Raw genomic sequence first — 288358 nt, 5'->3', positions numbered from 1 at the left:
TTTTAATCAGAAGAGGCAGGAGTTGGCCACCTCTGCTCCAGAGCCCGCCCCAAATAAAGGGATTGGGCTAGCTCCCCCCCATTAGGGATTGGTTTTGGACCAAAGAATAGAGAAATTCGTTTTTATAAAAATTGGCCTAGTTATCTAAAGACTTAAAAATAGACATTCTGTCATTCCCATAAACATTTCGCCATAGTGGAGATGACTAATGTGACCGTAATTGTTTCGCCGCCACGCTGGGTGCAACAATGCAACGCGCATAGTTTAAAAACAGCTCACGTCAACGTAGCCGACACCGTTCTCTCGTAAAATGTCTGTTTACGATTAGGAAAATGCCGATGTTATTTCATTTACAAGAAACCAGAATAAAGCATTTCTCTAATATGCAAGCGAACGCTTTACCAGAAATTCATACCCAGGTTGTCACAAGCACACAGCTTGCGCCCTCATGTTCCTCAATACGAACGAAAATCTACAATGTTAAACGGTGACCTTGTTAAACCTTCTTAAATCATTCTGACTCCAATTAGGCCCCCAGAATGAAAGAAACAACTCAATTGGAGGGGGATCAAGGCGGGCCCCTTAATCACATAATGAAAGATTCAAGTGCCTTTGGTGAGTTCACAATACACAAAACACATAGCTCTGCCTTTGTTTTAGCTGTTAAACGTGCGTATTCCTTAACCGCGCTGTGTTGTGCTAATTGCAAGGCTGACTTGTTTATTGTGCGTGTACAATGCTATTGCCACGATTAAGCATCTGAGAAGGCGGCTCGGGTAATGCGATAATAATACGGTTCGGCATCATAAGGCATTTTTATGATTTAGCGGGATCTAGCTCAAACGTCTGAGACTTTTAAACACCAACGCTACTAAAATTAAAGGGTCACTCGAGACAAACTAAAAGTACAGGGGATGTTTTAACCCACGGCTGGGTGAAATGTGGACAAAGTCACTGAATTGAAATTTAAAACCTGTGCTGGGTTTGCCCATATTTACCCAACTATGAGTTGGAACAGTCCACAATATTTTAGTCTGGGATGACCCTGGACCATGGAGCCAACAAATATATTGTATTTTTTATTCCTCATGTTGCCTCTATAAAGAGAACGTGGGGTCATTAAATTATTTGCACCCCATTAAAAGCTGTCCGCTATATTGATGTGTATATTTAAAGATCTAATATGTTTAGATTAAAATACATATTTTAGTTTTAAAATTTTAGTTTTTTAGATTGTAGTTTCTCTAGATGTTTTTCTTGATGATCATTGTACGGAAAGCGGCTGCAATCGAGTACGAATTCGACAAAAAAGCTTTCTGTTTTGTTGAATAAAGACATGCCCTTATTGTGACCCTGGAAAACAAAACTTAAATTTGCATAAATAAGTTTTACATTTATGTATGGTTTGTTAGGATTGGACAATATTTGGCCAAGATACAACTATTTGACCAAAACAAATCAAAATATTGAGAAAATCGCCTTTAAAGTTGTCCAAATGAAGTCCTTAGCAACACATATTACTAATGATAAATCATTTTTTAAAATATATTTACAGTAGGGAAAATGTACAAAATATCTTTATGGAATGCGATCTTTACTTAACTCTTTCCCCGCCATTGACGAGATATCTCGTCAATTAAGAGAAAATATTTGCATATTGCAAGTGTTCCAGATGAGTTTTTATGTTAATCTGTAACACCAAAAGTTGAATAACTTCTTCAATGCAGTCTGTATGACATGATGAGCAAACTCAGCAAAAACTGAAAAAAATTTGAAGCAAATTTATTTTACTAATTTTAAACTCGCTGCCAGCCTTTATTTATTTTTTGAAAAGTTGCCCGCCAGCATTTTTGTAATTTTCACAAAAGTTTCACAAAATGCATTTCTAAAAAATTGTCTTCTAGAAATATATAGACATACAAATATGTCAGATGAAGGAGCAGACCCTCTACTTTCAAACAAACAATAAACAAACAAACAAACAAACAAAAAACAGGAAAAAAAATTTCATTCTATCTATATTTTTTCTCTGCTTATTAAAGGAATAGTCTACTCATTTTCAATATTAAAATATGTTATTACCTTAACTAAGAATTGTTGATACATCCCTCTATCATCTGTGTGCGTGCACGTAAGCGCTGGAGCGCGCTGCGACGCTTCGATAGCATTTAGCTTAGCCCCATTCATTCAATGGTACCATTTAGAGATAAAGTTAGAAGTGACCAAACACATCAACGTTTTTCCTATTTAAGACGAGTAGTTATACGAGCAAGTTTGGTGGTACAAAATAAAACGTAGCGCTTTTCTAAGCGGATTTAAAAGAGGAACTATATTGTATGGCGTAATAGCACTTTTGGGAGTACTTCGACTCGGCGCAGTAACACCCTCCCTCTCCCATTATGAGAGGGAGAAGGGGAGCAGACTTTTCAGGCGAGTCGAAGTACTGCAAAAAAAATTTTTCAAGAAAAAAAATTCTTATTATTTTTGTCTTGTTTTCAGTTAAAAATATCTAAAAAATTCTTACATTAAGATGCTTTTTCTTGATGAGCAAAACGACCCAAAAAATAAGTCTAGTTTTTAGACCAAAAATATCAAGTCATTTTGTGCATTAAACAAGCAAAAAAATCTGCCAATGGCATAAGCAAAAAAATCTTGAACATTTTTCTTATTTAACACTAAATACAAGAAAAATTTGCTTACCCCATTGGCAGGTTTTTCTGGTTGTTTTATGCACAACATCACTTAAATTTAATATTTTTGGTCTAAAAACTAGACTTATTTTCTTGGGTCGTTTTGCTCATCAAGAAAAAGTATATTAATTTAAGAATTTTTAGATATTTTTACTGAAAACAAGACAAAAATACTAAGAATTTTTTTCTTGAAAATCATTTTTTGCAGTGCAGCAGCTTTCCCTACAATGATCATCAAGGATATCTAGAGAAACTAAAATACATTAATCTTAACATATTAGAAGATCATAGTTAAATATACAGATCAATATAGGGAACAGCTTTTAATGGGGTGCAAATTATTTAATGACCCCACGTTCTCTTTATAGAGGCAACGTGAGGAATTTGGTGCTGGGTGTGTAGAGTTGACAGTGTTTTCCACACATCTGCCCCATAAAGACAAGACAACACTTCTTCAAATGCTGCAAGGAAATGACAAGTAAGTGAAAAGTCTTCTAGGGTGATCAATAAAAAGTGTTCACCATTGTTGCTGGACACTGGACAGGAGATGTATGAGCTCAGGTCAGGCCCTCAGGGATTGTGTCTTTCTTTCATTGACTAAGGCTTCACTAGGGTCTTTTTCTCTTGTCAGGCTTTAATTCAGTAATTTGCCACCTCTGGCTGGATCAACATCACCGCTGCTGAACCTGTATACTGTCTGGCACTGCAGGCCTACCCCATTCATGCCCCTTGTCTCGTCTCTCGACAATAGAGCTCGGGCTTATTCATACTGTTTCTGCAGTAAACATGTTTAAAGATTCAAGTAAAACATTTCATCTGCTTGAAAATCCGGCCTGGACCTAAATGACCTGAAGAACACCCTTAAAAGTCACAAAAAAGCATTTTTGGCTAAATGGCTCACTTCATAAAGAATCTTTAACATCTGTAAAAATGAAAAAAGTAAAGGTAAGAAAGACTTTGTTTTTTGGCTAAATGGTTCTTTGAGGAACCCAAAATGCTTCTTCAATGGCATCGCTGTGTTGTAAACAACACAATTTTTTAGATGTGAACATGCATTACAAACCATATCTGAATGATACTACCACAAATGACTCAGTTATCTATTTAAGTGATAAGAATATAATGTCATACAGTGAGAAAGTGTTTCTCTTAACAGATGTAATGGACATAAATCATACACTTTAATCTTAGTAAGCAATATTCCAGATGGCTGTCCGGTGCACGCTGGCATAATGAAATTAAAGATGACTTAACTTTGAAGAGCAGATGTTATAAAACGCGTGAGCACTTTCTTTACCACAGTACACCTGTCCTCACATCTGGACAAAACATACACACATATACTTTATTTATTATAAGTGGAGACCTCAACACTGCAAAAAATGAATTCTTACTTAGTATTTTTGTCTTGTTTCCAGTACAAATATTTAAAATCAAGATGTATTGTCTTGATGAGCAAAATGACCTAAGAAAATAAGTCTAGTTTTTAGACAAAAATATCAAATTTAAGTGAATTTGTGCTTAAAACAAGCAAAATAATCTGCCAATGGGATAAGAAAAAATATCTTGAAATAAGTTAACTTTTTTCTTAAACACAAAATTCAAGAAAAAATGTCTTACCTCATTGGCAGATTTATTTATTTTTTGCTTGTTTTAAGCACAAATTCACTTAAATTTGATTTTTTTTGTATAAAAATTAGGCTTATTTTCTTAGGTAGTTTTGCTCTAGAAAATGCATCTTGATTTAAGAATTTTTGTATATTTGTACTGAAAACAAGACAAAAATACTAAGCTCAGGTGAGGTGGTTTTTCTGGCAATTTGAGTATAAAGGAGTATATTGCAAAACTGTACAATATTTTTCGCATTTACAGGTCACCTGACGTTCGTAAAAGTCACATGATAATTTTTTTTAACTCTTTCCCCGCCATTCATGAGTTATCTCGTCAGTGGCGGTTCTAGGGAGGGGCCAGCGGGTGCCCCTGTGACATCAAGCTTGGACCCCCTTGTGGCCCCTCTAAATGTGGGGTGTGAAATAATTTTTACAATTTTTTTTGCGATCGTTGTTTTTTTACCTCCGTAATTAGACAGTGGCTAAGTCTAAGTGTAACTGGCCCCTCTAACAGTACAACTGGCCCCAGATTGGCCCCCCCAGTTGAAATGGTCTAGATCCGCTACTGCTCAAATTATCTCGTCAATTAAGAGAAAAAGTTACCTGCCAATGACGCTTTTCTGATGAGTTTTATGGTAATCTGTAATTTCACTATTATCCACTAAATGGCAATCTTACCTAATTTATAAAAAACTGAAGCAAAAACGAATTTAATAAATTTTAAACTGAATCTGATCTCTAACAAAATTCCTTTACAAAAATCAATTTTTTTCAGTTTTTTGCTTAAATTTTTTTATTTTTGAAGAAACCTACCCATATTTAAGAAGTTATAAAAAGAGAACAAATGAAGATAGGAAGAAAGTTTTTTCCCATTTGTTTTTATGTTTGTTTGAAAGCAGAGGGGTTTTTCTTTTTTAATATATTTGTATATTTATAGAAGAACATTTTTCTGGAAGGTATTTTGTGAAACTTTTGTGAAAATCACAAAAAATGCTGGTGGGCAACTTTTTTTTTAAAAGGCTGGCAGGGAATGAGTTAAATATGGCACAGTATGTTTGGTTGGAGGACAAGACGGTAGACATCAAAATACAGGGAGAGCGATTCGAAAGTTGACTGCTCTGTATGCTTTCGAAACGTCCTTGTATTTTTATGTTGTGCGCATGTCGGTTTGTGCGGCGCTGTATGAAGTCAAACACACCCATCACCATGGTTTTTGGACTTATCCCAAGAGAACAAAGTTACGTTTTATTTGCATAACATTGGTTAATGGAAATGCCATCATTCTGCAATAGTTTTTTATTGACATTTAGAAAACAACGCTAGTAAAGAACCATTTTTGGTTCCCCAAGGAACCATTTGGGCAAAAGATTCTTAAAAGAACCATTTCTTTATTAGCTTTTTATAGTCTTTTCCACTACAAACATTTTTTGTGTATCTGTAAGGTTCTTCGAATGTTAAAGGTTCAAAAATTGCAGTCAAAATTTTTTCTTCTATGGCATCGTGTAGCACCTTTATTTTTTAAAGACTGTTGTACTACACTCAAAGAAAATCTGGATTGTTTCAATCCATGGCTGGGTCACATATGACAAACCCATTCGTTGGGTTTAAATCAAACTATGCTGTAACCTAAAATGCTTTTTGTTTATAAATTACATTTTTGCCGACATATAAAAATATGGCATCAATTACAAAATGGAACAAGATGTTGGAAAAAAAGCAAAAAACAAAACAAAAGTAACATAACGGCAACAACAACCCTCCGACCCTCCCCAGAGGCCACCATGAGAACTTTCAAACACACATTAATCGCTCTCACCCACATAAAAAAGAAAACACTACTGGGTTAAAATTGACCCAATGCTGGGTTGTTTTAACCCAACTGCTGGGTCATTATACCCCATAGTTGCATAACAACAACCCAACATTGGGTCATTTTTAACCCAGCATGTGTTCTGTCCAATATTTACCCATTATGGGTCTAAAAATAACCAAGCCGTTTGTTTAAATTAACCAAGACAAAGTCAAATCTGGCCCAACCATTGGGTTAAAGGGGACATTTCACAAGACTTTTCAGATGTAAAATAAATATTTGGTGTACCCAGAGTACGTATGTAAAGTTTTAGCTCAAAATACCATATAGATCATTTATTACAGCACGTTAAAATTGCCACTTTGCAGTTGTGAGCAAAAATGTGCCGTTTTTGGGTGTGTCCTTTAAAATGCAAATGAGCTGATAAAATGCTACTGATCGCTATAATGGTGGTTTGTTAAAATTAAAACTCAATTGTGCTGTCAATTTTTTCTCCTTCTCTCTGCACTAAGAGTGCAGATCAAGGGGCGGCATTATTATAATAAGAGCCCCTTATGACATCACAAAGGGAGACAAATTTCAATGACCTATTTTTTCACATGCTTGCAGAGAATGGTTTACCAAAACTAAGTTATTGGGTTGATCTTCTTCACATTTTCTAGGTTGACAGAAGCACCGGGGACCCAACCATAGCACCCAAACATGGAAAAAGTCAGATTTTCATCATATGTCCCATTTAAAACAACCTAGCATTGTTTAGGGTGTATATTTGTGAGGACATTCAAATTATAGGAGGTATACACTCAAGAAACATGTTCCTGTATAGCTCATGGTAGAGCATTTCGTTAGCAGTGCAAAAGTGAACACATATACTGATAAAAATGTATACCTTGTAATGCACTGCAAGTCGTTTGGATAAAGGCATAAATGTAAGTATAGCTAAACTTATACACACGAACAGAATTACACACCTTCACAAAAGGGTTCACAAGAAATGATACGGACAAATAATGTCTTAGATGTCTACACACAGTGTACACTATTCCAGGTGACTGTCTGGTGTACTTCAGTGCCAGCTGTTCAACTCAGATTAAGGAGGTGAAGAATCTAGAATATGATTGAGCTTTGAAGAGCAGATGTTACAGAGCTCATCTGATGAACAGCCTGAGAGCATTCATTTACCGCAGTATTACACACCTGACCATACAGCTGCACTAAACATACACGCACACAAGCACATTTACTTTTATATCATGCTGGGATTTCCTATGAACCTTTATTTATTTTATTTTGGTTTTCACAAAGATATCAAAACTTGGCAAACTTACAAAACACAAGTTAAATAATCATGCCCATGCATAATAGGATGAATTAAAGGATCGGATTTAATCTGTGTAGGTGCAAATGTTAATATCTTTTGTAAGTCACATTAACAAACAAACACAGATTCTCAAGCATGCCGATCCATGTTCACCGCCGAAACACCGAGGACAGGAAGCAAACACTGTTAATGTCACTATTAGTAGTTAAAGGTTGAGTGGAAAACAAACTACCAGCATTCAGTTGTTACCAAAACATCTGAACATCTAACGTTTATTAATTACCACCTATTGTTTGCGTGAAGGACCCTCAAAGAGTTTCCGGGGATAAAGAAGCTCTCAGCGCAACAGGTAGCTACAAAAGATCAATGTGTCAACTTCCTAAAACAATATACCGATGCACCCGTGAGGAACAAGTGCACTCGGGATGAAATGGCCCACTTCACACATGCAGCGGGTGAACTGGTGGCCACAGGCATCAAAGAGCTCATGATATACATTATCAGCTGTCTGATCAGCTGCTACATCACTCCGGCATTCTTCTGCGCTCTCTCTCTTTTCCTCGAGTGCTTTTTTCTTTTGCTTCATTACCCTTGTTAACCATCTTGTCCTGAATGACCCCAAAACAGTTTGAAATAAAGCAAATATACTTAACGCTTCAGTTTCACACCTGATAACTTTTCCTAATTTTCCTAAACTAGCTAAGAAGAAAATTCAGCATGAAAGTTTTTTTATCAATCTTTTATTGATGACATAAATAAAAAATATATAATAATTCTACAGAGTGTTGAGGCTGGGGTTAAATAAAAAAAAACATCTCAGTAACAATTTACAATGAGGTTTTATTTGTTTATAATTAGTTAATCCATGAACCAACAATGCTTCTACAGCATTTATTTATCTTAGTTCAAATAAATTTCAGCATTTACATATACATTTATAAAATTGAAGGTTAAAAATGTTAACATTAGTCTATGCACATGAACAATTGTATTGACAATAATTAACATTAACAAAGATTAATAATTTAAAAAACTATATTGTTCATTTTTAGTTCATGCATTTACTTATGTTCACTAATACAACGTATATGTAAAGTTTTACCAACATCTCATATTTTTAATGTACGGAGCCCCTAAGGGGACATGGAGCAAAAATTAAATGAAGTTTATTTTCACGTGCGCACGTGAAACTTTCGCGTGCGCACGTGAAACTTTCGCGTGCTCACGTGAAACTTTCGCGTGCTCACGTGAAACTTTCGCGTGCGCACGCAATAGTTTCACTTGCACGCGTGAAAGTTTCACAATAGTTTCACATGTGCATGCTAAAGTTTCACGTGAGCACAGGAAAGTTTCACGTGAGCATGCGAAACTAAAAAATTTGTCACATGAAGGTTTCGCGTGAGCACATGAAAGTTTCACGTGAGCAAATGAAAGTAAACTTTAGATTTTTTTTATTCCAATGTCACCTTAGAGGTCCGGTAGTAATGCATGCTTAAACAGAAGATAAATCTTTTTTTATAATATTTGCTCTTATTATTTGTGACCCTGGACCACAAAACCAGTCATAAGGGTATTCTTTAAATTAAGATTTATACATCATATGAAAGAAAGTGGAATACAAAGCTTTTCATTGATGTATGTATATTTGTTGGGATAGGACAACATTTGGCCGAGATATTTAAAATCTGGCATCTAAGGGTGCAAAAAAATTTAAATATTGAGAAAATTACCTTTAAAGTTGTCCAAATGAAGATATTAGCAACACATATTACTAATGATAGATACATTTTTATATATTTACAGTAGGGAATTTACTAAATATTTTCATGGGAAATGATCTTTACTTTATCCTAATGATTTTTGGTATTAAAAAAATCTATAATTTTCACATATTAAATGACTTATATTCTTTTTTATCATGGATTTGGGTTTTAGAGACTTTGGAATCTAATGGAAATCAGGCATAAGTTTGCATAAGTTTGTTTAAAACAAACAAACAATGAATTGCAAGATATTGGTTACATTTTTATTCATGCATCTTGCAGATGCTTTAATTTAAAGCGACAGTGCATTCATGCTAAACATTTTATCAGTTTGTGTGATCTGCAGGATCGAACGCATGACCTTTTGTGCTGCTAACGCAATGCTAGATGAGCTACATAAACTAAAAGCACAAAACATTTCCAGCCTTTTGGCAACATGTCAAGTCTTCTTAAACTTTTTGTGTGCATTACAGTTAATAAATTTCAAAAAGCAGAATGTTATGATCTAACATACATAGTCAAAAAATGCAAAACAATGCAAAAAAAAAGCGCTATAGAAATAAATGTGAAGTTAATTTGATTCCTATCTACACTTTAGTAGATTGTTGGTTCAAACCAATAAATCTAACGTCACCTAAACTTTCCTAGCTGAGAAGTTACCCACGCAAAGGCTTTTTAAAATCTTTAACTCTATACGTTTACATCCACAATCGTGTTTAACATGCAAGACTCCCGCAATATAATGCAACGTTCAATTGTTTCAGCCTTTTAAAGCCCCTTTCATTGCTTCAAAGAGCGTCTGGGCCTGACGGCTCTCTAAAGGGCACGTTGGTCTTTTCTTTTTGCCCCCGGCCAATGAGAAAGTTGAAAAAAGTGGCATTAGGTTGCAAGGTGGTCACATTTGAACTCCTTTGATGAATGGAAGGTATAGGGCTACCTTTGAATGCAGATAAAAGGTTGGAGGAGCCAGGAGATATTTGGCGAGATGCCAAAGGAGGGGGACACAGTTGATTCTCTGCTGGCAGCAGTGCATGAAAATGGGAAGCTATGCGAGGAATCCCCCACTTTGTTGTCTGCCTCTGACTTCCATTGGCGCAGCGAGCGAGCGAGCGAGGGCTTTCTTTTCGTGGGAGGACGCAGTCACTCTCCCATGCCACCGCCGGGTGTGAGGCATCTTGTAGGACAAGACTGATGACACATGGAGGGGCGGCGGGGGTGAGGGGTTGGGAGGTGGGGCGGCCCCGCGTCTATTCAGGTCAGAGCCCTTGTTAATGCAATCTGCTGATCGATTAGTGGAACAAGAGGTGGAACACTCGGGCTCTGCTGGCAAAGGCCATTCAAGCAACCACCCACCCTCTTTATCTCCCTCGCAAAGATACATTGATGCGCGCGCACACACCTCGCCCGCATGAGGTCAACCCTTTCGAATCATGAACACCGCATCTAAAGCTGGACTCAATTACCGGTGCAGATTTTCTTGCTTTATAAAGCTCGAGTCTGATGAAAACGGACAATTATCGCTGGAGGGGGCAGCGACTGTTGCTCACGTTACACACAATGGAACGCCTGACATGTGGACGGCATTGTGAGACCGATGCGATGTAAGATAATGCGTGTGCATTGTCTTTATGCAAAAAATAAAACAGGTGGTATGTTTTAACATATCTGAGGCGACCTATATATTACTGCGAGGTTTTGAGGACCACCAACATTTTTGGGTCTGGTACGCTGGCGGGTAGAAGATGACTGGTTTATATCCTAAACTTTGGGTAGCAGACATTATAACATCTGTTCTTGATGTGATTCGATATAAAATATGCTTTAATCAAGAAAAACATGAAGACATACGCTATTTCTTTTCACGCTTGTGTTTTTACGTTAGTGTACACAGATGACCTACTAAACTTGTCAATATGTGCAGAGCACTGGAAACCATATCCCACAATGCAATGCGTCTTACTTGACTTTTCGTTTTCAGTGTGACGAAGTAATATCAGATGCATTTTTAAACCTTTTTTTACTTATTTTGGCTTTGATTAAAAATCAAGACACTTTAAAGGGACATTTAACTTTTTTTAAAAAATATACTCATTTTCCAAACACTTGATTTTTACTGTTGTGAAATCCATTCAGCCGATCTCCGGGTCCACTTTAAGCATAGCTTAGCATAATCCATTGAATCTGATTAGACCATTAGCATCGTGCTCAAAAATGACCGATATTTTTCTATTTAAAACTTGACTCTTCTGTAGTTACATCGTGTACTAAGGCCGACGGAAAATTAAAAGCTGCAATTTTCTAGGCCGATTTGGCTAGGAACTATTCTCTCATTCTGGCGTAATAATCAAAGGCTTTGATGCCGTAACATGGCTGCAGCAGGCGTAGTAATATTACACACTGCCCAAAAAAAGTCCCCTGCTTTGAAAGTTACAAAGGGGACTATATTCAAAAGTGTCTGGAGGGTGACAATATTAAATAAAAAATTGCAAAAGCAGTTCACATTTACTGTAATAAATAAAAAGAATGCAATAAAGTATATATTTTATACATAAAATTATCACAAATTGAAGTTTGTATTACACTTTTAGTGGTTTTACCAACAACGGCCACTAGGTTGTAATAAACTACTGTCACTGCATTATTATTACTGCAAAAAAAAATTTAAAATATGAAAATTACATTCTTAGACCTTTCCAACAATATATAGTTTATCGTGATAGATTAAAATTTACATGCAAAATATTAAAGTAAACTGTCCCGCTCACAGAACAGCGACAGTTAAGATTAAAAATTACGTTTTACACTGCAAAAAATGATTTTCAAAAAAACTTTTTTTAGTATTTTTGTCTTGTTCTCAGTAAAAATATCAAAAAATTCTTAAATTAAGATGCTTTTTCTTGTTGAGCGAAATGACCCAAGAATATAAGTCTAGTTTTTAGACCAAAAATATAAAAATTAAGTGAATTTGTGCATAAAACAAGCAAAAAAATCTGCCAATGAGGTAAGCAAAAAAATCTTGAACATTTTTCTTAAACACCAAATTCAAGAAAAATTCAAGAAAAATTAGCTTACCCCAGTGCTTCTCAAATAGCGGGGCGGGACCCCCAGGGGGGGCTCGAAGCGACACCAGGGGGGGGGGGCGCGCGAGACCCCGGGGAAAATAACTTTTCAGGAAGTGATTTTTTTTTGCACCGTCACTTAAAGACATTACACCCCAAACACGCTGATAAGCCGCTTGCGTTTTTATTATTATTTATTGATTATATTTAATTAAATTTTTCAGTATTAAATGGTCAAAAAATATAATGTAAAGAAGGATTGATTTATTTTATTTCAGGCAAATTGATGCATTTTAAATCTTTTCTGTTACAAACTAAAAAACAATGTTAATAAAGTTATTCTTTGTTGTTAATAAGGATATAATGTTTTGCAGATGTGTAATTTAATAGACAAATTATACTATTTACAGTCGCGGCGGAGAGTTGGGGGGGCGCGAAATGTCTACTTCTTCCTAGGGGGGGCGTGACAGAAAATAATTGAGACGCACTGGCTTACCCCATTGGCAGATTTCTTTGCTTGTTTTATGCACAAAATCACTTAATTTTGATATTTTGGTCTAAAAACTAGACTTATTTTCTTGTCGTTTTGCTCATCAAGAAAAAGCATCTTAATTTAAGAATTTTTAGATATTTTTACTAAAAAAACAAGACAAAAATACTAAGAATTTTTTTCTTAAAAATCATTTTTTGCAGTGTATTTAATGAGATAATGTAATAGTAATGTAAAGAAATTTAAAAAGCCAACTTGACTGTAAAATGTGAGGCATCAACATTCATCAGTGCATAATGCCTACTTTTTCACTTAGTATTAAAATATATCATGCAAATGTAAGTAACAGGCTTGTATTTTATTCAGAACACAGCGTCAATTTTCAGTGCTTTCCCACGCTTAGCTAGTTAGTAGGCCATCACAGCGCTCATTCACGGATAAAATTGTATCCCTGTGACATCAAACGCGGGCTACAAAAACTCCAACACGATACAGTACAGCAGCCCTGCATATGGTCTCGGTTTCCATCGGAGAGATGAGAGAGACCTCAGTACCAGATCTCATCTCATGTCTGTAAGTATGAGAGAGAAGACTTGGTTACGTCCTGAATGTAATGCTAGTACACTGTTTACAGCATACTGCACAGTGCATAAAAATAATATAAAACTTTATATTAGCAAAATTAGCATGCATACTGCAAAAAGAGTTTGAGAAGTATAGTAGTATACTATTCATCTCTCCCTCTCTAATTCTATGCGAATGCTGTTAAATCGGTGCAGTTTGTGAGAAAACATGTTTTGCAAATCAAAGCCCAGCCCACTGGTCTAACAGATGTGAATGGTTTAGCCATCAGACTTGTTTGCGTGCAACATTTACACCAGCATTTCTGAAGATAACCATGAATAGATCTTCCTGCAAGCAGTACAAATTACATTCACCGATGGAACATATCAACAACAAGAAATTGTACACATGGCCCGCAAACACACGAGAGTACATGGGAAAAATGACTAAGCAATAATTGCGCTCGGAGTAAGAGATTTTCCCAACTGTCCTTGCATTTAGCATCTGTTAGATTTGGGACTTTTAATTGCATGTGAAGTTGCCAGGCACATTTCTCGATTGCGGTGAGTGGCCAAGAGAACTTGGCTGTTTTCAAATTGTCGAGTAGTTTCTCTGGTTTTGGCAGCGGACCAGCTCAAATGTGGCATAGCACAGATCTAAGAAGGCAGCACTAAACCCACTTACCTCTGGCAGCATAATGCGATGTTTTCAGGGGACTGGGACAAAATCAGCAAGAAAAAAAACAGATGAGGACAAGGAAACAAATAAGAGCCATTAAGCTCACAAAACGCGTTCGAAATCTGCAGCTGGGTCGTTGCTCTTTCGTTGCTCAAAATAACTTTATCTTAGATGTTTCTTCTTAAATGCATTAGGAGAAATAAAAATAGAAACAAAGTAAATGGTCGTTGACATGCAGTAAGACTACAGAGCTTTAAAATAAGCATAAGGTTTTTTCTTGGACCCTACTGAAAAGACCAACTAAAACCAGCCTAAGCTGGTCTCCCAGCATGGTTTTAGCTGGTGTAGCTGGCTGGTTTTAAAGGAATTTTTGCCACTTTCTTAGGACACCACCAGCTAAAACCAAAGGTTGGAAGACCAGCTTGGCCAGCTTGATCAGCTTTGCCAGGCTGGGAGGACCAGCTTAAACCAGCTACTTCCATCTTTAACCAGCTTTGGCCAGCCAACCCTCTTAGCCAAGTTTGCCAAGCTTTCTACCTGGTCAAGCTGGTGAGTTAGATGGTCTTCCAGCCTGACCAGCTAAAAAATGTCCAAAACCCCTCTAAAACCAGCCTGCTATACCAGCCTAACCAGCTAAAACCAGGTTGGAAGAGGTCTTTTCAGTAGGGCTGATTCTTAAGAAATTCAATTTGAATTGAATTTATACTGAAATCTCAGATTTTTTTTGATTGCAGACTGGGATCTTTGCAAATAAAAAAATCTAATTTGAAACTCAAATGTGAGACAATTGCAAAAAAACAACGTTTTGTTGCTTTCTAGGATGCCGTTTACAAAAGGCAAAGGATTTTACAGGAAAGTCTTTATGCAGTTTGCCTGTTCCATTACACAACAACTATTTTTACTAAGGGTCACTTAATAAACCAACCTCATCGTTACTCTAAACAGTGCTAAATGCTTTCACTGTCTTGATTGTTTGTATTTATCTCAATGTAGATGAATGCGTAAGTGCGCATGTGTTTAGTGGTTCTTTACAAGGTAACATCGCCACCTATTGACCTGACAGCTGATTTAGTTGTCGTCACTGATCCGTGTAATCATGAATCTTTTTGACAGCGCTGTGTGCATTTGAAATTTTTCATTAACGCAAAGAAAACAATGTCGTGTAAACATAGCCTTAACCCCTCTGTATAGATAGTTTTTTATGTATAAGCGAGCATGCGCGCACAGTCGAACGCCCAGCCTTCCAAAGCATAGTTCATTTAACTCATACATGTGCGCTGACATTGGAACGATGTGAATTGAAACAAAATTGTTATACCTCTCATGGCCTACATACTCCTGTATGCGCATGCATACATAAAATGTACGCAATGTTTCAAAAATTCAGCAGTGTACGTACAGTACGCATCTTCTGATGATGAAAATTGAGTGACGTGCACTGTACACGGACCCTCACTAAATGGGATCGCACACCGTCCGCGCAGCTCACCGTCGCGTCTAGGATAACTCGGAGGTACCGTAAACCGGAAGTGCACATTAAATAGCGCAAGCTTTGTCAGATACCGTCTACTTCAAAATGCAAAATATACATTAGCAGCCAAAGTTAATCGTTAATGATTTGGGACAAATATGATGTTATTTAATGTTAAATTATGTAAGTGGCGCGACAGGGATTTGAGCAACTTCAAAAGCTGGGCGGCGTGGACAGGCGCCCTGGTGGCGCCAGTGTGCATACACTCATACAAAACAATTTGTTCTATTTTTTTAGAATGGCGCGGCGCTGCACGTCCGGTGTGCGATCCCCTTTACGCTTAAGAAATTGGACTACATTTCAGCCTTTAGAGTTTTCTATTTGTTTGTTGTTGCTCTTTATTACAGTTATCCTTGTCTTGGGCAACCATTTGTATTCATCTAACCCAAAGTGCTGTGTTTCCACGTTTAGCAGTTAACATGTGAAGAGACGCAGCCCATTAAACAAATGGATACAGAAAGAAAAAACAAATGAAAAAAATACCCAAGAATCTTTCAATCCACAAACACAAAAGGCTTCTCCTCTCATGTCATTTCTTCGGCCTTGAATCAAGCAGGTGATGTGCAACACCTAGATCTGCCAACGCAACCAAAGTCTTACACCCTGATTAACAATGTGTTCAACAAATCACAACATTATTAGGGGCTTATGTCTAAATTATCCCACTGAAAGATCCCATAGCCTTGCGGACTAAGGTCAAGTGAGCTGAATACCTGCTAACAGGCTACACTTTCCACCAGGGACGGTAGGGCCGTCTTATCAGGGTTCTTCTGTCGGCAGTCTTATCCTCACCTAAATAAAGGAGGGGGGTGAAGTGACAGGGGGTGTGAAGAGTGTGACACGCAGGTATCTTTCTCTTCTTTCTACCGGCTAAGATAACGCTGCCTCTCGGTGATGGAGCGCTCCCTGACCTCCGCTGCTTTTGTCCTTTTGTGTCTTTGTGGTCACTTATCTTGAGACGTTTATCCGTAGATGCTACAGAGATCCTTGATCCCTCCCCCGCTTCCCCTTGGCTTTTAAAGACCGTGAGTCTTTTATTTCAGCAGGGTAAACAAATAAGTACACCTTCAGAGGGCTTTCCGACCGAGACGTTAAGCGAAAAGTGGTTTAAAGAAAGAATGTCTTTATGGTCTGACACATAGTCACAATGCTCTTATGTTGTCTTGACGTGTGGTGCCCAGCTTGAGAAAACACGATGGCGGGTTCCATTCAGCTCAGAAGGTCGGAACGTCCAACTTCCTACTCGGAAAAGTGCAACAGAACGCCGCTTGAAATCTGAGCTCAACTTAGAAACTCGGTGAACATAGATAAATGGACACAGATAATAAAATCTGTTTGCAACAACTGTTTGATCATCTTGGTTGATAAGCAGACGTGTTGCAAAACAAATGCATCACAGATGTATGACAGAAGTTTTAGCCGGACATAATGCATTGAATGGAGAAATTAGCAAATCTAACTAAAAAAAACAACTCAAGGAATTTTCATTTTTTCTGTTCATATATGTATTATATACAGTATTGGGAATAACGCATTACAAGTAATGTGCATCGCGTAATAATATTACTTTTCTGAAGTAACGGGTAAAGTAATTCATTACTTTATAAATGTACACATTAATATTTGAGTTACTTTTTTTAAAAAGTACTGCGAGTTACTTTTCAGTTTAATTAATTCAATTTAAAAATAAAATAATGTACTGAATTAAACTGAAGATATTAACGTAGAATTACGCACTATTTGCGCCTGAACGGGAACAGTTTGAGTCAGAAACGGAGATGGGAAGCCAGAGCTTGACATTTTTGCGATCATAAAAACACCTGCAAGGCCTGAAAGAGATCAAGTCTCAGCCAAGTAAGAAGAAGTAACGCAAAAGTAACGTAAAAGTAACATAAGCATTACTTTCCATGAAAAGTAACTAAGTAACACAATTAGTTACTTTTTTGGGGAGTAACTTAATATTGTAATGTATTACTTTTAAAGTAACTTTCCCCAACACTGAATATATTTAGCCTTCCTATAGCTTAACAGGTATAGCATTTGAACGAGGGTCGTATAAAATGCATAGCTTAAAAGCACTGTTATGCTACGTACACACCAAACGCGGGCATCGCATTACCCGCGCTAGATTACTCGCGGGATTTTTTGCGCCAAACACGCTGCCCATATTGCGTCATTCGCATCGCCCCACGCAAGGAGGCGTCTGATCGTGCCACCTAGCTTCAATGTTTTTGCGACAAACGCGCTGCCCATATCGCGTCATTCGCATCGCCCCACGCGAGGCCGCGTCCAATCGCGTCTTTGCATTGACTTTGTGTTTAATCTACTGGCGCACAAAGTTGAACTCGCTTCTGTGTTTTTGCAGCAAACGCGTTGCCCATATTGCGTCATTCGGATCGCCCCACGCGAGGACGTGTCTGATCGCGTCTTTGCATTGACTTTGTATGTAATCTACTCGCGCAAAACGTTGAACTCGCTTCTGTGTTTTTGCAGCAAACGCGTTGCCCATATTGCGTCATTCGCATCGCCCCACGCGAGGACGCGTCTGATCGCGTCTGCATTGACTTTGTATGTAATCTACTGGCGCAGAACGTTGAACTTGGTTCTGTGTTTTTGCGGCAAACACGTTGCCCATATCTCGCGTGGGGCGATGCGAATGACGCGTCTGATCGCATCTTTGCATTGACCTTGTATGTAATCTACTCATGCAAAACGTTGAACTCACTTCTGGTGTTAACCCACAGTTAGTCACTTTGGATAAAAGCATCTGCCATGCATAAACACTAAGGTAAATGTAAATTTTATTTATATAATAATTTATTATTTTAACGATTTATAAACTTTCATAGGAGTACAACAGCATTGTGGATCAAACTTATTTTATTTTATTTATGTATTACTTTTTATTCATTATTTTAATAATAAATATAAACGTATACTTTTAAATTGTATTATAATTATCAACTTGTAGTGTATGAGTAGGCTATGTGTTAGTTTTCATATTTACATGGCCATGAACAGTCAGTTTGGCCGTTTTGGAAAGTCTGTGTGATACGCTGGTGGTTTTGACACAGCAATATCATTGACTTCATTGAGACGAATGAGAGAAATGTGCTCCTGTATAGCTCAGTGGTACAGGCATTGTGTTAGCAGCACAAAAGGTCATGGGTCATGCGCTCAAACTCTGGATGAAAGCATCTGCCAAATGTGTAAATTTGAACGTAAGATGCTAAAGAAACAGCATTTCTTGTGATTTAAATGTTTAAGACTGTATATATTTTGTTAGCTGGACATATCCAGTCTGACATGGCAGGTTTCTGCATTACAGTGGCTTGGTAAGACTAAAGTGAGGTCAAAGTTTATCTGCACAGCAGGGCAGCCCCACCTGCACTAAGCTCACACAGAAACTGTGGACCTAAATGGAGACAAAAAATATATAGTAACCAGAATTTTTAAAGATACGGATTTTACAACTAGATGCTTTCCAGAAATGTAACACCCACTTCAGGAGTTTTCATTCGCAGGTCCAGATCTTCTGATGCTAGTTTGCTAGTGACTCATGAGATGCCCAGTGAGGCTATGACGTCTGGTACCATTTACATTACTGAGCTATTCAAGACTTACTGTACACACGGACACCTTTTGTCCTTCGCTAGTCAATTGCGGTACCCTTTAGAGAGGAAGCTTGTTTAAGCTGAAGTGCGACAGAGGTAAAAAAGAGGTAACCAAAATGATCGCCCACATTCCTGTTGACACACTGAAAATGCGGCATCATTGTTGGAGTTGATGGTGTGAGCCATTGGTGGAATCCATGGTGTCACAAGGACAAAGATTGAATGGTATTTCTGGCTTCTGTGGGGCTGGTGTGAATTGTGGTTTCCTTGTAAAAGCACCCATTTGGCATAAATAGCATTGGTAAATGTTTCTATCGCGTGTGCCAAAAGAGGCATTCCCGCAGAATTGTTTGACCAGGAAAACTGATGGAAGACACGTTTATTGAATACCGAACAAAGTCTTGAACCTTAAAGCTCCACACGGGTAGTCTCCGTAATTGAAGCTATGTGGCACAGTATGTGTGCAGTCTTAAAAATAAAATTTCCATAAAAAACCTTTAACGTCCACAGAATGGTTATGTTGCACAAAATTTCTTTAAAAAAATTAAAACCAACTGTAATAAGGCAATAAGAGAAATAGTAATTTGAAGACCCTTTGATCTATGAGGTTATTTGGTAAACTAAAATTGGTTCTTCTTTAGCATCAATGTGGACAATGTGGCTTTTTTCGTGTTGCTATAATTGGGTCCCCAGTGTTTCTATCAACCTAGAAAATGTGAAAAAGATCAACCCTGTAACTTAGTTTTGGTAAATAATTCTCGGAAAGCATGTAAAAAAATAAGTCATCGAAATTTGGCTCCCCTTGTGATGTCAGAAGGGGATAATACCGCCCCTTAATCTGCACTATCCAACCACGGCACTGCCACTTAGTCCAGAGATCAGCTCATTTGCATTTAAAAGGACACAAAAATTGCACATTTTTGCTCAAACCTACAAAGTGGCAATTTTATCATGCTATAATAAATTATCTATATGATATTTTGAGCTAAAACTTCACATACGTACTCTGGGGACACTAAAGATTTATTTGACATCTTAAAAAAGTCTTGTGAAATGTCCCCTTTAACAGTGACAATCTTAAAAAGTTCAGATGCAAAACCCTCTTGGTGCATCTGTCATGTTTCCTTGTATTTTTATCAGACTCTTATGTTCATCCACTTGTTTTTCAGTGCACTTAGAGGACTTTGCTGATAAAATCATCATGTCGTTTAATGGCACAGGTTTTGTGCATACAAAGTAACAACTTAGAAAAAAATTGAGCTTAAGTTACAATATTTATCATATAGTTGTTGTCAATTTTATTGTTGATGGAAAATATGTTGTTTAATTGCGAAATTAGTGATTTCAAAGATATCGGTATTTCCCCATTTAAGCAGATAAAGCATGGAGTATAGATTTAAAAAAAATGGCTTTCATGGAACAAATGTAACTTCCGGTAAATTCCGCAAAGAATCAATAAAATCAGAGTCCTTTTAGAGTTGATTATTTCTGATAACAAGCTAAATAAACAAGAAGTACCTTAGCTCAAATAATAGCTAAAGCGTATCAAAAAAATACATGGTGCTAAAGTTACTGTGTAAAATGTGTACTATATAATGTATACGCTGTTAACGACAAACTGGCTGCCAAACCTCCCTTCACATAGCGGTGATCCATAATCACCGTCTCCCCTCATTTTTAAGAAATCAAAATATTTGTAATTTTCAACAAGGTATTTGTTCCAGAGTTCAGTTTAGCCACTGGCCAGAGCATTAAACAAACAGAGACACGAAGTTAAGTTTGCACTTGCGTCCGATAAAACCGTCTATAGTTTGTTTTTTCGTGTATGCCCACGGTTGAACACACAGTCTTGCTAAGCATAGTTTATTTGACTCATACGCGTACACAGACGTTCGATGTACATAGCAACATATTGCAATACCTCTCGTGGCCTACATACTCTTGTACGTGCAAGTTTAAAAAAAATGTTGGTGCGTATGTACTATTCTGATGATGAAATTTGCGTTTTACCCTTCCCTGGCAAACTATAAACTGAGCTATAGAAATTGCTGCCCAGTTGCAAATATGGCCACTTTTCTTAAAGGCTGACGTACCTTTTTGCGCAGTTGTGAACAATGCTCGTCATCTCCCCTCGTCTTTAGCGAACCAAAGTATTTTATTTTCAACAAGGTATTTGTTTCAGAGATCAGTTTAGCCACTAGCCAGACCGATGAATAAATACAGACCGGAAGCTCACTTCGGCTTATATCACTCATGTGTCCGATGAAACCGCACACTTGCGCATGCACGCACACTTAGAGTGATCATAAAAAGTAAGAAAAAAAAGAAAAAGGTTAACTGTATTTTCCGGACTATAATGCTGCGTTTACACCAGCCGCGGTAGAGGCGTGAAGCGTGAGTGATTTCAATGTTGAGTCAATGTGAAGACGCGTTGACGCGTGTGTATAGGTCTCGCGGCGCGAAGGAGGCGTTTGGCGCGGTGTGAAAGACGCAATTCCGCCTCATTCGCTCATCTAGTTCGCACGAATGGCGTGAATGCACGGATGGCATTATGCGGCTGACGCCCGAGTTGATAATTTTTTACTTTGTCGGAATTTCACGCCGTGTTAACCAATCAGGAGCCTGCTTTCTGCTGTGGCGGCAGCCCCACCCGGAGTCACTCATTCAACCTGAAGGAACGCTTGATATTGAGCAGTCACCCGGAGCTATACAACACACGTTCTTATTTCTATAGAGACAGGAATACAAAGGACCTCCCCTGCAAGAGTGTCAGTGAGGACTATGGGCAACCTGGTAAGTTGTAATACACATTTCACTTTTGAGTTACGTGACGTTTATCGACCCGCGCTGTTTATTTTCCCCCTATAGTAAGGTTACCAAATACAAACCGGTAACTCTCTCGGTAAATGCACAATCAACATCAACCATCTTGCAAACAGACAACCTCATAGCACTTGCCCCTCCCATAAGAAGCGAATTTTGCCTCTGACGCGCGTCAAATGCTTGCCTTTTCCGCGCGTCTACTTCGCTCTAGATGCGCAAATGCATTCCAACTGTTCAAGCGGCAAACTAGGCGCGGTAGACGCGATATTGATGCCTGAAACGCAGTTGGTGTAAACGCAGCATAAGTCGCTCCGGGGTAAAAGCCGCATCATTCAAAAATGCGTCATTAAGACGAAATAACATATATAAGTCGCAGTGGACTATACGTTTCGTTTATTTAGAAAATTATTTCACAAAATCCAAGCCGAAGAACAGACATTTAATCTGGAAAGGCGAGTTATTCAACTAAACAATAGCAGACAGAACAACAGGCTGAATAGATATCTGTACGTTAAAGTAATATTATCAGTCATTTAAACGATAAACCATAGCATACAGAACTTACCTCGAAGGTTGAATCGGCTAAATTTACCAAACAAGCCAACTAGCGTGAAGTTCGTAGACTCGTCATTCTACATCACTGAATCCATTGAATTACAGAAGCAGTATATAGCGGACTCTTGCGGCTGTAGACGGTAATGTTGTCTCTTGCCTTATAAATGTCAAAATTAATTCATACTGACTTACAAGGCGCACCTGACTGTAAGACGCAGCACTAGCCAAGTAATGAAAAAAAAACGCGCTTATAGACCGAAAAATACAGTATATGTATTTGATCATCATGTTTTTATTTATATCTCTATAGGGAATATTTCCTATAAATATAGTCACATGGTTCTTTGGTTTCCATACTGCAACTGGGCTATATTTGCATCATAACAACACAGCTGATGTTTAAGAGTATAAATCTGTCAATGGCTCTCTCACGGCAGCTTGTTTACATTGCATTGGAGACACTTGTAGAACTGGTATTGTCACATGGTCCTCTCCAGAGAGTGTCTGAACAGTGTAAATCCCTCCCATAAGACAGAATTTTGGGAAAACATACATTAATAAATACATAACATAACATAACATAAACATTCATTTTCAAATCTTCATATAGAAGCTAAGCTGGTCTTCACAGGGGGCTACAACAGAACGTCTGAAAAGCCAAAGTGTCCCCTGTGAAAATATGTTTGTCTATATGTCCAACAGACCCTTCACACGATGCACCCCAGAGTCCATCTGTATAGGAACCGAACCAAGACCAACATCTCTGACCTTTCTGCTTTCGGGGCATAATATCAAGTGCTCGGTCCCGAACCACCTCTGATGTTCAACCAACTTCTAAATAGTAACACCTGCTGAAAGCCACAAAGCTGAAGCGCAGGGACAACACACAAACAAAAGAGACAAAATGAAGGAGAGGCCGTCTCCTGGAGATGAAAGACAACAGCAAGGAGGGCCTTTCTTCTTTTGATGAAAACAAGAATCATGCGATAGAGACTAAAGGGCCTGCCATGTCACGGCTTCGTTCAAAAGCCACACCTGCTGTTTGCTGTGGATGTCTCTCCCCTCCCGCCCGCACAGAGACGAAACAACGCTGCCGGAATAAAGTTCAGAACTTCAAACAGTCGGCTGGTTTCTGCTCATGCCGACACACCCTGCTTAAAAAAACACTGGTTTTGATGCCTATGTGTAGCGCTGTTACAAGTAAAGGCAGGTTATCGCTAAACCCAAAAGCCTCATTTAACCTGGAGACGACACCGTTGCAAGCAAAGAATAATATTTAATGTTGCGTCTTAATTAACCTCAAAGCGTGAGCAGGTATGCCGGCGTGTGATTAATGGAGGATGAAGAGGATCTCGGGCTACAGGTGCATGACAGAAAACATCAAGCACTGTAACTGGATGCTCGCTGTCTATACTTTACCAAATACTGTTACGAAAACAATTATATTCTGAGGAAATAATAAATACATTGATTAATCTTTACAACTGTAGTCAGGATGCTAAATATTTACAGCAAAAAATGTCCATAAAACAAACAAATGAAAAAAAAAAACATAAAACATTAAGTATTCAAGTAGACAAAGATTTTTCTATTTATTTGCAAAAATAATTTTCAACCGTGGTATTTTTGGCTTTGTTCTTGAGATGTGAACATATTGGTGCAGTTTCCCAGACAACTTTTAGATGAATCCAGGACTAGGCCTTAGTTATATTTGGAAATTTAAGTAGTTTTTACAAACATACCTTATCTAAAACATTACTGGTGTGTGCATCTTGAGACAAAACAATGACACTGACATACGTTAAGATATGTGTTTTAAATCAAGGCAGCTTAAACACGCATTTTAGTCTGGGACTAAAATAAGCCCTGTCCAGGAAACCACCCCAAAATGACATAAAATATGAAATTTTTTAAAAAAAAGGAATTTTAAAACAACACAAAACTATTTGGCAGGAGGGTAAAAATTATTTTTAAAAAATTAGCTTTTATTTACAAACAAACTTTACTAAAATACTGTACTTTCTTTGAAACAAGACTACATACAATATCTTCTGTCAAGTAAATGTGTTCTGCTTTAAACATGTTTAAATATTTTTAGTAAAAAGCAAGATTTTAAAAATTATTTTTTGCATCTGATTTGAATGATTCGATTTCTATATGGCTATAAAAATAAATAAATATATAATCATAATAACAAAACAAAATATGAATAGACATTTGAACTGAAAAACAAGTTCAAGATTATTTATTTATTTATTGCTCTGTTATGCGGTGCAAAAAACCCTTTCAAGTATAGTTTCCTTGGTAACACTTTATAATAAGGTTCATTAGTTAACATCAATTAACTACATTAGTTAACATGAACTAATAATGAACGGCACTTATACAGCATTTATTAATCTTTGTTAATGTTAATGTCAACAATTACTAATACTTTATTAAAATCTTGTTAATGCACTGTGAACTAACATTAACAAACAATGAACAGCTTTATTTCTATAACATTAACAAAGATTAATAAAGACTGTGACAGATTTATTGCTCATGGTTGTTTTCATGTTAGTTAATACATGACTAATGTTAACTAATATACCTTATTGTAAAGTGCTATCGTTTGTTTTTCTTTCTGTTTAAAAAAAGTATATGTGACCCTGTCCCACAAAACCCGTCGCACGGGTATATTTGTAGCAATAGCCAATAATACACTGTATGGGTCAAAATAATCGATTTTTCTTTTATGCCAAAAATCATTAGGATATTAAGTAAAGATCATGTTCCATGAAGATATTTAGAAAATTTCCTACCATAAATATATCAAATATATGTGTTGCTAAGGACGTCATTTGAAAGGCGATTTTCTCAATATTTTAATTTTTGCACCACTCAGATTCCAGATTTTCGAATAGTTGCCAAATATTGCCTTATCCTAATTTCAATTTCAGAAAATCAACCCTTAAGACTGGTTTTGTGGTCCAGGGCCAACCTTACGACAATTAACCATGTTTCTTTTGTGGCAAAAGTAAGCATGTTTTTTTTTATGTATTGATTACTATTATCAAAACCATGGTTTTACTACACTAACCATGGTTTAACTATGGTTTTGGAAAACCATGTTTGGCAAAACCATGATTATTTTGTTTTATTACAGTAATCATGGTTTTTTGGTTTTAACTTTAGTAAAACCATGGTTAGTTTTCATAAAGACACATGTGTTCTTAAGATGCGAAGTATTTTAAAATTTTAAATCTTGTTTTTGGAGAAATTTTGTGACGTTCAAAACAACAGGGCCAAAATGTAGAAAACTAGAAATCTAGAAGAAGTGTTTTATTTACAAAACTTAAATACTAAAATATTTTACACTTTTCTTTCGTTCAAAAACAAGAAGAGGCTTTAAGCATTTAAAATAAGATTTAAAAAAAATCTGACTGACTTGGTTTGATTTCTACCGTTTGTTTTGACTCACACACACACTCAGATCTTCTGACAATGCATTCTTTACGTTCCATGTGCTTAGTCATTTATCAGGGTATGAGTTTAGCATGTAAATGGGATTGAGACGACCATGTGAGAGAGGTAAAGGTCCAGCTGCCCGTCATGCCATCTTTCCAAGAAGTAAATTTAGCTTAGCATGTCCTTGTACACTTTACACCGTCCCTTCAGCTAACAAAGGGACCTATTCACTTCAAAACAAAAACACACACCATTCTGTCCAGCCAGAGCAGTGACAAATAAATGTTTTGATGGGGACGTTCTTAGATGTTGATTTAAAAAAAAATATCAAAGTTATCTGTCATTGGCGTGATCCTAAACTTGCCGGCACATAATAAAGAGTTTTGCGCTGTAGACATAAGGAACGCGTGCTCCGGCCGTGTGCTGACCACATCAAGCGCTTCAACAGTCAACAGACGAACAATAGAGACAGACATTATCAAACAACAAGAGGACGATCAGCCACTGCAGCCTCAAACGCAGGAGACACAGGTGAGACGCTTTACATAACAATCGAGAGCCACATGTCAAAGGCGGAAAAAAGGCCTCGCAGGCAAAACGGAGTTAAAAGCTTTTTCCCGCTTCAAAAACCTCAGCGGGAAAAACTAGCGAGATATTCTCACTTGCTCTTGAAGTGGAAGTGGGTCAGATAATAACAAAAATTAAGGGCCGGTATCTGATCAGATAGTAGCGATTGTAGGACAAACTCTAGCGGCTCCAACAAAGTTCATAAGTCTCTGAGGAATGCGATACTATGGAAACCACTCAGCTCTTTTGTCACCCAATGACGTGAGACCACATGTACAACACATTTCAGCATGTCACCACTACAAAGGCCTGTTAGACAACACACCTTCAAATGGTGATGTGTTGGACCTGTTGAGTTATCCAGTGATCTTCAGCTTATGATGGTCAGAGGTTTGCACGCACAGTCTGGATCCAGTAACCGTTTGAGGGGATCGCGGAAAGTTTTTGTTCTTTAAAAGGGGAAATACTGCATTTAACGTATAAATTTTAAACGGTTGCACGATGCTTTGAACTCGAACCCGTGACCTTGGCATTGTCAGCACAGTTGAGCTACAGAAGGGCCCAAACAGGTTTCCATTTAAGTTATGAGTGGAAATATTCTCGTGTCTCCCATTGGGGTTGGTGCGCTTTCATTCTCGCCCGGTCGCTTTCTGGTCCCTCCTGCATAGCTTTCAGTTTTTGTTCTGTCTCAACCATGTCAGCCATTGATGTCCCACCCAAACCTTTTTTTTCTCTTTCCCCTTTTGATTCCTTTCTCATCCAGAACTACCTGCATGGAGCTGTGTAAAGAGTAGGACCAGAGGGAGGGGACACAGCGCTGACACATAAAACCCGCATTTCTCAGTTTTCAAATGTCTCATTGAGGCTCTCGCAGGCTTTGATATTTTAAGTAGGTATCACAACAAAGGGGCAACAAATGGCTGGAAAGGTAATGCAGAATATTAAGGCAGCTAATGGCCCCGGCCCTCTGGAGCAGAGCTGGCCCAAAAGGAAAGGCCGGTCCCACGAGTCCTATTCGGTTTCTGAGGGGCGGACCCACCTGCCTGGCTGCTCCCGCTAGTGCCCTCTGCATAGCAATCACTTGGACATTTCGGTCCATAGGGCCATGAGACGCCGATTTACAGTATCATACACTAAAGGCAATGCAGACGCGCTCTACATTCCTATACGCAGATGTGCTTTATTTGAGACGTGCCCTGGAGGTATGGTGTCAGTGTGATATGACTGTACCGCCATGCACCAGGTGCGATTTAATTCGAATTATCGAATGACGTTCCTCTGCTACGTGCATATACTCTTGACATAGACATCAGGGGGTTTTGCTCTTAAGTAAAATGTTTTAAAGAAATGCACATCAACATTAAATCCTAAATTCATTTAGCACATCCCAATAAATATATAGACAAACTGTGAAATTCCCCACACAATAAATAACCAACACTGAAAAAACAACAACAACGACATAAAAGCTGCAAACAGCACAATAACAAACTTGCATCATTTATTCATCATGATTCATGCCGCAATGCATGCTGGGAATCTGTAAACCCTTAGCAAATTAGCAACATTCTTCAACATAAAATAGTTTCTTCTGCCAACTCTAGACCAGCTGAATTCCCATTAGGCAAATTACCATTGGTCTTTTTATGTGGATCAAAGCAGCTCACATGTCTGAGGAAAATGTTGGAGATTTTTTCCTGATGCTATAGAGAAATGGATGGTTGCTATGGTGTTGCTAGGGTCTTTGCTGCTTGTGGTTCTGTGCAGTTGTTAAAGTCTGTGTCGAAAACTTGAAAATTGAAGTCTACGCCCTTTATTCAAATGTGACTATGTATATTATTAAAGATGTATTAAAAATGTTGTATGTGTATTTGCGTAGCTGTGCTTGGAATGTAAACTGAACCCCAGCTTTGAGAGGAATTTAATGAGGCTTGGCAAAAAATTGCCACACAACCCATACGCAAAGCTTTTTGAGTCAAGACCCAAGAAAATGAGAGCTGTAGTCAAAAACAAGAGAGGATCAGCAAAATATTAATAACTGATTAAACTTTAAAGAATAAAACACCATACTCCATGATATGCTGTAGTTGCCTTATACAATTTTATCAAATTAATACCTTAAAGTTGAGTGTTTTCTATACACTGTTTCATACATCTAGGGGTACATCTAGTCTAAAATGCTTGTTTGAGCTGTCTTAGCTAAAAACAACTTGCACTGACATATCTTAAAATATATCAGTGCCAATGTTTTGTCTCAAGATACACATTAGCAATGTGTATAGTCCTGGCTTAATCTAAACCCTGCCCAATAAGTTATATTATGATGGTGATGCGTTATGATGTTATGATGGTTTGAAGTGACACTCCACTTTTTTGAAAATGGGTTAATTTTCCAGCTCCCCTGGTGTTAAACATTTGATTTTTACTGTTTTGGAATCCATTCAGCTGATCTCCAGGTCTGGTGGTACCACTTTTAGCATAGCTTAGCATAATCCATTGAATCTGATTAGACCATTAGCATCGCACTCAAAAATAACCAATAAACTTGACTCTTCTGTAGTAACATCATGTACTAAGACCGACAGAAAATTAAAAGTTGTGATTTTCTAGGCAGATTTGTCTAGGACTATACTCTCATTCTGGCGTAATAATCAAGGACTTTGCTGCCGTAACATGGCTACAGGAGGCGCAATGATATTACGCACTGCCCGAAAATAGTCCCCTGCTATTGAAAGTAACCCAGGGGACTATTTTCGGGCGCTGCGTAATATCATTGCGCCTCCTGCATCCATGTGAAGGCAACAAAGTCCATGATGCTTGACTAAAACTAAAATCTAAGGAACCATTTATTTCTGTAAGTCAAATGGGTTGGACGAGTTATAAAGATAGACTGTAAAAAAAAATGGATGTAGTGTCCGTGACGTCACCCATAGGTTTCTAAAGATTGTTTTTTAGCTTAAAGTAGGCGGTGTCTGCCGTCGCCATCTTGGCCGCACGTCACCGCGCATCACTCGCAGATATCCGAACATGGATAAAGAGGCGGGACGTGGGTGAAGCTGAGGTGACTGGTTGCTGAAACCACACCCGCTTAGGCGGATTCATGTTCAACCGTCACTCAAGTGGCCACACCCTTATGCAGAACTTTAAGGCCTAATATAATTTAAACGGATGAGTCACAAAAAATTCACCCCCCTCACAGTTGTCATGAAGGGCAAAAAACAGACCAAAAACACTTTTTGTACCAGGCTGTAAACATATTATTTTCTACTGTAAAGTTGGCCATTTTAACATGGAGGTCTATGGGAATTGACTCCCTTTTGGAGCCTGCCTCTAGGGGCTAGTCGATGAATTGCAGTTTAAGTCATTTCCGTATTGGCTTCATCAGAGAAATCGGAAGGTTGCCCCTCAGTTATAAACTAGTTTAAAGTCACAATAACATTAAAATTAAAAACTTAAAATTTTGGGGGAATATTATTGTATTTTTTTACAAATAATTTATCTGTGAGCTTCATTATTATTTTTTTGAATTTATGTGCCTTCATAACCTTTAAAGGGGTACATATCATGAAAATTTCACTTTTTCCATGTTTAAATGCTATAATTGGGTCCCCAGTGCTTCTTTCAACCTAGAAAAAGTGAAATAGGGTCAACCCAGTAACTTAATTGGTAAACCATTCTCTACAAGCATCTGGAAAAATAGGTCATTGAAATATGGCTCCCCTTGTGATGTCAGAAGGGGATAATACCGCCCCTTAATCTGCACTATCCAACCACGGCACTGCCATTTAGTGCAGAGATCAGCTCATTTGCATTTTAAAGGACACACCCTAAAATGGCACATTTTTGCTCACAGCTATAAAGTGCCAATTTCAACATGCTATAATAAATTATCTATATGGTATTTTGAGCTGGAACTTCACATATGTACTCTGGAATTTATTTACATCTTTAAAAAGTCTTGTGAAATGTCCCCTTTAATCAAAAACGCTAAGCTCCTCTCCTCCTCGAAACAATCTCTCTTTACTTTCAGTCATACATGGCAGGTGGGTGGGGCCCAGAAAAGACAGCAGCGATTAGCAAATAGCAACATGACCCAACTTCCAATGATCCAATCAATTCTCAATAGATGAATTCAAGTCCAGCACTACCTTTTATCATTTCAGAAGCCGTTTCAATCGGATATACATCACCACGGGATAATCGCTACTTCTGTTTCATTGAGACTTTGATATTTAACTTGAGCAACTTGAGTACAGTACAAAGGTTTACAAACATTTGACTAAAATGTTTCCAATGATCTTGTTTATATATATAAATATATATAAATCTCTCCCAAGGGTTTTTGTCCTTCTAGGAGTTTTCCCACTGGGTTTTCTCCTAGGGTTTTTTCGTCCCCGGGAGAGTCAGCCAACTATGGCTTAACTTAGCACTTTACTGTATACGTTACATTATTACTACGTTCGCTTGTACGGTTTATTCTTAGCCGCTGTATTCTACTTCTTATATTATCTATTGATTATTCTGTGTTGTCCCCTACATCTACTCATGTAAAGCTGCTTTGAAACAATTAACAATTGTGAAAAGCGCTATATAAATAAAATTTAATTGAATTGATCTTAAAAATCATTGAACCTAAATGTGCATTTTTATTGTTAAAAATATAATTGTGCCAAACATATACATTTCTTTAATGAAAAAAATTGAAATAAATGACTGAATAATGAAGAAAAAGCAGCCAAGAAGAGCCCAGAACAAATGTGAACTCCTTAAATATTCTTCAAGAGCCTCAAGAAGCTTCTTTAAAAAAAAAATGACGATTTTGCACACAAAAAATGATCAAATATATCACGGTTTCTGTTTCTTATACTTAGCAATCCAGTTTTAACCAGCTAAGCATACCTGATGGAGTTGGTCAACCAGCATCATTGTTGGGGTGATTTTCACAAGTAAGGCAGCCTCCTAGCATGACATGCACACTATGCTATTTTAATTAGTTTTTAAGCAGAGTCAGTATTATATCTCGTACATCCAACATGCCACGTCTGGATTTTTTCTGGCTCTCAATGTAACATCATTATACTAGTTACTAGCCGAATGCCACCAGTTCCCAGAGACACTAATCAACACAAGACAAACACAGACGATGGCTCCTGCCGGTAAAAGCCCCTTCACGGAGGTGTACAAGCAACTCCCAGCTCAGTTTGATATGGGAATAGAGTCTTCAAACAGGATGTCCTGGACTTTATTGGGGTATGCTAAGCATTACAGCATCACACTTCCTCGCTGCGAGTTTGAAAAAGGGATTAGATGCATGTGCCTCATTGAACAAGAGCTCTGCTTTTCATTATCTAGCCCCACCACCCAGCATCATCCACCCCGGCAACTCAACTCATTTCTGTCTGTGAAAAAAGCACTTCACATATGTGTGTGTGTGTGTTTGTGACTGTTTGTAAGGCGGCCTGTTTTGGTGAGATTGGGGGAGGGCTCATCGAAGTAAAATCTGGTTTTGGTTTATTATACACTTTTTCCAAAAGCAAATGTGTGACGCGGATGCCCATAGAGTCTAATTGTCGATTTATGCAACCGTTAGATTTGATGCTAAAAAATGGCAATCGTTCTTTGGGAAACTTTACACATTTATACCACAGTAACGCAAAGTGTCTCGTGAAAAACAAGTTTTTTTCCACAGACGACAAAGCATGTGAAAACAGTCAACAAATATGCCAGCACAGAGTCTTTTGATGTGGAGGAAAACTGACACGTTAACTGCGCTAAACCCAAGGGCTAGTAGGATAACACACACGGGTAACAAGTTAGCAATGAAAGAAAACTAGAGTATTGTGCTAAAAGTAAGAGCCTGGTCTCATAGCATACAAAAGCTGGATCCCAGACTCTATTTTTGGGGTGAATCAACAACACTTAACCCTTCACCTCTGCTGATGTCGACAGCGGTTCCCCGCCTCCTCCGAGTCTCGGTGTCACGCAAAGCGGAAAAGAGCAATAAGTAAAGGCTCCTCGGACATGTCCGCCTCAACGTTTGTCTCGTTCGTGTCAAACTCGCTGTCACGTTTAATCATTCACAAATCCAGACACCTCTGTGAATATGGATAAATTATGTTTCGGTCACCAACAGTTAACCGAAGCTTTTAGCATTCCTGTGGTAAATGCTGCACATGGTTCAATACCATTTACCAAAGATTATTGGTTTACTCTTGCGAATAAATAAATAAATGAATGCTTTAAAAGGGGAGTTTATATAACCCTGGTCGCCAAGTTATTTTTATCGCGACCGTAAAATTAGCCATGGAACGACTTAGCTTCTGAAGTCTAATTCAAAACGGTGGGATTCTAAGTTACACACGCACAAACGCATACTCTAGGGTTACCACCCAGCATGTCAAAGGTATCGGAGGATTTTAAACCCCCCTCGCCTGGAAACCAGAGAGCGAGGCCACTGGCCTCTAGCTTTACAGTCTACAGCTCCATAACACCTGTTCTTAGTCCGACTGACAAACAATTGTGTCATTATTCACTGCCCAAAAGGACAGCTTGACTGCATCCCCTCCACAGCCAGCTCCCATGCCCTCAGATCCACTCGGGCCATAGTGAGGTGACACCAGGCGCCTTTGCAAACTTCATTTATGGAGTGATCTGAACTGTTTAGTGCTGCAAAGAGAAGTTGAACGTAACATTTTATATTAAAACTACTATAGAAAGCACTATTGCATGCAGGGCTTTGAACCAGAATTTTTTCCCAATTGGTAATTCCGAACAGAAACAGTATTTTAATGTTTCCGGTTTTCGGTTCAAACCTAAAGTTGACGTTCCTGAACCGTTTAGAACAAAAAAATAAAGTTCCCGAACCGGTTCATACACTGTAAAGAATTTCTGTAGAAATTACAGTATTAATGGGTATTACTGGCAATTAGCTGCCAGTAACTTACTGTAGATTTTACATTTATGTTATTTACTGGCAACATTTTGTTCAAAGTTAAAAGAACATGAAACATTTTCAGACTTTATCTTCTACAGTAAATTACTGGCAACCAGCTGCAAAATTACAGCAAATTTTTTACAGTGTAATGTTCCATGTCAGCTGTGGGACATACAAATAAGTAGGCTGATCATTAGGACATTAAACTTAAATTATTAGTCTACATAATTTTCCTTAAGTCTCGATCTTGTCAACAAACATTAAAAAAGCGGCATAACTGTAAATCTGACATGCCTACATTTATTGAGTGCACTTAAACACGCGCAGACGGAGGACGAATTTCAAACAGCGCTTCAGGAAGGAGATGCAGCATAAACAGTCGCTCCACATAAAGTGTAAATTACGTTGTTTTTCAGTGCTTTATTCGCCAAATGTATTTTAATGGACTACAGTATGAGACACAGCAACTCTGGTGCAACTCTCTCTAAAGTTTATAAATCAAAAGTTTTGATCTTTGAAGGGCATAGGGATAATCACGTTTGATTGGAGTTGGACCGGACACATTCAACTGCATGTGCGTCTGTGCATACAGAAAATTGTTCACTTTAGCGCCTTTTGTGATTAAATTGTTTAAAATTATTTAAGTGTTAACATTTACAAGCCTTTTAAAAAAACACGTGCAAATGATCAACTTTCATCCGATTTAAATTTTGCGTATTAATCTGCTAATCGCGTGCGAGCCAAACCGTGGGTTGTGATCTGTACGGATCACGGATCAACTGCGATCCGTTACACCATTAATTATTATTAAAAAACAAACATATTGAGATACTTGGTAGCCTACAATATTTACCTCTTATGATTGAACATTAGAGACTTGGGCTTGAGTAGACTACTTGCTGGTGGCACGCTTCTCATTTCTCTGATGAGTCAACGGTGACCGTAGTTGAACTTCACCGAGTCATATTGCACAGAAATCTTGTCAAAGAAGGAAAAAAGTAACGGTATTAACCGGTTACCATTATTTTAAATAAACGATTCTGTTCCGGAAGATATATTTTTTGAAAGTTTCTGGTTTTCGTTCCATGAACCGATTCAAAGCCTTGCTATTGCGCGCGTAGTAACCTAAATCTGCAATCTGTAACTTTTTTAGTTAAAAAACAAAACAAAAATCAGAGTCTCCAATCCTTATTCTGGTTAAAAAGTTGTGCTGTCTGGTCAGATTTCGCAAGCAATGTCAGTTGTTTTTCAACAAACGTCAAGATAAAGACACAAAGACTGTAAAAACAAATCTGTCAATTCAACCTACTATTTTAAGTTTAGGCTTGTGAAAAGTTGGCATAACTTATACAATTAAGTTGAAATTGTTTAACTTAATTTTTTAAGTTAAAGTAACAAAAATATTTGTTGATTTGACAAAAATGCTGCATATATTTTACAGTGTGGCAATAGAGGCGCGTTACGTACACTCTGGAAAAAATGAGCGCGCCGGAACGCATGCGCATCGCTTCCATTGTGAGCACCTACTGCGCGCCTACATTTGAAATTACGAACTTGAGCAGGCAAAAGACGCGATATGTGAATGGCCTTTAAAGGGCACCTATTTCATTGCAAAAAAACAACGTAATTATGTGTTTTTGGTATAATAAAATGTGTTTGCGCATTATTACAATTTTTTTTTTACATACTGTACATTTTTGTAGCTGAAGATATCCTGTCTTCCTGAAACGTACAAAACTCATCAATCTGAAAAGCGCTGTGTAACTGATTGGCCAGCTAATCTGTACATTGTGATTGGCCTAAATACCTCTGATGTCAGCAGGAAATGTGACGCTCATTACCATGTTTGAAAGATTCGTTCACAATGCAATGCTGACAGGAGTTAACTTACAGGCTGAGTCCAAGCGGGAGGATTTATGATAATGTCGGTCTTGTCTACGTGAACAGGCCCACAATCCGTGTGTTTGTTGTATTCCAAGAAAAGAGATTTACATTGGAGACGATAACTCGCGTCATCGTTTACTTTGGGGTATGTATCTGTTGCATATCGTTAAAGGCGGGATGCATGATTTTTAAAAAACACTAAAAAAGGAAGTCAGGCCGAGTACCAAAACACACTTGTAACCAGTCAGCAGTAAGGTACGTGTCTACTAACCGACATCGTTGCCTGGGTTGTGTATGTGTGGGGTGGGTCTATCAAAAGAAGGTCCAGATTCTATTGGGGTAGGGGCGTGTTTGTTCAGGTGATTATAAATATCAACATTGGCTTTCAGAGATCATGCACCCCACCGTTAACATGTACTAATACACACTTACATACCAAAGAAAATGTAAAATCGTGAAAGATGAAAAAAGCTTCTATAGATTATTAAAATATTTTTGTATGCTACTTTAACTTAAAAGATGAAGTTAAACAGCTTCAACTAGTTTTTATAAGTTATGTTATTCCCATAGCATAACTATTCACAGGTCAAAACTTAAAATAATATGTTGAATTGACTTTCAAAAAAAGTTGTTTTAACTTCATGCTGCTTTTTTACAGTGTATGAAATAAGTTAAAGACCCTTCAATGAATGGGTCTTTGAGGAACCAAAAATGGTTCTTCTTCTATGGCATCGGTGTGAATAACTTTTATTTAATAAGTGTATTGCAACTTTAATGGCCAGTTTCCCGGACAGGGATTAGACTAGTCCTAGACTAAAATAAATGTAAGAGATGTCCAAACTCAAAACAGCTTGACATATCTTTAAATACATCAGCTCCCTTTGTTTTTCCTCAAAATGCACATAAGTATGTTTTTAAGTAAGGTATGTTTGTTAAAACTAGTTATATTTCCTAATTAAACTCAGGTCTAGTCCTGGTTTAAGCTAATCCCTTGTCCAGGAAACCACCCCTTAATGTACTTAACCCAGACTAATGTGTTGGGATTGCAAAATTGAAATGTATGACTTTAAGGGCTTTTTTGGGGAAATGAACACAGATATTGATGACTCATCTTGCACTACACAGATTTTTGTCAATCCCACTAATACCATCTGAAACCAAATAGCACATAGCAAATCGCAGTTTATGTCTGTGACGTAACTGAAGCCTGTTGGCTATTTGAAATGAGACAGAGATAAGCCCTTCAGTATGTCCCACCCAAACTTCCCATTACAACAGCAAATACGTCCACATGGCAAAGAAACCAATCAGGTGATTGTACTGTATTATTAACAATACATATCATTTTGCTTAAACCGTATTGTCCTCCAGAAATTCTGGAATTTAAGGAGTCCCTAAATAAACAAGTTTTGCTGTTTTTGCATATCTTTTTGCCTTACAGTGCACAAATTATACAGACAATGTCTATAAAGCAACAGAGAGTTAATGGTGACGGAGAAAGAGAGATCCTTACACTGTCAGAAAAAATGGTGCCAAATGTTCACTGTGGCAGGTCCTAATATGTACCGGTACAGATGGGTGATTCTCACGAAAACTTGGTTTTAAAAATGTCAAGCACGAAAATGTAAAAATTGCTTAAATTTACTTTTTTCCACCAGACATTGAAAAACAAAGTCTGGAGTAAATGGGAACATTAAATTAAAAACTTTTACTTATAATTTAACACTTTTTGTAACATAATTTAAAAAATTAGTCCTAAAAAATCTCATTACCGCAACAGTCAGAAAACATCAACACTGACATATTTTCAAAATGACATGACAAACCTGAAAGAACAAAATTTGGAGATTCTGCACATGCATTTAAAATCAAAGTATTATGCTTCTATTAATTAAATTAACATTTAATAAGCATCTGTTGCGGTAATGACAATCAAAATGTCGTGTAAGCATTCTGACAAGACAATATTTCAAATTAACTGTAAAAAAATGATCTTACCTGGTAGCCATCTTGGAGTAACTGGTCCATGTGCTTGGTCACTCAAAATCAAACTTTATTAAAATTCTGTATGTGTGCTTAAACTGTTCTCAAAAAGTGTTGCAGAGGATGAGAACATCAGGCATGGATTCATCATTTTCCTAATTTTTCTTCATTATTATTATACATGAATATTCAGTAAATATTTTTTCTGTCATCTAAAGTAGTCTAGCAAAACATCCATTTATTTTTTTTCTTAATATTTTTGTGTTAATTTGATTAAATTACAACATAACGCATGTTCAAACACAGCCGGACACATTGCGGTAATGAGAATTTCAGCAGAAAATGAGATAAAATTTCCAATTATAAATTCTTATGTTGAAATCACACATTGTGCAAGGTAGAACACAGTATTGTGTTAATTCTGATGCTTTTTAATGTTACTATATTACACATTTTAAAGCTACAATCATTAATGCCGTGGTGTTTCAATGGTTTCGTGAGAATCACCCAGATATGTATACATTTGGTACCAATATGTACCTTTTCTGGTACTAATATGCACTCTGTGGTACCAATATGCCCTTCAGAGATACTAATATGACCTATTTAGGTACAAAGGTGTACTTTTTGGAAGGGTACTGCCCCAGTGACAGCTAGGGACCTTTTTTGACCATTTTGTCTGAAAGTGTATCCACAATTTTAGAGCCACTGGATTGTATAATTGTATGTTTTCTTTACTTTAGGAACAGTGTATTGTGTATTGTTTGGTTAATGAATTGACGAGTTATTGCAACAGCATTAGGCGTTCTTATGGTTTTGACAAGAGCCTGTGTCTCCTACAAGAGTTCTACAGTAGGTCAAGTCTTTGTTAAAAAGTGAATTCAATGTTAATCCTAATCCCCCTCTTCAAAGCCAGCATTCAGACCAGTAGGGAGACAAAACCCTGTGCTGCCCCACACTATGCATCTGTATGGAATGCATTTAGTATTGCAACAAGCGATTCATCGTCCACAAGGTCATTTTTAATCATAGAAATGACATAAATCTACTTCTAGAATCTACCTGCAATTTTAAACTAAAATATGTGGAGCTTTGTATATAATATATTTGCCACAATCACAAAACACACAAATCTGTTTAAATATTTGCACAAATTTGTAGATGTTGAAAATGACATTGATTGCCAATTATTTAAAATATTAGTAACAAATGCTTCTGATTATTAAATACATGGTTCTGATTGTTTTCAGAATAGTTAAAAAAATAAATACCAGAAAACACAGTCTGATATATTTTTAAGTATTTTATGAAACATGATCTCACAGCAAGTCGTGTTATAGTCACAAAAAATGTGATTAATTTATTTGTGTACATGGCATGAGATTCAGCTTTTTTTCTTTTTCGTGTCAGTCGCATGAATTTCTATAAATAGTTTTTCGTGTCGTGGCACGACTTCTTTTTCGTGTCATTTTATGTATTGTTTTCATTCCTATTTTTAAATCATTGTCGCTTGTGGTTAAACTTAGATTTGGGGTTTGGGTTAGGATGTATTTTTATACACTGAAAAAAATTGATTAATTGAATTTAATAAATTTTTTTAAGGTAAGTGGTTGCAATCAATTTATTTAAGTTACATTTAAACAAAAGTTTTTTATTTTATTTTACTTTACTAATTTTTTTGTTTAAATGTAACTTAAATAAATTGATTGCAACTACAGTACTTACCTTAAATTTTTTAATTAAATTCAATGAATCATTTTTTTTCAGTGTATATTGGTTTCTACATGTTTTTCTTCAGCTTTTAAAACTATTCTCGCCTGGAGTTGAGGTTAGAGTTGAGGTGTGGATGTCTTAAAATGTAACAGAAAGTGATTCTAACCCCAACCCCAAACGACAATGTTAAGAAAATAGTAAAAAAAAAAAAAATGAGAAAACAATACATAAAATGACACGAAAAAGAAAGTCATGCCACAGACACGAAAAACTATTTACGACTGACAAGAAAAAGACAAAAAAGCTGAATTTCGTGTCATGGACACGAATTAATTAATCACATTTTTTGTAACTATAACACGACTTTCTGTGAGATCAGTCTGCTTTTATGAGGTGGCTAATAGTACGAATCATAGATTATATAAAAAGATGGACGACGCCCGTTCGCTCTCTTCCATTGGTGAAAAGTGAAGTCGCCAGTACGGAGCTGACATCTTGAGTCTTGAGTCTGCGCAGAAGCGATTTTGGGACCAGTCTTGCACAGTAGTGAGCAGGAAGTAAAGGCGCAAAATCAAGGCCTGCCCTCGTTCTCGCAGAATGCGCATATCGAGACGTTCTGGCTTCATATTTCAGGGCTTGTGTGGCACACTTGGTATGAATTTGTACGAAGTGAATTTATACAATTATTAAGAAAAAACATGAATGAAGCCCCACTTCTTACTTCGCCCCTAAACTCAACTTCACTGGTGGGAAAGCAGATTGTCCAAATATGCTAAGGTCACACTACACTTTTTGTTTCATTAACTTCCATTCAAACACATGCGAATGCGCTAGTCTGGAAACGCATGCTCATGCACTGTAAAATTCCTTGTTGCACTTGATTTTTTAAGTTTAATCAATTTAAAATGATTATTAATTTAATATATCTTGACTAGTAAGGGGTTATTAACTTAAACAAATTCAAGTTTATTTTTATAATTTATAGTAGCTACTAACTAGTAAATGTAGGAATTTTTTACAGTGTAGGAAAAAAATTCGCATTTCGCTAAACCTGTGAATTTATATCATGTGAGGATGTGAGATCAATAGGAGATTGACGCGTTGCATACGTAACCTTTTCAGGAAATCCAAAACGGAGAAATCATTAATATACTGTAAAAAGTGAAATGTTTGTTCACCTAGCCTGACGTTGTCATACTCAATTCTAGTCAGAATTTGAGTCTGATACCGCTCCATTAGGCTGTGATTATGGGGCGTGTTTAAACCGAACCAGGACAAAAAATGCCTCAATTGGATAGACCTGTGTGGCTTATGTTGAAATGGCGTCTGTCCTCTTTTGCAGATTGACCTGAACTGCTAGTTATTTCGCTACAATGAGACTAAAATTATGATTATACTAAGTCTGAGTTAGTGAACGTACATCGACACCTACTATGTTCATTCATATCACGACATTGTGAGTTATTTACTAAGTGATATAGTCAGACTTTCTCTTACCACTGGTAAGTTAGATGAACTTCATCCACGGGCTTCCGAAAAGGAGCTGGCCACGACCACTAGTTATATCCACGTTGTCGTGCATGCCGAGTTGCACATGCACGCCGAGCCAGCTGATAAATTTAACTTTTGCCGAATCCTGTAGGAGGGAAGGCAAAAACATTTTTCCGATCAACAAATGCCTTGATCGCGTTTCTCTGTTCCTCTTTTAAAATCAATGCGCTATCGATATCTTCTAGAACAGACTCGATGGCAGAATGTTAACATCTCAATTCTCTGGCAGCAGCCATCTTTGTGGTAAACGGATTCAACACAAGCGCTCTTTGGTGACGTAGTTGATTACGTTACTGTTGATCATCTGTCCATCATCGTATAAAGCCCGCCCTGACAATATGATTGGTCAAAACTGTTTTTGTTCGAGCGTAGTAGCGCCTGGTGTTACCCATATATACACATGGTGAATTTGCTGTGTAGTATGAAATATTAAAAAAAAATTGTAAAACAACGTGATGTCATTTCCGGTTTTCCAAGTCTAGTGTGAACGTGGCATTAATCACCTAGAAAATAGTTGCCAATTGCAATAAGTTGTGTTGAAAACCCCACTGTATAGTGGATATAATTTATTGTCAGGCCAACACTCACAGTGTTGACATATCACACAGGCCAGCCAAACACTTACAAACTAGTCACTAAATGACGCTATATTAAAGAACAATGTACAATTTAAACAACTTGCGAGGCTTACTGCCAGTTGCAACATACCAAATATTAAAAACCTATCAACAATGAGAAAACATTTCACAGATCAGATATGTTAAAAGAAAGGAAGAGAAAGCGTTTACACGCCCCACATCTGCTGAACGCAAAGCAGTATATCCAGTTTCAAGGTCATTACGGAGAGCCACATTCAGCCTGGCCTGCGCTACAGTGCTTTATGATGTCATAATGGATGGATGAAGAGTGTCGAGGTCTCGTTCCTTGTTGAGGTTTGGAGGTTGTGTAAAACCGTGATTTGTCACCCATGTGTGGACAGATTCTGGGAACAGATGTGCAGAAATATCCAACCACCAGTCAATCACTCTTACCACCTCAATACCCAACAAATACATTAGACTGTATCTGACCCTTGGCACGATGTTATTTTGGCCCAAATTTGCTATACACCCTTCAAGTGAACCCAAGTACTTTGCTTTAAACATCACACTTTGGCAGTATGCGTATCCAATTTGACCTCCCAGAGGATGGGGAAATTACAAATGAGATCTTTTCAATATCTCAGTTGTTTGTCCAAGACAACAATGACATGAAATGGTGAACAAATGGAAGTCTTCTTCTGCTTCTTACACTTTCTCCTGAGAAATAGACCACAATAATTTAACATGTCTCTTCTCTGAAGTTTCAAAAGAGATTGAACAATGACTCAAGACATTCTCACAAGTGCCAAGACATTAAAATCTGCAATTAAGACAAATATTTCACTGACAAATTTCTCATTAAATTCCTCCAAGACCAATTTATTTAAACTGTGCAATCTACAAAAAATGTGTAGCTCTATACTTTTACTGTCTATACATGTACGTCTTATTTTAATTTTCCTGAGTATTTCAGGCAAAACACCAGAAACATGGTTTATAATAAAAAGAAAGCATGTATGAGATCTCCATTAAGTATTCTTAAAGGAACAGTATGTAGGATTGTGGCCAAAACTGGTACTGCAATCACACAACTAGTGGCCAATACACAAAATGACAACATAAACATCAGTTGAGGGCTACAACTCCACTTTTTAAATGACAATATCTTGGCTAGACCACTGCTGTCAGTGATATAAGTTTTTGAAATGAAAATTATTTCCTAATGTCTAGTGACATATCAGGGCCATTTTATGATTAATTGATATAAATTTCTTACATACTGTTCCTTTAAGAGTAGAAGCAACATATTTACCATAACATTTCTTTCATTTGGACTAAAGCTACATTTACACGACAACAATGTTGAAAAAAAGGAAAAGTTTGTCCTTTGCATTTTTTTTATTATACTCGAAAATGTTGTCAATGATCTGCATTGATCTGCGAAAATGACTAAAAGCACTGTAAAACAAGTGCCAAGCCAGTTTGCGATGTAAGTTTGTAAAGTATAAATACAAACAATCATTACAGCAAAAGCATTGAGCAGTTTTGTTCAGGCAAACGATGATGTAGGTATTACTACAAAGGACTTTTTAGTGGCAAAAAATGTGTAAACCTTGTTAGAGAAGCATTACTAAACTTAGCATCTTGCGTAAAACAAACAGTCCTGACATTATTTTATGCTTGTCAAGAACTTGTGCATGCATGCAGACTGAACACACAATACGCGTGGTTATGATGACATCACTATTTTCATAGAGTTGTGTTTTCGTCAATTACACTGAAATAATAAAGGCAACGTTTTATCCACTTTCAAAAGTTTGTGTTTTCCTAAAATGCCATTGTGTCAACGGACAGCCAAAGCACGTAAAAACGTATCCGTTTTTATAGAAAACGTTGTTGTGTATATGGCCTCTAAGGGTGCTTTCACACAGGCACTGTTTAGGTCGGCCAAAATGACGTGTCGGTCCGAGTACGGTTCGTTTGGGTCAGTGTGAACACAACAGCCGCACTCTGGTGTGCACTAAACGGCCTCTCCAAGACGGCTCTAAACAGGTGGTCTCGGAGCGGCTGTCGCCGAACTCAGGTGCGACCCATCTGTGGTGTGAACGCTGCTCGACCTCTGACTGAACCAAATACAGGAAGTTCTCCACATGTTTGAGCCACTGGGCTTCCGTCGTGACGTGAGCTGCGTGTTATATTGTGGGTTAACAACAAACAAGGCAATCTTGGTCCGTTGCAGAGATTCGCTGTCTCCTAGACGTTTGAGCTGATGATTTTATAAATGGTGGTTGTCGTGGAAACATGGGGGGGGGGCGGTCATGAGATGGTAAGAGCTGTCAGAGACCAATGACAGCACTGACCGTTGTCACATGGTGTACGGTGCGGCATTTCGAGTACGGTAAACACAACATGTGGTATGTGAACACGAACCGCACTAACTGAAAAATGATACAATGTAATTTGGTGCACTTCAGGCCGCACCACAATGCGCACCAACATGTGTGAAAACACCCTAAAATAGCACTATTTGTTTTTATTAATTATTCGTTTTTAAGAGTCACTCACTTGATTTCTCCAGTAGACACGTAACTATAAGCAAAATAAGACATTGCATTTGATCATTACCAAACAATAAATACTTTTAATCATACTGGTCTCACGGAAAGTTGTGTTATCGTCACGAAAAATGTGATTAATTTATTCGAATGTCTTATTTGTGTCACTCGCACAAATTTCTATAAATGGTTTTTCATGTCCGTGGTACGACTTTCTTTTTCGTGTCATTTTATGTATTGTTTTCTCATAGTTTTTTCCTATTTTCTTACCATTGTCGCTTGAGGTTGGGGTTAGAATCACTTTCTGTAACATTTTTAGACATCCTAACCCCAACTCCAGACGTGAATAGTTTTAAAAACGGATGAAAAACATGTAGAAACCAATATATAAAAGTACATCCTAACCCAAACCCCAAATCTAACCCCATGTGACAATGATTTAAAAATAAGGAAGAAAAAAATGAGAAAACAATACATAAAATACCACGCAAAAAAAGTTGCGCCACTGACACAAAAAACTGTTTATGGAAATTTGTGCAAGTGACACGAAAAAGACATTCGTGCTGAATTTCGTGCAATGGATGCATATAAATTAATTTGGGGTGTTATAGTCACGAAAAATCGTATTAATTTATTTGTGTCCATGGCAGGAAATTCAGCTTTTTTCATGCCTTGTGCACTAATGTCTCTTCGTGTCACTCGCACGAAGTTCCACAAACAGTTCTTCATGTAAATGGCACGACCTTCTTTTTCGTGTCAATGTATGTATTGTTTTCTCATAGTTTTTTCCTATTTTCTTACCATTGTCGCTTGGGGTTGGGGTTAGAATCACTTCTGTTACATTTTTAGACATCATAACCCAAACCCCAACTCTAACCCCAACTCCAGGCGAGAATAGTTTTAAAAGCGGAAGAAAAACATGTAGAAACCAATACATAAAAGTTTATCCTAACCCAAACCCCAAATCGAAGCAACAATGATTTAAAAACAGGAAGAAAAAATTTGAAAACAATACGTAAAATGACACGAAAAAAAAATCGTGCCACTGACACAAAAAACTATATATAGAAATTCGTGCAAGTGACACGAAAAAGACATTCGTGCTCAAGGCACAAAAAAAGCTGAATTTCGTGCAATGGACACGAATAAATTAATTTGGGGTGTTATAGTCACGAACATTTTTTCATGCCTTGAGCACAAATGTCTTTTCGTGTCACTCGCTTGAACTTCTATAAATAGTTTTTCGTGTCCGTGGTATGACTTTCTTTTCGTGTCAATGTATGTATTGTTTTTTTCCTATTTTCTTACAATTGTTGCTTGGGTTTGGGGTTAGAATCACTTTCTGTTACATTTTTAGACATCCTAACATTTTTTCTTGACTATAACACGACTTTCCATGACATCATGTTGCTTTTAATGGTTTTCCATGCATTTCCTTTGATGTCCGGTTACATAACTTCACATATCTTAGTACTGCATCAAAGCGTCACTGAATGTGGATGTCAAACATGCTAAATATATGTTCTGTGGTCCACATTACACCACGAGCCCGGCAGAAACATTAACATACCAGGGGCTTGTAAGCTTTTAGACCACTGAAAGACATCAGCATGCGACACCCCGGTGATAAGTGCTTTAAGCGCAGGATTCTGTCAGCGCCCCAATTTTGCACGGGTGGCACTCAGTTTTTCTCCTGAATGTGGAAAACCTTTGAAAGAACTTAAGACATACTTCATGTGTCCATCGTGTTTGGATATTACTCAATGACAAGCATTCGTTTTAGGGGTTGATTCTTGGGGCGAGCTGTGGCCACACGTGGCCCTCTTTGGGTCACTGTGGGCTCTGTCATCGCCCTTGCTGGACTGCTCACTTATGTTAGCACAGGCAGAATGACAGACTCTCTTTCTAATCACAACACTATTAGAACCGGGAGTGAACTTAAGACATGTATCCATCGCCTTTTGATGATGATGACTAATGATTGTAGGAAATGAAGCAGATAGGTTGAATTAAGGTAATATGGACGGTTCCAACATTTTTGTTCTTTATAATTTAAAAGTCAAACCGGCAAATGAGGCTTTATCAAATTGGTAATGTTTACACAGACTTTCCGGCACAGCTTGCCCTTTACTCTCGGGAATTAACCCATCATCCCAAGTTGTCCCACATTACCCAAATCTCAGATTACCCTAATTGACCCTAATTGATCTATTTCTGTCTTAGTTTATCTGTGTCTTACCATTATGGTTTCCGACAACTCAACGGCTTCAGATTCCATGATTCTAAATCTAAGACTGACACGATGAATGATTTCGATACGCTATTAAAATTCCAGATTATTAAATTAATTTGAAGACTTGCGCAGGAAAGGATAGGGAGGGATTACTTTGTGATAACATTGTGCTATTTTGTGTGTGTGCACATATAACATTCAAGGAGGTATACAGAGAAGAACAAAAGGTGTTTGAAAGTAAAAGCTCAGAGAGGGTCCATATAAATGTTGCCATGAAGTTTTGAAAAGGAGAAATGGGAACAATGCAGTTTGCAGCAAACACTCCTCTGCCATCCATCTTTTACACAATCAACATGGCCCTTTCACATGCACCGGCCCCTGCTGGGACCCCATCCCCTCTGTCAATGGCCTTATATTTAAGGGAAATTAGGTGACATTGAGTTTCAAATGAGTCATCGACAGCTGCTTCGTCACTGTCGGTATGAGCAGTGTGCCGCTCCGCAACAGCGTGACATTGTTTTCCTGGTGTACTGGAGAGGGGAGCCGAAAGATCAGGACGCTACTGTACTAAAGGATGTACGGCTGATCCTGATAATAATTGCATTAAAGTCATCACTTTTGTGATTAAGGCGTTATTCACTAACAAAACCAACTAGATTTTCCGGCACAGCCTGGCCTTTACTCTTGGGAATCAACCTAAGTTGTCCCACAGCTGATCCTGTCAATAACTGCATTAAAGTGCCATACCAAGATGATTCGTATCCGCTAGAAATTGTGGCGACTGTTCCGCCGAGCAGTTTTCGTCATTCGGCTCCCTTGCCCCCTCGCACCCTGAGCTCTCGGTGTGATAACCATTGATGCCTTATACAGTTACAGGTCACCACAATCATTTTACTGTTAGAAGGTGCAGAGAAATCCAGCGTCCTCCCAAAAGGTATTTGAGACCTGCAGCTAAGAATCAAAGGGCTGCAGTGGTATAAGTAAGACCTATCTGGTTTCAAGGAAAAGTGTGGGAGAGGAATAGAAAGAGTGTGAGAGAGAAATTAAAACGGAGACTCGAGCGCAAGAGAGAGAGAGAGATAAAGCGCTGCTGGCAAATTACATGCAGTCGTCAGTGAGATTTATGAAATGCTGTAGATGATGTGCGACTCCGGGGAACTGAAATCAGTATTAAGGGTGTTGCATTAAAAACAGTTCAAAGTAAATATAAGTGTCCTTTGGCGTGCTCAACCCTGACATATAAATTGGGCGTGTCTACACCGCAGAAATCAATCCAAACCTTTTGACATCTCTCGGGCTACGAAATGGAAAAGGTGCAATGAGGCAGTGCGGCCAACGTTTACGAACTCTCTCCAAGCGCATTCCATACACCTCGGCGTCCGATGTTTGTGCCGAAAAGCCGATGGGTTGAGCCAGCTGTGGGGGTTCTGTCCGGCGAAAGATTAATAGACAAAACCACGTACATGGGGTAAAATACTCCAAAATATACCCATGAAATGTCTTTGTGCTAAAAGGGCATTTAAAGAGGTTAACATTTTTTTCCAAACCGACCTGAGGTAATGAGGTATGAGAATGAAGTGGTTGCCAATTTGTTTGCAGTGCATTGGGACTGTATGGGAGTTCTTTCTGAGCGCCTGACAAGCAGGTGAGATCAAAGTAAACTCGGACAAAAGGAGCTCAACAGTGATTTGTCAGGGGACGAGAGGCATTCCCGTCTGGCTCTAGCCAGGGCCTCAGATCACTAGCGCAAAAAAAAACCTATTCCATGAGAAAAACTACAGCAGAAAATGTTCAGAGGTCAGCTTGATTTGGTCTGGATATACCTCCTTTTCTGCAAACGAGCCAGAAAGAAAGACTAGTGACTAATGGGCTTTGTAAATATCTTGCATTATGTTTGCTTCGGTTCAGAAAAGAAAAAGTTACTAAAAACATTTTTGTTGTGTCTCTTGAGTGGGCTAAGTGGGAAATAAAAACCTTTCAAAACAAGTTGTTGATCTGAAAAACCTCAAAAACGTTTTTAAGCACCAGATTGTTTTCTAAACAATTTGAGAACTGTTTTGTTGCGTTCTCCGATTAGACTATAAAACCCTTTTAGGCTCACAGTAAAATATTTTGCTTCACGGTTATCGAAACTCATAAGTTTCATTTGATATTTTCGACTCAAAATGTTATTTGATTTGACTAAATCAACTTAGTTATGGCAACAAGGTCATAATAACGGTTACATCAGAAATAGCTTTCAACAAAACAACAGCACTTTTCAAAGGATTTTCCTATGAGTGTACAAATAAATCATAAAAGGTTCAAGAAATAGATCACTCAGTTAATTTAAAAAGACACTTGTGACTAGATCACATCAATTCATTTGCAGGACTTTTGGTCAATCAATATAAAAAATAAGAGGTTAGTTTCAATAACATTACATTAATGTGCCCACATGAAAAAATAATGTAATGTTTATTATTGTAGACTGTATTATACAATTAATAGTCTTTGCAAAATGTATAACAAACATTTTTCTGTAGTATTAACTATATTAAATTGATAAACTGTAATAAACAGTACACTGTAAAAGTCAAAAGTTGGATCAACTTAAAAAACTACTTCAATTGGTAACAACTAAAAAGTTATTTAATTTAATGAAACATAAGTTGAAACAACTTAATTTTAGTTGTTACCACCTGTAGTAATTTTTTAAGTTTATCCAACTTTTTACAGTGTAGTATACTTTTTTATTATTACTATGGTACCTTTTAAAAACGCTACACTGTAAAAAAACTTTGCTGCCTTAAAATTTTTTGTTGAATCAACTTGGATTTACAAGTCATTTCAACTTACTATTATTTATCTTGACTAGAAATTATTTGTTATAACTACAGGTGAGTTGTTATAACTTATAAAATTAAGTTGACTTTTCTCAACTATATTTTATAAGTTGTGACAACTCATCTCTGTTGACATGACTTGTAAATTTGAGTTGATTTAACAAAAAATGTTAAGGGAGCAAAGTATTTTTACAGTGTAGGGTAGAATTAGAAATTTGCTTTTAGAAATGAATATTTTGTCATTTTAATACAGAGGTAATACTGCAGCATTTCTATTCAATAGGGTGATCAGTAAAAATCCTATTTTTATGCTTTGTAAGAAATAGCCTGCAGTTTGTTAATTTACGCAGCAAGGTTGACAAGGTTAAGTTAGTATAGGTAAAGTGATTAATGAACTCAAGATACACAAAACAGACTTTAACATCGTACATTTAACCATTGAGCTTTTAAAATAATCGGCAACATCCTGAGTCCCCCCTTCTCTCTCTCTCTCTCTCTCTCTCTCTGATTATTACTGCTGGGCTTTGTGGGCGGCTGTGGGCCGTAATTAAAATACTTCCAGAAAGAAACAGCCGACCACATCAGAAATGCAACCCTCCGTCAGGATCAGACCACATCAGAGCGTCTCACTCAGAATGGGTCACCAGAGCATCGCATGATGTACATCAGTGGGCCGAACCTCCGTCTGGTCTGACACACACCGGCCCCGCGACAAATAACTCACCTACTGTAAGTGTATGTTAAACCTGTGCGACAAACAGGTCGCAAAATGATTTGTGGAAAATGAAGGGCGGCTTCCCACGAGCCTGATCTGGTGTTGCGCCAAAGGGCAGGGAGATTTGTAGATGATGGTGCTAATTACGAGAATGGTAACCATAATGCGACCAAGATGGAAGCAATTTAGGCAGAAGTCATGTGCTACTCTTCCACCCACTGACTGCAGGAGCTGCAGTTTAACTGGCTGCACGGCTGCAGTTTAGATGGCTGCATGGCTGCAGGAGCTGCAGCTTAAGTGGCTGCATGCTGTGCGCACTCGCAGTCCGATTCTCCCCTCGAGAGCGCGCAAATCGGATCCAGTCAATTTATTTCGTGCTTACTGAGCCATAAATCAATAATGAAAACGAAGCGTTGTTTACAAATGAGAGAATGGAATATGCCTCTAAATCAGGACTTGGGAAAACTACTTGGATTTCTTTCTTTAATAAAAGCATGAACACGCAAAAATCTCATTATAGCAAAACTTTATTATGTCCCTTATTATAGATATGTGACAGTTTGGTTGAAAATGAGTATTTTTTTGCAAAAAATAAATAAATAAAAAATGCCCCATATATATTTCTCAAAATGTTGAAAGAAAAATGTTGTGCGCGCCTGTCTGAATAATTAGGTTTAAACAGAAACGATTAGATTAAAATGCTGTAAAGAGCATGTATATTAAATATATATAATAAATCCATAACTTTTCCACTTACAAAAAAGCAATAATTTATTTATTTATAAAAAAGTTGTATTTAGTTTATGCATTTATTTCTTTAGGCTTAATTCTTATTTCAGAAGCCAGAGATCATTTTTGTCGGTCACTGTTTTACTTTAAGATTGACATAAGACACATTCCACGCATAAATGCGGATTATTGTAAGCCACGTGTGTATGTCTACGAATGTTATCATCACCGCTGAAATTTGCTAACAGCAATGAAAACAAAATTGATAGTGGCTCACCCAGGGGCCGGTGCACATGCCTAAATACCACAGTGTATAATTTTCGGCTATATAATTGAGCTTTTGGATCTTTCAAAAGAAGCAAACTCTGCCCTTGGATGTCTCTCTCTTTGTGATGCGGTTTTCCGCTGTAAGCCACCGTGTGTAGTGCTGTGTAATTTTATCCACACTGCAACCTCTTGGTTCACACAAGACTGATACCTTGCCTCCTCTTTTCCTTTGTATCAATTGGTCGGGGTTCGGGCTATTGTTGCAGGAGGGCTCTTTTATTTCTGTGCACACTGTCGATCAGCGAAATCTCACGATAGCCTCCCTGTGAAACCGACAGGGCTTTTTCTCCTCCTCGGTCAGATACAGTCCGCTTGGAGAGCAGAGAGGAACCCATGCGCACCAACGACGCGAACCCATGCCGTTGCCCCCACAGATGACCGAGGCTTTTCCTACAAGATACGCGTACTAAAGAGAGGACAGATGGATACATAAGTTCTCTTTTACTTTCTGGATCACTGCTTTTGCGGCTCTGACAAATGATACGATTTTGATGGGACCCGAGCGCCAGCTATTTCTATTCCAGCGAGATTTTGCCGACATCCCGCCATGCCACAATGGTTATAATTCTGCTCTTGTTGTTACTGAGCTTCTTGGATCCGAGTTTGCAGGAATCTCTGCCTCCGAGGCTAAGCAGGACCCCAAGGGCGCCTTGTGCCAGGGGCCAGGCTTGTGACCCACGGCAGCGGCGAGATGCTGGTGGACGCGGCGGGGTTTACGAGCACCTCGGGGGTGCTCCGAGACGCAGAAAACTTTACTGCGCCACAAAATATCATTTGCAAATTCACCCGAACGGAAAAATAGACGGATCTCTTGAAGAAAACAATCCTTTCAGTGAGTATCACGCTTCATATTCGTAAATGTCAACTTTTTTTCAACAAATTTTTTCAGAGTTGCATAATTGTGCCAGAGTAGCCTACATAAAAAAACATTTTGCGCTGCTGAAGAGTACGCATTCAATAACTAACATCCAGGTGTTCAACGTGTTTTTTTAATTATGTGAAATGTGTGAACAGAAATGTAATTTCAATCAACATTGTTACCACGTGAATATAAACGCAACAACCTTAACGTATTTACGCAGTGTTTTATTAAATGCGCATCACAACCTTAGCAGCTTGTAAATGTTTTCAACGTTGTTGAAACTTTGTAAAAAGATTATAAGAACGTGTTAAACCATAAAAAACACGAAATAAGTTATTTTGTGACAGGAGATACTCTAAATGTTTATGTATTGCTTACATTGTAACTCAAGTGGGCGAGATTGTGTATCCTTTATAATCTTGATTTATCTTTCTTTCAATTACTGCATTCATTTATCTGTCTTAGTTTTCCAATTAGTTAAATCCGAGTGCCCATAGACATTACCATATGAAAACGGGATTGAACAGACAATTTAACATAATGACTTAAACAACGGATGTGTTTATCCAACGTAAAAGGATGATTATTCGAAACAGAAGAATAAGGAGAGCCATTAATCAATGGCAAAAAGGGGAAGAATAAACATCCTCTTAAAGAGGCGTTTAGTGTCTGTATATCTAACCTGACAGCGTTTGTCCTGTAGACCGTGACTCAATCAACGTTTAAAACCTTTGTGATATATAGAAAATCAAACATAAAGCATATGGTGCGTGCGTCCTTGAAAATTGATCCTGTAGTGAAGGAGATACATTCCTGTTTATTTTCATATGTAACCTACTGCGGTTAAATCTTCTTTGGAGATCATGTAGGCATTATTTACCAATAAATAATTATATTATATAAATGTATTAAATTAATAATAACTTATCAACTAAAGTCTCTTTATAGAAAGACAACCAACCGTGACAATTTTGTGAAATTTGTACCAATCAGATCTGTCTTTTTATTTAATCCTTCAGATTATTAATTATTATCTAAATATATTTTATACATAAATTTCGATTTGTATTTAACAATTTTAATCTTTACACACATTTTCACACGCGGGTTGCCATTTCAACTGCATGCGTATTAACCGTTGCACTTTTTTTCCAGGTATACTCGAGATCACAGCTGTCGATGTTGGTGTGGTAGCGATCAAGGGTCTGTTTTCGGGAAGATACCTTGCTATGAATGAAAAAGGACGTCTGTATGCTTCGGTAAGCGTCATGTCACATCGAAAAATCAAGTAGCCTATAGCTGAAATTGTGCTGGTGGTGGGATCAGATAACAGGCAGGGCTATTTGAGGCTATTGCCACATGGTGGTGTTTTTCATGCGGAACGAGTATGCCCACATGTGGCTTGATTACTGAGCATTAGATTACTGAGTTTGTTTCTCAGTGGGAAACTTGTCACCCAAATTTATGCTCACCAGAGAGTGATAACCTCATCTGAGGAAATGCTCTCTCTTTTTTAGCAGATTACTGTTGTGGTGTTCAAGATGGAAATTTATTTGATCAAGAAGTGTCCTTATTGTCACTTAATAAAATGCCTCACATGGCCAGTATATCAATAAAGCATCCAAATATTAAGTAAAATGAATGGAAGTTCTAACCCAAACGTTTATTTGGTTTTCACCCTTTTAGGAAGTCTTTAACCGTGAATGTGAGTTCCTCGAACGCATTCATGAATTAGGCTACAACACCTATGCATCACGGCACCATGCCACCACCCAGCCACCACCGGCAGGGTCCAGCACAGGGGGCGGCAAACGCCGTGCCAGTTCTAAAAGGCAGTGGTACGTCTCCATTAATGGAAAGGGCCGGCCAAGGAGAGGCTTTAAGACACGAAGCACAGACAAAGCTTCCCTCTTTCTTCCCCGTGTTCTGGGCAACAAGGACCACGAGTTGGTACGCAAGCTCAGAGAGAGCCAGCGGCATCAGACAGGTGCTCATAAAGTCCCTGCGGGTCGGGCAGAGCGAAGGCGACGACGACACAGGGGCTCCAGGAGACACAGCAGAAGGGCCGACATTTAACACTGTCTTTACACAGATGGAGGAGAGAGCCAAAGCCACTGCGAGGACTCAAACTTAAAGGAAAAATGGAACGCAGTTGGACGATTTACAGGAAAACCCGGGGAATTATGCTACGATTTCTTGCAGGAAGGACTGAATATTGTAGAGAAAGATTATTTTCTCATACAAATTATAAAAAGTGCAGCCTCTGATACACTCCAAATAGGTTTATGTGACCAAATTAACACTACTGAAAGTTTTGTCATTTACTTTATACGACAAGCACCACGTTTAGTTTGTTTTCGAACGCCTTTTCTGTAAAGGACGTGTAATTATTGTACATAGCTGTACAGTCGTTTCTTTTATATTTGAGCAAAATAACATAGAGTAAATGTTTGTAATCATACATTAGGATGTCGGACAAGTGCTTGACAATGCCAATGATGTGTTATATGACTGGACTATGGCTTTATAGGTGGTGTACAAACAAGCACTTTTTTCTTACTGAAGTATAAAGTAGAAACGAAGAAACAGCCGCATAAAACAGATGCTTTTTAACTTACATGTGATAGGCTACTGTTCTTAAACTGCAATCAGGAGTACTTTGTATATTACTAATGTAATGCATATTTATTTTTGTTTATATGTCTTTAAGTTATTGATGGCATAGTTTTCCAAATATCAAGGATTTTTCTCCAAAAAATATGAAAGAAGAGTCACCGTTTTTAGAGTAACACTGTTATCTTTAATATTATTCCAACTGGTCCCGTAAGAGAAGACTCTTTTTGGGTTTATATTATGTTTCAGTTTTGTATTTCCTAATACACATGTGAGTCTGAAACATAGCTTTGATAAATGCCATTTGTATTGAACACTGTAATCAAAGTAATGCATATAAACTGCATTGTTGACACTGAAAGCTGAACATCTAGAGGAATGTCACCAATAAATTATATGAAACTATATATTTTCGTCTTGTTAGTCATAGACAACTTTGTATTTGCCATTTCTTGGACTAAATTTGAGACTCAATAATGTGCTTAAATGTATTTCATTTTACAACAGATAACCTACAAACATATATTTAATGTATAGGTTAATTAAAGCTTTGATCGTCAGAGAGATTCATGTTGGTGAATGAGGCATTTGGTTGCAGTTATATTCAGCCACACTTTGAAAGTGATCGCATAGATATTGAAGTCTCTCAGAAGTCTAGCTAAGAAGGACGTCCTCTTGGGACCACCCTTTCTTTCTCATAAACTACTATAGTGACATCATCTGGGAAAAGTAATGTAAAAAAAGTGAAAAACAAACAAGGTCTGCTCTCTTAAATGCATGCGCAATCTTCTTTATCTTTTTAAACTTTAGTGTTTCATAAGACTAAATTATTAAAGCAAAGATCTGCTCTTTTGAAATCTATAGGAGAAATAAAAGAAGTGATATTCTATACTTGGTAGGTTTGAGAGCTTCCTGGTGGTCACAAAGGCATATCTCTGGGGGAACCTGGGAAGCCATGTCGCTGGAGACATCCCTCTTCCTTTTTCAAATGGCGAGAGCCTGAGATCTAAGAAACAAGCAATCCCAGATGAAAAAAATATGACTTAGAAAATGTAATGTGTTGTGTGGTTTATGAATGCCAAACTCTAATATTACTCAACAGGAATGCAAAACTCTTGAATGACCCTTTGTGTTCACCGCCTGATGATACCTTATTTGTCACTTACCCATACATAAATCCACAAGAGATCAAAAACTACAAGGCATATTCATAATTTTATTAAAAGAATGAAACAGAAGAGTGCCCCCTCTCCTAGCATCATTATAAGAAAATATAATTGTCATAAAAATCCACCTATTGGGACTTCCACTTTAAAAATATATTAAATTTGACCTATAAAATGTTTTGCTTCTTTTATCCAATGAAATATATTTAACCTACCGGCAAAGTTTGTTTTGTTCTTTAGTCCCAGTTTTAAGTACCTATTCAGGCACACGACGCCCCTATTAGTTCAGTGGCATATAACAAGCAAACAGAGACCCAGGGGTTAAGGTTCGAGCGACTTCTGATGACCTGCCATCAACAATAACGCGTCTGCCGCCATGTCAAGGGGATATGAGCGCTCATTAACGTGGCTGCCAAGAAACTCTTTAGTGTCCTATAACGCGCAGCATCGCAAAGATCATAGCTCTCGTATTTAATTTGAATGAATCTCAATTGGTAGGGCAAATGCAAAAGTTCGTGGTATCGATCTCCTATAAACGTGCATGTAAAGTCGCTTTGGATAAAAGCGCGCCTGCTAAACGCATAAATGTACATTTTTGGAGAAAAGCGCACAAAACAAGACACACAATGCAGTTATCAAATATGATATTTACACACTGATTCAAATAGATTTGAACTTTGCACTCAAACTAAATTACTCAACGAGTGCATTCACAGAAATTACTTGAAAGCTCCGCGCTTGTGAAAACTGCTCCAATTAAAATCACTGAGATTCAGTCTCTTATTCTTCTCTGGCCCGAGGGCCTCAAAGGGTCTCTGCTCCTCGTGCCCATCTAATTGGTATCGTCAGGAATTCCTCAAGTATTGACCCAGTGAAGCCTGAGGGGCTTTGTTCACAGACAGGCCTCCTACTGGCCATCTTTGTAGACCCTGACCTCTGCACCAACATCACACAATATTGCTTCCAGCTTTACCGTTTTATTAAGTGAAACATTTCGGAATGGTGTGACTGATAACCTTAAATACAATGACACGGGTTGCAAAAAGTGATTTGCAACAGAATTAATTAGAAATGGACTGATTAATAATAAAAATATTGAAAACGCGTACGCATTTAGGACACGCAAAAAGCATTAAGACATAATTTTACAAACTATTAATAAATATATTAAGGAATGTTAATGAATACAATTAAATCCACGCAAAACGCAAAATTAGTTTAATTTAGATATTATTTAATCACCTCCATGAATAACCATATCTAATAATTATCTCCAAATACGTGTTTGTCTTTTTGTATGCATCTAGTGTGCGAAAAATAATTTAAATTTGCATATATTAAAATGTTATAAGTAATGTTTAACATCTCGTATCAGTTTTAAGCAACATCATGGCAAGCGCATCACTGCAATTTCCAAGAGCATCCTAAAGAGGGAAGCACTGACTTCTTCTGACGAGTCGCTGTGAAATCGACAGTACATTACCATAGGGTTGCCAGAGCCAATCTAGACCTTGACTGTCTGAGTTTTATAGCAATGTCTGCTTTGAGGTTCAGACAGAGAGGGGTAATAGTCTTTAACAATCATTTGCTTTTCGGACACGTGTGCAGCAACTGGACTTTTGGACAGACGTTAAAAAAGGATGGCTCTCCAAACCTAACCAGCAAATCAAGTTTCATGTTGTGATAAATGTATCGTTTATTTCTTTGTATTTAGAAATACAGCAGTCAGCCCTAATAAGCCAAACTGCATACATCATAAGAGTAAAATAAGTGCTGTAACGCAATAACTGTGCGTCTGCGCGTTACGCATTTCGTGCCAGTATCATTTAACGAAATCAATATAACCTATTTCATTATTTAAACAGGAAACTCCTAAACCTAACTTTCTATACCGTCTACTGATTGATTGACAGCTGAATCTTTAAATCACTTCTTCTACACGGCATGTCATTTTATCGATGTTAATATGAGAGCTGTCAATACAGACATCTAATCTTAAAAGGATACGCTTCAGGTAACAACATTTGTTTTATTCTCATAGACAGTTAAGGATTTTAAGAGATGCAGAACTCAAGCGAAGGAGCGCGACTGCAGCACCATGGAGAGCGGCGCAGCGCCCCGTTATTTAAAAATTCAATTCAATCCTCCGCATGCGTTCACAACATTGACCTGTCATTAAAACGTGCGTCAGCTATGTTAGTTGCTAGTCCCATAACCACTATTGCTATTTTGGCCAGGCATAATCTGTTTAAAGTGATGCACTTGCTATAGTTTGATTTTCTTGCAAAACTACCAACAACCAATTGCAACTAAAGCTACTGTTTACTAAGCTTAGTGCGCGGTTGTACATGTTAGTGTACGCCAGTCCAAAACGTGCGAAAGGGGTTAAAGTTAGCATTTTCAGTAAAATAACATAACAGAATGTTCAACAATGATTAAAAGCTTTCCCAAATCGGACTGCTTTGAAAAGTGTCTGTGAACAAAGCCGCACACTCTTAGATCCAATGAGTCGCTTGACAAACGACCTATTCCTGTGTGCCCCCCAACAACAAGCAACGATTACTGAACCGTCAGACCTGGGATGGGAGGGGTCGCCTAGCTACAGGATGAACAATTTTGGTAACAGGCTGATAGTCTAGGGGTATCCAACTCTCTGCTTTGAAGTGAAGAGAGGAGAAAACGGTTTTGCTTGGTTAATTTATGTTTTGTTTACATTACCCTACAGAGGACATGCAAATTAAATTTCAATCTATGGTGTCTGGGACATTTCACGACTCATTAAACCTGAAAATCCATACGGCATTGAAAAAAGATCAATTGTGTATGACTTGCTTTATGTTATTCTTACCCAGTATGCTAAGAGCTATATTCTTCTTACATGTTGTATAAACAAATGCAAACTTAAACTTTTTAAAATAAATGTATTCAATTATTGATAAAACATATATATTCGCTAACCATTTACATTGAGAACGCTTGAGGTATAGGACTTCTGTAAAAACAACAGAATATGCTCTTATCCTATAAACAGCTGTGTAATTAAACCCTCGTCGCAATTTGCTTCAATTTAGTAAACACACCCTCAGCTTTCACTTAAGATATTCATTCTTTTTGCGCGTAAAAATTCCCACGCACTTACAGACGTTCCTATCAATAGTAACGCAAATTACAACCTTGTGATGTTTTAAGGAGAAAAACTAGATCTAGTCTTACTTTTATGTTGATAAGTGTTTTTACCACCCCCCGTTGCCTTCCCGTTTTACGTCGCATCCTCGACACAAGCAGCAGGGAGCGCGCATTACCCGGGGCCGCGGAGAAAGCTTGACTCACAGTGTGATGTTTCCAGTGGTTTACATTTTTCTCCCCCACAATGCTCTGACGCACAACATTCACTGTACACTCGTAAGAAGTCAGCTACTGCATTGTCAGGGTCAATTATCTCAAAGCCCCTACGATGACAGTTGGATATCCAAGGCTTGAATGCACACTATCCTTTACGCACTCCATCACCAGTGTGGGGCGAGGTACCAAAATACCCAGTACGTCTGCAAAGCAACAACTTTTGTGTCATTATACTTAAACCACCGTTTATATGGCACCATGGGTATGGCTTTACGATAATTTGTTGTATACATTAGCTATTGTTCTTTCGGAGAACAGGGCTGTCTTTTCTCGTCAATTAGCATTTGCAGTTCGTTGAATTCGACTTTTGTTGTTTTCCTGTTATTGTTCATTTATAGACATGTCTCCTGCCTTACACTACAGTCTGTTAACTTTGCGATTTCCGATGTTACATCCTCCCATACATAAATTATTTTATTTCTGTCCGATTATGAAGGAAGCTTTGCACAAAGAACTGAGTCTATTTCTGAGCGTTTGCACTCTTAAAAATAAAGGTGGTTTAAATGAATCTTTGCAGCCATTGAAGAACCATTTCTGAGTTCCCCAAAAAAAACTTTGTCAATAGTCTTTATAGTCTGAAAAAAACCTTTGTGCAAAAGAAAAGGTTCTGTGGATATTAAAGGTTTTTTTGATGAATCAAAGAAGCTTTTAGGATCCTTTCTTTCTAAGAGTGTGCTGATGGGAGACTGATAAGGCCATTATTCTCTTGGACAGTTCTCTTCTAACTTGAATGCGAAGAAATGTTGTTCCAATATTGTGTGGCATCAGTTGTGACGTTTGTCTTACCATTTCACACTGGCGCGCACACACGCGCCCATACGCGCTGTAGTCTCACTGCCCCGCAGCATGGACGTGCGCACATTATAAGGAATCAGCGTGTTCGGAGTTGCGCACAAGGCTGCTCCGTCATGCACTAGGTAGTGTGTGATGTAATTTCACTGCAGATATAAATAACGTCGGCAAGGGAAAAGTAGCATGGCTGAGAGAGGCTAGCCTTCACGGTCAATATTTTTCAACTTTTGCGTAAAAATCCAAACAGCTTGGATACAAGCACAGAGAAGGAACCCACTGAGCGCGACTTAATGCCGCTCACTGGGGCTGACATCAGCTCTGTCCGTGCGTAAGCTATTTTGGCATTTGGGCGTCTTTCGGCACAAATATAGAGAAAGACGGTATTTTTAGTCTTCAGCTCCTTCAGACACTCACCCGTGTCCATACTGGTCAGAAGGATGAGTATTCAATCGGCCCTCTTACCAATACTGGTGCTGGGACTCATGACAAGCTCAGTGCGCTGCGCTCCGCTGCCCGGCAGACAGAGCGGCCCCGTGGAGCGACGCTGGGAGACCCTCTACTCCCGTTCCTTAGCTCGGATCCCTGGGGAAAAAAGAGATATCAGCCGGGACAGTGATTATCTCACGGGCATTAAAAGACTGCGACGTCTCTACTGCAATGTTGGCATTGGGTTTCATCTCCAAGTACGGGACGGTAAAATTACCGGCGTGCACAACGAAAGCGTCTACAGTAAGTTGCATTATCTCTTTGAATAGTTGAAACATGTATTTTAACAATTTACTTTAAGAAAATAACTGACACATATTGTAGCATGTTAAGAAAAACAACTAGCCTATAAAGTCATGAAAGGGTAAAAACATAAATAACTCGTAAAAATAAATAACGCGTAATTATCTAATTTTGCATTTTCTGGGTATATGGTTTGGTCAGTAAAATCAGGTTATACACCATTCGGTTCTAGAAATCACAACGCAAAGCCTGCTCTGTTGTTTTTACATTTACATTTCTCGGATCATGTCAGGTGTGGTAGTGCACCAGCATCTGGCATCCTGCGTTACACACGCAACAGGTCTCAGTAACCAGAGTAGGGCTCGGAATCGGGCCAAAATCTCATGCCTAAAGTTAGGAGCGAGATAAACTCATCCTTTACGGTAGATTAACCCTTGGCAGTGCTTTCAATTAATGACTATCCCAGACAAGTGCACATGTTAGCAATAGGCAGACGTTGTAAACATCTGTTTATTTACATAGTCAAACTAAAAACAGTCCCATTGCATGTTTATTTTGGTTTGTTGATATTCCAGAAACAAAAAGTTTGCTAACTGAGACTGAAATTCTATACATTAAAAAGTTTCCAATGAAATAAAAAATGTAATAATCCGTTACAGAAGTCATTTTTCAAACACTTTTTAAATAAAAAAAAAACGTATTCAGTGGAATAAAAAAAATGTGACTTAATATTTTATTAAATAGAAGCTACAAATAAAACGTTATTTTGATTATTAAAAATAACGACTTTAAACAAATAAAATAATTGATTAAAAGATAAATATTGGAGGTTTCACAAAGTATAAATAATAAAAAAATAAACGAATAGATGCAATACTGTTGGAAAATTTGAAGAGGCGGAAGGTGTAATTTCCTTTAAAAAGATGCTCTGGCAACCTAAATGTAAACACTTAGCATTTACAGAAAACCAGTCATCACTGGGAGTTGCCAGACAGGGCTAAAGATATACAAAGTCATTTATTCCTTTTGTTGTATGTTTCAGGTCTTCTTGAGATATCTCCGGTGGAGAGGGGAGTTGTGACACTGTTTGGCGTCCGGAGCAGGCTATTCGTGGCAATGAACGGCAAAGGAAAGCTTTACGGATCTGTGAGTGTATGAAATGATTTACAACACGTTTCCGCCCGTGAATGTTCTTATCAGAGCTCGATGACATATCCCCCTGTACTTGAGATGTACCCCACACCCCCCTTTCCCACAGTCTCCGACTGCGTTGCATTGTTGCACTCAGTCGTGGCGTGCATCCAGTGACCAGTGGTGTTTTCATTGTGGGCCGGACAAACCCAGGAACGGTAGCGCAGTAGATCATTCAGACTACGCATTCCATTCTTAGCATTGCCAGCCAACACATGCACCTACTGTCCTCTCTTAGAGTAAAGATGGACTGGCCAAAGAGGACCACCCAACCTGTACGCTGTTGGCCTCTTTAGTGCCATTACGCACAGGTTAGCCAAATCCCAGGGAAGCTCCTCAAGTGCGTAATTTGATTATAGACATCATTTTAACCTACCACAAGATGTCAAAGTCAAAGACCTAATGTCACGCAAAACGTTTCACGCAGACCTTGATTTGGTATTGGTATAGATTGGATAAATGCGCACGGCAATGAATTGGTATTGCGCTATTAAAAGAAAAGGCGCTAAATGAACGCATCACATTATAAAAATGTCAATAGAAATAAAAATGTCCGTTTTCCTTTCTGTTTAGGCGCAGTACACGAGCGAGTGCAAATTCAAAGAAGAGCTCCTGGCCAACAACTACAATGCGTACGAATCGATGGCACATCCCGGGATGTACATTGGACTGAGCAAGGCTGGCAAAACAAAAAAAGGAAATCGAGTAACCACGGCCATGACGGTGACACATTTCTTGCCTAGAATTTGACTCCATTTGGAGAGGCGCAAATCTTAGAGCGCGGCGGAGGAACGCGGGGAAACTCCGGGACGATGCACTTTCTACACAAGTTACATATGAGGTTATTATGTGTGTATCGCGTCATGTATGTATATACCAGACTATTTATAACTGTTGATTTTATATGAGGTGGAAAAAACAATTAATTTATTTGTTACTTGTTAATTTATCCTCACTGCTGCTACCAGGTGTTTATATCCAAGTGAAATTCCTGCAATATATGTACAAGATGTTTTTGCACTGTCCGTCTTGTTTAGGAGGGGTGGTATTTGTCCTCCATTGGAAAGAATTAGGAACGTCTTATAGGTCAACTCGTTAAGGTGTATCAACCCCCCCATAGTATTAGCACTGGAGCAATTGTCCAATGTCTGGGCTCCTTTGTGCGGAGCTCGGATCTAACTGAAGCAGTATCGGCTTACTCGAGCTTACTGAAGTTCTGCCCCTTCAAATCTGTTTTTAGCTCTGCCAGGGGGTTGAACTTTGAACTTCTCCGCAGTCAATCTATGTCACATCTCCAAGGCTCCGTATAGACAGAGAGAGGGAGAGAGAGATGATTTCTTGAACATACAGAAAAAGAATTTCAAAATTCAAAGGCATGACTGTAGGTTGCAATGCAGGCTATGCAGATCCTGTACCCCGAGCCCCTTTAAAAAGACATACTTTACATAAGCCTTTTACTACATATGTCATGTCAAATATCAGTGTTCTTCTATGGCGGCGTGCGACACACAAAAACAAAGACATTACGGTGTTGTGGTTCGCATAGAATTCATGTAAAACTAAAATGCCACAACCTCCACGTTGAGTTATTGCTCGTTTTCTACCTCATGCAGTCTCCGAATCTGAAAATAAGCTGACACTGAAGCTTAAGTTTTAAGTTCTTCTCAGGCGTTTCCAAGGCCACTCTCTCAAAGTCCTGGCGGCCACCGCGTCCTAGTCGCGCCTTATCACATTTGAGCTATCTTTACCCTGTGATTTACTTTTAGAAAGGATAATCATGTTGGAAATATTTGCAGACAGCTGTTACACTATATGCTCAACCAGTAACCCTATATTTTACTTTATATATTTTGTAAATATCATGTGAGGCTGCTTTTCAACTCTGGTATTTCATGTTGGTAAAATAAATATTCAACTATACTGTACATTCATGCAGGGAAAATAAGCTTTTCACTTTAGACTTTTTGTTTTTAAATATATATGTATAATATTATCTTTAAAAGCATTCCTTAATGTCATCGTTTTGCGAAGAGGCCTGCAGGTACGTTAAATTGAGAACATTTGAAACAAAAAAACATGGATTCTGGGAAGAAAAAAACTTAAACACATTCTGAGATTTTGTTATTTGGCCTAATCTTAAAGCCCTTTGAGTTGTTACATGCCCGAATTTGTCGTTTGTTACCTTCCTGGATGTGCACATCAATTAGTTTCGCTTGATGACTCCGAGCTAAAGCCGGAGGAGGGTTCCTCCGTTTCTTCCCTTTTCACATCTGTGCCAAACCTCTTTCCAAATTTGCATCAGTGTGGATGTTGTTTACAATAGACCCAATGGCCACTGAAGGCAAATTATTCCTCTGACCCTCATCTAAATCACTGAACTTGATTTGTTTAACAAGAACATGCAATATCAACAGGCATGACCTGATAGATCAGTGAAAACTCAACTTCGCACGAAACAACAATGTTCCAGACTGTTGAATAAATGGGCGCTTTTCGGAGATGAACCGGGACAAACACAATACCGTTCTCTGTCACTTCTTCCCATGTGCCTGTTATTATCGCAATTGGGTCCTGTAGTTGTTTGCTCTGAATCCTGTTGACATTTACCAAATATTGTCTGTAGTTTTATACAGGTCCTGTTGCATTTTGTGTATGTGCTGTGCACATGATGATACCCTAACTTAAATGGAAGTTAATAAATATGTCAATCACACTTGTCTGAGTGTTTTTAATCCTAAATAAGGAAACGTTTCCGTCAAAAACATCCAAAACCAGAATGCCTCCCAGCATAACTATAGCATGAGGCCTTACCCTGCTGACGCTAAAAATAATAGCAGTCTTCGGTCACCAGACTACGAGGATCCGCCTGGAGGACCCGCCTGATATTTCGACCTGCCAAAACACTTTACCGCTGTGGTTTACTCGTGCCACGGCCCAGTGTGCATATTGGGTGCTTTTACCGGTCAGTTTTGGAAGTGGATTACTTGTGCCAACTTCAACGCTGAAGGTTCAAAGCAGGACTGCGCTCAAGGCCTTCCAGGCATGCAATCCCATGAAAGAGGAAGCCGTTTTAAAGTGGCCCCTTCCTTTTTCTGTATGCTGACTAATGGGGACGTACTGTATGTCAGAGACACCAAGTTGATCACGTTGTCACAAAAGCCAGTCTGACATACAGATCCCATCTCTAGATCAACTGCCGATGCTATTGTCTTACTCGGGTACAATCCACAAACTGACATTTTATGCAAACAGAGTTATGCATTTCCATGTTTTACTGGCACGTAAGCCTTGGATTACAAAAGGGGACGTGATTGACAAAAGCTGGGCTACATCCATTGCAATATGTATCCAAGCTAAGTAGTTTTAAACAGTTAAAGAGCCAACTCGTTCACATAATACACAGGTGAATGTCTGGCAACGTGCACCCCCCCATCCCCCTAAAGAGTCTCTCTTATTCAGACTTGACAATACAATGCAGTATGCACTCAGTCTATTCAAATAAACCTCACACTGAAACGCAGGACGGGCGATGTGAGACAGGTGTGGTCACTTAATACACATGTATTCCTGGCCCTGAGCTCGGGCTAAATGGAGCCCTGTCATTGGTTGAAAGAATGACAACTTTCTGCTTCAATAAACTCAGCGTGGCATGCATGAGGGTTGCGAAGGCCCCCCTAAAAATAGTTTCTACGCACCACCTATCTGCGTCACTTTCATTGTCTGTCAACCAAATAAACATCCATGCACATCTCTCAAGTGCCTCTTTACCATTTGGCCTAAAACTGTCTTTATATCATAACAGGCCTTTCAAGTTTTCGTGAGCACAAAGACTTCACAAGGAAAGCCAACAGACTAACGGCTCGCAACAATGTGTTCACTAACAGAAAGTATATTGGGAGTAATTCACTCGCTGATGCTCTGGCGGCCAGGTGCTGGTTTTAAAGTCGATGGGTGGCACGACCGACCATTATGCATGTGGTCGCAAGCATGGCTCATCCGAAATCTGGGATACATGGGAAGATTTTCAAGGGCGAGTCAAGATCAAGACAAACTTACAAATCACAAAGCATTTCGATACAGACACGGTAGATGACCAGACCAAGTCTGTAAAACCTAGCTAAAGTCAATTTTGGTTTTCCCAATACAATTCTAGTTGGGTGTTTCTTATAAATAAATCTTTAAAAAAGGAAAGTATGAATATTTATAAATACATCTTAAAAAAAGGAAATATTTATAAATAAATCTTTAAAAAAAAGAAAGTATGAATATTTATAAATAAATCTTAAAAAAGGAAAGTATGAATATTTATAAATAAATCTTTAAAAAGGAAATATTTATAAATAAATCTTTAAAAAAAGGAACTATTTATAAATAAATCTTTAAAAAAAGTAAAGTATGAATATTTATAAATAAATCTTTAAAAAAGGAAAGTATGAATATTTATAAATAAATCTTTAAAAAAAAGGATGAATATTTATAAATAAATCTTTAAAAAAGGAAATATTTATAAATAAATCTTTAAAAAAGGAAAGTATTAAAATTTATAAATAAATCTTTAAAAAAGGAAATATTTATAAATAAATCTTTAAAAAGGAAATATTTATAAATAAATCTTTAAAAAGGGAAATATTTATAAATAAATCTTTAAAAAAGGAAAGTATGAATATGTATAAATAAATCTTTAAAAAAAGGAAAAATGTATAAATAAATCTTTAAAAAAGGAAATATTTATAAATAAATCTTTAAAAAAGGAAATATTTATAAATAAATCTAAAAAAAAAGTATGAATATTTATAAATAAATCTTTAAAAAAGTAAATATTTATAAATGAATCTTTAAAAAAGGAAAGTATGAATATTTATAAGTAAATCTTTAAGAAAAGTAAATATTTATAAATAAATCTTTAAAAAAGAAAAGTATGAATATTTATAAATAAATCTTTAAAAAAAGAAAAGTATGAATATTTATAAATAAATCTTTAAAAAAGGAAAGTATGGTTATTTATAAATAAATCTTTAAAAAAGGAAAGTATAAATCTTTAAAAAAGAAAAGTATGAATATTTATAAATACATCTTTAAAAAAAGAAAAGTATAAATATTTATGAATAAAATAAAAAAAGGAAAGTATGGTTATTTATAAATAAATCTTTAAAAAAAGGAAAGTATAAATCTTTAAAAAAGAAAAGTATGAATATTTATAAATAAAATAAAAAAGGAAAGTATGGTTATTTATAAATAAATCTTTAAAAAAAGGAAAGTATGAATATTTATAAATAAATCTTTGAAAAAGGAAAGGATATCATTCTTCTAGGCACCGTCTTACAAACTCAGTGCCATCGCTCCTCAAATTTGGACACACGTCATAATAAAAATGTATCCATTGAAGTGCATTGTCAAAAGCATTTACAACAAATACAAATTGGCCGCAGTGCATGGCAACAAATCGCTGGGGGAGGGCCTTGGTGAAGCAAATAAGATGCATAAAATTCAAATTTCCACACCTGGTTTGACCCACAAACAACCACCTGAATGCATCTGCTTCAACCTCCACTGAAAATCACTGTTACACAAACACACACCTGCTATCAAACACACAGCAGATCATTTACAAAAAAAGCACACAAGGATGCAGTTAAAATGAACCATGCTTTAAAAAAAATCTTTAATATAGCTAAACCAGGGTTACTACAAAATAACCATGCCTTTGCTACAAAAAACATTGTTAAACCACGGTTACTATAGTATTTTTACTTCAAAAAATCGTAAGGGCAATCATTTCAGATTTTATGCTGGACAAAAACTATTTCTAATTCCTTTCTATTTCTAATTTTTGTGCATGTGTTAATGTGGTCATCGGCTGATACTTTGCGGTGTTTTCGCAGAAGGGAAGTACAGAGACACTGCCCGAGGCTGTTTGCCTTGAGAGGGGTATTTAATTCGGGTGTATGTGCCCTTTTTGTAGAGCCAGCTGTAAGTTGTCTGTTTGGGGTACTCCAGATGTTGCCTATAAACACAAGGCACTTCAAACAGCTGCGAAAAACATCCCACCCCCCGCACTTCCACCATGTTTAGAGGTGTACGCTCGGGCATTAGCAGAGGGGAAATGACTCGGACTCATAGCCTGTAATCATGGAGCAGGCCGGCCAGCATCGGGAAGGGGGGACGAACCTGCAAGTCACTTTCTATTCCCCATCTCCTAGCATTGAAAAGAGGCCCAAAAATTCTCAGAAACCACCGGTTTCTCACCTTTCCCTTGGGAACTTGAACTTGAATCACAAGGCTGTTGTCTGGGAATATACATACACCGCAAACCATTGCATCTGTTGCGGTAACCCGAAGGGCATGGGTTTGAGTACTAAATTAAAAAAGTCAAAAGGATCAAGGTGTAAATTTTACCGTTCTTCGGTTAAGTGTAATTAATCATCAGTACATAGTCAGAATAAAAAAATATTTGTGACCCTAAACCACATAAGAGCCACATTTTCTGGAATTGAGATTTATACATCATCTGAAAGTAATACATAATATTAGTAAATAAGCTTTGCATTGATGTGTGGTTTGTTAGGATAGGACAATATTTGGCCGAAATACAACTATTTGAAAATCTGAAATCTGAGGCAGCAAAAAAACTAAATATTGAGAAAATTGCCTTTAAACTCTCCAAATGAAGTCTTTAGCAATACATTTTTTATATATTTTTGGTAAAAAATTACAAAATATCTTCCTGGAACATGATAAAATCCTAATAGTTTTTGGCATAAATAATCGATAATTTTGACCCATACGATGTTGGCTATTGCTACAAATATACCCATTCAATAGTGATGTAGTACTCAAGTCCAGTCTCGGGACCGATTTCTGCTTTCTCGGACTAGGACTTGTTCCTTCAAAGACTCGGTCTCGGACCACAGTGGGAGGAGAAGGACTTGTAATTTCAGATTGAGTCCTCGAGACCAACGCATTTTTTATGTTCATATAAAAAAACCACACAACACATAACAACAATAATAAAATGCATTGTTGATGGGCATTATTTGAAAATGACATCCCATGGTGCAATGCAAAGATACTGCCATCAGAGCCCTTTATTTATCTCTAAAAAAATAGGCAGAAGATGATGCATGTGGTATGGATTTTTTTAATGATAGTAAAAGCACAGTCCATATTAAGACGTTAAGAAACAATTCCCAATCTGGCTTAGTCTGTATGCCAAACTGTTGATTATTAACTGGGGTGATATTAAATCATGAATATGAAAGCTGACATGTTTTTTATGGTCTTGGTCTGGACTCTGTTTTGAGTCCTAAAGGACTCGGTATCGACCCAGACTTGCTTCCTCAAAGACTCGGTCTTGACTAAGACTCGGCACAGGCTCGTCCCCATCACTAGCGCAACTTATGAGTTATTTTGTGGTCCAGGGTCACATATAGTATATAAAAGTAATAAAACAATAAAAAAACAATAATACCATGCAATTTATTTATTTTAATAATTTGAGTTTAAATAATTTTGATTTGAATTATGGTCTGAAAAATCTACCCAGGCAAAAACTCATCCATGCACCGTACTAATAGCGCTCCTCATATCATAAACCACATGATAAACCATGAATGAAATCATATATAAATATAAAATGTATAAACATGCATCTATTAAACACACACACATGCATATGTACATAATTATTACACAATATATGTATGCTACTTATGACTTGTTTTGTGGTCCAGGGTCATATTTATGAAACTTAAGGTACAAGATCAAAACCATTTCTGTAACTGTAACCTTTATTTTTATGGGCACAATATGGTTGTAGATGTATTCCCATTGTTACTCGTATCCTTGTTCATATTCCAAAAATACTGTGATTGATCTCACGGGAATTCGTATGTATTTTATGAGTTGCCTTCATATGAATTTATACAAAGTGAATTGTACAAAAACGTACGGAAAAATAACGAAACCCCACCCCTAACCCCAATGCCACAGGGGCGAAAGCCAATCGTACAAAAACATACAGTTGTATTGACCAGATTGCAGATTGGACTTTATTGGAAATTATAAACAAAAATGGTAACACTTTTAGTAAGATTGGATTTGTTAACATTATTAAATGCATTAGCTAACATTTAGCATTTATTAATTTTTGTTAATCTTAGTTAATGTCAATACAATTGTTCATGTTAGTTCTTTGTGCATTAACTAAAGTAAACAGTTTCACTATTTTTTATATATATTAATAAATGCTGAAATTAACATGAACTAAGATTAATAAATGCTGTACAAGTATGAAGCTAAATCATTAACTCATGTGTACAAACGCAACCTTACTGTAAAGTGTTGTCACAAGGTTGCTCATCTTAAAATTGCAATGATTTTAAAAAAGTCCTATAAAGCTACAGATTACTTGAAGCCAAGACCAATTGAAGTATGAAAAGCAGAGTAAAGCCCTCTGATCTTAACAGGTTTAGGACACATAGACCTACAGAATTAGAGAGGAGGATTTCACATGGCTTTAATTAAAGTAACACAAACACAGTGGCTCGTGTTGGCACAACAAGGAACAAGACGCACCGTAGTCAAAACATACTACCAGACCATCAAAGTGAATGATGACTGCAGCATTTACAAGACAGCAGCTTACTAAAGCAAATACATCAGGCCTGTTTCATCAACATATATACAACCAACACGGTCTAAATATGAGACAGTGAGCTCAAACTGCTCACTTAAAGTCGCAATGAAATTGAAATGAAATATATTTTTTTTTACATTGTGGTATTATTAACAAATGACTTATCTGTGAGCTTCATTATTTTTAAAAAAATTCGTGTGTGCTCATAATCTTTAATCAAAAATGCAAATCTCCTCCCCTCTTCAAAACGATCTCTCTTCACTTCCGGTCAAAAGTATGGCAGGTGGGCGGGGTCCGGGAGAAGATCGCAGCGATTAGCAATTAGCAACACGACCCAACTTCAAACGATCCAATCAGATCTCGATGGACAAATTCAAATCCAGCCCTGACTTATTTCATCTCAAAGGCCGTTTCATTCGGATATACGTCACCACGGGGAAAATAAGGCAATCGCTACTTCCGTTTCATGGCGACTTTAACACATAAATAAATAGCAAAAAATCCCTTAAATTAGCCAAATGCACTGATGATTCATGCAATGATGAAATAAGTGTTCCACTTAAAGGAATAGTTCATCCAAAAATGAAAATTCTGTCATCATTTACTCATCCTTGTGTTGCTCTAAATCTGTATGAATGTCTTTCTTTTGATGAACACAAAAGAAGATATTTTGACAAATGATGGTAAGCATACAGCTGATGGTAATCATTGACTTCCATAGTAGGAAAACAAATATTATGGAAGTATTGCAATAAATGCTGGAGAAGATAATGATGGTAAGCACAAAGCACCTTCATTGACTTCCATAGTAGGAAAACAAATATTATGGAAGTATTGCAATAAATGCTGGAGAAGATAATGATGGTAAGCACAAAGCACCTTCATTGACTTCCATAGTAGGAAAACAAATATTATGGAAGTATTGCAATGAATGATGGAGAAGATAATGATGGTAAGCACAAAACACCTTCATTGACTTCCATAGTAGGAAAACAAATATTACCAAAGTATTGTGATAAATGATGAAGAAGGTATTTTTATAAATGATGGTAAGCCATTCAATTCAACAGTTGACGGTACCCATTTAATTCCATCATATTTGTTTTTCCTACTATGGAAGTCAATGGTTACAATCAGCTGTGTGCTTACCATCATTTATCAAAATATTTTCCTTTGTGTTCATCAGAAAAAAGAAATTCATAAAGGTCTAAAACAACATCAAGATGAGAAAATGATGACAGATTTTTTATTTTTGGGTGAACTATCCCTTTAACCTGTTTTAATCTTAATACAAAATTGTATATATGCGCATATATACTTAAAGGAATATTCCATTTACTTAAAAGAAAAATCCAGATAATTTACTCACCACCATGTCATCCAAAATGTTGATGTCTTTCTTTGTTCAGTCGAGAAAAAATTATGTTTTTTGAGGAAAACATTGCAGGATTTTTCTCATTTGAATGGACTTTAATAGAACCCAACATTTAATACTTAACTTAACACTTAACAGTTATTTTCAACGGAGTTTCAAAGCACTATAAACGATCCCAAACGAGGCATAAGGGTCTTATCTAGCGAAACGATTGTCATTTTTGACAAGAAAAATAAAAAATATCCACTTCTAAACCACAACTTTTCGTCTAAATCCGGTCGTGATGCGATAGCGTGACCCCACGCAATACGTCATGACGTCAAGAGGTCACAGAGGACGAACGCGAAACTCCGCCCCAGTGTTTACAAGTGTTGAGAAAGAGGACCGTTCCGACGTTGTTGGTTGTCGAATGATATTAATTAATGTCTTTGTGTCAGTTTATTGTTTACAATGGTCCGCAAATGTGTGTTTATATATGTAACACGTGACCTGTCTACGTCACTACGCATTTACGTTAGGTCGCGCTGGACCGGATTTACACAAGTTGTGGTTTAAAAGTGGATATTTTTATTTTTCTTGTTAAAAATGACAATCGTTTTGCTAGATAAGACACTTATGCCTCGTTTGGGATTGTTTGTAGTCCTTTGGGGCTCCGTTGGGAGAAACTGTTAAGTGTTGAGTTGAGTGTTGAATGTTGGGCTCTATTGGGGTCCATTAAAGTGGGAAAAATCCTGCAATGTTTTCCTCAAAAAACATAATTTCTTCTCGACTGAACAAAGAAAGACATCAACATTTTGGATGACATGGTGGTGAGTAAATTATCTGGATTTTTCTTTTAAGAAAATGGAATATTCCTTTAAGGAAAGGTTGTATAAACCAATATTGATTACTTTCTAATTCTGTACTGCAGATTGCTCTTGAAGCAAGACTTTTAGCTTTCCACAAGAGGGCAACAAAAAAGTCAAGTAGTAATATGTTACCCTGGACCACAAAACCCATCATAAGGGTAAATTTTTGAGAAATAATGGTAAACACAGATGACCATAGACTTCCATAGTAGGAATAAAAAATATGACGGAATTTAATGGGTACCGTCAACTGTGTGTTTACAATCATTTATCAAAATATTTTCTTCATCATTTATCACAATACTTACATAATATTTTTTCCTACTATGGAAGTCAATGGACACTATATGCTGTGTGTTTACCATCATTTCTCAAAATATCTTCTTTTGTGTTAATCAGAAAAAAGAAATTCATACAGGTTTAAAACAACATGAGGATGAGTAAATGATGATAGAATTGTCATTTTTGAGTAAACTGTCCCTTTAAAGGTGCAGTGCGTAATTTTTAGAAGAATCACTTTACAGAAATGCAAAATAATATACAAAACTATATAATCAGGGGTGTATAAAAACCTTTCTTTATAAACCGTTTATGTTTTTATTACCTTAGAATGAGCTGTTTTTATCTACATACACCGAGGGTCCCCTTACACGGAAGTCGCCATTTTGTGTGCCATGTTTCTACAGAAGCCCTTAACGGACAAACTTTTTTACTAAGTTGTCTCCGACAATGACATGTTTGTCCCGTGGCAGCTAACATAGCTTCTCTATGCATTGAGCAGTGGACTAAGACGTTAGTTGCAATGCGCAACCTCACCACTAGATGCCACAAAAATGTACACACTACACCTTTAATATCCTAATGGTTTTTGGCTAATATGGTTAGGGCTGGGTTTCGATTCAAATTTTAAGAATCGATTCGATTCCGATTCTCAAGATCTTGAATCGATTATCATTATTCTATTCGATTCTGTCCTATCTTCGAGATTTAGATTAGTGTTTTTGAGCATTTTTTCCAGCTGTTACCTGAATTACAGGACTGTATGCAACATATTGATACTATTTGCATTTCTGGAGTTTTCAAAACAACCGCTTGCTTAACGTAACTGACCGCCATGTTCATTGTTTTAACGTCCATCCACCTCGCGCAAAATGAAGGTGAAAGACGCAATGTATTGTTGGCTATTGGTTCAAATACACTAGTGCAACTTATGACTGGTTTTGTGGGTCACATATGTGTGTTTCAAAACTAAACTTACACGCACTAACCTACCCAGATAGCAACACGTTCTGGGCCAAAACTGGCTTTCTTTAGGCACTTCAGGCTTAATTCTGGCTCTGGTTTTGTAACACCCTTGTGTGAAAAAGCATTTGGCTGAGTTGTGGCATGAAGCTAGCCAACCAAAAGCAAAAGGCACCTTTTTGGCTGAGATCTGGTTTGAGTTTGGCCCACAAGAAAAGGGAAACTATTTGGCTGAGATCTGGCTTGTAGTTTGGCTGAGAGTTTTGGTTGGCCAAATAATTATTTTTGTCATGTAAAAAGTCTAAATATTTTTGTCATGACAAAAACCCTTAAAAATATCTATTCAAATAGCATATTTAATATGCCTTTAAAACCACGATATGACTTAAAGAACTAAAACTCACTAAAATTTTATTTTTTTCCAATTTTTATAGACTACCCAGTGTTGTGTCAAAAAGGGACGAACCCAGAAAATGTTTATAATTTGACACAACAAGTTAAAACAACCCAGCATCTTCGGTTAAAACAACCCAGCATAGGCTAAATTACAACTCAATGGGTCGGGCCCACCTACTTCTTACTCTGGAGAACTTTCTTTACCCCTCCCAACAAGGCGGGATCATCTCATACTACAATGTGTTTGCTTTCAATACTCCAGTTGCAGTTTAATTTCAATAAATGAAGCAGCTGGAGTAAATGAAGTTAAACTGTGTACAGCGTACTGTCAATATGCATTTTCCTCTGCTGTGCGTCATACAGCATGATCGACCCAAAGGTAAACAGACACTACATGTTAATACCCTTGTTTACTTCCCAGGGGATCTCCTCACGTAGCTTACACTACTCTAATGTATGTGTATGAACGTTTGTGAAAAAGAGATGCTTCTCTCCAAGGGTCACATAACACTAAAAATAAATTAAATTTAACAATTTTGAATGTCTCTTTATCTGCTTAAGAGTGCATTACAAAATACATCCAGACGAAGAACTTTGATTCGTTGGGTAAGCATTAAATTACACAATCATCTTTCATTCATGACCAAATAAAGATCGTCAAATGAATGAACTGGGTGCATGAGCTTGAGATTTCCCTCAATAGGTTTTACTGTAGCAGGGACTTTTTCAGACTGAATGAACGCATAGGTCACCATACAGACTTATGACATCACTTCCTCTTTACACTACTGTAACAGCACAAAGGCAAGTTTTCAAAGTGACACTATATGAGTAATGATAATAATGAAAAGCGTCTCTCATACGCAGGATGAGATAATGGAAATTCTCAAGAAAATAACAAAACTGCTACAAAGAAAATAAATGCATCACCACTGAAGATTTATTCATTCACCCATTCATTCATTCAAAATTGTTGTCAAGCTTTCAATAATACAGTCAATAACTGTTTTGTTTAGATTTTGCTTTCAAAGATATCTTATTGATCTTATTTTTCATAACTTAATCAAAGATTTACAGACACTTTTCTAGATTGCAGAGCTTCAGTTTATAAAATGTATAACCTACATTGCCAATTGCCAATTAGTATTTTATATGAATGTGTTAATTAACTAATAATAATTATTATTATAATAAATAAATAACAATAATAATTAAAATAATAATAACAATTAAAAATAATAATAAAAAAAATAAAATAATAATAATAAATACTAGTTATTATTATAGTTATTTATTAGTAAAATTATTCTTATTCTTATTATTATCATTTATTAATATGTATTAGTTCAATTAATAGTATTGTTGTTATTATTAATAACAATAATAATACACAAAAAATGGTTATTTTCTTCCAATACTTGATACATATTGGGTTCAAAATTACCCAATGCTGGGTTGGTATTACCCAATCCTGGGTTGGTATTACCCAGTGGTTCGGTAACAACACAGCATTGGGTCATTTTTAACCCAGCAGTGTGTTCCAATGTCCAATATTTACCCAGTATGGTTTGAAAAAAAAAAAAAACCAGACATTTTAGAGTGAATATTATTGTTAATAATAATAATAATAATAATAATAATAATAATATTAATAATAATAATAATAATAATAATAATAATAATATTATTATTATTATTATTGTTATTATTATTATTATTAATAATAATAATAATAATACATTGTCTAATAAAATGAATAAATTATAATAATAAAAAAATGAATTAGACTATCTTCTATCTTCTTGTAATGATTTGCATTAATTGGCGATTAATCAAAGGTTATCTTCAAACTATTTGATCATAAGGTTAACCCTTCAGTCCAACTCATTCATGAAACATCTGTGCAGTTATAATCGTTCCTGAAATAATGCCAGTTTACTTTTAGTCAGATCACGAGCGCCATCTTCTGTTTAGAACTAGTATCGTCATATGTCCTCTGAATTTTAGATACATTGTCACAAAAATCTCTTATAGACACGCTTATAATTAAGAGCAAAAACAACAAACTACTAAATCAGTAACTTTATCTTTATTATAGGCTAATTATAGAGTGACTCTTAAATTTACACCGTAACCGACAGCACATTTTCATGAATGGAAGTGTATTTACTTAAAATTACTCTTTAACCTCTATGTAAATGCTGTGACTATCATTAGGGTTCACAAAACGGGCACACTGCGTAAAAAGTATAAACACAGAGTGTTATAGTGCGCTTACATGAAAGTTTCGCAGGGAAAACAGTTTTTTTTTCAAGAAAAATTACACAGCAATTTATAAAGCAAATTAATTCATTTCTTTATTATAATTTGATGCACGTCAAAGCGTAAAAACTTTAATAAGTTTAATAAAATAATTACGCTGTTTTAAACTGCTAGAGTGCCACAAACTTTATTTTATAAAACATAATATTTGATCAAGCTTGATTCGAAAGGACAATAACGTACCCAAATATAATGCGCATTAAGATTCACACCTCGAGGCTTGAAATGCGTTTTAATGCACGCTTTAATGCCAAATAAGGTCATGTGCAAACGCGATTGTTTTTAATCGAATTATCTTAACACATTTTTTTTTAAAGTAGCCTACAGATAATAGATGTTTCGTAATAAAATAGCATCCAAATAATTTGCTCTGATTTATTTCGTTTTCATCATCTTTCGGATGTCCTGTGGGTGTGTTATGATCCTCTTCCTAGAACTGCCAAAGAGGGTTATCGATATTCTGATAAGGGAAGACTTTAAAGGCCAGTGGAAGAGCTTTATACGTCAATAGAGAGAGAGAGAGAGTGAGAGAGAGAGAGAGAGAGAGAGAGAGAGAGAGAAACAAACTGGATCGCAGTGTGCGCAGGCGTAATATATATATCAGCACGAGGCACGAGATTATTTCATCATTACTGAATAATGCTGCACTTACTCTTAATCGCAGTTTGGGGATGTCTCATCGGTGTCAAGAGCTTCCCGCTGCACGACTCTGCTCCACATTTGGCAAATGACTGGGGACAACCTGTCCGACACCGACATCTGTACGCGGCAAGACGCGGTTTACATCTGCAAATACACACAGATGGGAAAATAACTGGATCACACGTGCAAACCCTTCACAGTAAGTGATAACAGATCAAAACAGTATATTTACTTATTTTCACGGCTGGATTTCTAATATGTTTAAAACATTATTACCCTATATTTTGCTCTTTGCATTTTGGTTCTATCAGGCGGAAATAATCAGATTGCAAGTGTCCTTAAATGAAGTTTGGTGTACAGTGCATGGGTGATTCTCACGAAAACTTGGTTTTAAAAATGTCAAGCATGAAAATTTAAAAATTGCTTAAATTTACTTTTTTTCCCACCAGACATTGAAAAACAAAGTCTGGATTAAATGGGAACATTAATTTAAAAACTTTTACTTATCATTTAACACTTTTTGTAACATAATTTAAAAAATTTGTCCTAAAAAATCTCATTACCGCAACAGTCAGAAAACATCAACACTGACATATTTTCAAAATGACATGACAAACCTGAAAGAACATAATTTGGAGATTCTGCACATGCATTTAAAATCAAAGTATTATGCTTCTATTAATTAAATTAACATTTAATAAGGATATGTTGCGGTAATGATAATCAAAATGTCGTGTAAGCATTCTGACAAGACAATATTTCAAATTAACTGTAAAAAAATGATCTTACCTGGTAGCCATCTTGAAGTAACTGGTCCATGTGCTTGGTCACTCAAAATCAAACTTTATTAAAATTCTGTATGTGTGCTTAAACTGTTCTCAAAAAGTTTTGCGGAGGATGAGAACATCAGGCATGGACACATCATTTTCCTAATTTTTCTTCATTATTATTATACATGAATATTCAGTAAATATTTTTTCTGTCATCTAAAGTAGTCTAGCAAAACATCTATTTATTTTTTTCTTAATATTTTTGTGTTAATTTGATTAAATTACAACATAACGCATGTTCAAACACAGCCGGACACATTGCGGTAATGAGAATTTCAGCAGAAAATGAGATAAAATTTACAATTATAAATTCTTGTGTTGAAATCACACATTGTGCAAGGTAGAACACAGTATTGTGTTAATTCTGATGCTTTTTAATGTTACTATATTACACATTTTAAAGCTAAAATCATTAGTGCCGTGGTGTTTCAATGGTTTCGTGAGAATCACCCACATATGCACGCTTTATTATAGGCTATATATATATTTTTTTGGGGGGGGGGTAGAATTAAAAATAAAATGCGCAATTACGCGCATATATATGGCACCACTTATGGTTCAACATAGTACAATATGGTTCTACTCACAGGGACTGCAGGTGATGTTTAGCACTAAAACTGTCTTACGAGCCAATGAACCACTTTTAGTGCTATTTAGCACCACTTATTAGAGTGTATAAAATCCCAAAGCATCTCTCTTTTGCATATATTTATTATAGTATGTGTTTCATTGAAGGTTTGCTTGAGATATGGCCGGTGGATATGGGTTTTGTTGCCATCAAAGGGGTTGCAAGCTCCAGATTTCTCTGTATGGAGAGGCATGGGAAATTGTATGGATCGGTAGGTTTCACTTTTAAACTCTAAAAAAAATGTTGCAAAGCATTGTTAAGAAAGCAGATGAGCATTAAATACATGGTGTGAGACAGTAGACAGATCTTTTTGTTATTTATGTTTAGGAGCAGCAGATCTTTTACCTGAATGGTTTAAAGTTCATTACACCTGGACATAGTTGTCTAATCAGCATTATTTATGACACCTAAATGGCTTAGAGGTGTATTATAGTAAAATAATCCTAAACTAATGCTATTTACAGCCATTTGTATATCATGGTACATTTCTAATAATTCCTAATTGATAATGGATATCCATGTGTGGATTAAAACAAGCTCAGAAATACACTTCAAGATTTGACTGACAAAGACAACAAAGTTTTTGATGTATTCTAACAGTTAACTTTCTAAAATGTGAACTTTAATAATTGAATTGTGATAAATGTAATAGTTTTATTTAACAAAAAAAAGTGTCCCCAATCATAATAGAAGGGCACATGTTCGTCAGAGATAACCTTGTGAAGGTAGGGTCACCTACTGATGTCCTTTATGACTGGGAACGAGTAGACGAGCTGATTTCGTCACGGACATCTGCTTTTATTGACATTATACTCTGGTCACGAGTTCATTCCTCCCACCCAATGTTATAGCCAAAGTCATTATTTAATGGCAAGACCAATGATGGGTTATATTAGTTTAAACACATATGTGCACATAAAAACTTCACTGTTGTATACTGAAACTTTTTCAACATGGGGAAAGCTAAATCAAATTTAGGTGCACAAATTGCAAAAATAAAAATAAAAATGAAAATGCAACTTTGTGTTAAAAAATTCCCACAAAGTATGCAGATTTGACTGGTGTCATAGCAGTGACCTTTGGCCGTGCAGGGTGTTTGCATAGTTAAAACCTCATCAAAAGAAACTGCAATAGCAACCTTGCCCCGTATGTGGTTTGCAAACAGCAATCAAGGAAACACGGCAGGGCAGGTGCACCTGGGTGATGTGGTCACGGTGTCCACGTTTTCATGCTTTTGCATTTCTTCTCTAATAGCACATCTACACGCAAGAGGATTGCTCCTTTATAGAACGGGTTCTGCCAGACGGCTACAACATCTACATCTCAAACAAACATGGAGCCCTGGTGAATTTGGGTGGTGGAAAAAAAAACAAAGACGGGACTTCTCTATCCCAGTTCCTTCCCATGCTGAACACACTACCGCAGGAACCCACCTCCGACCATCAATCAGGGGAACAGCGCTCTCCCATTGACCCTGAACACGACTTTCAGTTAGGTCTTCAGATTGACAGTATGGACCCTTTTGGAAAAATGTCTCAAATAGTGATCCAAAGTCCCAGTTTTAACAAAAGATGAGCAGTCAACCATCATTTGTGGATGTTCTGAGGAAGCGACCCAGAGCTGAAGGTCCGGGTTCTCATGCAGAAACAAAGGACTGTGTGAAATATGTCCGGAGCACAGGGAAAGACTTTCAAAAGCCCTGCGATGGTCAATTCCACACACAGTGACGGAGAACATGCAGTTCAATGGACTGCAAACAAAAAACAAATCACTCCACTTCTCGAGACTCTTAGTCTTAGTGGTGCATTAACCGCAGCTTGGATTTATTTATTTATTTTTCACTGTCTCTGTAATGACCCTTCTCTCTGTATAGTGTCACTTTAACACTGTATTTACTGTACCCTGTATATGCTTTTTTAATAGTTTTTCTTCTATATAGGAATGGTTTTAATTGACCCACTATTGTCCATAAGCACTAACAAGAGGAAAGACTACAATAAAAATGGCACCATATTATTTTTCTTAGTGCCACCGGCTGAAAACTACAGCAAATGCATGACTTTGTCACTAAGGAGACACTACAGACAGAATCTTACAGTACTAACTGTACATACAAAATCACAATACTTTGCAAATATTTTTATTTTATATATTTATAAATACTTTTTAATAAAATAGTACAGCTGTTGCAATCGTCGTATTGCCTATAGCCTACTGCAATAATAGCCTACTGCAATTACTACAATTATATTATGTTAACTTTTTGTAACACTGTGGCTCCCTCTACTGGTGTTTTATTTTATAGCATCCGGTTAAATGAAACGTATTAAGCTGAGAAGCGCTCAACTAAAACCAGGTAAATCTCTAGTAGTATGTACACTATATGGACAAACGATTTGGGACCCCTACTTCTAATGAACATGCTTGAATATTTTTGTAATTTCAGTAAGCACAAATTTAAAGGGATAGTTCACCCCAAAACGAAAATTCTGTCATAATTTTCTCATCCTCACGTTGTTCTAAATCTGTATGAATTTATTTTTTCTAATGAACACAAAAGAAGACATTTTGAGAAATTATGGTAAACACACAGCAGTAAGTGACCATTGACTTCCATAGTAGGAAAAAATATTTTGGAAGTATTTTAATAAATGATGAAGAAAATATTTTGATAAATGAAGGTAAGCACACAGTGGACAGTACCCATTAAATTCCATTATTTTTTTATTCCTACTATGGAAGTCTATGGTCACTTACTGCTGTGTGTTTACCATCATTTCTCAAAATATCTTCTTTTATGTTCATCAGAAAAAATTAATTTATACAGGTTTAGAACATGAGGATGAGTAAATGATTTTCATTTTAAAGTGAACTATCTCTTTAATCTTTTTAATAGTTGCATTGCCATGCTTTAAGAAAAGAACGGCACGATTATATTTTTGTATGTATTTTTAAATATTTGTCTTTTATTTATGTGCGGTTTTTGTAATGTCTTCATTTGTAAGATAACTTGTTTAGAGCACATGTGTAAAGACTTGTAAGCGTTTTCAAACTGTAAAGAAAGGTTGAATTAATAAAGGTTGAATCAAGTAAACTAAAGTTGTGTAAATGATGATTAAATAGCACTGACTAGAGATTTTTAAATTATAAAGAAACCCTTGAAAAACAAAAAGGTTTTCGTTACTGTTGTCTGCTAAAATCTGTACTAGTTCGATATTAATTCCAGCAGATGGCGGTGTAGTTCTCAAACATCAATGACGCAATCAGCACAAACGCAACGAAGAAGAAATATCCCGGAAGTAACCGCTAAAAAGTCTTTGGGATCGAAATATAATTGATTTATGTAAAAAATGGCCTTTATGTCTAATAATGATGACTTGTTTGACTCTATTACCATGGCGGATGACAGGTAAATGCATCGCTGCTTTAAAATAAATTGTTTAATCTGTCTGAATGCGTTTTCCTTAGTTAACTTTTTTATACTGACACATTTTCCATATTTTAGACATATTGACTCTATTTCGTTTTATTTAGATTTCATGTTCAGGGTTATCAAGAAGGATTTGAGGAGGGGTTTCGACAGGGAACCATCGAGGGGAAGAACCACGGGCGTCTGCATGGTGCAAAACTCAGTGTCGAAGTAAAATATACAAACATAATCACAGATATGTACCTTTACATAAAAGACAGATGACAAATCCTCGACGTCACTGACAAGGATTTTCTTCGTACATTTGATACATTTTCCATAGATGTAGCTCGTGCTTACAGCGCCTACCTGCCTACACGTGTTGTCTGGAAAACACGCGACAGGTTTATGAGTTCCGGTGTCTGGTTTGCAAAAATCTAGTTTAATAAAACGCAGTAAAAGTATACAAAATCCTAATTTCTGACACTTATTAAAAAGTATTTTAAAAGGATAACCAAAACCATTTAGATATAATTTTAAGATTAAATGTTAGAAATGAACTAATATAATTCTTGAGAAAGTAAGGACTTATTATACAGTATGTGTACAGCAAACGTTTTATTTCTTTTTATGTATTTTAAATATAATTAAATAAAGGTCTTTATCCTAGGACTGCATAATGATTAATCACAACTAATCGTTTGCAGAATAAAAGTTTTTGTTTATGTAATATATATATGTGTGTACTGTGTATAATAATTATGTACAAATAAATACACACACATGCATATATAATTTTAAGAAAAATATATTTATAGATTAAATTTGTATTTATAATATAAATTAAAGATAAATATAAAAATATATATACACGTAAATATTTATTTAATATATACATGCGTGTGTATTTATTTGTGCATAATTATTATACACAGTACAGTACACACACGTAGATGATGTAAACAAAAACTTTTATTCTGCAAACCTTTAGTTGCGATTAATCGTTATGCAGCCCTGCTGTTTCTTTTCAGGTTTCTTTTTATTATGGATTTGCAGTCACTTGGAAATGTCTCCTTCAAAACAGTAGTGACATTAAAGCGAGGTATGTTATTTAAGCCCTTCCAGCATGAATCTTAACCAAATCGTGCCACCCATAGTTAACCTTTGGGTATCTTACGTCTCCTAGGAAGAGACTGAAAGCTGTGGAATCATTGGTTGGAGTGATTGAGAAATATTCATATGAAGACCCACAGTATGAGAAACATCAAGAGGACATGGAAAGAATCCGTGCCAAGTTTCGGCAGGTAATCTCCTGATCTCTTATTGTATGGTAACTATTTCAAGTAGTTTTATTTCACCTTTATCAGCCAATTCAGGAACATAAAATAACCTAACATGTTTGCAACAGGTGTGCTCTGTACTGAACGTGTCAACAGACTTTAAAGAGTATGTGAATGGATCAACCGATATGTCATTCTGAGACTCCAAGAGCTTTTGAGCATCCAAGGAAGAAACTCGGAACACATCTGAGATCTCTTGAGTACATGAGAGATCATCTGCTGGCAGCCAGCATCGAGGAGTGCTGATGTGCAGAGAGTAAAAGGGGACAGATGTGTCACTCTTAAGAGTTTTGGGGTGGTTTATTTAACCTGAATGGCATGTTTAGGAGTTTAAGAATAGTGTGTTAAGGTTTTTTAAAGTGTTATGTCCTGTGAAAAATGACAAAAATCATTTTCAGGTATGTTAAATAATTTCCCAGTATTATACAAAAAGAAAGTCACTTTTTATATGAAGGTTCCAACCCAATAATTAAGATGGTTTAGCATTTTCAGACATAAAATTGTATTTTTGTAAGATTTTTTTTATCTGCACGGTCCTGTATGTTCTGCATTGTTCTGTACAAGAGTATTGTCAGCGCCATCTTGTGGTGAAATCAGAGAATACTTGTAATTAAATGACGCCGCCTGCTGGCGCGCAGCAAGTACTGCAGTTTTAGTTTGATCTGTGTGGATCTCAAAGATGTTTAATTAAGAAATTAAGTAAATATAAATACACGATTAAGTAATTATTTTTTATAACTTTAGATAAATATGAGCAGTTGTGAGTTTTTGATTCTTAAGATGATAAGTTGATGAGTGTTTTTATTAGACATTTTTAATAAAATGATTCTAATTTTCTGTATTATATATTCTATCTCTTGTATCCATATGCACTACACATAACCTATATTTTCTCCATACAATGTATTCCTCAGAACTGAGATACACTAGTCAACATTTAAAGTGGATCAAAAAAGTTGTCTTAAGACAAGAATGGGTATTGTTTAAAACATTTAGACAACTTTTATGAAAGATTTTGATTCACTTTAAATGTTGACTTGTGTATATAAATGAATATGTTCTGTAATCTTCACAATAAAAATACATTCTGTATAGTTTGTGTATTCATATAATGCATATTTATATAATCTTCACATTATATTCACATAGCAATAATATTCTTGTATATCTGTACATATGTCTACTATTTGTACTTCTGGTTAGATGCTAAGTGCAATTTGTTGCCTTGTTTAATGACAATAAAGTTGAATATAATTCTTAAATGCGTGAATTTATTGTATGTAAATTATTACCACCACTCCTCCCTTTGTTAATTAATTTTTTTAACATTTTATTACGATTGCCTGTTCTGTAGACACGTTAACCTCTTTTTTTAAGAACGTTCGAGCTGCCTTTTTCTTTTATGCTGTAAATTTAGAAATAATGTACATCTATAGGTGCATATTTGGCACCCTTTGTTAAATTTGTCAAACTTCTTTCCCTCCCACTGACTTTTACTAAAATGTTTATATTGTACTGTTAGTGATTTTCTATTATAAATACACACCTGCTGTTTGCAGCTGCCCCAGTTATACCTTTTGTTATTTTGGGGTAACCAGCCCCAAATTCCTCGATGCTGTTTCACGGGTGGTCAGTGATCTGCTGACAGATGATGCTCCTCCCCTCTCCTGGGCCCAGAATGGGGACAGTTGCTGTGGTCGTAACAATGCTGCAGTGGGGCCCGAACGAGAGGCCGGGGGCTGAGCGATGGGCTTTAGTTTTGTTGTGAGTCCGAGGTGCAGATCAGAATTCAAGCAGACAAGAGTTGGCAGGATATTAGAGGATGGTTTGGAGATGGCAGCTGGTCTACGCCGTGGGCAGCAGCAGGTAAACACTAGGCCTGCTGGCGGCACCTTTAGAGGCTTGACAGATAAAACCTCTCACTTCCCTGAAGGCCTTCAGTCAGACAGTGCAGAGCCCTGCTGCTTCATCACTCATTTTGTCATGAAATATTATTTCTGTTAAAGGTTGGAGGGATATGTCTTCGTATCCATCAACAAATGTGATGATACATGATGATGCGCTGTATGATATACATATAAAGGGCCAAAAATGTGACTCTGGACCAAGATGATAGCACATTTATGATGCACTTCAGGTATTCAATAGAGAAAACACTAGTGTAGCTCATGAAATTAATTAGGGACAGATTGAGCACCAAAAAGTGTCAAAATACTTTTAATTTTTTCTTTTTGCACTTTAAAGCTACTAATTTTCTCGGTAATAAATAATTTAAAAGTGTATTTGTGGTATCTTTGCAGTAAAATGTCATTATTTAAATATATATATATTTATATATATTATTAAATTATATATATATATATATATATATATATATATATAATTATATATATATTTTTTATTTTACAAAAAATAAATCATTAAAACACTGCTAAAAATTTTGGTAGAAATTACAGTATTACTGGCAGCTGCACTGCCATGATGCACTTCAGGTATTCAATAGAGAAAACACTAGTGTAGCTCATGAAATTAATTAGGGACAGATTGAGCACCAAAAAGTGTCAAAATACTTTTAATTTTTTCTTTTTGCACTTTAAAGCTACTAATTTTCTCGGTAATAAATAATTTAAAAGTGTATTTGTGGTATCTTTGCAGTAAAATGTCATTATTTAAATATATATATATTTATATATATTATTAAATTATATATATATATATATATATATATATATATATATATATATATATATATATATATATATATATATATATATATATATATATATATATATATAATTATATATATATTTTTTATTTTACAAAAAATAAATCATTAAAACACTGCTAAAAATTTTGGTAGAAATTACAGTATTACTGGCAGCTGTTTGCCAGTTACTTACTGTAATATACAGTTGCAATCAGAAATATTCAACCCCCTCACCTCAAAAACATTATAGTGATGTTGATAAAAAAAATAATAAAAATCTCTTGGAATGTTAAATATTTTGGAAATCTTCTTATACCCAAGGCCCTTCAGATGTGATGAAATAATCTCCTCTCTTAGCTTTTGTGGAAGCTCCTTTGTCTTTCCCATGATTGCAACTCACCTTGAAGACCTTGATGGTTGGGATTTATATATGCATCACAGAAGCAAATGAAGGATCGTTATAGAGTTCCTAAAGGCTTAATGATGTTTCAGCTCCACTTCAGGCCATAAAAACTGTCAGAAAGCTTTAAAAATAACAATATTATATAGGGGTTGAATAATTGTGACATGGCTATCTTAACAAAATATACTATTACACACAAATACTACATAAAACATTTTTTGTTTTGATGTTATGCCTCACTTAACTCATAAAAACTCATCCAAAGTAGAATCCCGCACCTTGAAAATATTTTTTTTTATAAATCCTTAAAACTCTTTGGGGGTTGAATACTTCTGAGTGCAACTGTATATATATATATATATATATATATTAGAGCCCGACCGATATGCGTTTTTTCGGGCCGATGCCGATACAGATATTAGGGAGTAAAAAAAGACCGATAACGATATATCGGCCGATATTCTTTATGTGTACATTATAGTTCAGTATATACTACAGTATATTATACTAAAGTACTGTACATAGAATACACTATATACTTTAACATAATATACTATGAATAAATACAATGCAATGCAATGATCACTCACAAATGTGGTGATCACTCACAAATGTGGTGATCCAACACTTATATTGATGTGACAAAGATATGTACTATAGGCAAGAAGTTAACAATAAACTTTATTATCCAAAATTAGTTGGATATCAGTGCACTAAACAGTAAACTTGACTTATTATAAATAACTTTAAAACACAAAGAGAACAAAATACATAAAACTTGCATCCTTTGCAGTTTTGACGAGAATAACGTTATAAAGAGAAACTTATGAAGTCATTGATTAATATTAGCTTTACAGTAAGTTGTGTACTTCACAAATTAGTTAGCCACTCACAGTTACGAAGACAATGCTTGACGGAGCACATACTAATGTACGCTATGTTTAATGTTGTGCTTGTGCACAACGTTTTTATAACACAAACCCAGGGTTCCGTGCAAACTTTAGACTTTTATAAAACTAATGCGTCTTCGCTCCGCCTCTTTTATTTAGCAAGGGTGTAGAGTTGCGCGAGCTTATTGAATCAATTGCTCTGAAATGAGCGTGTTAACTAACAACACAAGCAGCAGTAATCTCATATAGTGTTATATAAGTGCACGGCTGCGTGTAGTTTAAACGTGTCATTTCTCCGTCTCGCGTCATTTCTCCGTCTCGCGTCATTTCTCCCGCTTGCGTTTTAACTCGCAAGTCGACAAAGAGACGGATTAAAAACACCAAATGTAAGCGGGAATGCGTCTCTCTTGTCCATTTATAATCCAATCGATCAAAGCGCGTCTTAATACCAGGTGTAACAATCAGGCACGGATTAACGCACGGGCCTACTGGGCACTTGCCCAGGGCACTGGCCACCAGGGGGCCCTGTCAAATTTACTGTGTCTATTCTTTTCAAATAAATATTTTTATTTTTATTTTATTTTCAGTAAAATTGTGTTAAATATTGAGGAATAATGTGTTTTTTGCAGTTGCAAAGTATTAACTATAAATAAATCAAATAAATAATTTTTATGTATTGCTGCGCTGTTGAGAGGGACATCTACAGGCGAGTGAAAAGCATTGCGTAATATAAAAGTCACGCGTAGAAGACGAGTGAGTTTAAAACTACAACCAAGTGGATGAGTGATAATAAAGCACAAAAAGGACAGCTTTTCATCACCTTGCCAGTCAGCAACTGTGAAGTAGAACGTTCATTTTCTCTAATGGCAAGAGTAAAAAACGAACTAAGAAGCAAAATGTGTCAAGGACGTCTAAATTCACTGTCTTTAATGGCCATTGAATGCGATCTTGTGAGGAAACTGGATTTTGATGATTTTGTGGAAGCTAAGGTAAATTTAAACCAACTTTTTATTCTAAGATTTAAGGGGCTGGACACACAAGGCTTTTACACTCGCGGCCAGCGCATGTTTTCAATTGATTTCAATGGAAACTCTGCGTTTTTCAAATAAGAATTTTCTCCTGTGATATGATTTGGAGAGGTGTGCCTGCCCGGTTGCATGAAACTCCTTAAGTGAGGGTTTTCCTGAGGGAGAAAAAAATCTCTGAGGTAAGGGATTTATTTAAGAGCGTTGCAACAAAGGTCTTAACTGTCACCCTTACCTAAGTGTCTATTCTAAGTATTTTACAATAGTCTCTGCCAAAAGACAGCAGAGGAGACGCGGTTGCTATAATTACAAAATCTCACAGCCTAAACAAATTAACACACGCAGCTCAACAGACGGCGTATTTGTGTACAATGAAACATCGCAAATAACAGACTGTAAAGTGCCGCATGTTTAAAACCTGAAAGTAATTCAAACTGGAAACTGTTTAGATTGATGGACGATCAAACCGCTATTCTCCTAATAAATGCGCATCTTTTCTCTAGGGATTATTTCAAACGTTAGAAATGCGCGTTGGTACTTCATTTTCTTAAATAACCATAAAATCAGCCATCGCGTGTGACGTTAAGGGACCTTATAGTCTCTTAAGTTTTAAGGGAAAAATGGGACTTAAGGACTTTGTAGCAACGCATAACAGAACTTAAGGTAATACTTTAGCATTTAAGGGTAAATACTTATTGACAGCCTTATTAAGGTTCACTTAAGGTTTTTTCTTGCAACCCATTTTTTATTAAGAACACCCTTAACCTTATATTTAAGGGATTTCTTATCTTAAGGACTTTCATGCAACCGGGCTTTTTGATTGAGTATGTTGTAAAGTATGTTGTCAGATACTGGTGAGATATAAATAAACCAATTTGTGGTGTGAAAGTACAGAATATTGTGTGCATTCTCTCCCCGCGTATTAGTGCCATTGTTAATCCTGTAAAATGGGGCATACAGGCAGAGGCGAACCAACACTTGAACCCTGTGCATACAGGTGCAACACTGTTGCCCAAAAAATTGGTAAAGGGGGGCCTTTGAGACATCCGTGCCCAGGGCACATCATCGCCATAATCCGTCCCTGGTAACAATGTTGTGAAGAAGACACTGCGTGACTGCAGCCACCTGAACTGAGAGACTGACTGACTGAAGTGAAGGGGGTGTGGGGGGATTGGCTGGTGTCACTACAGTGAGTGATCTGGGTCGCCATTAGCAACCAGTATGGCGCACTCTGCTGGACAAACAAGTACTTACATCTTTCAAATGCATTTAATGTGTTCTGTAACAAACGTTCATATCGTCGCATATCTGCAGCTTATACGCCGATACAGATATATCTGCGACATGCTCATATCGGCCGATAAAATCGGCAAAACGATAAATCGGTCGGGCTCTAATATATATATATATATATACCAAAAAGTGTCCAAATACTTTTTATTTTTTCCTTTTGCACTTTAAAGCTGCTCATTTTCTCGGTGATAAATACTTTAAAAGTGTATGCATTGTATCTTTGCAGTAAAATGTCATTATTTAAATATATATATTTTATATATATATTATTAAATAAAATAAATAAAATAAAATATACCATAAATAAAATAGTATAACAAAAAAGTAAATCATTAAAAACACTGCTAAAAATTTCGTTAGAAATTACAGTATTACTGGCAGCTGTTTGCCAGTAACTTACTGTAATATATATATACCAAAAAGTGTCCAAATACTTTTTATTTTTTCCTTTTGCACTTTAAAGCTGCTCATTTTCTCGGTGATAAATACTTTAAAAGTGTATTCGTGGTATCTTTGCAGTAAAATGTCATTATTTAAATATATATATTTTATATATATATTATTAAATAAAATAAATAAAATAAAATATATCATAAATAAAATAGATGTATAACAAAAAAGTAAATCATTAAAAACACTGCTAAAAATTTCGTTAGAAATTACAGTATTACTGGCAGCTGTTTGCCAGTAACTTACTGTAATATATATATACCAAAAAGTGTCCAAATACTTTTTATTTTTTCCTTTTGCACTTTAAAGCTGCTCATTTTCTCGGTGATAAATACTTTAAAAGTGTATTCGTGGTATCTTTGCAGTAAAATGTCATTATTTAAATATATATATTTTATGTATATATTATTAAATAAAATAAATAAAATTAAATATATCATAAATAAAATAGATGTATAACAAAAAAGTAAATCATTAAAAACACTGCTAAAAATTTCGTTAGAAATTACAGTATTACTGGCAGCTGTTTGCCAGTAACTTATTGTAATATATATATATACCAAAAAGTGTCCAAATACTTTTTATTTTTTCCTTTTGCACTTTAAAGCTGCTCATTTTCTCGGTGATAAATACTTTAAAAGTGTATTCGTGGTATCTTTGCAGTAAAATGTCATTATTTAAATATATATATTATATATATATATTATTAAATAAAATAAAAAAATATATCATAAATAATATAGATTTATATAAAAAATAAATCATTAAAAACACTGCTAAAAATTTCGGTAGAAATTACAGTATTACTGGCAGCTGTTTGCCAGTAACTTACTGTAATATATATATATATATATATATATATATATATATATATATATATATATATATATATATATATATATATATATATATATATATATATATAATTAAAAACAAATAAATCATTAAAATACACTGCTAAAAATTTCTGTAGAAATTACAGTATTACTGGCAGCTGTTTCCCAGTAACTTACTGTAAATTTAAATTTAAAGTTATGTTATTTACTGGCAACCGTTTGTTCAAAGTTAAATGAACATTAAACAATTACAAGTCTTCTTTACAGAATAAAACTAAAATAACAGCCTCGTGCAAAGCATTATGGAAACAAAATCTGAAGGAAAAAACATAAAAAGATTGATGAGGATTTCTAGTTCCCAGACTGCCTTGCATGAGGCTGTTTTATTCTAGTTCTGCTAGTTTTATTCCGTAAATATAAAGACTTGTTAATGTTTATTGTTCATCTAACTTTGAACAAACTGTTGCCAGTAAATAATATAACTTTGTAATAATCTACGGTAAGTTACTGGCAAATAATTTTTTTTACAGTGTAACAGCTTATACATCAGTCTCTGTAACATAATAGAAGTAATATCATCTACTTTGATTTAATGTTAAGATGATTGCGCGATTCAGTATTAAATTAAAAACAATGCCCAGTTTTGCAGTCAGGTGCTCTATTATTCCCATAGTCTATAAATGATACATCATCTTTCTCAGATATTGAGCATCTGCGAGTGAGTGAGCGAGCGAGCGAGGGAGAGAGAGAGAAAGACTAATTCCACATGCAGAACAGAAGAACATGAACTTAGGGGGGTGTAAGACAGAGGGCCGGGTCTGTGAAAGAGAGTTAGAGGAGCCGTGTTTCTTTGGTTTCCTTTCACTCGTGGAACAGAGCGCATGGGGCCAGCGAGAGGGGAGGGGACGAGAAAATGAAGCAGGACGCTGGAAGGTTTCAGAAAATGTTCAGGAATTTCAGGAGCAGGTGGCGAGTGGTGACATGAAAGAGGAACGTGACAAATGTAACCGACGGGCACTCGAAAAAAGGGCCCGAGTTGAATGGTGGCATAGTATCTCCCTTTTTTGCCCCAGTGCCTCATACCCCCCCAAATCTTTCCATTACACTCACACACACAAGCTGCAATCTCAGCATTGAGTCGCTCGCTTCCTCGCATGGTTCATGATGTGGATGATAAATGCGCAATTCCTATTCACTGCACAGACAAGAAAGCATCGACCACTTCATTCAGATGGGGGGGGGGGACATGTGGTGGTGAGGGAGGCTTTTACAGTTTTGGTGAACAGTCACATACGGTACACATACTGTATACTGTAATATTATGTTTTGGTTCTAATGATTATGTAAAATGCTGTTCAGAGGTGACCATTCATTTCTTGAAAATTATTCCAATTCCCAATCCTAAGAGATCCTATTTCATAAAGAAGACAACATGACTTGAGTTTTGGAGAGCAATGTTGCTTCTTACTTTGAAACCACAAACACCAAGATGGCAAAAGCCAAAGACACAATATTATCTCAAACCTCAGTCAGTAGCAAAGGTGTGCGAAATAGTCCAAGTTCCTTCGACCTTGCAGTCTCAACGCAATACAAGGTGACCTGTCTGTAAAGCAGAACATCAAAGACCGTCTGTTATGAAGACAGATCATATGTTGACAAAAAAAGAAGACTATCGCCCTCTTGATACAAGAGACTACATCAGGTTTATTGGCTCATCCAATCAATCTTTTCCAACTTCTGCTGTTCACTTTCACTTCTGCTGCATCTGAATGTCATTTTGGTTTCTTTGGTGGATTGTGACTCTGAACACCCTGACAAACTGATCATACATATGACTTTTTAAGCCTTGTCTTTTTTTACGTAAACTATGAATTGAATACTGTCAGAAAAAATAGTACCTAGCTTTCATTTGGGCAGTAGCCATTAAAAGAGTCCTACATTTGGTACCATTATGTACCTCTGAGGTACTAATGTGAACTCTTTGGTACCTGTATACGCACATCTGAGGCTTTAATATGAACTCTTTGATACCGGTACTGTACGCACATCTAAGGTACTAAAATGAACTCTTTGGTACCTGTACGCACATCTGAGGCACTAATATGAACTCTTTGGTACTGGTACGCACATCTGAGGTATTAATATGAACTCTTTGGTACCTGTACTGTACGCACATCTAAGGAACTGAAATGAACTCTTTGGTACCTGTACGCACATCTGAGGCATTAATATGAACTCTTTGGTACTGGTATGCACATCTGAGGTACTAATATGAACTCTTTGGTACCTGTACGCACATCTGAGGCATTAATATGAACTCTTTGGTACTGGTATGCACATCTGAGGTACTAATTTGAACTCTTTGGTACCTTTACGCACATCTGAGGTATTAATATAAACTCTTTGGTACCTGTACGCACATCTGAGGCATTAATATGAACTCTTTGGAACTGGTATGCACATCTGAGGTACTAATTTGAACTCTTTGGTACCTTAACGCACATCTAAGGTATTAATATAAACTCTTTGGTACCTGTACGCAGACCCGTCGCCAGACCTCAGTCTTAAGGAGGGCATATGAAATGCATGGGAGGGCACACTTATTATTAGCCTACAGTACGTATACTTATAATAATATATACTCTATTCGCGCAGCACGTAATCACCACGTTAAACAACCATCAGCAATATGACCAGATAGCCTATAGCCTACACACCACATTACATATAGAAACAATTTTATGAATATCCATAAATCTATACAACATATTACATGTAACACCAGAGACATCTCTCAAACATTGCATTTTAAAGCAGTCAACAGAGGGATATGCATTGCCATGAGACACGTGCACACACACACACACACACACACACACACACACACACACACACACATTCACACACACGCACGCAGACTTTGAACCTACGGTACTGTGGAGGCAGCGCTGTCGTCTCTCCCTGCCCTCCTGTCAGTACAGCGGCAGGCGGCGTTTCTCCGAGCAGAAGCTCCTCATTAATAAAGTGTCCACTCGGAATTAAACTTGTGAGTGAGGTCCTTTTCAGAAGCAAGCTGAATCACCGCAGTGAACAAGTCCATATCTTCTGAATGTAGTAGTCTGTTAGGCCCGGGGTCGGGCTCCACGGTAGAGGTCTTCACGGGTCCACTTAGATCCGAAAACCCTAGGTCAGACCCGAGACCCGATCGGGTTCGGGTCTAAAAGTTTCACATGTGCCTCGGACACGGGTCGGGTACAACAATAGCGGCATCGGGTAATTTAAAAATGAATTTGTTTTTTCTAAACGGACCCGAGAAGACCCGAACTCTCTCGCCTGTGTGCGTCAATATCCTTTTCAAACCTCTCATCTGTTTGCCAAGAGCGCCTGCGACATTGTGTGGTTGTCGGAAGGTTCATTTTCGTTGAGACAAACATGTCAGTCAATTATAAATTTACATTTTAGCGGTTACGTTGGTGTCTGACTGTCTGACTGCTGCGCGTCTTTTGGAGACTGTTGTTGAGCTTTTAACCATTTGCGGATAATATCCATCTTAAAGCAGTATAGCTAAAGGCGGGCGTACACGGTGCGATTTTTGCTGTCGTAGGAGCTCGCATGCGATTTTTTTTTCTCGGGACCAAATCGTTCATGCTCGTATGGTCGCGGCTCGCACCGTGTGAGAGGAATTACGAGCCGAGCCGAGCAGGTTACGAGCACCTTACGACCTCCCGATAATTTTTAAACATTTAAAAAGTTCGGGAGCTGTCGGTATAAATTCGTAGTGTTGGTGCGAGTGAACGAGACGATCTGGCAAAGCACTTGAAGTTGACCAATCAGAATGTACAAAACACAGAAGAAGAAAGACAAATGTGGCACTGCTACCTCAAATCTGGACGACAACTCTATAGCTGGCTATATGTTTCGCGCACACACTCCGGTGACCGGACATCATGACAAATATGACAGGTCCTTTCAGTGACGACCTCTTGATCAGCTTCTTTGCCTGAAAAACCTGTCATACGTGTTTTTGTGATGTCCGGTCACAGCTTTGGATGTGTGCGGAAACAGGAGAGAGTGTATAAAACGAGGGCTACTTTTTGATATTAAAACTTTTTTGTTTTACTTTGTAATACTGTTGATTTTTCTTTACTTGTTAATATGTTTATCATTATTTACAATCTAAACATAAAATAAGCCAACTAAAACATGTAATAAATAAATATAAAAATTATTAGACTCCGTGCAGAGACCACTGGTTTAAACAGTACAGGATGGACAAAGAATGTCGCAATTTTGTGTAATCCAAGCTGTGCCAAAGTCGCTGTAGTACAGTTTCATAAATGAATGGATATTAAAAGGGCTGGCGTGACAGAGAATAAAAAGCAACGGAATGTCCATGTTTAATAGGCTATAAGATATGCATTTATTGTTTTACACTTTTTACTCATATAATAAATGCAAAATAAATTGTCAATGAACAAGAGACTATATTAAACATGATGATCATACGCGGAGACGACGTTTTCCAGATTATTATGGAGCTTCTGCTTTAACAAGAGCTTAAACGTTTTTGTTCGGTGTTTTTTACCCATATATATATTTTTTACATATTTTCGACCAAAGGAACACATGATATAGCCCAATGTAAGTTGTTATGGTAGCCTTAGCTTGTTCTGAAATGATGAGAATATTTAAATGACTAAAAATGTAGGCTATCTCTGAAACTTTATTTAAATAATGATTAATTTGTTTTCATACTATATTGGTATTGCTATGTATTAATTTACATAGGCCTACTGAGAAAATGCCATATATTAATATGCAATGCCTTCTGTATGGCATTTATTTTGTACATTTACATGAGCACAAATGCTGCGTGCACTTTTACTTCAATACCCCGCATTGACCGAGGGTCCGCGTACATTTGCACTAGACAATGCAAACAAGCCTAGACAATGTGCTTAATATTACATTAAATGATTTTCGTTTTACAAATTAATATTTGGCTGTAGATGTATTGTCTAAATAATTTAATCATAAAGGGAAAGACGTGTTACGTTATCTTACCTTGCGTTTTACCTCAATTGCTCCTCATTCTGCATTTACAAATAAATAAATATGCCCACTGAATTTGTTTTTAAACGTCATATTTATAAAAAAGCAACAATATATGTAACATTAATAATACCAATATAGATATTTACTTGGCACTACAATCAAGATATATTAAGAAGATAAAACCGCATATGCGCTAGCAAGAAAAAACACTGCCAGAGAAATTCCTTCACCGCCACAGCACTAGACCTATATTGCAATTTCGGAATGCATAAACAGAAATACAAAAAAACAGAAACAGTTTTCTGCACAAAAGCCAATATCTTTGCCGTATTCTTCTTGTTTTATTTTTTGTACATTCTGCCACTCACAGGTGCGAAAATGCTTACGTCAGAATTCGTCAAGTCCTACAGTAAAATCTTGTCGTGTGTGATTGTGTCCGAATTATTTTCGCATCAACTCACTCTTGTCGTGTGCGAGAGCTCACGACGTTCCGACCGTCAGAATTCGCACCGTGTACGCCCAGCTTAAGTGAAAACTCATCCAGTTTAAAAAAAGTGCGGTAACTGTTGAGCGGCTACACTGACGTAGGCTACGTCACGTACGTGTCGTACGTAGCCTCGTGATAGGCTGTTGCAGTGTAGCTAGATTCCCATCAATCAAACAAAATCACACCATTGTTTTTTATATTTTTAATGTTTGAATTATAAAGAATACAACATTAATGCAACACAAAATTAGCAACATTAATAATTTAAAATGACTGGGGGGGGGGGCACAAGCGTCCTTGAGGGCGGGCCCGGCCCCCTAAGGCCCGCCCATAGCGACGGGTGTGCCTGTACGCACATCTAAGGTATTAATATGAACTCTCTGGTACTGGTACGCATATCTGACGTACTGATATGAACTCTTTGTTACCTTTATGCACATCTAAGGTATTAATATGAACTCTCTGGTACTGGTACGCATATCTGAGGTACTAATATGAACTCTTTGGTACCAGTACGCACACCTGAGGTACTAATTTGAACTCTTTGGTAATGGTACGTACCTCTGAGGAACTAATATGACATCTTTGGTACCCGTACGCACATCTGAGGTACTAATATGAACTCTTTGGTACCCGTACGCACATCTGAGGTACTAATATGAACTCTTTGGTACCTGTACGCACATCTAAGGTATTAATATGAACTCTCTGTTACTGATACGCATATCTGAGGTACTAATATGAACTCTTTGGTACCTGTACGCAAATCTAAGGTATTAATATGAACTCTTTGGTACTGGTGCGCACATCTGAGGTACTAATATGAACTCTTTGGTACCAGTACGCACATCTGAGGTACTAATTTGAACTCTTTGGTAATGGTACGTACCTCTGAGGTACAAATATGACATCTTTGGTACCCGTACGCACATCTGAGGTACTAATATGAACTCATTGGTACCTGTACGCACATCTAAGGTATTAATATGAACTCTCTGGTACTGGTATGCATATCTGAAGTACGAATATGAACTCTTTCGTACCTTTACGCACATCTAAGGTATTAATATAAACTCTTTCGTACTGGTACGCACATCTGAGGTACTAATATGAACTCTTTGGTACCAGTACGCACATCTGAGGAACTAATTTGAACTCATTGGGACCAATACGTACCTCTGAGGTATTAATATGAACTCTTTGGTACTGGTACGCACATCTGAGGTACTAATATGAACTCTTTGGTACCCGTACGCACACCTGAGGTACTAATATGAACTCTTTGGTACCTGTACGCACATCTAAGGTATTAATATGAACTCTCTGGTACTGGTACGCATATCTGAGGTACTGATATGAACTCTTTGGTACCTTTACGCACATCTAAGGTATTAATATAAACTCTTTCGTACTGGTACGCACATCTGAGGTACTAATATGAACTCTTTGGTACCAGTACGCACATCTGAGGAACTAATTTGAACTCATTGGGACCAATACGTACCTCTGAGGTATTAATATGAACTCTTTGGTACTGGTACGCACATCTGAGGTACTAATATGAACTCTTTGGTACCCGTACGCACACCTGAGGTACTAATATGAACTCTTTGGTACCCGTACGCACATCTGAGGTACTAATATGAACTCTTTGGTACCTGTACGCACATCTAAGGTATTAATATGAACTCTCTGGTACTGGTACGCATATCTGAGGTACTGATATGAACTCTTTGGTACCTTTACGCACATCTAAGGTATTAATATAAACTCTTTGGTACTGGTACGCACATCTGAGGTACTAATATAAACTCTTTGGTACCAGTACTCACTTCTGAGGTACTAATATGAACTCTTTGGTACCTGTACGCACATCTAAGGTATTAATATGAACTCTCTGGTACTGGTACGCATATCTGAGGTACTGATATGAACTCTTTGGTACCTTTACGCACATCTAAGGTATTAATATAAACTCTTTGGTACTGGTACGCACATATGAGGTACTAATATGAACTCTTTGGTACCAGTACGCACTTCTGAGGTACTAATATGAACTCTTTGGTACCTGTACGCACATCTAAGGTATTAATATGAACTCTCTGTTACTGGTACGCATATCTGAGGTACTAATATGAACTCTTTGGTACCTGTACGCAAATCTAAGGTATTAATATGAACTCTTTGGTACTGGTACGCACATCTGAGGTACTAATATGAACTCTTTGGTACCAGTACGCACATCTGAGGTACTAATTCGAACTCTTTGGTAATGGTACGTACCCTCTGAGGTACTAATATGACATCTTTGGTACCCGTACGCACATCTGAGGTACTAATATGAACTCATTGGTACCAATACGTACCTCTAAGGTATTAATATGAACTCTTTGGTACCTGTATGCACATCTGAGGTACTAAAATGAACTCTTTGGTAAAAGTACGCACATCTGAGGTACTAATATGCAGTCTTTGGTACGGTTATGTACCTCTGAGGTACTTACTATATGAACTCTTTGGTACGGGTATGTATCTCTGAGGTACTAATATGAACTCTTCTGTACCTGTACACACATCTAAGGTATTAATATGAACTCTCTGGTACTGGTACGCACATCTGAGGTACTAATATGAACTATTTGGTACCCATACATACCTCTGGGGTACTAATATGAACTCTTTGGTACCATTACGTACATCTGAGGTACTAATTTGAACTCATTGGTACCAATACGTACCTCTGAGGTATTAATATGAACTCTTTGGTACCTGTACGCAAATCTAAGGTATTAATATGAACTCTCTGGTACTGGTACGCACATCTGAGGTACTAATATGAACTCTTTGGTACCAGTACACACATCTAAGGTACTAATATGAACTCGTTGGTACCAATACGTACCTCTGTGGTACTAAAATTAACCCTTTGGTACCAGTACGCACATCTGAGGTACTAATATAAATTCTTTGGTACCTGTACGCACATCTAAGGTATTAATATGAACTCTTTGATACCAGTAAGCACATCTGAGGTACTAAAATTAACACTTTGGTACCGGTACGTACCTCTGAGGTACTAATATGCACTCTTTGGTACTTGTATGTTCATTTGAGGTACAAATATAAACTCTTTAAGAGTTCTGCCACAGGTGACAACTATGGACCATTAATTGACAATTTTTTCAGATTTATTAAAATGCAAAATAATTTGAAAATGGTTTTTAAGTATTGATGTTTTCTGTACAAAAAAAACAAAACACAAACATTCTTCGTTTCAGATAAGTGCTTGGACAAACTTTTATATGTAGTAGACAAAAGACACAAACCAGACGAGACAACTGAACTGGTTTTTGACATTTTATTCTAGTTAACCTCATGGCTAAGATGGGTCAGCAAGGAAAGATTGTGCATTTCAAACCAGTGACCATTTTGTGAAATAAAAACAAAAAAAATCAAACAATGACATAGTATTTCAGGATCAACAGCACATTTTGGTTTGATCCGTGGGAATGAAGACCATATCAAACAAACAGACTCTACGGGTTTGTTTACAACAGAATTAAGACACAAGGATAAGATTTTTATACTGTGGGGTTAAGCGGATGAAATCGCTTCTCTGTTCCCCCTAAACATTCAAGAGTAAAGATCCCCACACACATCACTTCTCTCGGTGTGTGTGTGTGCGTGAATCGCACCAATACGTGCTGGTTTTCATCATTCAATTTTTTTCTTGAGGTAAAAGAGATTCCTGATACTACAGAGGATAATATAATTGTTTCCCCTGGGTCCTGAATCACCTCCATCACTCCATAACTAGCTTATAGCCACAACTCTTTCAGAAAATCATTATAGTCTCAATGCAAACATATAGCAGCACCATGTTATAGACTAACATACATAAAACCAACAAATAGCCGAGTAAAGAACCCTGAAAACTGAAGAGATGTGGATCTTTATGTGAAAGCAAAGTTGAGGGCTCATGCAAAAAAAATAATAATAATAATAAAAGGTCAAGGGAAGCATTAATAATGATTGTAGCTGCGTCGCATTCATTAAGACGACTCGATGCAGACTTGCCAAGCCTACTGTTTTCAGACAAACATTTCTGTCTGCACTGTGTTAAATTACTACAGGACTAAACTATGGCTTTGTAAAGACACATGGCAGTCACAAACTTTTAAACAAAAGCTTCATTAACTCATTAAGATAAGCATTAGTGGGTATATATAGTCTCCTTTAATGAAACTGTGGAAGATAAAAACTCACAAGAGTCAACGTTTATGGCACCAATTCCATTCAATGTGCTTTTCTACTCGCTCGCATCAGGACCCAGTAGGATGACGATTAACATGATCGTTTGCATTTTACAACAGGACTAACAGGCGTGGTGTAGCCAAAAAATAGAATAAAATAATAAAATAGCACTACTGAAAAATCCCAGACTAAATCAATGCTAAATCACAACTGTAGTTTGAGGTATTGTGGGTATAACAGAAACATTGTCTATTTTTTCCTCATCTGCTTTTTTTTGTGTGTTTTTTGTTTTGGGAATAGCATAGCGTAGAAATCACATTAACAAAAATTGATCACATAAAAAAAAAACTACCAAAGGAACCAAAGTTGTCAATAATATCAATTTTCTATGAGAAAATTAAAACCTATTACATGGCATCGTATTGACATTTTATATAAAACAAAAATAGCAGCAAAACAAGACAAGAGAAAGAAGCATGTCTTTTTTTCATCGTTATCGTTGTTGTCGTTTTTCCATTTGAAAAAGTTTCATTCTTGCTGGAAATCCCTCCATAGCAGCTAAATATGAGGAGTGTTTTCTCCCAGCATCTCCTCATGTTTTATTCGTTTCATACATCTTCTCAGTTTTGCCTTAACTCTTTGATGTCCAGCCATCACCCTTTTTTTTTTGCCTCCCTCTGCCGTCTATAACATCCCTCCTCCCCTTCCATCCAGAGATCCAAACTGACTGAATCTCTGGGTTTGTGCAAAATCTACTTGAAGCCACGACTGTTGGTTTTTTAAAGTCTAGACCAGAGTACATCAGCTCAGAACAATACTTTAACTATGGTGCTTTTCTATCAAGTTAGCAACTAGCGAGTCGTAACACATACTTCAAACACGGGTACAGTCGGGCATCCACGCATACTGGCCTTACGAGGGGGACGGAAAACAATAAATAGTGATTTTACCGCTTTAATGCATCCGTGGTAGCCATTAAATTACATCGTAAAGAGCAGATATCTGTCAATGTCCCCCTCTCACGCTTTCTCTTTCAAACCATTAACACCATAGATAAAGAGACCTGCTCCATGCTGCGGACGACACGAGTCTATTACACCGTTCCGTGTTATTCCCCTATTGTTTTAACAACTGCGGATTTCTTTCTTTTTTCTGTTTTTTGTCAAAGTCAGCCACAAATGGCGGACTAAAAGTGCTTTTTCTTTTTTTTTTTAAATGGAATGGTTTTAGATAATACATGAATCTAAACAAAAAGGCAGACTGCGGACTGCGCTGCGAGCAGGTAGAAGATAAGCTTATTGTGTCAAGGCAGTGATAACATTATACGTTAGCGGCAGTGAAAAAGAAATGGTTTGCGTCTGGCCTTAAATCACATCCTCGGCCCACGGCGATCCACAGTCGTCCGAATCATAACAAAAATACATGCTTACAAAAATATACTAAGGTTACATAAACCATTTTGGAAGAGAAGAGAATCTTGTTAGGGAATCTGTCTAGGAATTATAATAAAGTGACTAAACGCATAGCAAGCGGGGATATATTTACAACAACTACACTGCGGATAAAGCAGGACTCTTAGCAAGCGTAACAACGTACTATCTAAGAGAGAAAGAAATCAAACATACACATAACATCTCTTCTCTTTCAAAAATAGCTTTTGACACACTTTAAAAAATAAAATAAAAATCATAAAGTAGCCCACTTTTCCCATGCAGAGACAAGTTAAGGCAGGTCACAGCCAACTACCGTCGTTGTTAATTCAATTTGAAAATCCTAGATAGATAGCCTATACCATGTTTCTGTCTTTTCGTTTTTGACTCGAGGCATAAAATAAGGGAGGGGTCGAATTGGAGAAGGTTTCCGTTCGATCGCCGCCCTCCGCCGGTGATCCGGTTTGGGATCGAAACGCAAGGATGCCGTTCCAGCAGTCAACAGTCAGGGCGCGCGGAGGGGCAAATTGCGATCGGTCGAGGTATTGGTCGGATGGTGGGGCGCGGGGGGTTCCCTCCTGTCCCATAAAGCTTTCGGCCAAAGCCCATACCCAACAGAAACGAAGACGAGGAGATTCATCGTGGAAAGCGATCCGTTCAGATGTTAATGTCTCTGACGTCTGTGGGTGTGCAAGAGAGGTCCACGTCCTCCTCCACCCGTTTGGTCTCTGTGGAGATGCTGTGCTGAGCTTGTCTGAGACTAGATTCCAGCAGGGACTCGATCTGTTCCTGACACGACCGCAAGCAGTCCTACGAAGGAAGAGAGAGGTTAGCACGGCAAAAACGACACATTTAACGGTTTATCCGAAATGAGGTGGCACACTTACGGGGTCGCTCCTGATGACCTGCGAGAGGAAGTGGGTGAGGTTTTGCGACGAGAGGGAACTGTCGCTGCTCTTCAGATACAACCCCTGCACGGCTGCCGCCACGCTGCCTGCTGCGATCATGGACGGAGGGCTTGCGATGAAGTTAACATCTGGAGAAAAACAAGTTGAATGTATTAGCACACATCAAATATAAGAAACAATGTAGACTAGTGGGTACTTCGGGAGAATGGTTGTGGGTGGGGACAGTGCTCATAATAAACCATAGCATGACTAAATTATAATGAGAGCAGGGTTGGTAGGGGACAATCCGTGACATTTGGGGCTGACACCATTCTAAGGCCCGGCTATAAGCCTTTGGGTATTCGGGGGGAGGCAGAGAACTTTGCTGTAGGTCCCGGGCGAGCTCCAACTACCCCCTACGGTAGCTCTCTCACCCTCAAACATCTAATAAATCAAGCCTCTATACCCACACACACACACACACTGAGGCGAAACATAGAGAAGTGTGCAGAAATCCTGGGGTTTTTGGGATATTAATGCCCTCCGCAACACGGTCCGCTACTTCAAAACCTTCTCGAGACTTATGGTGCTCTTCCTCAGACATTTGTCTTGAACGTGCACTTACATTGGCAATAAGAGGAGCTTATAAATCAAAGCTGCCTCTTTGCCTTATATTCGGCTTTGCCCACACATGGCGAATAAAGAGACACAACTGCCTTTCTCATAGGAAGTTGTCTACCATTGCTAGCCCACAGATGAGAGGGCAATTGTCAAGACAAATTGAGCATAAAGGCACAGGAGCCTTCACCCCAACCCATTCATTTCATTCACCAGCACCCACCCCCCCTTTCCAGGATCCGTCCAACCACACTCTCCCTGGCTCAGATCCCAGGCTACTTCTCAAAGAAATGCAGGTCATAAACATAAAAGAGGAGCGAGCTTTAGTGATACCCACCATGTTAATGGGGGGACAAAAAGAGAAAGGAATATACAAAAGTAGTTCCTTCCTGACACTATGCAGGCTTTTACACACACAGGTGATAAACCCATCGCTTTACAATAAGGTAAGAGCGATTTTCTGCCCATCGGGGAGATCTGAGCGCATGCTCTTAATCAGAGACATATAGACATCTGAGGAAAATATCACGTTACAAAGGGCCTTTCACGAGGAAAACGTCAGCAAACGGCTTCCTCTTTTTGGTTCACATGCACGGCATGCGCAGAAACGCGGCACGAAGCAGGCAGGGCTTCTCGGGAGCCGCGATGCAGTCATAGCAATCACCACAAAAGGAAACAGACTTCCTCTCTCATGCAGAGCCTCAAACTGGTTTACAATAACTCTGAGTGAGGAATTAGGACAAGAAAGATGACTCTTTCCATTGCAATATAGAAGTCGGTATATGAAGTGCTCTTTGCACGCCTCTCCGTAGCGTTTGAAGAACACAGACCAAATGCACTTTGGCATATAAAACAAAAAGGCACAATGGCCTACAGCCATAGAGATAAATGTTTCTAAAATGCACTTTGTCTGGCCGTATGCTTCCATAAACAACGTCCACTAAAGAAAAGGTCTTTGGAGTGGAGAAAGGGAGTGTAAGAAATGGAAAGAAAACGTTTATTCTATGCCATCTGTGAAGAACCCTTTATAGCACTTTTATTTTCAAGATTGCATAAAGACACAAGAGCAGCTCGGCACATACCTGTTGCACAGAGGGCCACAAATGTCTGGGCGTGCTTGCGGAGTATCTGCTTGCTGCTGTGATGTATGGGCAACTTGGCGAGAAAGTGTTCAATGAAATCGTGTGGTGTCACGGAGGCTAAATCCCACTTCAGTTTATTTAGTGCCAGCAGTTCCATTTGCTGCGAGGGAGATAGAGAAAGGCTTATGGTTATATAGAGGACGATTTACAATAGGAGATTTTTGCACTGTATGACCGCTAGATGGAGATATAATCGAATAATTGCAGCGTGCACGCTCACGCAAGGCCTACATTCAATTAACGGGTCTCATAAAACTTATAAAGTTTGTGCAATTTCTGCAAATGCATATGAATGGGATTTGGCAACACCTTACAACATACTAAACCAGTATGGTCACAAAACTCAATGAGTGTCTGTCACGTAAAATTACATTGCATTTCTTTGTGAGTCGTATATATTATATATATCAACAAAAAACATAGGTATGCAAGTATGCAGTATCGAATAATTACCAATAATTCGCCGGGCCGGATCGAGTTGTCCGTGTATATGCACAGCTTCTCTGCTGTTAGTGGCACAGTTTCTTTCATTTTAGAGGCCAAAAACATACAAGTGGCTCCTAGCAGCTGTAACCGGGTCTTTTTGGTCGGCTCCACCGATAAAAATCTATCCAGGTAGTTCATAGCCAATGGAAAAACCTCCTCTTCACATTTCTGCTCTTCACAGACCTGCAGACAAAGGGAAGTACATCATACATACTGCTAGCACGTACATTCGGCCTTGTGCATGTACAAAATATGTAATAAACAAATTAATAAGATTTCAATGAACGAAATCAAATCATTTTTTGTTATGCTTTGATCTGATCGAGTTATCCCACGTGTTTAGCATCTGCACCGTAGCTGCACGTGCAATGCGAAGGGTTAAATTATAAACGAATTTATGCCACTGCTAAAAGAGTACTTATTTAAATACTAGATAGTTATGGTCGAGTTTTGTAAAATGTATTAATATTGCACATTTTTTTCTAGATGCTAGTGGTCGTTGCTTTCCGATGCAAAAAGGTGGCGTCCGAGCTAGGTTCAGGAAACGATTTTCTAGTTCGTCATCTTTTCAAAAAATATAAAAAAATATAGCAAAATTGTTTCGCGGTGTTTAACGCACATGTAAATGTTACAGAACATGTGCTTTATTGAATACAAGTAAAATATATCGAATTCAATGATTAAAACGACGTGAAATGAACTAAAATAAAAAGCCTTGATGTACAATAAGGAACATGCGACATTTAACAGTGGTGGGCATTTCAAAAATTAATATAAATTATTCCCATGCATCGAATTTAATGTTAAACATCTGTAAATCCAAATGAATCCGTAAGGAATATAATCCGACCGTTTAGAACACGATCTTTTAATTTTAAAGTCGAAAAATATCTTATTTTTACACCGCCGTGCAGGAGGCATGGCAAACTGAAACAAAACTTTTAAGACACAAATATTACGTTTACGTGTAAAAATTAGATTTAAATTACACCCGTGAATTGAAAGATCCACTGATAATCGCCTTAACTCAAGTGATGTCAATAAAGTTTCCATGTTAGAATTTAGAAATATTAAAAACTTAAGCAAACGACAACAAAGATGGCGTATAATAGGCTACTGGCACGAGTGAGAATGCATACGTGTACATTGGTATTAAATTGTAATAAAAACGAAATTTATTTATATTATCTTTAGTTTACTAGGAAACGAAAGACACTGTGCGAAAGGGAAAAAATAAGCGATATAAAGCGATGCGACAATAGAAAGGACAGGAAATTTCACGTCTGGCATTATTACTTTCGCATTTTCACTTTTATATTTTAAATACCTTAGTAATAACAACAGTTGTAGCATATATCCGCGTGACGGTTATGAAATAAGCGTGCACGGGTATACATTTCGACATATTTACATTTATTAAACAGTTCTTGGGTCCAAAGAGCACGAGCAGAACCATCGCGCATGAGGCAAACTTGTGTAATACATAAAGACAACTATTATCCGCAACAAACCTCGAGCATCCACGTCGCGACGATTTTCCTCATTTTAGGCACAATTTCCTTCTGAACACACTTGAAATAATTGGGTGACGGAAGGTAGTTCTCCTCAGCTCTGAGCATTGTCTGTAAAACTCGGTCATTCAACAGGTTGCTATCTTGGTAAGCCCTTCTAATGGTATCCACTTCGCAGCAAAACAGCTGGTGCTCCATGTCTTCGGTGTTGCGGTGACAAAGTAAGTAAACTGGATCTGGGTTCGGACACGGGTTCCGTGGATGCTGCTGAGTCCTCTAAAAACTCTCTGCAGCTCCGCTTGACAAAACTCCCCTATGACGTGACTGTTGTTAAGGGAAGATCAAAGCCGCAGCGAGCCTGTGAGAGAGAGCGAGAGGGGGAGTCTGCACAGGGCGGAGGAAAGTCTTAAAGAACTATGGGCTCTTGAGTTTGGGGTCCTTCCTTTAGCCGTATGAAAATAGGAGGTCCTATTCCAAGTGACCAAGGAAAATCGGTAGGGGGTCTTTTTTGGGGAGGGAGCAAGCTGCAGCGTTGTGGGTATCGGGGGTGGAAATACACGGCAGAGAGGGGTCTAAAGATGTGTATTGGTTAAGTATGGGTAGGGGGCGGTATAATAACCCGAATCAAGGTGCACACTGTCTCATTAAGAAACTCAGCTGCCCTTTCTTTGTAACTATAAGCCCGGTTTACAGTCACCCACGAGTGAAAGATTTAGTTTAAATTCACACAAAACTACATTGCTTTTTAGTTAAATTCTGTGTGACTTTTTATATAACGATCAGTGAGTTATTGAAACTGTAAAATAAAGAGCTGTAGACGGCTCTCATAAGACAAACGCTTTATAGTAGTTGTAAAAGTTAGACGGGAGTTATCAAAGCTGTGTGCGTTATAGTCGCAAGTGCTTTAATGTTAAAACCGAATGTGTTTTTGTGTATAAATTAGATGGAATTTGTGGTCTAAAGTTGGAGAAAGTTTAATATGAATGCTGAAAGTTCTTTGTCACCCCAAAAGTAGGAAGCAGAAATTAGCTCAAGCCAATGAGAGAGAAGTGCAGTTGCCAGGCAGAACTGCGGCTACGTCTTTCATCTCCCCTCGTTGAAATGTTCAGAAACTTCAACAAAGTGTATCAATGTAACCTGCACAAATCTCACGAGAAACATTTTGTGTTCTTAGTAACGAAATTTAACACTAACTGTTTAATAAATAAGATTATACAAATCAAATGCATAATAATAATAAAAAATTAAAATAAAAAACAAACAAACTGAAATAAGTATGTTATCCGATCCTTAAAATTCGCAAATAAATATTGTTCGTTCTTTTAGAGAGTTTTGAATTGGAGTTTGGACATATCATATGATCACACTTAAACTGAAAGTAATTGTTAGATTGAGGTTTGATCAAATAGGGGCGCTCTCACTTTAAAGAGCTCACTGCATCACTGCTGTCGCTTCGGGATGAATTGGAGCTTTACAAATTCCTCACATTCTTGTCTCGACATTTCCAGTACCGTAAAACAAGTAATCTTCTTGTATCAAAGAACTGTAAAGTTTAGAGAAAAGCTAGAAGAGGTAAAACTAAAAGTCTATAAAATTACGTGTTTTTATATATATTATGGTACAGAGAGATGCCCATAAAGTATATATTAATACATTCAAAGTGTTTCACAAAACACTTTGTACAGTTAGAGATCAAACTTGCATTACAAGATTATTTTGTATGAACTTTTGTATTAGAATTGTTTTAGGCTATACCTTCTTCAAAACATGCTTAAAATTATGTTTTATAAGGATTAACGTGTATATTAAACAAATATGGGATTTTATATTATTTTTTAAAAGATTATTATATTTTAAATTGTGCTGCTACTACTATAAGAAAACAAAACAGGATGACTATGCTACGTTTAATATAATTGCTGCATTTAAATAAATAATACAAAAAAAACTATAGGTTATTTAACAGTATTTTTAAAGATTTAATTGTATGTATTTTTTTCTTTATTGACATGAGGTATAAAATCTAACTATTAATAACAATTGTCTTTTCAAACATAGATTATATTAAATAAACACTAAATAAGTACTTCAACATGTCAGGAGAGTTTATTAGGCTACAGAAGATGTAAGTTTGCTAACAATGAAAGTCCGACCATGTGAGTTTTTATCTGCACTTCTGTTACAATTAATACGGTAAAACTACTAGGAAGTTGTAGTGACTCGAGCCAATCGGAAATCATTCTGTTCTGTAAAAGCTCTACAACACTATATGGAGAATTAAACTTTGATTTATTCATATTTTACATATCAGGTTTTCATTTGATGACACAGATTTCAGGTTCTTAAATTTCAGATTTCTGTTTATCACAGATTACTAATGGAGTTTAAGGAATATTGCAAATGACTTCGAAAGTGTCAGATATGGAGACAAAATAAGACTTAAAGAGTACACCATATATGGACAAGAAGTGCTGCTTCATCGAAAAAATTAAATCATTAAAATCATTACCCTAACTAAGTATTTTCCATGTTTTAAATGAGTAATCTTCACTGTATTTGAACAAAAATAATCTCATGAAAAACCTAAAACTAGTAAGAATTTATTAACATTGTGATTTCCAGGACTGTAAAAGACAATCAGTATTGACAGACTTATTTAGTTGCGGAAATTGTTATAATTTTTTAGAATATATGAGTTATGCTGAAAAGTTATTTTAAAAATCCTTATTCAATAATGGCAAATGGTTTTGAAAACTCATCTGTCAAAATAGGGTTATAAAAACAATGTACACATCTACCAGCTAATTTCAATAAATGAAAGGAACCACACAAAACTACATTCAAGTTTATTTGTACGTATAAATCCAGTTTATAATTTGGTTCATTTCACGTTTGTATGTTAATTTTTGCATCATGCACACAAGGATGCCATATTAATCTTTTATTCATGTTTTTGAAAAACACCAGTTATTTCAGATTTTTTACTTTGGTTTTTATATCATAAATCTGTATACAAATGCATCTTGCAATACGCCTGACATACAGTAACTTGTAAACTATTGACAAATATCACAAAGAAGCTGAGCTGCATTCAGTGTTCAGGTGGAGTCTTAAGTGCATGAACCATTAGTGAGGATTGAGGTGAACGTGGATGTCTGCGTTTGAATGTAAGGATGAGGGCACAATAAATAACTCTCTCTCTGGCTACCCAGAGGCAAACGACTCAGACTCTGCAAGCACTGAGATTAAGAAACAAAAGTTTTAGAACAAAAGAACTGTCCTTCTGTGAGGATTCAAACTGGGTGTTAGCCTAATTGCCAATGAGCGCCCATCTCCTCCCCCAGCTGTGGATCATATACCTTCATACCTGTGCATTAACACCTTCTGTTCGCCATTCACACTATTAACGTCATCGCATCAAAGACATACTATGCAATATTCAAAGAAGCACTTTAAACAATTTTAACCCTTCATTCTATAAAAAAAAGGTTTTAAATGGGTTCTTCGAAGAGAGTGCCATATAAGGACCATTTTTGGTTTTCGAAAGAACCTTAAGGTCTACCATTTGATAGACTTTAAAACTTTAAAATGTAAAACTTAAAATTATTGTAAAAAAATTCCATAGAAATACAGTGTTATTGCAGTTGGGTTGCCGGTAACTTACTGTAGATTTAAATTTATGTTATTTACTGGCAACATTTTGTTCAAAGTTAAATGAACATTAAACATTTACAAGTCTTTGTCTTTACAGAGTAAAACTAAAAAAAACAGCATCAAGCAAAACATTCTTGGAAACAAAATCTGAAGCAAAAAACTGAAAAAGCTTGATAATGATTTCTGGTTCCCAGAATGCTTTGCATGAGGCTGTTATTGTATAGTTTTATTCTGTAAAGATAGAGACTTGTTAATATTTAATATTTATTTACCTTTGAACAAACTCGTGCCAGTAAATAACATAAATTTAAATCTACGGTAAGTTACCAGCAACCCAGCTGCAATAACATTGTAATTTCTACGATTTTTTTTACAGTGAACTATTTTTTTAACCATGTAACCGTTTTTTAAATCCTAAATATAAACATCCCTATTTTTTCTTTTCCAAAAGAAAATTACACATCTGCCAGCGGTAAAAAATATAACAGATATTCCACTTCTTTGCATTACAGCTTTTCACCTGCACTTCATTTGCTATAATTTCCAGTAATCTGATGTTATGTTATAAAGAACAAATTAACAAACATATAAAAAAGTTATACAGAAATATAAGTCAAAGTTACACTGTAAAAAAATTCCGTAGAAATTACAATGTTATTGCAGCTGGGTTGCCGGTAATTTACCGTAGATTTACATTTATGTTATTTACTGGCAAGAATTTGTTCAAAGTTAAATACATTTTAAATATTAACAAGTCTTTATCTTTACAGAATAAAACTATTCAATAACAGCCTCATGCAAAGCATTCTGGGAACCACAAGTCATCATCAACCTTTTTGTGTTTTTTGCTTCAGATTTTGTTTCCCAGAATGTTTTGCTTCATGCTGTTTTTTAGTTTTACTCTATAAAGACAAAGACTTGTAAATGTTTAATGTTCATTTAACTTTGAACAAAATGTTGCCAGTTAAAAACATACATTTAAATCTACGGTAAATTACCGGCAGCCCAGCTGAAAATTTCTACAGAATTTTTTTTACAGTGTAGCTTTTGGTGGTTAGCATGGATTTCAAAAATAAAATAGTGAATGTTAGATGAGTTAATGATGTTTCTATCCTGAAAATATCATATTGTTTGATTAGCCTGCATTATAATAAATTACAGGTATACAGTATGTAGTATGCCAGTGTGGAGCTAATGGCTACATAACGAGGAAATTACCGGTCATCAATCACCTGAGCTAGCCCACCTCCATCACTTTTACCTGTAGGCTCTCCCCCTTCTGTGTTTTGTCTTGCCTCATATGACTTGCCTCTCATTAAGCTCTGGCGGTTTGTCCTATGCCCTTAGGTGTACATGTACTGATCTTGTCCATCCTGTTGCCTGGGGCATGAAACAAGCTAGTAATTTCTCCTTTATTTAAAAGAGATGCTTACCTGAAGATTGAAACGGAAGAAATGAGTATAAACAAAGAGCAAATTGAGACTTCTGCATGGGTCTCATGCTTCTCTGCTTTTTTATTTGAAGAACATCCACTGTCATTTCTCCTCCGAAATTTCAGAATGTCAGGAATGTCAATATGAAACATTTATCAGCAAATTATTACAAAACCAAAATATATTAACTATGTATCCTAGCTCTAAACTCTTAAAGGCCAAGGTACACTTTTTATACGTATGCGAGGGTCAATGTAAAAAAATTCTGTAGAAATTACAGTATTACTGGCAGCTGGTTGCCAGTAACTTACTGTAGATTTTCAATTTATGTTATTTACTGGCAACAGTTTGTTCAAAGTTAAATGAACATTGAACATTAACAAGTCTTTACCTTCTACAGTAAGTTACTGGCAACCAGCTGCATAATTACAGCAAATTTTTTACAGTGTACAGTATGCATGACACACTATCATCACAATAGTATGCGAGAACTGTACTGGTACCCCCAGATTTTTTTAAGTACCCCCGCACTTTGTGCGCGTACAGGAGTATTTAGGCAACGAGATATTTTGCAATTTTCGAACGTCTGTTGTTAGTGTATTATATGCAAACAAATTGCAATACTGTGTGCATATAAAATGACACATGGCCCTGTACTATTTGTCAATGGCCTTAATTGTTTCTTTGTTTTAGTCTCATGAAATTTTGTGATATAGTCACGTAACTTTTTGATTCTTTTTTCGTGTTATTGTCACGAATTTCCGCGTTTTTTCGTGATCGTATCACAAATTTCTGTTTACGTATCACTGTCACATATTGGTTACTCAACTGCTTTTTGCTATTTTCAAACCACTGTAGCTTCAGTTTAGGGTTAGTTTTGGTGTTTGCGTTAGGATGTCACTTTAAGGATTGGTTATACATTTTTTTCGTATTTATTTTTTATATTTTCTGATTTTTAAACTATTGTCGCCTTAGGGTTAGAGTTGGGTTTGGGTAAGGACGTCATTTTATGTAAATCTAACCCTAAACCAAAGCGACAATGGTAAGAAAATAGGACAAAACAGTTGAGTAACCAATACGTGACAGTGACACGTAAACAGAAATTTGTGATACAATCACAAAAAACTTGTAAATTCGTGACAATATCACAAAAAAGAATCAAAACGAGACTATATCACAAAATTTCATGAAACTGGGCTGTTTTGTTTTAGGACAACTTCTGAGACAATAAACTAAAATTAAATGAAATATTTGAATGCCATGCAACATATGTACAAAAAATGACTTTCTAATAATACTGCATCGAGTCAAATTTATTTACAATGTTACGTTGTTTCAAAGCAGCTTTACATAAAAGTTAGTTTTAGAGTACTGTTCTTGAGTTTTCAGAATCAGTTTTGAAGCCAAAGTAAATGCTTTGGACTTTGTTCACAAGGCCTTTGACCAAGCCCTGACCTGAGATGTCTCTAAAATAATAAATCACCTACCCGGTGACCACCATGACAAATTACAACTCTATAAAGAAAAACAACTACACAGGTACAGTACAGCGCTGTGCATCGTGTATCAGATGGCAACAGCAGTCTGTTTTAACACACAGATATAATATAGTATTTTCAGACCCCAACATTTCTTTCACAGCTGATTTCTGACTCATCTGTTTTTCTTGCTGCTAAACGGAAGGACAAAGCATTTCCCTATTTTTCTGCTAAGTAAGTGCGATGATATAACACATCCACAAGCGTCCTCAAGTTCTGCTATCTAACACTAACTCTCTCAACCTCAGAACCTCTTCGCAGTGTTTCAACCAAACTCACAGAATTTCCAGAATCGAATCTGATGAAGGTCCTGTGGTCTCTCTGCCCCCCCCCCCAAAAAAAACTTTTTGTGATGGGATCCATTCCTTCGCTCTTGCCCAGTGGCTACCTTTTATTCCTTTAATGGTGAAGAAGATGAATGTAGTGCCAAATGGATTCCCCAAAACCCTTGCAGGAGGTAGAACCCGGGCCCCTCGGCCTCAAAAGACCTAAAAGTTGCCTTTATAACAATATTTAGGTCCTTTCACAACCTTGTTGCCATTTATTAGTATTTTAAACTTTATTTGCATTGCATGTTGTTGATCAAGAAATGAACAACAGAATGTCACAGCGATAGATAATATGGAGTTGTTATGTAAGTGCAGCAAGCGTCAACCAGACTTCTGATCATCCTAACAAAGCCAGTCTGTGTAAGATGATAAGGTCCTCGAACCCTTGGTCTCTGGAGATATGGCGATGCGCATACATAGAAGCAGCATTATCCGATGGCCACTATTTGACACCCGAAGTATCTGTTAGTTCAAGGGCCAAAACTTGCATTAATGTACAACATACAGCCACCCGAATTTCATCTGCGACATAGTCCGATCGCAAGAGGAATTCATGCAAGTATATGCATAATTGTATGACTTAGGTCTGTAATTTGCTGGGTGGGTGTTGACAGGGCCACGCGGGGTCACCTTGCAGTCCAGAGTGTCCCTTGTTCTTCAGTCACAATGTCTTCTAGTGCGAATGCTTGCCCATGAGATTAGGATTTGAGATTCTTTTCAAAGAATTCCTGATTTGTGAAAGCGGTACTTTGCTTTCGACCATTTATCTTATAATTCTATATTGGGAATGCTAATAACGTTGTATTTGCCTATCGCATACAAATACAATACGCCTAATTCGCCTAATCTCGTGTGCAAACAGTGTATGGTTAAAAATGCTATTTGTCAAAGTTATAATCCATAGGAAATATTCTGCACGTCAAAATAAATGCTATGTTTAGTCATGATCGATTGTTTCTAAGTGACTTAGATTTCTTTTAATGCATTAAAGTATTGCATCAACACAAGTGAAATGTTGACTAAATGATCTGTACAGGCCTGCAAGCAAATGTATCACCATTTGTCCTCACTGTCTGACCTCTGATCTTGCCCTGAATGCTTGGGTTGGGGGAGGTCACTGTCACCCCGAGTCCATCTTCAGCTTTGAAGTCCTGACTTCTCTTCATATACTTGAGATGTCCCCCCAAAAAAGGGACAGAGGCCTCGCAATAGCAGGCACGTCTTTTGGGGGACGCTCTTTAACACCATCAAAATCATCCCCACCCACTTCCAAGCAAACCCATCAAAAGGAAAGGAAAGATCGGGCAGGAGAAAAAATGTTCCCTGCTGAAAAGGAGCCCTTTCTGAAGCCAGGGTGCCACCACAATAGCCCATGAAAAGATGGATAGAGTGATTGTCCTGTTTAGTGATCCGCAAAAGAGAGAAACAGGGTTCCGATGCAATGTAGGGGTGGCCTGGGTCGGGCCTTCGCGCGCACAGACGCCAAGGGCATTGAGATGAGGAGAAAACCTCAGGGATAATAGGGGAACTTGCCCCTGAGGGCCCAGTGAGGACCAAACATAGCGGACAAAAGCTCAACATTTCCTCTCCTCAGAGGATGCTGCCAAAGGAGCATGCAGATTTGATATCATTTTGATATCACAGATTTAAGTTAAATATGGACACATAAACGAGTCTCACACGGACCGTATTTACACATGTGCTAAAGAGGCCGAATGCTGGCTGATTGATCAGGCAGACTCTTTCTCTCAGTCAGAGTCGCCACTGTTCACTTTCCTCTGGGAATGTTGTTTACGTTGTCACCTTAGAAAGGGGCAGATGGAGGATTAGAACATTCAAAGCCAATGAGAACGGAGGAATTGTGTCATCCATCTTGTTTTTCAGTCACCCTGACAATGCCACAGTGGCCTTAAATCGAAATCCCATTTGCATTTTGAGTTTTCAGTGTATTGCAATTTGTTAAATATCATTGGGCATGCCGGGCATTATATTATCTTCTGAAACGAATGTCAAATGGGCATGTTTGAGACCTTTATTAGATTAGATGTCAAACCACATTTTAAACCATCAGAATCTGATCACTTTGATCACTCGAGTCGGTGTTTGGAAAAAATTTCTCAGTCTGAATTACTCTACTAGCCTCTTCCACCTTTATACCCGAGGAGACTTCTCTGTGTTTTGGTTAAGTATAAGTTTGATATTTCTGATCAAATAGTTTGAGATTATTAAAAATAGAAACAAATGAAACAATTGTGCATATACAGTAAAAGTATAGAGCTATAAAAATAAAGGGGGACAGCATAACTCAAATAATTTGGTCGTGGAATAATTTTAAAGAAAAATGTGACCCTGCCTGTATAAAAAACAGCCCGATCTCATTAGAATTCGTACATATTTTACGAGTTGGCTAATTCGTATGAATTCATAAGAAGTTAATTGCGCAAAAACGTACGATTCTCAAAAAAAAGAACAACAACAAAACCCTAACAGTGCACCTAGCCCCAACGTCACAGGGGTCAAAGCAAATCGTACAAAAACGTACAAATGTAGCCGTATGAATTAATACGAACTCGTAAAATATGTACATATCTTGTGAGATAGCTTTGAAAAACAGGTTCAAGTCTCATATAGGGCTGTGACGATTAATCGTGCAAATGCGCATTTTCTCAACGAATGAATTTGAATGAATTACGGTGAAATGCCGCCACATCCAAAAGCTAGAGGGCGCTCTTGTGTAGAAACGCCATTAGTGCCACAAAATCAGTAGCATTACAAACGCTATTACAGAAAATGTCTAAAGGAATATTTATATCGCTGTTCTTCACATTGTTTCAGGTATTTTCAGGATAATACAATTTTTTTGAATGATTGCGTTTGACGAGTGTTGCTTTTTTAAATTCACATTATAAACGACTCAAACTCATAATGATTTTAGATTAATAAGGACTTCCTACTGATCACAGAGCCGTAGTACACGCACAAGCTGTGCATGAAACACAGAATCGGAGCCTTGCGGTTCAGAATCGATATCAGGCAGGTCTTTTTAATGGGGAACGCGATGTATCGTCACAGCCCTAGTCTCATAATCTAATCTATGAGATTAGGAGCATCAAAGTTTGATTTTAGTCATTAATTTGAATCTTGGACATGATCTTACTCACTCAATATTAAAGATATCAAGGTGATATTTTCACAAAATGGTCATTACATAATGTTGGATTATTATATGTCACAAAAAAGACTTTAGCTGGGTTTTTACAAGCCGGGAATGTTTGAGTTCATGAAATCTCTGACCTGATATTTTGGCAAATATGAGACATTATTGAGATTTTGTCCTAAATTCAAATGTAAGAAAAATGGGACACTCAACCAAAAGTCTTATTTTGCTCATTTTGCGTCAATAGCTACGTTTCCATGTTTTTTATGCACATTTTGAAGTAATGCATCAGAAACGAGTCATGGAAATGGCAAATTTCGAATAAAACTCCCTTAATTTGCAAAAAAGTTTTTACGCTATAGCTTGAGGTGGTTTTTGAGTTGTGCAAAAAAAGTCAATGCGAATAATGGGAGATGGAAAGGCATTTGCCAAATAAATTCTGACGTAACGAACATTAAACCCACGTGACTGATCATCTTGCTTCTGTTGATGGTCTCTTTCAGATTCCTCTAAAACATCATGCCTTGTTTACTGTCCTAGGTGACCAATACCACAGTCATTCGCTTGAACAACTTGGAAACGCACCTTAATTCGAATTTGTTTGTATTTTTTTTTTGCGAAATTCGCTTCATGTTTGGGGGGATACCCATCTTAGAGCGTTTTCACATATAGTTCATTTTAAAATAAAAACCAGACCCAGTTCACTTAAAGTAAACCAAAAAAGGAACTAGCCGAATGTGACCTCAGTCCTTTTGGTGTATAGTGGACTCAAAAGAGGACCCAGTTCTTTTTTTGGTCCTCTTCAGAACTGAAGTGATCTCAGACACTTTCTTCTTCACATCATAACTTCATAAGAACTTAGACCCCACCTCCGGACGTGGTCTGAGTTTGGTTCACTTTTGGGTCCTTTAAGGGGGGTCTGAGATCACTTGGCTTGTTTACATAATACACACTGAACTGTTCCGAGAGCTTTGGGGGGCTCAAATGAACTAGGTGTGAAAACACCCTTAGGAATATTATTCAGATATTAAAGAGATGTCATGTGTGTTTTTTCACTCATATGAGCTCATTTAAAGGGTTAGTTCATTTCAAAATGAAACTGTTTACATTATGAACTCACCCTCATGTTGTTTAAACCCAAATTTGGCTTTCTTTGTTTTTTTCTTTACCAAAACACAAAAGTCTTATTTTGGGTTTTATGATTTCAATGGGAATGGATCATGTCCCTTCAAGTTTTCAAATGATGGTATCAGCAGTAACAACATAAACAAATGGCTTTCGCAGAAAACACACGTAACTTCCGGTAAACTCAAGAACTAAGAATCAAGAACAACAAAGTCCTTTTAGAGTAGTTTATTTCTGATAATAAGCAAATTAAACAACAAGTAGATTACCTTAGTTCAAATCATAGCTAAAGCGTATCAAAAACTACATTTAACATTACTGTGTAAAATGTGTACTTTATAAAGTATACAATCTTAACTACAGATCGGCTGCCATACCTCCCATCAAATAGTGGTGATCCATGATCACCATCTTCCCTCATCTTAAAACATTTGTTATTTTCGACGAGGTATTTGTTCCGAAGTTCAGTTTAGCAACTAGTCAGACCATTAAACAAACAGAGACGGAAAGTTAAGTTCCGCTCAGACGCGTAATTGCGTCACCGCATGCGCGTCTGATGAAACCGTCTATACAAGTGTTTTGACAGCAAACAAATGGGTTTGGTGAAAAACTACAATATATGCAAACAACACAGTTTACCCCTTAACTCTTGTGTTGTGGATCTCGCCGTTAAGTGCATTGCTTAAAGTAAATATCCTTTAACTGCATAAATGACACAGATCAGGCAAGAAGAATACACACTATAAGAGAGGAACTGGTAAAAACTTTCATTTAATAATGTTTAAGTTTGGTTTTCATCAAACCTATTTAAATGATGGCATACGTTTTTATAACTTTTTTGTTTTATGCTTTTTTTGTCTTGTAAAGAGGTAACCACAATCCACTCCCAACAAAAACAACCAAAACAACACTTGATGAGGGTGAGTAAACACTTGATGAGGAAAGTTTTATTTTAAAAAAGTGAAAAGTTGGTTCAACCTAAAAAATTACTTTAATTGGTAACACCTAAAAATCTAAGTTTCTTTCAACTTAAAATTTTCACCTAAAGTGAAACCAACGAGAAATTTAGATGTTACCAATTAAAGTAATTTTTTAAGTTATATGATAAAATGTAAGTTCACAGGCAACCCATGCCTGCCTCGCTCTTGCTTTAAGGATTACCGCATTGCTATTTCTCTTTGGCAATCTCTGGACGCAAGTCCTCTGCTCATTTGCTTCTGAATGCCCCTGTAACCCTCTTTTTTCCTGTCTTGAGGTGCACATACAAAGAGCACTTGCATTCTGGCACACACACACATACACACACACAATATGAGCATGCTGAGAGAGGGGGCTGGAGAGCGTTATCACCTGCTTCTTCTCCCAACAACCATTTCAATGTCCTGTTCAAAGGCTGTCAGTGTGCCCCAGGTGACCTGATAAATCTTCATAGCTCTCCGTCTGCGGCCCCCAATATTTCAAGAGCCTCGTCGTTTTCGGACTGACTGTATTTATATACATCACTTCACTCGTTGCTTTGACTTCGGAGGACAGGAAAATAACCATTATTTCAAAACTAAACAAAAAATATATAAGCAAAACTTCACGATTCTCAATAAAGATTTTACAAAGCACCACCTGCCCTGGTGACATGAGAGATGATCTTCAACCGGACACATGCTGCTATGAACGAACTATATGCTTTTTCATTATATAAATTAGGGATTTTATTGCGTGGTTACGGAAATGCACTACAACTCCCCCCCAGGCATAACGAAGGTGGAGAGGAAAAAAAAGAAACAGCTTTAGTTTGACCTTTCATAAAAATGTTGATGCAGTTGTGGCACGTTCCGGGCAGGTCATTTGCATAATTTTGCATGAGCTTTGCCTTGGCAGCCCGAAGAAACCAAAACTGTTCCTTGATAGGTTATTAACTTATTAAAGTATTTGAATATCTTGAAAAAGCACCAGGAATTGCATTGGCTACAATCCCACTCCCACACTATCAGAAAAAAGGTACAAAAGTTTAAAAAGTTACTAAAATGTACCATTTTGGTACAGATAGGTACCTTTGAGGTTCACTCTAAAAACAAACGGTGCTAAATAGCACTAAAAGTGGTTCTTGGCTCATAACCATTTTAGTGCTATATAGCACTGATGAAGTACCTGTGTAGCACCGGTGTAGAACCATATTGTGCTATGTAGAACCATATGTGGTGCTATATGACCCCCGTATGGTTCTTCATAGGTGCTACATAGCACTAAAAATGGTTCCTCTATGATTACGAGCCAAGAACCACTTTTAGTGTTATTTAGGATTGTTTGTTTTTAGAGTGTATACATTTATGCACCTTTTAGGTACAAAAGTGTAGAGGTGCGCAGGGCGTAAACTAACGCCTAGTTAGTTGTAACAAGGACCGTTTACATTGTTGCACAGGGTTGAGCGACTTGTTTTTTCGGTATTGTTTTCACACTGCCAAAAGACGCTCTCGCGTTTTTCCAGAAAGTTATTGATTGATGTTTTGGTGGCATGTAGGTACATTTTTTCATTTGAGTTGGGTGTCTTGTTGACGAAAATACGTCTGCAGCATAATTAAAATATGTCTGCAGCTCTTAGCTACTTTTTTGGTAGGCTTGAAAATATTTTCACCCAGCGGGGTTAATTGTGACGCTGTGTTACAACCAGTAGCGGCCGGTGACTTCTTTTTTCGAGGGCGCTCAATGCGAAGTTCGTCACAACATGCATGTAGCCCATCATGTGTGTTGTTTGTAATTTCAAAATATGTGTTCTCTGCGTTGAGCGATCCTATGTGCATCACATGTTTTGGTCAAAATAAGTGCATGCTGCAGACGTGTCTAAAGGGTTTATGATAAAAGAGGGTGTATTTTGTGAACGTGAGCATCTCTTTTATCATAAACGGTTTTGACGCGTGTGCAGCAGGCACTAGGGTTGTGCCGATAGATGCTAGTATCGTGTATCGACGATCTTCAGACATATCGCCAATGGCAGGCTTTCATGGCGATAGTCATGACGATAGTTGGCCAATGGTTATTTTTATTTTCATCATAGTTTTACATTAACTTCCAAATCCTTCTTGCACGTACCTGTACTTAATGGGTGCGTATTGGACACCTAGCACTAAATCCAGCTGCGCTTCTGTCTGTCTCACGTGCACGCGCTCTCGCATCTTTTGGAAGTCTAAACATAAACTAAAGTAGTAATCCTTATGTATTTGTTCAGTTTAATGTGTTTCATGCGAGCTGAGGCAAACTTTACTTTTTGTTTATAATATGACCCGCTGCATATTGGCGCCTCTATCACTCTCGCGTACGTGCAGAGAGCTGCGCTATTAATCCTGTTTATGATATGCATTTCAATGAGTTGTAGCAACACGTCCCTCGTGTTTAAAATATGATCGTGTTCCGCTGGACCGATGCGTTTAAAAAGGCACATCTGAGAGCACCACTGCTTGACATGTGTAGCCTTCTGCAACAGCACTAAACAAATGTATTCCATTAAATTGTTTGTATGTGCATGCCCGTGTGTGTGTGTGTGTGTGTGTGAGCAGATGGATTTTTTTTACAGTTATTAAGTAATCATGGTTAGGGTTTTAATGACACGCTCGCATTAATGGCATCAGTTTTAAGAAGGTTGCAGTCATGACGGTTGCTCTCGTTTTTTTTTGTCCACCAATCAAGGGACTTGTTATAATGAGTAAAAAAATTAACCATTAAAAATTTATTAAACTACTGCCCCGCCCCCCGATACTATCGTGTATCGCCGATCTCACAGGCTGACGATCTCAAAATGGGGCATATCGCCCAACACTAGCAGGCACTTATTTTGACAAAACACGTAATGCACATGGTTCACACGACACAACAAACACACATCCTGAAAACACAAGGAACACACATAAATGCGCCTGATTTATCAAAAATCATTTTATAAATTGTGTGCCAAAATTGATTAATATTAATTGAATAAGGTCATGTCAAAGATTAAAATATTAATGAAATGAATGGCTAAAATCAGATTTTGATTTTCCTTGTCTCAGAATTTGATTTTTGAAACTGTATTATAGATTTTACAGACTGGGTCACATATAATTTTTTTGTCATAATTGTGCTGCTTTTTCTAACATATTTAGACATTGGTACTCATTGAACTATGGTTAGATGAGGGATGAATAGTGTTAATACCTGTTTATTATAGACAGATATATAAACAATATCCACTTTAAGTATATAATCAAAATAGTATTGAAATATTTGCCTGCAAACCTAATTTTTAGCAAGTGTTACAACTAACCCCCTGCCTGTAACAATTAACCTGGTGTAAGTTGTAACGTTTGCACTTCTGTCACATATGGTGTCATTGTCCAAGAATGGTAAGAAATAGTAACAAACTTCAAACTTTGTCCATTTGTAGCAGAGATGTGTGTGTTGCTTGTGTAAAAATATAATTAATCAAACTCAAATATTTTTTGAATAGTTACTTTCTTACATGAAAAGCAATTCCCGCACACTGTCTGCTTGCTGAAAAATTCAATAAATGTTGCAACGTTTCGATCGATTGATCTTCCTCAGGCAACAAGATTAATCGATCGAAACATTGTAACAGATATTACATTTTTCAGCAAGCAGATAGTGTGCGGGAATTGCTTTTCATGTATGTTATGAGATTTTCTGTCTTCTTATCCCACGCACCTATCTATTCACTTCAGGTGTGCGACGCTAATTTGTTTGAATATTTACTTTCTGAAAGTTACTGTCCTAGTGGCAAGTTTTGTACCTTCCAGTACCTTTATTTCTGAGAGTGCATAGAAGAAATATAAAGCAGACACATTTAATCATCATCTCGATGATCTTCTTTCAACTTTCTAATGCATAGGAAGCATAGGATAAAAATAAAACAATGTTATTATTTTAAATAAATAATACCGGAGAGTTAAAGGGAATTACCCTGCTTTGTGTAAAAAGGAAGTTTGCTTAGTGTGGAGAAAAGTTTTTCCTATACACAAAGCATAACAAACATTGAAAAGACTTGTTTGCTTTACTACTACATGAGTCATATGCCATAGTACAGGTGCTCTTGATAAGAATGAAAGATGGTTAATGTACTCACAGACCCACCTTCTAACTGACTAGGGAAGATCCATTCAGGATGCGTCGATTAGGTGTGACCGTTTTAAATCTACGCCCGGGGCTGTGGGCTCAAGCTATTGATTTAATTACCACGATTCTGTGTTCAGCAGCTTGCTGGATTATTTACCTTACGACAGATGTGTTTAAATGGAAGTCTATATTAGCTGGAGGTTTCTTGTAAACCCTAATAGCAATTATATGCCTAATTTCTCATAAACAATTCATGCTTTGTTGATATTGTCCTAGAGGAAAATGTATTGTTCAGATGCTTTTCTTTGAAAGCTCTGAAAACGGCATGGAGACCTCAGTTATGTTTCATTTGAGTATTAACTTTGTCTAAAGTGACTTGCAGTGCATTCAATCCACACAATTTAATTGGATCGAACTTATGAACTTTGTTGCTCTACTTAAGCAAAGAATTTATGGTGTAGGAGAAACAATAGAGATATTAAATAGATCTTTTTCTTTCCTGGTATTACGAGCATGTTACTCTATAAGAGTAAGTCATGCTTACCTCTGCCAACTGTTGCCGTACAGTGCGAGTTATGTAATAAAACGGTCTGACAGCTGTAAGCTGTGTCTTTTCTGCTAGCATTGAGCTGTGGGTATTGTTCGGCATGGGAATGTGCATATTTATTTTCACTCAAAGCGTGCAAGGGCCTCATCTCGACTATCTGAGATAATGACACCGTCCCTCACTGTGTTCCTCCTGTGATGTGCCCTTTATGAGCCATAACAGGGCATGAAGGTTTGATCTTTCTTTCTTTTTCTGTGGCGCCCTTTCGTTTTTTTTCTGCTCCCCACTCTTGTCTATTTAAACATGTTTAAGAATGGCAACAGCACATCGGATAGGCTCATTATAACTTGGACCTTTACAAGATACAAGGAATATTATTTAAATGACATCAAAGCTACCCGCTAGTATAACTACACAACTCAAAAAAGTACTGAACTATGCTGATGATATTTAAAGGGATAGTTTAATTTACTCACGGTAGGCCTGTATGAATTTCTTTTTCTGATGAACACAAACATTTTTGGATAAATTATGATAAGCACACAGTCGATGGAAACCATTGACTTCCATAGTAGGAAAAACAAATTGTATGGAATTTAATGGGAACTGTGTACTTTATCAAAATATCTTCATTATCATTTATCACAATATCTCCATATATTTGTTTATCAGTGGCTTCCATCAGCTATGTGCTTATCATCATTTATCAAAATTTATTTTTTTGTTTTCATCCGGAAAAATGTATTGAGTCTAAAACAACATGAGGGTTAGTAAATATTGACAGAATTTTTATTTTTGGGTGACCATCCCTTTAATTATATTTTAATTAATTTTATCTCTATCTTAATTTTAATTTATCTTATATTTAATAAAGTATATTTAATTCTTACACTGCAAAATATGTTACATTTTTTGTCCGAACCAGTTTTTTTACTTGGTTGACAAAAAGTCAAGCTCATCAGAATCTCCATGCTGCTTGACAAGTATGTTTGCTTGTAACCAGCATAAACCAGCCTGGAAATTTATGATGGTCTAACCTGGTCTATAAACAAAAAATTATCTATAAACAACCTAATCTACATTACATTTACATGCATTTGACCGAGACTTTAATCCCGCGATTAAAGGTTTACATTTGATCAGCATGTGTGTCCCATGGGATTCTAACCCATGACCTTTCGCACAATGCTCAACCAACTGAGCTACAGGAATCATCTATATCTATATATCCAAGTCAAAAACAAACTGACAACTGCAGATTAACTAAATATTTTACAAGTAAGTTCAAATGAATGACATTTTTAACAAAGCTTTAAAAAAATAAAAAATTATTTGAATCAGTGAATCAGATTTTTGAACTGAACAAACAGACTTGTATGAACAAACTTTTTTTTTAGAGAGAGTACAGAGAGCTAGCTGATTTAATGATTATTGTAAATTACGTAAAATATAGCAGCACAATGTTTTGCGATGCTACACTAATATTTCGTTTAGTCGTTTTATAGGGGAGAACCGGGGCGAAAGTAACGCGGGATGAAAGTAACAAAGCGATTTTCTCCGAGCCCTGATAACACTTGCAACGCAAACTATGACAGCATCTTTAGCACGCAAACCCTTGACAGACCTGACAAATATCGGGCTCTATCTTACACCAGGCGCAATGCAGCGCAATGCGCGACGCAAGTGTCTTTCGCTAGTTTCCACCCTGCGCAATTATCATTTTCACGTTTAGCACCACGTTGTTTAAATAGCAAATGCATTTGCGCCCCCTTTTGCGCCCATGGGCGTTCTGGTCTGAAAACTAGGTGTGTTCAGGCGCATTGTTGGCGCGTTGCTATTTTGAGGCAACTAAAATAGACTACGCCATTGACCAACAAAAACCTGGTCTAAAGTCTAAAGTCAATGGCGCAATATGTTTTTTGTTATTTAAAGAGCGCATTAGTAATATGTGCCTATAAACGGGAGGACAACGCGGGTTTGCTTATCACATAGCCTACATGAATGCGCAGCAGCACAAAAACGCTTTTAAATATGAAAGATTAAAGGTTGAATGTAAAAGATTATTATTGAGTCTCTTGGACATAAATGAGGACCGATTATGAGACGTTAGAAGGCACAAAGAGCTGCTTCACCTGTAGCCTGGTATGTAAATAAATGCTTTGCTTTAAACAAATGCATCTGTTTTTAAATGTTTGTTTTTTTAAATGCTACCTCACGGATTTATTGTATATGATGACTCTGCACCTGTGGATATGGTGAGATTAAAAAAACTCTTGCTTAAAAAAACGCTGTCCAAGTGCTGAAACGTCGGAGAGCCGTTTGTAAATTCTTTATCTCCTGTTTGTTACAAATAAAGTATTTTTAGAGTACAAACCTTATCTTACATACTTGTAAATTATTTTTTGATGAAATTGGATAGCCATACATTTAAAGCAATTAAAAGTCTGCTTTTTTACTTCCATGACTAAAAGAAAACGATTTTTAAAGGTTTTAATAAAAAATAACAATTTCAATACAAGTGAAAAACAACACAATTTTTTTAACATTAATCTTAAACTGGGGATCTTCTTCCTCCGCTTAGTTTTTCAGTTTACAAAGTCCGCCATCTAAATAGGGATTAGACATAGCGCCAGCGCAACAGGCTTTTAAAGGGGATGAGAGCTGAAACTCTCATTGGTTTATTGCACGTTACGCCCAAACTACTCCCATTACAATAGGACCAACCCTTTTCGGCCGTGCGCTCGGCACACAAACCATTTTTCCCGTCGTTAAATTAGCAAAAGTGAATTCGGACACGCCCATTTAGACGTTGCGCTGTGCGCTTTAGATAATGCGCTTAGATCGTTAAAATAGGGCCCATCACGTTATTTACTCGCTGTTTTCCGCCTGTAGATCCAGAAAGGTGTTTTCAACCATTATAAGTAAATCCCTAAAGCAGTCGTTTTGTTCTTATAATGCGTTGTGTTTCTCGTTTCATGTGTTAAAGTACTGATCCATGTACAGGTTATTTAGTGCTCTAACACATCCTGAAGTTTGACTTTCAAAATAAAAGTAAATCGTGTTTGAATGTGAGGAGATCCTGTCGGGACGAAAGTTTTGTCCAGCTGCTAATGCTGTTGTATGTTGAAAATTGATATTATTCATAGTGTTCATATTGTCATAAAAAAAGTTTTGTTCTCAACAATTTAAGTTTATACCGTCTGTTGCTTTTGAAACGATTAAACTGAAATTTAAAATGAAAATGTAATTTCATTATTTTCTTACAAAGATAAATTACAAAATATGTTTGCAGTTACATATCAACACGATCATAGTCATGTATATTTATTAAAAACAAGAACACAAAAATCTATCTTGTTTTGTTGTGTTACTTTTGACCCACCTGTGTGTTACTTTCGTCCCTGCTGACAGGGTCAAAAGTAACAATGCGCTCCCTATGTTCAAAGTGAAATTATACTGAAGTCGTTTTACATTTGTTCAAAATTACACCTGGTACTGATAGACCACACTTGTGAGTTACTGACCACAGCAAAAATATATATCTCTGTCTAAAACATTCTCTTTAAAATGATTTTTTTCTGAAAAATGGTACTTTCGCCCCTGCTCTCCCCTACTGTAAAGCTACACAGCGCTGAAAGAATGCTGTTAAGTTAAGTGGCAATGCAACTTGTTGTTTGTCCCTCCCCAACACTACTCATTATCATCTCACTCATTTTAGCTGTGCTATGCTATTGTTGAGCAGCCATTGAGAAACAATCTTGTGCTTCTCTCTGTTCACGGAGACGTAATCCCATTTGAACTTCTGCCTGGGTCAGTGACAAAACGCAACGAGCACACACACAAAGCAGAGGACCGATACGTGCCGCTAATCAGGTTAGCACTGCTCTCGGGCCACGGTCCGCAGGATGCTGGGACCTCGGCAGATGAGCGCTGCTGCACCGCAGGGGTTCGATCATCTACCGTTACGGCCAATAATAGAGCTCACAATGTGTTTATTAAGAAAACAACTCAGGAAAGCTTCATCGCCAGTAATCCCAATTATGTTAATAATCTCAGAATGCTCAAACACGCTTTGTGCTCCCATCTCCAAAGTAAATCTTCCCCGACACTAGACGCTAATGAAAGAAACATCCTTCCATCATTAGTACAGTGTAAAAAATTCTCTTGAATCAACTCAGATTTACAAGTCATTTCAACTTACTATTATTTATCTTGACTATAGATGAGTTGTTATAACTACAGATGAGTTGTTATAACTTATAAAATATAGTTGAAAAAAGTAAACTACATCTTATAAGTTGTAGCAACTCCTCTCTTGTCAAGATAAATAATAGTAAGTTGACATGACTTGTAAATCTGAGTTGATTCAACAACTAAAAAAATTAAGGCAGCAAATAATTTTTTACAGTGTTACTGTATTTGTAGTAATTCACATTTTGTGTGAACTTTTAGTTGTCATTTTGATAAAAATAGATATGATATCAATGTTTTGATTAATTACAAATGTATGTATAACTTTAAACACATGCTAATGTTTTAAATATAAAACATGCACTGTAAAATATTCCACTTGCACTTAAATTTTTACGTTTATACAACTTGCGAGGAGTTGGTGTAAAATAATAAAAAAAATGGAGTTGAATGGGCTTAAGTTCTTACAACTTTATTTAAATTTTTTAGCAACTTCTAACCAGTCAAAACTTAAAATGACTTCTTGATTCAAGTTGTTTAAACTTAAACATTTAAGTGCAACAAGAAATTTTACAGTGTGGGTCTTCAACAAGGGGTTCGGGCACCCTTGGAGGGTCCATGGTGGTATTACAGGGGGTCCTCCAAATATTATTTAAATGCAAAATAACTTTTTTTGACAAATGAAATTAGGCATCAAACAAAAAAAGGTTAATAATAAAATTTTTACCAATAATGAAGAGCATAACGTTAACACAATAAAATCTATTCGGTTAAATTAAAATGTTATGTAGTATGCCAAAAATTATGATTTTAATATGTTTGTAATGTAACCATCATAACAACTTGTTGTGTTATAAATAATAAGAAATATAGTATTAATTTAATACAGGTACACAGTATAAAAAGATTACTTACTTCCATTGATAACACTTAAAACATTTTAAGCTTTATAAACTTAAAAATTACGTAAAGTGAGAAATTTTAAGTTGATATTTGTTTAGGTGTTACCAATTTAAGTAATTTTTTAAGTTAATCCAACTTACACTTTTTACAGTGTACTGGGGGTTATTGCTCCTCTTCTCTATCATTTAAGGCGTCCTTGGCCTAAAAAGTTACAGACCTCTGATATAGATGGTTTCAGCAGTAACAACATAAACAAGCGGCTTTCGTGATCAACACGTAACTTCCGGTAAACTCCGCTAAGGATAAATAACAAAAAAGTACGTTAAACGTAGTTTATTTATATAACAAGCAAAATAAACAACACGTAGATTACCTAGAAAACCAAAACATGTGTTTTTTCGACGAGGTATTTGTTCAAGAATTTAGTTCAGCAACTAGTCAGACCATAAAAAAACGAAACCAGAAGTAAAGTTCGGATCAGACACGTATCGCGTTATGGCGTGTGGGTCTGATGAAACTGTCTATATACTAGTCAACATTTAGGGGGCGTGCACACCAACGCTTTTACGCCCGCGGCCGGCGCATGTTTTCAATTGTTTTCAATGGAAGCTCAGCATTTTTCAAATAAGCCAGCAGCTAGCGGTTTTCTTCCGCGCTGAAAACCGGCACCCGGCGGTTTTTCCGCGCTCAGCGCTGAGCGCCGAAAGTTGAGAAATGTTCAACTTTGGAAGAAAAGCTCCGCTCGTCAATGTCAGTTCTAACGCGGCCGTCCAATCACAGTGGAGGTGGGGCAGGACAAGTATCACAGCAACCAACCGGCTCGCAGCTGACGTATCAGAGCTACCAAAGCGCTGGGCTGAAGAAAGCTGGCACTCAAGGCGTTTTCAGCCACGTTTAAAAGTTTTGGTGTGTCCAGCCCCTTAAAGTGGATCAAAAAATCTAATCAAAGTAGGGCTGTAACGATTAATCGTGCAAATGCACGTTTTCTCAATGAATGAATTTTAATGAATTATGGTGAAATCCCGGACCATCCCAAAGCTAGGGGGCGCTCTTGCAGAAACTCCCTTTGTGCCACAGAAGAAGTAGCATTACAAACGCTATTCCAGGAAATGTCTACAGGACTATTTATATCGCTGTTCTTCAAATTGTTTCAGGTATTTTCAAGATAATAAAAAATATTTTGAATGATTTTTATTTGATAAGGACTTCCTACTGACCAAATGCCGTAGTACACGCACAAGCTGTGCATGAAACACAGAATCGCAACCTTGTGATTCAGAATCGATTTCAGACAGGCATTTTTAAAGGGACACACGATTAATCGTTACAGCCCTAAATCAAAGTTGTCTTAAGACAAGAATATGCATTGGGTATTGGATGTAAGACAACTTTTAATGTTGACTAGTGTGTAATATTTACTTATTTCACTTTTTTGATTGTTAAAGCCATGACAGCACACACATTCAAACAAATTTGAGAAATACACATTAATGTCACAATGTAACTGTTTTATTTCATATATGATTAATTCGGCCATATACAGTCAATGACTTTAATGGTTTTAATTTAGGTTTTTTCTCATACAAAGATCTCTATCATTTTCAGATAAACATTTTAAAGATCTCGATAACGATTTAGGTTTTAGATCCATCACATACATTTTTGAGTCTGTCTAAACATGCAATGTCTTTAAAACAAAATATGTTGGCTCATAGTATGCAATTAATAAGAAATGTTTGTAAATTTCTTTAACTGATTGTATTGCTATTAGGGGAATGTGATTTGCATGGGATTGCTAGTTAGGAAGTTGATCTGGTATTAAAACCTTATAAATATTAATTATTCCAGCTTAACGCCAGGGAATGTGACCTTTGGCTGTGAATCGCACAATCTTTCTCTAAAGGGCTTTTAAGCCCATCCCAGTTCAAAGTGATCTAAAGATGCCTTCCAGTTCTGGCTCCTCTCCCATAAAACCTCAGGAACTTAAACTCAAATCAAACACTTTTATTTTGAGTTGTGCACCCCCAAGGGTGAATTCTGGCCACCCTAAAAACAACCAATTGTGTCTGTGATCACCCGGTGGCAGATTATTTGCAATGCAGAGAGACCGATAGCCATTCACGGTTTGGTTGGGTGAAAAGTGGAGACTCTCTTTAAAGTGAAAAGCCTGTTTGCTTGTGTTTCTTTTACCTTCCTAATTGGAACCGTTGTCACCTAGTGTGAAACCTCTTATGCATTTACATATTGACTCTGTAAACACAAGCAGGGGACAAGGATGTTTAAACCAGAGGAGCCAGATTTCAGGGTTTTGTTGACATTATCATACAGTTGGAGGGATTAAGGTGAGAATGGTTGGGTAAGGTTTTCTCCATTTACATTTCGTCCATGCATAATGTGTCGCTTGCCTCCCAGTGGGACAAATTCCAGTCAGGATGAGTCATGAGGTTAATTCAGAAAAAACTGCCATCTGAATTTCAAACATTCAATGAATGTCTATTGGCCTATAAACTCTGTATTTAAATAGTAGTGTAAAAGGGTTTCAAAAGTTGCGACAATTGTATGTGGGATTGGCATTGCTCAGAAAACCCACGTATTTTGAAGTATGCAAACTTCCAGAGAAGCTCTGGCATGCGGTGCCGTTTCAAATTCTCAGGTTTAACCGGTGTCAAAGGCTTCCAGCGTACAAACCGCATTAATAGTTTCACTGACAGACGCTTACAATGTTGAGACGCAGGAGTAAAAGCCATCACGGTCCTGGCGAGAACAACCCCCTCACGGCCTTCAACCTCCGACACAAACGTCACAACTCTGAAAGCAAGAATGAAAAACATTTGGGAGAAAAACCATGAATGGGTTGTAGCAGTGAGAGGCCATATAATCTGCAGACTTCTCCATTTGGTCTACCAGCATGAGAGATCACCAAAGAAACCGCGCTAAACTTGTTTTCAAGTAACAGCTTGTAGCTCAAACCGTCTGGTCCAATTTCAGACGGACATTTGTCGGGAGTGCTGGGGGGAAAGCCATAGCAAACCTGAAGTGGTATAGAAGTCCATTAGTCCAAAATCAAAACAACGAGACAGATGAATGAACTAGGAAATGGGTACTTATTTACAGATACCATGGGAGACTAAAATTGGTCCACAGCCTAAAAAGTGGGAAAATCCCTTACAGTCCATCACTAAATACATTATGTTACAGATTTTAGACAATACATGCAGTGTAAGTTATAATAAATACACAAACTAAATCTAATGACTAAGGTGGCGCCCCATATCCCAAATATGTGAACACATGCGGTGCGGTCCAAAAGTTAGACTACTATCAATACTATACATTTATTCATTTAGCAGCCGCTTTTTAACAAAGTGACTTACAAATGGGAGCATGGTTAACTTTTTGCCCCTTTACATTTACTTACATTTTATATTTATGCATTTAGCATTTGTGTTTTTATCAAAAGCGACTTACAGTGCTTTACAAGGTATGCATTTGATCAATATGTGTGTTCCTGAGATTTCTTTCACTGTAAAAAAAACAACTATTATTTGATAGGATAATGAGCTCAACAATTTGAACGAAAAGTTGAAATGAAAACTAACATGAATTTCCAGCCTGATTTCAAGAGAAATTTTACATATTTTATGAGTTGGCTAATTCGTTAATCTTGCAAAATCGTACGATTCTCGTGAAAAAACAACAACAACAACGAAACCGAACCCTTAACCCCGCACCTAACCCCAACGTCACAGGGGTCAAGGCAAATCATACCAAAACTTACAAATGTGGTTGTATGAACTAATACGAATTAGCAAACTCGTAAAATAAATATGTACAGTATGAATTCTTGTGATATAGCGTTGGAATTTCAGAATTTCCTATATATCTTTTATATTATCCCATTCTGACAAATGTGCCTTTTCAATTATTAACCTGAAAAGTGCCAAATCCAAACTATTTGTGACCCTGCCTGTGAAAACTGAAATTGTTTTTTACTAGGGCTGTCAAAAGATTAATCGCGATTAGTCGCATACAAGTAAACGTTTGTGTTTGAATAATATATTTGTGTGTATTGTATATATAAACACAAAATATTATAAATATATACATTTAAGAAAAATGTTATTTATGTATACTTTTTTATTTATAAATTATAATATAAATGTTATTTATTTACATATAACAGGAAATATACAGTACAGGCCAAAAGTTTGGACACACTTGACTAAAATGTTTACTATGATTTAAAAAATCTTATAATCTGAAGGTGTATTGTTAAATGCATGAAATTACGTTTGTAGAAAAAACTATACCTGTGCCAAACAGATTAATTTCTGTTATTAGAAAACTAAAATTTTATTTTAAAATGTTATTTTAAATAGATGACTTGCAATGAATATTAAAGAAAAATCTGTCAATAGACGGTTTTATCGGACGCACGTGATACACGTCTGGATCAGAACTTTACTTCCGGTTTCGTTTTTAAATGGTCTGACTAGTTGCTAAACTGATCTCTTGAACAAATGCCTCATCGAAAATAACAAATGTTTTGGTTTCCCAGGTAATCTATGTGTTGTTTTTTGCTTGTTATATAAATAAACTACGTTTAAAGTACTTTGTGGTTATTTATTCTTAGCAGAGTTTACCGGAAGTTACGTGCGGACCGCGACAGTAACTGTAAATTATATATATATATAATTTATTTATTTATTTATATAAATATATATATGTATGTATGCATGTGAATTTATATATACAAAATAATTACACACATAAATTTTGAAAAAACGAACTTTAATATATTTTTTAGTGCTGGGCAAAGATTAATCGCGATTAATTGCATACAAAATAAAAGTGATTTTTGGCATAATATATGAGTATGTGCTGTGTGTAATTATTATGTATAAATAAATACACACACATTCATGTATGTATTTAAGAAACATTTACATGTTTAAATATATTTATTTATATTTTTATATATTCTATATTAAAAATAAATTAAAAACAATTATATATAAGTAAAACAATTCTGAAATGAATATATGAATGTGTTTGTGGTTAAATATACACAATTATTAGACACAGTACACGCACATATATTATGCCAAAAATCACTTTTATTTTGTATGCGATTAATCGCGATTAATCTTTGCCCAGCACTAATATTTTTACATAAAACATCCTCCATAATGTAAAAAACATTCTGTGAAAAATATAACCTTAATAGTTTTAATTTTGACTTAGTAGGGTCATGTCAAAGATTGAAATTAAAGTTTAATCAAACTTCTCCAAATCTCATTATTAGATTATAAAACTTTATCTTGGATTTTACATGGAAAGTCACATTTCCTCTTTATATTACATTGTAACTTTTATGTAGTTTTTCCTAACACGATGTAAATTCTTACATTTTTGGTCAAAGTGTAGTTACTTTTTATATATTTACTGGTATCTGAAAACTCCCCTCCCCACTCCATGACTACGACAATTTCCAAAAACTTTACATAAGAACTCCCCGTGTTGCTCCTGAGTCCTGTTATAGACCAATGTTCTCAGTGTTCCCCAAAAAGGGGCCCTGAAAATCATGTGCTGCTGCCAAAAACGTCTATGGCTGGACGGATGACCTCCGGATGCCACCTGGGCGGTAACTCAGCCATAGCTGGGGGAGGGTCACTTCACGTAGGCTTTCGCGGGCCCCATACTCTGATTATTCTGGACCCCCAGGGACCCCTGAGCAGGGCTACTGTGAACTTCTTCTGCCCTGCTGAGTTTAGCCGGCATTGGCCACCCTAACCACGACTAGGTAAACTGAACCATCGGTTTACCTATATTTTATTAATAGGGCCCTGACTGTACGTGCACGCGTTATGTAAGCGCACAGCCAGCCACAATAGATTTCTTCACTGACGTTCCCAAAAAGTATCACAGAGAAAAGCTACACAATAACCCATAGAAGTGTCTGATCCCCTCTCATCCGTTTCGTCTCTGTGCTTAAAATGAAATCGATGACATCAATGTGAATAATTCTCAAAAACAAGCCCGCACAGGCACGGCTCTCCAGAGAAACCGGACTTTTGTTTTTACTGGCTGCCACGATCAATCTAACAATATCCTGGCGGACTCAGAAATGGTGGGCCAATATAATGAGGCACGTCCAACCCCCCAAGAACTCAGCATTCCTATAGAGTCTTATGGCTTTCTAATGGTGGCATAGAGCTTTTCATTTTTTTCAAAGTCAACCTTTTTCTCTCTCTCTTCTCTCTAACACTCTCTCGCTCGCTTCTGGATCCAAGCTAAGTGGTTTCAGATTTGGTGCGGTGCACGGGGCACAATCGTAATCAGGTTTGGTACGAAGAAAGAGAAGGTCTGGCTCACACAGATCAAGCATGTATAGACAGCAGACAAAATGGTCTGTTGCAATGAATGTTTTCCCACATGCCTCCCTCTTTTCTGATGTGTTTCACAATGGCTGCAAGCACTACCTGTAACGCAAGTTCAGGTATAATTAGTGTGAAAACCAGTTGTATTTGCAGTTCAGAAGTATGTTTTCTCAAAAGCTGGTCTTTGCATGCATAGCAAACCGTTACAAAAACATGCACAATACAAGAGCACATGAAATGCATTTTACATTTATGCATTCTGCAGACGTTCGGCGCATTTAAAGTTTACACGGCCTCTATGCACAAAATATTCACATGCAAACACAAAACAAATGCAATAAAATGCCATGAGGGTCCACATGCTCATCGTAACTAACTGTAACTGTGGTGTTTAAGCTTAAATGTCTGGGTAACCCTCTTTTTTTTGTTCAGCTGGAGAGGAAATCTAGTTGTGAGGGGCACAGGCTGGTTTATCGATCACACAACCATATGCCATTCTGTTGTGTACCGAAGCCAAACTGTGCTAAGCTTCTTCTCGCTGGCAGCTAGACCAAAGCTCTCTCACCAAACTGAGACTATTAGGTTATTATAACCTTGACAGAGCTGCCTACAGGTACATGTAGCCTTCCCACCACATTCTCTCATAAAGTTCATGCTAAGCCGCTTTCTTGTTTGTCTCAACCATCATTCGGTTCTTTGGATCCAATTACATATTTAGCTTTCAAAGCTTTAATCTGTAATTTTTACGTCTATTTCAGGATCCCTGTTTGAAACATAGGGCCCTATCATACACCCAGTGCAATGCGGCGCAATGCGCGACACAAGTGTTTTTTGCTAGTTTCAACGTGGCTCATTTATCATTTTTCGATCCAGTGTCACGTTATTTAAATAGCAAATGCATTTGCGCCCATTTGTGCGTACATGCGTTTTCTGGTCTGAAAATGAGGTGTGTCCAGGCACATTTTTGGCACGTTGCTATTTTGAGGCAACTAAACTAGACTTACTTGGCGCAGTTTTAGTTAGGATGACCATACGTGCCATTCTTCCCAGACGCGTCCTGTCCAGGATTTCGGGTGCGTCTTCCGGAAGTCGTATTTTTCGACCGCATACGTCATAGAGGATTATTATTATTATTACAGAGAAGCAACCGTTACATTTTAAGGTAAGAATGAAACTACGATTGTATGTCTTATGTTTTTAACTGAATGGCGTATGCGGTCAACAGATACGACTTCCGGAAGACACACCAAAATCCTGGAAAGGATGCATCCGGGAAAAATGGCACGTATGGTCACCCTATATTAGTTAGTAATAAACAGAACAATAATGTAGGGTGACCATACGTGCCATTCTTCCCGGACACATCCCGTCCAGGATTTTGTGTTCGTCTCCAGGAAGTCGTATTTGTCGGTCGCATAAGTCATAGAGGATTATTATTATTATTACAGAAAAGCAACCGTTACATTTTAAGGTAAGAATGAAACTACGATTGTATGTCTTATGTTTTTAACTAAATGGCGTATGCGGTCAACAAATACGACTTCCGGAAGACGCACCAAAATCATGGACAGGATGCGTCCGGGAAGAATGGCACGTATGGTCACCCTACATTAGTTAGTAATAAACAGAACAATAATGCGCATTTGCATTGTACACGCATGGATGCGCAGCAGCACACAAACATTTTTAAATATAAAAATGAAAGGATTAAAATGTAAAAGATTATTATTGAGTCTCTTTGACATAAATGAGGACAGATTACGAGAAGTTAGAAGGCGTAAAGAGCTGCCTCACCTGTAGTCTGGTAGGTAATTGCATGTGTTGCTTTAAACAAATGGAAATATTGCATTTATTTTGAAATGTTTTTTTAAAGCTACCTCATGGATTTATTGTATGTGATGACTTTGTACCTGTGGATATGGTGAGGTGAAAACCTTTTTTAAGTAATGCTTTTGAAAAAGTGTTGTCCGAGTGCTTAAACGTTTTGGCTCTCCACACGTTTGTAAATTCTTTATCTCCTGTTCGTTACAAATAAAGTATTTTTAGAGTGCAAACCTTTTCTTGCATATTTGTACATTTCTTTTCGAGATTGCACTGATCATGTAGGCTATCCATACATTTACAGCAATTAAAAGCCTGCTCATTTTACTTTCATGACTGAAAGAAAATGACTTTTAAAGAGAACCAAAGGTTTCAATACAAAAAAGAACAATTTTAATACAAATAAAAACAACTTTTTTAACATCAATCTTAAACTGGTGGTCTTCTACCTTCGTTAAGTTTTTCAATTTACAAATTCTGCCATCTAAATAGAGAATCGGCATGGCGCGAGCGCAACAGGCTTTTAAAAAGGGATAAAAGATTAGACTCTCATTGGTTTACTGCACGTAACACCCAAAACACACCTATAACTCATTACAAGAATAGGAACAACGCTTTTAGACTGTGTGCTTGGTGCACAGACCATTGTTTTCCCATCATTAAATTAGCAAAAGTGGATTCGGACACGCCCGTTTAGACTGTGTGCTGTGGCTTTAATACATGCACTTAGATCGTTAAAATAGGGCCCATAAAGTTGTTCAAACAACTGCGTAATCCGATCAAAAACAGCTCAAATCGTTTAATAATATATAATATATAAATCATTATTTTAAATTTAACGTTGTGAATTTTGGTAAGGGGTACAGAAACAGTTTTGAACACTATTGTTTATGTACTTGCTCAATAAACGATTTTTGCTTATTTTTAACAAAAAATACAGATCATCGCTTTAAATAATGGGGCAAATTCGCAAATAACTTGTGCAACATCTGTGGCATTATACTGCGCGCATTATTCACATAATTTACTTTTGGCTAATGATGGGTTTTTTAAAAAAAAAATCATATCAACATAAGTTTGTTTTACTTTAAATTAAGTTGAATCAACTATATATTAGTCAAAAACTTAAAATAGTAGGTTAAATTGACCTGCATAACCAATTTTATTAAATTTGCATGCAGCACTGCAGCATTTTTTTTTTTACATTGCATTGCTGGTTCACCAATGGTTGAACCCAGCCACTGAGTTAAACTTACCCCAAAATTTTTTATACTTGACTCAACAATAGTTTAAAACAACCCAACAATTTGGGCTGAAACAACCCACCATATGGGTAAATTCCAATCTGTTCATCCCTTTTGACTCAACTAGAGATGTTTTGATACCCTTTTTCTCTTCCCGATACAGATTCTGACACCTGGGCTCAGGGTATCGGCCAAAACCGAGTACTGAACCGATACCTGGGTGTGTATCTGTATATACAGCTGTATACTACTAGCCCTGTATAAATTAACAGAATTATTTTATGTTTAGCATTAGCTATAACAGGCATAACTAGGTTTTGTTTAAAAAAAAAATGGTATCGGATTGGTACACAACCCTACTGAAAAATCCAGCTAAGACCAGCATAAGCTGGTGAGCTGGTTTAAGCTGGTCCCCAGCTTGGTTTTAGCTGGTTTTGCTGGTGTAGGAAGCTGGTTTTGCTGGTGTAGCAAGCTGGTCTAGGTGTGTTTTGGTCACATTTTAAGCTGGTCTAGCTGGACTTAGCTGGTCATGCTGGTATACCAGCTGTCCCACCAGCATGACCAGCTTTGTCAGACTGGGAGGACCAGCGTAAACCACCTTAAACCAGCTAAAACCAGCTAAAACCAGCTACCAGCTTATGCTGGTTTTAGCTGGATTTTTCAGTAGGGAAGTACTTGCACCCTCAAGTACTTGCCAATACAGATCCCAGAATTTTTTACCTGATCTGCATTATTCCCTTAGTGAATCCGGTGCTAAAACAAAGCAGCACGTGCAAATAAACTGCGCTTTCGAAAGCCGCAATTCAATCCCAGTAAATTCCCCCATTACATTGGATGTGCTGAAGTTTGATTTAAATTGTTTCTAGTGCTATGATGAGAGGCTAAGCTACTATTTGGGCCAATTTGGAGAAAGCCATCATCCGCTCTAGTGGAGCTATGCTTTAGGGAGTCAATACCAGATGAAATCACGGCAACTTCTTGTCCTGCTTATCAAAAAATTGCAAAGGCATGTTTTCCAATCAAAACATGCGGATTGCAAACAGACAGTCATATGCTTGATGTTAAGGATTCCTATGTAATCCATACCCCGCAAATAAATGCTGTCGGAGATTGAGTTTTCGGGAACGTAAGCAGCCGACGATGTTCCCATGAGTGTGACTGCGTTCCTGCCTGTCAGACATAATTTGCATGGTTTTGCTTCATGCGGTATTGATCGGTAATAAATTGATTCGAGAGATGTCTGTGTCACGCCTTCATAGACAAGACGATAATCAGGATAATAGGGACCTCCTCATTGTCCGTATTGATTATCTTTGATTAATGTTTGTCTGCAACTTAACCAAGCCATTTGCTGTAAATGCAAGGCAATAAGGTTCATCGACCTAACCTCTCTAATATGATTAAGTCAAAGAAGATACTTACTAAGCGTGTTTAAGTAAAGGGGACCATCAAAACGTATTTCGGATGTTTATGTGTCCGTTGAGTGCGATATGCTTTGAATTAAGTCGGAATGATGTATATGGATTTTCGTGATGTCAAAAAAGGAATAAACTGAAATCTCATACTAATGGCGCAGATCTGGCACTCCTCTTATAAACAATCGAATTTACAGAGGCTTCTTACAGTTTGTCTGGCAATGCTACCATTTCACCAGAAAAAATAAACAGTTGAGGCCTCTGTGGACGCCTAACCAGATGAAAGAGAACAACACATGCTGTTTGGGAGGTTGCCTGCATCCCTCTGCATATCCATCTAATGTGGCAGGAGAAAACCATCATCACGGCCATAAAAACCATTGTGCCTCATATCGTTTTTATCCTCGGCTTTTTAATGTCTGTCTGGGAGACCGGTTTAAGAGTGCGGTAGAACACGAAGAACGCAGGGGAAGAGTCCCACCAAACATGTGCATGCAGCGGCGTAGACGGGGTTGAGGATTTATCCTAGAGTGGAAAACGTAATAGCACATCTTTGTCATCTCAGTCCAAGAAACCCAACGCTGTTTCGCCCGCAACTATTTTGCGGCGCACACGTCTCCTCTCCCTCATCCTTTTTATTCATGCACTTCCGTACCTTCACGGGCCATCTATTTCTCAGAGAACAGAGAAATACGGCCTTGGTATTTACAAACTCTTGTAAAAGGTATAAAAACGTAATGCACCAATAACTATCCCAATTTATTGCAATTGCATAAACACTAATAAAAAGTGTATAGAGTGACAGATGACTCCTCCACAATATACTCCATTCGAATAAACCTTTTAACACGTATAATGATGTATTGCATACGTGAATGCCTCCAAGTCCTGCATTCAAAGATACGAATGCATCTTGGGAGCATTATGAAAAGAATATAAATAAAAAATGTGCCATTGCTAATCCTGGCTTAGCGTATTGTTGACGGATCACATTGTTACATAAAAAACAAATAAGAATCAGTCATGACTGAATGATGCCATACAACGGTGGGCTCCACAGAGCACAATGCTGAAAGTTAAAAAAGGATCAAAATAAACAACGACATTAACATTAACAACGACCTGACATTAACATCCCCACAATGTTAAACAAACACGCAAAAAGGTCAAAACGGGGGCAAATAAAGATCGTCATGCTTCTGAACGCCAAGAAAGAGGTTGAACTTTTTCCCATAGCAGATCACTTGATGATCTAACTGCAAAGATGAGAGCTGATTATAATAACATTTTCTGCATCGTACACTCCACCCGCCCCCATTCTTTATGATTTGTTTCTGTTTCTGGGAGCCGTTTCAATAGTAACAACTAGACGGCCCAGAATGCCTGTGGCGGGCCCACTTCCTCCCTGGGTGCCCCTAACTCATCACTGATTGGTCCTGCCGCCTTTCATCTGCGCTCTCGCCCTAATCAGAGGGGCTTGTGTGTGTTTTTACTTTTTTTCTTGCCTCTCACTTTTGGAAATGAGGTTTGTGTTCCTCTTCCAGCAGTTCGGCCTGCTTGGGGGGCCGACGGCCCGCCACACTCTCCTAACACACTCTCACAGAATTGGCAGCGGAGCAATGGTGACATCACACACACACACACACACACACACACACACACACACACACACACACACACACACACACACACACACACACACACACACACACACACACACACAGCATGTTAAAATGAGGTCTGCATATGTAGCGTTTCCAAATCCCTTTATTCCTCGCTCATCCGTCTTTTTTGTAGCTTTTCCTTTTTCTGCCTTTCTTGTTTCTTTCTTTCAGACTTTGTAATGTCATTGTAATTGCATAAGTTATAAAATCAGGTAAAAAATACTTAAATAAAAAAATAATAAAAGGAATTAAGTATTTTGTGTGCAAAAAAATATTAAGGACAGATTCCAAATTTATTGGCGTTGCAGGAGCAACGTAACATAAGACACATATATAAACACATGAAATTAAAAAAAAAATTAAAATACAGTAATATCAAAAATATAAGGACAGTGATTTAGAAAGTTTATTAAATTATATATTTGAAAAATATTTAGCAATAATTAGAAATAAAAAATGTTTACTCTTTTGAGTTTTTCAACTTTTATGGACATATGGAAATATTTAATTAAAGACGTAAAAACAAAAAAAAAAATATGATTTGAGCTTAAATTTTTATTCTGTGATATGACAAAGAAAAATTATCCAGTTTATTTGTACACTTACATTTGGTATATGTTTTTTACCAAAGCAACTTAAGGCCTTTTAACAGACAGATAACGTAAAATACACGAAAAATGCATTCAGGTTTTTGCTGAGAACATTTTATTTTTTGATTTTATTCACACTGCCAATGATTTTCCGGAATCTGTGCGTGCATTCACACACATTCCATAAAAATCACGTAAAGACATGTGAAATTTGCTAATTATTCGTAATTTCTCTTTTGAGAAACACATGCATGCATTTTTGTTTATGACAAGATTATAAGAAGCATGCAATGCGCTATTCTGTCATGTTATGTTTTTATATTGCCAGTCCTTCCAGAAAAATGCAGAGTTTTTTTGTGATTATTGCGGGCAAAAATCCTTGATCTTGCGACATGTTTTCTTAAAAAATGCGATGGAATATGTGGGATATTTATGCAACTGAATGCGATGAAATTGCGTGATCTTGCAAAAACTGCGGGAACTTGCATAAATTGTTTGCAGCTATTGAATGATGTTCACGTCACATAATCACGTCACTTCCTAACATTCCCATGGCAACAGGGGACATGGCTGCGCTTGTGCACTGCAAACTATGATTTTCAAGAATTTTTTTTCTAGTTTTTTAATAAAAATATCTAAAAATTCTTAAACTAAGATGCTTTTTCTTGATGAGCAAAACGACCCAAGAAAATAAGTCTAGTTTTTAGACCAAAAATCATCAAATTTAAGTGATTTTGTGCATAAAACAAGCAAAAATATCTGCCAATGGGGTAAGCAAAAAAATCTTGAAAATTTTTCTTAAACACTAAAATCAAGAAAAATTCAAGAAAAATTTGCTTACCCCATTGGCAGATTTTTTTTGCTTGTTTTATGCACAAAATCATTTAAATTTGATATTTTTGTTCTAAAAACTAGACTTATTTTCTTGGGTTGTTTTGCTCATCAAGAAAAAACATCTTGATTTGAGAATTTTTTGATATTTTTAAAGAAAAGAAAACAAGACAAAAATACTAAGATTTGTTTTTCTTGAAATTCATTTTTTGCAGTGTGTGAAGTAAATGCAACATTTTTCAACTTTTTGCTAAGATATTCATTCGATCGCATAATCGTGTTATTCTGGAGGGATTTTTCTGTATTCCTCTGCACTTAAATTTGCTAAGCATCATACCTTTATTTCATGAAACTTTATGCAGTAATGCAGAATTCATACTCTATATTCAATATAAGACATCATGCGACCCGTCATCAACACCATATGTACATCTAGTGAGGTCAGAAAGACAGATGAGTGTGACTCTCCAGTGACAGGCCCCCCTTCACAGCAGCTATATGAGCATATAATTTCAATGTCCATCTTCCCATCCAGCCGCTAATAGGATTAAACACTAAGGTCAATTGCAAAATCTGCTATACAGTAGCATTGGAGCTTATCGCTAACCCGTGCCCAAAGTGCTCCAACCTGGCCCATCTGCTAAAGACACAGGTCTAAACCAAAGGAGATTAGGGAGGGATGTGGTAAATGACCAGTCACCTCTGTGTTTGCGTGCGGGGCTGCGTCTGACATTAAGGATTCAAATGAATAACGTGCATAACCCGGCACTTTGTCATCGTCAGTTTAATTTTCATTGTTCGACCAGGAGACAACCAGGTGGAGAAGCCAGCTATCCCCTCTAACCTCTCTGCAAAAGCAGCCCGGGCCATCCCAAATGTCCCCACCATCTGGGCAGCGTGGAGCACATCCAGCGACTCAATCCCCGTCGTGCACCAAAAACACTCGTCAGCACATTCTCTCCTAAGCGACAGACATACTGCGATAAAGTTTTCGATTAACATACAATGCTTTGCGCTTTCTTGTTTTGTCAAAAACAAACATTGCAAATATAAAGGTTTTAGGTAAAGATTACCAGTTATCATTTTCTTGCACAAAACGATCGACTAGTTTAAGACGACGTCAGTGTATTGTCAAGAGCCATGGGGATTACTTGTTTCTGTATTTTAGACTTTCAAAGTACTGGCAACCAACGACTTGCATTATATAAATCACGGAGGACACGATATTAGCTAAAAAACACATCTGGGTGATTCTCGCGAAATTAGACTTATGACGTATCATGAAACATTTTGATAAAAAAAGTAAATGCAAAGTAAGAGTATCAAAATAAAAAGCATACAGTTATAAACATACTATTTTGCACATGATTTCAAACGACATCATATAAACCAATTTTGTTGTTTTTTCCACATTTAAGGGGAAATTTTCATTACCGCAACGTGTCCATGACTGGATTTGGGCTCTTTGACATGGAAATATTTATAATTAAAAAATAAAAATAAATAAAAAGCTTCAGTGCATGTTATACTATAAACATTTACAGTAAAGAAACATGTGCTATTTGGTGATCACTGGTAAGTAAATGTAGAGACAATAATAAGGAATATAAATATGTCCAAGAAAACTTTTCTCATCCTCCGCAACAATTTTCAATCATTGTTTAAGCCCTCAAGGAACTAACATTTTTAAAAAAAATTGTTTTAAGGGACATAATTGACTGTGACACTCAAGATGGCTACCAGGTAAGCAGTTCTTATTTTTTCTCTCCAGATAAAAGTTGAAATTTTGTTTGTCATATACCTAGACAACTTTTTAGTTCTCATTACCGAAACACGAGTTTGTAAATTCATATATTTAATGTAATATCATGTTGCGGTAATGATCATTTTTTATAATGATAATCTAAAAAATTTAAATAATTCTATAGGAAATATTTTTTAAATCCTCTAAAAATAATGGTTATAGTAAGTTCAGACCTTAATCTTATATGTGCAAAAAAAATTGGTTTTAACGGCTTTTAAAAAAAATCTGATGCTGGACACCTTTTAAGTCTGGATTTCGTGAGAATCTCCCATCTTTGCTATGTTAAGTACATAGTATGCAATACACAAACACCCTACAGTAATGACATGCATTTACATTTACACATTTGGCAGATGCTTTTATCCAAAGCGATGTACAGTGCATTCAAGCTTTACATTTTATCAATATGTACATTCGATGGGAATCAAACCCATGACCTTTGCACTGCTAACGCAATGCTCTACTAATTGAACAAAACTGTTTATTCATGGATGCATTTAATAATTCATAAAATAATAACTTGCGAGAAATAAGCAAATGCATCCAGGGCGATAATCTCGCCTCCATATGGTTTCAGTGCGATTCGAGCCACACAGATGAAGAGACTGTGGGGGAGAGGGGCGTTTTGGGAAGGCGGAAGAATGTGAACACTTGTCAGTAACTCGCTCCCTGATGTACTTTGCTCTCGGCCCCTCAGAGAAGCTCGGTCCCTGGCCATTGTTGAAAGTTCCTTGGTGCGTTTTTTTCCGCTGGCCTGGTGTTATGTGACCCATGACCCTCTCGTTCTTTGTGCCTGTGAGCTGTGTTTTTAGTCCGGGTGCTTCTGAACTAGTGCCTCTTTATCACATATTTTCCCACTAGAGGATGATAAAAGGAAGGGAAGCACTTTTCTGTTTTCTCTCTCCTGTCGTCTGTTCGGCTGGCTCACCTCCAGGGGCTTCCACATTTCGCCTTACCCCACTTCCACAAACACACACCCTGTGTATGCATATACACACACAAGCGCTGATGCAAGAAAGAAAATAAATAAGATAAAGATGAAAAGGCGCGGGTTGCAAAGCAGGACTAGACAGTAACGTACGGAAGTGTTAAGCTCACACGTCAGCGATTTATACTTGGCGTGCGTTTATGAGAGCAAACACTGGGGCACGCGAGATCGGCCCTTGGGTGTTTTACTGGTTTTCCTCAGGCGATATCTAAGAGGACGTTTTCATAACAAACGTTGTACTCCCAACACAATCTTTTTATCATTACAACACTATTTGTGGTCTGATGAACACCAAGCAGTCTCATTGTTTTGCCTTTAGTCTCTAATCTGCTGACACAAAGGAAAACATGAAGCCCTAAAGACCGTCAATTGTTTTAAGTGTATATATTTTATTTGAACTCTTATATGTGTCTTTTGAAGCACTGCTCGCAATGACCTCGCAATATATATACACAGTACTTATGTATATATCCTAAATCCGTAATAACTTTGGCAACTCTCCAAGATCTCCAAGATGCTTGAAACAACTTACCTGCAAAGCTACATTAAAAACGTTTATTTGAAAAGCCAAATTAGATTTTTTTTAAGAATTCATTGATAAACAAAATCTATCTATGGCATTTCACAAAACTTTGTTAGGTTTCGAATAACAAAGCAATATACGTACTGTTTAAAATTAAGACAAAGGTTTTTGGGCACTTTGTGGTTCTCAAACTACATTTGTGTACTTACTTTGGGTTCACATGAGATGCGTTTGAGGCGTCAAATTCGTGTCTAGTTTGCCGCTTGAACATTTTGAGTTTACTTGCTTCATTTGCGTGTGAAATTCTAGTCATCGAGACATTCACACGGAAATTTGCGTTATAGGAGGGGCTTCTGCGACTCCGCTCATTTCCTCTAATCACGTCACTACTAGAGCAAGCTCCTGATTGGTTAACCCGGCACGTTTTTCTGCCAAAGTACACATTTTTCAACTTGCGCGTTTCCTGCGGCAATGCTCAATTCGCCATTTGTGCAAACTAGACGCGGGAAAATTAGGTCGAATCGTGTCTACCGTGCCGCGCTAAACGACTCATTCGCGCCGCGAGAACTCCAGACGTACGTCAACGTATCTTCACATTGACTTAACATTGAAATCACTTTACCTTGGCTGGTGTGAACACAGCATTAGTTTGCTAGCTTGCTAGGTAAACTTGAGAACTACATACATTGACTAAAAATGAAAAAAATGGTCTCTGAAAAGTAAGAAAATGTAGTTTTAGAAAAGATAATTTGCTAATTTTTGATTGTGACAAAATGTAAATACATCCTGCGGCGATTTATTTCCAATTGTTTAAGTGTTTCTCAAACTTGTTGGTAATCTTCACATTAATAGTTCGAGCCCAAACATGAAGATGTGAGCACAAGGGCTAGAGTTCGGAGGGATCTCAGTGTGTCCCGTGCACAGTGGCGTTCCACCGAAGGCCTTTCCTCTTTCTTACGAGGACATGCGGTGGGTGAGAGCTGACCCCTTGTCTTTCTTACTCTTGTCTGGATGAGGGGGTGGCCGTGGGGACAATGGTGTCTCTCTCTCAGGCCTTGCACGGCTCACGTTCGGCCCACATTCCACTTGCCCACACCCCACCCAGGGCGAACAATGCCTGGCCTTTTTACAGACCCCCTCGGACCGTTGTCTTCAATGGGCCGACCAACGTTAATGATGGCACCAAACTCGCAGCAGGGAGTGATTCAAAGTCTACATCTCTTTAGCCACAAGGGCAAACCTTACAAAGGTCTCCATCAAACTAAAATAACTTCATGAGAACTGAAAGTAATGGCGGGGCTGCGCGGCAACAGTCCGATTAATAGAAACACACTTGAGTTTGTTATTTTATCTTCATACATCTGTGACAGCGAAAGTTAGTTAAACTTAAAATGATGTGTGTGTCTATTCAATCCTTTTTAACCCCGTTGCCAAATGCACAAAAAATAAGCTAAATCAAGTGAATAAACTTAATTTGATAAAAATAAGGTAACAGATTTACAGTAGCGTGCCATTGTAGTGTATACAAAAGGTTATAGGTTTGATTCCCAGTGAACACACATACTGATACACCAATATATAGTTTTAATGCACTGTAAGTCACTTTGGATAAAGCATCTGCCAAATGCGTAAACGTCCAGTCTCTTACGTAACAAAAAGTATTCATTTTGGTCATAAATTGTTCAGGGGTTTGCTGTTTACATTCCCCTGTTCCAACAATACCTGACAATTAAAGGAAGGTGAACGATCTCGTCCTATGACTTCCTTCATACATTCATGGTTTATACAGATGGCCACTTGAATATCATTGGCTGTGACATCACCAACTCCTTTTAGATTTGCCAAACTTAGAAAAGATGTCGGGGAAAAGATACTGAAGAGCCAACCTTTCTCTTATACGGAGTCTTTTGTATACATCAATGATTTATATCACATGTTTCTTAAAGGGACAGTTCAACCAAAAATGAAAATTCTGTTATCATTTACTCACTCTCATGTTGTTACAAACCCACATAAATTTCTTTGTTCTGATGAACAAAAAGATATTTTGAGGAATATTTGTAACCAAACCAATCATAAGCCCCATTCACTTCAAGAGTACGAAAAAATAAGTGAATAGAGAACATAAACAGTTTGGTTAAAACATTCCTCAAAATATCTTACTTCGTGTTCATCAGAACAAAAAATTATTTAAGAGTGAGTAAATAATTTTTGGGTGAACTGTCCCTTTAAGGGAAAACTATATGCCATAAATTCCTTTTCAGCCAGCATTTCTCATAATTCAGTGTTAAAAATACGAAATAAATGGTAGTGGTACTATGATCCAACCTCTATTGTTAAGATATTTTAACTTTTCATGTTTTCCCACAAGCACAGATCCTAGTTCATTTTCAACAGTTCAACAACAATGGTCGAGGAAAACAATGATCTTTTAAACGAATGATTGCGCTTTGAGAATTCGTAAGACTTTACACACTTAAACTGACTAAAATAACACAGCACGTCACTGTAACAACAAAGAAGAACGTATTGTTATATATTTAGACTATGATGTGTGTAATAAAAATATGGCCTTTTATAAATAGTCACTATTGAGTCACTTTATTGTTTAGATTCGAGGGACTATAACAATAATCTCAGCACTTGAGTTTTAGTTTTAAATAAAGTCATAGGTACACACTGTAGGGTACATACTTTGATTCATAGTGCACAGTGGCCATATTAAAAATATCGATAACACTTTACAATAAGATTGTATTTGATAACATAATGTGCAAAATTGTTTTTCAGCATTTATTACTCTTTGTTAATGTTAGTTAATGCCAATGCTATTGTATACGTTCACTGCATGTGCATTATACAACTAATTCTTTAAAAAAACCTTTCTGTTTTTAAAAGAAATTTCTTTAAAAAAAAAAATCGATCCAAAAGATTTTCTCAAAGAAAAATCTAACTTGGTCAATATTAAAAAAACAACAGAAAGATCTCGAACACTATAAATGCAAAAGTCTCAAAAATATCCCATTAAATGTTGATTAATAAATAATTTATCGCAAGATTTATAGTGTGTTGTTTTTTTCAAACAAAGAAAATCACACTGTAGAAGTATTGTTATATAAGCTATTAGCTAGTGCATTAACTAATGTTAACAAATACAACCTTATTGTAAAGTCTGCCAAGATATCAAATACAGAATAATTTAATTAGTAAATTTGCTAAAGCGACAATTTAAAGGCCAAAACAAACAGTTTAAATCCGAGTGGATTTGCTGAGGCAGACATGACAGCTTTATTATTATATTATCACATAAAACTATTAATCCGCATTAAAGTGCTCACTGAGGGAGATTGAAGTATTTTAGCGCAGGATTTATGGCTGTCTGCCACATTGATTATTTAATTAGAAATATCACTGTACTCGTTTCTACTCGGATGCACAAACAGGCTCATGGCAGCCCATATCATTACAAAACATCGCCTAAAACTAATCCCAATAAACAGATGCCAGACTTATTGATTATCACACGTCTATCAATTAACTTCCAAATATCCAGCAAGGACGCGCCTGTTTCAGTCCGTCTAATCCGGGATCATGAGGTGAAACAGGGTATTGAATGCACCAGGTTTAGTGAGATTATGTTCTCTTGGAGGAAAACGCAAACAAATACAGTTTTTTTTCTTCGATTATCTCAGTTCACGATTACAATGGGATTAGAAAATGTAGGATTCTGGACAGTCTGTTGTGGCTATGTTAGTCAGTGGTCCAAGTTTTACCCTCACCCCAAATCCCAAATCCTAGTAAACTAAAACTCATTGTCAAAATCAATTGTCAGATGGTAATGGGTTTGAATAGTCAATGCAAGTTGCTCAACATAAGTTGCTTTGGATGAAGGCATCCGTATGGACAAATTCATAAATAATATACAATATACAGAGCAAACGCTATATAAAAAGCATGATCGATACATTGAAACAAGACAAAAGCAACCTTTGTTCAGAAAACAATGTGTTACAGCCCTTTGAAGTATTATAGCCAGTGAAGACCCATAGGGTTATGTCTGTCACTTCGTTTATAAGTTTGGGTCATTTTCTCAATGTACGTCTAAACATATGTATGCAAATGCATCACCTTTTGTTGCCTAATTTATCATCTCAGAGCATTCACACAATAGGATCCGTTTTTCCATACAATCCATATTGTTTCCATACAGTTACATAATAATACGCCCCATATGCCCATCATCACTAATTATATCCCTGGATGCAGATTAACCATGGCAACTTGGGATACTCAAGCTTCTGTCCCCTATAAGCTTAGCCAAACTTTTTTTGATCACACCACCCCTCCTTCTCAGTCAATCTGTAGTTCAGATTGATTTTAATAGCACAGGCCCTTGACCTAGTTTGAAAACAATAAACGAGGTCCCGAAATTTATGCATCGAGGAACACATCGCGACTGCTCCCCCTCCAGAGGTCATTCCGTACGTGAGGCCATAGCTGTGTCCGATCTTGATGGTAAATATGACCTCCGTTCCCCCCTTAGTGCTCAGCCTGCTCCTTTAGACGCCTACCACGCTCCAACCATCAGCCCTGCTGAGCGGTCACACGGTCTGACAGGTGAATGCCAACCATGTTTGTGTCTATTTCACCATCCAGGCCCACTAATGAGCTTAAGGCGAAAATCTCAACCAGTGCAGCCCTGTGGATGTTAGTAAGACTTAGTATGGGTCTCTGGTTTGGTCTACAATCCCAGTTAACTGATGCATCATTGATTTACTCAGTCTAGAAAAAATGCTCAAAATATGTATCCCATCCTTTCAAAAAGTACAGCTTTATACCTCAAGAGTTAATATTAGTACCTCAAATATACATATATACATTTGGTATCTCAAAGATACCAAATGTAGTTATACATATCTGTACATAAGACCTTTTTAAAGGGTACCGTCCCGCAGACAGCTTGGGTACATAACTTGACCATTTTGCTGAAAGTGTAGGGGTATGCTTCCATTAAGAAGTTTATAGATGTATATACACTCTAAATGCTGGGTTTTAACCCATGGTTGAGTAAAATATGGACAAACTCAGCGGTTGGCATCTAAAATGCCGGGTTGTTTAAACTCACAGTTGGTTCAAATATAGACATTTTCTGGGTTAATTTAATCGGTCGGGTTTGTGAATATTTTACCCAAACGTGAGTTGAAACAACCTATAGACCCTTTTCGAGTAAACGTCACAGTTAAGTCACTGCAAGCTGTGCGCATCGCATCTAGGACATCTCGGAGGTATCGTAAACCGGAAGTGCACATTAAATAGGAAAATCTATTAATAATTAGAATAGAAAATAATTAGAGAAGATGTTCGGTGTTCTGTCGAAGGCTGTTCCCTTTCTTATAGCGTTTTTATCACGTTATAATAGTTTATTTAGAATTAATGCTTTTTTATAATGAAAAAGCAATAATATTACCATTTATTAAATATTTAATACTTTTTCCGTTTTCTATTATTTTCTATTTGGACAGAACAACGGATCCATAACAATCATGGTTTAATGCTATCCCAGCATTGGATCAAAAAGAAACAAGCTCAGTCCCTTCATTGTAAAAAATTCTTTGCTGCCTTAATAAGTCATTTTAACTTACTATTATTTATCTTGAGAAGAAATGACTTGTTATAACTTATAAAATAAAACTGAAATAAGTCAACTTAATAAGTCAAGCAACTAATTTCTTGTCAAGATAAATAAGAATAAGTTGAAATGACTTGTAAATCTGAGTTGACTGAACAAAAAAAATTAAGCTGCAAAGAGTTTGTAAAGTGTTGGTTTGTAATTTAACCTATGCTGGGTTGTTTCAACCCAAAATGCTGGTTTGTTTTAACCCATTGTTCTGTCAAATTTAAATATTTTCTGTGTTAATTTAACCCAACGACTGGGCTCGTCCCTTTTTGACACAGTACTGAGTTGAAAATAACCCAGCAAAAGACTTTTGCACAGTATTCCATTTACTCGATTAACACTAATATATGTTCTTTCGTCTGAGAAGTTCTTTGAGGAACCAAACGTAGTTATTTTAAAAGTGTGTACAACCAACAATACACACTGTGGCCGTAGCCAGGGTTTGAAAATTACCGAGGTCCAGGGTGAGGTGTTAAGAGTTAACAAATGCTATCCCAGGTGAAAAAAGTGCACATAAATAAAATACACTTTTTAAGTACACTTAGTAAATGTACTATTTTCGTGCACTCATTTTGTGGCTTATATATCACATTTGTTTTTGGTACTTCTTAAAATTAAGTTAAGAACTTCTAAGTGTTATTTTGAGACATGATTTATTTCAATAAAAATCTAGTTGGTATTCTTACTTTTTCAGGTAAACTGAAGTATTTCTCAAGTAGAACTTTACTTTTAATAAGTATATTTGTAGCATAACTTTACATAACCTACAAATGTACTTGCTAGTATTTAAGTGGTTTAAGTACATTGAAGCATACTTTATTTTTACCTGGGATCTAAAATATTCTGTCCTAACCTTTTTACACTTTGGGTACACACTCTGTTTTGGGGATGGACTGGGACTGCTGGATTATTTATTACTTTTTCATGCAACAATGTTTATTTTTGTAATCATTTTAATAAGCAATATTATAAAACAAAAACGTTACAAGATTTTAAACAAGAACTTGTTTAGTGCTTTTATTGTTTTCAGCATGACTTTGTAAAAGGTTAACTTCTAAATGAAAAAATAATTGGCCTTAAAAAACAAAGTTCGTCCAAACCTTGTATTTCAGAAATAAATCAGATAAATCGCTAAAACTAACCTACATCTAACAATCACTTTATAGATAATGTCAAAGTGTCACATTAATTGCTAAAACAGTATGTATAAAGAGGATTTTTAACAATGGGATCTGGCAACACTGCAAATTCTGTACCCGCGCCGTCGCAGCTTAAGCCAATCTTCGTCATTTTACACTAAACTATAGAGTAAACTTTCCAAACTTAGTTATGTACGCGGATTCGTTTTGAAAAACGAATTAGTCATTCAGAGAACTTCAATTTTTTTAATATGAAAAAATTACCGAGGTCCGGACCTCTGTGACCTCATAGCTGGCTACGACCACACACAATAAGACACTCAAAACACAGACAAAATACACTACAGAAGGTACAGATTGTACACAAAATACAATTGGAGATGTGCAGTGGGTTAATAAGTAGGTGATGGTAGAGTTGATTATTGTGTTAAAGTGCAGTGCATTGAACATTCAAGTTCAGAGTCCAGTTTGGTTGGTTCCCAGGGAATGCATGCATTGATAAAAGTGTACCTTGAATTAAATTCGTTTTGATAAACGCATCTGCCAAATGCGTAATCGTAAATGTATGATATAATCTATTAGCGTTGTATTGCTGAATCGAGCAGAGGAATCAAGCATTTTAATTAATTTCACTTCTTACTGTTCGTGCACACCGCCAACGACTTTGTCGCCATGTGTCGTTAGTCTCTTCCAATAAGGTTCCTAATTGTGATTGTCCTAGTTACAATTATAAACAATTATTAATCATCCTCGCAGTAAATGATGAAAGACGAATGACATTAAAGCCACTTCTGCACTCTCTTTGCACTGAAAAAAAAAGATTCATTCAATTTACTCAATTTTTTTAAGGTAAGTGGTTGCAATCAATTTATTTAAGCTACATTTAAACAAAACAAAAACATAGAAATATAAAATAAACTTTTGTTTAAATGTAGCTTAAATAAATTGATTGCAACCACTTACCTTAAAAATTGAATAAATTGAATGAATCTTTTTTTTTCAGTGTGGTTATTGCTCCCGACAGTCGCTTGTCATTTGCATAAAGTTAAACTGTTCTTATATTTGACACATAGCTGGATAAATGTACTTCCAGTTGCCAGAGCCGGCTCGTGGGGTTTTGGGCCCTAGGCAAGTTCATGAAGATGAGCCCCAATGGTACCACTGTAATTCTGTATTTATTATTTTCAGTGAATTGTCATTGTGATAACTCAGAAATTTCTGAACGGCTCACATTAACTCAAGATGTATGATACTCATCAGTACAGGTATTATATTGACATCATTTTGTGTGAATTTGTCCGTTAAAGTGCACAAAGACGTGAACGAGAATTAAGTGTGCGCTGTCTGAGATGCGTCTTTCAGGGGCGTAGTAGTTGCTTGATACAAGTTATACAAGTGAAGAGTTTGGTTCCAAAATGTGATAAACGTCATATTTAAAAAAAAAATAGTACCACCAAAATCAGTATTGTATCAGGTCAATATTAAAAAGTAAATTCTTCATTTTACGCAAAATCCGATATCCGCCGTGTTATTCTGTCATCTTTTCTCCTTTTTTTTCAAAACGCGACAACGCCAGTCCTCCTTCTCTGCAGAATGCAATAAATCCACTTAACCAATCACAGCGCACCATTACACGCATTGTAAACAACAATGTCGGCCTTTCAATATACACAGAATCTAATTTATACTTCGTGATTAACAAACAAACAAAACAAAATAGTAATTTCGATGGCATTGATAAACCTGTGATGGCTTTCTGCGGCAGAGAAGAAACGTAAGCCATCAAAATCGAATAATTTATGTAAGGCACTCGGGCGAAGGAAAAATGCCGTCTGTTGCTTGTTCTCTCGACAGCATCAAGCTTCTGTCATGCTAACACATTGACCCCAGACAATCTTATGAAAAACTTTCCATTATTTTACTCAAAGTCTACGAAAATTGAGCAGGACCAAAACATTTTACAGAAGTTCAGCGACAACATAGTTTTAAAAAATTCCGTAGAAATTGCAGCTGGATTGCCAGCAACCCACCGCAGATCTACATTTATGTTCTCCACTGGCAACATTTTGTTCAAAGTTAAATGAACATTAAACATTTACAAGTCTTTATCTTTACAGAGTAAAACAAAAAAACAGCATCAAGCAAAACATTCTGGGAAACAAAATCTGGAGCAAAAAACAGAAAAAGGTTGATGATGATTTCTGGTTCCCAGAATGCTTTACATGAGGCTGTTATTGTATAGTTTTATTCTGTAAAGATAAAGACGTGTTAATATTTCAAATTTATTTAACTTTGAACAAACTCTTGCCAGTAAATAACATAAATTTAAATCTACAGTAAATTACCGGCAACCCAGCTGCAATAACATTGTAATTTCTACGGATTTTTTTTTACAGTGTTGTCACTTTCTTGGTATAAAAAACACATTTTTACTGAAATTAGTCAAAATGGATTGCGTTTTGGAACCAAACTCTTCAAGTGATATTGTGATACAAGTACGTTGTGTTAAAAACTCAGGGCCCAAGGCTACCGCCTGTAAGACGGGCCGGCCCTGCCTGTTGCCAATAGTCGTTGACGCTTGTGTCGCTGGAAATTTCCAAGCTTCCACTGAAATGAAAGAGATTGAGAGTTTTTTTGTTTAGAGAAACAAGGCATTCGTCAAGATTTTTTTTACATTCCTTTGTAATCAAAACCTACAATTCTAAAAGAGTCAATTTTATCTAAATGGGTTACTATAGTAGATGAACCAGACGTGGTTCAGGGTTTCTGCTCTTTGTAGCTGCGAACTGCTTTTCTGTGCTAATCATAGTTTGGTGTCACTCTGTTTTTGACCTTTTGATTTATTTCTAGCATCACACTATTTCAAGCTATATCTTAATAAAACAACAATGATGCTGTATACACACGCCTCTGCAACAAGTACATGCACGGTCAGACACATCCCACTGAATATCTTATCTTCAGGAAACCGCCTGCTGAGACCTCCATCTGTTTTTATATAAGTGACAATTAGTCATTTTAGCCGTGCAACATCTGTCTCCAAAAAAATAAAAAAGAAAGATCCTCATTCCCATTAGTTATCCAGCACACGTCTCCAGGATTTCCATGGGTGGAACTGCATAAAAGGAGCTCATAAAAATAAAATGCTAAACAATGAACACTCACAAATGAGATGTATAAACAGTCATGAGGATTACAAAGACAATGGAACACATGCAATCAGGGAAAAGAGTTGCTATACCGGATGGGAACGTTACATTATCCTAGATATGTTTCTAGATATAACTGCAAAGAACCGAATAATGCTTTTAATGTCAAGACTGGAGCGCGTTTGAACCCTTGAAGCCTGCGTTTTGACATTTCTGTAATCATTATCTACACGTTTGACACGAACGCGCCACGGTTTTCACATGGAATGCAACCAGGACAGGTTTATCCAATCTTAAACCGAAAGGGGTGTCACTGATTTACATCTAATTTGTTAAAGAAATTTTATTTTGATAGGATCTTTCTTATAAGGAAAAACGGCTCTTGTACGAGGTAAACAATAACAGCGGTTGTATTAAAACAACTGACTTGACATTATTCCAGACAACCTTACTTAACAGGAAATTTCTGGGAATATACCATTCATTTACCACGATCTGTTGATGTGTGGGTTGAAAGACACAATGCATATGCAAAGGCATAAAAATACCAAAGCAGAACAAAAGTTTTGAGTATGTCAGTATATGCAACAGATAAAAAAAGCATACACCGCAACACAGCTAGAAGAATTCGTCTTACATCACTAAAAACATTGAGGTGGGTATTTTTGTGCATCTGTGTCAGTAGAAAAGCAAAGCATTTTTTTACGGCTCAGACTAACGTTGCATTAATTCGTTGGGGAGCTGCAAACAGATGATTTTAATCAGCAGGGAAAATGACTTCATCTCATGAGCGAGCTTGCAAAAAGAGGAAGAGAGAGAGAGAGAGAGACAGAGAGATGTGTGTTCACTCTTGTTTAAAAAAAGAAAGAAAAAAAAATGAAATGCAATAAGCAGAAGTGCTACAGCAGATAGTAGGAAGTTGAAGTATGTAGAGGTGAATGAAACAGCCGGTGGAGGAAGGCGTGCTGGGGTGTGATAGCCTTCACATTCACAGGACATCCTGTTTGTTCAGCTACTCAAACTAAGTCTAGCTCAGTTTTCATGAATGGCTGTAATATGCAGCCTTCTTATTGGCTAATCTCCCACCAATCAGAGCTCAGGATGGTGACCACACAGTGAGCACGTGCAGCAGCTCCTTCAGAGGACGTTCCATTGAAGAACATCAAACTGAAGCGTGATCACGTTCGGCAGCAACATTTTATTTCGCCCTGATCTGTCATTGGTTTCAGCTGTTCAGAGTAAATGTGTCTTCTGCTTGCTTCTAAAGGCGTAGTTAAATGGCCATAAATTTCTGCTTGTTGCATGTGGTTGACAGAGTTTGTGTGGCCGGCTTCCACTGTGGGTTCATTTTCAGAAGCAGCTTTTTCCTCCTGTTGTCACTTCACTTGCTCACCAGTTGACATTCAAAGCTTATTTAAAGAGGAAAATTCTGTCATCATTTACTTACCTTCATGTTGTTACAGACCTGTAAAAATGTCTTTGTTCTGCTCAACACAAAGGATGATATTTTAAGCAATGTTTGCAACCGTTTCTGAGCACCATTGACTTCCATACAATGTAAAAAAGCAGCATGAAGTTAAAACAATTAGGTTATGCCGGTTAAGTCAGTTCAACCTACTATTTTAAGTTTTGACTTAACATAATTTTTAAAACAAGTTGAAATTGTTAAACTTAATTTGTTAACTTAAAGGTATAGTGGAAGATTTAACCGAATTATTTAAAAGAACCGCCCCTCCATATTTTTAAAAAAATGCACACGCACGTGAAAGTGCGCATGTGCAGCAAGCGAACCTAGAGGCGAGCTTGACGACGGTTATACGTCAACAAATAATCAGAATGATTGACATCTGACCAATAGTCTTGATGATCCACCCGGAAAACGAAAATCTTCCGCTATACCTTTAACATAAAAATATATGTTGAATTTGTCATTTTTTACAGTGTAGTAGGCTATTTGCTTTTCCTACTATGGAAGTCAATGGTGCTCCTGTTTTATGCTTCATTACAAACACACTGAAAAAATGATTCATGCAATTTACTCAATTTTTTAAGGTAAGTGGTTGCAATCAATTTATTTAAGCTACATTTAAACAAAAGTTTTTTGTTTTGTTTTGCCTTTCAATTTTTTTTTGTTTAAATGTAGCTTAAATGGGTTGATTGCAACCACTTACCTTAAAAAAATTGAGTATATTGAATGAATCCTTTTTTAGTGCATCTTCCTTTGTGTTAAGCAAAGAAATTTATACAGGTCTGTAACAACTTGAGGGTCAGAAATGTTATTTTTATCATTTGTACAGTATATGTTAAATACGTTTTGCAACATTTACGCAACTTCGTTTTTTTATGTATGGTTACAAATGTCTTTATTTGCACTGGTGTGTGGGACACAAAGATATAAAGCCACATATGAAGAGTTGGGTTCCAAAATGAGAGAACTCCATTTTTATGCCATGCATAATCAGCCAAAGTCTGCATATTTATGTGGGGGCCGCATTTTTTTAAATACGCCACACTTTCGCCGCATAAATTGCAAATCTTCACGCGCAAAATATGTGGGGCTTGCATGATTTCATAATCCCTGCATTTTCGTAGCAAAAAGTCACACATACCTTTAAAAATACAAGTTGAAAAATGTTGCATTTACTTCACACAAGCGCAGCCATGCCTCCTGTTTCCATGGAAACGTTATGAAGTGACCTAATTACGCGACGTGAACATCATTAAATGACAACAGGTTTTTGGGGAATCACTTTTTATCTCTTTTTCATCCAACCACAGTTTTTGCAAGTTCCTGCAATTTTTGCAAGTTCCCACAATTTCATCGCATAAAAATTGCATAAATATCCTGCATATTCCATCCGCAAGATCAAGGATTTTTGCCCGCAACAAACACAAAAAAACTCTGCGTTTTTCTGGAAGGACTGTTTAAAGGGGACATTTCACAAGACTTTTAAGATGTAAAATAAATCTTTTGTGTCCCCAGGGTATGTATGTGAAGTTTTAGCTGAAAATACCATATAGATAATTGATTATAACATGTTAAAACTTTGTCACTATGTGTGAGCAAAAATATGCTGTTTTTGTGTGTGTCCTTTAAAATGCAAATGAGCTGATCTCTGTACTAAATGGCAATGCTGTGGTTGGATAGTGAAGATTAAGGGGCGATATTACCCCCTTCTGACATCACAAGGGGAGCCAAACTTCAATGACCTATTTTTTTACATGCTTACAGAGAACTAAGTTACTGGGTTGATCTTTTTCAAATTTTTTAGGTTAATAGAAGCACTGGGGAGCCAATTATAGCACTTAAACATGGAAAATGTCACGATTTTCATGATATGTCCCCTTTAAAGCGCACCTATTTCATTGCTAAAACAACGTTATTTTGTGTATTTGGTATAATACAATGTGTTTGTGTGGTTTAAAAAACACATCTTCTGTAGCTCCAGATTTACCTTTCTTCCTGAAACGCACTGATTTTGTACAAAACTCATCAATTTGAAAAGCCCTGTGTCCCTGATTGGCCAGCTAATCTGTACGTTGTGATTGGTCTGAATACCTCTGACGTAGGCCGGAAATGTGACGCTTCTTACTGTACCATGTTTGAAAGATACGCTCACAATGCAATGCTGACAGGAGTTAACTTAAAGGCTATGAGTCCAAAGTGGGAGGAATTAAGATAATGTCGGTCTTCTCTATATCACCTATCCCAAGAAGTAAACTGTTGCCTACAATTTGTGTGTTTGTTGTAGTCCAAGAAAAGAGATTTATGTTGGAGACGATATCAACATATTGTTGATTGATATTAATTGGAATGCACAGTGATTTTTTAAAATAAAAAAACTTTATCTAGTTTTGGAACTAAACTCTTCATATACTATATCTGCACAGTTTGTCAGCTCCAAATATTGCTGATTATTGCTATGTTAGCATTGTCCACAATATTACTGAATCTGGAAAGTTCAACTTTAACAGACAATTTTGCTAATAAGTGTTTGTCTGTTAAATGGGCGACCTCATTTAAAGTCCATTAGTAAGATTGAATTCTCATATCGACGTTGAATGAATGGCTCACATTATCCTGGCTATATATCGCATGGTTTAGCATAGTCAGTTACAGGCCCACTTTATTTCAACAAAAAGTTTTATCACCGACTAGGCACTGGGCCGACTGCCAGATTATAGATATAAAGTGGTTTTATGCAACTGATGTCACTTAAAAATCTGTCTATAATGTCAGAACAATGATACAGAGCTAAATATTTATATTAAATAATAATATTATGATGCAGAGCGAAATAAGAGATTACAAAATAAATTTATAATTTACTAAAAAAGTATTATATAATTTACTAATAAATTTAAAACATTTATAATAATAAATGCAAAGTCTTTTATGTGATGAGGTATTCAAATTATGCAGAATACAAGATTTGGGAAAATTAGGAGGAAATCTGATGGACTTTTAAAAGCTCGTTGTTCCTCTGATCTGCCCCACTGCCAAATTTTTCTTTCAACATCCTCATGAAAACCTCTGGGAATGAAAACAGGAGACATGCCTTCCCTGACTCCCATGTCGGTGCTGGGACAGAGGAACTTCGTACTGCATCGCATGAGAATCAAGGACATGCTGGATGCATTAGATGCATCCACTGTTACTGTAACTGTTAGCAACAGATGCAGCCCACCTGTGAGGAACAGTGTGATGACTGCAGTGTAATTAGCCGTGTTTTCGGCATTCCTATTGTAGTAGATGTTTCACTTGTGTTTTATGAGACACCTGCATGTTATTTCCTGATGTGCTACATCTGGTGAGACCCGGCAGACTGACATTATTGTCTTGACTGGGTGTTTCAGACAGCTAGTAACTTCTGTCTAAATATGATTAACATTTTGGTAACACATTAGTAAACATTGGTAAATGCATCTACTAACATGTACAAACAATATAGTTTAACATGTTTGAATTCTTATAATAAATAAGGATCCAAGGCACTTCTTCCGGTTCCAAAAATAAAAAGCCTGTATTCAAACATTGCTTACTTTAGAAACATTAAAAACAACTAAAATACTGCACACTGATGCATTTCGGCCATCCAGCTTTCCTCAGAGTGTGTCAGGTACAAAATTAGTCAATGGTTTACATGTTCGAACCCAACCACCTTCTGTGACTGTTAAATTGAGGTATTTTCAGCAAGAAGCGTCCCAAGATTTTCTCCTGGATATGTATTAATTCTTGTTAATGTTAATACAGTTATTCATATTAGTTCATGGTGTTTTAAAGGAACAGTATGTAGGATTGTGGCCAAAACTGGTACTGCAATCACAAAACTTGTGGCTAAAACTGGTACTGCAATCACACAACTGGTGGCCAATACACAACATGACAACATAAACATCAGTTGAGGGCTGCAACTTCACTTTTTAAATAACAACATCCTGGCCAGACCACTGTTGTCAGTGATATAAGTATTTGAAATGAAAATGATTTCTTAATGTCTAGTAACATATCAGGGCCATTTTGTGAATTATTGATATAAATTTCTTACATAATGTTCCTTTAACTAATGTTAACAGTTACAACGCTTGATTTTATAAATGTATTAGTAAATGTTGAAACTGACATGAGCTAAGCTTAATAAATGCTGTAGAAGTATTGTTCATTGTTAGATCAAGTTAGCTAATGCATTAACTTATTGTTAACAAATACAACCATATTGTAAAGTGTTACCAACATTTTACATACATTTACCCCTTTGGCAGATGCTTTTACCCAAAGCGACTTGTAATGCATTCAAGCATTACATTTTATCAGAGGTAAACTGCAAAATTAACAATGTATTTAACTATTTTAGAATATAAAATATATTAGTTATTATATTTCTTATTTGAGATTTCAAGCCCTTGCGCTATGCTTTGCTTATTGCAGCACTGACCAAGTAACTCTACATTATCCTGCTTACAGCATTTTTCTACTTATTATTCAAGTAAAAACATAGAAAATTAAATGTTTATTTCAACCTGATGTCACGAATTTCCATATTATAGTCATGGAATATTTTGCTCATTTATCCGTGTCCATTCCACAGATTTTCTTTTCCGTGTCAGTTTCACATATTGGTTACTCAAATGTTTTTCCTATTTTCTTACCATTGTCGCTTGGGTTTAGGGTTAGAACTACTTTCTGTTACATAAAATGACATCATAACCCAACTCTAACCCTCAGGCGACAATTGTTTAAAAATACGGAAAAAATAGTATAAATCAATAGCTAAAGTGACATCCTTACCCAAACCCCAAATCTAAACCCAAACCCAAGCAAAAAATTGTTTAAAAATAGGAAAAACAATTGATAACTGACATGGAAAAAGAAAGTCTGTGGTACGGACATGGAAAAATGCGGAGATCCGTGAGAATAGGATAAATGAGCAAAATATTCCGTGACTATACCATGGAACTTTGTGAGATCATGTTGGTTTATTTAATTGCAGGTATATTTTGTGTCCAAAGTTATTTAATAAAAATATATCAGGTACTACGTACTGTACCCGGTGGAAAAGACCCTAAAAGTGAGCTGACCCGACCCAACTCGTGCGGTACTATGCAATGGAAAAGAGCCATAAACACAACTGACACTGACTAATTTGGACAACATGGAATCATGATTTTCAGCTATATGGGTGATTCTCATGAAATCCAGACTTAAAAGGTGTCCAGCATCAGATTTTTTTAAAAAGCCCTTGAAGCCATTTATTTATTTTTGCACATATAAGATCTACGGTCTGAACTTACTATAACAATTATTTTTAGAGAATTAAAAAAATATTTCCTATAGAATTGTTAACATTTTTAGATTATCATTGTAAAAATGATCATTACCGCAACATGATATTACACTACATATATGCATTTACAAATTCATGTTTTGGTAATGAGAACTAAAAAGTTGTCAAGGTACAATCAATTATGTGTCTTCCAACTTTTTTTTGTTGAAAATGTTAGTTCCTTGAGGGCTTAAACGATGATTGAAAATTGTTGCGGAGGATGAGAAAATTGGTCTTGGACACATTTATATTCCTTATTATTGTCTCTACATTTACCAATGATCTACATACCACATGTTTCTTTACTGTAAATGTTTATAGTATAACATGCACTGAAGCTTTTTATTTTTTAGATTTTTTAATTATAAATTTTTTAAGTCAAAGAACCCAAATCCAGTCATGGACACATTGCGGTAATGAAAATTTTCCCTTAAATGTGGAAAAAAATGGTTTGTATGATGTCATTTGAAATCATGTGCAAAATAGTACATGAAGAGATGTTTGTAACTGTATGCTTCTTATTTTGATACTCTTACTTTGCATTTACTTTTTTTATCAAAATGTTTCATGACACCTCATACGTCTAATTTCGCGAGAATCACATAAGACACTTTTAACAAAAAATATTATATTGTTTGGCCTAAAACATCTTGTGATCTATGACAATGAGCACCAAATTATTAAAATAATAAATAATATAACCATTTGAAAAAGGAAATAAAAGAATTGACGCCAAATGTGCCTGCAATTATATAATCACCCATATCTTCATATCCCAATGTGCAAACCTTTGGAAAAAATGGAAATCCGAATTCAATAACTGTACATCAAAAAACTTTTTTAAGAAAATCTAATTTGCTCTTTTACAACACTGCCTTTAGCAGTTGGAAATACATTTGAGGAATCCCAGATCAGACATGCAAATGCTCTTATTTGCCAGCGTAACTTCCTGGGAGATTCGAGGTTTCATCATATATTTCCGCTTCAGTTATTCAAATGCTTTAAAGAGATTATAGAAGATAGACTGTTCATTTGTGAATGAGCGTGCATGTGTGTGTGGGAGTGATGTGCGAGAGCTTAGTATATTAGCAAGGTTTGCATTAAGTATTCAAATCTGTCCCAACTTAAAAAAATGAGTCAACCAAACCCTAATCTGATTAATTCAATCATTTGCCTATAGAAACTACAACACAATCACTTTTGACATATACACGCATGTTACAGTGCATCACTAAACCGCGTCGTAAAAGATACACTTTAAAGTTAACTATGCCCTTTAACTTCACAACGCCATCTTTGACCCTTTCCAACACTAGCGTTAAAGAGATTTTTACAACACCAGTTATTGCAACCTGATATCACGGGAAAACGCACCTAAGATGGCGATTTCGTATGAATTCGTACAAAAACGTATTATTATCCAACAAGCATTAATGGGGTGAAAGCATCATACTTAAATGTATGAATGATATACGAATTAGCCACTTCGTAAAATAGTTACGAACTGCCGAGAAATTGTGCCGGGGATGGTTCGAAATTGAATTTCGCCATATTGGCACCTTATGACATTCAAGAGGAAGCAATCCATACAACCGGTTGAAAGTTCACCCTAAACTTCCAATCCCCACACCCTTTCAACCCCCCACTGCCACAGCGCCCTAGCAAGACCCTTAAAGTGAATCTCAAGGAGCAAGCAGACCACCCTGTGGGTGCTCATAATGTAGAAGCTCACATTCCATTGGCAACCTATTGAAACACAAACAGTTCATTTAAATTTGCTCCTTGATATGACCCGGACGGGTCTCCTTTTGAGGCCAGACAGAGCCGGCTCATTAGGGTTAAGATGGTGGAACGGGTGGTGCTGTGCCGATGGGGGGGATGGTGCCTGGTTGAGGGAGGGGTGAATGGGAGGTGGACCATCTGGAGGGCGATATCCGAATCTGAAGGTATTTGCGTATGCATGGATGTTTCTCATTTTAGTAAACACAACACCAAGCCCACGAACCTTGGTTAATTGTTGAGCACGTAATTGACACAATGGAGACCAAGGCATCTTCGATGTTTACCAATCGCAACGGGGCTGAAGTATTCAGGTACCTGAAGTGTTTTAACCAAGTGGTCTTCCATTCACAAACCGCCAGCTACTCTACATTCATTTACGCACTCTTTTCTTACACCCACTTATGACAATTAACACCGCCACACGGGGACTCTTTAAGCAAATGTGAGGATTTGTCTAAAGCCTCGATACGGTGCTGTGTCCACACGTTGCCGTACCTTTGTTGTTGCGGATGTGTGCGAGCTTTCTCATTAAAACAATCAATGACTATTTGTCAATGCAAATAAACTGGGATTTACACAGGCTTTAAAACAGAGCTAGACCACATTCGGGCAAGCTCTTAAGTAAAAAGGGCATTTCATAAAACAGTTTAACATAACATTAACAAAGTAAGCGCTTTCTGTAAACAGGTCCTACACATCTCTGGCCAAATTCCCTAAAGCTTTTCGTTTGTATTGTATATTCGAGGCAGATAAAACTGGCTGGCTCTTTGAACTCGCATAGGCTCTTGATTGCAACACATGGGTTGTGTTAATGGCTTAATTAAATTTCGTTACAATAACAAATATAGAAAATATATCTGATGTACTTTCAGTATGGTCTAAAAGTGTAGCAGTGTCTATATGTCCGTCTGCCTGTCTGTCCAACCCTATCTCATGGCAATTCGTATGACTATTACAAGGTGCCTTATTCATATAAATTTGTACAACCACATCCGTACATTTCTGAACAATTCGGTTTTGCCCCTGTGACATTGGGGTTATGGGTGTCTATCTATCTCTCTTTCGTGTCTATCATTCGTGTCTGTCTGTCTATCATTTGAGTCTGTCTGTCTATCATTCCTGTCTGTCTGTATGTCTGTCTGTCTGTCTATCTCTCTTTTGTGTCTATCTATCTCTCTTTTGTGCCTATCATTCGTGTATGCCTGTCAGCGTATCATTCGTGTTTGTCTGTCTATCATTCGTGTCTGTCTGTCTGTCTGTCTTTTGTATCTATCTATTTCGTGTCTGTCTGTCTATCATTCGTGTCTGTCTGTCTGTCTGTCTGTCTGTCTGTCTGTCTGTCTGTCTGTCTGTCTGTCTGTCTGTCTGTCTGTCTGTCTGTCTATCTATCTATCTATCTATCTATCTATCTATCTATCTATCTATCTCTCTTTCGTGTCTCTCTTTTGTATCTATCTATTTTGTGTCTGTCTGTCTATCATTCGTTTCTGTCTGTCTATCATTTTAGTCTGTCTGTCTGTCTGTCTATCATTCCTGTCTGTCTGTCTATCATTTGTGTCTGTCTGTCTGTCTGTATGTCTTTTGTATCTATCTATTTCGTGTCTGTCTGTCTATCATTCGTGTCTGTCTGTCTATCATTTGAGTCTGTCTGTCTATAATTCGTGTCTGTCTGTCTGTCTGTCTGTCTGTCTGTCTGTCTGTCTGTCTGTCTGTCTGTCTATCTATCTATCTATCTATCTATCTATCTATCTATCTATCTATCTATCTATCTATCTATCTTTCGTGTCTATCTATCTCTCTTTTGTGCCTATCATTCGTGTATGCCTGTCAGTCTATCATTCGTGTCTGTCTGTCTATCATTCCTGTTTGTCTGTCTGTCTGTCTGTCTATCTCTCTTTTGTATCTATCTATTTTGTGTCTGTCTGTCTATCATTCGTGTCTGTCTGTCTATCATTTGAGTCTGTCTGTCTATCATTCCTGTCTGTCTGTCTGTCTGTCTGTCTGTCTGTCTGTCTGTCTGTCTGTCTGTCTGTCTGTCTGTCTGTCTGTCTGTCTGTCTGTCTGTCTATCTATCTATCTATCTATCTATCTATCTATCTATCTATCTATCTATCTATCTATCTATCTATCTATCTATCTATCTATCTATCTATCATTGTCACAAAGCAACGCAAAAGAGGTGAAGAAAATATAGATGATGAAGGAAGAGTAAAATGAAGAAATTGAGGCAGAAAAGGTAAAGTGAAGGAGGGAGTGTGAAATAAGGGAAAATAAGGGCAAAGGACACTAGGGCAACTTAAAAAATATGCATAATATGCCTAAAGAGAGTACATACATTTTAATTAGCATGTCCCAAATAATAGCATATTTTAAAAAGTTTAAATATACTAGCTTTGGGGGATTTTTCAATTTGTACATTTATAGGAAAAAATCCCTTGCATTACAGTAAACGCATTAAAAAAATCAACCTGATCTCACGAATTTGAGAATTTTTTGCTCATTTTCCGTGGCATTCTCACGGATCTCTGCATATTTCCGTGGCCCTGCCACAGACTTTCTTTTCCGTGGCATTCTCACGGATTGGTTACTCAACTGTTTTGTCCTATTTCCTTACCATTGTCGCTCCGGTTTAGGGTTAGATTAACATAAAATGACATCCCTACCCAAAACCCAACTCTAACCCCAACGCCAAGCGACAGTTGATTAAAGTTTAGAAAATATAAAAGAATACATCTGAAAAAATAGTATAAACCAATACTTAAAGTGACATACCAACGCAAACACCAAATCTAACCCTAAACCGAAGCGACAATGGTTTGAAAATAGAAAAAAAGCAGTTGAGTAATGGGCCACGAAAATATGCGAAGATCCGTGAGAATGCCACGGAAAAATGAGCAAAAAATTTTGTGACTATCCCACAGAACTTTGTGAGATCATGTTGAAAAAAATAAAACCCAAAGCTGTCAAAAGAGATTTAAACATGTTTGAAAATGTAAAGTTGCGCTGTGTAATCTCCACACAACCACTTTAAAAATTAAAATATATGCACCACAAAAGGTTAATCACAGTGGTACCTTAAAAAAATTGTTCCCCAAAGAGTTTTTTTTTTAGTTTTTCACAACAAATAACCTTTTGTAAAACAGCCAAATTAGTTCTTATATGGTACTTTTATTTTTAAGAGTGTTTGCTCTCAGAAAAAGGTACAAAAGCTGTCAAGAACACCTTTGTACATAAAGGGTTTATATTAGTACCTCAAAGGTACATATAGGTACCTCAAATATACATATCTGTACCTAAATAGTACATATTATTAACATTTAAAGGGCACCATCCCAGTGACAATTTTGTCCCTACTTAAAAGACCAGCTAAAGCCAGCTAAAACCAGCTGACCCACCGGCTTGACCAGGCTTGAAGGCCAGCCAAGCGTTTCCAGGCTATGAGGAAAGTGTCCAAAACCCCTCTAAAACCAACCTGCTACACCAGCGTACCCAGCTAAAACCAGACAGGGAGACCAGCTAAAACCAGACAACCAGTTTAGGCTGGTTTCAGCAGGTCTTTTCAGTAGAGGTACCTTTTACTGACATTGTAGCACAACAATCTGATCAATGCTTGGAGATTCTCTGAGTTTTGTTATGTTTTGATGGAAAGTCAGCCTGCGTATATTTTTATAGGTTGTCTCTGCATATTAAACTATGACAAGAAAAGCATTATATCAACAAAAATGTACACACTTCCCCTTTATGGCGGTGCAAGTAGCTAGCTGCTAACTTTTAAATACAGATGGAGACTAAAAGTTCCTAACCAAATGATCACAGATACTGTCCTCATATCTGCATACTGTCTTACAACATACTCAAAAGTACATACTTTCCTCTAACCATTGAAGTATATATTTTTAGTGCTAATGCTTTGGGAAGCAGAAGTCCACTGTGTGTGGTGTAAATACAGGCCCCGGGGCCGCAGCTGTCCCTCTGTTTATCTGCAAAACCTTTTGGGTGCCCCCTGCTTTCATATAGCCAGCTTAGTTGTTGGGCCGGATCAGGCCGGGTCCAAAATCCCAAATCACATACATACAAAGAAAATCCTCTGATCTGCTGTACTCCTGCATTTATTTAGGTTTAATTTCACTGCCCATTCATTGAACAGTTCTGCAGCTCGTCTCTGCAACACGCGGTCGAGTTTCCTTCCCTTTCTCTCTCTCCCTCCACAAGCCCTTTTGTTTCCAGTGTATACAAACAATTTATTCTGCCTTAAACCCTCAAGATCCAATGAGTCATCTCACAATAGAGGAAATTCACTGTGTTGCCTATCACCGTTTCATTTTCTGCCATGAGAAGCGAATCTGCGTGCCAGTATCACCGATTGCTATTGTTATCCAGCATCTCATATCCAGCTCTTAACTCCTCTGTTCCCCACGGTGGAGGATTTTATCAATAGGGTTGGCAACCTGGAGAGTTTCTTCCTTCATTCCCTGATCCCTGACAAAGCAAGGTGGCCACCAACTAAATTAAACCACTGAATCAGCTGAATCCTATTAGGCAAATCACACAGTTTTCAGAAAGTCTTTTAGGCACCATTAATGTTGTGAGGATAATAATTGACAGATGACCTTAAACGCCATGAAACGCGAAACTTTGTATCTGTGCTGTCTGGGTTAAAATCAAGTTACTATCACGAAAAAAAACTTTATTTGCTGTTTCTTCTGCGATAAAGACACACATATCTCTCTAGGGATGTTACCGATTTTTATGCGCATTTTGGGCCATCGCATAAAAAATGCTAGATGGAAATGCCAAGATGCGTATATAAAAAAAATGTGCATAAAGAAACCGTATGCGAGAAATGTCTTATTCGATAACAAAACATGTGCATGAATTGCGATTTAAATACATTTACAAAATAAACTCTTAAATGTGCATGTGAATTGGTCATTTTGAAATGCCTTTTCCAAAGTGTGTCATCAAAGTTGTTCAGTATAATGACTGAACAATTCTTCGTCTTCGAATGCAAGATGACATGAACGCGTTTATTGCGTTTTTCGCATTTGTGCTTTTCGACTCACTGAATTCTTTATTAACAAATGTTTTATGCGATCAATTTAATCTGCAACTTTGGATGGATACGTTTGTGTTTGTCTCCACACGTTTTTTACAAAAGATCTTAATGTCAAACAATTGTCTTACAGTAGATGCATTTCTCAGATGATAAGAAAGAAAAAAAGTTGATACTTAATTGAAACTGAGAACTATAAAAAGAAACTTTTGGTTGACAAGATGACATGAACGCATTTATTGCGTTTTTCGCATTTGTACTTTTCGACTCACTGAATTCTTTATTAACAAATGTTTTATGCGATCAATTTAATCTGCAACTTTGGATGGATACGTTTGTGTTTGTCTCCACACGTTTTTTACAAAAGATCTTAATGTCAAACAATTGTCTTAGATGCATTTCTCAGAAGATAAGAAAGAAAAAAGTTGATACTTAATTGAAACTGAGAACTATTTAAAGAAATTTTGGTTGACTTTTGTGTGTGTCCGTTTGTGATTGGCCAAACCTGTTTAAGGAGCCGGTCCAGATTTTCTAAATGTGTTTCAGGTTTGGGCACTGTTTGTGTTATCTATAGATGGGCATGTATTAGAATAAACAGGAAAACCAGGTCACAAAGCTTCTTCTTCAAAGCTCTCCTTCACATCTTTCTCACTATCCTTCTGGTTCTGGTATTTATGACCCAAGCCCAAAGCTTCACACTACTGTAACATTAAACAGACAACACTAAATGTAAGGGTGTGTACCTTAGTTGATATTTGCTCATCTGGATTTGCAAGATCTCATTGTAGCGTAGACCTGAAGTCACAGTGTCCCTAAAGTTTTCAAGCCTTAAAAAGTTGTTCACTTTAAACTTAACATTTCATGAAAATGTACAATTTACTCACCCTAACGTCATCCAAGATGTTCATGTCTTTCTTTCCTCAGTTGAAAAGAAATGTACGCTTTTTGAGGTAAATATTCCAGGATTTATCTCCATATGCACTTCAACGGGGTATAACTGGGTATAACTGGTTCAAATTGAAGTTTCATTGCAGCTTCAAATGGCTCTACACGATCCCAGCCGAGGAACAAGGGTCTAATCCAGCAGAACAACTGTCATAAAAATAAATAAATAAATAAATAAATAAACAAACAAATAAATAAATAAATAAATAAATAAATAAATAAATAAATAAATAAATAAATAAATAAATAAATAAATAAATAAATATACAGTGTATATATATATATATATATATATATATATATATATATATATATATATATATATATATACACTGTATATTTATTTATTTATTTATTTATTAATTTATATATATATATATATATATATATATAATATATATATATATATAATGTGTATATATAGCATACTTTTTAAACAGAAATACTCGTTTTTTATTGGCTCTGCAATGCAGATTTCACACCTTCACAAAATTACTAAGTGAAAAATCATCCGACATCGTTGTTTTACCTTTTTTTAAAAAAATTTTTTACTTTGCAACACCACTTTTCCAACATGGACAGTTTGTCATGTCATATGAATATCCTTCAGTGTTACGCATTGTTTATCCTATATTTTTATGACTTTATTGACAATGTTGCCGTTATACAGACAGAAGTAACTCCTAACATAGTTTTTCTTTTCTTGTCCGAGTCGCTTTTATTTGCACACAGGGTTTATATAGACAAATATATTGAAGCATAATTTTTAAGACACATTACATGATATTGCTCAAGAAGGGCATATAACTCTTAAAACATTGTAAATCTGATAATTTACTCACCCCCATGTCATCCGAGATGTTTATGTCTTTCTTTGTTTAGTCGTAAAGAAAGTACGTTTTTTGAGGAAAACATTTCAGGGTTGTTCTTCATATAGTGGACTTTATTGGACCTCAACAGTTTTCAGTTTCAATGCAGCTTCAAAGGGCTCTAAACGATCCCAACCAAGACATAAGGGTCTTATCTAGAAAAACGATCATCATTTTTGCCAAAAAATAAAATATGTACTTTTTAACCACAACAACTCGTCTTGAACCCTCGTGATGCGCCAGCGTGACCTTACGCATTATGTAATCACGTTGAAAGGTCATACATGATGTATGCGAAACTACCGCTCCAGTGTTTACAAGTGTGGTGAAAGAGGAGCATTCAGAAGTTGTTGTATGTGGAATTATACTAATTAATGTAGCAGTTAATTGTTTAAAATGGTCCGCAAGTGTGCGTTTCACATATGTAACACATGACCTTTCGACGTGATTACGTAATATGTAAGGTCACGCTAGCACGTCACATGGCTAGTGCAAGATGAGAAGTTGTGGATTAAACTTTTTTTTTGGCGAAAAATGATTGTTTCCCTAGTTAAGACCCGTATGCCTCGGTTGGGATCATTTCAAGCCCTTTGAAACTGCAATTTTAAACTGCACTGAAACTGTAAACTCTTGAGTTCCACTAAAGTCAACTATATGGAGAAAATTCCTGGAATGTTTTTCCCCAAAAAAACGTGATTTCTTTTCGACTAAAGAAAGAAAGACATAAACTTCTTGGACGACATGAGAGTGAGTAAATTATCAGGATTTTTTTTTAAAAAAGTAATCCTTTAATGTAAAGCTTTAAAAATCTGTGCATTGGAAATTGTGCTATATAAAAACAATCTCACCCAAATTAATAGTTTTTTGAAAACGTACTGTAGCTCAATTTAATTGAAGTAAACCCTGGGTGTTCTTGACATCTCTACTTTTTTCAATCCTCTATAGATCAAAGCTTTGGATTGGACAGGCATGTTGGGTTGACCTAAAATGGGTCTGAGCTAAAGAGTGGTGGAAACTCACAGCACAATCTCTTCTGAGGAGGTGGAGACATACAGAAACAATGAAGCCAGTTCACAATAGTATTAGTTAATGAAGGAACTCACTGGAATGCAGGGTTGTATTCAACTGTAACATACCTGCTTTGCTTTAAATACGAAATGAATACGGATTATAGAGTTGATGGTCACATGTAATGTACGAATGATTTATTGCGGTAAGCTGTAATTTCATTCATCCATAAAACCTCCTTTGCATCTGACAGTTTTACGTCGGTCATTTTGTCCAAGAACTCAAGACTGAGTTAGTTACGACATAACGCGATTTTAGTAGCCCTAAACGATTTAAGCGAGACACAAAACTGCCGTTTAGTTCTTCTCTGTGAAGAAACGTCTGAATGTGATTATTGTGGTGCATTTTGAAGAGCGCTGAGAATAAAACCCTCTTGTTTATTTAATGCAGCTCCGACTGGAAGTGACTTTGTTAGCCTCAGACAACGAGCCAGGAATCATTGGCTCTGCTTATCCAAACACTGTCAACATGTTCACTTTTACTGGTGGTCTCTGACTCTCCTGACAGACCCCATCTGCCATTTTTACAGGCTTATGGGCTATTTAACAGAGGCTCTCTGTAGCCACCAGAGGAGCAATGAAAGGAGACGCTGGCATTCACCCGTAACTCTAGACTTTCACTTTTGAGAAACCAATGATTTGACCACCTTGAAATCTGAGCCTCTTTAAATCCAAAGGAGCTGCGGGAATGTACCAGACCCGTATGTAGCCCCCTTTCCCAAATTGTGTGCCATGTTGAGACGTTGAAAGAAAAGAGGCCTTCTTTAAGAGTTTCGTGAGCAATCATGTCTTGTCACATCTTTGCCATGCTTTACTGAGGTAGGGGTACTTACCTATTGGTTTAACAGTGGACTATATAAAGCGCTATTGAATGTAAGTTAGTAAACGGATGTTATATGCAGGATGGGCAAAGCTGGGTCATTAGCATCCATTTTGTCTTGCATTGCATGGCATGTGTGACAAATGAGCTTTTCCAAGTCCTGGACCGAATCTAAGTGAAGTATGGAGAATGCAAGTTAGATGCCAAGCCATAAGTTGCATCAAAGAATGATAATATATATACACTCTTTAAAAAACTCAAACTGGGCCGTTTCAAGTCATGCTTGAGTCATTTACGAACAAGTTCATTTAAATTAAATATGGATTTTATCCATATTTTATACAACCATGTGTTGTATTAACCATCAAAATCCAATTATATCAAATAAAGTTGGTACGAGATGCATGTGTTTAATAAAATCCATGTCGAGTGCTTCACATGTGCTTCTGCCACGTCTTGATGAACGTGTCCCAAGAACGTGTTGGTTCTGGAGAGTAATAAATGGTCACAGAACGCTGACAACAATTTATTTTTCATTTCCTTTACTCCTTTCTGATTCATACATGATCGAGTGTGTGATGATTTGGAAGTAATGATGTGGAAGAGTAAATATTTACAGATTGGTAATGAGTAGTGAAGAGCCACCCACCCCCTCTGGTCGGTGACCATCCCTCTATAACTCCGCCCCTCCAGCCATACCATGCATTCCTTCTTAGATCTGGATTTCATTGATGGCAAATCCAGTATGCATTGGCGTAATTCCTGCCCAGTAGTTTCACTGACAGCAATCGATAAGGTGGCGACTACTTTGTAAAACAAAATCTACTCCAGATCAGCCTTGCATTGGTCGTGGATGAGGTAACAAATGTTTACTCCTAAAAAGTAGGTTTTTAAAAGGGTTTCAAAGACATGAAACTCTTAAAAGTCCAAAGTTTTGTAGAAAGTAATGACATTTACTAGCGTAAATAACCAAGAAACGAACAGGAAAGAATTTATTTAACAGTGAAGAGATGCAGCCAAGATGGTCCAGGGCGATGGTCGAGATGACCCATTCCTCTCATCTCATCAGCTGTTTTCTCCTAAATGAAAGATGGTAGGTGCTCACGTGCATCAAAAGACATTCCTCATCATCCGAAAAGACAAGGGTCTTTGCTTTCAGTCCTTAGGCCAAGCGCACACATGACCTCCCCTCCTCCCAAAGCTTTGCCTCACCCCCACTCCACCTCTTCAACCAGACGGGCCTTTCATGACTGCCCAGCACAAAGCCTTGCAGCTTGTGAGAGGAAGTTTCCAATTTCCAATTTTGCATGTGGGAAAATATGTACGTTTCTGAGAGGACCTTTTGTCCGGGACAGTAATGGCAGCAATTGGAGTGCAGAGGTCATAAAACGCAGCGTGTCATGGACACTACGCAGGCATGCATGGGGCGTTTTATAAGGCCGCACCTAAGGTTGCAACCAGGGTGACCACAGTCTAACAACACGTACATATGAGAGGATATACGTATTAGACGTATGTACGAAATGTGAGCACGGTCCATCTCCAACATGGGGAACACCAGCATTTAAGGTCGGTGCAACAGATCCATTGTATACTTCATATGAGCTGTTTTTAATGAGTGCAAAACATAAGCAGAAATTAAAATGCAGGATTGAATGTGATTTGGTTTTGCCATAAAAATGAGACCTGTACGAGGAGACAATCAATAAGGGACTCTTAGAAGCAGTGTGAGAAACAAAGATAAAAGGAATCTTGTAAATTCCTCACACACAAAAGACCCGAAGACACTTTTATTTTGAAATGTTAACAGCCAGTTGCTGTGACAGTGACTACAAAACAAAAGGATGAGTATATGGTCAAAAACTTTACCTCTAGGAAAGGAAAGCCACAAATGAGATCCCTTAAAATCTCAAATTGATTTCCCAGACAATAGTTATATTAAATGGAGACTCAAGTGTCCTGTTTTTCAGATTTTTCCCGCTTGACACAGCCCACAGTAATCTCATACACTCTTAAAAATAAAGGTGCTTCATGATGTCATATAAGAGCCATTTTGGGCTGAATGGTTCCACAAAGAACCTTTAACATCCACAGTGCCTTTCCGTTTCAAAAAAGGTTAAAACAGATAAAAGAAGAAACTTTGACCGAATGGTTCATTGAGGAACCAAAAATGGTTCTTGAAGAAGCACCTTAATTTTACAGAGTGTACTAAAATGTTTAACTTCATCTTGTTGACTGAATAGTCACGTATGTAGTTGTCTTTCCTGGATTCCCCCCAGTGGTGGGGAAGTGTCTTCAGAACTGGAGAGACTTCTGAGGGGGGCAAGCTTGGTGGTCAGCGTTTACTGAGGGGTCCGAACCCCCACGCTGCCCGAACGCAACCCCTGTCGAGTTTACCCAGTGATTAAAGGAATCATTTCCCGTTCAGAGGCTCACGGGACACAATGCAAGTGGCTTGAGAGCCTCGCCACAAAAGACAGAAAATCTTCCCACAGCCCCGGCACCTCTCACTCTGCACGGATTTCACAAAATCTATCACCATATCAAAAGTGCATTCTACCTGACCCCGTTCCCCCCCGATGGCGACCTCGAGCTTTAATGGCCGCACCAAGACAAATGGTCACTACATGCCCTGCCCTGCTAACCTTTTGTCTCACTTATATCTCATCACTCCAGCTCTGACAGGTATGGTAGGTCAACCCTTTTTTCTTTTGTTTTCATTTTTAATAATTAAAAGAAAAAGGCCTTTCTACAAACTTTGACTCTGTGACAGAACTGATGAATACGCCGGTAATAATGACAAAACATGTTTTACTCATTAGAAAGAAAAATCACAAGTGAAGTCTCTCTTGATATTTCAATGGTTTCCGAGGCAGCAATGGCATTAGAGATTTTCGCCTAAACTTTATTTAAGAGGATCTTTGTCTACAAATGGATCTGTCCTGAGATAAAATATGGGTCAGTTGTATACTGATATTCAGGGAAACTTTGGAATTAATTTCAACATAGTAAAATGCTAGGCCGTAAACACACCTTGAACATTGTGGGGGGACCAAAAATGCAGGTCTATATGCACGTATGTATATTAAAAACATCAAATATTGGAGGATGGACAATTTGGCCATTTCTGTTTATTGGGAGGGACATGTCCCCTCAATGTCAATTGTGGTTACGACCTTGTATAATGTGTTAAAGGAATATTCAATTTTCTTAAAAGAATCCAGATAATTTACTCACCACCATGTCATCCAAAATGTTGATGTCTTTCTTTGTTCAGTTGAGAAGAAATTATGTTTTTTGAGGAAAACATTGTAGGATTTTTCTCATTTTAATGGACTTAAATAGAGCCCAACATTTAATACTTAACTCAACACTTAACAGTTTTTTTCAACGGAGTTTCAAAGGACTATAAACGATCCCAAACGAGGCATAAGGGTCTTATCTAGCGAAACGATTGTCATTTTTGACAAGAAAAATAAAAAATATGCTCTTTTAAACCACAACTTTTCGTCTAGGTCCTGTCCTGTGTGACCTAACGTAAATGCGTAGTGACGTAGGGAGATCACGTGTTACATATATAAAACGCACATTTGCGGACTATTGTAAACAATAAACTGACAAAAAGACATTAATTAGTATCATGCCACATACAACAACGTAGGAACGGTCCTCTTTCTCAACACTTGTAAATACTGGGGCGGAGTTTCGTGTTCGTCCTCTGTGACCTCTTGACGTCATGACGTGTTGCGTGGGGTAACGCTGGCGCATCACGACCGGATCTGGACGACAAGTTGTGGTTTGGGGGTGCATATTTTTTGTTTTTCTTGTCGAAGGTGACGGTCGTTTCGCTAGATGGGACCCTTGTGCCTCGTTTGGGATTGTTTATAGTCCTTTGAAACTCTGTTGAAAAAAACTGTTAAGTGTTGAGTTAAGTATTAAATGTTGGGCTCTATTAAAATTAGAAAAATCCTGCAATGTTTTCCTCAAAAAACATAATTTCTTCTCGACTGAACAAAGAAAGACATCAACATTTTGGATGACATGGTGGTGAGTAAATTATCTGGATTTTTTTTAAGAAAATGTAATATTCCTTTAAGTGGGACTCAGAGTAGCATATCATTTTTGGTAACTCTAAAATTGGCCAAAATATTTAATGCACAAACATTTAGCCGAGGGGAAGAATGTAAAATGATGTCCGTTCCAATGCATCAAATTTCTGATCGTGCCAATTCCATTTCGGCCTGATTATTATTTGGTTCAATATTTCAAATTTACTTATATATTAGCAAATTGATGAAAACAAGCAAGATGTGCAAGTTTACTTACTTTAATTGCAGAAGTAAGTTTACTCCCTTTAGTGCCAGTGATGGGGGTTTTTCTTACTCACTTATCCATCTTTTCAACAGAAACAGCAGGCAAGATGACAGGATTGGTTTATCAATGGGGATATCCTCATTCATTCATTCGTTCATTCATTCTCTCTCTCTCTCTCTGTGTGTGTATGTTTGCCTTGTAAATCATCATTTACAGGAGTATTGGTGCTCATGTAAAGTTACACATTATAAAATACAAAAGAGTATGAGATGCTTTAAAGCACTTAATATAATAACCTTCTGTAAGTCTTCTAAATGCCTAATGTAAATGCAAACAAGTTTGGTGTAATGAATATAAAACTTACATGAGCACATTGGAAACTGGACATTTTATTTATTTTTCTCGACTTTCCAGACAAATTTACTGCTACTGGTTAACGGAAATCAGAAGCAAAATGTATGCTTTATCCATGTATTTTAATGTTACTGCTCTACCACAAAGGATTATGGGAAATTTTGTTTTTTGAGTACACCAAGAAATGCTTGGTTATTTCTAACCTATATGGTTGGGTCAAAAAAGGATGATCCCAACCCACTGGTTTGTGATTTAGCTGAGTTGTTTTGACCAAAATGCTGGGTTGTGGGGGTTAATTTAACCCAACGGCTGGGTTTGTGCCTTTTTGTCTCAACCATTGAAAATAAGCATTTATGTACCTTAAAATCCAGCTAAATCAGTCATATTTTACTGAATACTTAATCACTATCGATACAACCCATTATGGCATGGAAGCAGCTTAACTTTCAGATCCCCACAAGCAGTCATTCACATTTAGAGTGGTCAACAGGAACTGACACCTGGGTAACAGACACAGACAGGCCCTCTAGAGGTGGATGTCCTTCATTCCTGCCCAGACCGTCCCACCCTGTCTGAACTGACCAGCTGTAGTAGCCTACATCTCTGCCTGTGTTGGAAACAAATGTACTGTAAAAAACATTGACTCTTGACATATACAAAGCGCAGACATTGCATGCTATAGTGTCCTGAAGTAAAAAATCTTTATTTTCTATTTTACTTTCTTATCCTTATGTCATTCCAAACCCTTATGACTTTCTTTCATCCTTAATGCATACATGAGAGATTGTTGAAGATTGTGGACAATGTTAATAATGTAAAGTGTCTATATCTTTTGCGTCAAAGAAATAAAACAGTTTTGAAAGCATAAAAGGGAAAAAAAAAACACTTTTTTAAATAGAGGAATGATTAATTTACACGTAGCAGTAATGAGAAGCCATTTTATCTCTGCCAATTGGCTAAATAAAGCATTTAACTGAGGATGTCTGTTGTTATTTATCTTGTCGTAGTTTAGTTTTTTAGTTATTTAGATGTAAGTGTGATTTACATGCATAAATACATTTACATATTTTAGCCTAAAAAGTTTTTTTTTTGCATGCTTAAATAAAATGCAATTAAATCACCTCAACTTGTGTGCTGGTTAAATGGTCTAAAAAGGATCAAATGTAGTTTCATTCGGATCCTATCTCTGACGAATTAGACATGTCCAAAATGGCTATTTTTTATTGAATAGTACTGCTCGGTACAGCTTACTTTTGGGGGGTTTCCCACTGTGTACACTACCTAGCACCCTATACTTTTTTGCGGTTCCAAGCGAGGCCGTACTAATGCTAAAACGTGATGTGTAACACCGCAGATCACTGATTGGTCATCACTCCAAACGTCATTGCTAAATGCCAGATCAGTTTACCCCCGTGCACTGTCGAGCAAACCAAGTGACGTCGTAATCTGTGCTTTGTCGTACAAGTTTATTGAATGACTGAGCTTTTGACTTAAAAGGACACTCCACTTTTTATGAAAATATGCTCATATAGTTTTTTATTATTTTTACCATTTTTGAATCCATTCAGCTGATCTCCGGGTCTGGCGCTACCACTTTTAGCATAGCTTAGCACAATTCATTAAATCTGATAAGACCATTTAGCATCGTGCTAAAAAATAATCAAAAAATTCTATATTTTCCCTATTTAAAACTTGACTCTTCTGTAGTTACATCGTGTACTAAGACCGACAGAAAATTAAAAGTTGCGATTTTCTAGGCAGACTAGGAACTATACTCTCATTCTGGCGTAATAATCAAGGACTTTGCTGCCGTAACATGGCTGCAGGAGGCGCAATGATATGATGCAGCGCCCGAAAATTGTCTCTTGCTATTGAAAGATACTAAAAGGGGACTATTTTCGGCTGCTGCGTAATATCATTGCGCCTCCTGCAGCCATGATACGGCAGCAAAGTCCTTGATTATTACGCCAGAATGAGAGTATAGTTCCTAGTCTGCCTAGAAAATCGCATCTTTAAATTTTTCAGTCGATCTTAGTACACGATGTAAATACAGAAGAGTCAAGTTTAAAATAGGAAAAATATCAAAACTCTTTGGTTATTTTTTAGCGCGATGCTAATGGTCTAATCAGATTCAATTGATTGTGCAAAGCTATGCGAAAAGTGCTAGCGCCAGACCCGGAGATCAGCTGAATGGATTCAAAAATGGTAAAAAATCAAATGTTTAACTCTTGGGGAGCTAGAAAATGAGCATATTTTCAAAAAAAGTGGAGTGTCCCTTTAGGAACCGATTCAGTGGAATTCATAAAGGAATCAGTCATCAATTAATTAAGAAAATGACTTACCAGAACAATACATTCAAATTACATGTTAACATGTAAAAAGCAAAAGATAAAGAATGTGAGGGGCGAACGAAAGAAAATGCTAAAAGAGAGTCAATACAGATGAAAGACTCAGTCGTTACAAAAGAACATGTTGGAATGTGGATTTGCATTATAGGGGAAACCAGTCACAAACTCCAGCAGGCCACACATAAATTCAACAAATAACTTTTCTCTCATGTTTCCCAGGTCAGAGAAAAAAAGCTACAGAACAGATTTTGTTACTAGACACATTGAATATTTTTAAGCCATCACAGCATAGCAGGAGTCACTCAGTTTAATCCAAATGGAATGACAGAAAGATGAGAGACTTTATAAAATGCTACATTTTTTCTTTGAAGGTCCTGATATTTAGCTATCATGAATCATTTTAGCTGTAACTAAACTTTAACTGTTTCGTAATGTAGGTTCGTGTAAAGTGCAATAACAGTTTGTCTTTGTCAACACCTCGGGCATTTCCAGTAAGTCCGGAGACCTCTGCCAGAGATCGTCTGTACCTTTATTGACAAACTGACCAATGAGCTTTCACCTTGCAATAAGGGAAGTCATGATGGTTTTGAAAGTGGCAAAAGTACAGCATACTTCCTCAACGACAGCAATGCCATATAAAAAACATCCTTAAACTGAAAGGGCAGCTTGCACACACACTTAGCTAATAAAAAGCAGTCCGCCCTGCTAAATTCATGGCCCTTTTGGTTAAACATTGTCCGGGCACACTGACACCAACACAACGGGTGATGGATATGCCTCCTTCTGCCTCTCTGTTCTTCAGCGCACCAACTTTTGTGCCACTCACTAAGTCTTTATGCCCCAAGTTCCACAACAGGTGAAATTAGCGGGGGCTACATCGACGCCGCTGCCGCCGATCAAAAGGGTCTCTCTTCTCTGCAGCTGTTGCGTGTAAATCAGGGCCGATTTCCGCACGCTGTCCGCTCCCGAGCGCCCGCAGTAAAGAGAGGGAGGGAGGCCTCTCTCGGGTACTCGCTGTCCAATGCAACTGCAGAGTCACACAGGGTCCGGCGAGGAGGTGTATCGAGTGGATTCAGGGCCGTGTCGGGTTGCAGCCCACGGGAGATGACGCAGGGCCCACGGGCTCGACTGATCACAGGGCTGCCGCGGCGATGCATGAGGGACAGCTGGACGTGGGGCGGTGGGCACGCTGGTGTGATATGCATTCCGAAGCATTGTGATCACATGCAAAAGAGGTGATGGCAGTATTTCACAGAGGCGCCAATGTGTCATATCCCAATCAAATTGGGCGCAAGGGGAGGGTTGGTAAAGAGAGGTCATGTAATCATCCTCATCGCAGTGATATGCAGGAATATATTTATTCATTCAGATGATGTCATGAATGCACATGCATATGAACACAGAATGGGCTTTTGGGCATAGTCATGAGGGGATACAAGTGTCCATAATACCATACAGTAATATACAGTAATAATAATATACCTTATATAGTGTATACCTTTAATTTTCATTTTTATTAATGCAAAACTGTGAAAAGTGCTACTAAAATAACTTGAATTTCCTCTTGGTCACATTCTTGTTTTACAGATGCTTTGGAACATGACAAAAAATTACTGGATGTTGAATATACACAGCTATAACAATATATTACAAGATGTCAATGCTTATTTTAATTAATAATTTAATTTAAACTTTTCTTAACCCCTTTAACTGGCGCAGCCCTTTTTGAGTGGGGGGTGGTGAAAAGATGATGTACACCTTCAATTTAATATAAATCTGGCATTTCTTTGGTCTAGAAGCCTAATTTTGGTCTTGTTTTAAGGAAAACATTTTACAAATTTTTACGGAAGTGTCTGTAGGTGAAAATATATATTTTTTTATAGCAGTTCTCATTTATTTGTAATAAATAAAAAATGCAATATAGTATTATTTTTAATACATAAAATAAAAAAATACATAAAAAACTGAGGTTTGTGTTGGTTCACTGTGATGTTTGCTGCATACTCTTGTCACAAATGAATAAATTACAGTTACTGCATTATTATTACTGCTAGAAGGTTTTGAACTATGAAAACTACATTCTTACCGCAGGTTCACACCAGCCGCGTTTGAGGCGTCAAATTCGGTCTACCGTGTCTAGTTTGCTGCTTAAACATTTTGAGTTTACTTGCTTCATTCGCGCGTGAAAGCCGAGAGTGAAATTCTAGTCATCGAGACATTCACGCGGAAGTTCGCGTCATGGGAGGGGCTTCTGCGACTCTGCTCGCTTCCTGTAATCACGTCACTACTAGAGCAAGCTCCTGATTGGTTAACGCTTCACGTTTTTCCGCCAGTTCAAAAAATGTTACTCGTGCGTTTCCCGCGGCAATGCACAATTCGCGCCATTTGCGCAAACTAGATGTGCGAATGAGGCAGAATCACGTCTACCGCACCTCGAGACATTGAAATCACTCGCGCTTGACGCCTCAACCACGGCTGGTGTGAACGCAGCATTAGGTGCCAGATAAGGGGTTAATTATAATTCATAGATATTAAAATATATATTCATATTTATATTATGCTATGAATATTCAAATAAGACCAGACAAAGTCAGAGAAGACTGCTTATGTCAAATCATAGAAATATACGGACCAATGCCATGCAGTGAAAAGTTACTGTGCTATTCATTTCAACACAATAGATCTGATTTGCAGTGAACAGGTGCATAAAATCATAGGCGGTTTTGTAATGCGTCGCCTTCCTCTCCATTCAAGAGAGCAAAAGGGAAGCACGGGGCTGTCAAGAAATTCGTGGAATCAGCAGGCATTACAGAACAACCCAGGAACGGCAGCTGCCCAAGGAACAAATCTCGTGAGGACTGACGTGACAGCGCCGCCGCGATTTGGTGTAATCGCATACAAAAGCTTTCTGAAAGCAGCGTACCTGCAGCAAAGAGGCTTCGAGGGGCTGTTGCACCTCAATGGATCATAATCCGAAACGGAAAAGTATGTTTTCCTTTCGATATGCGATGTGCGAGTGTGTGCGTTCGTGCGAAAAGGGGTGGGGGTCAAGATCGGATGAGGTCCGTTGGCAGGAGGCCACTATTAGCTATTCAAGCGGTAACGGCTAGTGGTGGAAGAAAAAGACAAAATGAGACGTGGAGAGGGAGACAAAGACAGTGAGCCAGAAAAGCACACTAGGCCTGAAGTAAGTCACTTTTGGGAGTGACAATAACCTCTGGAAGAAAGAAGCCGATGGCTGCTGCTAGGAGACTTCATTGAGAGGCATGCGGACAGCGGGCCCCAAGACCCCGAAAACATCAATGGGCTCATCCAATCCTCATTAAGGGCCTGAAATGATAGAGATATACATGAGAAAAAGCCCATAAGAGATGCGACAGAAAAGAGAATCGTGCCACCCAGTGAAGAAGGCCTGGCGCTCGCCAGAAAGCCCAAGCTGACAGCGTTACCAAAGACCATCTGTGAAGCAGGACCCTGAGGGGGAAAAGGCAGAGGTATTTGTTTGTCTGAAAAGGACTAAATTGTCACAGAATATGCAAAATGATGACATCCATCAAGCCCAGATGCAAAGCAGAGGCATTAGGAAGATGTTTGTCTGAAGGAGACAAAATTGTCAAAGAATATGCAAAGTGTTACAGTGATAGTCATCCCTTTGTGAAGACTAACAAACCTTTGTAAAAAATGCAAAAATTGTCAGTTGATAGAGCGGCATTGGTTACCGTTCGCAACCTCCAAATGAATAATTTCCTGCTCAGTCATAAAAACCGTAAGCTGAACCTCTGATGTGTCCGGCATTGTAGAATAACCAGAATCACAGACGGTAAGTCAGCAGTTGTCGACGGGTCTCAAAATAGTTGAGATTGTGGTTAACCGCATTTTCACACATACCAAAGACTAGTTCAAAAACATGACATGGCCAGTATATGTGGATACTCATAATACAGTCATGTAACAAACACCCTGTGGTCTAAAAATCCTGAGTGCCGGTCATTCCAGGAGGGAAACAATATTTGAGCAATACATGTAGACCAAATCGTCTGTGATAAACTATTGGTGACTAAGACATTTAATATGGTTTGGGTCACCATATTAGTGAAACCATAATATGAATAGACAGAGAAAAAATCTTTCCTTACCTTTGTGCAAGTAATGCAGGAGTGGATTATGAGCATCTTCAACATAATTTAAATTCAATGTAAAATTATTGGACTGAACACGAACAGAGCAAACAGAACTTTCTTCAAGCTCACGTTTCAAAGCCTGTATTTTAGGGGTTCAAATTAATTATATACAGTGCAAATTTCTCTCATGTCATTCCATCTTATGATCATTATGCTGGTTTCACTAACAATTTTGCCTTTTACCAATAATCAAGCACCTTTCTATCTGTTTGAGCTTCTTCACCCCTATAATCCATCACTTGAATATATACTGTACAGATTAAGTAAAAATTATACAACAGGGGTTTTCAAACTGGGATCTGGCAACCCCCAGGGTTACCGCAGAAGGTTCCATGGAGTCCCCCCAAAATTTCAAGTGTGTAGCCACTGTGTGTAGTAGTTGTTTTTTTATACAAAATATAGATATATTGATATACTGTATATATTTTGGAAAAGTTATTTAAGTCATATGTGGGGGTCCCTGCCATCATAAACTAAAAAAAAAAAATTGAAAACTATAAAAACATCCCCTACCCAGTCTCATGTAGATGCGTATAAATAGCACGAAGTGTAAAAATCGTGCAATACATACGCCAAATTCCACTTTGGCGTGCATATGATACACCAGCCCTTCCCACTCACTTAAACGGTGCATCTTTTTTTGTCGTTTTATTTATTTGTTTCTCAATTTTTTTCTGTTTTTTAAACCATTTTCCTTTGGGTTAAGGGTTAGATTTCAGGTTTGCTTAATGAGGTTATTTAATATACAGGTTTCTCCATGTTTTTGTCCATATTTAAGCCATGGTCGCTTGGAGTTGGGGTTAGATTTGGGGTTTGGGTTAGGATGTCATTTTTATATAACAAAAAGTTGTTCTAACCCTAAACCCAAGCGAAAATGGTAAAAAAATTGAGAAACCAATAAATAAAACAACAAAAAAAAGATGCACCGTTTAAGTGAATGAAATGAACTGGAGTATCATATGCACGCCAATGTGGAATTTGGTGTATGTATTGCACGATTTTTACACTTCGTGCTATTTATACGCAACTCCGTGAGACTGGGTTCAAATATGAGTTCACACAATGTTAGCATGTCAATTTGTAGGGCATTCCTGAAGCCCAATTTGCTATGGTTTTACCGCAGGAAGTGCAAATGTTTTTTTTGTATAATATTTTTCAATTTATGAGTAAAATACGGTCTGTGTTTAACATTACTGGAGACTCAACTATTTTGTTGTAGAACATAAATTAGTCAAACTTCAAATGTGAAACTATTGAATCCTTTATAAACGTACGGTCAAAGTAATGTCAAAGTCATTTTTTCCCTAAATTTCCCTGCGAAGAGAAATACTTAACGTATCCCAGACGAAAATGTTATTCGTTAGAGTTTGCTATTTCATAGCTCAGGAGATATGATGGAGGTCTCAATTTGTGTTTCATGTAAGTATCAACTTGTAAGTCTCAGATGTTTCTCCTTAAATTACTTAGAAGAAATAAAAACAGAAACAAATTAGATAATTGTTCAAATTAGGGCTGCACAACAAATCACATGCAATTGTTATCCGCATCTTGTCAGTAAACCCGGTTCCTTAATTAGTAGTAAATCACCATCACCTGCTTTCACAAAGCCGTAGTTCACAAACAAGCTGGGGTGCATTTCCCAAAAGCATCGTTAACCAACTACTGGTGTAAGTTTCGTCGTTACCGAAACCACACTTCAAACGAACATTTGCAAGCTGCATCGCAAACTTGTGTGGTTTGAACGACGGTTCTTCACCTGTGGTTAGAAGCATAGTTCCTTGTTATTATAATATGTAGACTTACGTTGATCATGTTTTTGAACAAAATAAGCAAAAAACATGTAGTGCATTCTATATCCATCATTCTAAATATATAAACAAATATTTTACATCGTTAAGTTTGTAAGCAGAACTAAAGCGCTGCATTTGAAAACTGCACATGTGTGCAGTCCTACGAGCTTTAAGACCCTGGGGAATCCCTGGGAGGAGTGACGTTTGGGGGAACTTGCGCATTAATTAAATCTCTTTATGTCTTCCGGTGCAATATATGTTATTTACAGCAGTAATCTGACATTAAATCGATTTGAACAGATTAAGAAGTACTCCTCCCCTTAAGTGACATCATCAACTATGTTGTTGAACCAACATGGTTCAAATGATGAATGTGCGACAAAGTTACAATGTTTTCGGGAAACAGTCTTGACAAGGTAGTTAGTTTCTCCCACTATGGATCGTACTATGGTGGTTCAGCAGCGAGTTACGTCGTTGTTCGGGAAACGCACCCCTGGGCAATATCACATTACATTTATTATCACAAACAATACATCAATGATAATAAATGCGAAATTTACCAATATCCTACTATCTGTTATGTCAATATAAAATTACTCATACTGCAATGTGATTATATTGTACATCCTGTAACCTAATTAATATTAGGCTAAATCCAGGACTATAGTTAGTTTTTATGTGTAAGCGAACGTACGCGCACAGTCAAACACACAGCAAAGCATAGTTTATTTAACTCATACGTGTATTAAGACGTTCAATGCATGCACATTGCGACAAAATGCAATGCATCTTCTGGGCTACATACTGCACTTCATTCTCCTGTACGCGCATACACAACCTTCACGTAAAAAGTACAGGTGGTTACAAAAATCACAGTGCGGGTACAGTGCGTGCCTACTATTTTGATGATGAAATTTGCGTCATGCGCACTGTACGCGGACCATAGCAAATGCGTAAAAATTAAACTATACTTCTAGCTTAGGAGTTACTACAAAAATTTGATCAATGGCCCTTAACTATAAAATGATCCTCTCCTTTATGATCCCTGAGTAAAGTATCCCTGGAGTGTGTACACTTTTTAAAACTTTCTATATTATTGTTCTCAACCCACCAATCTCAGTCCCAAAAGCGTGACCCCCAGTCCAGTTCTCCTGTTCCTCTCCCATGGCTGTCAGCCTGCCCACCTCTGGTGCATTCCTATAACAATCGCATGACCACCAGCTTCTAAGCGCATTATCCCCGCAGCAGAGCCACTCACTGCCATCCTACAATCTTGAAAAAGGAAGGGGTGGGGACCAGAGAGGAAGAGCTGTGAAAAAGGGGGTGTACGGTGTGAAAGGAAGATGGTGTGCGAGAGAAACACTGTGCGAGGGAGGACTTAACGAGTGGAAGACGCCAATGAAAGAAGGGAAAAAGGGGGCACCGGCGAAAGAGAAAAAAGTCAAACCCTGAGATGGGGGAAGCAATTGTGCGGGAGAAAAGAAAGGATTAGGTGACAATATTGGACAGAGGCAAGGGGTCAGGGGACCAGGGGCCCAATCGGCCTCCATAGAGATAGAGACAGATGAAAGAAAGAGCCCCCCTCCCATGAATGGACATGGTTCAAGTGCAAGCGCACCTCTGGACGGGGGCATCCTGCAGTGGCCCGCGCTCTCAGCCCTCACGCCCACCGTGTGGGGTGCATACATGCACCCCTTAATGTTTAATGATACATGAATGGACCCTGTTTGTTCTCATGACACATATTCCTTTACAATTCATCAGTGCATTTCATTTCAGGTAAAAAAAGCAAAATGTAAAACTTGTTCTGCCCCTAAAACAACATTCCTGATTTAGTGACATCATGAACCCCTTTAACTTTTTAATCTACCCCTCCCATCCACCTGATTGGCTCCATTATGTTATGTATTTCACATGCATCAAATATTCTTTCTCTTCTGAACATAGTGTTTCACAGAAAAAGTCTGCAGAGTATGCAGGATTTCATGTTTACAGTAAATGCAAAGTTGTGGTCCATGCCGTATCTCTATTATCAGTGTGAGTGTCTGTATCTTTATATATGCACATTTTTAAGCTTTAGCTTTTCAACATCTCTTAACAAAAGGTGCATCCAAAGAGTAGATAAGATAAGAACTGGAACAGTTTACAGTTGTTGAGTGATTATGTTTGACATGCTCTAATAGATCTTAATAGGTCTAAAAAACACTGTAGGCACAATTCATAAAACAGTTGCGTTACATTCGCATTAGATAATTCAGCATAAATCCCCGACAATCCAGGTTTAACCAGGTTGTGCACCAGTCAGTTTAATTTATTGAAACACAAACATGCCTTTTTTCTGTGTAAAGCCTTTTCAACACTAAAGAATTTGATTCCAAAAGAGATAACTTTGTTTTTTTTGTCAAAACATGTTTATTATTATGGTATCATGTTTAAATTGTGTTTTATTGTGCTACTCAGCTGTATTATGAAGGCTTAAATCAAAACAAACCAACTGCAGTTTGATTGATATTATTAAGAATGCACAATCAAAAAATTTGATTTTTGAAAAAGTAAAAATTTTGAACCAAACTCTTCATTTATACTTAGGCTATAATTGCACAAAATGTGGATTTTTGTAGACAGTAGAGACATTTGCATAGATTTTTACAGCGATAAAATCTAATTAATTAAACTGTACAGTATGGGATACATTCTTTGCCAAAAATACTGCGCAATAAGGATAACAATAATAAAATTATAACCATGAATCAAAACAGCTTACTAGGCATAAAACAGAACTTTTTGCACATTTAAAATTATATTGCACAAAACTAAAAAAAATAATGCAAAATTGTTTTCCTTGTTTGTATTACTGTTTTGTGTGCTTAAATGTGTAAGCTATTTTCACTTTTTGTGTTTGGACAGGTACCTAGGTACAATTAAATTCTTCTTTTGTTTTAACTTCACAAGTATATTGGGTAGAAGGATAAAAACAATAAATTACAAGACAAAGTATCAATGTAAAAAGTAATAATCAAGAAAAAAATGTGAATTTTTGTAGACAGTAGAGAAATTTGCATAGATTTTTACAGCGATTAAGGCTAATTCATCAAACTGTGCCTACTCGATGGGATACATTTTTTGCCAAAAATACTGCGCAATAATGATAACAATAGTACAAATTATAACCATGAATCAAACAGCTTACTTAAAACAGAACTTTATGCACATTTAAAATTATATTGCACAAAACTAAAACAAAAAAATAATGCAAAATTAAATTGCATGCACATTTTTTTCTTGGTTGTATTACTGTTTTTTGTGCTTAAATACGTAAACTATTTTTACTTTTTGTATTTGGACAGGTATCTAGGTACAATTAAATTCTTCCTTTGTTTTAACTTCACAGGTACATTGGGTAGAAGGGTAAAAACAATAAATTACAAGACAGCACTGTAAAAAATTCCGTAGAAATTGCAGCTGGGTTGCCGGTAACTTACCGTAGATTTAAATTTATGTTTTTTAGTGGCAACATTTTGTTCAAAGTTAAATGAACATTAAACATTTACAAGTCTTTGTCTTTACAGAGTAAAACTAAAAAAACAGCATCAAGCAAAACATTCTGGGAAATAAAATCTGAAAGAAAAAACTGAAAAAGGTTGATAATGATTTCTGGTTGCCAGAATGCTTTGTATGAGGCTGTTATTGTATAGTTTTATTCTGTAAAGATAAAGACTTGTAAATATTTAAAATTTATTTAACTTTGAACAAACTCTTGCCAGTTAATAACATAATTTTAAATCTACGGTAAATTACTGGCAACCCAGCTGCAATAACATTGTAATTTCTACGGAATTTTTTTTACAGTGAGAGTATCACGGTAAAAAGTAAAAATTAAGTAAAAAATGTGGATTTTTGTAAACAGTAGAGACTTTTGCATAGATTTTTACAGCGATTAAGGCTAATTAAACTCATTAAAATTCATTAAACTGTGCCTACTTTATCGGAATTTTTTTTGCCAAAAATACTGCGCAATAATGATAACAATAATACAAATTATAACCATGAATCAAAACAGCTTACTAGGCATAAAACAGAACTTTATGCACATTTAAAATTATATTGATTATATTGCACAAAACTAAAAAAAAAAAAAAATTATGCAAAATTATCTGAATTGCATGCAAAATTGTTTTCCTTGGTTGTATTAGTGTTTTTTGTGCTTAAATATGTAAACTATTTTCACTTTCTGTATTTGAACAGGTATCTAGGTACAACTGTTTTAACTTCACAAGTACATTGGGTAGAAAGGTAAAAACAATAATTTACAAAACAGAGTATCAATGTAAAAAGTAAAAAATGAAGTAAAAAAATGTGGATTTTTGTAGACAGTACTGTTTGGGATACATTTTTTAAATACTGTGCAATAACGATAACAATAATACAAATTATAACCATGAATCAAAACAGCTTAATAGGCATAAAACGGAACTTTATGCACATTTAAAATTATATTGCACAAAACTAAAACAAAAAAAAAATATCTGAATTGCATGCAAAATTGTTTTCCTTCGTTGTTTTACTGTTTTTTGTGCTTAAATATGTAAACTATTTTCAATTTTTATATTTGGACAGGTATAGGTACAATGAAATTCTTTTTTTGTTTTTCACCTCACGAGTACATTTGGGTAGAAGACTGTAAAAAGTTAAAATTAAGTAAAACATTTTTTTTCAACTTATATGTTTAGGTGAAAAATACTTTATTTTTTTAGGTTTTAAGTAGATACTTTTTACTTATTCAGTGTACAGTAAAGCACAAAATAGACAAACACTAAACATTTACTATATAAGTTTTTCACATTTCCACATTTAAAACCAGCAATTAAGCTGTGCAAATTACATTCAGTATTCATTTTTGGGGGGTATGTTTGCACCATTACCTGTTTCATATAATTTACTTAGTAAATAAAAGGTGCTAAAACCCCAGATAGCACAAACAACACAGCAGGTTGAGAATTCATATCAACAACATGTGACATAAAGTAATAATAAAGTTGAAGTCCTCAGAGTACAGAAAAAAGCATAAAGGTGAAGTAAAAACTGTGATGTGGCATATTGACGTAACTGCTCAAGCATTTACTTCAATGTCTCTTTGTTTGTTTATCAGTCTAACTGCAGAATATGTAAAAGGGTTCTTAGGAAAGATGCTGGTGTGGGCCGATCTCTGATGCCACAGAGGTGGAGTTTCTGGTGGAGGTGCGATAAGCACAGACAACAGTCAAGATATCGGCAGGGTCCGACACTCCTACACACGTCTTTAACTTGTATGCTTTTATCTTAATCCAGTGTTTTAATAAACAAAGAACCCCCCTACAACACGCTTCCTTTCTCCCTTGCTATTTCAGGACCAGCAAAAACAGCCACGTAATGTCAGTGTCATGGCCAGGAAGTTTCAACTTTTTGCAATTTGCATACAATAGGTGTCTGAGGAATCCAGCTACAGTGACTGTGGAAATAGGATGGGGGCTGTCATATCCTTAATACAGCAGAGGGATTTGCACTTCTGCCCCCTGTCAATCCCACAATCCTCTCTGCTCGGTTGCTGAGATCACAGAATCGGGGGACAGTTGGACCCGTGCTCATTGCGGTCTGTGACTTTCTTCCTTCCTGGCTGACAGACAATAGATGGGGTAAACATGACTCCACCCTCATCCTTCCCCGCACACGACCGCACGAGTCTCATCCACACCTCTCGCCCCTCATATGTGCTTACAGTTCACACAAAAGGAAGCGCAGCTTTTACAATGCGCTGCAGTGGGGCAGACGCAGCCAGGGGATGACATGTTTGTGAATAGGGCCTGGTTTATGGAGGATGTGACATCTATGGGGCTGAAGGAACTCAGTGACGTTCACAGCTCCATGGCAAAGTCCACGGAGGGCCATCTATTGTGATAATGTTGTAGCCCTGAGGTGCTGGAGGTGTCAGACCTGGCGCGAAGACCATGTGACATGAATGTCACTTTTACACAAAACTTTTACAAATGCATTTTAATAGTCAGCCCTAGTGTCTCCGAAATAAAGAAGATGCACTGACAATTAATAAATTACCTACATATAACATAAAATACAAACTGTAACGAGCCTACTAAAGCCAACAATTGCCTTTTCATCAAACTATGAGTTAAAAAAAATAAAAGGTTAAAGATTTAGTAAACATCCAGTTGGCTGAATTTAACATAATGGTAGTGCATTATGATTCACTAAAGGCATCATGATGCCCCTGTATAATCTTATATTAAAATTGCTTGAATTTCATGTTACTCGAAATATTAATCTGCTTTTGGGTTATGCAGAAAGTCGAACCACACAACGCCTTAAATTTCATTCTTTAGCGCAAACGTGTGATGTCGGGTGCTGATGCGACTGTAAAAACAAACACTGTTATGAGCTAAAACACACTTATTAGTTGTTATCTCATTAAATTAGCAGATAGCAAGCATGCGTTGATGTGGCTTATAAATAACAAAAGAGTGAAATTTCACAAGCTTTGCAATCAAATGTTACACTTTAGCACTGAGATACGAGGAAGCGGGTGCTAATCACCGAAACTGCGAAAAGTCACGGCTGTCATGGCAGACAAATGTCACTAAAACAATAGCTTGGCCAAACATGCATGCAAATTAAATCACGCTAAACACTTAAATGAGTTTAAGCACAAGCCAGTTTCCCGTCTTATAACATTACGCAAAGACAAATGCAAATAAAAGGCTTTTAGAGAAAGGAAGACTTTGAATGCACCTTTGAACTTTAGGTGTACCTTAACATCTGTTCATTAAAACAGGCCAAACCAAATTACAACTATTTGCAAAACAATAAAGGGACCATTTATAATCCGTTAAGTGTCAGGTGTAGCCACCCTTTTTCATTCTGATTTAATAAAAGGAAGCTGCTGTGTTACAAAGCATTGTGCTTATTTTCTTTCAGAGCCCCTTTAAAATAAATGCTGCAGGTTTAAAGTCGGCCTTGCGTGGAATGTGGACGAGATTTGTGGCAGATGAGGGATATCTGGGACGCGGTGACCTCTACCACCCTGCCACATGTGTAAGAGGTTCATCAAACCAAGGTCAGAGGTCGGGAGGTTAGGATTCTGTTTCCTGTTTCACACAGACCGCAGCTTCAACCGGGTCCAGATATCAACGCCTCCATCGAAGGCCTGACAATGGCGTCCATTCAAGCCCGGGCTCATTCTCGAACCATTACCGGCCAGAGACAGAGCGAGCCTAACAATTTTACTGTGATTATGACGAGATGTGTATGTCAGTACGTTTCCTCCCAGGGTAATTCTCTGACAGCATTTCATTGAGTCTTTTTCGTGTTTATTTCAGCTGTCACCGATCCTGTTTGTTTAACCAAAATAGCATTTGATTTGTAGAGATTAAAGGTGGTCTATGGATCGTTTTGTTTTTGGCATAGTGATGACCAGGGCTATTTTTTTTACTTCATATTACCTATTAAATATTTCCACCCGTTCTCTAAAAATAATACTGCCCCATTATCAAGGTCACAGTTTTATAATCTATAAAAGTTGCAACCTGGTAAACAACCTGCAGGCTTTTCAGAAAAATATAAACAGCAAAACTATAAAATACAAAACAATTCATGAAATAGCAAAATTTTTTAATATAGCATATGAAGAGTTTGGTTCCCAAACGCAATAAATCCATTTTGACAAATTTCGGTAAAAACGTGTTTTCTATACCAAGAAAGTGACAAGATGAAAACCACTATTTTCTGTTACAAACTTTCACAAAGCATCTTTAGGTTATAAAAACATAAAAAATTCAAATCCATAACTTGATTTATTATAAAAACAAATTATTTTTTCCATAAAATGCAATAAATCCATGACAGTTTTTTTATTTCAAAATGCTATAAATCTATTAAATCAATGTATAAATGTGCATGTCAATGTGTTAGCATGAGAAGCTTGATGCTGTCGGGAGAACAAGCACCCGAGTGCCTCTCGCGGAAATTATTAGATGTTGATGGCATATGTTTCTTTCCCGTCACAGAAAACCATCACAGGTTTAGCGATGCAATTAAAGTATAATTTTGTTTTGTTTGTTGATCACGAAGTACAAAGTAGATGAGGAAAACTAGGACTCCTTGTACTCAGCACACCGCCATTGTTTGTTTACATTGCGTGACTGGTGGGCTGTAATTTCAGGAATGGATTTATTGCGTTCTGTAAAAAAGGAGGAGTGGCGTTTATCGCATTTTGGGAAAAAAGGGAGAAAAGATGACAGAATAACACAGCGGATATTGGATTTTGCGTAAAATTTAGAATTTACTTTTAACTACTGACCTGATATAATACTGATTTTGGCAGTAACTCATTTTTTTCAAAAGTTTTGGAACCAAACTCTTCATATACTACCTTTTAAAATGCAAGATAACTATAATATACAACAATTGTTTTGTTCAACAAAAATGACAATTAATAAATTGCAATGTGTGACAACTTGCCCCAACATGACATATATTATGCGGGTAAAAAGCAGCTGTGGCGGTAGGGCTGGGCGGTATGACGGAATATTCCGTTACTGTTAAATAAGATGTCTATACCGTGGAATGTAAATGAGGGAGCGTGGCTAACTTTGCACTCCCGGATGTTAGACTGAGTGTGACGGAGAAACGTAAAATAATCCACTCATAACAAATAAACAAGTTATTTTTGGAATTTCATAAGCGCCACTGAATTCGTGGCGGGTCTATCTTACTCGCTCGCTCTTTTGCTCTCTCTCTCTTTGTGTGCTCATGCAGCAGCAGGTCTCTTGCGTGAGGCGCACGCAAGGAGCGCGCTGCCACATAAAGAAAACTCTTCTCGCGCATAATGCTAATAGCTGTAAAGTTTTCTGAACGTTAAGCAAGCTAAGACAAAACTCGTGCTTATATCAGTGACACGTGCCCTGCTGGAGCGATGTAGCTTGATGCATCATCGGCTTATAGTCTTTTATCAGAAAGTAAAGGGCATCAAGACCTTAAAACAGACTCCATGGTCATAGCACCTGTCATACTTATAACATCCATATCTAGAGATCCATCTTTCATATACAGGTATGTATTCTGCCAAAAACAATAAAAACTGAAAACATGTATACCGTGAAATATACCGTTACCGTGAAATAAAATGACTCATTCTATGAAATGGATTTTTGGTCGTACCGCCCACACCTTGTGGCGGGTAACATTGTCAAATCACTAGCCAATTTGGCGAGCATGATTTTATAAATTATGTTCAATTAATCGTTCATTTCTTTGTAAAGCTTATTTAAGCCAAATCTGCACAGTATTAGCGCAAATACTAAATTGATTGCAACCACTTACCTTAAAAAAATGTATTAAATTCAATGAATAATTTTTTTCAGTGTAAATACAGCATTATTTCGCAGCATCTGCACATCTCTGGCTTACTTGAACACACCTGTCACTACGCAACACAACAAAAAATGGCGCGCTTGACTTGGGTGTGCCTCATGAGTCTTGAAAAGTGAAGCCGCTGGCTCTTTGATCGCCCCCTGTTGGCTGGCTGCAGTACAAGTCATAAACCCCGCCCACTTCTATAAAAGTTTCCGAAAGATGGTTTTGGTCCTTTTAAGTAGTTGTTATCACGCTGATATATGTTCAAGTGTTCATTTTTGTGACAAGTTTCATTTTAGCTAGTAATTTGATGCTATAGAATTGGGGCGTGTTGTTGTGATTGGCGTGGTTGAATTGGTCGACCGAGCGTTTGGGTGGAAGTTTGATACCGCAGATCTGCTGATTCGTTCTGCGCATGCCTTGGCTCCAAACTGACGTTTTTACGTAACATGGAGGCGACCATGTCAGGAATTTTTGGCTTCAATTCATTACAATGGAGGGAGGCGACGTATCGTCGTCCATCTTTTTTTTCCAGTCTATGCTTGAGACTCAAACATAATAAAGTTCTTGAGGTCACTAACCCCAGCGTAGAAAGGAAAGTTGCCCCAAACAACCAAGGAGACTAAGAAAAGGATTATTATTTTTTTTTAAAAACTGTTTTAAGAACAGTACAGACAAAGAGCAAAGTCAAGTAAAAAAGACAGTGCTAGTACAGGGTTAAGATTAAACAGAAAATCTATTTAGTATATAAATATATACGTAATGGAATTTATTTGATGTTTATTGTACTGTGTTGTTTTGTTAACTGTTACCTAAAAACTATTGTGGTGAAAAAGACAAGGGTGAAAGAGTAAGTGATGGCAGGATGACAGAATTTATTTAAATATGCAATTCAGATTTTATAATAAATAATAATAATGAAATGTTTAATAAATGTTTCTAAATAAAGATGAAATAGTTAATCTTGTTATTTTCTTTCATTTTTTGGGGGGGGGGGCTAGTAGAAGTTCTGAACGGCCGGTAACTTTTTTACTAGTAGCCAAATTGGCTAGTGAATGAAAAAGGTCATTTTAAACCCTGTATGTAAACCTTATATCCAAAGTGTGTGAAAATCTAACTGATTTGGCAATCTAAAACTGGATTAAAAAACACTTTCACAATGCCGTGTGAACCGGAACACCTGCTGTGTTTGCCAGATTAGTAAGGTAATGAATAAACCTTCGAAAATCTCTGATTCAGGTATCCAAGTATGTGTATGACTCAGATATTTTAGTAACCCTGGACGTTTAGTATAACATGATTCAGCCCAAATGTTAGTAACACAAGGAAACACAAACTCAATCTTTAGTCACACATTCACTCATTCCTAAGTCTGAGAGCACTACAGAGGTCATTTCAAACAGGCTTCTGTACAGTACATGAATGTGTTTTACAAGTAATCAAAATGTTCCCACAACCTTTTCCCAATGTGTCTTGGGAATAACTTATTAATAAACAGTGAGTAGGTTTAGATGTGAATGAAACGCCATTGGAAGGATTCCACAGCAAGTCAGCTGTGGTGTAGATTTATTGCTATTAAATTAGGAAAAAAAATCTGGAGAATTTGCTTTGCCACAGGCAGCAAGATGTAAGTCAAACTGGTTTGGAAAATGAATAACTGTGTGAAATTTTAAGCCGATCAGTTCTCATAAATGTATACACATGCAAACATTTAGTAAATGTACTGTTGTTAGCATAAATATAGCCTACTACAAACATAGCATGTTATATATGAATATAATAGTACTAAATATGTATATAGTATAGTGTTGCGTGATGTGCCCTATAGTGAGCTCGTCCTATCGCAGCCTGTGAGATCGACCATACACGATAGTATCAGGGGGTGGGGCAATCATTTACTTATTTATTTATTGGTTCATTTTTTACTAATTTAATTTAAGCAAATGGTTGGTGGTCAAAAAAGAAGCTGATTTACTCTAAGGGCAGCTGGCAACACTGTCACGACCGCAACCTTCTTAACCTGATAAGGAACCCTTCGGAAGTGAGGCTGCATAAACTTAATTGTAACTTTGAAGCATTACATCTTCAAAATATACATTCATGCAGCACATTGTTTGAAAGCTTAGACTCTCTAGATTCCATTAAGCCCACACACAAAGCATAAGATGATTTATAGCAGTCATAAATCTGTAAACTAGTTGTTAGTTACCTGAACCGGGCGGCGTGGTTTAAGTTTTTCCACACGTATTACAAGCTCAGGTGCACACAAGAGCCCAAGATCATGCATTACAAGTTCAGGTGCGAGAAGGAGTCCCTGCTGTGCACGTTCAGGTGCGAGGCAGAGTCCAAGATCACGCATTACAAGTTCAGGTGCAAAAAGGAGTCCCTGGCGCGCACGTTCAGGTGCAAGGAAGAGTCCAAGATCACGCATTACAAGTTCAGGTGCGAGAAGTAGTCCCTGCTGCACACGTTCAGGTCAGGTGTGAGGAAGAGTCTAAGATCATGCATTACAAGTTCAGGTGCAAAAAGGAGTCCCTGGCACGCACGTTCAGATGCGAGGAAGAGTCCAAGATCACGCATTACAAGTTCAGGTGTGAGAAGGAGTCCCTGCTGCGCACGTTCAGGTGCGAGGCAGAGTCCAAGATCACGCATTACAAGTTCAGGTGCAAGACGGAGTCCCTGGCACGCACGTTCAGATGCGAGGAAGAGTCCAAGATCACGCATTACAAGTTCAGGTGCGAGAAGGAGTCCCTGGCACGCACGTTCAGGTCAGGTGCGAGGAAGCGTCTAAGATCATGCATTACAAGTTCAGGTGCAAGACGGAGTCCCTGCTGCGCACGTTCAGGTGCGGGGAAGAGTCCAAGATAACGACTTACAAGTTCAGGTGCAAAAAGGAGTCCCTGGCACGCACGTTCAGGTGCGAGGAAGAGTCCAAGATAACGACTTACAAGTTCATGTGCGAAAAGGAGTCCCTGCTGCACACGTTCAGGTGCGAGGCAGAGTCCAAGATCACGCATTACAAGTTCAGGTGCAAGAAGTAGTCCCTGCCGCGCACGTTCAGGTCAGGTGCGAGGAAGAGTCTAAGATCATGCATTACAAGTTCAGGTGCAAGAAGGAGTCCCTGCTGCGCACGTTCAGGTGCGAGGAAGAGTCCAAGATCACGCATTACAAGTTCAGGTGCAAAAAGGAGTCCGTACCACGTACATTACCAGCTCTCTCGTGCAAAGAGAAGCCCACAAGCCCTCTTATGCGAGGAAAAGCACACATTGCGCATGTTAATGTGAAACTATGATGATAAAAATAATAATTTAAAACTATAATGGGTCAACTATCGTTATAAAGGCTCGCTATAGGCCAAATGTCTGACTATCTTCGGTACAGCCCTAATATGGTAATCAAACTTTACTATAGTATAAACATGAGTAATACAATATTGCAATGTGCTACCACCAGAGTACTTTTATAAGAGGTGTCGCTTTCCCAAATGTACTGTATATATTTAATATATTTGTCTGTAAACATTCAGTGAAAATAAAGGCAACTCTTGTAATAAGAAGCACTAAAAGGTGAAAGTACAAATTTTGGGACTAAACCAGGCCCTCTTAGGAGTACCACACTTAAAATAAAGGTGCTTCACAATGCAATAGATGAACAATTTTTGGCTGAATGGTTCCATAAAGAACCTTTAACATCTGAAGAACCTTTCTAAATAGGATTAATGGTTGTGAAGAACCTTCTAAACACCTTTATTTTTAAGTGCAGCTCTTCTGTCGATACAGCCTGAGAATGGTGTCAATGTTGCTTGTATAACTGGTATTAAATTGGTTTTACTTGAAAGAATACAGGGATCATGCTGGGAAAGTGGAGGAAACATAGATTTTACAGTACTGTTATCCTTACGAGCGTCTCATCACCTGGCTCTGGTTACGCTCCTCAATGTGTGACTGACTGATAGAGACACCATTCTCTCCATTTCCCCTCCCCGTCGGCAGTCTAGGTGGGACGGGCTGATAGGGGCCAGCGGTCTCGCACCACTGCGCCTGTGAGGGCCCATACCCAGGCGTGAAACCCGTCTCATCCTCACAGCAGTGCGGCAGGACCAGTGGTTCTGCTAAATTCTTCACCTTTGTGCGGCCCACATAGAGACTATGCAGACAGCCTGTCGGTCTGGTCCACACATCCGACAACGGATCATAACACAGGGCCCGAGGATTGCCAACTGTCAGTCAAAACTGCAGCCTACACAAACAGTCGGCGCTTTGAAGAGCACGTGAAGATTTTACGAGACAGAAAGAGAGAAATGTGCAAGCTGGGTGGTGGAAAGTTCACTCCCATATCTTTCAGAACAAAATACAGTGGTGCACTATGGTAATGATGCAATCAGGCTGTAATACTATGCTACTTTCGTTTAAAATATTTAAAGAATTAGGGAGCATCAACAACTAAGAACAAACCACTTACAAGCACTACAGCAGATAACATTACTATTTTACAGTTTGCATCATTGCTATGATATGCCATACATTTTGTGTCCAATATATCTCATCAAGTGTCACCCTGTAGCCATTAGCAAACACAATGGTCATGAGCTCGATCCCAGGGAACACACATGAATGCACTATAATTCACTCTGGATTCTTCTGCTAAAAATAGATGTAACTAATATTTTAATTTCTTAATAATACTTTCCATAACTTATTGCTTTGCACCAATGCAAATTTGAAAGAGTACTATGAATTGTATGGAACTGAATTTAAATGTATATCAAATAAGTAAGGAATAATTGACGGCGGGGCGTTGAATTATTCCAAAATAATGCACACCCAAGGTGGTAATGTGGCAGGATGCAAAGCAGAGAGCCGTTACCCCTCAGGTGTGTATTATTTTCAATTATACCACGGGGTTGTTGAATGCTTTATTCTGATAGGTCGAGAAATGTTCCACGGGTGTTGATTTTTTTTCTGTAAAAATGCGCACCGAACCTGTAAAATGTCTTTAAAAAATAACCACCAGAGCAATGTCTTAGCAATGGACCGGAGCCAATTATTTTGCTTATTACTCTGGTGGTTATTTTAAAGAGCACCTATTGTCCGATTCACGATTTTACATTTCCTTTGGTGTGTAAGTGTGTATTAGTACATGTTAACGATATGCAAAAAGTAAACGACGCAAGTTATCGTCTCCAACATAAATCTCTTTTTATGGACTACAACAAACACACGGATTGTAGGCAACAGTTTACTTCCTTTCACATCCTTTAAGTTAACTCCTGTTAGCATTGCGACCGAATCTTTCAAACATGGTAAGGAGCGTCACATTTCCGGCTGATGTCAGAGGTATTCAGGCCAATCAAATCGTACAGATTAGCTTGCCAATCAGGGACACAGAGCTTTTCAAATCCGTGCGTTTTAGGAAGAGAGTGAAATCTGGAGCTACACAAATGTACGGTATATAAATAAATAATATTATAAAAAATGTAAATGTATGGAAAATAATGTGTGTTTTTTTTAATATAAACCATGCGAACACATTGTATTATACCAAATACACAAAATAACCATAAGTACTAATATGCACTCTTTGGGTACAAAGGTGTATCTTTTTCAAAGGGTACTTTGGTACCTTTATTTCTGAGAGTTAAAATTATTTAATATATACATGCAATAATATACCATGATACATGATAAAATGATTACCACATTCATAATCCATTTATCTTGTACTCCAAGATACCGAACATCTACCAGGGCTGGAAATTGCGACCATTTTGGTCGCATATGCGACCGAAATTTAATCTGTGCGACCTTAAAATATATTTGGGAGCATTTGTGCGACTGCCCATTTTGTTGTGACGCGAGTTGATTGTGATCCTGCGTGCTGGCGCTGTCCCAGGTTCAGTGTTCTCTCCAACGATACATAACCAATCAAATTTCACCATTAAGTTCTTGCATTTAATGAAGACCGCAGATTGGCTTATATGAGCGTCAGTCATTCCTTGTTGCCGTGAAGCGCGGAAAGGTGAAGCGCGAGCCGATTACAGCCAAGGTTATTACTGTATTTTTTGACGACGATCCGGATTCAAATGTAACTCCACCACCGGAAAATACGAGTTGACGTTAAACCTTTCAGAGAGAGTGGCTTAAAGATTTCGAGTGTCTCCGCTATGAAAATGTAACTTACTGTGTTTACTGTAAATCCTGTAAAACGGCGTTAATGGCGGATTCAAAACATTTTATGCGCCAGACGTACCTTGCTTAAACATGGCGAAAGTGCCAAAAACACAAGATGTGTCATGACAAATGTGTTTATTATTGATGGAGACACCGACCTGTCTGTCAAAGTGTGTTTGATGGTGTATGTGCGCATGCGCTGGTGAATGGACATTCGACAAACATCCTTGTGGTCCATGTTGATGTGGAATACGACAATGCTGATGGTATGTTTTTGTTGTATTTTTAAAACATTGCCTATTTAGTAGTAAAAACATCCTGGTAATGCAGTTATCAATACCAATATATATTAGCTTTCTATATAAGGGTCACTTTTGTAATGTCACAATTAATCAGTGTTTTACGTGTTTGCTAGATTTTCTATGTAATCTTAATCATGTTACCTGTAATTGTTAAACTATTATTGCTGCTATACTATTTCAACAGCATTTGGCTATTAATTTAGGAATTTATGCAGCAAAAAATAAAATAAAATAAAATAGAAGACCAACTTTTAAATGCTGGCCATAGGACGTGTAAAGCCCGGTGGTGGTGTTTTATTTTTAATAAAATAAATCTATTAACATTTACATTGTAGTTGTGGTGCTTTTTAATTTTTGAATGGATGCGCCTAAATTTTTGCTGGTGCTCCTAACTCTTTAAAGTTGGGAGCACCAGTGCTACCAAATAAAAAAGTTAATTTTGAGCCCTGTCTACACATTTGGCACTGGCAGATGCTTTTGTCCAAAGCAACTTATAGCACATTCAGGCTATAAGAGAATGCCAATCCCTGGGAATCGAACCCACGACCTTGGAGTTAGCAGCGTGCTCTCTCGATACAACAAAGAAACACAGTAATGCTACTGTAGCAGCAGAGAAAAGACACACCTGTTTCCTCACCAGGTGAAAGGGCTTAAAATGCTGTATGTAGGCTGCTAATGATATGGCAAATAAGAACATGCTGTGCTTTTCTGTTTTCAAATGTCTACACAGAGAAATGAGTCTGACCAAATTAAATACTTTTAACAAGACTTGCGAACACCAATGACAAAAAATTCCAGATGAGATCTCTTTAATATCTCTGTTGAGAAGCTCAGATGCAAAAGCCACTAAACCTCCATCGAAAATGAGTTAATGACATTAACCGAAGGCTCACGGCATGTATTATACGTTCATCAAATACTTTCGCTTCAAAACTGCTTAATCATGCCATTCAGAAATACGGGCAGAAATTGATAAAAATGCTCATTTACGAGAAGACATGTCAGACGCACTTAGAGGGTTTTGCATCTGAGCTATTCAAATCTTTCTTCGAAGATTCAACTAATTGAAATTTATGCTAAGGGTCTACAGATCCTGCACAAAAAAGACCCAGAAATGTCTTTAATTAAGTGTGCAAACAGCAGACACAAACCCAAATATTTCTCTTCAAACGTATCCAAAACCAAATTACGTAAACTGTGCAATCTCCATTAATTTTGTGATTCAACAATTGTCCACAATGTTTAATGTAATTTAAGATTACATGTCAACATGAAGACACAGACAGAGTGGAGAAAGAAAATGAAAGGGGAGGTGATGAGATTCGCGTAGGTGTACTTTGGTATGAACGGTCTCATGTGAACATGCTCGCAGCGAGCTGGGAGGGATCGGAGTACCGCCGAGAGATTAGGGTGCGCCTGTCTATCCATGCACTGCTGAACAATGCCGCCAAGGAACTGACAAAGGTCAAGCAAGAAAGAGAGCGAGCGTGCTTTCTTATCGCACTATTGACCTACAACTCCTACACTCCATGGCATTCTCTTAAAAGCAGGTGTAGTGGTTATTACTTTTAAGAATAAGGCAAGTGTGCTTCCATGAGGAATCCTGCTGAACTTCACACATCTTGACCATTTAAAAGCCCATGAATCCATCAAGGCAGACATGCAGAGCATGCATCTACAAAAGGCAGTAGTTATTTTTGACACGCCTGTCGACAAAATGCACTTTTACCCTCCTTTTGGCAATGCTGCTTTCAACAAAGTAAAATTAGCTTCAAGGTTCAAGACAGTCTTCCTGTTGAGCTGTCAATGGTATTTGACACAGTAAGAAGGGTAAAGGCCTGAGTAAGACTGCACAAAGCCCAAGTATAGTTTGTTTTTTACGTATACGTGAACAGTATGTGCACTCTCTTCTGATGACAAAAATTGCATCACGCGCACTGTACGTGGACCCTTGCAAAGTGTGTGTAAACTGTGTTTTTTTTTAAGCTGACAACGTGCTTCTATACTCCCACCCTCGCGGTTGACAATAAAGGGTCCGTTTCCAAGAAATCACCTGACTTACTTTCACTTTTATTTATCGTTTTGACCACTGCGATAAGTAAATGGCACGAGTCCAAACTAGTGAATGAGTAAGATATTAAGTTGGCCACTGGCCATAATGTGTGGATTGCATTACCTATACAGTGTGACAAACATCAGCCCCAAACCATCGGTTCTCTTTTCTTTTACCCTTGCGGCCGAGCGCAGTGACAAATGGGAGACAAATTCATGTGAATGGGTGGTTTGCAATGGAGGCATGTTTAGGTTAGGCCAGCCTCCTCATCATCGTCTAATCAGCAGCAGGGAGCAATAATGTCAACCAGATGCAGAAGGACGCCCATAGGGCGCTTAGAGAGACCCTGCGGAGAGCTCATATGTTTCTCTGGGTCAACTTTATATTTAGCTTTCTCCTGCGCTGGAGGGTTTAGCTTGGTAAAGTAGGATTGGGCGAAAATATGGACAAAATATACATTTTCATAATTATGGATTTGATAGACACTTTTATCCAAAGCGACTTACAATGCATTCAAGTGCTTTAAACAGTATGTGTATCCCTTGAAATCGAACCCATGAGCTTTGTCCTGCTATCGCAATGCTCTACCAGTTAAGCCACAGGAACACTACAAGAACACTTTTAATAATCCTTATGAATTAATAATTCTCAATATTAGGGATGGGCCGATAAATCGGCCAATGAATTACGGTGAAATGCCACTACATCCAAAAGCCAGAGGGCGCTCTTGTGCAGAAACTCAATATGCGCCGCAGAAGAAAAAACATTAAACACGCATTTCCAAGAAATGGCTCACCGTACTTTCCGGACTATAAGCCGCTCCGGAGTATAAGCCGCATCATTAAAAAATGCATCAAGACAAAATAACTTATATAAGTCACAGTAGACTATACGTCGCGTTCATTTAGAAAATTATTTCACACAATCCAAGCCGAAGAACAGACATTTAATCTGGAAAGGCAAGTAATTCAACTAAACAATAGCAGACGGAAGAGCAGGCTGAATAGATGTCTTTATCATTTAAATAACTGATAATATTACTTTAACGTAAACCATAGCATACAGAACTTACCTGGAAGATTGAATAGGGTAAATTAACCAAACAAGCCAACTAGCATGAAGTTTGCATACTCGTCATTCCACAATACTGAATCCATTCAATTACATAAATACAGGAGCAGCATATAGCGAACTCTCACGGCTGTAGACAGTAATGTTGTAACTTGCCTCATAAATGTCAAAATTAATTCATACTGACTTACAAGGCGCACCTGACTATAAGACGCAGCACCAGCAAAGTTAAGAAAAAAAAACGCGGCTTTTAGACTGAAAAATACAGTAAGCATATTTATATTTTTGTTCTTCCTTTTAATGTATATTTATGATAAAAAAGAATATGTATAAGAATTATGTTTGAAAAGTGTTGCTTTTTCAAATGCATGTTATAAACGACTCAAACTAACAGTGATTTCAGATTGATAAGGACTTACTGATCAAAAGCCGTAGTAATAGATGTGCATAATATCGGCTGTGCAATCCAGAATTGTTATCGTCCAGCTACTATTAGTGTATATCGGCATTTATCGTCCCATCCCTCCTAGATATAAATTGTGACCCATGCTGGAAAAATGAGTTGGAATAAGCACAATAAAATATATATATATATATATATATATATATATATATATATATATATATATATATTGACATTCTCTATTAAAAAAAACTAAAAACAATGTATGAGTTGTTGGAATCTGGCAAAAACTGACAGAGCTACACATGTTTGAAGTTGATAGTCAGCAAAGTCATTTTTGAGAAAAATCGAGTTTAAGATTTTGAGGGTTCAAAAGCAAAATCACTGCACCAATACCTTAAAGGTGCAGTGTGTAATTTTTAAAAGGATCTCTTGGCAGAAATGCAAAATAATATACACAACTATATTATCAGTGGTGTACAAAGACCTTTTTATAATGAACCGTTGTGATTATTACCTTAGAATGATTTTATCTACATACACAGAGGATCCCCTTTCGTGGAAGTCGCCATTTTGTACCACCATGTTTCTACAGAAGCCCTTAACGGACAAACTTGTCTCGGTCGATTACATGTTTTTCCGGTGGCAGCTACAGTAGCTTCTCTATGCATTTCAAAAATGAGGGGTGAGCAGTGGACTGAGCCATTAAAATTTGCCGCTTAATGCCGCTAAAATTTACACACTGCACCTTTAAAATCACAGGTAAAGCTAATTGATTTGGCACACACAAATGTTTATGTGTATATATCGGAGTTGCGCGTTCGGGTATCTCTGAGGAAGATCGCTTTCATGTCTTGTCACTCTTAATAACTCTTTTACATCAATCAGGTCCTGAACTTTATCTGTTTTTATAATTTTAACATCAAGCAAGTCCTGCACTTTATTTTTTAATTCCTGCATGTTTAAAAACAAAAATGTCAGACGCACAAGTGGATGGACACACATTGTTGTATAGGTTAAGCATTTAGGACGGCACACCTCAGAAAACATGGGCATTGAGATCGCTAGCCGAAGGCTTAATATGGCCTACTTATTTTTATAAAAACCTCAATTTTGATTGCACTATATTATATATGCACTATTTTAATTATTTTTTATTTCTCTTGTTTTTATACTTATTTTTAACTGTTTTATACTTTTATTCCTGTTTTATTCTTTTTCACACATTTAAACAGTTTTAATCAAAATCACATTTATTTTCTTTTAATTGATATTTTAAATTCATGTATCTTTGATTTTTTGTTTTCTCATTTCTATGTAAAGCACTTTGAATGACCCTTTGTGTATGAAATGTTCTATACAAATAAACTTGCCTTGCCTTGCCTCAATTTTGACCAAAATCGACTTTTTTTTGGCTGTAGCTCAAAATTACACTTTTTTTGCGTCTTTTGCACACACAAATACGTTATATTGAATGTAGATGAGCAACAAACCCGCTCAAATCGAGACCGACGCAGTCGCGACGAGCATGTGGTTCTTTTATCCAGGCGCGCCGGTGCCGCAGGCAGTTGAAATACTTCAACTTTTTAGAATGCCGCATTGGAAAGGAGGAGGAAAGCGGCACGAAATATGAACCACGCCTAAGTCACTTTGGATAAAAGTATCTGCCAAATGCATAAATGTTACGATAGCATCAAGTATTCCAAATAAACACTCATGAATTGAAAAAATTTATGAAATGATGTTGAATGTAAAATAAGAATGGAAGAATGCAAAGTATAAAAAAGTATAGTCTTTACTGTTTGACTTAAATGTTATATTAATATTATAAATTATAATATTAACATGTGACTCAATGTATCTGAATTTACCCTACAAGATCTAACAATTCAACATGGTGAGTAAGAATGCAAATTTAAAAAAAAGTGAAGCTTGAAATAACATTTTATCAGTGCTATAAGCTTAGGACTCAAAAAGGATACGCTGAACAATGGTAACAAAGAGTTCTAACTGTGCTCAGCATGCTAGCGGCTTCACGTGTCTCCAAAACGCGCCACTTAAAATGGATGCTCCGACCAGCGCTCAAACAATGAATCCATTTCCTCCACTGGAAATACATGGGGAACGATTCTGGATGGGGTTCATTACAAGCTGGAAGGACCGGGATGGTTGAATCAGAAAGAAATGAGCAACATCTCTGACTTGGTCCACCAGACACATTGTGCAGATTTGTCAACAAGTGCCGTTTGAATGAGAGGCCTTCTGCGTCGCGGGCAGAACGGCAGCCACCGGGCATCATGTGGCATAGTGGCCTGAGCTGATGAGAGCAGGGGGCAAACACAAATGTTCAAAAGGGCCCAAAGAAAAGAGAAAGGCCCCAGCAAGGAGAAAATTCCAGGCTGCCTCGCGGTGTTTGTTTCTGGGCTTTGTGCGGAGAGGCCCATGGTGAGTAGCGTTGCGTAAGTGGGCCGCGTGGCTGCTCTGGCATGCGGGCGGCTGAATTACTGCGGCAGATGGTAGAGCCGCTCCTGCGGGGGCCCACCGTGTCGTGCCAATGTTCCGGGTCGGGTGGCCCTTTCCCCCCTCCCCTTGCTCTCTCTAACTCAGTAACACACAAAGGCCCCAGGAAGTGGCGATGAATGTGCGGCCAGAGGAGCGCGCCGAGGCGCGGGCCACAATTGGAGCTTTCAATCAGCGGACGCTCGTTAATGTTGAGCCACGCTGCCGCTGCTGCCCTGCTGTCTGTGTGCGGGACTCACGTGGCCCTCGCGCCCCTTCCCCCTTTGTCCCGGAGCGCGCCAAAGTGTGGGGCCCGTTCTCCTGATTATTTAGAAACCGATGTTGGCTGGCAGCGTTGTGCCTGCTTTGAGTCGTTCATTGCGTAGTCCAGGATCAAGCTCGTATGCTGGATAAAGATCACTCTTCTTTTATGGGGCTGATGGCTTTGTGTTAAGGAGTGTGTATGTGTGGAAGCACTGAAAGCTGGATAGTTGCTTTTGTATGTGAAGAATTTGTTGGTCACGTAAAAACAATGTAAGGATTGCATTTGTCAAAAAAAAAAAAAACTATAGAAAATAAACCTCTTTAACACGATACAGGCAATCTACGCATTATTTTAAAAATTAAAACTTTTCTGTATATTAATTTCTAAAGCTATTAATGTGTTGTAATAGGTTTCAACATATTAACTTTGTCACTTGTATATGTGAACTAACTAAATAAAAGACTAAAGCTTTGTTTATACTCGACACGTCCACTTGGGCGCGTTGAGGCGCGCGGCAAAAAGGACGTCAACGCGGAGTGGGCGGTCGTGCGCATGGAGGTGTGCACAGCAATTTTTGTAACTGCACACGTGGCTCTGCATCTGAAAATGACTGAACTGGAGGCGATTCTGTTCAAGCAGTCAAGCCTGTGACGTATCTCTTTGATCAATCCATGCAAAACAAGGCATATACTATTGATTTGACACTTAGGGGGCGCTCGGCCGTTTTTCAGCGCTCAACGCTGAGCGCCGAGAGTTGAAAAATGTTCAACTTTGAATGAAAAGCTCCGCTCGTCAATGTCAGTTCTTGTTTTATTCATGTTCTCATATTTATATATCCAGCGGACAACTTCTTCTATCCTCATCTTTGTGTTTGTTTTTGACTTGATTGATCGCGTCGCCCCCTGGAGGATCAAATAATAGTGCCACAGCGAGCACGTCAACTATAAACGCCACGTCCGTTTGTTTCGAGATGCGCGCGCGATCAGTGAAGGCTCGGGTTGCGGACCAAAGTGCGAAAATAAACAAAGCTTAAAGTGACTTCAAATTTGTTTACTTATATTTCCCAGAACTTGTTAGACTTAACACTTTATAGGCCAAAGTCTACATGTTCTGGTATTAACTGGTCTGCTGATTGATTTTAGACATGTTTTGATCTCTTTTCAGCAGGTCAGGCTAGAACACTAACTAGCCAGCCAGATGAACCAGCCGAGTATTAACCTGGCCAAACTGGAAGACCTGCTAGACCAGCCTAAACCAGTTAAGACCAGCAAATTAGCTTAGGACAGTTAGACAGTGCTTCTGATCAAACATATATATTATTGATATATAGTCTCTTTTCATGATAGTAAAGTGCTATTATATAAAAAATTACTTGCTTTGTGGTTCTCAAACTTTTCAGAGTGCGCCCCCCTTTTGTAGGGTCCATCCCTTCGTGGCCCCTCAAAAAAAACTCATGATATAAAACAATCTAAAACTGAGATTCTGAATTAAACAAAACATATTAAATGATTCAAAGTAGTGCTTTTGGTTGGAAATTATATTTTACTGAGGGTTAAGTAATGTGTTTTATAAAATGGGGCCCCCGTAGCACCATCTCGCGGCCCCCAGATTGGGAACCACTGCCATACACACACATTGACCAATACTGATAATAATAAAATCATATAATTATTAATATAGTATGACATAAAAACAAGCCCTTTATCAAAAAAGTATGTTAGCAGAGATTCTCATGAACAGAAATCGGGCGTTTCTCTAGTGACCATCAACAAGACTCGCACGTGGTCAGACTAGAGATTCTGGTTCGGACTGACCATCATTTTTATCATGATGTTAAGACACTTTAAAAAGTATTTATGAATGACAAACAGATGTTTTCAGCAAAAATGTACAAAGAGGCCTAAAATGGCCTCCAGACAGGAACAAACACAACGGCGATGCAATGTAAAGCGCTATATAATGGGGCTGATTTGAAATGACTGGCTTTTTAAAACAGTCATAATCCCTTTTGCAGGCCAGGCAGCTAGCACACTAAAAAGAGCCATTGTGGTGGCGTTGAGCTTGTGGGAGTGATTTACATAGCTAAAGGAAGGTAATCAGCTGGCACTGCGGCCATTGAGGAGGGGGTTCAAAGGAGGTTTGATTGAAGCCCGTTGAGGAAAAGCTAAATAGATTGACAGTCAGGCCTCCCAAAATCAGCCCCCGGTTCTGGCTTGGGAGAGTGCACGGGGCAAGAGGTCATATTTTAAAAGGGAAAAGGGGAAACAGGACCAGGTTAGTAAATGGTCCTTACTTTGAGCTCACGGCTGAGAGTGTTGCCAGTATGCGTGCCGAACAACGTGAGCGCGCAAAACTATAGCAAGCAATCTGCAAGCAATCACATCCGTCATTTCCGGCAGAAAAATGGGAATATATATATATATATATACAGATGTATATATTTACTTAAAATTATAGACTTTAAGATAAAAACACATGTGGAATAAAGTGGGCAGCTTTATTAAAACCTCCGAATGAATGCTAATAGCCAGGATATAGCAGAAAGTTCAATCCTGTATCAATAAGATAAACATACCTGTTCACAAACTTTCGCTATGACTGAAATAACACAAAATATCTCACACTTGACAAACAAGGTGTGTGATGAATTGGTCATTGTCCATGTTTGTCTTTCAATTACCCTCATTCACAGACTAAGATAACAACAAGCTTCGTGGCTGTCATATCCAGCCAATCAGGATGCTGCCTCTTGGGCCATTAGCCAATCTGAAAGCTCAGAAGAAATGTCATCAGTCCATTCAGCTCATTCAGTCCTTTGAGCATACTGGAAATGCCGCTGGTTGTTATCTCAGTTTAGCACTTTACAGCTTTATGGCAAACTTCCTTTCCCATCATATTTAGATGTTACACATAGCTTTATGAAGATTGATTAGCATTCTGTAGATAAATGATTTACACATCAAAGCGTTTGTCACACGCTTTCTCTTTCATGTCTTTCATTATGGCCATATTTAGATGACGGGTGGAGTGGCTCTCATCTGATCATATAAAGCTATTTAACTCGATTGCTTTGGCTTTATTTCGCTTTCAACAGAGGTTAATCAATATGTGAAAGTTTAACAGAGGTAATTTGTTGCATAATGTTACACAGTACATGCTTGACTAACACAAAGTGCATTGTAACAAATTGACTAATACGGCAAACTTATTTTGCAAAAGTAGACAGAGAGAGAGAGAGAAGGAGAGAAAGAGAGAGAGAGAGAGTTTGAATGCAGCTGTCAGATCTTACAAAGCACAGCCTGTAATGTTAAGAAGAGCCAGCTGGACACAGCACACCCTCCATGCTTTCTCTAGTACAAAACTTTACCCCCCTTCTGGTGCCCTCTACCACCTTTACACTAATTATCACATGCCCAAGTATTTGCCAAGCGGGCAGCTGTCAGCATGGGTGGCAGAGAGTGGATGAGAGACAGTAAGTTTGAATAAGAGATTGCAATATATCAGGAAGCTTTGGTTAAGGAGCTTGTTGGGCAATAGTGAAACTTGTTGGCAACATGGGTGCAGAGACAACTAGATCTGGACTTTTTCTGAAGAAAACTGGAAGGCTCTGGGCGGTTTTTAGGGCATTGCTATGTGGTTGCTATGGTGCTATGGGTGTTTACTACTTAAAAAGTCCTTAATGTTCCTTAATGTAGGTCAGGGCTGCATGGTATTTAAGAAAAATGTGATATGCAATCACGCTTATTATTGTTAACTACGACTATTATAAACATGTCTGTTAATTCAATTGTAATTAAATATAATGCAGGCCTTAACATTAGCTGAAAAACTTAAAGTAATTTTTTAAATAATTTTAAGTTGAGGTACTAGAATAATTAACTGAAACAACATAAAAAACTTAAATAAAAATTACATTTAACTTACCATATTTTCCGAAGTATAAGTCACACTTTTTTCATAGTTTTGGCTGATCCTGCGACTTATAGTCAGGTGCGACTTATATGTCAAAATTAATTAATATGATCCAAAAAAAAAACATTCCCGTCTACAGCCACGAGAGCCCGCTATATGCTGCTCCTTTATTTATGTATTTCAATGGATTCAGTGATGTGAAATGACTTCGGGAGCTTGGTGAACTTGATTTCGCTTGCTATGTTAATTTAGCCTAGCCTCCCAAGTATGTTTTGTATGCTATTGTGTTAGCTGAATAAATTTTAATGTTACGTTAACATGTACAGACATCTATTTAGCCTGCTGTTGAATTGAATTGAATAACATGCTTTTCCAGATTAAATGTCTGTTCTTCGGCTTAGATTTTATGAAATCATTTTCTAAATAAACACACCGTATAGATCAGTGCGACTTATGTTTTTTCCTCTTCAAAACGCATTTTTGACTGATGCGAATTATACTTCGGGGCGACTTATAGTCCAGAAAATACGGTAAGTTAAATTAGCAATATTATTATTTTTTTACAAAAACCTAATTAAATGACAAAATCTCAAATCAAAATTACTTAAATATTAAAATAAATAAAACCTACGAACTAAAAACAAAAAAGTTCATACAAATATTAATAAAATATTAAATAATAAAATAAAATATAAATAAAAAATATATAAAATATAAATAAAATATTTACTTTTCACATGCAATGTTTGACCCGCAATACGACAATGCATTTGTTTGTTAAATAAATTTAAACTGCTGTATATTAAAATATACACTGAAAATTATAAAAACCAACATTAAAGGAATAGTCTATCCATTTTCATATTAAACTATGTTATTACCTTAACTAAGAAGAGTTGATACATACCTCTATCATCAAAATTTAAAAGGGTAACTATATTGTATGACGTAATAGCACTTTTGGGAGTAACACTCTCCCTCTCCCATTATGAGAGGGAGAAAGGGGAGCGGATTTTTCAGGCGAGTCGAAATACTGCCAAAAGTGCTACGTTTTATTGTGTACCACCATACTTGCTCGTATAACTACTCGTCTTAAATAGGAAAAACGTTGATGTGTTTGGTCACTTCTGGCTTTGTCTCTGTTTGGTGCCGTGGAATGGGTGGGGCTGGGCTAGGTGCTGTCGAGGTGTTGCAAGCGCGCTCCAGCGCTTACGTGCACGCACTAAGATGATGGAGGGATGTGTCGGCTCTTCTTAGTTAAGGTAATAACATTGAAAATGGATAGACTATTCCTTTAATGTTTCATATTGTCATCCACTTGTCAGAGAGCGTGCGAGAACACATTAACATTAGGTCTATGTGATTTAAACTAGTTTTATGGACTGCAAGGAAATCACATGTTTGATCACAAGTAATAGTACCACTTTGTTTGAGCTGTAAGATTTAAGGGTCTCATTTTTGTCTCTTTGATCAAATCTTTAAACCTAGAAATATAAGAAATAAAGAAGGTTACACCATTTCTTGTACCATTTAATGTGTTATTTCTGCTGAGGAACAGACTTGTTAATTGCCGCCCTGATGGTCACGTACATGAAACCCACCACACACCCTGTGCCCTTCCCACTTTTCTCCAATTCACTCTGTCAGCAGCCAGATTGGTGCAAGACAGTCCTCCTCTTGGGACTATTACAGCACATTAGATGTAATTAGGAGCCCCGACCGAGGTCCATCAAAGGGGTCACAGGTCCACTCTGGGGTGGGACTTTGTCCACGGTGTGATTAAACAGTTGAGTAAGTTAATATCATTCTGTTCGATTTTGTACCACTACTGTCTTAACAAACCTTGTAAAGTTAGTTGCGTATATGAGTATAGCTTTTCTTTTAAAAAATATAAAAACACACAAGATCTCTTTATAATATCCGTGGTGTCTCCTAGCGAGAAATATAATTAGGTAGAGAGCAAATTGAGACTCCTGCTCATCAGATTTTTATATTTTATATTCATTTATATAATTGGAAATACTGTACAACACGTTATATCTTTCATTTCATATCACAATTCGCAAATTTCATTTCTCAAAGAAGCTTCGGTTTAGCTCTCCACTCATCCATCAACATCCATTAGCTGCTGTTGGGCTGTTGTCAGATGATGTCGGATGATAAAGTCTGTGTGGTTCCAGTGGTCCCTACAGGCCTGGGTGCAGTTAGACCCTAATGAGCACACTGCCATCCCCACCTCACCCTGCTGGCATCACGACCCTGAGCAGCTTTCTGGGTGGCACCAATTAGCTAGTATACAATACTGAGAAAAAAGGTAGGTCGTTGGTTTGACACACCCATAGGAAAGATAAGTTACAAATAAAATCTCTTTAATATCTCAGTTGCTCTTTTATTTAATCTGATTGCCATCTCAAAGTTGTTTAGGTGTCCTGCTTCTCATGGTTTTCCCCTGATAAAGTGTTTTACATCTTAATGTGGAAAGATTTGTCAAGATACTCGAGTCTGTAATCAGTAGACAGCTATTTCAAATTGAACCAAAACATTTCCACATGGAAATCCACAAACCCAACAACTTTGTATCAATCTGAGAAGAAACAATGGCTTCCAATATCAAAATTGATGGCTACGCCATACAACCAAAGAGAAAGATCATAATTTGATTTTAAATAAAGACTTAACACTACTCATCAGTGAAATCATTGCCATTATAAGCCCAAAATCACCAAGCAAGAAAGTGGAAGCAAGGTTCCACATACTGTAGATTGAAGTGACGGTTCTCTGATTTATGATGTAGTATTTTCAAATTTGTCAATATATTAATAAGCATGATTCAGAAAGTGGATGGATATCTACCCGCTTATTGTATGGAATGTGAACGCCTGAAGCTTCTTCGTGTTGCTTCATGCTCTCCAATCCCACCCTAAATCATTCTAATGTGAAACATGTAGTGGGAGGTGACCCTCTTTAAAACAGCTGATTCATACTGAAGAGTTACAGACCTGAGGACACAGATCTGTGATCAGTATGGGTCGTTTTTTAAGTAAATGTGGTTCTCTGAGGCCTGTGTAACTTTCCTACCAAATATTTAGACAGCAGTCTCTGTAATTGACCAGCGTTTGGACAGCGATGGTTAGTTTACATGTGTGTGGGCAATAAAACGTCTTGGTGACAGAGATATCTTTGGTGTCTCAAACGTTTCTCATAGGCAATAATGATGAAACGTGATATCAAGACTTTTAAAAGAGCTCTCAATTATGTCTCACAATTATAGCCTAAAATGGTTCTTATACAGTATGGCATCATGTAGCACCTTTATGTGCATTTATCATAAATTTTCTCTAAAACGTAATAATCTGAGCAATAATATACAATATTATTATATTCTACATATTTTATACTATAAATAAATCATAATTCGCAAAACATCTACATAGAATTCCAGAAGTAATACACTTTTTTAAAGGGGACATTTTACAAGATTTTGTTAAAAATGTAAAATAAATCTTTAGTGTCCCCAGAGTACGTATGTGATGTTTTAACTCAAAATACCATATAGATAATTTATATAGCATGTTAAAATTGCCACATTGTAGGTGTGAGCAAAAATGTGCCATTTTGGGTGTGTCCTTTTAAATGCAAATGAGCTGATATCTGCACTAAATGGCAGTGCCATTGTTGCAGATTAATGGTTGGTTTGATCCCCTTCTGACATCACAAGGGGAGCCAAATTTCAATGACCTATTTTCGCACATGCTTGCTTACCAAAACTAAGTTACTGGGTTGTTCTTTTTCACATTTTCTAGGTTGATACAAGCACTGGGGACCCAATTATAGCACTTAAACACGGACAAAGTCAGATTTTCATGATATGTCCCCTTTAACATTTCTTTTTAATTTGAGGGTAAAATATGACCCGGGCGTGTTCTTGACAGGTTGTCAAATATTCATGTCTAAGTAAGAGTTTGTACGTGTCTAAATAAGAAAAACTGGGGTCAGTTCATCTAAACCTGCTGTTTGTGTGACACTGTCTGGGTGGGGTGAGTCATTTACGCCTGGTGTGGCTGACAGTCACACATCATCATTTTTGTGAGTTATAGCGACCCAAGAAAAGTAGTGCGCTTTCTGCACTCCGCTTAAATTCCTGGCCTTTCCATGCAATGAGACACTAAAGAGCCACCAACCTCACCACATCCCTAAATATCCCTGATTGGCTGTGATTAAAACAAACCAATCTAGCGCCGTCCTCAATTACATCCGTGATCTTTCTCTTAAATTGGCTCTGTCCTTCAGAAGACCGCTCTCCTAGACAAAACTGCAGAGGTTATCTCGCACAGCTGGAAAACAAAACAACATTTGTCGTATTTGCTTTCTCTCAAAAACGAGAGCATTTCCTGTGTTACTGTACCGTACATCCCCTCGCCCTCTGTCACCGTCCACATCAGGATACAGTGAAAGCTTGACAAATAGACCCCTTTCCGCCCTTCCTTTAGTGAAAATAGCACTCTTATTTCTGTGATTATCAGGAAATTCCCCTTCGAATGGGAAGCAGAAGTGACAGAACAAAGCCCGAGCCAGACGGTGGACATCCTGAGGGAGCGAGGCACTGATCTAATGTGTTCTCAGTTGGGGAGGACCACTGATATGCCAAACCGCAACAACTGTGTGAACTTCATTGGTTCCACATCTCTCCTCCTCAAGGATGGAGAACTTTCACAACTATTGCTTCATTGTTAAAGTGAAAAGAGTCACTTACAAATACAAGTATGTGCACGTCACATTTCAATAATAACTGCAGTTTGATTCCATAACTTGTCTGGAACATGTGTGGCCCCTTAATAAAGTTTTATTAGTGTGCGCGAACATAAGTGCACGGTCAAATGCAAAATACCAAACAGTGGCGGCTCATGACTGCTCATCCGAGGGGCGCTAATTCAAAATAAGTGTTCGGAGTGTCATGTGTGTTGCTTGCGTTTTCAAAATATGTGTTTGTTGCGTCATGTGAACCATGTGCATCACGTATTTTGTCAAAATAAGTGCCTGCTGCACACGCATCAAAACTGCTTATGATAAAAGAGATGCTCACGTTCACAAAATGCATGCAAGACACTCCCTTAACAGTAAACTCTGATTACACATGAGATTATGCGAGTATCTGGCAAACGCGAGCGTCTCTTTTATCATAAACCCTTTAGACGCGTCTGCAGCCGGCACTTATTTTGACAAGACACGTGATGCAAACAGGATCTCTCGATGCGCAGAACACATATTTTGAAAAAAGGAACCACACACATACTGTACACGCATCCAAAACCCACATGTTCAAGTTCAAGTAAGAGTAGCTACTAAAATCCTGTAGTGCGTGCACACTGTACGCGGACCCTAGCATACGCATAAAAACGGAAATTTACTTCTAGCTTAAAAGTGATTGTAAAATCTAAATTTTTTTGGCTTTTAGTATGAATCTGTTGGCATTTCAAACTTACAGTTTCTTATTTACGAAGCCCCTAAGGGGACATGGAGCAAAAATTAAATAAAGTTTAGTTTAGTTTAGAAACTACCGCATTTAGTTTCGTGTGCTCACGTGAAACTTTCGCGTGCTCACGTGAAACTTTCGCGTGCTCACGTGAAACTTCCTCGTGCTCACGTGAAACTTCCTCGTGCTCACGTGAAACTTCCTCGTGCTCACGTGAAACTTCCTCGTGCTCACGTGAAACTTCCTCGTGCTCACGTGAAACTTCCTCGTGCTCACGTGAAACTTCCTCGTGCTCACGTGAAACTTCCTCGTGCTCACGTGAAACTTTCGCGTGCTCACGTGAAACTTTCGCGTGCTCACGTGAAACTTTCGCGTGCTCACGTGAAACTTTCGCGTGCTCACGTGAAACTTTCGCGTGCTCACGTGAAACTATCGCGTGCGCATGTGAAACTTTCGATTTTATGTGTGCAGGCGATAGTTTCACGTGAGCACGCGAAACTAAAATAAAAAAAATTCTGCACATGAAGGTTTTACGTGAGCACATGAAAGTTTCACATGAGGACATGAAAGTTTCACGTGAGCACATGAAACTAAACTTTAGATTATTTTTACTCCAATGTCACCTTAGGGGCTCGGTACTTATTCCCACCAATACGAATAAACTATTTTTATGACATCATTCTGCACTTATCATAAGATTCCCGCCAGTGAGGTACTTTAAATTAAACAATATTGGCTAATTTAAAAAAGGGGAGGAGCTAGGGGTTTGCAATTTAATGTTGATAATATCTGAGAATTTGTCGATAATGATATTTTGCATCCTTCAAAAATGTGTTTGTGAAAGTGTTACATTGCTCTAGCTCCCTCTTACAACACATTAATTTGATGAATGTTAATAGGTTAGTGTTGATGTCATTTATTGTGGGAAATTACATCTGTTTGACGTCATTTGACTTTACCAACATAAATAAAGTCAAGAGCACTTGGTTTGTAGCCCTTCGACGCGCAGTAAAATCACTCCTGACTACTCACCCTCTTGCTCAAACTTCTGTCAATATTACTGCGCCTGAGGTAGAAGTGCTAAGTGCCCTTACGCCATACAATATAGTATTTTTTTCCGCTTAAAATATCACCACGTTTTATTTTGTCCCACAATACTTACTGGTTTAACTACTCATGTAACAGTCTTTAAATATGGAAAACATGGAAGTGTTTGGTGGCTTCTAAATTCATCCCTGTTTGGATCCTAAGGAATAAATGGGGCTAGGTTAAATGCTAACACTTTCACAACGCGCTGTACAAAGATTAAGTGCACGCATTGAAAAAAAATAGGTATGTATTAATTTTTCTAAGTTGAGGTAAGAACATAGTAAAATATAGAAAAACTGTGGTGTTTTCCTTTAATACTGCAAACTGAATTACCTGCACTTTTTCATATTTTCACTATGAAATGATACATCTTGATAAATGTATTTACATCATGAGGCAAAGGTTTATTATCTGTAGTAGTATTAACATATTTTAAAGTGTGGAGGAAAAGTCTTCATGTGTCGCGTCAGAGTTGTCCACAACTCCAGCTGTTCTGGCAGTGATGTGACTGAAACCAACATGTGCAGACGGTTCTGGACCGGTTCCCACAGCCCCTCAGCAGCTACCTGATGAGCCCGCTTAACACACCCTTCCCTCAGAAACTCCTTAGATAACTAACAGTTACAACTTTCCCCTTATTCTCAAACGTGCTTCTGCTCGCCATGCGGAATGTGATTTTTATAAATTTGCATAATCTTTGCATGAATTTGAATAGCGACCCTAACCTGTTTGGTTGTTGTGTAACCACAGGCTACATTTAAGTAACGCAATCCAGCAAATCCCTTACTTAATTTCTAAGTCAGAGAAGTAAACAGATAACAATCATATATCTGTGAAAAGAAGCCAGTGGGAGTACCGAGTCTATTAAAGATGAAGCAAATTCACTTCTTCTTCAGTGCATAAAAGAGCTTCTAAAGCATCAGTTTTGGCATGAGACAAAGGTTACAGATCCCTCTGAAAAAAAAAGAGTTCCTCTTTAAAAGGCGCTGATGCAAACACGTCATCCATCACAGGCTGTCCGGAGCCATTTTCCAATGAGTAACTCTGCCTGAATTTGGGGGGCATTTATAAACAAAGCAACTTTTCACACATTAACAAGATGCTTTAAAAATATCTTAGGGGGATGACAGAGTCACACAACACACTGGCAGACTCCAGTATGCCAGCTATACTTGCATGGACCCGGCGAATGAGTACAGTATACATTAAAGCATGTAAAATGCCTCTGTGTGATGGAGAACAGCACTCCTTAAATCCTGGATGTAGGGTTCGAATAAACACTCTCTCTATGTCTACACTTTCTCCATCATGCTCTTTGGTTTCAAAGCTGATGAAGGTTTTGAGAAATGACCACTAAGCATTGAATGGGGGGCCCTTAATAAACTCTCTGGCAAATATTGACTAATTTGGGAAAAACGAAAGAATTTGGAGGAAGGTTTTAATAAGTTTAAAAATTAATGAAAAAGGAAACGTCGGCTACATGGGAATTTTAACGAGATCTGTATCCAGTACAACAGACACATAGAGGAAAGTGAGTTTTCATACATGTGGTCTGTGCTCAGGTCTGTTAGGTCTGGTAATGTTTTCTGCTTTAACCAGATCACAGGGCTCAAAAACAACCTAGCTGGGTCACACACCCTATAGTGAATCTCACAAAAACCAAAAGAACATGGCCGTCTTTTATGCTCCCCAAATACAAACATTTAAAAAAAATTATGCTTAAATTAAATGAAGTGCTTTTTTAAGAAACAATTTTTTACTGTGTCATTTTTATATTTTTTTCTGAGTTCCCATGGCTCAGTTGGTACAGCATACAGTAAGCAGTGCAAAATATCATGGGTTCGATTCTATACACCGAAAAAAGTATACCTTGTAAAGTCTGCCAAATGCATAAATGTACATTTTCTTGACAATAAGACAAAAAAAACTTGTTACTGTTGAGTTTATTGATGTTTCTTGTAATTCCTATAGTTTTAATACAGTAGTGATGTTCATTAAATTGTCATAGGTAACACTTTACTTGAAGGGGTGTTCATAAGACTGACATGACATGTGTCATGAACATGAAGGAGATTTTATTTACATTTATGACAATTGTCATTAAGGGCCCTATTTTAACGATCTGAAACGCAAGTGCGAAGCGCAAAGGGCAAGTGACTTTGTGGGCGGATCTTGGGCACTGTTGCTATTTGCTATCTCCCCAGCGGGAGAAATAACTCTTGCGCCAGGCGCAAATCAATAAGGGGTTGGTCTGAAGTAGGTTCATTATTCATAGGTGTGGTTTGGGCGTAACGTCAAATAAACCAATCAGAACGCTATCCAACATTCCCTTTAAACGCAAGGGCGCAAGTTACATGGCGGGTTGCTATTATTATGACGGATTTACCAGGCGCACACTCAGGAGCGGTTGACAGCCGAGGAGACCGACGTTCTTGTAAGAGCAGTCAAAGACAGAGAAGTTGTTTTGTATGGCGCCCAAATCAGCGTAGGTTAAACAGGCGTGAGAGGAAATAGCCACAATTGTCTCATCAGCTGGCATCCCCATCGTTGCGCCAAGCGCTACAATGATGTCAGGAGAGGGGGGAATCCTCAAGCTTGCCAGCATAAATCGGTCACGCCGTGTAACAGGAGGTCGATCCAATACTCACCAACTGCAGAAGCGCAGAAACATACATCATGACAGTCTGAGACTGACAGTCCCAGCCTGACAGTCTGAGGCCGGAAGTGGGCCTTATAAGGCATTCCGCTACTTCTGTGTCGTTGTAAATAATACGGTGATATGATTATGCAGGCATGCGGGTTTTCTGTCTTTTATGCTCTGTACGGATGCTAACTTTGTTAGAAAATCATACCCATTATATCAAGAGCATGGACTGTGATCAAGACCCACGTCGATAAAAAAAAATGCAGGGCTTGCACATAGCGATTCACTCGACATCAAAGTACCGTGAGATCAGAGTGCGTGTTGTGCTTGTTTTAAGAAATTTATTAAAAAAACTTAATTGTTAATAGTTTTTTTTTAGTTAAATGTATAGTTTATTATCCATTTTTTATGTGTCATAAATGAATAAAAATAAATGTAACACAAATCTTAAAAAATAAAGCTTGAGCGTTTGATTTGAATGAAAAAGCATTTTAATAGATTTTAACGTTTAATAATTCTCCGTCCATCTCCGGTCTGAGATTACAACTCCGCCACTTCCTTCCTCAGACTGTCAGGCTGGGGCTGTCAGTCTCAGACTGTCATGACGTAGGGTTCTGCGCGTCTGCAGTTGGTCCTATCTCGGTGGATCTGCCTCTACACATGACCTGACGCCAGTAGAGGACATCGCTGCGTCCACCCTCACCGCTAAAAGGGTTTGGGGGCCTTGAAATTGGACCCAAGAAACGCAAGCAAGGTCCAACCCCAAAGTACACTTACAAATCAAGTTCATAGGTTTCTTATGAAAACATTTAAATTATTATTTACATAAAATAAACGTAAATAAACGTTTAATCGTTATTTGCATGATAATTTTTTAACGCAGCCACAAAATAAATAAAAACTATCACCACAATGCTCACCACAATGATTTCCCTTATGTCATGTGTTAATATTTTTTATTGTAACAATTTATGATTTGCAAAAATAACTGTTGGATCTGTGTAGATTAGATAAGCAAAGTGTGTGCGCGTTGTGCACGCTATACATTATGGTCAAGCATGCGCCCTTAAAATAGCATAATGAACCACGCGCAATGCGCCACTGACTTTAGACTAGTTTTTTTTGGTCAGTGGCGCAATTGTTTTTTCAAACTGCAAAATAGCATCAGGGATGGTTTGCGCCGGAACACGCCTCCTTTTTTGCGCTGAACCGCCCAGGGAGCGCAAGTTCATTCCCTAGTTTGCCGATGTGCGTCTGTGGAGGGAAAAACCCGCTGTGCGCCGGTGCAAAATACGAATGATACATGCGTCACTGACAAAGTCAATTGCGCTGGGTGCAAGATAGGGCCCTAAGTGTCATTTGTTCAATTATGTCATTTCTAATGCAAAGATGACATTGTTTGAATTGTCTTTGTTATGAAAAAATGACATAAAACAATACATCATAACTTGTCATAAATCCGTCATAAACATGACATAGCAGAATAATTATCAAACTTAAGAAACTACCTAGCTTTTTGGGTTAGCATTACACTAAACTGTCATTTAAATGTCATTAAGTGTTAATACTATGTCAAATAATTTTCAATTCCTTAACTAAATGCAACAGACACGTCAAAATATTATACTTAACTTTATGTATGTGCACAAAACATAAAAAAACTGAGGGTTCTGAAATTTTCTGACATAGAAGAAAAAACTAACAAAACATTTAATTAATTTAATTTCATGTAATTAACTTTGCAGCGATATGGACCCAACGCTGCATAGCTTGACCCATAACCCAGTACTGTTTTCATTTAATTTTAGTTGATTTGTTCTCCAAATGCAATACAATATTATTTTCTCAATTTTAATTAGTATTATTATTGGATGATTGATTTTATTTCTCTAACACCTGGAAGAAAACTTAAAAAAAAAAACATTATGAACTGAAGAATATTCATGATGAGATTATAAAACTATTTGACAGAGTATTAACACTTAATGACATTTTAATTACAAATTACAGTATATTTAAAGCACTGTAGTTGAGGTCAAGAAAAATATTCATGACGCTGTTATAAAACTATATGACAGAGTATTAACACTTAATGACATTTTAATGACATTTAATTTGTAATGTCATAATGTTTAACTATAAAGTGTTCAGTTTGTTGTCTTGGTAATGCCAAGGTGTCATGACAAGTTATAATGTATTGGTTAATGTCAAGTTGTCATAACAAAGACATCTCAAACAATGTCATCTTTGCATTAAAAATGACATAATTTGACACTTAATGACAGTTGTCATAAATGTGCATAAAATCTCCTTCATGTTCATAGCATGTGTCATGTCAGTCTTATGAACACTCCTTCAAGTAAAGTGGTACCAATTTGACTGTGTTACACTTAAACATTACTGTAATACGATAATTGTATTATTTATTTTGTGGTACTGGGTTGAAGTGTGAAACCCAAACATTTTGTTGACAAGCTTCATGATATTTTCTATAACTCTGAATTGCTGTTATGAAATAAATCAGCACCGCACAAATAAAAGAATGTGACCCTTTATTATTTATGTGACCCTTTATTATTTTGCAGTAGGTCCTTGCACTAACATCTCTAATCGACTAAAAGAGTCTTTATTCTCTCGTCATTTGGCCAGGAGTAAAGAGTCATTGCTGTTATTTCAGTCAGCCCCCATCACAGTCAGGTTCATGGGTCAAAGAGATGAAAAGAATAACCTTCCTGAATAGTCTTATTAAAGAAACGCTTTAAATCAACATTCTTATATTGTTCAGTCTCAAACACATGCAGAATTTAAGTCACAAGATGCCAGGGCTTAAAATGTACTGGCCAATAGCCAGAAACTTCCATTTCTTGGCAGAGGCACGCAGACTACAGATTCTGTTGGCTGCTGTTTAAAAACAATAATTATTTAGGTAATTTTAAGCTTGACGCCAAATGATGAGATTATTTACATTTTGGATTTTCCCATCGGTAGTAATAAATAACACCAACAAAAAAAAGTTCCCCATTTATTTTATCTACTGACTATTAGTGCGTAGGGCTGCATGGTTCTTGCAAGTAACTTAGGGGCTGTCCACACGGAGACGCGTGTCACCGTATACGTATAAATTTGTTATCGTATTGGCGTTTCATCCACATGGATCCGGCGTTTTGAGAGACTGAATCCGCTATTTTTTGAAACCGGGTCCTAAAGTGGATAAATCTGAAACCGACACCCTTGCGGTTTGTCTGTACAGCCAATCCGTATATTTTGTGAAGGGAAAACGTCATCACATCACGTGTCGGAAGCGTCACATGAAACAGCAACAATAATAACGGCGGACTACGTGATTGTGTTCGTGCTACAGAAGCTACTAAAGCCTACTAGCTTTATTACAGCAAAATCTATTACTTCTATGCAATTGTGGTGACCAACAAGCGATAATGGACAAAACCATACGTTGGTTATGCGCATGCTCAAAGTCTTCTTCTCCGTGTATAGTGTATATCTGTGGCAGAATTACAGCGCCCCATACTGGTCCGGCATATATACTACACCGCTTTCAGTCGATTTCAGTGGTTTCATGTTTACGGATTATTTTTTTAGAGCAAGGAAGGAAAAATTATCGGATAGGGAATGCACCCGCTTCGTGTGGACATAGCCTTAAAGTAACTTAAAAATTGCTTACTCCTGTTAGCATTGCATTGTGATCGAATCTTTCAGACATGGTAAGAAGCGTCACATTTCATATCCGCTTTTCAAATCCGTGCGTTTCAGGAAAAGAGTGAAATCTGGAGCTACAAAATTGTACGGTATGTGGAAAATAATGTGTTTTTTTAACCATAAACCACGCAAAACATTGTATTATACCAAATACACAAAACAACGTTGTTTCATAGCAATGAAAGTGGTGCTCTTTAAAAACTAAAAGATGATACAGAGGCTGTTTCTCAATCCGGAGGCTGCAGCAGATCGATTTCTAAGCTGCATGTCACCGAGACTAAGTTTACTACTATTCTTAGTTAATCGTAAATTGTTGTAATATGTTTATGACTTGTGAATGTACTAATGCTTAAATAAACCAGGCTTGCTGACGTATGCAGCCTGCATATTCAACCTCCGAAGGGTTCCGCCTTCGGATTGAGAAACGTTCAGGGTTATTTCCTTGCCTTTTTTTCAAAACTAATATTATTGCATCGTCACTACCTCCGTCGCCACCAGGATTTTCCGCAATGACGCTTGTTTTTTCTCTCTTTTGTGTGAAAATTGTCACTCCAAATCCACCAAGTAAACCGATGTGTTTAGGTCTGCCGCCTTTACATTCACGGAATGCCGCAAATGAGGCAGGGAAAGGAGAGAAACGATCAGGGGTCTCATTTATAAAACTTTGCTAGGATCTACATACGCACAAAAGCCAAAAAATATTAAGACTTATAAAACAAAGCAAAGTTCCCTTTATAAATCACAGATTACCTGCAAGTGTGCATACATGAATCATACTTAGATCCCATCCTGCAAGCCCATTCTCCTGTCAAGTTAGTTTTTAATAGATCACAACCTTTGTGTGGGAACTGGCGTACGCACGTTTCCAGCCCTGTTTTGTGCGAATGCCCGCTTTATAAATAACACCCCTTGTCTGATTGGTAAATGAACAGGGTTTGAGCAAGTTTGACTGAAATAGCATCTTGGATTGTTGTAATGTAAATACGTGTACACGTGAATGCAACAATTGAATACAGAGAAATACTGTATATGTAAGTGAATCGCCGTCATTTAGAAAGAAGATCGCATTTATGTATGCAACCTGCTGCCTGTACATTATCCCGCTTATTACACAGCTATTTATTTACCTCATAAGTAAGATAAGGAGCATTAAATATTGATTTGAAATATTTTATTTGCTCAATTTTTTAACGGACACAGACCTTCCGTGAGGAGAATGCGTTTACTTTCGATTTAAAGATAAGACAAGACGTTCAAATGTCATGAACACACTATTTGGTTTACACATTGGTAAATATAATGCCGGATATGTTTAGACATATTTAATTTTGTGTAATATTAAACTGTACCTGTCAAAATGATTTGCAGCATCCGGGTTACAGTATGTTGTTAATTTTAAGCGGTAGTAATCTGAAAAGAACAAACCTTGCAATGTCACGACTGGCCAGTCAGAATCTAGCATTTTAAGAGAGCCGTGTAATAAGATATTATATATGATAGCGTAATATGATATAATTTTTTTTCAGCCAGCGATACAATGTTTGTCAATACCTCAAAAAAAAAAAAAAATTTAGAAGTATATTGACAGATGTATCAATAAGTAAACAGCGTTTAAGAGCAGACACAAAGTTTTCTGCATTTGTTTTTCGCTGACACCACAACTTTGTTGTGCCATTGCACACACACACACAGGCACATAATATATTTACTAAACAAAAATGCAAGCGGTGGCGGAAATGTGGAGACGGACTTTACGTGAACAAGTGGAAATGATCAAAATAAAAGGTAGGGTTGCGCGAGGCAAAAACTAACACAAGGTTAGTTGTACCACGGACTCTTTACATTGTTGCACAAGGTTGAGCGTTTTGGTTTTCCGGTATTTTTTTCATGCTGCCAAAAGACGATCTCCCGCAAACGATTGGAAATGTATAATGTTTTTCCAGAGAGTTATTAATGAACGAGTGTTTTGGTGGCATGTAAGTAAATCACGTCAAAGATTGAAATCAAAATGAAATGAATGGCTAAAATCAGACTTTGATGCTCAGAATTTGATTTTTGAAACTGTAGTGTGATTATTACAGACTGGGTGACATATAAAAAAATGTTTTGTCATAATGGTGCTGCTTTTTCTCACATATTTAGACATTTGTATCCATTTATAATTGAACTATTGTTAGAAAAGGGCTGGATGAATGAATACAGTGTGGATACCTGTCTATTATACTCAGATACATAAACAATATCCACTTAAACTATATAGAAAAATAGTATTGAAATATATGTCTGCAAATTTTTAGCAAGTGTTAAACTAACAACCTGCCTGTTACCATTAGCCTAGTCTCAGCTTCAGACGTCACACCGACAGAGTGTTGGCTAAACGTCTGATGTTTTTCGTACACTTTTCTGGAAACCCTGTGAGAATGTCAAAGTCATCTTTGATTGGTTGAAATAAACCGGATTTCCAGGAGACGCGAGTGACGCGATTAGTTTCGGCCCCTGGGAAACAAAGCTCTGACGTTCCATTGAGGAAGAGAATCAGTCGTGTTCACGTGGATAATAATGACCAGTTATCATGATCAGCTAAACACTGGATTCTCAAAAATATGCAAAGATCGCACAACGTGATCTCATGAGAATACGTGTGTATTTTTACGTTTCAGTGTGGTTGTACAATACGTAGATTTACTTACGTTTAAAACACACTGAAACGTACATTATCGACGTTTTGACTAATACGTAAATTATTTACGTATTTACAGCTTTACAAACGTACAAATTTGTACGTAAGTTTACCCATTTACCTAATGAAATGACTATGATATTCAGAGAATTTCACAATATTTAACATTTTAAAACTTTACAATGAATTTCTGTATTTCTATTTAGTTTGTTTGCCATGACACACAAAAACGCGTTTTCTCCTGCTGTCTTCTATCCAATTATTATTACTACCAAGCAATAATTACAACAAAATACAACATAAATTTACAAAAGATGTTACTTTTATTAATTTGCTATAATCCACATCTTTAAAATTCATACAATTGAGAGGAAAAGATCCAAATTCAGCCCTTTATCCAGCGATCTTGATCCGAGTTCTCATCAGCAACCATAAAGACAGACCGCGCGTTCGTTAATGTGAATTCAAATATCCCGCCTCAAGAAGCTTTACGACACATTGCTTTACGGCAGTGATATCAAAAGCTCATTGGCTCTTTGAGTGTCACGTGACATATTTGCGTCATTTCCATCTCCGTTGGTGTATGTTTGAAATTAAAAAAGCGCGCCGTGACAGAGGGAAGCCGGGTCACACTGATCAAACTCTTGGATTAATAACTTTAATACTTCTCTTTACTTTACTTCATATACTCCAGAGAGGACCTTGGCTGAAGCACATCGTCATTTTAACTACTTTTGGTACTGATTTTAATATTCGCTATAAATAAGTTGTTGTGATCACACTTGTCTGTCTGTTATGCTTTTTTAAACAGTAACGTTAAATGATTTTAATAAACTGTTTTGCGTAGGACTGTAGCACCTTAAAATATCTTTTGAATGCTATATTGTTACTAATATGTTCCTAAACATATCTGTCCGTTACGTTGCATAATATAAAAAGAATACATTACGTATTTAAACATTTTGTATAAAAAGAGTTTGGGTTTAAGGTAAGGTTTGGGTTTAGGGTTAAGGTGGTAACATATCGCTAAAATGGTTAAAGGGAAATTATACAGCAATCTTTATGGAATGAAAGATACGTAAATGTTTTACGTTTTTTTAGCTGTAAAAACGTAATAATGCTACGTTTAAATGTTGCAAATATGTCTACATTGTAAGTTTTAGCATCTATTTAAACGTACAAAAAATAAGTCTTTTGTTTTTTAAAGCTACGTGTAAATACTACGTATTAACAGTGAGACCAGGCTGGATCGCAGCATAGACTCTCTAAAAGACGTACAAGAGTTTTGCTTGAGGCAGTTAGTGGAGTCAAAAAGTTTGGTTCTCCTGAATTGCTTGTATGTATTAAAAAGTGGAGAGATATGCTTCAAACAGATGTTAAACGGGAGCGTCTCATTGGTGTGGCTGTTGATGAAGTGCACAACGTTGTTCTATGGCGAGTAATGTTGTTTATATGCTATTCGGTTGCGAATATTGTTGGTTATTGGTATTGTTGGTGGTTTGGTTATTTCAATAACTGACTTGTTGCCAGCCGGCTCGTTATTGTGGGGAGTCCGAAACGTGACGCTAGACGAAACAAACTTTTATTGGTTGTTTGACATGTCGGTCAAACAGCTCATGGGCGGGCTTTGTCCAGAAAAAGCAGCAAAAAACACCAGACCTTCAGTATTGAAGGTCTGGCTACGCGAGACTACAATTAGCCCCACCTATGGGGTAAGTTGTAACGTTTGCACTTCTGTCACGTTTGGTGCCGTTGTCCAAGAATGGTAAGTACTAGAAACAAACTTAAAATTTTCATTTGTAGCAGAGATGTGTTGCTTGTGTAAAAATATAATGAATCAAATTCAAATATGTTTTGAATGATTGAGCCAAAAACAAAAAGCGTTAGGTTGTGCCCCGCTCTTCCCTACTTCATATTGATATTTCACATGTTGTTAAGACATTCTTATTGATTCAAATCGATGTATTGTTACATCCCTACTTTCTTCTAGACGTAGCAAAGTATGGGTGGTCATCAGATGGGAGGTGGGCTCTGGTGTTAATGTAGCAGGCCAGTGCACCGGGTCACACATGGGTAATTGCTTGTGACACTGATGTACAATCCTGACACATTCAAATTTCTGCATCTTTAGCAAATAGTGTCGGAGAGAGCGTATACACTCATTTTTGACATATTAGCCATTGCTCGCTGCTTCCTCGGTTATATATTTCCTAGAGGAGCATCGTGTGCTTTGATTTGCCTTTAGGGATGACTGCTTCCCTGTACAAATGAAGGAAATGAGGTCTGCCTTAGTGCACATACCATGTAGATTCTGCCCAGGGCCAGAGCGTCTTTTGATGACTTCCCACCAAACGGGGGCAAAAGAGCACACCGCTAATGCCACATACAATGAAGGTTTAAACGTGTTAGTGTGCGAGCAGAAAGAATGCAGGGGCCGAGTCAGACAAAGAGAAAAACGATACATCACTAGGCCTAACGTGGGAGGTGCCGTACTTTACCGTCTCATGATTTTACACTATGAAAGGGTGGCTGTGCCTTTCAGCTTAATGTCGTGCTGGGCTAAATTACAGGGCTGTTCATAATGTAAAGCAGGGCTTCATAGCTGGAATGATTTACTGTCAGAGATATCTGCCCAGGCTCTTTTGTTTTAAATTACCTGAGATATCCGGTCTTTGGGGCCACGGCTCATCATTTTATCCTCTTTCCATTCTCCTGAGGATTGGAAAGTTGAGAAGATTCTTACACGGTTATCTCGCCGACTTCATGGTCAACACTTGCCGTGACTCTTTTGACTGTAAATTAAAGAACTGTAGCTCGAAACTAATCCGTTTGAATTTAATTTATAAACAATATTATAGTTTACAGATTTATGCATTTGGCATGCTTTTTTTCAAAGCGACTTCCAATGCATTACAAGCTATCAGTATGTGTGTACTTTCTTAAACCTCTTAAAAAAAGGTGATGATGTTTGCTACAAAAAAGCCTTACACAAACCCGTAAATATTAGTAGATCTAAAGCACATAAATAGCTGATGTATGAAAAAGGGTAAGGTGCTAGTGTTGGGTATCCATTAAATTTTATCAAATCCAATTCCCAGTTTCTTCTTTTGCATCTATATTTAATAAATCCCTCCTAAACTGTGCTAGCTTACGCGTGTCAACATTGCGTCTGCGGCTCTTTTTTGCCTTCAGCTAAGCCCCGCCCACCCGGAGACGTTGCAATGTTTACAAACTTTAAAGGGGTCTATTTGTTCCAGAGTTGAGTTTAGCTAATAGCCAGACCATTAAACAAACAGAGATCGGAAGTTAAGTTCCACAGTGACAACGCACATGCGTCTGGTGAAACCATCTATAGTCAGACAAATGTAAATGTGTGATTCCTGTGCTTTTAAACAGGTTCAACTGGTTTCTGTAGTAAAACTGTGGTACATTTTTATTACAACTGTTTTAATCAAATAAGATATCAGCTAGTAAATGCAGAGGTGACACACATGCACATTTACTTGATTCAGGCTACGTGAAATACAAATAAGATGTGAATACAAAGATGCTGTCGGAAGGCAAGTCTTAAAAGAAATGTAAATAAAAGACCCGGGCTATCTTTGTATTGTAGCTGTCCAAAACATAACACACGAGAACATTGGTGTAGCAAGTCAGTCGCGGGCCCATATGCAAAAAAAATGTACGGGCCCCCTTAAGCCAAAGCCCCCCCAACCTTGCCCAGTTGGCACTGTAAACTGTGGAGTGCAGGTCTGTTAACAACATATACTTTTAATAAGGTAGTCAAATATTTTTACTTTACTTTTTTACTTTAAAGGGTAGATTTAAATAAGAAAAACTAAATGTTTTGGGTAATTTTTGACTAGTCACTAACTTCTCCGCATTCTTTTTTCTCTTTAAGGCCCCACTTTTATGTTTATATTTGTCTATCCTTAATGTTCATGTAGATAGCCGCTATAGTAACCTCTCACACTGTGTTTTCTATTTTTTGGGGGGGCAGCAATGCGTCATGTAAAAAAATAATGGCGTAGTTGTCTACGGCAGCTGCGGAGTGCAAAAAATAATAATAAACGCAAACAAGAAATAACGGGGAAATTAGACATTAGGGTAATAAGAAATCACTACACATGATATGCATACAAAAATATATTTATTGCAGCCACAAATAAAAATTAAATTGAATTTTTTTTTTATTAAAAGCTGGGGCCAAGGGCCGGGCCCCCTTTTGGCCCGGCCCCATTTGCACACGCATACCCTGCATGCCCAGACGCTATGCCACTGCATGAGAAACGGATCTAGACGTACATAAAGAAGTTCAAAAAATCAAAAGAGCAAAACGTAATCCATGACATGAACTATGAACAATGAACACAGCTAGTAATAAGCATAATAACTGACAAAGAACAATGGCAAGCAACACGAGGACTATATATGCACATGGGCTGCGTCTGAAAACTTAGGCAGCTGACTTGTTGCCTCGCTGCCTCATGAGGCAATGACTACGAAGCCATGAAGGCAGCTCAGAGAAATGCTTTCGAACACACTTCATAGGCAGCGTGTTTAAAATATATAGTTTGTGATAACATTTAAAAAAACTACAATACTAATTTCTCGCTAGAAATGCAATTAAAAGGTGTAAAAAGTGAAAATATAAATTTATTTGTGCTCCAGCCACTTTTCTTTACCAGGCTCGACCAATCACATTCCACATGCGCACACACGCATAGAATTGTGGGACAGGATGATGGAGGTATCTCGGGAGTCAGGAAGTAAACCTAACATTGGATTCGGACATGCCTTGATGGAGTTTTCGGACGCAGCCATGGTAGTGAAGAGAAACAAGACACACCTGGATAGAATTAGGCCGGAGAAACCAAAAGACTACAATGACCATGACTATGAACTACAAAAGGAAATGACACGAGACTTCAAAATAAAAGACATAAACATGCAACTACAAAAAAACACACAGAACACTTATAATTGTAAAATGTGCATGCAGGAATTGAAAAGAGGAATTGATATCTGATGCCCAAATTGGAACAGATTTTCGATTCCCAATCCTAAATGTGGTCCTTACTATTGTAACCATGTAGATAATCATCACTGGTCTCACGATTAGATTACAATTATTATTCAGTTTAATCTAATATCCTGATATATTGTGATGCGTTGCATTTATATTAATGCACAGGTAAGTCAGTCTCATTCACATTTTTACTGTTGTAGCTCTGTCTTTCTTGTCAAAGCCCCTCGTAACACTTCATTGACAAGCCGCGTATCACTTTTAGATGCAATGTGGGGTCTGTATCGTGTTGATTGAGTGCTTTACATCCTGAAGAATTTTCAACAGTGGTCTAAGTACAAAATATATCAAATGTGCCTGATTTACACAAAAGAGATAGAGCGACATATGCAAGCACAGCTTTTGTTAATAATCGATTATTTGTTTTTATGTATCGATGCGGTATTATGGTTCACATTACGATTGCATCTTAAAAACGATTTTATTTAACAGTCCCTTGTGTCTGAACAATCGAATCTTGCTAGTTTATCACAAGCAAAAATGCAATAAGGACTGTCAGCGCTACAGATCTGATTTGTAAACCAAATTGAATTCATATGCAGTGTGAACAAAGCCAGAGCAAAAAAACTCACTTAGATCCACCCCCTTTTCTTTTATACACACCTTCAAGCTGTAGTTACAGCTTGTTTACGTTAACATGCCCTTTTGTAACCCTCAATGAAAAGCCTCTTTTGCATTCGACCAGCACCAGCGCATTTCCCTGAGAAAACCTGTATATACAACACATATACTGGGAGTCACCCTACGAACACCAAAACAGGATTTGAGATAAGACAACGATACCCTAAATGACCTAATCTTTTTATGAGCGAGGGAGGAAAGCATTCATTCCCAAAACCGGATGGGTAGAAACCAGTTGCGGCGGCTTTCATTTTTTTCTTTTTTTTTCCTCCTCAAGCAAACCTCCCTCTCCTCGGGGTGATTTTGTCAGCATGTCTGTCGTTGGTTCCCACTTAGAGCCTCATGTGATTTCCTACACAGTCCTAATGACATTTAGCTATTTTTGTCAATGGCTTTGTGCCTATTGTCCCTTTTAACCTCAAGCCTTCCTCCTACCCACAGCCGACAGTGCTGACCCAGTGAAGACGCGGCCTGTAGACGGAAGTCGAAGCAGCCAGCTGATGTCTGGGACGGATCGGTTTATCACATGCATGAAATAAAAGACGCAGAAATTTGCAACAAGATAAAACAGGAGTGAAGCATTCTAGACTGTTATTAATCTAATTGGTTTTATGTTTCATGTTGTTCATGTGTCTAGATAAATCACACCTGCATAATATAACCGCTATTATGCCCTGATAAACGGATGGATACATAAGTAAAATAATGTGCTTTTTATGTCTGATTTTTCGTACACAAATGTTTGTATTAAAGTAAATTGATCTTAAGTATGTTTAAATAGAAAACATAAAAAAACACATCAATTCTTTGTAGCATTGTTCCTCTCCGAAATTGCAGAACGCCAAATGTTGTCAGGTTATACGCTTCCTTTGAACTCTGACCCAACCTTACCCAAAAAGTTCTTACTATAGTATTCACACATGTGGACTTCCACCAATTCTTAATATTCAATGTACAGACAGAAGGCTAAGCGCCGCACGCGCACGCTTTTGTGAAAGTTACAAGACATTAAAACTCTGTGACACACACTTCCCTTCAAGCTAAGGAAGTCTGTCTGTAACTACCCTGCCCTACAGCACAACAGCCATGTTTCAACTCATTTTCAGGATCTGAGACCCTAATGAAAGCCACTATTGTACAAGACTTATAAGCATGATAATTAAAAAATCATGGAGCATTAAAATTATGCCATGTGCCGCATACCCAAAAAATAAAGAAATGCAAAAGTGTGTTTTGAATCTAAAGCAACGTTCAGGGCTGAAATTCCTCAATAGGAGAAACACTTCCTATGAAGTCCTACAGTTTCTAACTTTAGTAGACTACGCTTATTGCGTTTTTGACCGAAAGTGAAATTTGCTTTGCTTTTTTGGAAAAAATGTACATCATTTGCAACTAAAATCTTGTGAGAGCGAGCGTTAACCAAAAGATCATTTTTATAATTGTTTTTTGGGCCATTTTTGTTGCCTTTTTTATTGATAGACAGTAGTTTTTGAGAGACAACAGGAAAGTAGAGGGTGGAGAGAGGGGTATGGGATCGGCAAAGGACCTCGAGCCGGGATTCGAACTCGGGTCGCAGGAAGTGAGTTTGCACCATATGTCCGAGCGCTGCCCACTTCACCATCGGCTCCGACCAAAAGATGATTTTAATAATAGTTGTTATTAGATGAATTAATAAATATTAGGAATGAATATTACATAATAAAAATACATTTAAATCATACAGATGATGGCATACACTCTCAGAAATAAAGGTACAAAATTTGTCACTGGGACAGTACCCTTCCAAAAAGGTTCACTTTTGTACCCAAAGAGTGCATATTAGTACTTCAAAGGTACATATTGGCAGTTCAAAGATGCATATTTGTACCTAAATGGTACATATTAGGAACTTTTTTAAAGGGTACTGCCCCAGTGACAGCTTTATATCTTTATTTTTGACAGTGTACCTTTTCTGTAATGAACATTTGAATATAAAATTATTGTAATATGTAATTGTAAAATGCCTAGGTAACGCAACCAAAGTCCCTTTAGGGAAGTCAGGCCACTTGACGGCAATGTTTGGAAAGCCTCTGGGCAGTTATTTCAGTCATGCAAGACTATTTTAATGGGAGTTAACTCGTCAATTAAGAGAAAACGCTTTGCTGCCAATGACGAATATTTCCTGCTTTCCCCAATATTGCTATTATTCCGCAACTTATAAAACCCGGAAGTATCGCCCTAGCTCAAACAAATGTATGTCTGTGTACGTTTTGAGGATCGCTCTGCATCTGATCTCTTTCAAAAGTCCTTCACACAAATAGAATTATCTCAGCTTTTTGTTCAAGATTTTGTGTTTTTGGAGAAACCTAACCATTTTTGAGAGGTTATAAAAGAAAACAAATAAAGGGTAACATTTTTTAAAGCAGAGGGTCTGTTCTTTCATTGGATATATTGCATGTTTAAATATTTTAACATTTTCTGGAAGGCATTAAACTTTTGTGAAAATCATAAAAGTGCTGGCGCTGGCTGGCAACTTTTTTAACAAACACTGGTGGGGAAAGAGTTAAACAACATATTTCTGACAACAATTAGAAATAATTGTGATCCCCCCAGAGAATCATCAGTCTTTAATGATTTATGATTGGTTATTTTAACTGAAAGGCGGGACTTCCGTTGCCAGAGCGGCCATATTGATTGTTGCATTGTCCTCTATTAATACTAATAGGAGTGCACAATCATGTTATATCCAATATCTTTAGTGTCTAACCACATATCGTCGCTGTCCGATGAAAACCACGTATGTCCATTTTGCCAATTTTAGATTTTTCGACGGATTGAATGTCCAGTTTCATTTCCGTATACAGTATGCTTCACATATCTAAATGGCCAATAAAAAGTTGTGAAATCATGTAAACTGATTTTCACGTGTATCCATTTGGTGTCAAAGCTGTCAATCACGCCGCGTATTCATCGAAGCGCAGCACTGGATAGCTGAATAAATAGCCTGGTGAGACAATGTTTTTCCTTCATCGAGGTAAACGTTCCCCCCCTGACGCCAGACGTACGTGTAAGAGTGACAAAATTATGGTAGCACTGTGCAAACAAAGTATCTGTCTAGCATTACCATGTCAGTGTATTGATTCGGTGTCCCTTCATAGTTTGCAAGAGACATTTAATACATTTATAATTAATATTAATAAACTAAGTGTATTTAATAAACTAAGACGTAGGCTATTGGCCCTTCTAATTAATGATCGGAAGAACGCGTATCGACCACCGTTACTGTAAAATATGCACGTATGTCCATTTAAACTCAATTTTGGTCAAATGTGGATTATATCATTACACTGGCAAGAATATGGTTACATGTAAATATGCCGTACCAAGTATGACAACGCTACATTCAACTGCTTTTGAAATATGGTGTTTTTTCACTTCCTCATGAAAAGTAACCGTTTTGGACATACGTGAGTTTCATTGGGCAGCGACGATATATTTTTAAGAGCGTAGGTTTTCAAATTTGCTTAAATATGCTATGTTTCCCAAAAATGTTTAAAAGCATCATTAATGCAGAGATTTTATTTCTAAAAACTTCTAAAATGTCATCATCGTGCCCGTCCCTATTCGTCACTGACCCATTAAGGAAGGACAAGGGGAAGCAAGCACCGGCATTCACAAAAGCAAGGACACAAGAACAAGAGAAAGACAAACAATAACAACAGGGACACATTGTGGATGCATGTTGCAGAGCAACATTCCTGCAGGTAAGGCCTGGAGGGAAGCTATAGCAGCTCATTTCCCCCAGGTCATCGTTTTTCACAGGAACGCGCCACATCAGAGGGGCCTGAGCTGGAAATCAGATCCAATCAGATGTTCCAGAGGCTTTGAGAAGGCCGGTAGAAGTCACCCACTTGATATTTGATCAGATTTGCCTGCCCCCTTTTACCCCCACTAAACCCACCCACTCTCTTTTTCTCTCTCTCGCTCCACACTTTCTCTATCTCTCTCTGTCTTTCTCTACCCTGCTTAATGGGAAGTAAAAGATCAGTAAGCCTTGTGGAATTCGGGACTCCTGTTACATGAGCATGTGCTTGCCGTCTGGACAAGGGCTCTCTCTATACGGCTCCCTTTCTCGCACCCCACTCGTTGGTTTGTCCTTTTTTTTTCTGAAAAGACGAGACATTGTTTCAGGGATGGGAAATGTCACTGCATGCATTCGGGCGAATGTCTAGCGCAAACTGTTTGTCTTTGTTGTGTTTGCCGCAGTCATATCAGCCCTCTACAAACAGCTACACCCTTAAGTACCCGGCGGAGCATGTCCCTGGCTTGCAGAAGCACGATGTGTCATTACTCAAGTATCTTAAAAACACCAAAGCGAATGTCTTTTCTTTCAGAGCAGAAGCTCGAGCAGGAAGGAAAAGGCAAGGTCTTTAAATAGGTCAGCAATACAAAAACACAGGAGAGAAACATGTTGTGGCTAGGCCTCTATTATTTACTACTGCATCATTTTCCCCATTGTATCCATGTCATTGAATCCAATCTTTATACAATGTAGTATGTGTACTAGGGCTGCACGGTATTGAGAAAATATGCGATTCTTTGCCCATTGCGATAACGATATTTCCTGCGGTGTGTCATTTCACTAGAGGATTGTTATTTTTATTAAATAATTTAAATATGCAATTATCATACTGAAATAAACGGGTGATACATGAAGAGTTTGGCTCCAAAACGTGATTTAAAAAAAAAAGTAACCGCCAAAATCAGTATTTTATCAAGTAAGTATTAAAAAGAAAATTCTTCATATTACGCAAAATCAGATATTCGCTGTGTTATTCTGTCATCTTTTCTCCCTTTTACCCTAAAACGCAATAAACGGCAGTCCTATTTCTCTGAAAAAACGGAATAAATCCGCTCAACCAATCACAGCGCACCATTCCACGCACTGTAAACAACAATGGTGTTGCGGAATACACACAAAATCCTAGTTTTCCTCATCTACTTTGTGATCAACAAACAAACAGAAACAAAATAATACTTTTGATAGCATTGATAAACCTGTGGTGGTTTTCTGTTGCGGGGAAGAAACGTAAGAAATCTAATAATTTACGTAAGAGGCACTCGGGCGAAGGAAAAATGCCCGCTGTTGCTTGTTCTCACACGACAGGCAGCTTCTGTCATGCTAACACATTGACCCCAGGGGATCTTATAAAACTTTCCATTATTTTACACAAAATCAACAGAATCGAGCAGGACCAAAACATTTTACAGCTGATTGCTGTCACAAAAGTTTAGCGACGACGTCCAAAGGATGATAGCAGCAATGACAGTGTTCTTAATATGACAAAGTAAGTGTTTTGATTCATGCCATTAATGTTTACTGTATGTTTCTTTTTTATCAGTGTATTTTAATCAGTGTCAACTAAATTAATATAACATGGCAAAGATGGATGCACATTTATATATTGATTCAACAGATTATGGCATTTTGGGAAAAAAACGTATTAAAAAATGTATTGCATTTTGTGGAAAAAATAATCCGTTCTTATACTAAATCCTTGAAAATCTAATTATGGATTTGAATTTTTAATGTTATTATAACCTAAAGATGCTATGTGAAAGTTTGTAACAGAAAATAGTGGTTTTCATCTGGTCGCTTTTCCTATAGAAAACTCTTTCTTCTGGTGTAATTAAATATAATTCAGGCTAAAAATATTTCAGATGTACCATTCTTTTTAGGCACAAGTTTGTCGCTGTAGTTTTCCTTGCTCGTCTCTATATTTATTTTCCGCTCTCTGCTTTGAGCCGCTAGGTTCACCTTTGCGCCCGCTGTCTAGCCAATAGTATAACAGTATAAGACCTACAGTACATGAGGTGTGAATTTAGTAAGACCCCTTGATCTAATTTGGACAATCTAAGCATGCAACACACAAGTGACAGACACGTAAAATAAGTTATCGCAACTCTCTGCGATATGGATATCGCATATACTGATATCATGACAATAATTTTTTCAATATAATGTGCAGTCCAAATGTGTACAATTTAATTAACTGCATCCTATCCTAGGTCAAAGGTACTTTATAGAAATTAACGAGTATATTTTAAGTAAAAATGCTAAAATAAATTAACCCTGTTCTCACTACTTGAAAAATACAGAAGCCTATTTAACATAAAAATAGAAAGCTAGAAGGTAATAGATGGTTATTTTAAAAAAAAATCCCAAAAATGTTTGCAAAGCTATAGGCATGAATTGTGAGCAGCACTTTTATGGTGACATTTTTATTATTTTGAATTTTGACATTCCCTAAATATATGTAGATATCTTGAAATGCAAATCTTGAAAAGCTTCATAAACTCTGTCACATATGAACAAAAGGTTACATTTCTTTGAAGATGAAATCTGAGCATTCGAAGTGATCATATTTCAAAAACTCCCTCAAGTCACTCCAATGAAGTTTCCATGTAATATTTAGAAGCTAGCAATGCAATGCCGCTTTAACCAATGACACTGTATAGCTCAGTGATTAGCAATGCAAAAGGACATGGGTTCGAACCCAGGGAACATTTACTGATAAAAAATGTATACCTTGTAATGCAGTGTAAGTTGATTTGAATAGCAAAGATCTGCCAAATGCATAAAAGTACTCAATCCTGCAATCTCAAAACAGCCCCATCATCGCTTTCCCATGTGACAGCGTGTGGGTGCAGATTATAATCTTGAAAACTTTGTCACCTTTTGAAAATGCACTGCGCTAAAATGCATGACACAGTGTTCCTGCATACGGCCCAAACGCTGCCATGAGAAACTGATGCTTCATTGTCACACGAATCTTAATATCTGCATAAGATAAATGATTTTAAAACAGTCAAGGCAGACCTGTTGGGTCGGTCTTATCACACTTCCAATACATCCCACACAGAAACCAATTCTCTAATCTATTGAGGCTGTACAAACATGTGTTTACAGAGACTGAAATACTGGGAACCAAAATGTTAAACATCATTATTGCTAAATCCTTTTTGAAATGCTCATTTAAAGGGCCAGTAACTGGCATACCTTCTTGAATTAATATAAATAAAAATTGATCCTTATATTCGATAAAGCAAAGTCACATTTTACACAAATTTAATTTGCCAAGACCCCAGAAATGTACAAAAAAGCAACATTATTTAATTTTCAATTATTAAAAAGCTTAAAGTTAGGATTAAATAAAGTCATGATTAAAGATAAAGACGATTTCTAGGTCAAGTAACAAGACAAACAAAGTCTATAAATTGCTTAAGGTTAGGCCCTATATCACACAAGCATTAAGGTAAACTTGTAAGGCAAGTAAACTTGCTCTAAATAAACACTAAACCTGTTAACCGTTGGCAAGCTAAAATAGACTCTGCCAGAAGAGTTTTTGTATTTTAATCAAAGTAAATGTGGCATTTTACTAAAATCCCACAAAGTCCCCTGTGGTGAAAATCAAGTTTTTATTGTTGTATATATGTCTATATAGTGTTTTTAATATGCTTTAAGACAAACCCTGTCCAATTTTATCATTTAACACCATTGCTGCGTATTTTCTCCATAAAATACCAGTTTTTGAAAGACAGAATCAAAACTGCAATTGTCCAAGTTTCCTTTAATCACAAGAATTTACGCAATGACGTCAACACAGCTGAACGAGTGGATCAAATAGTAAGAGCCATAGATATATACAGTATATAGATGCTGCATAGACTCGGCATTGAAATGATTTCTGCACTAACCTGTAAACATCAGCACCAAAAAAATACGTGCTGCAAACTTACGTATGCATTGCGAAACCAGATTTAGCAGCTATGTGTCTGGAAATGCCAAATGCGACATCTATGTACGTATATATCTATGGTCTGTACTGGTGCAATTTAGTGGAGGCAGGGATTACTTCGCATATTCATAGTTTTCATGTAATAATTAGAAGCTAGCAATGCATATAATTCTGACAGATGCTGTAACCAATGACAATGACACTGTTTAGCTTGGTGGTAGAGCATTGCATTAGTAATTTAAAAGGACATTTGTTCGAACCCAGGGAACACCCATGCTGATTAAAAAATGGGTAACACTTGGGGCGGAGACTAACCTGTAAACATCATCACAAAAAAATATGTGCTGCAAACTTACGTATGCATTGCGAAACCAGACTTGGCAGCTATGTGTCTGGAACTGACCAATGCGGCATCTATGTACATATATATCTATGGTCTGTACTGGTGCAATTGAGTGGAGGCAGGGATTACGTTGCATATTCATAGTTTTCATGTAATTATTAGAAGCTGGCAATGCATATAATTCTGACAGATGCTGTAACCAATGACAATGACACTGTTTAGCTCGGTGGTAGAGCATTGCATTAGTAATTTAAAAGGACATTTGTTCGAACCCAGGGAACACCCATGCTGATTAAAAAATGGGTAACACTTGGGGCGGAGACTAACCTGTAAACATCATCACAAAAATATATGTGCTGCAAACTTACGTATGCATTGCGAAACCAGACTTGGCAGCTATGTGTCTGGAACTGACCAATGCGGCATCTATGTACATATATATCTATGGTCTGTACTGGTGCAATTGAGTGGAAGCAGGGATTACTTTGCATATTTGTAGACCTGTGTAAACTAATTGGAAAAGGGTGTAGAGTTACATTCAAGCAATTTAAGGTATAGAGATTATTATCACATGCAGGAAAAACCTTTACATATGCTGTGTTGATGCTCAAAGACAAATTTTAAGGGATACAATTATGGACTACACTGGGACTTTAAAGTCACGAAATGTAGTGTAACACATACAATTGATGCATCTGCTGTTCTGATTTAGATATTGCATTTTGAATATCTAATTTAGGAGCGAAATGTGAGATAAGATTTTAAAACTTGATACACAGCAGACCATCAACAATTTCTTGAATTGTACAGACATATATATTGTATGTGAGCCCTATCACAGATTAAAATCCTAAAATCTTTAGCAGAATTACTTCCAGTCCCACTTATTCAGGTCAATGGACTGTCTCGCGATAATAAAGGTGGATCGCCTTTGTCTTAACAGAGCTATAACAGTCACAAGACAAGGTCAGAGTTGAAATAGCGGTTTAAGCTCTGAGACACAGTACAGACCTCAGACATGTGCGAGTAAAATTCGACACAACTCGTGTTTTGAATGCACTTTTAAAATATCTTATGAATGAACAGAAGGAAATAGCGTATTCACTGGACTGTGAGTAAACATAATTATTCATAACGCACCTTCTGACAGATAGCAGAATAACTACCATCTGGTTTTAAGTTACATTTTACAGAGAAGTACAAAATCCCCAAATTAACCCTCTCACATGAATGTGGTCAAACAAAGGAAGCATTAAAACCAAATTTCCTCTTTCTACATTCTCAAATTTTAAAGGCGCAGTTGTCTTCTTTATCTTCAAACTTGAATGTTAAAACGATGCGATTCCCATATCCGTTGTACTGTATTGTGCATCCTTGAAATCTGGAAACACGCATAAACACTGCATCAAACCCATGTCTTTTTGGCCAAAAACTTCTTCAGTGATCTGGTGGAAGGCTATACGTGTCTGCAAGAACAACCAATCACAGTGCTGGATCTTCACTCCAGCAGTTTCTCATCCCCAGCCCCATTCACAAAATGCTGTAGGGTCCTTTCACATGTGCCATTTGTTCTTCATTGAAACTATTGTGCAACCACTTTAAAGGAATCAGGAACTGAAAGGCAAAAAGCTGTGCAAGCAGTAAAGCCCAGCACTTCCATTTTTACTCATTTGTTTAACTGTAAAACTCGACCATTTCTTACATCACTGTCAACCTTCTTTCAAAGCTCATATTAAATGGTTGCATAAATAATGCATCGGGATGCATAAAAAATAAAGGGGCGGTATCCCGGACAGAGTTTAAATTAATCCACTAGGACTAGGCGTTAGTTATTTTAGGACATTTAAGTCGTTTTTACAAACAAACCTTACAAAAAACTATACGCGTGTGCATCTAAGTAAGTTAAAGTACGTACAAGTTGTTTTGAAATTAAAACAGCATAAACATGCATTTAATTCTGGGACTAGGATAAGATCTGTCCGCATAGAGCACAAATCGTTTTACTATACTTAAAGGAATAGTCTACTCATTTTCAATATTAAAATATGTTATTACCTTAACTAAGAATTGTTGATACATCCCTCTATCATCTGTGTGCGTGCACGTAAGCGCTGGAGCGCGCTGCGACACTTCGATAGCATTTAGCTTAGCCCCATTCATTCAATGGTATCAAACAGAGATAAAGTTAGAAGTGACCAAACACATCAACGTTTTTCCTATTTAAGACGAGTAGTTATACGAGCAAGTTTGGTGGTACAAAATAAAATGTAGTGCTTTTCTAAGCGGATTTAAAAGAGGAACTATATTTTATGGCGTAATAGCACTTTTGGGAGTACTTCGACTCGCCTGAAAAGTCCGCTCCCCTTCTCACTCTCATAATAGGAGAGGGAGGGTGTTACTGCGCCGAGTCGAAGTACTCCCAAAAGTGCTATTACGCCATAAAATGTAGCTCCTCTTTTAAATCCGCTTAGAAAAGCGCTACGTTTTATTTTGTACCAACAAACTTGCTCGTATAACTACTCGTCTTAAATAGGAAAAACGTTGATGTGTTTGGTCACTTCTAACTTTATCTCTAAATGGTACCATTGAATGAATGGGGCTAAGCTAAATGCTATCGAAGCGTCGCAGCGCGCTCCAGCGCTTACGTGCACGCACACAGATGATAGAGAGATGTATCAACAATTCTTAGTTAAGGTAATAACATATTTTAATATTGAAAATGAGTAGACTATTCCTTTAATATGTTGCTATTATTTTTACATATTGGCAGTGCGAATTTCCTCTTTGTGGGTTTCCATCCATTTTCCTTTCCCAAAAGAATCTTCTGCAAAAAACATTAAATCTCCAACTATTGTAGAAATTTGCACAAGAAACAGTAGGATGCATGTGGGACTTTGACAGAAGAGCGGGGGTTCAGATTGTCTTAACAGGATCTGCCCTCTCTGCTGGTCACCTTATACAACTCGCTACCTCCCAGCGAAAAAAGAAAGAAGAAAGACTTGTGTGACCGTCATGAGAGGAGTCGATCTATAGGTCTCATATGGGCGGAGGTTTAAAAACCAGAACAATCTATGTGCGGGAATGATAACAAACACATACTCTTGGCTTTGTGCAGGCACACACTTGAAAAAGACGGAGAGATTTGGCGATAATCTCTGTGTTGAGAGAAAACTGTTGGTTTTAAAGAATTGCTCCTGTGCACTGTGGTGGAAAGTGGAGAAACGTTATATCTCACACATCAAAAAACTTCCAAGAGATAGGAAAGGGGGTATAAAGGGTAAAAGAGATAAACAAAAATCATGAGGGGCTGAGCTTCTAACCTACCCACAAAACTGTGCACACTACCTGATCAGGTACTGTAGCTACACTAAGTGCACTAGACTCTTAGGGTACATGACGAAGCACTGGCTAGTGAGCCGAAAGCTTACGTGGGAGCATTACACTGCCTAGTGTGTGGGCTGGGAAACCTTTGTTGTAGATTACCGTCCCATGAGAACCTGGAGAAACAGCCAGGCGGGGGAAGCAGCCTGCACGAGGGAGGGGTGTATGGAGACAGGCATGCATCAACCAAGGAATGCTGTCGAACCCCGCTACCCCCATGCACACATACACACACACGTATACACGCATGTACGAATATATCCACACAGCACAGACTCTCAACAAAAGGAGGTTTTGAACATATGGATGAGAGAAATACATGGACTGAGGTAAGATACTCCTGTCTGATGAAAGATCAATGCTCGGATTTACATCAGATTTGAAGCATCTTAAGGAAGAGATGGGGGGAAAGTCTGCTTATATGAAGAGCAACAAGCTGGTTTTAGGTAAAGCTTGGAGTTCATGAAAACTAAATTCCACCACGTTGAGCCTGGCGAGGAACATGGATAGACTGTAGTCTTATTGTGATTCTGCTCATTATTAAGGATGCTATCGATCAGATCATCCTAGATGAGGACATAGCATGCAACAAAGTTTACTAAAAAGTCCCGACCCCTGAAATTTCATCCATATTAGTACAGTCACACATTTAACATGACACCAAGACTATGTAGTGTCATGACTGGACCATGAATCACAAGGCCTACACTTTACTGTAAAAGGGCCATGCACTGAAACAACCAACTTCACCTGAATTCACACAGACAAAAGCTCAAGAGATGACATTGAGTGACTGCAATGTATGTCCTACCTCCTATCTAGTTTTTCTAGTACAGCCATCAACTCAAAGCAACTGGGTTACAAGCACCACCTAGAGGACCTTTTGTGAACTACTATACAATATCTGACACCAAACACAATGAACGTTACAATGAAGTTACTTGCTGAGCAGATTTTGGTGTTTAGTTCTCATGAAAGTGTCCTACAAATAAATATTTTTTTCTTTCTATTTATGTTTTCTAATAGTGCAAAGCCAATGAAGTTCGATCCTATGCAAAAAAATACTGATCAAATGTATAGCAAGTACTGCACTGTACCTCATTTAGGATTAAAGGTGTCTGCTAAATGCATAAAGTAAATGTACAATATAATTATACGGGCACAAAGTTGAAGTAAAAAATAAAAACTATAAGTATTCTTTAAAAAAAAGCATTTCCTCACATAGACTTGAACAGCTTTTACTACGTTCATTCAAATAAGATTGTGTTAGTAAACATTAGTAAATGAAATAACTAATCATGAACAATAGTTTTTCAGCATGCATTATTTCTTGTCATGTCAATACAGTTATTCGTGTTAGTTCATGGTGCAGTAATCAATGTTAACAATGCTCGATTTTATAAATGTATTAGTAAATGCCAAAATATAAATGCTGTAAAAGTGGTGTTAGTTCGTGTTCGCAAATGCATGAACTAATTTTGACCAAATATAACCTTATTGTAAAGTGTTACCAGTATATAATAAAGTTCAAGGTCGCGGAATATATGCCCATAAAATATCAATGTCGGATAATGTAAGTCATGGAATTAATTCAGAATTACACAGCAGTCATCCTATGCAACATTTTTACAAGTGTAAACTGCTTTCAAATGAACATTTTAAAAAAAGCATCTTTAAAGACAACCCAAGAGCAGTTTTTATTATCTCACTACTACTTTGGAAAATGATTCATATTGTCTTATTGCTATCCGAGACGTTTGCGGCATGAGATGTTACAAGAAAACTCATTCCTGAGAACCATGAAACAAGGCCTCTGTCATTCCCTGATAAGCACAAACTACCCCACACCCTACTACCACCTATTTTTCAGTGGGTGTGCTTATGGTCCACAATGACATTGCACTAATAATGTCCCGATATTACGCTGTGAGGGTCCGCGTTTGGTGCGAGGTGGACCGTGCACTGAGAGAATCGCGGTATTGATGCCAATCTCTAAAGCTTTCTTTATTGTTATTATGGTTTCCAAGAAGATGTCACATCAAATGTTCATCAGAGGTTATTTAAAGTGACAGGTCCCAGACTCAAGACTTACAGTCCATTGTCTTTTACTGCCTGAATTAAAAATAAAAAGATTGCGGGTAACGTTTAAACTCGAGCCCCCCAACGTTCAACTGTGGGTCTCGGAGAGTGGAAGGGAATTTACTGAACTGCGTTTTGTCTTTAACGCTTCTGCTGAAAACATGAGAGGGTTCATTTAGCTGGTGTGGCCAGATTTATAGCTTTCTTCTCTTTGATAGTAAACAAGCTAGTGTTAAATTGTTGGCATATCGTATAAAAATAAAAGATGGATATAAATGTGCAGGATTTAAAAAAACAAAAAGGTGCAATAATGCAATCACTCGCAAAGTAAAAACTGCAAACTGCACATGGAGGCAACCGTCCCATCTAGCTACTGAAGTAAAGTGTCACTGGTTTGCTGTCAGACATTAGTGGCGAGCATTTCCTTCGTGCAGTGGGACAGTTCGAACCTCTGCATGACCTTGAGAAGATGTATGGGAAGAACCGGGGAGGGGTGACAGGTCTGTAACGTTTGTTATGGCTCACCTCAGGCCAGCACCCGACGGGCCCGCGGACACACAACAGAGAAGCAGCTGCACATAATTATGAAGAGCTACCAACAAACGGGGTTTACATTACCCCTAAAACCAGGTGCAATCTGTCAAGATGAAGGTCACCGAGCTGACCCGAGATCAGGCCCTTGTTTGCATGACCAAAAACCTGAGCGATTCATCAAAAAGCCATTTTTTGTGACGGACAAAGACATTCAAATCATCATTCAAACTGGGGAAGAATACAAGGGCAGGTGATGAGAGATGCGTTCATCGTGACTGCGTTGTGTAAATATGACAGGGATTTTCTTTTCTCCGAGACGGACTTGCGCATGCACAATTAAATGGCTTTTGTGTGAACACACCCCAAAGTAAAACATTCCTACCTGAAGACAAAAAAAGAAACGTGCGTTTTGTGTGTAAGAAAGCACATGCATGTCTACTGAGATAGCTTGACGGTTAATATTTAAATGTGACTGAATTTCATGTGCATCACTGTCTAGCGACCATAAGAGCAGGTGTTTTGTATTATACAATTAACGGTTAATGACTTAACTTTTGTCAAAGCAAACAAATGCACCGCGTTTTGTTACAAGCTGCCATTGAGTTATGCTGCCCAATATTTCTTTATCAGCTGAATGTGTTCTCATCTTAATCTCAGATCTCCCGAGGGCCTGATGCAGGAGGAAATGATGAGCTGTTTACATTACTCGTATTGTTAATCAAGTATACTTGAAGTGGAAATGAAGCGTATGTAAACATGAATAATACAACTAAAGTTTTAAGTTCCGCTATGTTGGCACCCACCCCTGTTTGAACAGTACAGGTCAGGTGACTGATGGAATAAACATTTGTGAATGAAAAAGTGAGGTGCTGATATGAAGAGTCCTCCATTCATACATTCCAGCCTCGAGAGAAACATTAGCCAAGGGCAGGGGGAGGGATCAGGATCCGGCTGTACAGCCACAAGGCTATTATGCTGTTCACTGAAGATCATATGAGCATGTGCTAAAATTAGGAATGAATGAATGAATGAATGAATGAATGAATGAGAAATTAGGTGAAAGTGTAGTTGAGTGAGAGAATGACTGAATAATTAAACAAATGAATGAATGAAAAAAGGTGAATATGTTTATATGATTAAGTGAATGACCAAATGGTATAGGTAAATGAACGCATGAATGATTAAATAGATTAATGAATGGACAGGGAAATTAATGAAAAACTAGGTGAATAGAAAATTAAGTATAATAAATGAGTATAATAAATTAAAATTATTCAAAGAAAAATTGAGTTTAAAAACTCAAAGAAAATTTAGTATAATAAATGAATGCATGAATGAATGAATGAACAAATTAACAAACAATTGAACAAACAAACGAACAGACTAATTAACAATTATGTGAATAAAAAATGTAGTTAACAACTGAATAAATTAGGTGAATGAATTAATAAATTAATAGATTAATTAATAAACACTTAGGTGAATGAATGAATGAATGAATGAATGAATGAATGAATGAATGAATGAATGAATGAACTTTTATGTGAATTACTAATTGAGGAAGTGAAAAATGAATGAATGAATAGATGAATAAATAAACAGAGTAATTAATGAATAACTATGTGAATAGATAATTGAGCATAAGTAAATGAACGAACAAATGAACAAACAAACTTATAATAGACAATTAGGTGAATAGAAAATAAAGTATAACGAATGAGGAAATGAATGAATGCATTAATGAATGAACAAACAATTGAACAAACAAATGAACAGATTATTAATTAACAATTATGTGAATAAATAATTGAGTTAACAACTGATTGAATTAGGTGAATGAATGAATGAATGAATGAACAGATTCATTAATAAACAATAAATTGAATCAATAATTAAAGAAACAACTAAATGATAGGTAAATGAATAAACGGGTCAATTAATGAACAATTACGTAAATAGAAAATTAAATTAAAAATGAATTAATTGGGTAAATAAAAAAATGAACGAACAGACAAATGAATTAATGAATCAATGAATGGACAGATTAATTCACGGACCACTAGGTCAATAGATAATTTAGTAAACAACTAAATGTATTAGATGACTGAATAAATGAATGGATGCATGGATGGATGGATTAATGAATGAATGCATGAATTAACAGATTAATCAATAAACAATTAGGTAAATCAATAATTAAGTGAACAACTAAAGGAATTTGGTAAATGAATGAACGAACAAATAAATGCATGAATGAACAGGTTAATTAATGAACAATTAAGTGAATAACTGAATTAATTAGATGTATGAATGAATGAATGAACAGATTAATGAATGAAGTAGGTAAATAGATAATTAGGTGAAAAACTAAATGTATTGAATGAATGAATGAATTAATAAACTAGGTGAATAGATAATTAAGTGAACAACTAAATGTATTAATGGATGAATGAATGAACGCATGAACAGATTCATGAATGAAGTCGGTGAATAGATAATTAAGTGAATAACGTAATGTATTAGATTAATGAATGAATGAATGAATGAATGAATGAATGAATGAACAGATTCATGAATGAACCAGGTGAATAGATAATTAAGTGAACAACTAAATGAATGAATGAACAGATTAATGAATGAACTACGTGAATAGATAATTAAGTGAACAACTAAATTTATTGAATGAATGAATGAATGAATGAATGAATGAAATAGGTGAATAGATAATTAAGTGAACAACTAAATGTATTAAATTAATGAATGGATGAATATACAGATTAATGAATGAACTAGGTGAATAGATAATTAAGTGAACAACTAAAGGTATTAGATGAATGAATGAATGGATAAATGAACAAATTAATGAATGAACTAGGTAAATAGATAATTAAGTGAACAACTAAACGTATTAGATGAATGAATGAATGAATGAACGAACAGATGAATGAATGAACAGATGAATGAATGAATGAATGAATGAATGAATGAATGAATGAATGAATGAATGAATGAATGAATGAATGAATGAACAATTAGATAACTGAGCAAGTAAATCAGCAATTGCAAAAAAGAGTCATTAATGAGTGAATCCATTAAAATAACGCGTGAGTTAATGAATGAGTATGTGTGAATGGTTAGATAATGGAGTCAACATGTAGATCTTTATCAATGCTAGAATAAATAAATGTTGTATGCTGTCCAGCGCCAACAAATGAGTCTGTTTATGGCACGAACATCTGTCTGCATATGCTTGACAGTGCTGGCTTGTCTATTGTACAGTATGCAGGAGGTAACCCAACTCCAAAGCCAGCTGTTGCTCAATGGGTGTTCTGAAGTCAGGAGAACATTAGTCTTCACACTGCCCCCCTTCAGCCTGCACTTCTGAGGAGCAGTTTATAAAAACTGGGGCACTGTCTCAACAAACCAGCTCATTCCTCCACTCCTGCCTGACCTCTCCAAATTTAACCTTTGGCCCGGAAGGCCAATATTAACTCTTGGCCAATTGTGGGGGGCTCTTGACTTCCCCTGTGCGGCCCGTGAGAACATTCCAGGAGTGGTTGCCTGGCAAGATTGGGTGTTAGAGCGTTGACCTCCAATATGTCCCGGGTTACCCTTGATCTTCTCTGCTACGCCGTGGGTGAACCCCCCTTCTCTACCACCATTTAGAGGAACTATTCAGTTTGAGAAATGACACCTTTACAATCGTCCAATTATCATTTAACACCTGCAAACATTTTCTGAGACATAATCATCCTTATACTTAAACACCACAGTTGTAGGTGTCCTTTTGGCGCCTGTAGGCCAATATTTATAATTAATTTTAATAAAGCCTTGCACACCCATCTAGAAACATTATTATTAACCTATTTAATGTTGTAAGATTGTAAATAATTTTACAATTCCACCTGAAGCATTGGCATTTTTCAGTTTACATTAGACAGTTACAAGTAAATAAATCTGATTGTTTTCAGTCATTTGACCATTACAAAATCAATAGAAGGATGCTTTTTGCCAAGTCACTTGTTCTTCGGTCTGGGAAGGACCTTGGGGAACAAAGGCAATAGCCGCTCTATTGCTTTGTGGGTGGATGAAAGGCTGGTAAACTCCTATCAGGTTTGAACTAAGGGCAACTGAATTCAGCTGAAAGAGAAACTGCAATATATCACAGCACACATTGCAACACTAGAGTCCAGCAGTCAGGTGATGGAGGTCTGCCTTTGAAAAAAATATATGTATGGTCAGCGACATAAATGTTTCCTGACCTGTCAGTTTGAGGGAAACCTTACTCTCGGATTTTGGTGCTAATCAAGTTTTCCTCATTAGGTTGACGGGCAGGCAGAGTTTGGTATCTGGCCGGAACAATGCGGCATTGACAAATGAGCGGCACTAACTAAATGATCATTTGTCAAGCAAATAATCAATAACGCCAAGTTTAAGATTAATATTATCGAAGGACAACGCAAAGTCAAGGCCCGTCAGACGACACGTCTCATGCGAGAAGAGGATTAAGCTAACCATACTATAGGTAATAAACTGTACTGTACAACCCTTGTACAAGCTGTTTAAGGATTAACTGTTGCAAACCAAAAGCAAACTTGCTTTGAAGAGGGGACCCAATCTAGTGACCAGAAAGTCAATGAGACTTGGGGGTGGGCTATTTTGACTTGGCTAATAAGTAAACCCATATCCAAAACACTTTAGCGACCAACTAGCATTGTCATTTTGTTGCCACCATAGCAACAACATAATGGTGTCCTCACAACACCTTTGCAACAGTATAGCAACATCCTGGCAACATCAAAGCATTTTGCCTTAACTCTTTCCCTGCCAGCGTTGCCAGTCAGCGCCAGCATTTTTCATGATTTTCACAAAAGTGTGATGCCTTCCAGAAAATGTTCTTCTTAAAATATATAAACATACAATATGAAAAAAAACAGACTTTCTGCTTTTAAACAAAAAAACTGTTCCTCCATCCTACATTCATTAGTTCTCTTTGTATTTCCTCTCAAATATGGGTAGGATTCTTCAAAAATACCAAATTTTGACTTATGATAGAGATCAGATGTAGAGCGATCCTCAAAACTTACATGGATCATTGGCAGGGAAGAATTTTCTCTTAATTGACGAGTTAACCCGATCAGGACTCGGATACATATGCAGGGTTTAAAATCCATCAAGGTCTCGCTCGGCTCCGCGCCAGTGTACGCGCTGCACTGGTGCGTGTGAACTGACGAGAAGAGAATAAGCTTGTTCGACTTCATGCGGCTGCAAAAAAACGGCAGCCGAATGACGTCAAAGTTCCGCGAGAGCGATTTAAAAGCAAACTCCTCCGTATGATTTCGCAGATCACTCTCGCGGTAGTTTGATGTCACCCGGCTGTCGATTGTTGCGGCGCCGCATGAAGTCGAACAAGCCTATTGACGTGTTTTCATGTATACACTTCACACACTCGTGCGTGCAAGGAACCAACGACAAAACCGGGTTTTTACCGCTCATTTAAACGACACGTTGATCGTTTTTGTCACCATGTGCTCAGACGCAGCTCCGCGTCTCACTCAGAACCTCAAGAACGCGCATTCGCGCAGGATCATTTGACAGATAAGAGATAGAGAGAGGTAAGAATGGTGCCCATGTCGAAAAAACGTAAAATAAGTCTAGAAGCAAAGTATTAAAGTATGTATAGCCATGTCACTCGTCTCATTACAATATGTTAACTAGATAACTGGATACAACTTATTGTATAGTTTAATAAAATAATGTATTTTGATTATACAAATTAATTACGACCTAACTATAGGTATTTTTTAACTAACTGCTGACCAGCTTAGGGAATCTCTATGGCTATTTTATAAGACATATTGCTGAATCAGTATGTTGTTTTTCTTGTTAATTGAGTCTTTTTGGGTAGCCTATCTTATGCCTAGAATTAGTCAAGGAGGTTGATTCTTATAACTTCCTTCCAAGTTTGATCAATTGTGCATAATGACATGTGCAACAAATGCATATAGGGTGTCAGACTCATAGATTTGCATAATATAAAGTTCAGGTTTTAAAGTTTGGGTCAACATGTGGCACATCTTTAAAAGTGAAACTTATAAAATCCTATCAGAGGTACAAAATGTCATTAAAACACACCAGTGGCTTTGCTATCATCAGGATTAAACATGTAACCCCTCGAACCCTCCCTCCTAACAGAGCCTCCCCACAAAACAAATCCCAATTTAACCCCTGTACATATACTATATATATTCTTAGGGATGCACCGATATGGAAATTTTGGCCGATACCGATAACCGATAATTCTTTATATTTGGGGGCCGATAACCGATATATATAGGCTGATAAATATTCATATTATTTTCACAATAAAAAACTCCCAGACCGCGGACATCTTGTCTTTGCGCTAGACTAGCATACTCTTCTTAAGCCCGCAACACGTGTCATCTTCGTGCTATGTCACAGAAAGCACCAATCAAAACTCCACATGGCCAGCAATGAGCAAGTGAAGTGGTTCAACAAACCAAAATAATCCATCATTTATCGGCTTTCTTTATCTGCCTAATTTTGCTATCAGACCGATAACCGATAATATTACAAATAAGCAGTTATCGGCCGATAACGATATGTCGGCCAATATATCGTGCATCCCTATATATTCTCATTATTTTTTAACACATCTATAGTTATGCGCTGGCACAGAGTTAGACTCTTTTGACTCCACACAGAAACAGCAATGCGTGCGGCATGACATAAGGAACATCCTGCTTCTGTTTTTTTCGCTCTTCTTTATTCTTTTTTTATGTATTATAGAAGTATTGGATCGGGACTCGGTATCGACAGATACTCAAAATCAAATGACTCGGACTCGAGGGCAAAAAAAACCTGATCGGGACATCCCTAGTTTTGAGCTCGTCCACTATCGACCACATTCAGAGGTAGTTGAAAACGCATTCGACCGGATTGCTTGTGTGCAGGGTTCCCACACCTTGGTTAACTTACTCAAACCCTCAAATTCAAAGATACATTTCAAGTGAGAGCAAGGTTACATCGTGTTATCTTTTAAGATACATTGTTACAGTTCCGTTTTGAGGGAACTCGCGCTGCATCACTACAATGACACTTTGGGGACGCCTCCAGGGGTAAGTGCGTCTGAATGTGTACATCAAATTCAACCAATGGTGAGGCTTAACGACAAAGACAGGGGGACGCGGGAGCCAGGAAGTATATCGCTATCTGAAATACTGCCAAAGACGGTGTTACAGGGATGCAGGAAGTATGGCAAGGGCGATGCAGCATCTCGTTCCCCTCTCAGGGAACAACAGTTACATACGTAACCCGAGATGTGTCAAACACAACTCTGCAAAAAAGCAATGTACAGAATGAATCAACATTCGGCTACAGAAGATATAAGCATTTAAAGCGAACAGTTTAGCATGTGTGCTTAAAAAGTCTAGAATTTTTATGATATTATCCTACACTACACAGAGAATATGCATAAAATAGATTCAAGCACTTTCAATGACCTGCATCGATATGTATATTTTCAAAAACTTCCCAAGGCCTTGAATTTTTTCCCCCAGATTCACAAACTTTCAAGGATTTCAAGGAGCCGTGGGAACACATGACGCACATGTGGTCGAATGTTTTCGAGCAGCCATGTAAGACCGCCTACTCTCCGCCTATTGCTCTAATGTGACGTACCGAGCACAATGTTTTAACATCAATCCTGACTTCTAGTGCGAGCCCACAGCGTTCAGCGCAGTTCAGCACTAAAGCGTCTCTTTCTTTTGCAAGCATGTGAAAGTTGTGTGAGCTTATTTCATCAAATGCACTAAAATATCAGAGAAGGCTCTTACACAAACATGTACAAAACGTTGTGCAAGCATGTTTACTAACAGCACAAGCCGCGACTCTTACAAAATATTAGTTTGCGTTAATGTAAACCCATCATTTCTCTCGCTCGCATTTAAACGAAAAGTAAAGAGGGACTCACCCACACACCACCCCCTCAAAGTAATCAGGACAGAAGCGGTCGAAAGTGGACAAAAGAGACAGATTCAAATACAAGGGTTAAAGTGAATGTGTCTCTCTCGTTCACTTGCGATCCGATCAACCAAAACGCATCTTAATACCAGGTATAAACAGCATCTTAAAAACAACGATAAGAATGTATTGTCTTATCAATACACCGCTCATATCAATTTCTTATCAGTATATAAAAAAGATTCATCATCCTCTGTATCATCTAAATTATACTTTCTGTTTTATTTGTTGTAAATAAACACCTCACCATTCACAACCTTTAGAATATCACGCTGTACAGTATAAAATATACAATCCCAATAAACTCTAACACGGGTAAAACTAGCAAGTGAATCAAGCACATGCTCAAACTCATGACTCCTCCATCTATCACATTTACACAGCAACCCAGTCATTCATTCACATGTCCAATTCAGCTTCCGCATAATCGAAATAACTTCAAAGACTTCTATAAAGGTTAGTTAATGATAAGTCCTCAAAGATGTGGGTGAGTGGCTTAGATATCACCCGCACAAGAAGATTGCTCTGTGAGAAACCCGTAATAACATAAATAAAAATTTCGCAAGGGACTTGAGACTTGTGGATGTTGCAAAACGCTTATGTTGTGGATGGTCGTAAGTGAACGTCATGCTATGTTTGTTTGTCAGGTGGCTCCTGTGCAGATCTTACCGTTTGATTGGTCGCTGATGAAATTTGCTTCACTTCAGGTTTACGGGGACTGAAAGAAAAAAAGTGTATTTAATGTGTGCTCGTAAAACAATAGCGTCATTACTTCCTGTCGTACATATTTGTGAGCATTAGTTGTTAATATTGACATCTGTCAGAAAAGTAATCTGCGTCACTATAACATACTTCAAACATTCTGCCTTAAACCAATATTAAAATTGATAAGAAAACTATGCTTTATTATAGTAGCTTAACAACCTCAAAAATTTAATTGTGACCCTTGCAAATGTTTACTGACTACAAAATGAGATTATAAAGTAACCCTAGATTTGAAAGAATCAAGTCGATGATGTGTGAGTCATGCGTTGATGATGTAACTTATTCACACTTTCCTGTATGGGCCAAGCAGGAAAATAAACAATGGAAAACATTCCCCAAATGTCCCAAACATTCAAACTTTAAGAAGGTCAGACTATTTAAAAAAAATTCAATGTGGTGTTTCGGAAAGTTGGAAAGTTTACACAGGCAAACGCAAACTGAAAGTTGGCCTCCTAACCTTTCTACATTACACCTGGAAGGGCTACAAAGACTCCTGCGGTGATGCATCAGAGGCTCTGCGGTCAGGCCGAATCGATCACAGGGTAATGACCGTCGGGCTGACACAACGGTTCTGACTGACAGCTTTCTGAAGGGGAGACGTGAGTCAGCACAGCGCTCCATTCATCGGCCCCGAAGAGCGGCTTAGGATCAAAAGCACGAAAAAGCTGATGCGAAGTGGTCACATGACGTTTTTCCCTGATGTGTAATCATAGCCTGAAAACAAATAGCAAATGTATGAATTAAAGTTCCATCAGCTGACAGCATTAAGCATGTTTCCAAAGACAATTCTTAGAAAATGAGATCGCAAGCTACACACCTGACAAATATTTGGACAAAACTGCTCCATTTTCATTACTTCTATTGTAAACATTTCAGAATGACAGTAAAACCATCATAAATGCTACAAAATAGATTTTGTTATTATAATCGTTAAAAAAGTCAGTTTTCTCTCCATTAAAAATAATAATAATCATTAAAATATCATAAAATAACAAAACGAAAGCATTAAAATTAGGCAATGACCAAAAAAGTTAAATACAGCGAATTTTACAAATCACTGGATTTGTCAATGTTTATTGCTCTATATCTTTAAAAATATACTACCGTATTTTCCGGACTATAATTTGTCGCGTTTTTTTCTTCAGATTTTGTCTGGTGCTGCGTCTTATTTTCAGGAGAGCCTTGTAAGTCTGTATGAATTAATTTTGACATTTGAGGCAAGAAAGACCATTACCGTCTACAGCCGCGAGAGTCCGCTATATGCTGCTCCAGTATTTATGCACTTCAGTGGATTCAGTGATGTTGAATGACGAGTCCGTGAACTTGATGCTTGGTGGCTTGTTCGGTTAACTAATCCTCTTCAGCCTTCCAGGTATGTTCTGTATGCTATTGTTTATCGTGTAAATAACTGTTAATGTTACGATTACGTACGAACATCTATTAAGCCTGCTGTTCTGTGTGCTATTGTTTAGTTGAATAACTTGCCTCTCCAGATGAAATGTGTGTTCTTTGGCGCGGATTTTGTGAAATAATTTTATAAACAAATGCCACGTATAGTCCACTGCGACTTATACATGTTATTTCGTCTGACTGACGCATTTTTGATTTGTGCGACTTATTGTCCGGAAAATACGGGTATGTTTTGATGCATACATAAAAGCAACTGTACATTAAAGAAAGCATGGTATTGAAGGGAGGATGTGCTATGCGATAACTTGCTGAAAATTGCGCTAAACATTTCGCACTGCGATAATACTTTGAGTTTGTTAAATCATTTTGAATTTTTTTTTGAAAATTATATAACAAACATAAGCATTTTCAGTGGCGGCGTGAATTCAAAATATGTGTTCAGAGTGTTGTGTGTGTGGCTCGTCATGTCAAAATATGTGTTTGGTGCAGGGATGCTTAATGATTAATCGTGATTAATCTTTAGAAGTTTGTTTACATCATATATGTGTGTGAACTGTGTATAATAACTTTGTATAAATAAATGCACACACATGCATGTATATATTTAAGAAATGTTTACATGTGTATATACATTTGTATATCTATGTGTATAATTTATATTATATGTATAAATACTTAATATATAAATATATATTTTTTCTTAAAATTATACATACATGTATGCATATTTATATATACATAATTATTATACACAGTTCATACACATATATGATGTAAACAAAAACTTTTATTCTGCTATAGATTAATCACAATTAGGCATAAAAAAAATAAGTTTGGGTCTGGTTGGTTGTCAGTTTAGGTGATGGGTCGGTAGGGATTTTATTTTATTTTATTTATTTTTTTTCAGTGGCAGCAAGGGATAGGTAGGAAATTGTTACATTTTTAAATTGAATAGCGGATATATGAGGTGACTTTGGCTATATTGCGTGTTTGTCTCACCCAGCGCAGCACGTCTCCACGGATAATCTCTTTTGTCATAATCAGGATTTGACATTAACTTTTTTGCTCACCAGCCAAAGTGGCTAGTTTTTCAAAGTTACTAGCCACTCAGCATTTTCACCGGCCAAATTTTTGTTGCTGGTAAAATCAATTTTATATTATTAAACTTGACTTTGGCATCCTAAAATGACTTTAATTCGAGCAAATTTACTTGCTAAATTAGATGCAGACTGAATTTCAAATGCAGTCTGACTACCCAAATTAAGACAACATTTATTAGCTGGTATATAGCTGGTATATCAGTATAGATCATATCATATATTTAGGTGCATGAAAAACATGCTAGTAAGTAAGGCATAAATAGATTAACTTTGAATGAATATATTAAAAGTAGAGCAGGGGTATAGAAGAAACACTAATTCTAAACTGAAAAGATAAACACAAAAACCATCGACAACCACTTTAAATATTTATTAACAACAGCAGTAAATACTGTCAAGAAATGTACATTAATTTTACTGTCAGCTAGTTTATGCATTTGTATTTTATAAGCTTGATCATGGTTACTGATAAAAGTGATTTAAGACTTTTTAATGACAAATGTTGAGAGGGCATTATTGTAACATTAAAATGATGCGCAAACCTCTCAGCTGGCGGGTTTTCTTTGATTTCGTGTGCATTCAGGTATGCGCTGAATTTCTCTTCGCTCTTGCCCTGAGAGTTTGCACGCAATTTATATCTAATCAATCACTTCCATGCAATTGTTTTATCTTTCCCGAAGTGTGTATGCGCTCAGACTGCGTCCTCTTGTGCATTCGCAAATCCATCAGCTCTTGCGCGCTGTCTGGAAGGTGACGCTTTGGTCCGCAACGCCCCGCTGATCGCGTGCGCGTCTCTCAACAAACGGTCTCTTTGCGTTGCGCAGGGTGCAGAGTGCTCATGGAAGTTGTCGCATTGCGTATTGTTTATCATTTCGCATAACTTTTAAGAAAACTACAATTAAAAAATTATATTCAACCTGGCAAAGTGGCTAGTGGGCTTGGCTGTCTTACCCGCCACGGCCGAAATCTACCCGCATTTGGCGGGTGTTAATGTCAAGCCCTGGTCATAGTACCATAAATTCAAATATTATAATTCACTTTCTGACCGCAAAAATGAGCCTTGGTTTGTCCTCTCTGGAAGAGAAAAGCCCACTTGCATATCGTTGTTCAGCTCGTCTTTTTTGGTCTGTAAGTTACAACTTTCGGCGGGCGCAAAAGATTACGTTGCTGTGCACGAAAAAGCATCTCGAATGCACACCAAAAGTTACCAGTGCTTTTGTAAGTGACGACAACGATGTGTGAACGATTGTGTTAACGACCGTATAGCTGCCTTGTTTTTAGCATTGGTAGAGGACGTTGCATCGCGTGCTTTACAAAAACGGTGCTGTACTAAAAGGTAAATTATAGTTCGCCTCAAAGTTTTTGTGCATTTATTTAATGTGTATTATTTCTTCCCCAAGCTCATACAATAAATTTGGGTCGCACATAAATTGGCAGGGTCGGTCGGAAACCGGAACCAAACAAATTTTTTTCTTATGCCTTAATCATTATGCATCCTAACCTATATGTGCATCATGCGTCATGTCAAAATACGTGCCTGCTGCAAAAACGTCGAAATGGTTTATGAAAAAACAGACCCTCGTATTCACAAAATACAAGACACTAACTTAACACTAAACTCTGATTACACATGAGATTAAGCGAGTATCTGGCAAACGTGAGCGCCTCTTTTATCACAAACCCCTTCGAGGCATCTGCAGCACATAGGTTCACATGATGTGCCAAACACATATTTTGACATCATGAGCAACACACATGATGGGCTAAATACATGTTTTGAAGAGCTTCGTATTGTGCGCACTTAAAAAGGAAGTCACCGGCTGCCACTGCACGTTTTACATTTTCTGATAATTGATCATTTTGCACTCATCATTCACACTCATTTGTGTGCCAGTCTCTTTGCTAAAAGCATTAAAAGTATTCAGTTTACAAATTTACAAATTATTGCAATATGCACCTCTGTTATATTTTCGGGACTTTCATTATACTGTATTGTGCGACCCTGCTGTGAAATAGTTAGTTCCTATTTCTATCAAAACAAAAGTTCAGACAACAAAATCTTTACACATTTCTGCTCATCTCTCTAAAAACCATTCGGTCACGTGAAATGGCCGGTGAATGTCTAAAAACTGCCCATTGCTGGTGCTCATGTTAAGGCATTGGAGCATGTGAGAGGGAGCGACTCGATTAAAGTGCAAAGTGCTTACGATGAGAAAAGCTCAAACCATGTTTGTCCAAGCAAGAATTCACTGGCCAGGTGAGAAATACACTGAACTGTGGAGCCCTGACAATCACAATGTGGTTTTAAAAAAGACATTCCTGTAGTCAATGATTAAAAGTCCCGCCATTCTCATGGCTTCACACTCCTCACATGGCTTCAGACGACTGCAATCCCTTCACACCGAGCCTGTTCGGGCTTAGGGTTAATGTACACAGCTTGTTTGATCCCATATTATAGATACAGCAACCAACAGTAACCTTGTTTTGCCTTATTTTTCCCAGGTTTGAAAATTAACCTCCTAATAACCAGACAAGGACCTGACTAACAAATGGGCAAAGTCAAGCTTTGTTTTTGGAGAGAAAGGGTTCTGTCAGCTCAGCTGGTGTTTGCATAATATCTCTTGGGGAAAAAAAGCAATGCTTTGTGAGATTTCATAGATTTCTGGCGACGCAGATAACTAACTGACCTGGTTCTTGGCGGCATGTATGTAACACAGTGGTGAGCCAAAAGGAAGAGATCCAAAACTCAAATCTTAACCTCCTAAGACCTGGGGTGCGTTTCCCAAAAGCATCGTTGCTAACCTGTTAGCCTGTTAGCAACTTAGTTGGTTGGCAATAGGAAATTGCACTGCAACCAACAAAGTTGCTAACTTAGTTAGCATTGATGCTTTTGGGAAAAGGCCCCTTGGATGTCCAAATACGTGGACATCACTTTTTTGCACCATAATGCTTAATTCTGTGTATCTGGAACCTGTTGTCCACAAACATTTACCATTTACCAAACAAAACCATTACAGTGCTTGATGTTTACAAAAAATATTCAGTTACTATATTTTTTCCTAACCCCAAAATAGCTGGTAGAAATCGGAAAAAAAGACAAACCAAAGCTGGGGTCTTTGTACGTTAAATATGATAAGAGGTAGGTAACTTTCCACACTCTTACAAATAAAGATTCCTAAAATGTTCCTTCTCAAGCTATATGTTTTTTGTATCTTCCTCAGACTTTTAAAATGAAAGAAATAAAATTTTTAAGAGGTCATATGACGTTGCTAACAAAAACATTATTTTGTGTTTTTGGTGTAATGCAATGTGTTTCCACATACCGGACATTATTTTTGCTCATCTATGCTCTTTCTGAAATGTGTCGATTTTTACCATAGACTGTACAAAATATGGACGTAGTGTCCGTGATATCACCCATAGGTTTGTGAAGAGCTTTTTTAAAGCCAATAGTTGGCGAGGCCTGCCGTTGCCATCGTAGCATTGCGTCACCGCGCATCACTCGCTGATATCCAAACATGGGTAAAGAGGCGAGACGTGGGTGAAGTTGCTGAAACCACGCCCGCCTAGCTCAACGGTAGTGACAGCAGTGGCAGTTCGCCTGTCACTTAACTGGCGACGCCTTAATTATGCAAAACTTTAAGGCTTAATGTAATTTAAACGGATGAGTTACAAAAAAAATTCACCCCACTTAGAGTTATCATGAAGGGCAAAATTAGCTATATGGGTGATTCTCACGAAAACTTGGTTTTAAAAATGTCAAGCATGAAAATGTTAAAATTGCTTAAATTTACTTTTTTTCCCAGCAGACATTGAAAAACAAAGTTTGGAGTAAATGGGAACATTAATTTAAAAACTTTTACTTATCATTTAACACTTTTTGTAACATAATTTAAAAAATTAGTCCTAAAAAATCTCATTACCGCAACAGTCAGAAAACATCAACACTGACATATTTTCAAAATGACATGACAAACCTGAAAGAACATAATTTGGAGATTCTGCACATGCATTTAAAATCAAAGTATTATGCTTCTATTAATTAAATTAACATTTAATAAGCATCTGTTGCGGTAATGATAATCAAAATGCCGTGTAAGCATTCTGACAAGACAATATTTCAAATTAACTGTAAAAAAATGATCTTACCTGGTAGCCATCTTGAAGTAACTGGTCCATGTGCTTGGTCACTCAAAATCAAACTTTATTACAATTCTGTATGTGTGCTTAAACTGTTCTCAAAAAGTGTTGCGGAGGATGAGAACATCAGGCATGAACACATCATTTTCCTAATTTTTCTTCATTATTATTATACATGAATATTCAGTAAATATTTTTTCTGTCATCTAAAGTAGTCTAGCAAAACATCCATTTATTTTTTTTCTTAATATTTTTGTGTTAATTTGATTAAATTACAACATAACGCATGTTCAAAAACAGCCGGACACATTGCGGTAATGAGAATTTCAGCAGAAATGAGATCAAATTTACAATTATAAATTCTTATGTTGAAATCACACATTGTGCAAGGTAGAACACAGTATTGTGTTAATTCTGATGCTTTTTAATGTTACTATATTACACATTTTAAAGCTAAAATCATTAGTGCCGTGGTGTTTCAATGGTTTCATGAGAATCACCCACCCATATAGTCCCAAAACTATTTTTCTACCAGGCTGTAAACATATTTATTTCTGCTGTAAAGTCGGGCACTTTAACATGGGGGTCTATGGGAATTGATTTCTTTTTGGAGCCAGTCTCTAGTGGCCAGTCGTTGAACTGCACTCACTTCATTGTTGGCTTCACAATAAAGATCGGAAGGTTGCACCTTAAATTTTACAAAGCTCATCGTTCTGAAAAGCGCGATGTGCTCTGATTGGTCAGCTATCCAGTGAGTTGTGATTGGCCGATACCTCAATGGAATATGAGCTCCCAAAGCACAGAGTCTCCATGACATGGTGATGTCGGCAATGAAAGTTACTCCTTTCATGCATATACATCTGGCCGGTGTTATGCAAATCTTCCCACACAGTGATGTAGATATGTGAGGGCGAATTTGAAGGAGGCGTTTTAGGAAGGCATGGATGAGTCTTCAATTTAAGAAAGAATATCTGTTTGGGTTTAAAACTTGAGATCTTTGCGACTTTCCGGATCTTCTATATATTATGCACAAACAGCTTTTAACACTCCAAAGACAAAGGAAAACATGAACAAGGTTGTTTATAACTACAAAACAGATTGGGTCTAAAACATAGGAAAGCCTCTAAAATGGGTTTACAGTATATATTTTTTCCTGAGGTTTACTAATAATGTCTGTTAATAACCATTTTCAATCTTCCTCTCTTTGACCCTTTTTTGTTGCACATTCAAGAAACGCCCACATAGCTTGTGAAATAAGCATTCATGGAGAGCTTTTTGGGTCTGCTCAATGCATTTTAAACCCATTATCCTTCAAAACAGCTGTGTTGAATGGCTGGATAGCATTATGACAGTATTACACAATAATCGATGCTGAACAAAGTGTTGAGAGTCTCGCTCTAAAAAAATTTCTGCCATCATTTACTCACTCAAGTCACTCCAAACCCAAAAGACTTTGTCTCTTCTGTGAAACACAATAGGAGACCTTTTGAGGAATGTTGGCACATAATGCGAAAAGGGACTGGGGTTGACATTCACTAAGATTATGCCAGAAAACAGCAAGTTATACGGGTTTAGCACAACATAATACATTTCAAATGCTAGTTTCTTTCATTGCAGCCTTTTTAAAAAGCCGTAGGGGCTAAACACAGACAGAATGGTACAACAGATCTTCCCTTTCTTTACTCTTTAAGATCCTACCATTTTTGATTGTTATGATATTATTTACCTTCTTAAAAGAATTAAATGTAAAACTAAATGACAAATCGTGTAATTAGACTATCCGTGAGAATCCCTCCAACAGCACAATAGGAATCAAATGAAGAAGTGCATCATACAATACCTGCCCATTTCTACATTATGTTCTTTCCACTGACCAATCATAAAGGCAAAGGGAAATGAAAGGAGTCTAATTGAGAGGGTGGCGATATTCCACCCCTCTCATGTTTAGTATTAAGTGGTCCACATGGCCAGCTGTTCATGTGCAGAACCTGATAATCACACACCACCCCTCTTCTCAGCCTGGGCTGGGCCAGAGATACGAGAGCCAGGCCCTCTGATCCCAGATGAAAGGCGGAGGTGGAGAGCTTCAAGCCTCACAATGCAACTGTGTGATATATACCTTATCATCAAAAACGCATCAGCTGTCCTTTGGCAAAGAAAATACGTCCAAAGACGAGCCGGCAAAAGGCAGTGTAATTGTAGGCCTGCTCTTACAGCAGCCGTAAAGTAATACATGGCCTGTTAACGGTCTATATTGAGAGTTCTGGTAGATTAATGTTTGACATGCATATGATATTATATGGTCGAATGAACCCGTTGCATGCAAGGGACCAGATTGGTCACTTTATGACCAATTATAGTTTGGCTATAACATACGCTAAATCTACATGCTGACACCACATATTTTTAAAACTTAATTAATAACCTTTTGTTATAAACAATGGCAATGAAAAATTTAACTTTGATTCAACTTATAAAGGTTTCTATAAAGCTGCCATTGTAACATGACAGTAAGGATTAAGCTAGAAAAGTTAAAGGTCATAAATATTTACATTTATATATTACATTTGTGCATTTTATCCAGTGCGACATACAGGGCATTCAAGGTACACTGTGCATTTTATCAGCATGGTTCCTGGGAACCGAACACATGACCTTTGCACTGCTAATGCAATGCTATACCAATTTAAGCAAATCCTCAACCACAGACATTTATAATCAAAATACTGTACGCTACTATTATTATTTGGAGTAAACACTTGTCAAAAATCCATAGGGCATCTTTAAACTCTTTATTTTTATACTTAAGCAAGTATCTTACTATCACAATTTTTCATACTTTACTGTTAGGGATTTATGGGTAAAGCATCTGCTGAATCCTAACAGTAAATAAAGACTGAATCTAATCGACTGGTGGTGCTGACTAGTACATTACCACCAATATTACTACAGTATATTATTGTACTGGCCCAGAACAGTCTAGAAACCACACTTGTACATTACTTTCACAGTACACACTGTAAAAGTAAAGGGCCTTGTTGTACTGAAGTACAGCAAAAGATTTTAATTTCCCAGTAATGTATTGTAATATCACAGTAATTAATTTGTCATTGAAGCTGTGAAGTTACAGTATACAGTTGAGATTTTACAACAATGCATTGTAATATTACAGATATAAAATTACAGTAAATTGCGGTGAGTATTTGACCAACATGATCTCACAAAGTTCCGTGGGATAGTCACGGAATTTTGTGCTCATTTTTCCGTGGCATTCTCACGGATCTCCGCATTTTTCCGTGGCCCTGCTACGGACTGTCTTTTTCCGTGGCATTCTCACGGATTGGTTACTCAACTGCTTTTTCCTATTTTCAAACGATTTTCGCTTCGGTTTAGGGTTAGATTTGGTGTTTGCGTTAGTATGTCACTTTAAATATTGGCTTATACTATTTTTTCTGATTTATTCTTTTATATTTTCTAAACTTTAAACAATTGTTGCCTGGCGTTGGGGTTAAAGTTGGGTTTGGGTAGGGATGTCATTTCATGTAAATCTAACCATAAACCGAAGCAAAAATGGTAAGAAAATAGGACAAAACAGTTGAGTAACCAATCCGTGAGAATGCCACGGAAAAAGACAGTCCGTAGCAGGGCCACGGAAAAATGCGGAGATCCGTGAGAATGCCGTGGAAAAATGAGCACAAAATTCCGTGACTATGCCACGGAAATTCGTGAGATCAGGTTGATTTGACAGTATATTGCTGTAATCCTTACTGTGAAAGTCATGCACAATTTATCAAATTGTTTATTGTGAATTTACACCAAAAAAAATTGCAGTGAATGTAGTAAAAACCACTTGAGTACCAAAGCTCAACGTAGAGCAACACATGCACTAACCACTAAGCTATAGATCACACTATGAGCAGCATCCAATGAGCATAGCACAAATGATATAAAGTGGGAATGACATTGGGAAATGACCCAGGTCGGATTCAAACCCACATACACATAATGTGCTCAACATGACACAAGAAGAATATGGGCTAACCAATACATCACGCCTCCAACAGGGACAATTATAAACACAGATTATAAATACATTAATTAAAGAGTCACAAGATACCACAATAATTGAATAACAAAACAATCTAAATTAAAGCCAACAATATTTTTGTCTCGCGTAAAAGACCAGCATACTGAGAAAGATCACCTCGAGGTTTCCTGTGATCGCTGGATCTCCTGCAGGCTCAGTGAGAAGCGGCAGTGCATGAGCAAATGAGAGCAATGCATCCTGGGGCCTCAAAGAGAGGACAGTCATGAGAACCACTGACCCTGAGCAGGAAAGGCTTGAGGTCAAAGGTCATGACCTAAACTTACCCTAACCATGTAGACACAGGGAGTTGGTCCCAAAACAGCTCAGACTGGTGACGTGTCCGGCCGTGATTGAAATGATTGTTTCCTGTCCTGTTAAAAAATCAATAAACATGAAAAAACTGTTTAGTGTTTTTCTTAATGGAGCTATATTTAGAGATTTTTTTAGACAGCAAAAGTCATTGTGATGGCATAAAAAATAATAATAATAAATTAAACATGGTACAGTTATTAATTTTTTTATTGCTTTATTCGCACTTTATACACATACACTAAACCAAAATACATGTAGCAAATCAACCAAATATTTTCGGCTGAAAATAGCATTTTAGGCATTATCAGTATACAGGCAAACCAATTAAAAATAAATTGTGCTCCGGTTCTTAAATTGCAGTTTTACTGCAGCTGTTGCAAATATATTTTTTATGGTGCATCACTTAAGACTGTAACACCATAACACTGACTCTTAAAACAAGGACCTGTTTAATTCCTAAAACTGCCTATATATAGTATAATGTACGCACATGAACCCATACCGTGTTCTTGGGACAGAAATGTTTTGAATGTAGTTTATATTTTATTTAAAAATGTAAATAGTTACATTACATTACATTTTAGAAGAATTAACTATATTAGACTAATTAAACTTTTAACACATTCTGTCACATTGCCCTTAACTGAAAATCCTACAGACTGTTTAAATGGATTATCCTCTTCCAAGCCTTTATTTGTTCAACGAGCATGTCTTAAATACTTCCGCTGTTTAGTATGTACTAAAGGACAGATGGTTAGCGCTTACAGGTAGAAGTTGTAAAGTAGTATATTCAAAACTCTTTGTCTTTGTTGCAGGTGGAGGTTTAGTTACCTGCATTTACAACTTTATAATTAGATTTATAAGTTGTAGGAAATTCTTTATGAGCACGTATGGAAATTTATTACACTGTGTGAGGAAAATCTTTTATTGACGCAACACTGATTCTTGAGACGTGGGTCAAACAATTTTACCTAACATTGGTTAGAACAAGTTAACATAAAATAGATGCATCCTCTTTGATTAATGTTAAATACACCACTTTCATTTTCTTAGCTTTGTTATGCAAATTACAAATGTCATTCATGACCTATCGAATAAATTAAAATTTACAAAAAACCTTTTGGTAACACTTAAATTGAAGGGGTGTGCATAAGACTGAATTGACACTTTAATTATCATGACATTATAAGTGACGGAGGTTTTATGCACATTTATGACAACTGTCATTAAGTGACATTCACTCAATTATGTCATTTTTAATGCAAAGATGACATTGTTTGAGATGTCTTTTGTTATGACAACTTGACATAGACCAATACATCATGACTTGTCATAAATCTGTCATAACAATGACATAGCATATTAATGATCAAACTTAAGACACTATCTAGCTTTATGGGTTAAAATTACATTAAATTGTCATATGGTTGGTTTTGACATTGGCTGTCATGAGGCCATTATATTTGTGTCATGAATATTTTTCTGACCACTTTTTACCAGTAATACAAATTGTCATTGTCAAATGTCTGTGTTAATACTCTGTCAAGTTGTTTTATAACAGCGTCATGAATAGGCATGGGCCGATTACCGGCTTCAAGGTATACCGAGGTTTTAAACAGTCAAGGTTTCAAAACCACTGAAATATTCTGTGATACCGTCTCCAAGGTATGAGCTGTGTTTATACAAAATTCATTAAATCATTAAGTCTTGTGATTGATTTGATGTTTACATTTAATATACATTACAAAATATTATATGTTTTTTAAAAGTATATTATAATTTAAAGGCTTTAAATTTAACTGGCATTTAAAAAATAACACATTTTAGTGTTGCAATGGCAATACCGTAACACCGTGAAACCGTGGTATTTTTGCTAAAGGTTATCATACCGCCAGAATCTTATACCGGCCCATGCCTAGTCATGAATATTTTTCTTGACCTCAACTACAATGGTACATATTAAAGCTAAAACTAGGTAGTTCAATGTCATGTTTATGACAGATTTATGACAAGTTATGTTGTCTTGGTAATGTCAAATTATCATGACGGGTTATGATGTATTGGTTTATGTCAAGTTGTCATAACAAAGGCATCCCAAACAATGTCATCTTTTCATTAAAAATGACATAATTGAGCGAATGACTCTTAATGACAGTTGTCATAAACGTGCATTAAATCTCCTTCATGTCATGATTATGAAGGTGTCATGTCAGTTTTATGAACACCCCTTTAAGTAAAGTGTTACCAAAAGTTTTTCAAGGTTCCATAATATAAAATTAAGCTATATTAAAACAAGCCTCTTTCCATATTTCATCCATTATGAGTTTAAGATTACAGAAAGTTACATACTAGTGCACTTTTATCATTCATAATAATAATAATACCGAATTTGATATACTGTAAACTGCATAATTAAGCAAAAAAACGAAGAAGTTCAACCAACCAAACAGAGGTGTACCCAGAAATAAAATTTTATATTTCGAACGAGAAATGTAAAGTAATTTTTAAAAATACAAATGTTTTGCCTTCTTATATAAAAAGCAGGTGTCCCAACTCCAACATAAGTTTTATGGTACTGAGAAACAGTTAACCTGATGTGGTTAATCAATATGGATCTTCACTAAAGTCTATCCACATTCCCAAATACAGTTCACATTCTGCGCTGACTCACTATCACACGTATGCCAAACTCAAGCCCAAGAAAAACCAATGCCAAAGTTAATATAATCTCTCACACAGACCAGATCATGGTGGTTCAATCCAGTTACAAAGCCCACGGTAAACATTCATTTACTCTCGGGTTTCACCTCAAGCGCACACTGTGAGAGACAATTCACAGGCCGGAGTTTCCCGCTTTCCCTAACACAATTCGAATTGTCATTTTAATTTCCAGACCCGCGCTCTGTCGGATTACTTCTGGCTCAGTGGCTGCGATCAACAGGTTGTGTTGGTCCATAGGTGGCATGTGACACACACACACACGTGATGTCAGCAATTGCTAAAGAGGGGCATCCCGCGGTGTGCGTCTTTTTGGGCAGCTGTACTCTGCTGGGTTCGCGAGTGTGTCTGTACGTGCGGACACAGTCTGCGAAAGGGGGCCGCATGCCACTCATATGTCAAGGGACAATGCGACGGCCAGGACAGATATTGTTAAACAATAGTGATCTGTTTGGTAGCCCAGAGACAACGTGCCCATTAAAAGGGCCTGTCAAAATTATTCAAACTAGCCCCATGCTCAGATGAGCTTTTGTTTCTGTGAATGGACAAGGTTGAGAATAATGAAACGTTGCCCTCATTTTCAAACCCAAATTGAATTACATATTCAACATATACTTGTACGTCTTCGAGCAGTACACTATACAACTGTCCAACATTCATGTCAATCTCTTACAAAAGAATGATTAAAACCGCCATAATTTAGACGGGCTTGCTAACACAGCTGTCCTTAGCACAAAAGCCAACCTCATCATGCACTGTCATGTCAACCTATACTGTATAAGGTCCTGAATAAATCAAAATCTTTATAAAGCGACTCCAGGGCTAACACGATTCCTCGCAGTCCAGAGCCTCTCGAGTTTAGCCTGTTGAAAAGGTTAAAAGGTGTCCACAATGATCTCACTCACATGCAAATATTGCATAATCGTCCACGTGCTGGGGATGCAACAAGGATGTGTTTGACCTCTGTGGCAGTCGTTGGAGGTGGGGTGAAAATCATTCCTCACCTGGAAACATGATCCACGAGGAATGTCACCCTCCATAACCGAACGCATCCACGTCGGATGACCCCGGAGAGGTAGTCATGTGAAGCTGCCCGTTTCAATTCACTCCTGAGCTTCGGCACAGATCCCTCCATTGTCTAAAAGAGCTCGGCTTCAAAAGAGCACTCGGGGCAAAAAGATAACAGGCTGATGCGGATCAGCCAGGTTTGCAAACTTGCTGTTTGTTGGGGATAATTGTTAAGCATGTAAGAATTTTTTAGGGAGTTGAAGTTTTTGTTATGCTGTCATCCATTTTGGGTGATGAACCATTTGTCAAAGGGATAAGTATATGCAAAAGTTGAATTCTGTCATCATTTGCTCGCATGAGTCATTTTCTATTCTGTAAAACACAATGTACAGCACAGACTGGTCTTTACAAAAGCAACGACAGTCCTTAGTGCGCAAATGTACCATATAAGCACTCCTTACAGACAAAGTAATAACTTTTGGTATTTGATTATTTTAGTCATGAAGCATCTAGAAATAAAATAATGTAGTCATTTTAATAATAGAGTGAAGTATAATGACATTACATTGTTCAAAGTACTTCAACAAAAACATTGCGGTTGCCTCCAGAACTTGTTAACAAAATCCACACACTAACATGGTGTGTTTTTTGTAATATTATGAGGTCCAATTAAGGTCCAATCTGGGACTCCATTGAGTGGACAGAAGGACCTTACTTCCAACTAATTGAGCACCTTCAAACTTTTCCGATGTTGTTTTTGTTTGAAAGTCGCCCGGCATGATGTGAGGCCAGCGCGTGCCCCTCGTTAACTCTGTGGACCCTGCCAAGCATCTGCTCATCTGCCACAAGCCCAAGTTCAACCCCTTATCAGTTTTTATCACGCTTCACAACACGAAGTGTCTTTGGTCACTGGCCACTCTGAAGAGTCACCACCTCCTGTGACCAAACCAAACTGGACCATCCACCAACAGGGGGTGCTTGGCCGGTCTGGTGTCTGCTCCACCTTCCCCTCATCTGCCATCTGTTTCGGACCGTGGCCGCACGCTCCAGCAGCCCGCCAACCGTGCCAGAACCTCACGGCCATTCATACGCACCAGCTTTGATTCCCTTTGTTGCTCCAAACTGTACTGAGGGGCAGACATTTGTTCTGGAATAAAAGGGGTCCTTGTATCTTTACTCAGGGGTGGGGCTAGGGTGCAGCGGAGGGAGAGAGACACTGAACTTGTGTTTATTTTACATTTGTTTACCAGCACTTTAGAGTAGTGTGCATCACCCTTCTGACACTTATATCTTCTGTCTGCGTAACCTTGTGCCAATGGGCCCTCAAGCAGAGATGCACTTCAGCAATTATTCTTTTCATGCACGGTTCAAAGGCTGCCATCGCCGTAAACAGACTGGCAGACCAGATGACTAGATAACTTGCGTCTGAACCATTTATCGCTGACTATAATGATTATTAGCACACAAAAGGTGGCATGGGGACTGTTTGTTTTCCACATGGCCAGTCAAACAATGAATGGGCAAAAACTTGGTCCAAAAAAGAAACGCTGCTTTATCATTAAAACTTCTTTACAGTATGTGAGGTGCAGTATGAATACATTTCGGACATACTGCATCCACCATGTATGCATTGTCATGTGACCTATGATGTAATCAGAACTTAATTTACTTATGAGTTGTTTAACAAGTACAATTAAACACATTTTTGGTACATAAATCCCTTAAAGAGACGCTTATTTAGTAGATTTCTGTTTTTTTTTTACTGGCGGCTCCTCAGCTCACATCACACGGGATAGACTTCCATCGAATGCACACTTAAAGGTGCAGTGTGTAATTTTTAGAAGGATCTCTTGACAGAAATGCAAAATAATATACAAAACTAAATTATCAGCGGTGTATAAAGACCTTTCATAACGAACCATTATGTGTTTATTACCTTAGAATGAGATGTTTTTATCCACATACACAGAGGGTCCCCTTACATGGAAGCCGCCATTTTGTGCAGCCATGTTTCTAAAGAAGCCCTTAACAAACAAACTTTTGTACTAAGTTGTCTCCAACGATGACATGTTTGTCTGGTGGCGGCTACCGTAGCTTCTCTATGTGTTTCAAAAGCAAGAGTTGAGCAGTGGACTGAGCCATTGGTTGCAATTCACAACCTCACCACTAGATGCCGCTAAAATTTACACACTGCACCTTTAAAAATCTAGCTGGAAGTAATACGTCATCTGGGTATTTTCACGTGCTGTTTTATACCTGTAAAATGATAAAGATCAAAGTTCACTGCCAGGCGATATATTTTCTTTAACAAAATTCGCCTTTCAAAGCCGGTTTGGACTACAGCCCTCTACTTCCTGCTTTAATGATGTCACTAGAACAGTTCTTTGACTAACCTCCGCCCACAGAAATACGTCAGTCGCCAGCTAAGCCAATGGCAAGCTAAGCTGCTATCACAACACACTAAACAAACTACACAATCAGAACTCGATACGTATTTCTGAAGGAGGGACTTCATAGAACAAGGAAGACATCAGCCCGTTTTTAGGACAGTAAAAACAACGGTATAGAGATAAGTAAATTGTGTGAATAATACCTAATTTGTTTTACACGTGAAACATGAACAGATGTTATATTGCGCACTGTAAACACAATCAAAGCTTCAAAAACACAGAAAGAACGGGACCTTTAAGTGCGAGTGATTTACATGTTAAAGGCGGAGTCCACGATGTTTGAAAAACGCGTTGGAAAAGGAGACGGGCCGACTACCAAAACACACTTATAGCCAATCAAATCAAATCAAATGCCGGTTTGCGTATGTGTGGGGCGGGTCTACCAACAGAAGGTCCAGATTCTATTGGTGTAGGGGCGTGTTTGTTTAGGTGATTTCAAATATCAACATTGGCTTTCAAACATCATGGACTCCGCCTTTAAGTCAATGAAAAAATGTGATAGACATCCAGCGGTGCGTTTCGCACGAATGGCAGCGCGAATGACACGGCGCAATTAAGCATTTTGAGCATTTGAGTTGAAAAATCTGAACTTTGACAGATATTAGCACCACATTACCCAATCAGGAGCTTCCTCTAGCAATAGTGTGATTACGACGTAGCGAGCTGAGACAGATGTACGAAACAACAATGAAGGACAAAATCCTAATCGCTGTATGTAGACACCCGGAGCTGTACAACACATCTTCGTACTTTTATAGAAACAGAAATAAAATGGGTCTTGCTTTAAAGAAAGTAAGAAAGTGAGTGGGGAGGTCTGGTAAGTTGTAAAAAACGCTCTTTACTATATAATATATATATATATACACACACACACACACACACACACACACACACACACACACACATACATACTGAGATTACAAGCTAGCTAAAGCCGTCAAATTGAGGGTATTCGCGTCTGAATTTCATGTGCGAATGACGCCAATTGAGGCGAGTTAACTCAAAATGTTCAAGTTTCCAACTATGCGACAGGTGTGAACACACACACTTTTAATACTCTTAAAACGGTTGTTTTAAAACAACACATTTAATGTATTGTCCTTAACTAGACACATCTCTGTGTTATTTTTGGAACAACACATTTTGTGTTGTTTTAACACATCTTCTGTTGTCTCTTTTATTTATTTGAACACAAAATCAACACATAATGTTTAAAAAATAACACATAAATAGCATAACACAAAACAATGTGTAAAAAATTATCAAATCCTTTCTTAGAGCAGTAGGAATGTAAGACACAACAGGCTTCTGTTCAAAAGTATCTTATATCCTACAATTATACTGTATAAGACATGTGTCAACTTCTTCCTCTACCATGTCCAGTTTTATTTAAACTTTTTATATCTCTCTATAGCTGGTATTTAGAGTTTTTGGGCAGACCACTATTAAGTCTTTAGGAGGGTAAATGAATGCAAGGATCGAGGTCAACAGGCTGGGGTAGAAGGGGCAACTATTAAAGAGTTTTGACAGGCCACTGTCTTAGACGAACCATGGGCTTCAATCCCCCACTGGGTTCTGTCATATCTGCTAGAGAGGAAACCCATCAAGTGGCATATTGAGGCTGAACGAGTCTGCTTATGAAAGTAAAGGGGGATTACCAGCTAAAAAGAAGAACAGACTTGTTTTACTTGTTTTCCCTCCTTTAACAAGCTTGACCCTCTGCAGATGAGACAGTTTGTGTATCACCTGCCTGATGAACGTGTCTGATAAATGCCTGCCAGGTGCGAGATTCAATAAAGCAATAACTCATACTGCCGTGTATAATCAGCACCATTTGATATGATATAAATGTCATACGCAAGTACCTTTAGTTTCTTTCTAATGCAATGTAAATGTATCTTAATTCTTTTGATCCCTGCAGGCTAATATAAAAACAGATAAGATAAACAATGCGATAAATGACTGGAGTATAAAACTGTCTAAAAGCCAAAAACTGGGACAGGATGTCACACAGAGAAGTTGTCACAAGTTGGAAATACAACATATATGGTTTGTGTCAAAGGTTACACAAAAACAAACTGTTTGTTTACATAAATGCCTAAATTAAAATAATAATTCTGTCAATTTGATCTATATATTCCTATAACACATTATTATTGCTAAAGCTGTTAGATAAGTAGTTAAACATATTAAAAGCCACTAATACACTCTACAATAGATTTAAGATTTTACTTTGTTCTCAGGACAAAGATATTTGTTGTCCACAACGATGGAGGTGGTTATACGAATCATTTTTATGAACAGCATGTTTTTAATGTTTTTACTGTTTACACTTTAATTAAAAGCTTATAACAGGTCGCTAACCATGTTACATTTTGACAACTTACCTTATATTATGACAACATGCATCACTATATTTAACTGTTTCGTTATCTTTCGACCAATATTTCTTCATTCGTTCTGACAGGAGACGGTTTTCGCGTCAGTTTTTCTGGTTTATGTGCGCATGCGCGCGCGTGCCCCCACCCATAGTTTGACGTAGCAGGAAAACGCTCGCGCTGTACTTGATTTTGCGGGTTGTTGACTTTTTAAAGTGAGCGAAATGTTAAATAATGTCTCTCCAAAAGATCGTTTACCTGGATATAATGTAAATAAAGCTGAAATAACAGCATAACCGCTGGTTTTAACTTACGTCCGTATTCATTTCCATATGAAAATAAAGCAGCAGAAGCAACCTGCCAACACTTAGCAACTACAAATACGACGCGATGATGCAATGAATACGTTAATTAACGCATTACTATTTAAAAGTCCCAATAAAATTAAAATTTAAGTTTATGCCTTTTAGTATGAATATGTTAGCCTTAATGATATTTATAACTGAGTGTACTCCAAACGTTGAGAAAAAAATTACATTTAGAAGCATTTTGATTCTGATTGTCAAATTTATAATTTTTTTTTTTAATAGAAAAAGATTCCAGGCTGTGAAGTAAATTTAAAGGAATATTTTTCATGAAAAATCCTGATAATTTACTCACCCCCATGTCATCCAAGATGTTTATGTCTTTCTTTGTTCAGTTGAGAAGAAATTACATTTTTTTTATTCCAGGATTTTTCTTCATTTAATAGACCTCAACACTTCACAGTTTGAATGCATTTTAAAATTGCATTTTCAACACAGCTTCATCGGGCTCTAAACGATCCCAGCCAAGGAATAAAGGGTTTTACCTAGCAAAACTTGCACTAACCGTGTGACGCGCCTGCGTGACCTTATGTATTAAGTAATTACATTGAAAGTTTAAGCATGACGTATGCGAAACTACTGCTCCAGGGTTTACAAGTATGGAGAAAGAGGACTGTTCCAACATTGTTGTATGTCGAATGATACTAGTTAATGTCTTTGTGTCAGTTTATTGTTTTAAATGATCCGCAAGTGTGCATTTCACATATGTAACACCTTTGAACGTATTAACGTAATACGGTCGTGCTGGCACATCACACGCCTAGTGCAAGACGAGAAGTTGTGGTTTAAAAGTACACATATTATTTTTCTTAGCGAAAATGACAATCATTTCACTAGATAAGACCCTTATGTCTCAGTTGGGATGATTTAGAGCCCTTTGAAATTGCAATTTTAAACTGTATTGAAACTGTAAAATGTTGAGGTCCAATAAAGTAAAAAAAATCCTGGAATGTTTTCCTCAAAAAACGTATTATCATCTCGACTGAACCAAGAAAGACATAAACATCTTGGATGAAATGGGAGTGAGTAAATTATCAAATTTTTTATGAAAGTGGTTTAATCCTTTATTGCTAAAAGGGGAGGGGTCACTCAATAATTTATAATTTACTAGTTTAACCCGTAAATTGGCGCTGTCCTGTGAGCGGGACACCTACGTTTATTTCAATATGTTCTATGTAAATGTTAATCTATCACGACAAACTATATATTGTTGGAAAGGTCTAAGAATGTAGTTTTCATATTTCAAAACCTTTTAGCAGTAATAATAATGCAGTAACTGTAATTTATCATTTGTGACACAAGTATGCAGCAAACCTCAAAGCAAACCAGCACAAACCTCAGTTTTTTGACAATTTTATGTATTAAAAATTATACTATATTGCATTTTTATTTATTACAAATAAATGTAAACTGCTTTAAAAAAAAATATAATTTCACCTCCAGACACTTCCCTAAAAAACGTTAAAGTGTCTTCTTTAAAACCAAAAATTACCAAAATTAAAACCAAAATTAGGCTTCTAGACCCAAAAAAAAAAAAAATGCCAGAGTTATATTAATTTAAAGGTGTATATCACCTTTTCACCAACCCCCCCCCCACTCAAAAAAGGTTGCACCAGTTAAATGGTTAATAATGTTGTTGTGCACTGCTTTATTTCAATGTAAATGCCTTGGCAATACAAATGTAGAATATTTTGTCATGCCAATAAAGCACACTTAAAATGCAACTGAAGTTGAGAAAACTAGTCTATTTGCATAAGAAACACATGGATATTGTCTGGCCCTCTTCATTCATATGCAGTTGATTCTGGTGTCATATCTATGAGATTATGTCAGTTATAAATCTCCAAACTTGTGTCCAGCATGCCTGAGGCCTCCAACAATTCACACATCAATGATCAGAGTGACAGGGTCTCGCCCATTGTCTGCAATCAGTTCCCTTAAAACAAAAGAAGCACCTGTCAAATTAGTTCCCTGATGACCCATCAGCAAGGCCGAATATCACCCCCACCCCTGCCCGCACTGGCCAGCCATGCGTCGGACACAAGGCCCTCCTTGTTAACCCAACCACCCAGTTTCTCGTTTGCAGAAGGCCCGGGGGGACTGAGTTCAGTACGGCACACCCCAGGGTTATACTGATGGGTTAGTACAGTATGGTCCACACTGGCTTCATGTCAACTTACTGTCTGCTCTCTAAAAAAAAGACTGCTCCCTTTGGGCCACAGACACATGCGTATGTCCTCCCCTCTATAAAGGGTGCATTATAAGAGCCCAGTTACTGTACAAGTGGCCAATCTGTCCACGGTCATGGTCTTGTGTCGATGCATTGTGCCCAGGCCCAGAGGCATCGCATGCAGGTGCAGGTGTCGTTTTCTCAGTCTGCTGCCAGCATGTACAAAAGCACATATGGCACATGATTTGGCACGAGGCTTCCCAAAGGAAGTTATGTCACACACTTGTTGCACATCTGTCTTATGCTCTAATGCTCCGTATTATTTCAAAATGCATCAGTTTCAAAGACTTCCCCTTGTTGCATGTGCTCAGTTCACTCGGGTACAGTGATGTGTTAGTCAATAAAACCGTAAAATTCGAGAGATTTGCGCAAACATGCGTTTACCTTCCAGTGAAATAACTTGTAAGGTCAACGGATGCCACAGACAGACACATAGACTGCAAATCTTTTAACTGTGAAAGCTGTGATGAAATTCTCCGGATGTACGTTGAGCTCATCACATGTAGAGAATGTAAATAGCCTACATTACTATACATTTTCTTGTCAAGACTGTGTAAAATGAAAATCACGCCCATTTCGGGCTACCTCGCATTGCATGAATGCCTCTTTCATCCTCTGCAACTTTTTATAATGCATTTTAATCTTTATGCAATCTGCTCACTAGTGGTGATGACAAAGTGCTCAAACAGGCATGAGGAAATGGCGTAAGAATAAACAATAAGTCAACATTTAATGTGTTATATTTTAAATGTTCTTGTGTTATGCGCTGCGTCACAGATAGGCCTACAGGCATCACCTGAAAAACAGAAGCAGTACTAAACGTAGAAATGGATTGCAGTTCGGCGGCTATTTCAATCAGCAATGTTGCACAGTGTGTCAGCTGATAAGCTGAACTCAGAGGTCAGCATGCTCCACCGCAGTCTCAGGTGCATGCGCTGCGCTGGGATCGCCCGCCTACGCTGTGGTCACAGGTTAGAGGGCGCAGTCAGCATGGTGCCGCCTCAGCAAAATGCCTATTTGTTTTGGAATGTAAATAGAGACCAATTACCATGCAATAACTTTGATCAGCCCTCTACGTTGGTTGAAAAAAGGCTGGATGCCTCATATTTTTTTGGGAACCTGGAATGACAGAAAAAAATGGAAAGTAATAAATTATAGACTGGGTATAATTGAAATAATTATTGTCTGAACATTGCAAAACGTGCAACATGGTGTAAACAAAGTGCGCTCAGGGCCATAAACTGTATAAAGTGAATATCAATAATCAATAAGTCATATCAACATATGTTTTTACACTAGACTTACATTAAATCAATAAATTAAGTTAAGCAATTTCAACTTTATATACATTAAGTTTATAGCAACTGATTACTAGTCAAGATTTAAAATGAGTTGCATAGCAATTTAAATAAACATAAAAATTACTGCACATTTTACATTGAAAAAAATGAAGTTTTTATTAATTATTTAATTGTTATAATATAATAATAATAATAATTATTATTATTATTATTATTGGTATACAGTTACCAAGAGCAATATAGTCACATAAACATACTGTGTTCCTGAAAGTTACATTTTAAAGACAATTAAATATATAATAATGAGACATTTCAGATAAAAAAGCCTATAATTTAAAAACATACATTTAAAATGTTTAAAAAAAAGTACAAGTACATATAATGTGCATGCTATTGCTTGATAAACTCAGATGTGGTTACATGCAAAATGTCCACAATTACATTCAGTTCTTTTGTGGGTGAGCGCCACCCATTGGCAAATTAAAGCATTAACCAAACGTCAACTCAAAAGACATACACATTATGAAGGACACAGTTGAGCTTTATCCCAGAAAACTCGAAGCATTCATGCACAAAGCTCTCTTCACTCCGAAAAACATTTAAAGAAATGATAGTCTCATCTGAGAACAGCAAACTAGACAAATGTGCTTTCATGAGAGGGAGTTGCCGAACGTGTAAATCTGCCATGCTCTTTCTGATAGACCTTTAATTCAAAGGCCAATCATGTAACGACTCCACAAAAGCAGCAACAACTTATGCACCCCCGGCACCAGCTCGTGAAAAAACACAAGATCTTCTGATGGGCTTTGAGAAGATGGATGCAAAAGAATGCCATCTTGTGCTGCTCTCACACCAAATTACTCTAATGCAAGTAGACAGGCCAACTCTATGCTATAGTCAGTGCGGATAATACACTGTAATTACTTATTCACAAAATGCAAGCATCTTAAATGTAGCTGCAGAAGAACTATAGGCTTGGAAAACCCGAAAACAGGCTGACACAAGCGTGAAAGTAAGCGATCTGCCCTCAACACCCAATAGCAAAGTGGGCCCAGTGTTCAGCAGTTCAGATAAATAAACTGATTTGGTTCCTCTTAAATCAAAAGGTCAGCACGACGAATTCAAAGAGGTACAGAAGTTTACCGTGGCTTGTGTAATGCGGCTGGTTAGACATTGTACGCTTTTAAAAGAAGTGTTTTCTTTTCATCAACTACATGCATAGAAGGAAGAAGGCCAGAAGAATGAAAGGATAAGTTATAGCCTGTTAAATAGACACATTTAAAATAATCTAATATTGACCCAGATAGATGCTATTTGATAAACTAATATGTGCACAAAAATGTGATCTGAGGTGGTCAAGATCACAGATTTCCAAAGGTGTCAAAAGTAATGTGTCATACTGTATGTTTACTCAAATAAAATAAAAATAATGGCCAAGATGAAATGCAGTATTAAAAAGTAAAAGTCTATTTGAAGTAAAAGTGCGCTCTAAAAAATGCTGGGTTATTTTCAACCCAGTGCTGGATAATTTAACCTATGCTGGGTTGTTTTAACCATAGGTCAAATATAAAAATTTTAAGAGTGTAATGCAATAAATGAACAGATGACTTTGCATTATAATAACTTTTATGTATAAATTGATGGATAACATTGCAAGTGCCACCCTCGGAAACATCAGATGTCTGAAATTACACTCTTGAAACCTGATATCTCAGACATGAAGTCATATATTGTTAAACTATAGATTGACCACCACTGGCTTTTCTTTTCAAATAAAGCTGCAAAGTGCAATTTGATTGAGTTTATACACTGTAAAAAAAATGCTGCATGAATTTAAAACAACTTGGTTGTGCAAGTCAATTCAACCTATTATTTTAAGTTTTGACTTGTGATAAGTTGACATAACTTACAAAAACAAGTTGAAATTGATTAATTTTACATCTTTTTTTTAACGTATAATACGATAATCTCACGAGAATTCGTACATATTTTACGAGTCGGCTAATTCGTATGAATTCATACGAAGTTAATCGTGCAAAAACATATGAATCTTATGAAAAAAAAACAACAACAACAAAATCAAACCCCTAACCCCGCACCTAACCCCAACATCACAGGGGTCAAGGCAAATCGTACAAAAACTTACCAATGTGGTTATATGAATTAATACGAATTAGCCAACTCGTAAAATATGTACAAATTCTCGTGAGATAGCATTGGATAAAATATATAAAAAAATTCTAAAACAAGACTTTAAAAGTCTTAACAGAAATTAAAGAATAGGATTTTGGTCTGGAAACTGCACTGTAAAAAATTCCTTGTTGCACATACATTTTTAAGTTTAATCAACTTGAATTTACACTTCCTTTCAACTTTTTTGACAAATGAAGAGTTGCTATAAATTATAAAAAAATAAAGTCGAATTAGCTAAGTTATTTCAACTTAATTTTGATCATTTGAATATTTTATAATTATAATTAATTGTAATTTTAAATTGATTAAAGGAACAGTATGTAGGATTGTGGCCAAAACTGGATATAAGTATTTGAAATGAAAATTATTTTTTTAATGTCTAGTGCTCTGTTCTCAAACTTTTCAGCGTGCGGCCTCCTTTGTGTACAGTGCATTCCTTCGCGGCCCCCCCAAAGAAAATTTATCACCAAAAAACAGTTCTAAAACTTCACATTTTAATTAGACACAACATTAAATTATGCAAAGTAGTGCTGCCTTATTTTTTTAGGTTTCATTTCACAGAATTCATGATAAATTAGTGTATTTTATGAAAATGTCATAAAACTGTGGCCCCCCTGACACCATCTCGCGGCCCACCTGGGGGCCCCTGACCCCAGTTTGAGAACCACTGGTCTAGTGACATATCAGGGCCTTTTTATGATTAATTAATATAATTTTTTACATACTGTTCCTTTAAACTTAGGTGTAACAGGGAATTTTTACAGTGTGGGTCATTCAGTTCAACAGTTAACAAGTATGGTAAATATTTCCCAAGATAACACATAAGATAATGAAAAACAATTAAGGCTCTGCAAACTTCCTATAACACTAGTATTAAATTAAAAAAGATAAGTTTCATTATACTTTAATTACAGACAAAAGTTATCCTACACTGTAAAAAAAAACTTTGCTGCCTTAAAATGTTTTGTTGAATCAACTCGGATTTACAAGTCAGTTCAACATACTATTTTTTATCTTGACTATTGATGAGTTGTTATAACTACAGGTGAGTTGTTATAACTTAGAAAATTAAGTTGACTTTTCTCAACTATATTTTAAAAGTTGTGAAAACTCATCTCTGTTTACATGACTTGTAAATCTGAGTTGATTTAACAAAAAAATTTAAGGCAGCAAAGTATTTTTTACAGTGTAGTAAGTTATGAAGTTAGAAATAAACACTTCTCTTTGTGTCAACTAGAACAGAGCACATCGCATTATAATATCAATAACACTAATGCCATAATGACTAAAGCTGTGCAAAACCAGTGAGCGAAAAACAAAAGATTGCATTCGTCACTACAGAAGAGAGTTGAAGACAGGTTACTGTTTTCTCAGTCAAAGAATGAAAGCCGAAGAGGGTCTATATTTTCTTAACAGATGGGTGTTCTGCTATGCTAAGCTGTGAGGGTGTAGCCCTCATGGTGTATACGTTCAGAGATGCAAATGGAGGCCGCTGGCAGATGTGTCTTTAAATAGCGTCATACTGAGAGCTAAACTGCTGGAACCCATGGGGCCCAAGCTCAGCCAGGACTCGGGCGGGGGAGCGACCCACGTGTAAATAAATGGATCTCTTTTTGGGTTATAGAGTCGGTTCGACGACATTCAGGCCTCTCGCTCGAGAACAGAGAGATCGGTGAAGGGGAAGGGAATGGTGAAAATGTGCATTTAGCACTGATGTATAAAGAGAGTCAGGGTGGTGATGAGGGGCCGTTCCCTTAAAAATAAAATGAGAGATACGAAAGAGGATTGATTTAACTGGTAAATTCTGTGCTCTCTGAACTTTAAGTGGGATCTTGACAAGATTACAGTCGAGCGAATGATGCTGAATTGTAAAAATTCAGATGTTATACAGTAGCATTTTTCTCAATGTGCATTGTTTCATAGTTGCTTCACAGAAGACCGAATAGGAAGATCATGCAAAAGATCATTAAAACATAAATGAGTGCACTTATACATATATTTAAGTCTCAACATAATGCACCAAACTCCTGCAGGAAGTTATAAAAGTTAAATAAACATTTCAGTCGTCTCGCAGCGCTCCATGAGAGACCTCTCAGACACGGCTCAAATGGGCCGGAAGATTTTCTTTTTTCACCTTCTGGAAGGAATTCCCATTCACAAAAAGATGAAATGTTGTAAAACACAGGCAGATCGTCTCATGTTTCAGTGACAGATGAAGCGGTTCAGTACCTCAGGAACAGACCTGTGTGACAAGTCGAGAAAGACATCAATAAACAACAAAGAACAAAAGATCTTATTGTATCGTAAAAAAATATTAACATAATTTGTTGCCTCTGTAGTGAAAATCTTACATTTAAATCGCGCCTTAAGACCTACTTTTCCAGGCAGGCTTTTATGTGAATGTTATTATGCTGTATTATTTCATCTTTGACCTGTATTAATGTTTCAATGACTGTAATTTGATGTAGTTGTTTTTTATTGTACACTGTCCTTGAGTGTCTAGAAAGGCGCATATACATAAAATGGCATATATAAAATATAAAATAATAGCATAAAAAAAAGAAATTTCGTTATTTCCGAGGGGCAACCTTCCGATCTCTCTGATGAAGCCAATACGGAAGTGATTTAAACTGCAATTTATCGACTGACCACTAGAGGCTGGTTCCAAAAGGGAGTCAATTCCCATAGACCTCCATGTTAAAATGGCTAACTTTACAGTAGAAAATAATTAGCCCAGTCTCAGAAAATTTCGTTATATAGTCGCGTAATTTTTAATAATTTTTCCGTGATATTATCATGAATTTTTGCGTTTTTTCATGATCGTATAACAAAATTTCTGTTTTCGTGTGATTTTTACGTATTGGTTACTCAACTGTTTTGTCCTATTTTCTTATCATTGTTGCTTCAGTTTAGGGTTAGATTTACATAAAATGACACCCAACTCCAACTCAACCTAACCCTAACGCCAGGTGACATATAAAAAAAAATAGTATAAACCAATAAGTGACATTCTAATGCAAGCACCAAATCTAACCCTAAACCGAAGCGACAATAGTTTGAAAATAGGAAAAAGCAGTTGAGTAACCAATACGTGATAATCACACGAAACAGGAATTCTTTTTATGATCATGAAAAAACGCGAAAATAACACGAAAAAAGAATAAATTTTACGTGACTATATACCTTGTGAGACTGGGTAGAAAATAATATGTTTACAGCCTGGTACAAAAAGTGTTTTTGGTCTGTATAGCTAATTTTGCCCTTCATGACACCTGTGAGGGGGGGTGAAAGTTTTTTTAACTCATCCGTTTAAATAATATTAAGCATTAAAGTTCTGCATAACTAATGGGCGTGGCCACTTGAGTGACGGTTAAACAGCCACTGCCGTCACTAGAGTTGAGCTAGGGGGCGTGGTTTCAGCAACCAGTCACCTTAGCTTCACCCATGTCCTGCCTCTTAACGCATTTTCGGATATCCGCGAGTGATGCATGGTGACGCGCGGCCAAGATGGCGACGGCAGGCAACACCTACTTTAAGCTTCAAAAATGATCTTCAGAAACCTATGGGTGACGTCACGAACACTACGTCCATCTTTTTTACAGTCTATGGTTATTTCTTAAAAAATGGTTCTTGTAAGGCATCGTGAAGCACCTTTAAGAGTGTAAGCAACGTATGAACAAGAGTGTAAGTATTTCATTGCTAAAAACGTTATTTTGTGCATTTGGTATAATACAATGTGTTTGCGTGGTTTATGGTTAAAAAACACATTATTTCCCAAATACCGTACATTTTTGTACAAAACTCATAGATTTGAAAAGCGCTGTGTCTCTGATTGGCCAGCTAATCTGTACATTGTGATTGGCCTGAATACCTCTGACGTCAGCCGGAAATGTGACGCTCCTTACCATGTATGAAAGATTCAGTCACAATGCAATGCTTACAGGAGTTAACTTACAGGCTGTGAGTCAAGGCAACAGGCCAATGAAGTAAACTGTTGCCCACAATCTGTGTGTTTGTTGTTGTCCAAGAAAAGAGATTTACGTTGGAGATGATAACACGCGTCATTATTTACCTTGGGGTTTGTATCGTTTGCATATCGTTAACATGTACTAATACACACCTACACGTGTGAAATGTAAAATCGTGAATTGGACGATAGTTACTCTGTTATTCAAAATCTGCTACTTCTAAAGTTTTGTGTAGAATGCATCCAGCTGTGTAAACCTCTCCTTATCTTCAAATAATTTCACACTGTCACTTGCAAACACTGATATCTGACAGATAACACACTCTTGCTTCCATCACACATTGACCGCTGGGTCATCTGAACAAGATTAAAACCTGTGATCTGAATCCCGCCAGCATTACTCTGAGCTCCGGGACAGCGTCTGGCCAGAACAGCTGTAACCGGGGTTGAAATTAACAAGAGCGCCTGCTGTCTAGGCCATTTTGATAAAGATCACCTGCAGAAATGCAAGGTGAGACCTGACCCCTTCCAAGCAGATAAGCAAACCGAAAGGATAAACTAAACAAATAGTGAAATATCTCCAAAAAGCAGACGGCACATTGTTTACCCCTGAACGGCTTTTAAGACTAGGCCTACATCTGCTCATGGTTTCTGGAGTAGGTCAGCGATGCCGTAAAAGTAACAGACCCCTTTGAGAAGTGCACAGTTTTACGTCCTATAAAAAAGGCCTCACCTCCATTCATAAACTCATTCCTTTCACATTAGCATTGTCTGGATGGGTCATGTGTTCCTGGTGTCTGAAAACCAACCCTGGTGAACCGGAGGACTTTGCTACAGGCGATCTAACTCCCATCTATGGTGGTCCCATTAGGGGCCATTAGTTTTACTGACGTTTTTTAAGACATTGGCATCCGAGTTGACCTGAAGCTTAACTCTGGGTTGGACGTCCATCGCCATTGGCCTCTCCTATAAACATGGCAGGAGACGCTTACGCCCCCGACATCATCAAAGCTCGGGGGGATGGCCTTTTGGACACAGTTTGGGATTGGTATCTCAGGAATCTTTTAAAGGTTTGTTTAGGACTCGGAGGTGACAAAGACGTTAAGAAAGCATTTGAGGAAGTCAGGGTGACCGGATGACAGAAGGTAAAAGGATTACCGTGGATCATTTGTCTTTTGATGGTCAAGTACACCATCTTCATCTGGGTGTTCCTTAGCTGTTGAAAACCGAGAGGGGGTACAGTAGGCTTTTACAAAACAATAAATCTTGACTTGCCCTGCTAATACCTCATTCCCAACAAATGCATAAAATTAAAAGGGCAAAATCTTAGTGTCAGGTTGAATGAAACAAGATTGTAACTTATTATCTTTAATCACAATGCTGCCGATTGCCCCACTAGAAATCTAAAAGTACCTCTGGCCGGTACCATTCACCTGGGGCAATTTGTATGAATGCTTAATTCGGGGTTTGGTAATCCTACCTGCAGGGCATTTTAAGACAAACTAGCAACTATAGAACAATATGGTCACTCAGCTTATGACCAGCTTGAACCAGCTAACTATGTTAACTACCATCTGAATCGTTTAGCTTGTACTTGTACTGCAGTATAAGATTCCCATGTGTTGAGTCTTATCCAGCAGGGCATCAGGTTTAAAGAAATTCCTTCACAATAACATTGAAACAGGTTATTAAGTTATCTCAATATATTAAGTTACGGTTTAGTTTGGACAAGATGAGACCGAGGTGAGGCATTTCAAAGGACAAGCCCTTGACTTTGCAAGCCAATAAAACAATAAAAACACAAAAGGCTATCACTAAAAACCTAACTGAGGGGAAGTGGTCACACCCACCGGTGTCACAATGCAGAGGATACACTTGCGCCAATCACTTCGAGCTTTATTGAACGAGGCCTATATTCATCATATAACTCACACGACGACAAAAAAAGGGTGCTACAAAGCCCCCATTCTTAACCCAAATGAGAGTATAAATGCTCTCAAAAGCCATTTGAAGAAGAAGAACATCCCAAAGAAAAAAGAGAGCATTCTTGTCTTGACGTCCCCTCGTAAACGCGTCGCTTCACTTTGTGTGAGTTACGGCGCCGTACTCCATAGTCAATCAAATCTGACTTTTGCTTCATGGGATCTGAACAATCGCAGATATCTATCAACACGAAACGAGAGCGTTTTGATGCATTAAGCCATAAATGTGTGAAAAGGAAGCTGAAGAATTTAGAGTGGAAGTTGAATTGCGTGGTGCTAAAGGTCTCTCACCTTTTTCGTCCATTGGAGCATGGACGGCACGCCGATCCATCAGTGAGAAAGGTCAAAGCCCATGCAAAGCAGCACATTCCACAGAAAACTCTCCCATGCCTAAGACCGCAATATATTTA

The 288358-nt window shown here is 37.3% G+C and overlaps 5 protein-coding genes and 1 long non-coding RNA gene across 12 annotated transcripts; 4 read left to right on the top strand and 2 right to left on the bottom strand.

The window, feature by feature from the left end:
* The first annotated feature begins 50161 nt into the window (after positions 1-50161).
* On the top strand, positions 50162-54410 carry fgf3 (fibroblast growth factor 3). The gene is made up of 3 exons (XM_055214420.2): positions 50162-51387; positions 52573-52676; positions 53104-54410. Exons 1-3 carry the CDS (start codon positions 51111-51113, stop codon positions 53491-53493), a joined length of 771 nt encoding a protein of 256 aa, XP_055070395.1. The 5' UTR covers positions 50162-51110; the 3' UTR covers positions 53494-54410.
* LOC129451386 (uncharacterized) lies at positions 54319-76912 on the bottom strand. 3 transcript variants are annotated; one of them, XR_008646745.2, is made up of 4 exons: positions 76781-76912; positions 59805-59972; positions 54923-55036; positions 54319-54750 (listed from the first exon to the last, which is right to left on the bottom strand). It is a non-coding gene; the product is annotated as an uncharacterized lncRNA (long non-coding RNA). The 3 variants fall into 3 exon arrangements; XR_008646746.2 differs by having other exon boundaries at positions 54323-54750; positions 59853-59972; XR_012360096.1 differs by having other exon boundaries at positions 54321-55036.
* Positions 59446-63235, top strand: fgf4 (fibroblast growth factor 4). Its single transcript, XM_055214422.2, has 3 exons — positions 59446-60119; positions 61162-61265; positions 61884-63235. Exons 1-3 carry the CDS (start codon positions 59828-59830, stop codon positions 62058-62060), a joined length of 573 nt encoding a protein of 190 aa, XP_055070397.1. The 5' UTR covers positions 59446-59827; the 3' UTR covers positions 62061-63235.
* fgf19 (fibroblast growth factor 19) lies at positions 76650-81327 on the top strand. The gene is made up of 3 exons (XM_055214421.2): positions 76650-76969; positions 78336-78439; positions 79483-81327. Exons 1-3 carry the CDS (start codon positions 76768-76770, stop codon positions 79801-79803), a joined length of 627 nt encoding a protein of 208 aa, XP_055070396.2. The 5' UTR covers positions 76650-76767; the 3' UTR covers positions 79804-81327.
* A 109-nt stretch (positions 81328-81436) lies between these two features.
* lto1 (LTO1 maturation factor of ABCE1) lies at positions 81437-84023 on the top strand. The gene is made up of 5 exons (XM_055214424.2): positions 81437-81637; positions 81763-81868; positions 82669-82739; positions 82824-82941; positions 83046-84023. The coding sequence occupies exons 1-5, from the start codon at positions 81579-81581 to the stop codon at positions 83115-83117; spliced, it is 426 nt and encodes a 141-aa protein (XP_055070399.2). The 5' UTR covers positions 81437-81578; the 3' UTR covers positions 83118-84023.
* A 15444-nt stretch (positions 84024-99467) lies between these two features.
* ccnd1 (cyclin D1) lies at positions 99468-276060 on the bottom strand. Of its 5 annotated transcripts, XM_055214385.2 has the most exons (8): positions 275920-276060; positions 267329-267415; positions 256765-257021; positions 256212-256260; positions 104908-105123; positions 104395-104554; positions 102695-102843; positions 99468-102617 (listed from the first exon to the last, which is right to left on the bottom strand). In XM_055214385.2, exons 3-8 carry the CDS (start codon positions 256926-256928, stop codon positions 102465-102467), a joined length of 891 nt encoding a protein of 296 aa, XP_055070360.2. In that variant the 5' UTR covers positions 256929-257021; positions 267329-267415; positions 275920-276060; the 3' UTR covers positions 99468-102464. The 5 variants fall into 5 exon arrangements, with proteins under 5 accessions (XP_055070360.2, XP_055070371.2, XP_055070394.1 ...); XM_055214396.2 differs by lacking the exons at positions 267329-267415; positions 275920-276060 and adding an exon at positions 267162-267262; XM_055214419.2 differs by lacking the exons at positions 256765-257021; positions 267329-267415; positions 275920-276060 and adding an exon at positions 170194-170401 and having other exon boundaries at positions 256212-256258.
* Positions 276061-288358: the final 12298 nt, after the last annotated feature.

This window comes from Misgurnus anguillicaudatus, chromosome 21, assembly GCF_027580225.2.
Source record: "Misgurnus anguillicaudatus chromosome 21, ASM2758022v2, whole genome shotgun sequence".
Classification (NCBI taxonomy): Eukaryota; Metazoa; Chordata; class Actinopteri; order Cypriniformes; family Cobitidae; genus Misgurnus; species Misgurnus anguillicaudatus.
The sequence above is the reverse complement of the archived record's forward strand: the minus strand, read 5'-3'. Positions and strand labels throughout refer to the sequence as shown.

What these genes read in the sequence shown, in the direction of transcription:
- fgf3 (XM_055214420.2), top strand. Translation starts at nt 51,111, where the DNA reads ATGGTTATAATTCTGCTCTTGTTGTTACTGAGCTTCTTGGATCCGAGT. An exon ending in TGAAGAAAACAATCCTTTCA is followed by an intron (nt 51,388 to 52,572) that starts GTGAGTATCACG and finishes CTTTTTTTCCAG; the next exon opens with GTATACTCGAGATCACAGCT. An exon ending in AAGGACGTCTGTATGCTTCG is followed by an intron (nt 52,677 to 53,103) that starts GTAAGCGTCATG and finishes TCACCCTTTTAG; the next exon opens with GAAGTCTTTAACCGTGAATG.
- fgf4 (XM_055214422.2), top strand. Translation starts at nt 59,828, where the DNA reads ATGAGTATTCAATCGGCCCTCTTACCAATACTGGTGCTGGGACTCATG. An exon ending in GCACAACGAAAGCGTCTACA is followed by an intron (nt 60,120 to 61,161) that starts GTAAGTTGCATT and finishes TGTATGTTTCAG; the next exon opens with GTCTTCTTGAGATATCTCCG. An exon ending in AAGGAAAGCTTTACGGATCT is followed by an intron (nt 61,266 to 61,883) that starts GTGAGTGTATGA and finishes CTTTCTGTTTAG; the next exon opens with GCGCAGTACACGAGCGAGTG.
- fgf19 (XM_055214421.2), top strand. Translation starts at nt 76,768, where the DNA reads ATGCTGCACTTACTCTTAATCGCAGTTTGGGGATGTCTCATCGGTGTC. An exon ending in ACACGTGCAAACCCTTCACA is followed by an intron (nt 76,970 to 78,335) that starts GTAAGTGATAAC and finishes GTTTCATTGAAG; the next exon opens with GTTTGCTTGAGATATGGCCG. An exon ending in ATGGGAAATTGTATGGATCG is followed by an intron (nt 78,440 to 79,482) that starts GTAGGTTTCACT and finishes CTTCTCTAATAG; the next exon opens with CACATCTACACGCAAGAGGA.
- lto1 (XM_055214424.2), top strand. Translation starts at nt 81,579, where the DNA reads ATGGCCTTTATGTCTAATAATGATGACTTGTTTGACTCTATTACCATG. An exon ending in ATTACCATGGCGGATGACAG is followed by an intron (nt 81,638 to 81,762) that starts GTAAATGCATCG and finishes CGTTTTATTTAG; the next exon opens with ATTTCATGTTCAGGGTTATC. An exon ending in AGTAGTGACATTAAAGCGAG is followed by an intron (nt 82,740 to 82,823) that starts GTATGTTATTTA and finishes TACGTCTCCTAG; the next exon opens with GAAGAGACTGAAAGCTGTGG.
- ccnd1 (XM_055214385.2), bottom strand. Translation starts at nt 256,928, where the DNA reads ATGGAGCGCTGTGCTGACTCACGTCTCCCCTTCAGAAAGCTGTCAGTC. An exon ending in TGTGGCCCTCTGTGCAACAG is followed by an intron (nt 102,844 to 104,394) that starts GTATGTGCCGAG and finishes GTTTTTCTCCAG; the next exon opens with ATGTTAACTTCATCGCAAGC. An exon ending in AGGTCATCAGGAGCGACCCC is followed by an intron (nt 102,618 to 102,694) that starts GTAAGTGTGCCA and finishes CTTCCTTCGTAG; the next exon opens with GACTGCTTGCGGTCGTGTCA.